We start from the raw sequence: 288,358 nt of genomic DNA on the forward strand, positions 1-288,358 counted from the left end.
AGCAATGCAGTGATTTGCCTTTGATGTAATGCCATTGTGTGAAAGAAAAGGCATCATTATGTCAGCGATTTATTGTGACAGGGAGTACATTAAAATGATTTTCACTTTTTTTTACTGAGGGAAGCAACGCACTGCAGAAATATGTGGGAGTGTAACTGTTTCAAAACAAACCACTTGATCATCAAACATAATGCGTGGCACGCACTCGCACGCGCACACACACACACATACACACACACACACTGAGAAAAAAAGGCCCAGGGCAAATAGTGCTCATGATGCAGTATTTTATTGCCTTACATGCCATGAATTCTCACACAGCCACAAACTCACACTGTTAGACCACAGAGCATTAATTCTGTGACAGCGTTGATTTTGGAAGTGTAAAACAGTATGATTTTTTCCTCTCCTCAAACCTTTAATGCAAACTACTGCAGCTCTACTTAAACAATAATCAATATATTTGTTCCTTTGTTTGATCTTTGCTCCTTGCAGGCAGCTTCGACAAAGAAAAGGCAGCGCGTCACTTGAGCAAACATTTGAGCAGTTTGATATCTTGTGGATGTTGACACATGTGTTGTGTGTTGTGTATCATGTCATTCTACAAACTAATCACCACCTTTCAGCTCCGCTTCTTCATTTGCAAGATTGCTGCATATTGATGAGCGCTATCTTTCCAAACACCCCGGAGAGATACTTAGGCCACACCTGGTTCTTGACGTGTCAAACAGGTTCATGTGTGGCATGATTTTCTTTAAAAATCTGCTGTGATGTTTGCAGCACATCACAGTCTGACATAGATGCACTCAAATGTACAAGTCAGCGTTTTTCAAGTCTTTCCTGTTGTAAACAATAAACCACATCAAGAAAATCAAGAAAAGTCTCTATTAAATCTATTAAAAGTCAATCAGGCTGGAGTTAGAAAGGCTGGAAACCAATGGATTAATCAATGGAGTTTGTGCCACAAAAACCTGATATCTGCTCTCTACTGAATATGGGACTTTAATGCATGAGTCCAGACCATCAACTGCTGAAGTTACAGTTGGCCTTATAGATGCTTTAGAGAGTAATAGAAGCTATTTCTAAATGTGCAGCCAGTAGGAGAGGATAATTGCAATGGTCTCCTCACTATTTACCAGATAAGACCATTAGATAGCTACAACTTATTCAGATGCTGCTGCTCAGGTTCTTACTAAAAATAAGAAAAGAGAGCATATTACTCCAGTTCTCAGGTCTTTGCTCTGGCTTCCAGTCAGATACAGAGTTCAATTAAAAGTTTTACATATTGTGTTTTCATCACTAAATGGACTGGGCCCTGAATATATTTCAGAAATGTTTGATGTATATGAGCCTGATATAGGTCTCTAAGATCTGCAGGAGCTGGTCAGTTTGTGGAGCCTGGAGTTAAAACTAAACAGCGTGAAGTGAGTTTCAGCAATTATGCTGCCCACTGCTGGAACCAGCTCCCACTGAAGATCAAATATGCCCGAACTGTAACTGGCTTTAATAATAAGCTTGAAAACTGATCTATTCTCTGCCACCTTCATTTAATCTTTCAACCTCGCACTTAATAAGATATTATCTATTTTACAATTTGTGTTTTATACTGTTTTTTATTATACTTTATTCTCTATTTTTAAGCTTCTTTTATTTCTCTTAAGCACATTGAATGACCTCTGTGTATGATAATGTGCCATACAAATAACCTGAAGACAAATTTTAAAAAGACTCACCAGTGAAAAAGAATATTATAGTAACAGCCTTAAATTTCATGGTTTACTCTGTATAGCCTAATATAATATATATATATATATAGTCATAACATTGTTTTGCATGTCTTCACTTCACTTGTCTCTAATATAAATGTACTCATTATGATTCATGAATTTCCTTGAGGTAATTTCATTAGCTAGGCTATATATTTATTTAGTTTAATTAAACCGCTTTCGTCTGTAGCAAATTCCTGAAAGTGAACATTATATCAGCTTTGATGAAATATATTCAGTTTGTCTTAGGGTATATTTTCAGAAAAGAAAAAAAAGTGGAACTTTTGAAGCCATGATAGTTTATTGCGACTCTGTGTTAAACTTAGTGCTGAATATCACTGTATGTCGGCAGCTGCTCACCTGTGGAGAAACAAACAAAAAACGGACAAACTGAAGAGGTGGGCCCCTCCTTGCTGTGTTTTTTTTTCTGGGCGGATCTTCGCTGCTCCTCTCCACTCCCCTGCTCAGAGTTCACTACTTCAGCAGCCACTATTTCTCCGGCTGTGCACGTGGAGAGAGTACTAAGCTGCAGTAGCACGCGCGCTCAGCTCGCGCTTTATGACTTAACTTTTCGTGCTGTTATGTCTCGAGCCCGATGCCATCAGCAGCGGCACGTTTCTGTCATTTCTCTGAGCCCATCGTGCGGAAGAAGAAACATTTTTGTTTAAGCCAAAAGACCTGCTGAGAATGAGTCCCGCATAACTTCGGGTATTGTTATCTACCCCCTCCTTCTCTCATTCTCCCCCTATCCCGCGCTCTCTCCAAGTTGAGTCATTGTACATAAGTATGGTAGATAAAGGCCCCTTGTTGACTTCTGCCATTATTTTTTACCTGTCCATTGGGGCAGCAATTTTTCAAGTCCTGGAGGAGCCCAATTGGAAGCTGGCTGCAAAGCAGTATAGTGCCAAGAAGGATAAAATACTTGAGGACCATCCCTGTCTGACGCAAGATGATTTGGACAGAATATTAGAGGTATGGACATGTTCTTAAATTTAACATTTTTCCTTTTTGAATTTCTGAAACAAGCTACTCTAAACCACGTTGAGTGCAGCAGGCATATTTGAGTCCACATGAAGATGATTTCAAAGTGAATCACCACCTCCGTGTTGAATACTGGCTGTAGCTTTCTCTAACTTGAAAGGGGTGACACATGAGGGCTTAATGAGCCTCAGCTGGTGTGTTAGCTTTCACCAAACACTAACAAAACTCCTGAGGAATGACAAGTTGTCAGTCCACGGTTCAGCCTTCTGGGTCAACACACCCACACTTAAGTCTTGGCTTACCAGCCTGAAGGCCTGAACTTTAATTTTCCATAAAGGCACCAAACTTCATGAATTGTCATTAAATTCGCTGACTTATCACAATTTTTTTGAGTGTCTATCACAGATATTATCGTTATTTTATCATTATCGCTGCATTGTATCCATAGTTAATGAGGATAATTATTTTATTACCCTGTGCATATATTTTTCTCCTGTAAACTGGGCAGGTTATCAGTCTGGGACAATGATAATGGTAATAGATGTGGAGGGCCAATCTATAAGCTCAGCTGAAGTACACAGTGTTCTATTGCCGGCTTCTTGCCAGAATTGCAGTTTTTTTAACCAGTAGTAAAGCTGGTGCCATTGACCCCTGTGCTTTACTGTGAGCACTGACTGAACACAGTAAGTCAACACTTGTGATTTCACAGGTGTTTGTCCACAAGTGTGGAGCCTTTATGACCTTGGATTTTTTTTTTTTTTTGTCTGAGTGTGACAAGAAGATGTGAGTATAGATCTAATGTGTAAGACTTCATTTGCAGTGGAAAATGCAACATACCAGTAAGGTAAATTTATGTAAAGACACGGATAGAAATATGATTTTCTGCTTGGTTAGTTGGTTGTTTTTTTGCACTTGCAAGTGTTACCAGAAACATGTCTCAACCTGTTTCCCTTTTTGGGCCCACATTAGTATTGGGGGAGATTTACTACTCCCCCCTTGTTCCCCCCCTTCTGCTTCCCTCTGCGTCTCCTTTCTGTGTTGGGAGGGCTGAAAGGGATATGCCCCTGAACCTCCCCCCACTCATGGCACCTCCTTAACAGCCAAAATCCCTGCAATGGCCAACTCTGCTTCAGGAATATTATGGTTGAGAGATTTTGGAACAACAGCTGAAAGACTTCAGATTTTTGCTTGAAACTTTAGAGGTCGCTGAACTGAAACTGAAAGACAACTTAATACCACATTTGGGATTTTAAGGCATGGTCGAAAATATAATATTAAATCATGTTTGACGTCTTAACCCTAACCCCAGTTACAGTTCATTTCTAGACACGCAGTCTACCAGTATCTTTCCTCTGTTGGTGTGTGCCAAGACACCTGCTGCAGCAGCTCTGGAGTCAGTAAATTAAACAGAGAAACGTGCAGTGTGTCACCTCAGCCTCATTTGTTTCAGAAGCCGAGATTCTATTAGGTTTCCATTGTGGAAACTATGCTCAGCTTGTTAACAATTAAAATATATTAGCAGGCTTAACGTGAGACGGCGACACTCCTGTAAAAGTTAGTCTCCTCTGTTTTTATTAACAAGGAGTTTACTATTAACTTTAGGTCTCTTGAAGTGGTCACAGTTTATAGATTGGATTTTATGGCCCATCAATGTTGGCTCTTGAGAAGCGGTAAAAGCGGTGATAAAAGCTTGCAGGGGAGGAGGGGAGGGTGGGTGTGTGTAGATTTGGGGGGGGCATCAGTTCTTGTTGAAACTGTGTTAGATGTGTTGACTCAGCTGGATGATCATTTTAGAGGCTGCAGTGTGTCTGTTATTCAGCCTATTCTCATTTATTTGAATGGGGTGGGCAAAATAATAGGAACACCTGTTGATATAACACAGTTTCTGTTCAACAGCACCACAACTGATCATAACTATGAGAGGATGTAGAGGATTTATTGCAGGATTGTTGGACACTATTAGTGTATAAGCAAAAGTAATTTAATACTAACATTGAAAGTGAGCAGTTTCCTTTATCAGTGTTATAATGTATTATAGAACCTTGAACTTTTACTGAAGGCATGAGTTGTACACACCTCACACTGTGAGTAGATATTCAGGTCAAATTCTCTAAAGAGAACACAACGGCCATGTGTCCTAGTTTTCTGCTGAAGGAGTAGCCCAGAATATTGGTGTAAAGGTTACGTGTAAAGAGTTGAACTGTAACCAGTGATGTATCCTTGGAGTTTCCTTAGTGCAGCTTTTCTTTGCACTTGTTGGCTTGTGGCTTTTCTGAGGAGGGTTATTTTGATTTTACTTGTGTGACTGCAAAAAAGTTTCTCCTGTTAGTCCCACTGGATATGACCTAAAGATCACGTTTGTGTGGTCAAATAAGACGTTTGCAAACATGTATCAACACCCTGCTGTCACATGCTTAAAGTGAAACAAGGCCTCTGGTTAGAATGAAAGCACAAATGAATGAAGCAGCACACTGTGTTTGGGGATAGCTAACTTTGTCATGTGCTTATATTTCTGTGTAGAGGCTTTTACTCTGACATAGCTGGGTCTGTCTTCCTCTTTCAGAAAGTGTTAAAAAAAAAACAATGAAATAATTGACGGTAGCAGTTGAATTTAATGTCATGAGTTTAGGTTTAGGCAATTACCTGGCAAGGCAGCAATGCCTTTATTACCTTGTGTGCCTAATGTGACTTTACTGCAGACCCTGATTGACTGTACAATGTTAGTACAGTTTTAGACTGTCAGCATCCCAATAGCAACCACTGTACACCGTTCAACAATCAATCAATGAACAACAATAATCCCAAAGAAGTTTTAAATTGGATTAAATGTTAATCGACTTGGCAAAGATATTTTAGAATTAATAAAAAATAAACATGGGTGATATTAATGAAGCAAGTTTCACAATTTCATGCAATATCATCAGCAAACATGAAAGCAGCACACAAATCAGTTAATGGTATAATATGCTCTGTTAACCAGATGTAAGATAACAATTCTTTTGCTGTCTAGGGACTTCACAGCTTGGCCCCTTATGTCTTTACCAAATTCCAGAAAAAGCTGCAGCTTTGGAATAAGTCACGCGAACAGTATCCCACACCTTTCCAGATTTTCCATCTCTTGCGAAGTTCCTTTCCCCCCACGCTCTGTGTTGGATTTTTGACTTGGTGCACAGAGTGAAATCTCAGCATTGTTTTCCAGGAGGCATTGTTTGCAAGTCATCCACCTCTGTATCAGAAATCAATACATAATGACATGGAAGAAAGAGCTTGAGTGACTTCATTGTTTGTGTGTCGGTCAATCCTGCCCACCAGCAGCTGTTGCTTGTATGCTGGAAGTGGAAAACTACCTAGGAGCTTGAGCGGTAAGCTGGATCGCCAGCTGTCCTGATAACAGTTGGAGTTTGTCATTGTGGTTTTTTACTCTTGTTCGGTTATCAGTGTGTGGCAGTGGCAAACTGCTAAGCCTGCAGTTTGACAATAGTTTCAGTTCCATAAAAGTAAAGGAATCCTTTACTTGACTGTGGCACAGACTCTGTTTTGGTCATGGGATTAGTTTCGGTTTGGCAGGTTTTTTTTTTTTTCTTGTTGTTGTTGTTGTTGTTGTTGTTTTCAGTATGAATGGAAGTCAATATAATGGATTTCATATCATGCCTTTTCACATCTTTGTGCAATCCTTTTTATTATAGATGTCTAGCTTAAAACTGTTCAGTTGATTTCTGTTTCAACAAAACCGTATCCCAGAATATGTATATTCAGTCAGTTAATTATTATTGTTGTAATTATCTGTTTCAGAAAATATTGCAAACATCCAATTGAAAAATTCCAAATGTCTTCAGAGGTCTTACAGAAATTCAACAGTTTTTGTTTCCATCTTGTTGTGTCTTGTTGTGTATCCTGACACAAAATGAGTCATATTTGAGGCTGCAGCTGTAAGACAATGCATGAAAGCATTGCAAAGCATAGCTAAAACACCTTCGCCTTAACCATTTGTGTGACATTTTCCCTAAAAGTCAGCAGGCCTTCTACAAAATTATTTCGTTATCAATTAATGTGCAGACTTTTGTTTTTTGATTAATGAATAATAGTGAAAAAAATGTCCATTGGAACTCCCAAACTCTTAAGTGACGTCTTCAGATGTAGAATATGAGTCAACCACAAATGGCTGCTGTTGTTTAGTACTAGTAAGAGGTTAACTTTTGTAAAAGCAAGGATATCTTGTTACCATTACTGTTCTACTACTTCAGTAATGAATGTCAGTATGAGGTTCATCATAAATAAAGCTCTTTTTTTCATGTCTGTGGTTTCATCTTATTTAGCACACTTTCAGATATTTTCCATCTTTGTTCCATTTGTCAGACACTGGTTACGCCACTTTGCACAATTCAGTTTTATAACTGAAAAATTTATTTACCACGACTGGTCTTTATTTTATGTTTTTCCTTTTTATTTATATTCTGTAACTAACTTGGACATTAACAGAAGAAAAACGCATCTGATGAAAATGGTTTATTTCCTAAGGTCATGTTAGTTTTTTCCAGTGCTAGTGGCTCTTCTTTAACACTTTACTTCATATAGCCTTTTTAATGAATTGTCAGCAGAAGTATGTCCGTGTTGGCAGCTGTGGTTTGACATCTAGTCGTCCAGAGGTCAGACTTGTGAAGAAGCCAGTGTAACAACTTCCTCCTAAGCTGCTTTGGGCTCACTGTGACACAAAAGTGTCTTATCCTGCTCCCCCAGTGTTTGTGCTTTTTGCCTTGTTCTCAGGATCATTTGTGCCCTGAGGCGACCATTAGTTGACCAGTCAGTGACCCTTTTATATTTAAAGACCTTGTGCATTGCCAAGCCTGTTAGGTCAGTTACTGCTTTGTGGCTGGTTAATACCTCTTCTTCCTGGTAGGTGAAAGTCAAGATAGTTCAACTGTAGCAACACTTTAAAGATTTGCATTAACCTTTATCGTCAGCCTTCGTTTTAAAGGTCATCTTCGTTTGTCTACCACTGACATACATTTGAGGGGATGGCGTTGGCTCCCATGATTTTAGCTTGCACTCTGCTCTTATTCCTGTGAATCAGCAGTTTGCATGTCTCAGACTTCAGCACTTTTTATCAGGCAGACAGACTGAACATGTGCAAATCACCCTCATTAGGCGGGGGTAAGGTGCAGAGCTGAACACACACACACACACACACACACACACACACACACACACATATATATACATACACATACACCGCAGACATGCCACACACATAACACTCACTTTTTCTGTTTCACACATAGCAAACAAACCTCAAACACCTTTCTAAATTGCGTGTGGGTGGGGGGTGCTGTCTATTAGAATTTTCAAATATGTGGTTTCATTTCATAAAAGTGGTGCAGCTGTGTTATCGTAAATGCCTTGACGCTTAACCACACCTAATCCTACAGGGCAAAAGAAAAAATGTACCATTTTGGTGGCTAGATGTAAGAGGTGAACACATGCTCTGTTCTTTAGAAGTGTCTCGCTTTTGATTTGATACAGTCTGCTGTGGTGCATCTCTGTGTTTCCACTATTTGTGCATCAAGGATTTTTATGCCAAAAAATACATTGCACAGTTTACTCGGCACAGATATGTATTTCCTATGTATACGAGATGTAGTGAACTCTACACAGTTGGAGGGTAAATGGAGGCTGTTTATATCTATGGGACTGCAGTGTTAATTGGCTCATCAGGTCAGCAAGTGATATGCAGCTGCTGCGTATCAAAGGTTCCTGTAATCAGTTTAAGCCAAACAAGATTTTATCCTGAGCATGGCCAATAACTAGTTTACCCCATGCATATAAATGTATGCAGTCGTTACAGATGCTGTGAGCCATCAGGAGGACTCACTCCAGTGAGGTTTTTCCTCTTTAATTTCTAGTCATAGATTGAACACAAACTCGGTGGTTACTGCTGTCATCCTAAAGCCCAACGGAAGAGCTGTGTTGTTTCAGCAGACAAAAGAACGGCCTCCACTTGTGCCGGTAATTACACTGCAGAGCTGTCACAGACCTGTTATTATTAAACAACGAAGCATCTTCTAGTACTTTAGGGCTTATGCGAATTTTGCCAACCCCTGCACATTTCCCCTCCTGCCAGCACATTTGGAGAAAGAAGAACTTTTGTGTGTGTGTGTGTGTGTGTGTGGGGGGGGGGGGGGCAGTGGGAATGCATTGTCCCGGCACACATGGCCGAGTGTTTGTGGATACCCAAGAGGGGCAGTTCAAGTTACTGTTGTGGCTGTTGGAGCACACATTTGGTTGGGAATGATTTTCTGTCTCCTTTTTGGATTTCAACACTAAAACCTCCTCACAAGAGTGAGCTGACGTATGTCATGCTAAAAGTAGTTAGACCTTTTTCTTTGTATTGTACATATTCAGTGCAACTGTGTATCTTGGAAAAAGAAAAACAAACATAAGAGAGCAGGCACTGAATAAGCACCTGGTGCGTTTTAATCCACATATCATGTGATTACGAAATGACTGTTTAGGGATGTAGCACTTGCCTTCCTGTTTCCTTACCAAAGTAAGCAGTGGTTGGAACTACTGAGCCCTCGGGTTAGAGGCGACTCTCCTGGGTGCCTGAGTGTCGTTTCAGCTCATCAGTACTACTCAAGATACCATCAACGTATCGCAGGAAGGATGTGGTGGAAGAAATGGAGCTTGCACACAACAAACTTCCTGTCTTCCTTTTAGCTTAGCCAGGCTGGACTCTTCTATAACAGCCAATTGATAAAAGTCAAAAGTTCTTTATTAATTCCTCTTTTAAATTGAATTCCCTCTTTGTCTCAGTTGCGGTCTTTTTATTTTTTGGTGGTTTCAGGTGGTGTCTGATGCTGCAGGCCAAGGGGTCACCATAACTGGCAGTAAGACCTTCAACAACTGGAACTGGCCAAATGCTGTTATCTTTGCAGCCACGGTTATCACTACTATCGGTAAGTGCTTTTGGAGTTCTGTTGGGAAAAGAAACTTTTTTTTTTCCACTTGTTTTTGTCAAACTTTTTTCCAAAATGTTCAAGGGAAAATGAGATTTAGTAATGCTGCTGTAGTCAGCAAAAACATGCTCTGGGCTGACACGCAGCCTTAACACTGTCTTACAGTGACAGTCGAATGTTTTGCTTTTTACTTTGTGTAAATCAAACGTACGGGACATTACAGATGATTTGGATTAAGAAAAATCCATATTACTGGCGTGGGTTTTTATGCATGAACGTGTTGTTTCATCTGCAACAAAATAACCTTAACCTTTTTTTTTTTTTTTTTTTTTAAAGGATATGGTAACATTGCCCCCAAAACGTCAGCAGGCCGTGTGTTTTGCATCTTCTATGGGCTGTTTGGTGTGCCGTTGTGTCTCACCTGGATCAGTGAGCTTGGAAAGTTCTTCGGTGGCAGAGCCAAGCACCTGGGCCAGTATCTAACCAAGAAAGGCTTTTCACTGGTAATCTGATATGGGCTTTTTTTTTTCATCCATTTTTGGCAAACATTCATTTTCATCTCTCTGTGGTAATGCAAATTCTTCACCTGAACTAAGTGTTCCTTTTTTCTCTTTTTTTCATTTCCAGAGAAAGGCTCAGTTCACCTGCACAGCTATTTTTCTCCTCTGGGGTGTGCTGATCCATTTAGTACTCCCACCTTTTGTGTTTATGTCCCAGGAGGGTTGGACATACATCGAAGGCTTGTACTTCTCATTTGTCACCTTAACCACAATTGGCTTTGGGGACTTGGTAGCAGGTGAGATGAGAATGGCAATTCTTGAATCATTGAAGCTGTACACAGATAACCATTCTTTTGATTGAGCAAATGAGATGATACCGTGCCCTTTCTTTGCCCTGCAGGTGTTGAACCAAACAAAGAATACCCGACTCTGTACCGTTACTTTGTGGAGGTGTGGATTTATCTGGGGTTGGCCTGGCTTTCTTTGTTCTTCAACTGGAAAGTGCGGATGGTGATAGAAGCTCACAAGGCCTTGAAGAAACGCCGCAAGCTGCGCAAGCTATCTCTGGATGAGCTCCGGCACTACAAAGAGTCTCACAAGGCTGCCCTCCGTCTGCCACCCACTCCCAATGATGTCAACATCTTCAGCTTCCTGTCCAAGAAGCAGGAAGGCTACAATGACTTGATAAAGCAGATTGGCACCAAAAAAGATGACAGGACCAGTGGAAGCGCTGGCGGCAACATCAATAAATCCAAAGACATTGGTCGTTCAAAGAGCTGCAATGATGCTCCCATGTTTAATACGCACACCATCCTCAGCCTGGACCGCTCGCCACGCCAGAAGAGACGCTACAGTTTCAGTGACCGCGTCACTGTTGCTTTTTCAAAGTCCAAGAACTACCTCCTGGGATCAGACAATGGTTTGCTGCTGACAGAAGATCACATAGAGGGCGACCTAAACCAGGACCAAATGTATGAGAACCAACTTGACAAGGACGTGGACCTCGAGAGCCGAGGAGTGGGAGACTGTGGACCAGGTGGTCGCAGGACATGGGACTCTAAAGAGTACCATCCCCTAACCTTCCAAAATGCAAACATTACTTTTATTGACGAGGAAAACTTTCTCAGCAACAACTTGGAGGAAGATGACGACGATGATGATGATGATGATGATTCTAAAGCAAAACTATCTATTACCACATGTGATGAAAACATTGAACCAAACTCCAAGGAGGAGCCGAGCTCTGAATCTGAAGGCTCCGTGTTCACGAGTGACGGTTCAGAGCACAGCCACTCGTATGAGAAACTGGTAGAGGAATATGCAAAGGAAGAAAACACAGAATCTTGAGATACTAGAGTCTGTAACTGTGTTAAGTCAATACATCTTCCTGGTCACCTGTTGTTGACTTGATTGGCATTGAAGTATATGTATTCTAATGTGAACTATTTGAAAGGATATCAGATGTCCCGCTGCACTTTCGGAGTCTGATAATGAGACTGCAAAGATCAAATGTAAAATCGGCGTCTTCTTGATAATACACATCATGTTGACTGATTTCAAAAGTTCTTGAACGCTGTCCAGAATCTTAATGACTTTGGACCACAGAGCATAACTTGTAACCCCATGAGTATCAAACATCTGCTCTACTTCTGTCTTTTACACGGTTTCAGAAACTATTGTATTGTCCAAACCAAGAACTATTTTCCATGGTTGCATGGAAATGTAATTGATTTTTCCCATAGTTTCTTCTATGCATATTCACCATATTGGTGTTTTAATAGTATTTATTAAAATGAAGGACGTAGTAGCTTTTTATTTAAAAAAACAAAAACTACATGGGTTTATATGTCTCTCATTGCACAATTCCACCAAATGAGGACAGATCAAAGTCCACTCCATTGCAGATTGTCTTTTTAAAACCTGAGCCAAACATTTGTCCTTGAAGAAAAATGTTGTTAAAGAAAGGGTTATGGGCCAATTCTAACTCTTTCTTTTTTTTTCTTTGATATTTCATTTCTTTGTTTTGTGAAGTTGTTGATAACTTGTGTCTGAGATTGCTGTTTATTATGACTGACAGAGTTGTGACTGCACAACAAGGTCATCAGTGATGCATAGGCAACATCTGAGTCCTGGAACCAACAGAGTGAACTTACAAAGGAAAATCATCATTTCTTTTTTTTTTTTTTTTTTTAGCAGAGAAACATTTATGACAAAATCTGAAAATCCAGCCAGAGACAGTTTAAACAGATTTTTTTTTTTTTGGCAGCTGTAAAAAGTCAGCCTTGCCAATGATCTTCCCACTGTGACACAGCAGACGCCTCTCAGAGTGCACTGAAACTGGTTTTGTCAACACATACTTTTGCAGTTGTGTTTTGCTGATGACAGCATGACAAATGTCAAATCTGTGGCTTCTGGGCCCTCTACCATGGCAGCGCATAATGGGACTGAAACCTTCACAGCAGCAATATTCTCACTCTGTGTTTCTTTAGCACCCTTTCATTTCATTGTATTTGCCATGTAAATGTTGGCTGAAGGCCCATCAGTAGCCACAAACACAGCTCTGCTCAGGACACGGCCTTGCTACTTGTGTTTGCCTACCCCTTGGTGGGGGGGCTCACGCTGGAATGAATGACTGAAGTGCCGCCTATGACAGGCAACCAAGGTTAATCTGTAACAGATCAATAATCTCTTGACGTGAGTTTTCGTCATGAGACAAAGTCAGCAGTATTGGTGCGCTCCATTATTGTACAGTATTTCCATTTCATTTCATGTGAATCCAACTGGACTCGAGGGACCAAAATATAATGTCCATTGTTTTGCAGTCTTTTGTAATAACCATTAGCTGTCCTGCTAACCCACTGCCTTTTGCACATGTTAACTTGCACACAAAAACTTTAACCAGTGTTACTTTGAATGGTAAAATGGCAGCGATGCAGAGTCACACAGGGATACCTTGTATTTCAAACCAGTCATTCATGCCAGATTCAGTTAAACTGAACAAAGTACTTGTAGTTTTTTGTGAATAAGTGGGCCTGACCATCCTAACTCTGCCTTACTGCTTGAATGCTGTTAAGTGAAACTGTCTTAAATCCACTGTAGTACAATGTGACATCTATTGAATGTACTTTTCAGTGACTCAAAAGGTGTACTCTTACACACTGGGTGTTTCCTCCTTTGTATTTCCCGACAGGGCCGTACTTTTGTGTATTCTGTTCCTCTTTCTCTCACTTTCCACTGGTTGTCCTGGACTGTCTCAGTGCAGCATTGTTATGCAGCCATGGTACTTGTCAGGACTGAATTTCAAGCATGTCTCTAGATAATTAACTAAAAACACGTTAGGCTGGTTTAACCCATTGTCCTTATTTTTTTTCTTTTTGTTGCTCCACTGTGTAAAAACTCCAGTATAGTTTTGTTGTGTTGTGCAGTTGTCTGTTTTTTTTTTATCATTAAATTATTCATGTTTGTATATAAATTCCAAACAAAACTGTATATTTCATGTAAAATAAACATTTATTAAAACCAGATTTTTTTTGTGATCATTTACTGGTACTCCATACTAGCAGTAATATCAGCTGGTCTGTCCACCACAATAATCCCGTTACAAACATCTCAAAAAATTCATTGATTCTCTGACATTTCCTCTAGCATCATCATGTCAGAAATTCAATTTGTCTAAATCTATTCCATGAACAAATGCTTGTGACATTACCATCAGCCATTTTCCAAGGTTTGTCTAAAAAAAAAAAACAAACCCTGAATTATCATGATCATGGTGAAGAATCAAACCAGCTAACATCTGCGTCTTAGCATTGTGTGTCATTGTCTGCATAGGGATGTTAGCATTTAGCTCAAAACACCAATGGGTCTGTGTCTGAGGTCTTCAATTAGGTTTTTCGAATGCTTTCATATGCGTTGTCCCACTGCGTCCCACAGCTGATGAAATTCTACAACAACGGCTACTGGATCATATTCTGTGGTAATTCCTTGCTTTCCTTTGTCAGATGCAGTTCTCCTATGTCCTATCATGTCCACAAAGTGAATGTTTCATAGGCTGAGATACCAGAATAACCATTTACCTGGGAAAAAAAAAGACAGTTCAGTCCTTTTAAAAAAAAAAAAAAAAAAAAAAAAAAAAAAGTGTTTTTTTTCCCAAATACTCTAATTAGATGAGTTTTTTTTTTTTTGTAAAATTTGGGTTTATTGTTTAGTATTAAATATGTATTCTTGGATGTTGTTGCACACTCAGTCAAGCTCTTCTGTACTGAATTAAACTTAATGAATAGAATAACATCTAAACTCTAAATTTAACTGAGATTGCAAGTGTACCATAATAAATACACCTGCTGTTTTCCTGTAGATAAACTGTAGTCCTCTTTCAATGTCAACAAGTTCATGTGTAAAATTTGCATGGTGTATTAACTTGTTATCACAGTGACACCTGGCATTGCTCATTATGCGCACACACTTCAAGGTCATGCCGTCAGGCGAGTGAACCACACTGCAAAAGGAGCAGAAAGCCGGCATGCAAGCAGAGCCATAATAACAACACTGAAGACTGAACCAGGAGAAGTGTCCTGTACATGCACAGGGTGAATTCCTGCACATTATCTGAGCTTGAAATTTCGCTCAGCAGTTTACGTAAGATTGTCAGTTGACTGGAGTGTGGGTGAATTTTAATAAGCATGGAGCCAATAGAGCCAGGCTGTTGACATTTCCTGATCTGCCAAAAAAGACATGAGATTAGCATGTGCACAACAGTCAGTTGTTGTTGGCACAGGCTGGAAATAAGCACCACAGCCTGGTTCAGCAGAAGCATTCCCTCCAGAGACCTGTGCATGTGAAGATTTAAAATGCGTTTGGGGGGAAAAGGGCAACACATTGATATCTTTATTACTTTCTGTAATACCTATATGGTGTTATTGCTTCTCAAGTCTGATGGCGTGTGATTCACAGTTTTTCTGTCACGGAGACATTTTACGTAGCGTTTCTACCATCTATGCTTCACTGGGATGGGTGGCATTATAGAACTTTGCCCTTATAAATGTTCAACGCTGACGTCTTAACTGATGATGGTTACTGAACCAAACCAAAGACAGGGCTCACTTCGAAAATCTGCTGAGCCTGGTGGAAACCACACTGTGTCCTGTTTCTGTGGGATTCCAGGCGCAACATAAATCCATCCTCTTTATGTCTCCAAGTTCCTCATTCTGAACTTTGAGAAGGTTTACTATTGACGCTGAAGCCACTGTTGTTTAATTCTATCGTTCTTGTGTGGATGTTATGAATCGAGGTGGGCTTCTTAACCCCTGAGCTACAGGGGCACCTCCCAAAATAAACATCCAAACTGGAAATTTCAGTTTAACTGTATCAGGATGGGACTTAAACTTTTATTGTCATGGTCAAAACAAAAGAAGAAAAATGAGAGATGTGAGAATCTTTGGCCATTAGACCCCATTGTGATGTCATCACATGTGAGAAGGGGGTGAGGCTGTGCAAAGTATAGGAAACCCCGGTGATTAGATCGGGGCAAATTCAAGTCCACACTTGAAGCTCCTGAAAACTTGATTTCACGTTTCTTAATAAAATTTGAAATCCACAACAACATAAAAAGCAGAAATCAAAGTTAAAGTTAAAAAAAGAAAAAAACATAGTGTTAAACAAAGTAAGTGTGGTTCGATCAGACTTCATTGACAAGAGACTACAGAAGCAAATTACCTACCAACTGTTATCAGCTCTGATTGGTCCTTGGGAACACATGACATCACCTTTTCCAAGAGAAGCCCGCCCTCTTCAAACCAGTGAGAAGGGCACAGACAAAAACACATAAGTCTTTCAGTTGAACCAATCATGACCACTTGAACTCTGGCAGATAATTTAGTGTTCATTTACAAGCCCATAACTCATAATAAGAATCTGATTGAGAAAATTGCTTTTCATGACCATTGAATTATGTCGACAGATTCCAAAAGCTGAGGACAGTCAAATATTCTGCTCCTTTTTGGACTGTTACTGTAGCTTTACTTACACAGCCAGTTTGATTTGAAACATATTATGACATTCCTTTGAAAGTTTTAATTAACCGTAAAATGTGTCTGAAATAACAGCTTCACTGAGAGCTGGTCAAAAAAATAAGAAATCAGAGTACAACTCAACTGCACTGTGAACTTTGAAGCGATCATAAAGTGGCATCTATGTAAGGAACAGTTTATATCCTGCTTGTCCTGTAAGTCTCATCATCAAAGACAAATTACTATATGAATGTCTCTTTTTATCATCAAAATAATTGCAATTTGAGAGACGCCTCAGGACAGTGAATTTGGCGTTTGGTCTTTGACTAGTCTCCCTCTGTGATGAGCATCAAAGGGATGATTCAGAGTGTTGTCTGGTGGTCAGCTCAAACAGGGAGCTACAGTATATATAATGTTACATGGTCCTGAATGCCCTCATACACATTTTGTGATAACTGTAGGTAAAAGAGGATCAGAGAGTCTCATGTGTTTAGTGGTGATGATTTTGTGTGGTCGGGTGATTTTAAGAGCAAGATTAGATGAGGATAGGGGATCAGGAGATGTTTGCCCTACTGAGATAACATGCCTCCTCTGAGTTTGTTGACATCTACGCTACTGATAAGATCCGGTAACTTGCACCAAAACTGCACTAAATGCTGGAAACTATAGAGCTGAATTTAATGGTTATGTCTTGTTGTGGACCCAGAAACTTGTTCTGCAGAGTTCAGAGAACAGATTTTATTTGTCATAAAAGAGTTAAGGCTGTTTGACCTTTGGAGCTGTTTTAAAGCTATTTATAAAGTTTATAGAAGTTCAAAAATGCACTTATGCAGGTTGCAAAAGATAAAAAATAAAGAGGAAACTAACTTCATGTTTATACATGTTCCTGCAAGCCTTTCACGTTCAAAGAATCACAACATGAATTCCAGGGAAGTTCTCTTCAGAACTTGATTCTATTTTATGGTATGCAACGATGAACAGCTTACCTGATGATTACCTAACCCCATTTATAGAGAATTTCATAATAGATTAACAATGTAAAAATGCAGTAGGTCAATGATTTCCACTACATCTAAAAGGCAGATTGGAAAATGAACCCTTGGTGTGATGAGCTGCTGAAATTTTTACACAGATATGTTGAATGACATAACACAACAAGCCATCATGGGCTTCCATCTTGCCTTTTGAAGTGAGAAAAGTCAAAAACATCTTTTCTGTCCATATGAAATATAATTTCTCACACTTGAGCATCTAATCTCCTCCTTCCTTCCTCTAATCCTTACATAAATTTAAGACAAGAATCTTAATATGTACTCCAGGTGACCTGCAGGGTTTTCAGTCTGCGTGGGCGTGTGTCTGAACACTTTTCATCTGGAGAGTCAGATTATGCAAGGAGTCCTGAAAGCAACCAGCCTACCTCTTTCACACTGCACTACTTCCTTCAAAGTTTGTGTTTCCCAGACGTAGAGTGTACTTGTGAAGAGATTACAGCAGGGCAGTGTTTGAGACTGGTTGGCAAATACACTTAAACTCAAAACAAAGAGCAACCGAATCACTTAAATATTGGTCTTCACTGTGCCTTACATGCCAATAAAAAATATTTTAAAGATCCCATCTAGTATAAAGGTAGATGGCTCAGAGCCTCCTCTCTTCTGATTGGCTCCCCGACCTGTTGTTACTTGAGCTCCAGAGTGAAGCCTGAGAGAGGAGACGTAAAACTACACTGAGATGGTTTTGGTTCTAAAAACCACAAATATATCTTCTCATGGATCAACACTTCAAATAAAACACAGGAAAAGTGTCAAATATGGAACCTTTAAAACTTCTCTTCTTGATGTAATTTATTGTAGTTCTACCACATGTATCCCAGTGGTATCATGTGGCACCACACATCACTGAATTGTTTTCTTGAATGGCTATCAAGATGAACATCTTTGTCCAAAAACCTGCAACACAAAACAATCCTCAAACTCCCCAAGGTCTTAAAACGGTGACTAACACTCGGTGTGTATGAATAAATCACTGCCATCTCCCTTTGTGTATCAACAACACTTCTATCCTGGGACAGAATGATGCCAGTTCACTTCCTTGTCAACAAAGGAAGAGGGGGAACCAGATGGAGAGTTGTTTCTGTGCCCTGTAGAACAGCCGACGCAACAACAGCTCAATAAGCAATGGCCCAGGATGGGGAAATGTGACTGAGACTGGCCCAAGGACCTCTCTGACACCCAATTGTTTCCTGAGTTTCTGTGTCCGGCCTTCCGGACCGGAAACTTTTGGGCACCCCCTAAAGGTGAATTTGTATTTGTGTGTCTATGTGTGCACGCACTGTACTGTAAGTCTCAGTGTGTGTGTGTGTGTTTTGGATGTGAGAGCGAGGTGGGATTGTTAGTGAAGACGCAGGAAGTACACTGGCAGAATGCCCATTGCTTTTTAAAGCGCATGTAGGAAGGGATGGGAACGAAAGACACTGAGCTCTGCTGAACAATGCTGCTAACAGCTGGTCAAGTTTGTTCACAGAGGAAAGAAAGTAGTAACCTTCAACTTTGACCTCACAAGACTCCACCCATATGATACTTTCTGTGGGGTCAAGAGAGTTGAGGAATCACTAAATACTTAGAAAGAGCTGTTGTTTTGGCCCTGGGAACATTCAGACTGAAGTTTCTATTTATTATTTGTTTAATGTAGCCAGTTATCCAGAGGGTAAGATCACATCATTTAAAGGAAAAAAACACCCTAAATACCTTCTGTTGGTAATATAGCTGTGGTTTTACTATATGATGGCATATGTTTTGTTTTTGATGTGGATAACTGACCAAACATGACAATACATTCAGATAGGTCCGACACTAACAATATCATTCATGCACCCATTTACTTGAATATGAAAGTGGTCCCAGGCCCTTTGGACCCCACAGAAGTATCATAGTATCAGTATCATAGATCAACGTTAATCCTTAGAAAACAGAAGGTGAAAATACAAAAAGAAGACTCAAAACACAACAAGAACCAAACTCCAGGGCAAATACCACAAACTAGTTTACAGTAAACTGTTGAACTTCCACGAAAGGAAGATATGTAGGGTCATTATGTAACCCTCTTTTAGTTTACATGTGTGAGAAGTGCTGGCATATGTAGTGTATTCGTGTAATGAGTACCTGAAATCAGCTGTTAAAAAATCCCAACCTACATCAACATACCCAACATGCCCAGTTGTCTTATAGCAATACATAAAGAAACAACAATCAGAATAGCTGTTTGAATGTAATTTGGAGTTTGACTTGTCATTACAGTTAAGCTGTTTGTGTGCCTCTCAAGAACTGCACAAACTTCAATGACCAAACATGCCATGATGTTCTGGTATGAGTACATTATACATGAACTGAAGGTGAGCAGTTTTGTAAAAATAAAACATATATGTTAGAGCTGGGAGGAATAATAGGCACAAGAGACAACAGTTCACCTGAAAAATGTTCCTCTACCCCCCTCTGGTGGAAAATCCCTCAAATACACTTTTGCAAATACCTCTTCTGGGGCCAAACGACAAGTCTGTATAAAGTATTAAATTGTATAATGTCATAGATCTCACCCGTAGTAATATGTCTGATTTTTTTTTTTACACCAAGATCCATACATTATTTAATGTCGAAAATCTCGTAATGATAATGAAAGTAATAAAACAAAATTCATGGATCTGGCCCTTTAAACGTATCAGGGCCAAAACTTAAAGCGATAAACAAACAAACAAACAAACAAACAAACAAACAAACTGGTGAAAACATAAACTCTTTGAAGAAGGGAATTTGGAGTTTTGGAATTTATATAATGATTACACGTCTACTATATTTTTCTGTATTATATATTATCGTGTCATAGAATTATAATTTGTAACACAGCATAGAGCGCAAACCTCTGCCTTGGTCAAACAATCATCTAATGTTATAGTACAGTAACATTACAAAAAAAAAGATCCCTCCACTGAGTTTAGTGCAAATTTGTTCAGGACTTTTTGTGTAATCCTGCTCACAAACAAACAAACAAACAATCAACCAGTGTACTTAGCGGATGTAACAAAGCATCTCACACTTTTATTTTGAAAATTTATAAGTCAGCTTTAACCCGGAAGCAGACAAGTGTTATTATGCTAACGATGTGTCATCAGCACATCAGATCCAGGGTGGGAACTGCAAATATTGGGAAAAATAAGAGTACCAGAGTTGTATAATTATTTCCGTAGAGGACCGTTTGAGACGAGTGAGTGATATTGTGTTTGTAAATAAGCTGTCACAAAGTTAACACGATAGCGGGACTTGCAAACAGACTCGCTACGCGGATCTTCCACAACTGCACCGTTAGCAAGCAGGCTAACTGGCTGATTCCCAGTACGCTCGGGTGCTGACGGGACGGGAGAGAGATGTCCTGCAGCTTATTGGAGTTTTGTCGGCTCCAAGAGCTCAGAACGGTCCGGGACTACTTGTTCCACAACCAGAAAACCGAGCCAGCGGAGGAGAAGGATCAAACAGGTACCAAGGCTTGATGAACAAAACAAATGCATATCAGAATCATGCTATAGCATACTGTATAACTTAACTAAAGTCACTGCACTTCAGTTAGCTACCTCTGGATCTACTTAAAAAAAGGCATTGATAACTTACTTAAGGACTATGACTTATATTACATTATACCAAGGGTGGCTAATGGTAGCAAGAATTGGAGGAGGGTGGGGGTTCGTCTTGTCGGGAACTAAGCTTAAATAACTAGTTACAGGTTATAGTAAATTAACCGTCCGCTGAATTAATAGCAATTATTTTTTCAGTGCGATACAAAGTAAATTCATGTATACCTAAAATGCATCTTATGATTATATAATATATGATATACAATATATAATGTAATATCGGTTTTTGGTGATGTAATAAAGGTAAATAATTTAATAGTAAGGGTTTGTAAAGTGGATGAAGGAGCTGCAGCAAGGCACAGAAAGGGTGAAGGGAATAATCTGCCTGCCCTTTATGCTATGAGTCATCCCACATGAGGCGCATGAACCAGTCACTCTCCTTAACACATTACTGCAGGATGCTCAACTGAGGAGAACAGACATGCACAGAAAGGACACTTGAACTTGAACACATCATTTAATACTGATGCCTGTAGATAAACAGAATGTGTCATCGCCTCAGTCTTTTAACACAGTGACATTGACCGAGGCATTGTGGTTAATGCGTTATAAATGTCCATGGCAACAGGATTTTGTCCTGGATTTTGCTACTTGTTCTGTCACTCAGTCTTCCACCCACTCTTGAATATTTTTAGGTTATCTCCCTGTAGCGCAACCTTCGTCAGTGTTTCCCTTCTAGTCCTATCTCATTTTGTTTTTATGGCTTGCATCTACAGTATCTGTTCAGGTAATATTTTTAGTAGCTGGTTTTAGCACTTCCATCTCCTCAACTGCTGTGACTTTAATTTCACTCTCCTCTGTAACAATTAAATCTGTAACTTTGGTCTCATCTTGGAATTTATTGTCTCTGAAGTCTACTGTAGTCTGACACTGTAGCCTCACCGAAGACTTAACCTAGGGTTTTCACAACGATTGACTTCATGCAGTGACGCAATCCCTAGGAAACCAAGACTCGAGCAAAGGGAGATGGACCACCACCAAGACCTCACCACTGCACAAGCACTGTCAGCATGACTTCACAAACTAAAACCAATTTTAATTGGACCTCCTGTTTGTTCACTTTGTTTTCAGCAGATAATCAGCTGTCTTGGGACACATCTGACTGGGAGTCAGCATGGGATAGTGGCGACAACAAAGAGGAGGAAGCCACTTCGGCCTCAACGGTCTGTGTTGTTTTTTTAAATTGACAAAAACAAAAACCACGATTTACTTTCTCCAATATTTCATACTTACCTGACATTTTGTAAAGGACTCATCACTAACATTTTCCCAGATTTAAAGCAAAGACTCTTTCCCACTGACCTAGCTCTTTGCTCCGCAGGTGGAGGAAGAGGCCGTGGGGCAGAGTGCACCCTGGCTGCAGGACTGTGTTGTGTCCCTGTCGCCCTGCTCTGATCTGCTAGTGGTGGCCCGTGAACACAAGGCAGTCTTTCTTTCAGGTCAGATACTCACACACACGCACACACAGTACACAGTGGTGTCAAATATTGCTGTTAATGCTTATTGATCTTTACAGCTAAATGGCGTACAGATGACAGTGGCAGAGAGGAGATGACTCTGGCTGTGTCTTGGACTGGAACCCTCAGTACTGAAGAAGGGTGAGAGAAAATCATGGGAAGAGAAAATAAAAAGAATCGTAGAGACAGGAATGAGGATGAAGTTTAGGATGAAAATGAAAACAAACAGTTGTTTGACAGTGGGGAAACAATGAAAGCATTCTTCACCGATATACAGAATTGAGCTAAGTCACGCACACATTACACCTTGCTTTGTTTGTGCTCTCTCCCTCCAGAGAGTGTGTAAGCAGCTCCGTCTGTATCCCCCTGGCAAGCCAAAAGAGGTAAGAAACGCTCGTGTGGGTGATGCATGAGATGTCTGTGGAAGTACTAAATGCTTGCATGTATATAAAACACGTGATTTTATTCATTTTAACAGTGTATGTATGTGTGTGTGCATTCCTAGGAGCTCCACAGGGCGGCCTGACTGGACCTGTGTAGTAGTGGGCTTCACCTCTGGATATGTCCGTTTCTACACAGAGGTACAGTCTATAGTCAAATCTTATCTCTCCGTCTTTGTACTTCACTGTTACTGTAGCCTGTGTAACGAGTGTTTTATTCAGATGGTCAGCAGTAAAAGGAAACAGGAAGCCATTCAGTACAGTCTTGAAATAGTAACTGAAAAAGTATCAAATGTTAATCCGATTGTGTCTCGTCAGAATGGGGTTCTGCTCCTGGCCCAGCTGCTACATGAGGACCCTGTATTGAGACTCAAGTGTCGCACATATGAGATTCCTCGTCATCCTGGAGTAACAGAGCAGGTGATGTACACACTGGACACTGTATGAGAAAATAGGCCGCCCACTGATCAACTGTGTGATTACAAATACATTTTTGGTACAATAAATCCTCTAAACCACAGAGAGGCTCTAACAATGCAGCAGCCTTCTTGGTGAACAGTTTCAGTCCAGTCCCAGGCAGTAACAGCAGTGTCTGTTGTCAAAGTGTTCCAAACTTTCAACTATAATTTGTGTTGTGTTGGCATCTAATGCATCAGGCAAGTTCAGTTAAACTTAAACGTTGCATTCTGTTTGCTCTCCTCTGTTGTTTTGCCTCTTTTTGTCACTTAAAAAATGCAGTGATGTAGCTTTGTGAGAGATGTCAGAATTAACCAAATTATGTGACAGCAAAAGTGTATTTCCCATAATGTCAAACTGACATTGATCTTTATCCTGCCACAGCATGAGGAGTTGAGCATCCTCTACCCTGCTGCTATGGTCACCATCGACGGCTTCAGCCTCTTTCAGTCTCTGCGTGCCTGTAGGAACCAGGTGGCACGAGGTGTGTGTGTGTGTGTGTGTGTGTGTGTGTGTGTGTGTGTGTGTGTGTGTGTATGTGTGCGTGTGTGTGCACCAGGGTGTATTCATGCTTGTGTGTGTTCATTATAGGATGAGAGTTACAGGGTTTTAGTTTTAAGTGTTACAGGATTGTTACAGTGTGTTAACAGAAACTTTCTTTTACTTGCTGACTGGGTGAATAGAGTTTGCCACAAGGCACTCAGGTACTGAGGAGACATGCACTTCCCCACACTGCACTACTACCATCACACACACAGGCACCTTATGCATATGTATATATGCAGCCTCTAGAGGGTTAGAAGCCGAGCTTCTACAGGGTTTCTTTGAGCCTCCAGTAGTAGTGGGTGTGGGTGTGTGTGAGCGCGCCTAACCTACCTGTGAAATGCTTTGTGGCTGAACATAGTCTTTACTACTGTTGAAGGACAGTGCTACAGTTTTAAATTGAGCTTAATGCAAGCCATGGCTACTAGATGAAAGGCAAATAATAGATAATGCAATCTCTTATTAGAAATTAAAAAATGCTCTATTTTATTGAAGTTGTTGCTTTTCATGTCATCAGCTGCTCTTTGCATCTCTGTTCAATCAGCCGCAGCAGCAGGTAGTGACGTGATCCAGCCTCCTCCCCTGGCCTATAAGAAGTGGGGTCTGCAGGACATGGACACCATTGTGGATCACAGTAGTGTGGGTAAGATGGATTGACTGGTGGTCATAGCCTATTCCCCTTTTGGTGTGGGACTCCATCACAGAGTTGCATTGATTTGAGGTGATTCTGAAATGGTATTACAGCGTTTTCCAATGCAGATATAACTTCCTGGAGACGCAGCAAACAAGATTTATTTTTATTCTTTTTGGATTATCATGAAGAAAAAGTAAAAATTCACTGTAGATTTGTCATATACTGTTAAGATTCTGTCACTTGAAATTTAAACTTGAAGGAATGATTGACTTTCACAGGAAAATATTGTATTGTTTTGTCAATAATATCATTTTCTATTAATCTCTGTTCAACTCACTCTGTCTGTCCACTCTTCCTCCTGTTAGGCGTCATGACGCTGTGTGTGTTTGACCAGATGAAGAACGCATCTATCCTGGGGGGGTTTAATGCTTCCGTAAAGGGCAGCCCCCCTGCCATGAGCCAGTATGTCACTGTGGGAGGAGGGCCTTACACAGGCTTTTACTATGCTGTAGAGGTGTGTGTGTGTGTGTGTGTGTCACACTGATGTTCACATTACATTACGTACGAGACTCTTAAGAGTGTGTGTGAAAGAATGAATTTGAGACGTTGAATAAACATGGCTGTTCCTCTGGTCTCTGTGTGTTTGCAGGGAAGCTCCCAGCCTCTTCTCTCTCATGTGGCTCTGGCTGTGGCTAGTAAACTCACCTCAGCCCTCTTCAGTGCTGCCAGGTATGTCTGAGTGTGTGTGCAGTTCCATGTGTGTATAAGCAAGCATAACACATTTCTAAGACATAGTCCCGAAGCCATTAAGACCAGTGATAGTCACAGCAACAAGGTTAAGTGAATGAGTAATCTCTGTAGCATATTGTTCCAAACACAAATAGGGTTGTCCAGTGTTTGTGTGTGCACTTCTTTCCTGTCAGGCACACACACACGCACACACACAATTGGGGGACTGAATGCTGCATTGTTCAGTCTTCTACTGTTGTAACAGCACAAAGCAGTCCAATCAATAATCTGTTTTATAGCCTGTACTCTTGTCGTTGCCAGCTTAATCCATACAGGGAGGTTGGATGCTTTCATTCTCCCTTTCGCCCTCTTTCTAGTTTATCCTTTCTCTCACCCACCACATTTATGACTTTTCATATATTCTAGCCTCCCTTAATCTTTTCTTTTTACTTGGACTCATCGTCTTATTTGTCTTCCTCTCAGTGGGTGGCTCGGGTGGAACAAGAACAAGAATGAAGAGGAGGCTGTTCAGAAACAGAAGCCTAAGGTGGAGCCTGCGACGCCCTTAGGAATCAGGTACCAGTCATGATATCTATCACACCGGCACTGTAAAGCTCGTCCTTGTCCTTTATCTTAAATCTGACCTCTCCCTTCCAGATTTGGTCTCCCAGACTCTCGTCGCCACGGAGAGTCCATCTGTCTGTCCCCCTGCAACACGCTGGCTGGGGTGACGGATGACTTTGGTCGAGTGACGTTGTTGGACCTGGCCAGGGGCATTGCCATCCGCATGTGGAAAGGTGAGGGGAGCGTACAGCAAGAAGAACAAAGACTAACAAATGAATAATGTAGGGGTTTTGTAAACTGCTTGAGCTGAGCTAAAAAGGTTGAGCTTTTACATCACTTTTATCTTCCCTTAGTCTTGACTCTAACTTTATTTGCTGACGGCACGAAACATTGAACCCACTTAGCATCTGTACCTTCTTGAAAAGGATGCCAAGCCATGCATTCAGATTAAACGTGTTTTTACTGTGTCTGTGTCATGTAAAGATAACTATTCATTAAATCAACTGCAGGTTACCGTGACGCTCAGCTGGGTTGGCTGCAGGTTCCAGAGGAGCGAGGTGATCGGGAGTTCTCCCCCTCTGCCTCCCTCCCCAGACGGCACGCTCTGTTCCTGGTCATCTACGCCCCCCGCAGGGGAATCCTGGAGGTGTGGGGGATGCAGCAGGGGCCTCGAGTTGGAGCTTTCACTGTGGGTAAACACTGCAGGTATGCACAAATGAAATCTTTTTCACCACAAACATATCATGTGTAAATATGATATAATCTACAATATAATGTGTATAATTTACTCTGTGTATGTGTGTGCATGCACCTGCAGGTTGCTGTATGCTGGCTACCGTCTGATGGGGGTGAACAGTGTGACTAGTCAGGGCTGGCAGCTCCACACCCAGCAGGTGTGTCTGCTGGATCCCATCACAGGAGCACTGAGGACGGTGAACATCCCCTTTCACCTGGCCCTCAGGTTGGTGCACAGACAGACTGTTCATTAACTATTTACGTCCTGGTTTGGTTTGCTTTTAAGGGAAGGAAATTTATGGCAAATGGACTGTTATTTACTTTCACAGAAAAGGTTTTCAACCACAGCTTAAAGAATCTTCATATTCTTAACATATTCTCCCCCAAGCACAAAATGTAGGCTGCAGGACTTTGTTCCCAGTCTACAAGTTGTTAAAGACATCTTTTTATCAAGGGATGCCAACAACCCATCCAAACCTCATCTTTCTGTGTCCCGTCCATTTCAGTGACAAGAAGAGCGAGCGAGCCAAAGATATGCACCTGTTAAAAAGACTGACTACCATACTAAAGAGCAGAGACTTGGAGCCTGGTAAGAGATACAAGATCTTACTGGAGATATAGAGGTTTACATTTTTCTTCTATGCGTTTACTCGCCTTTTTCTTTATAGATATTTTGGAGAGCGAAGCCAAAAGTGCGCTGCTGGACATTAAACACCCTGCCATTAAGAAGCAGGTATGACTGAAGATCAGTACAAAGGCCCCCGCACACTAATGCGCACAGTGTGTTCAGCGGTCAAAACTCTAACTGCAGTCTTTGCTTTTCCCTTCAGGCTCTGGAGTCTCTGCTGTCCAATAAGAACGCTCCTGTGTCTTGTCTGACTAACATCACATGCACCTTGTACGACGCTCTGAAGCAACAAGGTACGTACCAGTTCACCGGTGAGAGAAAACATTGTTGACATAATATTAAAACTGAACTGTCATGAACTGTTTGCCAAAGTATTTTCTCAGCTGCATGCCTGAAATGTTGAATTTAAAACATTCTGTAGTGTTTGCTTTAAGCTAGATGCCTGTGAAGATTCTCAGTCATCCAGGTCATGTTTATACAAGAGGAGGGTAACTGGTCTCAGTTGTAGTTGAAGTTTATTGAATGTAATATCTTTCACGATGCTTGTATTGTGTATGATGTTGTATTTAAACGAAATGGCAGACTCTGTGATCTTATCCCTATTTTATAAAGGGTAAAAAACATAAACTTAAGTGTACTAGTTTCGGTGTGGTTTAATGTAAGAGGTCAACAGGTGTGAATGAGCTTGATAAAACTATAAAAATATCACTACCTGTGCCTGTTCTTAAAAATAAACTTAAAGCAGCTGCTACTAAAATATATGTAGAACTTGTATATTACCCTGAAAGGCTGGGCTCTTCAGAACTGGTTACTCTACTCTGCTATTATTTTTTATTTACCATTTATTTCTGATTGTGTATCTTGCCTATTGGATTAATGTCTGGACTGATGGGATAGATGTTTTGGGACCATTTAGTTATTAGGTATTTTGTGGTTGTAATTGTATTTGTGCATGCTGTAACTGGGACCCTATTCACAAGCTTAGCTTATCATTTTCTGGATGCTTTGACTTGTATTTTATTCTGATTTGTGTGAATTAATTGAAGTGAATGAAATCTTTGACGAGAGGTACATCTTCAAGTATCTGCAAGCAAGTCCAGTTGCCCTCGATTCAACTCTTTTTGGATTGCTTTATACTAGATATATATATTTCAACAGGTTTTCTCTCTTTATTAATGGTGCTTTGTTTCTGCATCACAGACCCGGAGGAAGTGGATACAGCTTTACTGCAGCTGTGCTTTTCACAGCTCAAGCTGCTTCAGCTCTACACTGACATCCAGCAGCTGCACTCTGCTGCAGACGTAGAGGCCTCCTCTGAAAATGTGGGCACACACACACTTTGTTAATGGTTCTTACATAAACTGTTGTAATACAAGATAACGTAGGCTAACTGAAGGTTTTATTTTCACTTTAGGTCAGTGTTGTTATTGGTGTTCCTCCTAATTCTGAGCACATGTAGTTCTCCTCCAGTTTATATTTTCTCCCCTCCCAGCAGGATTCCCTGGAAGGCTTGAGGGATGAATTGTCCCGTGTCGGCCCCACCCTGCAACGCTACGCTCAGCTCACCTCGAGACCCAGTGTTTCTTTTGCCCAGGACTCACCTGACTCACCCCTGCCTGCCCAAGCCTTTCTCTCCCAGATGGAGTGCACCGAGGAAGGGGAACTGAAGGTGATCCGAGGGGCTGAAACTGAATGGAACCAGCTAGGTATGGCAACATTAGTGTGTACATTCAATGCCTATGCTTTTACCAAGTTCCCCTGAAAGATACACGCACCAAGCACTTTATTAGGAACATCTGTACACCTGCTAATTCATGCAATTACCCAGTCAGCCAATCAATCATGTGGCAGCAGCGCAGTTGATGAAATCATGAAGATACAGGTCAGGAGCTTCAGTTCATGTTCACATCAAACATCAGAATGAGGAAAAAATGTGATCTCTGGAATTTTGCCTGTGGCATGATTGTTGGTGTCAGACGGGTTGGATTGAGTATTTCTGAAACTGCTGATCTCCTGGGATTTTCACACACAACAGTCTGTAGAGCAGAGGTCACTAACAGGTGGACCGTGGTCAGACCCAGACGCTGTCCCATCTGGACCTGGATGTATAACCTGTAAATTATTGAGAGTTATTCAATTTTGACAGAGCGTTTCTGTTCTAATCGGCGCAGCTTTTTTTTTTTTTTAGCCTTAATGGCACTGGTCACATGATGCTACTCCGCCTATCACTGCGGGTGAGGTACGTACACAGGGGTGAGGCGATGGACACCGTCAGAGAAATTAGTGCAGAAATTGGGAGTGAAAGAAAGAGAAAAGGAGGTGTTAAAGCTGTTCACTTGTTATAAAAATAGCTGAGAAGATGTTAAATGGAGTTAACAAAAAAGAAGAAAAGGAAAAAGTCTAGCTACACCTTTTTAGGCCTATTTCATTTTTGTAATATTATGCTCATTTTCAAAAGTTCTGTTATGTATTTATTACAATCTTTATTTTCCTTGAAATGAGAAAAGAACCTCTAATGATTAGTAGAGAAGTTACTTATCATCACTTGGCGCTTATGTGTCTTTGCAGGGAACTTTCTGTTCTGGGGTTGTCTGTGTGGAAAAAGCCCAATCCATAAAGTGTGTGACACGCTACAGCAGGCTGGCATCAGTCCACAGCAGCTACTGGTAAGATGGAGCGAAAGCCTGATTGATGGGTTTAGAGGTAGAAAGTCCTGTAGTGTTGCTTTATGAAATAATCAGCCAAAACAAGAATTAGAATAATCGAAATCCTGATCCTGTCACTTAAAAGAAAAGACATAATTCATTTATAGTGGTAACCCATATAGTTTATTACCCTTGCTACAGAAATATACGACTATACGAATCCATCAATTCTCCCTCATCAATTCCAATGCCAACGAAATAAGAATCAAAGTAATTTTAAACCAATCAAATAAAGCTTATAGAAACTCATACTCACAACCTTTCAGTCAATTTTACGCAGTTAATAGATGAGTCCATTGAAGGATACTGCACGGACGTTTAAATGCAATAACCACATTTAAATTCAGAGCTCCGCTGCAAACACAGAAATGTCTCTTCAATAATTTCAGTTAGTGAGATTGTTGTGAGTTGTGTGTGTGAATGAGTGTGTGTTTTCTAAATTAATGGGTTTTTCTTGTTTTGTTTTCTTTCTCTGTTTCATCTTTACACTCCCTGTTTCTCTGTCAGTCTTTGCTGTTGAACGTGTGGTTGCAAAGGGAGAAGGAGGTGCTGCAGAAATCAGAGGAAATTGTTAGAAACCTACACACACTGCTCATCGCCCTCAGCAACATGAAAGGTAAGTGTTCTTCTTCTCTTTGATGGAGGACACATCAAGGCTTTGATTGGTTTTGGTTACAATCAATTGCAACCAATGAAAGTCAATAAAAAAAAAAAAAGGATGAGAAGAGAGGTACCACTTCTTTTTCTTCTCCTCAGGTGCAGTTGAGGAGTCATGGGACACCCAGTCCGTCTCCCCCTGGTGGCAGCAAGTTCGCTCCACATGTATCCAGTCCCACAACGCTGCCGCTGCTCTGCTGGCGGCCTTCGTCGCTCACCGTGCCGTGAAGGCTAGCATCACCAGCCAGGCTGACAGCAAGGTAGAGAGGTCTCATAAACACACATTCACGTACATGAGCGTTCTCGTCAGGCAAAAATATGTAAAACACCCCCCTTTTAAAATCATTCAGCACCACGACAACACGTGTTTCCTTCTACTAGGCTCAGCCATTAAAAGCCGCACTCACATCCTGGTCTGTTTTATGTGTTTCTGTGTGTGTGACAGTTGCAGTCAGAATGGGAGGCGGTGTCCCTGGAGCTGGAGCAGTGGGTGGTTTGTGTTCACCAGCTGGAGGATGTGCTGGTGCTGCAGACTCTGCTGTTGGTGCCTCCTCCTCAGGGGGCAGCAGGGGGTGCTGCGGCACAGTGCTCCATCAAGACGCTGTTGGAGGGAGGCACTGGTAAGCTGTGGACAAGAAGGTCCTCAGGAATATTTCTTGATGTCTTACTTTCTGGCCTGTCTGCGTCTTGGGCCCATTGACAAGGGGTGTTGGGGTACGACGCCCACCCATGGTGCATTCAATTCCCCCTACTCCTCCATTATGCACCGTATACACTACCCAAAATTAGTTTTCAAGTATAAGAAAAAAACTAGACTGAGAAACAATTTCTGTGTCCACTGTAACATTTGAAAAGCCATTAAGAGTAATGAGGAAAGTTAATGTGAATGATCCATGCGTGACAGACAATGAGACACCACTCAGCCGGGGCCGTGGGAAGTATGGCTGGTGAGGTTTCTGCAGCAATCTATCATTATTATTATTATTATTATTATTATTATAATTGTACTGTAGCATGACACCCCACTCCCCTGGTCTCTGTCGCTGACAACCGGCCTGTTCTCATTTATATTACCGCGAGCAGAGGAACTATTCCTGCTGGTTTCCTACAGTCTGTTCAGCTTCCTGTTGATCTGTTGCGGTAGAACACTTGGATCAGATGCAGACAGCGTCTCCAGCATTAACAAAATAAATCTCAAATCCAGCTTTGAACCCGTAGCAGCACTTCAAATGTGTGGCTTTGGCCTGAGTGACAGCTCTATGCCATCAATGAAGTTATCTTGATTTCTTCCTAACTAGGGTGTTTTTATTCAGTCATTGTTTTGCTCATGTAACAACATGATGCTGTCAAGATGTTATTTACTATTTTGGAAGGGCATTATGAAAGTTCTTTTTTTTTTTTTTTTTGTAACTAACTACAACTGTAATGCTGTGGTTTTACTGGCTAAATTCCAGATACACTGCATTCAGTGGTTTAGCAGGAAGACCACATACAAGAGGTGCAGTAGCCTCTCACAAAAAAATAAATAAATACATCAGTCAAAAAGAAAGGAGAGGGTGGCAGATGCCCTTCCAAGAAGTTTTCCCAAGCGACACTGCTGCTGCTTTTGTCTTATTTTTGTCTTTTATTTTCTGCTGGTTTCTTTCTAGATGAGCTCAATATTCTGGTTGTGGCTACATGAGACACATTCTCTTATATTTTTATTGTCTGTAAAGGTGGCATTGCTGACAGTGTCTCCAAGTGGGTGTTCAGGCACAACATGGCCCCTGAGCGACTGAAGGAAATCCTCCAAAAGAGAGAAGACAAAGATGCGGAGGACAAACTAGAGCAGAAGGCAGGAGAAGAAGGGACTGATGAGAAGGAGCAGAGCCGAGACGACACAGACACGACAGCAGGTCGGGACCAAAACACATCTGGCAGCTGGATGTCGACCTTTGACATTTAGATATTACACGACACATTGGCAGTCATGTAAAACAGCTTTAACCGTGCTCTAACTGTTAATCTTTTGAATAACCTTTTATAAATTCATACAGGCTTATTTGAGATCACATCTAACTCGAACACTGTGCACTGTTTCTCCAGAGCTGTTGGTGGCCGTGTGCCAGCGGTTCCCACACTCCCTCTCACCTGACCTGCTCTTTGCCCACTGCTGCTGGGAATATGTAGTGCAGTGGAACAAAGACCCAGAGGTGCACACACACACACACAAACATACAAATATTGTACTGTGTGTATATATATATATATATATATAATATATATATATATATATATATATCATGTGGATACATTAAATAGTTCAAAAGAAGTACAACAGCCATCCAATGTTTAAAAATCTATTTTATCTTACGGATTCTGGATCTTACGGAAACTGGCTTGTTTAAGCAAGTATGGATAATATTTTCATATTAAACAAGCCAGTTTCCCCAAAGGAGAAAGGCATGTTTTCATAAGTCCAATAAACAGGGATGACGACAAACCAGCCACCTTTGTTCTTAAATGTGGACTCACACCTGCTTCTCTTCCTAGGAGGGTCGATGCTTGTGCTGCGCTGTGGAACATTTGAGACAGGTCTCCAGTCCACATATCCAGCTAGGTTAGTGGCTTTTTTTTTTTTACATGTTTGCAAATGCTTTTTATTGAACAATATGATTAATATGCATCTTATATTATGTTTTTATCTACAATTGTGAAGGAATTAATGTGATGTTCTTCAGTTATGCTTAAACTAACAGCTCAAACTTGAAGTACTATGTAACCAGTAGTTATATCAATGCCCCCACTTTGTTAATAATAAAACTACTTAAAGTGATTGTTATTAGTTTGTCATTGGACGTTATTGAATCTTCCTCACAGGTATTTCTGCAATGATGTGGAGTACGTTCATTGTGAAACGGTTTTCAGCAGCAGCTTACCTCATGGAGAAGGTGAGTCATGCGGTATCCAGTTAATCTGTGCATCAGTGGGAAGATGCTGCTGAGTCTTTCAATGAGTCAGGAAATATATAAAATGTTTACACCTGTTTTTTCTAGGTGGGGAAAGCACCCAAGGATCGTTTATGTCGACGGGTAAGTCTGTGTTTCAGCACAGATTAAAATATATGATGCCAGTTTTGGTATTTGTTAGATTTGCTGATTCCTTGATTAGATGATTTCAGATCTGAAGTACTGCAGTAACTGTATAAAGCTCCATACCAGTGCATTAAGGGTGTGTGTGTATGTGTGTGTGTGTGTGTGTGTGTATGTGTGTGCAGGATGTCGGGATGGGAGACAAAGCTGTGACATGTTTCCTGGGCTGCTGTGTGCAGCTGCTGCAGATCCTCATGGAGGTGACTGGAGTATTGGTTAAGAATCAGTCCCCTTTGTCTTTTATAAATTACTATGTAAGTAAAAAGATTCCAGGAAAAAGCATGGAGAATGAGCAGTCCAGCACAAAGCATGATGGTCAGTGAAGCGTGGCCAACACAAATTTTTGAATAAGATTTGAGGCTTTTCATTGAGAATGCATTAGAGAGTGTGTCGGCTTTTTCAACATGCAATAAAAGGAGGTGAGATTTATTAATAATATACAAGTCAGGCTTTAAAGTGAAGATTATAGTTGACACATAAGATGTAATCATCATTAACATCTGTCATCAATGCAGTTTTTTTTTGTTTTACTACTTTGTACTTTACTAGTACTACTTTGTAGTACTACTGCTGCTACAACTATTGCTACTAATGTACTGCTACTAATTAATATCATATTTAACATCAGCATTTAATTTATTAGCTACCTAGCTTACTTGAAAATCCTCTCCAGACATGTTTTGAGAAATGATTGGTGTCAGAATAATATCATAATATCTGAGAATAACAAATATTGTTCATTTAAAAGATTTGACTGCTGGACACAAGATGTCTCCGGTTTACTGGAAAGTCCATCAGTGTGTGTGCATGTGTGTGACCTGGAGGTTTCAGGTTTCCACATCATTCATGAATATTTTGGCCTCTAAACTAGCTGTGATGTCACAAAATCATCTCATGTGTATGTGTTAAATTGAGATGTGAAGAGATGAATGTGAAAACAGTTTCTTACCGTCAGACTGCACATACATCATTGTGCTCAGTGAAGCTCAAGTAGTAACTAGAAAATTCCAGGGAAATTTTGAGTGCCACGGGGGCTACTGCCGGGATGAGTACATGATTTTTTTCCAGTGTTCAAAAGTCACCCTGATCATATTCTGGTTTTGAGAAATGTCTTGATATAAAAGACTCTGATATAAAACAATGTCACATCCCTCCATCATGTATTATGTGGGAAATATCTCATATCTGTCTTGTTTTTTTTAATAAAACAAGAGGCAACATGTCTTCAAACTGGCATTTAAAGGGTTAAAATCCTGAAAACTAATAATCATTTGGTAGGTTTAAGCAGAACTGAAGGGGTTTAAGAGATTTATGCAAAAAAAAAAAACACTTTCTTGCAGAAATCCATACCTTCAGCTGTAACACAGCCAAAATGATCAGCAAATCAAAAAAGAAAAGTAAAGAAAATGTCCAAAAAAGGACACCTGAGGTTAATAAATCCCATGACGTTTTTTGACATTTTTATGCCTTATTATACTATGACGTTTTTTGAAATTTTATGCCATACAATACTATGACGTTTTTGGACATTTTTATGCTCTACTATAATATGACTTTTTTGGCTTTTTTTTTGCCTTACCATACTGTGACGTTTTGTGCCTGACTATACTATGACGTTTTTTGACATTTTTATGCCTTATTATACTATGACGTTTTTTGACATTTTATGCCATACTATACTATGACGTTTTTTGCCATTTTTATGCTCTACTATAATATGACTTTTTTTGGCATTTTTATGCCTTACTATACTGTGACGTTTTGTGCCTGACTATACTATGACGTTTTTTGTCATTTTTATGCCTTATTATACTATGACATTTTTTGAAATTTCATGCCATACTATACTATGACATTTTTTGCCATTTTTATGCTCTACTATAATATGACTTTTTTTGGCATTTTTATACCTTACTATACTGTGACGTTTTGTGCCTGACTATACTATGACGTTTTTTGGCATTTTTATGCCTTAGTATACTATGACATTTTTTGAAATTTTATGCCATACTATACTATGACGTTTTTTGCCATTTTTAATGCTCTACTATAATATGACTTTTTTTGGCATTTTTATGCCTTACTATACTGTGGCGTTTTGTGCCTGACTATACTATGACGTTTTTTGTCATTTTTATGCCTTATTATACTATGACATTTTTTTAAATTTCATGCCATACTATACTATGACATTTTTTGCCATTTTTATGCTCTACTATAATATGACTTTTTTTGGCATTTTTATACCTTACTATACTGTGACGTTTTGTGCCTGACTATACTATGACGTTTTTTGCCATTTTTATGCTCTACTATAATATGACTTTTTTTTGGCATTTTTATGCCTTACTAAACTGTGACGTTTTGTGCCTGACTATACTATGACGTTTTTTGTCATTTTTATGCCTTAGTATACTATGACGTTTTTTGAAATTTCATGCCATACTATACTATGACGTTTTTTGGCATTTTTATGCCTCACTATACTGTGACGTTTTGTGCCTGACTATACTATGACGTTTTTTGGCATTTTTATGCCTTAGTATACTATGACATTTTTTGAAATTTTATGCCATACAATACTATGACGTTTTTTGCCATTTTTATGCTCTACTATAATATAACTTTTTTTTGGCATTTTTATGCCTTACTATACTGTGACGTTTTGTGCCTGACTATACTATGACGTTTTTTGTCATTTTTATGCCTTATTATACTATGACATTTTTTGAAATTTTATGCCATACTATACTATGACGTTTTTTGCCATTTTTAATGCTCTACTATAATATGACTTTTTTTGGCATTTTTATGCCTTACTATACTGTGACGTTTTGTGCCTGACTATACTATGACGTTTTTTGTCATTTTTATGCCTTATTATACTATGACATTTTTTTAAATTTCATGCCATACTATACTATGACATTTTTTGCCATTTTTATGCTCTACTATAATATGACTTTTTTTGGCATTTTTATACCTTACTATACTGTGACGTTTTGTGCCTGACTATACTATGACGTTTTTTGGCATTTTTATGCCTTATTATACTATGATTTTTTGAAATTTTATGCCATACTATACTATGACGTTTTTTGCCATTTTTATGCTCTACTATAATATGACTTTTTTTTGGCATTTTTATGCCTTACTAAACTGTGACGTTTTGTGCCTGACTATACTATGACGTTTTTTGTCATTTTTATGCCTTATTATACTATGACATTTTTTGAAATTTTATGCCATACTATACTATGACGTTTTTTGGCATTTTTATGCCTCACTATACTGTGACGTTTTGTGCCTGACTATACTATGACGTTTTTTGTCATTTTTATGCCTTATTATACTATGACGTTTTTTGAAATTTCATGCCATACTATACTATGACGTTTTTTGGCATTTTTATGCCTCACTATACTGTGACGTTTTGTGCCTGACTATACTATGACGTTTTTTGGCATTTTTATGCCTTAGTATACTATGACATTTTTTGAAATTTTATGCCATACAATACTATGACGTTTTTTGCCATTTTTATGCTCTACTATAATATAACTTTTTTTTGGCATTTTTATGCCTTACTATACTGTGATGTTTTGTGCCTGACTATACTATGACGTTTTTTGCCATTTTTATGCTCTACTATAATATGACTTTTTTTGGCATTTTTATGCCTTACTATACTGTGACGTTTTGTGCCTGACTATACTATGACGTTTTTTGTCATTTTTATGCCTTATTATACTATGACATTTTTTTAAATTTCATGCCATACTATACTATGACATTTTTTGCCATTTTTATGCCTTACTATACTGTGACGTTTTGTGCCTGACTATACTATGACGTTTTTTGGCATTTTTATGCCTTATTATACTATGATTTTTTGAAATTTTATGCCATACTATACTATGACGTTTTTTGCCATTTTTATGCTCTACTATAATATGACTTTTTTTTGGCATTTTTATGCCTTACTAAACTGTGACGTTTTGTGCCTGACTATACTATGACGTTTTTTGTCATTTTTATGCCTTAGTATACTATGACATTTTTTGAAATTTTATGCCATACTATACTATGACGTTTTTTGCCATTTTTATGCTCTACTATAATATGACTTTTTTGGGGGATTTTTATGCCTTATTATACCTTGACGTTTTGTGCCTGACTATACTATGACGTTTTTTGCCATTTTTATGCCTTATTATACTATGACTTTTTTTGCCATTTTTATGCCATACTATACTATGACGTTTTTTGACATTTTTATGCTCTACTATAATATGTATTATTTTGGCATTTTTATGCCTTACTATACTGTGACGTTTTGTGCCTTATTATACTATGACGTTTTTTGTAATTTTTATGCCTTATTATACTATGACATTTTTTGAAATTTTATGCCATACTATACTATGACGTTTTTTGCCATTTTTATGCTCTACTATAATATGACTTTTTTTGGCATTTTTATGCCTTACTATACTGTGACGTTTTGTGCCTGACTATACTATGACGTTTTTTGTCATTTTTATGCCTTATTATACTATGACATTTTTTGAAATTTTATGCCATACTATACTATGACTTTTTTTGGCATTTTTATGCCTTACTATACTGTGACGTTTTGTGCCTGACTATACTATGACGTTTTTTGCCATTTTTATGCTCTACTATAATATGACTTTTTTTGGCATTTTTATACCTTACTATACTCTGACGTTTTGTGCCTGACTATACTATGACGTTTTTTGTCATTTTTATGCCTTATTATACTATGATTTTTTGAAATTTTATGCCATACTATACTATGACGTTTTTTGCCATTTTTATGTTCTACTATAATATGACTTTTTTTGGCATTTTTATGCCTTACTAAACTGTGACGTTTTGTGCCTGACTATACTATGACGTTTTTTGCCATTTTTATGCCTTATTATACTATGACGCCCCGAGGCACTCCTCTCAGCTATTCTAGCTGTAGAGGAGTGCCTCGGAGCTGAGCACCCGTGGCACTAATAAGCATAACACACGTGTGACTGGAGGGGACTTTGAAATTTGTGCATGTGCTATTGACTGTGTGAACTACAAATTAAGCAGAGAGTTGATTACATTAATGAGCCACTGGTTGTTTATGAGTCCACGACCCTCTGTTCTCACCAGCTCTTCTGTTCTTTCTGACGCAGGCGGACTCAGCGGTGGAGGAGGTATCCGCTCCGGAGCTGTCTGTGGAGGAGGCGTGGTGCGGAGCGGAGGGCCCCGCCTCCATAGCTGAGCTGGCCCTGGAGCAGAGAGGCGTTCACTACCCCCTGGTCCAACACCACTGCCTATTTGCCTCTCTGCTACATGCTACCATGACCTTCAGTCTGAAGGTGAAACCACTCAGCCTGTACGACAGCAAGGTGAGGAAACAGCACAAGTGCACGCACGCACGCACATACACACACACTCACACTCACTCACTCACTCACTCTTGTTGTCTGTGAAGGTGCACCTGAGTCTGGGCTTGTTTTCTCACACAGACACAGGATCGATACTGATTGCTCCTTTAAAACACAAAATAATTAAGGCAGCCTTCACAAAAACATTATAGATTTTCTTTGTTCTTCTGTCTAAACATCTTGTCATGTGTCTACCTCTACTTTGAATCAATACTTAAATGAATACATCATCCATGATTCATGTGGAAATAAACTGTATTCCTGATTCAGATCTGAACCAATACACATTTGTTCCAGGGTAAGAATGCTTTCTTCAGAGATCTGACGACCATCCAGCTGATGCCCAGTGGAGACATGGACCCAGGCCTGGTGTCATTACGACAGGAGGTGAGAGGTCAAACTCAAACGCAAGGGATGAGAAGAAAATGATTCTCCATACCGCTGGTCTCATGTGTTTTTCTCATCCCCCGTCTCTGTCACAGTTCCTCCTGCGGGTGCTGACTGGCTGGGTGCAGGCTATAGATGATCCTTCCAGCTCCGCCTTTGGCAGCGGGTGCCCCCCTCTACCCTCAAGTGGCCCCAAGGCTGACTGGTGGCCCTCGCTGTGCCTGGAGCTGGGCTCCCTGCTGCAGGTCAACCCCGACATCCTGCGTCGGCACCTCATCTGTGAGCTCTACAACCAAGGCCTGGACCTCCGGGCAGAAGAGGTGAGGGGAAACGTGGTTTGTTCTGAAGCTAAAATTAGGATGATACTACTTATGTTCTAATGTATTAAATCCTACAGTGTTGTACTCTTGTGTTCTGACTCCACCGGTTTGGTGTTGCATCCTGTCCTTCAGGTGATGTTAGAAGTGGAAGATAAGGACGTGCTGGGCTCCCAGCTGTTGGTGCTGACCGGACAGAGGCTGAGCTACTCGCTGCTCCACAGCCAGAGCCAGACGCAGGCCGCTATGGAGCTGTTGGCCCGCCTGCCCCCCACCCTCTGCACATGGCTCAAAGCTATGGTGAGACACCCAGCACCGTACTGACCTCTGCCATCTAATACACTAAAGATATTTCAGTTGCAGATTCTCAGAGACAAATAAATGTATTTACATACCCAGCATTTTCCATTATTTCCAAACCTTGGCTCACAGTATTTACTGTGGTGCCCTGAACCACATATTTTCAAATTCATATTACTAACTCTATACATTCCTTTACATTTAAATTTTTTAAATAATAACCACACAGGAAGATGGTGGAGGTTAGAGTGTGAAAAAAAAAACTACCAAAACCCAAATTAATTTCAAATAGAGAAACCCTGAAACTCATTTTCATAAAATTAAATATTGATACCACTTGATTCCTAATGTTGTTTAATAATGTATGGAATATCATTACTATTTTGAGCTGCAGGACCCAAGTGAGCTGCGGTGCCCCCTGGTCCCCCTGCCCCAGACCAGCCGACTGGTCAGCCGTCTCATTGAAATCCTGCCAGAGAACCACGCACAGTACAGCCTGGCCCTGCACCTTCTGGAGGCTGTGGAGGCCCTCACCACTGAGGACTGACCCTGAGAGGGAAAACAGGATACCCCCCACCTCCACCACCACCATCCCCAACCCTCCTTGTACCACTTCAGAATGTGGATTGTGGTGAAGCCTGCTCATATGCAGCAAATGAGAGACTGTCAATGAAGAGAAAGATGACAAACGGCCTTCTCACCCTTTTCCCCTCATCGTGGAGGAGGTTTTGTGTTTGGTCATTCAGCTCATGATAATATGATAGAATCAACCTGGCAACTTACTTGTAGAAGGCAGTGACACACAGTGGGCATGTTAGGCCTTTCATTTTTTAATCCATAATTTTTGAGCATTTAACATAAATTTAATACTTGTGTTATTGAGAAGTATTGTTTAGAGTCTAACTATATGAGATGTTGTTAAGCAGTGGGGCATGTCTTTTCTTTGTCACTTTAAACTCATCTTCAGTCCGTTTGATTTTAAAATCAGATGTCAATGTGTGGGTGTCCCGTGTGCCATATCAGAGTTCTGTTTGATCTTTCTCCTTCTTTCTTCCCTCTCCCGGACAAGAGATGTATCATAAAGAAATATGGACCTTTATTTTTTATTTATATATGCAGACAGTACTGTACTAGCTGTGCCTGTACACCTCCTTTTCTGTAGTCCCACGTCCAGCTGCTCCCACTGGGCTGATCCAACACAGAATAAAGAGGTTTCTGAAAAGCTTAGATGTTTTCATTGTATTGACTTTCACTGAAAACAAGTTCCGGATAAAACTTAATTTATTTATAACTCAGATACATTTCTTATACACCGTCGATTGTATGGGAAAGTTTACAAGGAACAGGTTTTATCATACAAAGATAGGCGTTCACCAAAATTCCCCCTCCTCATCCTCTCTGGGCTATCAATCGTATACTGTTGTCACACAGTGACACTCTGTAATGAATTGCTTCTCTATACATTTACACATTGAAAAAAACAGCAAGTCCTTTGAACGGTGTCTCTTTTCAACTGGAAATCAGGTCAGTATTTTCAGTGACGTGTGATATTGACAGTAAACAGTCTTTCCCATGCTGCATCAGATCGCTTGGTGGTATGAGATCTAATGTATAACCAGCACATTCATGCCACAGCCAAGCAGCTGGGGCCAACTCGGACATTTTGGTTTTAAGAGCTCGCTGACAGGCAGCTCTAACAAACTCTGTGGGCGGATCAAAAGCTGTTACTGGGTCGTTCACTCCCAACGCCAACCCTGTGCTAAGCTGCAGTGTCTCTTCACTGGCATCATCAACAATGAGCAAAAATGTGACTGAGGCAGCAGCTGATTTTTGTGATGGTGACAGGGAGAGTGAAACCTGGCCTCTATTCAGCCTTCAAGGGCAACATAAAACACGTGCAGCGAATCGAAAGAGCCTTGGTGATAGCTGGTCGTCATGGTCAGAATGTCAGGCCCAGGTCATTGGGCCTGTGAGACCACGGTCTGGCAGCGCGGGCACAGGCAGTCTGCTGACTCAGCAGTGTAGCGCCGGCACCTTGGGCACCGGGCACCGGAAGCGGGCACCACCGCTATATCGTAGGCGCTGTCCTCACGGATGACACCACCTGATGAACAGATACACACAGACTGAGCATGTGCATCGCTCACTCATGTTTTCAAACTTTTCCTCCATTTCTGACATAATTATCATAGAAATCAAAGGAACTCTCCTGATATATATTAAAATGTGTAAACTATGATTCTGTTTATTTATTTATTAGTGCCACGGGTGCTCAGCTCCGAGGCACTCCTCTACAGCTAGAATAGCTGAGAGGCACAAAACGTCACAGTATAGTAAGGCATAAAATTTCAAAAAACGTCATAGTATAGTCAGGCACAAAACGTCACAGTATAGTAAGGCATAAAAATGGCAAAAAAAGTCATATTCTAGTAGAGCATAAAAATGGCAAAAAACGTCATAGTATAGTATGGCATAAAATTTCAAAAAACATCATAGTATAATAAGGCATAAAAATGCCAAAAAAAGTCATATTATAGTAGAGCATAAAAATGGCAAAAAAAGTCATAGTATAGTATGACATAAAATTTCAAAAAACGTCATAGTATGATACGGCATAAAAATGGCAAAAAACGTCATAGTATAGTATGGCACAAAACGTCATAGTATAGTATGGCATAAAAATGACAAAGAACGTCATATTCTAGTAGAGCATAAAAATGGCAAAAAACGTCATAGTATAGTATGGCATAAAAATGACAAAAAACGTCATAGTATAGTCAGGCACAAAACGTCACAGTATAGTAAGGCATAAAAATGCCAAAAAAAGTCATATTATAGTAGAGCATAAAAATGGCAAAAAACGTCATAGTATAGTATGGCATAAAATTGCAAAAAACGTCATAGTATAATAAGGCATAAAAATGCCAAAAAAACGTCATAGTATAGTCAGGCACATAACGTCACAGTATAGTAAGGCATAAAAATGCCAAAAAACGTCATAGTATGGCATAAAATTTCAAAAAACGTCATAGTATATTATGGCAAAAAACGTCATAGTATAATAAGGCATAAAAATGCCAAAAAACGTCATAGTATAGTCAGGCACAAAACGTCACAGTATAGTAAGGCATAAAAATGCCAAAAAACGTCATAGTATGGCATAAAATTTCAAAAAACGTCATAGTATAATAAGGCATAAAAATGCCAAAAAACGTCATAGTATAGTCAGGCACAAAACGTCACAGTATAGTAAGGCATAAAAATGGCAAAAAAAAGTCATATTATAGTAGAGCATAAAAATGGCAAAAAAAGTCATAGTATAGTATGGCATAAAATTTCAAAAAACATCATAGTATAATAAGGCATAAAAATGCCAAAAAACGTCATAGTATAGTCAGGCACAAAACGTATAAAAATGCCAAAAAAAGTCATATTATAGTAGAGCATAAAAATGCCAAAAAAACGTCATAGTATAGTCAGGCACAAAATCTCACAGTATAGTAAGGCATAAAAATGACAAAGAACGTCATATTCTAGTAGAGCATAAAAATGGCAAAAAACGTCATAGTATATAGTATGGCATAAAATTTCAAAAAACGTCATAGTATAATAAGGCATAAAAATGCCAAAAAAAGTCATAGTATAGTCAGGCACATAACGTCACAGTATAGTAAGGCATAAAAATGCCAAAAAACGTCATAGTATGGCATAAAATTTCAAAAAACGTCATAGTATAATAAGGCATAAAAATGCCAAAAAACGTCATATTATAGTAGAGCATAAAAATGGCAAAAAACGTAATAGTATTGTATGGCATAAAATGCCAAAAAACGTCATAGTATGGCATAAAAATGACAAAAAACGTCATAGTATAGTCAGGCACAAAACGTCACAGTATAGTAAGGCATAAAAATGCCAAAAAAAGTCATATTCTAGTAGAGCATAAAAATGGCAAAAAACGTCATAGTATAGTCAGGCACAAAACGTCACAGTATAGTAAGGCATAAAATTGCCAAAAAAAGTCATATTATAGTAGAGCATAAAAATGGCAAAAAACGTCATAGTATTGTATGGCATAAAATTTCAATAAAGGTCATAGTATAATAAGGCATAAAAATGGTAAAAAACGTCATAGTATTGTATGGCATAAAATTTCAATAAAGGTCATAGTATAATAAGGCATAAAAATGGTAAAAAACGTCATAGTATTGTATGGCATAAAATTTCAAAAAATGTCATAGTATACTAAGGCATAAAAATGACAAAAAAACGTCATAGTATAGTCAGGCACAAAACGTCACAGTATAGTAAGGCATAAAATTTCAAAAAAACATCATAGTATACTAAGGCATAAAAATCGCAAAAAACGTCATAGTATAGTCAGGCACAAAACGTCACAGTATAATAAGGCATAAAAATGCCAAAAAAAGTCATATTCTAGTAGAGCATAAAAATGGCAAAAAACGTCATAGTATAGTCAGGTACAAAACGTCACAGTATAATAAGGCATAAAAATGCCAAAAAAAGTCATATTATAGTAGAGCATAAAAATGGCGAAAAACGTCATAGTATAGTATGGCATAAAATTTCAAAAAACGTCATAGTATAATAAGGCATAAAAATGACAAAAAACGTCATAGTATGGCATAAAAATGACAAAAAACGTCATATTCTAGTAGAGCATAAAAATGGCAAAAAACGTCATAGTATAGTATGGCATAAAATTTCAAAAAACATCATAGTATAATAAGGCATAAAAATGCCAAAAAAAGTCATATTATAGTAGAGCATAAAAATGGCAAAAAACGTCATAGTATAATAAGGCATAAAAATGACAAAAAACGTGATAGTATAGTCAGGCACAAAACGTCACAGTATAGTAAGGCATAAAATTGCCAAAAAAATACATATTATAGTAGAGCATAAAAATGGCAAAAAACGTCATAGTATTGTATGGCATAAAATTTCAAAAAATGTCATAGTATACTAAGGCATAAAAATGACAAAAAAACGTCATAGTATAGTCAGGCACAAAACGTCACAGTATAGTAAGGCATAAAAATGCCAAAAAAATACATATTATAGTAGAGCATAAAAATGGCAAAAAACGTCATGGGATTTATTAACCTCAGGGGTCCCTCTGTCCTTTTTTGGACATTTTCTTTACTTTTCTTTTTTGATTTGCTGATCATTTTGGTTGTGTTACAGCTGAAGCTATGGATTTCTGCAAGAAAGTGTCTTTTTTTTTTAATATTTTTAAAATCTAATGTCAGTTACTGTTAAAGGTCTATTATACACTGATAACACATTTTGTACCCTCTGGGGTTCCTCGCGTCCAAAAAAGGACACACAAAGAAAATGCTTTTTTAGCATAAATCTCTTAAACCACTTCAGTTCTGCTCAAACCTACCAAATGATTATTAGTTTTCAGGATTTTAACCCTTTAAATGCCAGTTTGAAGACATGTTGCCTCTTGTTTTATTTAAAAAAAACAAGACAGAATATGAGATATTTCCCACATAATACATGATGGAGGGATGTGACATTGTTTTATATCAGAGTCTTTTGTATCAAGACATTTCTCAAAACCAGAATATGATCAGGGTGACTTTTGAACACTGGAAATAAATCATGTACTCATCCCGGCAGTAGCCCCCGTGGCACTCAAAATTTCCCTGGAATTTTCTAGTTAACTCTATTGTAGACTCAGCTCTTAAGTCCTAAGTCAGAATTCCAGTGATCTGATTGGTCAATAGTCTGACGGTTAGGTTCGGATCTAATTCTGCTCTGGGGTAGGTTAACCCTGCAGCACAGGTTACCATGGTGATCTACCATGGTTAAAAGTGAGCCACCTTCGTGATGGCAGAAAAAGTTAAGCCAAAACAAAACTGGACGACCCACTAATGATGCTTTGTGGTGCAGACCAACAGTACACCAGTAAACTAGCAGGCACAGTCCCAGACCACTGACACTTATCAGGTGAGAAAAGGTCTATAATGACATCACACAAACTCCACTATTTCCCTAATTCTGGCTCATTGATGTTACTGTCATTGTATTACTAGCTTGGTGCTTGTGTTCCTCACCCTCCAGGTTGATGAGGAAGGTGCCGTGGTTCAGCAGGGCGTCTGAGGGCAGGTCACGGGGCAGCGCACTGGTCAGGTTGACCCGCGCCGCCATCATCAGCTCAGCCAGCTGGGAGGAGGTGGAGGTAGGCTCCTCTTGGAGAGACTGCAAGTGAAGTCAGGAAGGAATTAGCTCAGATTTGTTGTATTGTCCATTCAAATGGATTTACGTAATAATAATAATAATATGTACAGTTAAGACTAGATAAGATAAGATTGCAGTGTCACAGCAGCAAAGTGGACAGTACAAAAGAAAAAGCAAAGCAAAATGAAAATATCAAATACAAAAAAATTTACAAAATATAAATAATATAGTATAGCAATATAGTGTGTACAAATATATTTTTAAATATGTTAAAATATATCAAAAATAGCAGCAGATGAAGAATATCACACAGTTGGTGTTTGTCAGGTTTTGGTGTGTGTGGTCTACTCAGTGCAGTATTTGTTATTCAGTCTGACAGCAGCAGGAAAGAAAGACCTGCGGTATCTCTCCATCACAGCCTGCAGGTGCAGCAGCAGTTATATGGTACATGTACCATAATATTACAGTACTCTGGAACTGATCATGTCTGATGTGTGGAAATCTATACTACCGCCATTTTTATTCTCAAAAGGATTTAAACAGCTGGAAATGCATAACTACACTCACATTTGGTAATTTGTTAAAGGGCATATTCCGCTGACCTGAGGTTTAGAGCAGTTTATAGAGATTGAACTTACCTCCATGAGTTCAAACAGCAGACCAGGTTCAACGGCGACAGTGAGGTCGTACTGAGCGGCATGTTTGCCTGGGATGGACGACAGGAAGGAGTCCCTAATGGCACATGCTCCCTCCACGGCCTCCTCCAGCCCTGGTTGTTTCCACACAGAGCTGCTTTTTATCCAGCCACTCTTGAACAATGTCTCCGCCTCTACACAAACACACAGTTTTTGTTAGAAAGCAAACGCAACCTATCTGCAGTCATACGTAGACCCAAGGAGTAACTGCAGAAGTCGCACAACTACAAAAGCGACAGGCACATACTGTCATGTCCTGGCGCATGTAGATAGACCTCCTCAGCTAGATGTGGCAGGATGGGAGCGATGGATCTGGTAACTCCATCCAGAACTTCCTCTAAAACAGTCTGGCATGATCTTCTGCCCAGTGAGTCCTCTGGGTCACAGTACAGCCTGATTTGAACATTTGTCCGAGGTTAAAAGGTCATTTAAACACAAGCGTGCCTCTGATGTTGCTGCGGCAAACGTTTACCTGTCTTTGATGATGCTGAAGTAAAAACTGGAGACGTCTCTGGCGATGAAGGCCTGGAGGACACGGATGACCCTGCCGGCATCAAACTCACTGTAGGCGTCTGTAACCTGCAAACACAGACACACACACACACACACAAACACACGCATACACACTAACTCTTCAGTCACCAGCTCAAACTGTCTGGACGCAGAATAAGAAGTCATCCCACCCCACAGTTACACACACCTTCATGCTGTATTCGCGGAGCAGGTGCAGCATGTACTGATCGATGTAGTGCATCTCTTTGGAGTCCACAGCCTGAGTGAGCGGGTCGAAGCCATGCAGGTTTCCCAGCAGGAACTTCAGAGTGTTCCTCAGCTGGGAGGGAAATCCAGAGGGAGAGAGAGGTCGTGAAGAAATGTGAAGAAAACTGTGAAAACGCAAAATTTTACTCCCTAGTGCCCCGTTACCTTGCCGATGCTGTCTCTGGCTGAGTTGAGTGCACTGGGTCCAATCTGGACCTCAGAGAAGATGTTTGATTCTGCCACCCACCAACGCAGCACATCTGCCCCGTAGGCTGGTAAACCATTGTCCTGAGAAAGACAGAAGACATGAGAAGAAAGAAGGATGGAGGGGCGGTGTAGGAGAGACAAAAGCTAAAGCTGCAAGATTCGGAAAAAGCTGCTTTTTTTTTTTTTTAATAATTGCCGAGACAAGGAATAAAACCAAAATTCCTTGAAACAATAAGAGACTTTCTCAAACACTCATTTCATTTCACCGCCTCTTCCATGATCTCACCTTCCCTCCATTAATGACTGTGTCTGGATCCACAACATTGCCCAGAGACTTGGACATCTTCTCTCCCTGCTCACTGATAGCAAAGCCATGGACCACCAGAGACCTACACACAGGATTTATAGTTCATTATTTCAATTATGACAAATACATTTAAAAAGTGGTTTAATTAGTATTTGTATGTATCGTTCGGTTATTGCCACATGCAACAGAATCACCAACTTTTGTGTGTGACTTTACTGTGTTGTTCTTGGCGATTAGGCAGAAGCATCTTCAGCTTTTTATCAAATAAACTTTAGTTAGATGAAGCTAAAATGTTGCTAAAACTATCTCAGTAAGTCTGAACTGATATACTTGTGGATAATAAGTGTGACTACATTACACCCTTTGTAGGCTTGTGATAGCAGTGTTTACCAGATGCTTTTCTCCTTCAAAAATCATTGATTTCATTCATGCGTTTCCACTAAATTGCAATCTTTTATGTGTTATAAATAAAGAATTATGTAATTTTCATAGAAAACAGACAACAAACATTTCTGAGCATTCAGAAATTATTCTGACCATTCACTATTTCACATTTTGTTATGTTGCCGCCTCATGCTAGAGACTGACTGGTTGGTCAGAGCTTCATCCGACATCGAGATAATGACCCAACACATTAGAGGAACAGAACCAGACGGAGGCTTCACATGATGAAGAGCAGCACACTCTCCAGACTTCGTTACAATCTGTAACTTTTCCACATTCAAATGTCTAAAAACAACTAGACCTGTTATATATTTTTGCGAATTTCAGATTTTTAAAGTGAAACTGCTTTATTAGTTTATCTTTTTTAAGCCTGTGGTCCATTTGTTATGGGGAGGAGGACACCTCTGTGGATGAATGCTGAATGAGTCCTACATTTAGATTCCATGATTCCTTTTTAAAATCTCCAGTGTTTATTTATTCTGTTCTTTAATTTCTGAAATAATGAGACGCTGAATCCTGTACATTCAAATAACAAAAGGAAAAATGGAGGTGTGCTTCAATCTTTGACCACTAGTCTGTATTGTCATGTTGGGGTCAATGTATTTGACACACACATTCAAAGCACATATACACAGTCATTTACAATCATCTGGTCGTCGTGCACACGGCAGCAAACGGATGGGTCACTCACTTGTAAGGTGCCTTGTTCCTCACAGCGACACTGGTGAGCAGCGACGACTGAAACCAGCCTCCAATCTGGTCCTTTCCCTCCACATAAGCATCCGCCCTGGAGTCTGACTCTGGAGGAGGGGTGGAGGGGTGGAGGGGTGGAGGGGTGGAGGGGTGGAGGGGGGAAGGTGGCAGAGACATGAGGGGCAACAAAAAAAAAAAAAAATCTATCAGTTCTACACTCACACCACAGGAAAAACTGGTGAAACAAAGGGTTAGCATTTGTGAGGAATGTCTAGAAAAGACAGGAGAGATGAGCCGATGTTAGTGCAGAAACTGAAATAATTTATCATGTGTGCAGTGAGCCCACTGAGAGGTGACTCAATCAACATGCCTTGTCTCAATGGCCAAAAACAGCCAACAGATGGTTATACATGTCGTACAGACAGCCGTCTAACAGACAGACGTTTCAGTCATAAACAGCTTTCAACCTCGTCCATCTCCAACCTGAATCTACTGACAGAGAAAACAAACAGCGGGGAGGAAGCACAGAGTTTAGGCCATCCCTGAGAAAAGAAACAAACTGCCAGTGTTCTCCCAAGAAAGATGCTGTGTCTAAGTCCTGCATGCATGAGGAGAGGGGAGGAAGAGGGTGGTTTGAGATTCATGCTGTATCGAGGAGGAGTTCTTTTTTAATCTACTTCTTCCACGTTTGGTTTTTCTTAAATACTCCTTAAAGAACATACAAATGCTTTTGGATTTCATTTTCTGAATTGGATCAGAATGCCTGGGAGAGGTGCGGTGTTGTTCAGTGGTGGAGTGAAGATGAGAGACGCTCATCTGGCATCTAAGTGACATCTTAGCCAACACTGTAAAACTTAATTAAAACATATCCAAGAGCATTTGAGAGCAAAAGCCGAGTGGGACACAACAGGAGTAAGAGTCTGAGAATCAAAGACAGAGAGGGTCAAAGGCTGCTGTGCAGGCCACACAGCAGGTGGATGGTCAAACAACCTGCGACCAGAGGTTTGCGGAGCGGAGCGGGGAGCCAGCTGAGACGTGACTCAGGCTCCTGAGAATCTCCCTCCATCTCCTCTGGAAGTGAAAACACAAGAAAACACAGACAATGCAAAACACGTCCGCTGTGGCAAGTTATTTAGTAACACATTCTGTCTCATGTCTTAAAACAGTAACAGCAACAATACGGCTCGAGGTTCCTGCAACATCCTGACTTGTTATGAGAAGACCGCTCTACTCGACAGCTATGCTAGCAGCTGTGTGAGGCTGTACTTGGGCACAGCTGTGCTTTGAGCTAAATGCTGTTAGCAGGTAAGCTGTTCACCTTGTCTGCCATCTTGGTGTCGCCTGTTAGCATTATTATTGGCTTACATCAATTAGCACAAAGTACAGAGGCTGGTTGCAGGATTTTTGTATTGGACAAATTAAAGGTAAAACAGTTAAGGGGGGTTCTGTAGTTTGCACTGTCGCCTCACAACAAGAAGTTTTCTAGGTTAAAGCCCCGGTTTGGCCGGAAACGCAGTGATTCTCTTTGGAAATGTTCCTACACTGTGTGTAGGATGTTATGATCTGCACAGCTGCAGCTAGACTTGGTTATTTGAATATCTCTGCAGGTATATCTGCCATAAGAATTCCAGTTGTACTGTGTGTGTCAAGGAGAAAACACGTAGCACTGTGACCTGCTGAGACTGCACTGCCCTCTAATCCGGGTCTGTGGTCAACAAGCCTCTGCTTTTGCTTACATTACACTTTGCAAAGCAACTTAACTGGTGCGGGTGACTATGAGGTAGCTCTAAGTAGCTTTCTCTACAATAAACTAATTAAGGCAGACTTGATTAAAGGCATTTTGAAAGCTGGTGGTGATTGAAGTGAGGCGGAGACTTAACGGCTGCTACTCTTAGCACATGAGTGTCAGTGGAGATATAAATACACAATCTGGGGCCAGTTTCACTAAGATATCTCAGACTGGTCTGTTGTGTTGGTCCAGTCCTCATTTTGCTCACAGATTAGTCTAATGCAAGTCAGACCGTTTCACAAAAATAAAGACCGACTCATTTTAAGCCAAAAAACACACACCCTACCCCCCAGGTTAACTCAGGCCTCAGACCAATGTCACCATGGTAACAATTAATGACACCTACACTGAGCAGTAGCACCCAAAAACAAAAAACAGGAAAACATGGCTCATAATTTGAGGTTTGCTACCATTGCTATGGAGAGAGAAATGATAAGGGAAATAGTTTTTAGACACTGCAGCCATTTCTTTTCAAATCGAAAAAATAATTTACCCAGCATTCAGTGTACCACAGTCTGGCTTAAGATAAGTCAAGAACTGAACTGCTTTGTGCAACGGATGAATTCAGACTGTGTCTGAAGTCTGACTGTTTGTTCGATCTGAGACGTTTGTGAAACTTGCCCCTGATATCAGAGGCGTCACTTTCTTTGCAGCTGTGGACAGTTTTCACATTTTCTTTACTGAGCAGGATCATTATCAATGAAAGGCGTGTAACTTGTATTAGAATTCACAATACATCACAGATGCTGATTCAGTTTCAGATCAGTTTGTACTTGGTCCGATCTGCATCACAGAACAGACTGAAGAAACCTGAGACGTACCTTCTAGTACAGCGGCCCATGATGCTCCGCTGTCAAACCAGATGTCCAGCACGTCCTCTCCACGGATGTAGTCAGTCACTGGACCTGCTTTACTCTGAAAGGAATACACAGGTGAACAGTAATTAATTCATCAGACCAGATGAGTTTTAATAACTGATTGCTTAAAGCTACATTCATTTATTTTTGGCCACTGGAGGCAGAATAATTAAAACAGATAAACGGCCCTGACAGTATAGCACATTCTCATACACAAAGGTTGTTCAATTCCATTAAAGTATAAAAAATACAAGTAAAAAGCATAAAAAGAAAAGAGTATATAAACACAAAGCATAAAATAGGTTATATCTAATTCAAGTGCAAGATGAACATTTCAGAGATAAACTGTATTTAGGGCCCGGGCCATTTAATGACTTGCAGGCAACAAGTAAAACTCTAAATTAAAATCTGACTGGAAGCCTGACATCCAGCCTGACTGGAAGAGTCATATTAACTCTTTTCTTCGTGTTAGTAAGAACCTGAGCAGCAGCATCTGAATAAGCTGTAGCTGCCTAATGGTCTTATATGGTGAACCAGTGAGGAGAATATTGCACTAGTCAACTCTGGAGGATATAAAAAGGCATGAACGAGTTTCTCCAAGTCTTGTTTAGACACAAAGTCTCTGACTCTATGTTTCCAAAATTCAAATTTTCTGTCAAAATACAAGATCGCCCTCCATGATTACACCCAGATTTTTAACATGGGTTGAAGTCTTTAGTGCTCTAGACTCCAGGTTGGCACTACGTTGAAACCTTCCTTCTTTGTTCCCAAATAGAAGTATCTCTGAAAAGCCTCTGAAATCACATCCATCTAATTAAAAAGGGATTACACCGCCCTTAGCCCTCATTTATATCATGGCCCAGTTTCATCGGATGTATCACTGACACATGTCCAAACCCTCACCTTGATCCTATCTCACCATCACATACAAACACTAACACACATATTCTCACCTTCTTGAGGACCTCTGGTGGCAGCAAGGTCTCAATGGGAAGCTCCCACCAACAGTCGCTGCCCTTTTCTTTGAAGAGTGTTGCTATGTGGGACACTGTGTGTCTGCAGAGGCCAGAGACAGGGAAGAATGTTTAGTGAGGAACAGATATTGTGTGTGTGTGTTTGTGTGTGTGTGTGAGATTTTGTTGTTGATGTGTAATATCTCTGATAAAGTGAGCGTGTGTGAAAATATGTGTAAAAGCCTGTTTGTCTGCATGTGTGTGTTGCGTGTCTTACTTGTTGACGAGGGCCTCTCCAGTCTCTTTGTGGTAGAAGACTGGGATCGGGACGCCCCAGCTTCGCTGTCTGGAGATGCACCAGTACGTCCGTCTGTCCAGCATGGCCAGCAGGCTGCCCTTCGCCGACTCTGGCAAAACACGCACCTTCTGCAGCACTTCCTGGAAAACCGCACGCACGCACACACACACAGGAAACAAACTGTAAATGTGAAGCAAGTACCTTCCTGGAAACATTCCCCTCTTGAAACAATTTACAAAGCATTGCTTTCAGTGCACCAGGAACAGCAAACAGGAACTCAATAAAAATGAGTCTGACGGTAACATGGCTGTCCAGCTCACCTTGGCTTTGTCTTTGAGTGATGCTGTGTTGATGAACCACTGCTTACTGGGCCTGATGATAACGGGCTGCTTTGTCCTCCAGTCATACGGGTAGCTGTGGACACACTTCTCCTCTTTCACCAGAGCGCCACACTCCTTCAGCATGCAGATCACTACCACAGGCAAACAGACAGAAAAACAGACGCAGATACAGACAATATTTAACTAGAATCACCTCCTCGTGGTCGTCTGCCTCCGTCACTCAGACTAGTTTCAGGTTACATCCCTGTTTATCCAGTCATAGAAAATATCAACCATTTGTGTGAAATTATGTGTGAAGTTTGGAGTAATGGCTAAGAAGTGTTTTCTGAGGTCACTGTGACCTTGACCTTTGACCACCAAAGTCTGAGTTGACGTGAACACTTGTGCAAAATTTGAAGGGATTCCCTTGAAGAGCTATAGAGATATCACGTTCACAAAGCCAAATCACGTTTTGTGAGGTCACCGTGACCTTTGACCTGCAAATCTAATCAGTTCGTCCTTAAGTGAACATTTGTGGCAAATTTGAAGATGTTCCGTCAAGGCGTTAATAAGATATCGTGACCACAAGAACGGGATGAACAGACGTATGGACGACCCCGAAAAACAATATGCCTCCGGCTCTGACTGTCGCCGGGGCGGAGGCAGAAAAAATACACTATAAGCCCTCACACATGAGCTACAGGAGAGCGTTATGACCTGTTCTCATACAGTCATGCTGCACCTTTGTCAGTGCCTTCTCTCATCACAGACAGATTGTGTAGATCTGGTCCAGCTGACTCGGTGAACTTGCCGTCCTCGTCCACTATACACTCCTGAGGCGGAAGCGAAACACACACACAGTTACAAAGAGTTGCAGGCACGTTTCACCAGGTTCATTCAGGATGTCAGCAACATAATGATACCAAAAATAATCATAACTAAAAACAGGTCCATATTACTGTTAGAGATTTGTATTCATTAACCTGAATTTATCACAATATCTGAACCTCATGTCATGTATCTTTTTAAATACATATATGGCTTGTAACATCATCTCTTATATAAAAAACTCTTAATAAAACAGAACATACCACAGACAGTTTATACTGAGAAGCCACACTGTAATCCTCCATGCCGTGAGCCGGCGCCGTGTGGACCAACCCTGTTCCTTTTGCCATAGTCACATGATTAGCCGGCAACAGCGGCACTTCCTTGTCAGGAATTGTGGGGTGTTTGCAGATCCCGCCCTCAAGCTGGGAGCCTTGGAGGAGAAAGACAGCGGACGTTTTGCATTGTTGTTTCTGTAACTGACAAGACAAGACCTCCAGGTTGCTGTGTGTCAGTGTGTGAATGAGTGTGTTACCTGTGAAGGTGCCCACACTCTCCAGCTCTGTGCCCAGCAGTGCTGCCAGGCTGGCTGTGCGCTCCATGGCCACCAGGAGCAACTGAGAGTTATCTGCCCTCTTCACAACCGAGTACCTGCATGGCACAAACAAAAACAGAGCGCCGATGTTCCACTGCAATTAAAGATTACGCTGTTATTTTATTTTTTAATTAGAAAACATCACTTCACTGTTTCTCAGCTCCCATTAATCCTCAAAACAAATTCACTGCAGCAACAACTAAAGGAGCAAGAGGCAACGTTGCAACGTCCTCTTTGGGACAGAACTAGAATCTGAAGTTTCCTCCACCAACCGGCCAAGCTGTAGGAAACATGCTCACAATGTCCCCTTCCCTTCCTGAGTCACAACATTGAATAATGACCAGAAATGCTTTTGCAGAACATTATGATGTCACAGTGAAGCTGACCTTCGACCATTTGGATATAAAAAGTCATCACTTCATTTTATCCTTATAGACATTTGAGTTAAATTGTGTCATAATAAGTGAATGAATTTGTGAGGTCACAGTGAGACAGAAGTGATGAAGTTCCCTCTGGGCGTTCCTGATATATTGTAATCACAAGAACGTGAGGTCACCGTGACCTTGACCTTTGACCACCAAAATATAATCAGTTCATCCTTGAGTCATAGTGAATGTTTGTACCAAATCTAAAAAAAATTGTGCCAAATATGAAGAGTTTGAAGTTCCTTCAAGGCGTTACTGAGATATCGCGTTCACGAGAATGGGACGTACGGATGTGTGGCTGTGCCCAAAACCCCCCAAAAATAATGCATCCGACTCTGGCTGTCGCTAGCGTGGCGGCATAAAAACAACCCAGGGTGGATGGGAAATATGGTTTGGGTTTCCGGAAAATGGCACATCAGCAAATGTAATGAAGCTGTTCAGATAACTGATTAACTGTTTAAATTTTTAAGGAAAATGCCCAAAAAAAAAACTTAGCTTCTCAAATGTGAATATTTGCTGGCTTACTTTGTCTTCTATCATAATAAATTGAAGATTAGTTTTAAAAAATTTTAACTTTTATGCCTTTATTGACAGTGCAGTAGAGAGAGACAGGAAATGGGGAGGCAGAGAGAGGGGGAATGACATGCAGTAAAGGGCCGTCCGATGCGGGACTCGAACCGGGGCCAACTGCAGCGAGGACCTTAGCCTCTGCACATGGGGCGGATGCTCATCCTAATGCTTTGTAATGTAAACAATTTCAGTTCCAGTGTAAGCTTTTGGTGGCGGGTACTCACTGGGCATTGGGCATGTAGCATATGGCCTGGTTTGCAGGAATGGTCCAAGGCTGGGTGGTCCACACCAACACAGAGACACTTTCCAGACCTGCTGAGGCACACGTGCACCCACACACAATCAAGAGCTTGGACAATGTGTCGAAAAGCTCTGAATTGAATGTGAGTGTGTTTGTTTTACCTTTCCCTGAAGCTATCTCCGCTGGCAGTGTGATCAGGGGAAAGGTGGCGTAAATGGCTCTGCTCACATGTTCAGGGTTGTACTCCAACTCTGCCTCTGCTAGGGCCGTTCTACAGACGCAGAGACAGGATCAAAGTTTACAAGAGGTTATTAAATGGTGATGGAGACTAGAAAAATTCAAATGTAACAAGCATATCAACTCAGTACTTTGATGAAGGAGACCAGAAGATCGGCTTGTAGTCCTGATAGATGAGTCCCTGCAGAAAAATACAGTAGAAAAAACTGTCAGTCTCAATTCCATTTCTTTGCTCACAGTTGTTTCCCTGTTGGTTTTATATTGTTACAACAACTGCTAATGTTACTAATTAGTGAACAGATACTAAGCATTTTAAATGTGTTTATGAATCATGGCAAAAAACACTGAGTGAATAGCACATGGTTGTTCACCTTGCTGTGCATTTCTTGGAAGACTTTCAGCTGAGCAGCCTCATAGGCGCCATCATAGGTGTAGTAGCACTGGTCCCAGTCAGCCATCACCCCCCAGCGCTGGAAAGCAGCCTTCTGACGAGCTATGGCCTTCTCTGCAAACTCCCGCGCTGGATGAGATAGAAAGAAAACATTAGAGCGGCTGCTAATCTGATAGTGCTCATGTTCAGGCAGTTATCTGTTCTTTCGAACCTTTCTGTCTGATCTGTAGCGGACTCAGGCCGCTGGTCCCCAGCTCTCCGAGAGCCTTCAGCTCGATGGGCAGGCCGTGGCAGTCCCAGCCTGGGATATAGTGGACCTGCCGCCCCCTCAGCATCTCAAAGCGGTTACGGATGTCCTTTAGGATCTGTGTAAAGAAAGATACAATTAACTTAATAACTACTTTGCAGTGTTTGAGCTGTCAGCGCTGCCAGAAAGCTTTTACTTTTAAACTACATCATGCTGCAGCTGTCAGCAGCAGTTAAATTACAATTGAATCATTATTATTTGCTATACCATAACAGTATGAAATTAACTTAAATATAAACAGAACATTGCAAATAAAACACCTTATTGAGCGCGTGTCCAACATGAGGGTCTCCATTTGCATATGGGGGTCCATCATGAAGGCAGAACTCCTTCTTGGCCTTCCTCTCTCTCTGCCAGGAGTACAAATCTGCAAATCCACACTCCTGCAACACACAGAGGAGGAGAGTTTTTATACTGTCAACATGACAAAAAACAAAACAAACAAAGCATCATAATGAAGGAGTTGTCTGTATCAGGTTAGGATTTGCGTTATGAAAATATAAGTGTGCACACACACAAACTAGAAGTGATACGTCAGAAAAGTGACAGACAGTATTTGTAGTCTGCATAATCCAGATTCATGTCTGTTGAGGAAATTTCTTGGAGATAGGATAAAGCAGAAGAGAGGAGAGCCATCCCCACTGTACCTTCTGTATCTCGAGTTCCCGGTCCAGCAGCTTCTGCCCGGTCAGTTTAATTGGGAACTTAGTCCGGGGAAGCAGCACTGTATCTCGGTACACTCCCTTAGCAGAACCCGTCTCTGCTGGCTGAGCGCTGCCTTCTCCTGAACTCACACCATGACAGCGGCTGGAGCTGAAGGGGAGAGCCTGGTGGAGGAGGCCGCCTCTCCGATGTGACCTCCGTCCCCATCTCGCTAGCGCGTGGCTCACTGCCGAAATGCGGCACAGCAGCATGGGGAGGTGAGGCAGCTCTGTGGCCAAACAACTGAGGAAAAAACACAAATAAACTGAAAGGTGTGCGGTTGTTTTTGTTGGAACACTATACAGATATCGTGCCGCTGTGTTCCGCCCTTCTTGGAGAGCTGTGTTTCTTCCGGAAGAAATTACAGAGCGGACAACTACGGAAAGGCGGCGGGGTCTTTAGTAATCGCGCTTTTAACTGTAATGTCGTGAAAGCGGTCACTGGAGGGCGCTGTTCATCCATCTTGAAGGGCACCAGTAATGAGCTTTTTTCTGCAGGCGTGTACACATTAACAGTGATATCAACAAGAATATTATTTTTATTGTATTTTTCCTCATAGATACGGACATCAAATATACGATTATACATTTCAATATAGTAATACTTCTTTATATGTACATATTATTTAAATATTTAAATAAATATTATATATTATATATAAATATTTTAATATTTAATAATTTTGTAAATATTATAGTGTTTTTTTTATGTTTCTTTTAGTTTTTTTGTTTTTTCTACTGTGGTGTCTTTTTATAAGCAACCCTGACCGAGCTAGTGCCAGAGCATAACACTAGCGCGTTAATGTACCACTAGACGCACAATGACTATTGCGGTGGACAGTTCAGTGCCCATTTTAATGATTAATGCAATTCCGAAATCAAAGACAAGGGGGGATAACTGGATTTTGTAAATTATAGTCGTTCTCATGCTCTAAACTTTCAATAAATACAGGTTTTTCCCAACAGCACCCGAATGTATCATGGTATTTTCCTGCAGCAGGTGGTATTGAGTGGCTGATGATGTCACCGGCGTATAAAGCGCAGCGCAGCTGCACCTCTCGTTTCATTCTCTTATTCTCTAACCTCAGGACCTGAGCGCAGCAGGGAGTGCAGCTCTTCTTCACACGCCACGCCAAGATGAATAAAATGTGTTTAACTTTCATTGGAGTTCTCCTGCTGACTCTCCATCTCTCATCACAGGTTAGTTTGAACTATTGGTTTGTGTTGAACTTGAAAAGGGAATAACTGTAATTTGTAGGAGTAAACCAGTTTTTGTGCCGAAAAGGGGACAAAATGTTCAAGTTTAGGGCAACGCAGGGATGTTTTTTTTTTTTTTTTTTTTTTCGCACAGCCTTCCTAACAAGTTCTAACGTGGTGGCCTTCACTTCCAATTAAATATCACTAGCTATAAACTAGTGGTGTTAAATGGTTTTTGTTTTAGGTTTTTTTTGTTTTTTGTTTTTTTGTTTTTTCTTAGGTATTTAGAAGAACACCTCGGCACATAGAGCCGAAAAAAACCACATTATAACATTGCAGTGTTATTTAACACAAGTTTTTAAAATCTTTTATTGGTAAAATTTCAAGAACTAAGATTCTGAACTTATCCCATAAAGTAACAAACTGAACTTAATCCTTATGGCACAAATCCTGTCGTATGAAACACGTATCACTTCTCTTAAACGGTTCACAAAGAGCTCCAACAACTTAGAGCCCGTTGGATGTCTTGGATTTAAAATGTATTTGACATAAAAGCTAAAACAAGTCCGTCTTGAGTCTCCTTAAGCATTTGTTTTCGTGTGGCTGTATTTAAAGATTGATGCGTTTTTAGGGTGAAATGAAGTAGTTTAACCTGCTGGTGAATGCGCCTCTGTGGCATCCTGTCTGCGCCCGTAGGAGCGCACAAGTTGCTTAGAGTTAAGTGCGTTTTCTGCAGTCCTGCCTGAACTTGTATAATGACCTGGAAACGATGTCATCTTTTTTTTATTACAGGTGGTCCGAACCCAGAGCAATAACGGGACCACGTCTATGCCCAATATCACCATGACGACCCCCAAGAGCACGACGGTAAAAGACAAAAACGGCTGCGAAAACATCGCCGGTCTCACGCTCCTGCTGCCGCTGGCGCTGACGGTCTCCGTCCTCCAAGGTTGGTCCCCGTAACCGGACTGATGGCTCTCCGGCACTGGACACCGCCATCAAGGCTGGACCTGGGGGGGTAGCGCGATGTTATTTGACGAGTACTTCCCCGTCTTAACCCCCTGTCAACATGTGGATTTCGAAGGTGGTTTTTTTTTTGTTTGTTTTTTTGTTTTTTTGTTTTTTTTTGCCCTTTTGGGTATCTGTTTTGAAAGGAGCGTTAGCGATGTCACAGCACCTGGCAGGCACCTTGGTGTCGCACCTAGACTTGTCCCAATGGCTTCTTGGGTTTAAGGGGTTCTTGAGACTGGGGGGAAAATTTACCTTTGTCCGGCAAGACTCTGGTCTATTGAAGCGCTCTACTGGTGGTGGTTTGGAGGCGGTAACTCATGTGCCCCTTTGTGGTTCTAAGAAATCATGTAATTTAAAAAAAGTCATTAGTAAACACATTTGGAAGATATTGTTTTACAAATACTGGAAATAAATGACTACTGTAAATGTTATGCTTTTTAGATCTCGAATTTTGTAAACTCAATAAAGCGCTAAATTGTAAGTGACATGATGGAACTTGTGACTAGTTTATTTGCAAATGTGGAACAAGAAGAAGGGGTTGTACTATTTTGTTTCTAAGGCAAAACTTGGGCTACATGTAAATTTCATGCCTACATTTAAAATTTCCAACTCGAATAATTAACAAGGCCTCCAACAACTTCAGTGTGTAGACTGACGGTGTATGAAATTGAGTGTCGGTGTGTAGAAATCCCCCTAGGCTTATCCAGATCCCTTTTTTTTTTTTTTTTTTTTTTTTTTTTTTTTTTTTTTTTTTTTTTTTTTTTTTTTAAATTTAAAAAAAAAAAAAGGCTCCTAATCTGAGTTGGTAAATGTGTCAATGCTGGCACGCTTGAGAAACCATACTGTGGTTGACTGGAAGCATCAGTATTTCTCAATCTAATGCAGCCTGTAGGAAATTAAGAAAGCAGTTTGGCTTGTTGCCAAGTTCATTTCCACTTTTGTAAATTGTGTTCCTTGTGGTGCAGTAAATGTTGAGTTGATGCACAATGGGCTTAATTGAGGTATTGGAGATTCATTTCAAATGTCTTCAGTATGGTGGTAAAAGGTCACTAACCATTCATCTGCTGTAGGGTCTCCATCAAAGGGCCCCTCTCTGTGAAAGACTGCTGGAATTCACCTGTAGCCCTTACAGCCACTCTTTATCTCTGTGGCAACCACATCCCACGCTGCTTGCATGACAAAGGCTGAATTGTTCTGCTCTAATCTGCTCCAAAGGTAAACTTGGATCAGGACCTTTTGCCTGTCCTGTCTGCCCCCCCATCAGGTACATCCAGCTTTCACTTCATAATTTTTTTTTTTTTTTTTTTTTTTTTTTTTTTTTGAAGATGTGGCTCTTTACTCAAGCTTAAAGCTAAGACCTTACAGAGCAAAGCCATGTTCCTGCACACAGGCATGAAAAGGTAATGCCACTGTGGTGTGGTCACATGATCAAGAGAGTTCACCTTTAGTTGACTGCCAGTGTGACCACTTAAAGCCACTGCTGCCCCCCCCCCCCCCCCCCCCCCCCCCCCCGCCACTTCACTCTTCTCCTCCTGTCCCACCAAAAACGTAAGGAGAAACCTGAGTTTGGGTTCAGGTGTTTGTTTGCTGGGGAGGGAGTAAATACGAGAGGGGGTCAGGGAGAGGTGAAGGACACTCCAGAGCTTTCATCACTGAGCAGTGCAGCCCCTTCACCTGCCCTCAGTCTCGCTCTTTTCCCAGCAGGATTCTGAAACTGAAACAATATGGTAGCAGTCTCTGTTAAGTGCTTCAGCATCATTCACTAAATGACCACACAGGTTTTCAACATTACTTTCAGAACCAGTTTTATCCTTTAACACTGATTCAACATAGTGTCACTGGAGTCTAAACCAACAGGCCAGGGTTTGATACTCATCAATGAACGAAAGATTAATCACCTGCAAGCATCAGCAGCTTGATGCTTGCATCGACATTGTAATTGTGAGCATGTTAGTATGACTACGTCAGCGCCCCACTCAAAGTTTGCTGTGTCTGAATACTGCCTCACAGAGCTGTTAGCACAGCTGTAAATGTCCTCAACTAAATTTACAATTATCTGCAGTTTTCATTTACTTTAATTTTCAAACTTTTAATTGTTAATGATCCTTTTTTCCTTACATGTATCTCTTACAGTTTGGTGGTGATGGACAGGTACCACCTGCTAGAGACAGAAACAGAGGGAGAGAGTAAAATAAAAGTGCACCAGCTTGAGCATCCACTACAATTCCTCAAAGTAACCTTCAATGCCATTTAGCTCTGAAAAGAAAGTGGCATGTTATTTGGAATTTCTGAATGACAAGCAACTGAGATAAACATGAACTAAACTGAGTGACCAAAACCTGACCTTTGAGGGTGGACACAACCCAGAGAGAGACTGTCAGACTGTCAGCTCTGTCAACAAGAGGAAGAAGAGAGAGGAACACTTCCCACTGCTCTTTCCAGCCTATATAAGGACATAAGAACCAATTTCCTTTAGCAAAATAAGTCATAAAAACCGAGAATGTGACATATATTGTCAGACATCTGAGACAAAGTACTCTGCTTACCTGGGGAAGCAGTATGTCACAGCCTGAGGGAAAACACCATTTGTTCTCATTTGTTTCTTTTACGTTCTGGTCAAACCATGGTGATACTAACCAAGCAAATTTTGTTAAATGCTGATTTATTGATTTAAAACAACTGATGCACTACAGATTCACACCTCCAACAACATGTGTGGGAAAGAGAAGTAGTAATGTTGTACAGTCATCCACTGAATGGTTGTGTGTGTTTGAGAGAGATGGAGAGATTGAGATCTAGTTTCAAAGCCTAATGTGAGCTTAATGGCTGCAATGAAAAGGGACAGGGAGCAACTCCCCTAGTTTTTTTTTTAAGCTGCATTTATCTCAACTGCAACTGCATGTAAAGGAGAAGCTCAATTTTACTTTGACTTTGAGGAACATATTGATGATCGCTTGCATTTCCCTGTGCTTCCCTGTCATTCAGGTAGAGGATGTAGAGACAGCACAACAGGAACAACATCATATTTTTAGACATTTCAAAACCTTGTGTGTAATTATGAATCCTGCTGTGCTGATATGAGACATCATGGCACGCATCATTGCTTCAGGGAAGTTCAGATATGCTCTATCACCACATCCTGTACAAATGCGGAACTTGAGATATAGTTCAAAGAGGATAAACATAATAAATTAGACTGCAGCAATAGCAAACTGAAGTGCTTTATGCTAATAAGACTTCTCTTTTGTTAAAGGTTTATAAAGTCTACAATAACTCAGTACAAGCATCCATCCATCCATCCATCACAAGACTAACACTGATCCTATGCGACCAAAAGAGTTCATGTTTGGAAGGTGCAGAAAGCTGCAGGAACCATCCTCTGTGTTTGGGAAGTCCCAACAAGGGGGTTGATTTATGGTGCTGTCAACCTATTCTCATACAGTATATTGAAATAGATAAATGTAGATATGAGATATACCTATATTTTCAGCTTGATAGACACTGGTTCTTTAGTTACACTTTTAAACTCTCTTTTCACACATGACTACAAGACATTAAATAATATGGTCAGTTGGCAGTTTTGGTGTTTCTATTATCTATTATTATATGTCTCATAGGGAGCAGGCCTGCTACCACGAGGACCAGAATTATGGAGACATGGCTTATGTGAGGAGTCTGTGTTTCACTGAGATTTCATTAGCACATCCTACTCTGTCAGCCTTGAGCAAGGGTGACATTTACGTAAAGAACACAGAGATCAGGATCAAATGAGAGGCTCTGGAAAGAGCTGGGCAGGTGGGAGGGATAGAGTGAGGATGAAAGAGGGCAGAAGGGGATACCACACAAATCCACATATCCGGAGGGGAGAATGTCAGAGGGAACAAGAGCCCCACATGGGCTCTCTGCACTCTAACATGTGTTTGTGTATATGAGATGTTGAAAACAACAAAAGGTAGCTCAATAGAAGTGACTGATCACTTATCACATTTCAGTGACCACACTGGTTTTCACATATTTCCTTTTCAAATACCCGTTACAGGCTGAATAGAAGCCATGTTGTAACAATCTTAAATGACGTTGACCAGTGCTACGACTTTCTCTGTCATGGAAGAGGAGCTTTAGCAAAATTCGAATTACACATTACTCAACCAGACAGTTTAGAATTTGATAAAAGCATTTCACTGTTTTGTGAGCCAGCTAGGTGATGAGCCTAGCTTAGCATAAAGCCTGGAAGCAGAGGGAAACAGCTAGCCTGGCTCTTTCTTAAAAGAAAAAATATGCACCATTAAAAATAAACATACTTAATAAACATTCAAGATATTTTAAATACAGCACAACCAGAGATAGATGCTTTTTGTTGTACTCAACCTGAGTCACCCCTCTTTAAACTGATACAGAACAGGTTTTATGCTAAAGGCAGGCATACAAATTAATTTGTTTTAAGATTTTTTTTCAGCCTAAGTCCTTCTTCTTCCAAGGTAAGGACAACAATTTATAAAAGATTTTAGAATTTTTATCTATTGGGAATAGGATGTAAAATTTATATGTGTTTAAAACTTTTTTTTTATGACAACAAGGTTTTTGGGACACAATTTTAGACAAAAATTTCAGCGCACACTATAAAGTAGCATTGTTGAATGTGAGCTGAGCTTACCTTCCATGCTTTACCAAACACACAAAAACAATGAAGTTGTTAGACTGATGTGAGGCAACATAATTATGTCAAAATCTTTCTGCAACACAGAAGTATGTTGCCATTGTCCTGGTGTTGTCTCAGGCAACCCGATATATTGAAATTTAACGCATTATGTGATGACAAGAAGTAAAAAGAGGAAGAACAGACCTGTCAACAGCAGGAAATCACATAATTGTGTTAATTAGTCAGTTATGCAGTGTTCAGTATGTAGCCTACAGCTTCAATATCAGTCATTCATTCATATAAAAGGATGGCATTTATAACATGCTAACTATTTTAAAGATCCACGCTTTTGCACAGACCCATTGATACATGAAAAAACAACAAAGAAACAAACAGCAAAGCATTCATGTAAACGTATCCTCTTGTGCTCTTCTTTTTGCAAACTCTACTGAGTTACAGTATCAGGATTAATCATGAACACTTGTGTATGTGAAACTGGAGTCAGCTGGGAGCAGGTTATTGTGGGCTCTGTAAGCACTCAGCGTAGCACCTTATTTTAGGCCAGATTCCAGAACTACAATTGGCTGACTGGATTGATTTCACTTGAATTGATTCCAACACTTTAATGTGGTGAGTCTTAGTATTTCAGGGAAAGTATCTGCTTGAGCCAAAATGCTTCTAAGAGTCTGTGTCATGTTTGGTCATGCAAAGTTGTTATTCATTTCAATTTCATGGAAATGGACCAACGTGTTTTTCTTCTCAGACACACACTTGCAGAAATATTTGTTTAGTGTTTTCATAACTTTCAAAATGTCTGCACAATTTGTCAACCTGTAGGGACTGGAGAGGGAAATTTGAGACAGGGTCTAGACTTGTGACATAGATAATGCCAAACGGTGTGTGTCGCATGTGAGATTAGCCGACCTCTTTACAACCATGTTCTGGAAATGTCAGGAAAAATCAAGTCAATCTGCCAGAAAGAGGACAAAAATTTTGTAATAAGAGGTACAATAATAATTTCTTGACAAGCATAGGAACTAAAGTATAAATCTATCTCAGCCATCAAAGATCCTGTTTAGACCTGCGGTGAAAATCTACTTGAAAAAGCCGCATCTGATATAAAACAAGCAAACTGTTATTTGTAAGTTTTGGTGGTTTTGGTTTCTTGCTGGGAGCAGGTGGTGGTGATTGTCACTTGACAAGAGGTTCAGCCATTGATGTCTTCACAATACAAGATAAAACATTGGAGGCTACAGTGAGTCGCTATCAGAAAGTGGTGGCTAGCAGGCATAACTGGTTAGCGTGCTAACTTCACTAGAAGAAAAGATGTGATAGAGATGTGAAAGAGTAGGAATAATGTTCATCATGCTAATTATCTCAGTGTGTTAACGTGCTAACATTTATTAATTATCACTTAACACGGAGCTGGTACAGCTGAAAAGTCGGAGGATCACCAAAGTCTCTAGGATTTATCTTCTGGGGATCACAAATGTACACAATATAATGGCAATCCATTTTAGTCTTGTAGGGATATTTCAGTCTAGTGGAACAACTGACCATCCAAAAGACCGACAATTATTCAATAACAATAGTTGCACCATCAGACAACAAATGCAGAAGCAACTGTTTAAATACCACATCCCTCCATGTAAAGTATGAAGCATGTTGTACAATAAAGAGGTTTTCACATGCTGCAATTCTTTTCAGTCCATCAAGGAAAGTCCAAGCTACTACAGCATGTGATCGATGGAGATAACCCCACTGATGAGATCCCCAAAAGGCATTTTATAAGTAAACAATGTCCATAATGGTTAAACCTTACGTCCATTGTCCATATGTGCCTGTAATTAGTGACTTTGTCAATAGGTGTGTCCTTGTGTCCACAGTTCTCTTCATACAGCTGAAGTCTGCTCCCTTTCCATCATTCTTGTGTCATTGCTGACCTCGCTAGAGTTGCCACAATCACTGATGGAGGGAAACCCAACCCTCTGCTCAATCCACTGAGCAACACTGAGCATCTTCCTGTCTTGCGCGGCACGGCCAACGAGCTGTAAGCCAATGGGAAGACCTCGTCTTGATAATGCGGTTGGTACTGAAACAGCAGGGAGACCTAAGGTAAACGAAAAAAACAAGAGTTGAAAAACAGTACATGTAAGGCAATGATTGGGATCCCATGGTTAGTCTGGAGAGTGATAATAGGCAGGAGAAAGTTTAACTGAATGTAAACACTCCCTTAAGTGTCTGAGGTCTACAACAAGTATGATGCAATGTGCCTTTGTTACAGGATGGAATGTAAGAGGAAGCGGTAACTACACTGATGTCATTTTAGGTGAAGGTTTTTCAGTTCCAGATGTGCATGGGTACATAGTGTGTGTATCCATGCATACAGAATATACAAATTCATGAATCCTCCTACACTTCCTTTACATGCATGAGTGATGCCACAAGTGTTTTATTTCCTCTGTACCTGCCATGTTGACGGGCTGGGTGAAGATGTCTTCCTGCGCACTGCGTGTTCGGTTGTCTTCCTGTTTGAAGTCAGAGTAACGGGCTGCATCAGTCAGAGTGGTGGGTGTTAGCAGCATGTCGACACCTGAGCTGAACACATGCTTGAAATCGTCCGCTATCAGCCGGCGGACTCTCTGGGCCTTAACAAAGTAGTGCTGGTAGTTCCTGGCAAAATGATGGTGATCATGTCAGTCAGTTAATCCTGGCTGTTTTGAAAATGTTACAGCTCCACCAGTTCATTTTATTCTCTCTTAAATTGAAAAAAGGACAAAAGTACTCATAACTGTAGAGACTGATGATAACAGAGACCTGAGAGCAGAGAAAAGGTCAAAGAGATAAAGTGACACCGTCAGCTATAGACTGGTTTGAACCCAGGGGAACTGAAATACAATGGTGTGAGAAGGTTCACTCTGTTGTCTTACTGTTTAAGCAGGAAGTAGTTCCCGGACAGAATCCTCCCTCTCACGACATCATTGAAGCCCTCATGTCGAGTTGAAGCGTACATGGCCTCTGTCGAGCTGTTCACCTCGCTACGGTGGCCTGACAGAAGAGGGACAGGAATCATTAATATCACCTTTATCACCGTCTTGTGACACGTTGGGAACACTTCTGATTGGGTATAATCTTATGCGTAATGTGGCGTCCACTGTAAAATGCTCCACACCACGAATGTAACATACTGTGGACTGGTTCGTACCGTATTCGAGGCCGTCAAAACGGGCCATGTTGGATGCAACTTCAGCGTGGCACAGGACGTGGTAGCACACAATGGAGTATTGTGTATGTGGGAGGGATACTTGCTTCACCCTCGCCCCCGCTCTGTCAAACATGTCAGCAACACGACTCCACTGAGCTAGAGTCTCCTCAGACAGCCCTGGGGCGTGGTACTCCTGGCATACATTAGAAGACAGGAAAGACAAGGAGATTTAGGAAATGTCTGTATTTGTGTTGATTTGGATCTTTCAAAGAAGTATGAATCATCTTTAAATATGTAACTCGTTGCAGTACGAGGAATTGGTCTCTGTGATATTGCTGCTAAGAAACACACATTTCAAGTACAGTACATGAAACCATCTTTCAGGGTTCAACACTGCAGGTGTTTCGCTCACATTTGTGCTTTTACATCAGATGTGTGCAAACTGTGAAATGTATTTAGAGGCGCATTTGTTAATAACGAGTGTTACAAAATTCTGCCCAGCATTTTTCAACAAAATGTTGACAACAACAATGACACAGTCAAAGTAGTCCCCTAGCCACCGCTTCTGTCTTAACAGGCTGAACAGACTAAGAACAACTACTTAATTAAAGAGGTGTTCATACCGTTCATAGTGTTTATACAGTTTAAAATATAAATAACTATATAATTATTAAATATAGACAGTTTGAAGTCAACACATACTTTTCAGTCATAATGAATATTGTTTAAGATAATAAGTTTTCCATAATTTAAGTCATTTTTTGTTTCTTATTTATGTGGTTGTGTATTTCTTCTGTCCACGTCTTTTACTTATCTCTGTAAGGATGAGGGTTGCAGTTCCCTCCTAAGTGTTTAATATATACATCTTTTTAATATCATATTTATACAACACTGTCAGCCGGCACCTACACTCAACATGCTCAGGGTCTTTGATTATTCCTGTTAATGTGTAAGGAAAACGACAAGAGATACTGACTTAACACAGAGCTAAACTCACCTTAGGGATACCTATGCAGATGTTCTTGACATCAAAGTCCTCAGGTAGCTCTGTCAGGGATGAAGGGGCAGGAATTGTTGTTGAGTCTCTAGTATCATGGCCTTGAAGGATACCTGTGTAACATTTCAACAAAATCCCAGGTAAGGTCCACTATTTGAGGCACGCCACACTGATTCATTCACAATGTCTCATATTCTTGACAACACATGGACAGATTTTCCTGTACATATGTATCTTTGAGGTCTAACAAACATTGACTGGATTTTCGTCCTCATGAAAGACATATTTTTGATGAATATACTTTTTATATTTTTATTTGTGCATTGATTACTTTCATTGCTTGCTTGCCTTTGTTGGTGCATAGCTATGTCTGTTGGTGTGTTACTGTTGTCAACTGTCGATGACTGGAATAGTGTGAAAGCAATGGCAGGATGTGAATTGTGCCACCCGTGTGCCTGTTGCAAACAAGATGACGACCGACTCGCAAAAACAAGGCATCACCACCAAAACTCCACAGTGTACCTTTACAGTTTTTCTCAACCGCTTTGATGCAATTCACACATCACAAACCTCACACTCACCACTCGTAATACAGTTTCTCAAACGGTTCTGTGTTTTCAATCAAATCACTTTAAACTTTCTTCATATATGTATTAAAGAGCGAGGCCAGTCACACACTGTCAGTGGTCTCAGAACAGGATTTGAAACAAAGACAAACACACGTTTTCAACCTTGTATCTTGTATCATTGATTTATACAGGTATATGCATATATACAAATATGGAAAGTGTTTCCAAACTGTTGACTGGTAGTTTATATAGAGATTGTGGTGTGGATTTACTGTACTAGAATTGGTGCTATGTTCTGTTCTTGATTGCATATTTTTCTATTTTTTATTTTTCTATTTTCTGATGCATAGTTCCATGTTTATCATTTAGCTTCCCTCAGCAATTATGTTGTGTGAATTTACAAATAAATCATTCACATTTCATTGTGTCTCAAAAATTATTTTACACTTCATTACATTTTTCTCTTTTTCTAAAGTCAGTTTTTTTTTAATCAAAAGATCTGATGTCTAAGTCTTCAAGCGCTGGTGAAAAGCATGTTTCGACAGCATGTTATGGTTGTTTCTGTGGCGTTTGCACGGGTGAGCTAGTGTTGAGAAATGCAGAACTGTTCTGAGAATTGCATCAAGAGAAAAAACGGCAATGTCAGTATTCATTGTGATTTTTGGGCATGCATACATGTAATAAACATGCAAAACATAGCAAAAAAGAGAAGTGGATTAGAAGCGACAAACGTCCCACTACAGATGGGAACCCATATACTGGTTGTCGGGTACAGAAATATGCCACCTACCTCTTTTTTTAATTAGTTCCTCCACAAATCCTGAAGAGCCAACAGTTCATTTCTGATCTATTTGACCCTCAACTATGAGTTGTAAAAAACTTTGCTGTAAATTTGTTTAAATTAATTTGGCCAGTGGATTGACAATAGTAATATGTATGATTCAATTTACAATTTTATCCCTTATTCTTTAGTTAACCAGGGGAGTCCTACTGATTTCAAAGACCTTTTTAGATAGAAAGAGCTGGAAATGTGGAATGACCGTACTCGTAAAGAGCAAGAAAAGGTTTTCGGAAGGACCAGATGATGTTCAACTATGAATATAGGACAGTGGGCTGCCCCGGGGCTCACATGGTAGCATACCATTAAGGTTTAGTTCTAACCACAGCTGCCTGGGTTTGGGTCTGGCCTGAGGCCCTTTGCTGCAAGTCATCCCCTCTCTCTCTCCCCAACTCTTCTCCTCTTTTCTTCTCTCACTGCAGCTATCATAATGAAGGCAAAAACTGCCCCAAAAAATAACTAGAGTGCCTACATCCATGCAGTGACAGGCCATCAAAGGTTTCCTACCTAAGACGACGGCTGCATCACTGACACTGCGGGTCATAATGCCGGGGACGTCCATGGAGTTGACCAGAGGGATGAGACCATGTCTGGACAGCAGACCGTAGGTCGGCTTCAGGGCCACGACACCACACAGTGCTCCTGGGTTACGAGTAGAACCACCCGTGTCTGAACCCAAAGCCCTGCAGAGTAATTACCATGACATTAAATTTTCATTTGTAAACACCATTTTGAATCGAATCTTTTCCTGAACCAGTGAATGTGATGTGTATGTGTTCCCTCACAGGTAGCTAGTGAGCGAGGCCACGGCTGCTGCACTTCCTCCTGAGCTTCCTCCAGTGACGACCCAGTCGGAGTCGGGCTCTGCCCCTGTCTGCTCTCTGTAGGGAGCGGCATAGCTCCAGGGGTTCCTTACTGGACCAAAAGCCCCATCAGTACTTCCTGAACTGTAAGACAAATAAATGAGTAAATGAGTAAATGAGACAATAGCAGAAACCTAAAACATGTACTCCGTGTCTCTTCCTGCAGGTGTACACAGCTGTAACAGCTTTATCAAGAAATTTAGAAAATATACGTTGATTTGTCACTAGCTGTTAGTAAAGTGGCCTTACCCCATGGCAAACTCATCCATGTTGGTCTTCCCCACCAGAACAGCGCCTTGGTCCATGAGTTTCTGCACTACTGTAGCATTGTATGGTGGAGTGTAGTCTGTAGCAGAAATAGTGGCAGGCTATCATTACTGGATTGACATAAACTGGAAAATATGAGTAACTTACTTAAGAGAAGACAAACCTCTGAGCATCCGGGAAGCACATGTGGTCCTGATATTCTCTGTGCAGAAGTTATCCTTGACTGCGAAGGGAATTCCATCCAGAGGACCTTTGGTGGCACCTGATGGAAGACAAGACCCTTATGACGCACTTATGACCTTACACAGAACAGATGCAAATAAACACTCACGTGTCCACACCTTGCAGCAGCCTGGTTTCTGACTCAAGAGCCTGCTTCAGTGCCGACTCCTCCGTCACAGTAATGTAAGCATTGAGATGTTGAGTGTTCTTGATACGGTTCAGACACCTCCTACAAAGCTCTGTTGGGGAGATTCTTCCCTCCCTGAGTGCCAAAGACACCTGAAGAGAAGGTTTAGTTCTTTTATGCAAAGGGGCTTTTTCAAAGCAGACATTTTTACTAATAGAAAAACAAAGTTTACCAATAACATTAACATTGACTCTATTGTACTCGGGTGTCCGAGCCAGCCATGGCAATGTGACAGTGAGCCAGAACCCTGAATCTGAGGCAGCTAAATGGAATTCAACCAACATTATTTTTATTATTTACACCAGTGCTTCTCCTACTGTAATATGTCAAAATGTCTTAGGTGAAAAATCCCTATTACAGTACTCAAGTGCTATTCTGAGTTACTTGTGCCTTACATGTGTATTTGCATTTTATTATATATTCATATTTTACTTTGTACGTCTACTCCACTACATTTCAATGACTTCATAGGTAAATATTTTAGAAACAAAAATAGAACAATATTTTGTTGGAGATCTAACTACCTGGCACCCTCCTACAGTAAAATGCACCTTACATGTTGTGACATCAGTGATATTCCAATACTGTATTACTATTGGACTATTAAAATTAAAATCTAGGTAAAGGACCACAATGTAAATTGTATCGTTTTGTTTCTGAAGAACAGACTTTTGTTTTTTACTACTAACATTTCATACACAACTTTATATATTATATATTATATATATTTTATCTAATGCCGATTAGGGAGCAAAAGTATTATATATTCTACAGATATTATCTAACCTGAGCCAATGTTTAGCTAAAAAGCAACACAAACAACAAAAGACAAACCAGCAGAACTATGGTCAGAGAACAAGTTAACACTCGCACTAACCTCCCTTATTGTCAGGCCGAGCATGTTCGATGTATTTCTGTGACAACCTTTCAAATTAACAGCAACCTTCGCACACTGTGCAGCAGCAGCAGCAAGCTGCCATGTTTGTTTCGAGAGACAGCGTCTAACAACGCTTTCTGTGATTGGACAGCCGTTGAGGAAACCGCGCTCTGATTGGTGGAGGCGCTGAGCGATGACTTAGACGCCGGTCGAGGAAGAGTCATGTCACGGAAGAGGACGTTGTTTTGAAATGATTATAGACTTATTTTGTAATTATTGTATGTGTGTATACGACTAGTCAGACATGTTTATTTAAGAAGACGAACTTTAAAGCGCGGTTCACTTTAATTTAGCCTACTAACCGTACGGTTTGAATTGTCCTGTTAAAATGCATTGCTAATTTACAGTCGCACACACTTATTTGTCAATTTCTGCACTTGTAAAAGTTTAAAGATGGCTTCTGTTAGCCATTTAGTGTACAGAAAGTGGTTGTTTCATCTTAGTAAATCGAGATCAGTTTCCAGGCATAGCAGCCAGTCAAGACTGTTCAGCACCTCAAGTAGATGCAGAACTATTATGCCAGCCTGGGTTATTGATAAATATGGAAGCAATGATGTTTTACGGTTCACTAAAAATGCCAGTTTCCCAGTCATCAACTACCCCAATGAGGTTATTGTTAAAGTGGTTGCAGCAGGACTGAACCCGCTTGATGTCAGCATGAGGGGTGAGTAACAAGCCTACAGTGTGTACATGTTTAAAGTGGCATCAGATTTGAACCTGCAGGCTGAGATTAAGAAAAGCATATTAGACCGTGATTGGCTTCCAAACTAGTTCTGATGTCATAATATCATATTGTATGACCACATGTCAAACTGAGATTTAAAAAATGACGATGAATATGTAAACAGCCTTCTGGTGTCAAACTCTCCACATGTATCACTCTGCACATTGAACAATTAACATGCAGTGTACCTGAAGCTTTTGGGGCCCTTGGCAGTCTCAGACCCCAGGTCAGTTACCCTACAAACTCTGTTTTGTTAAATTCATACAATGACCTCCAGGTATTTCTCTACTGATAAATTAAAAAAATATTTGGCAGAATAATTACTCATGAAAATAATCGTTCATTCATCATTACTTGCAGCCCTTTTATGGTCCCTTAGGTTGACTCCACATTTGTGGTACTGTTATTTGCTCTTATTGTAGATTTTAACACCACTGGTGACTGTATTCTCTAAAACCAGTGGGGAATTACTTGTTTCTTACTTGCCTGCTCTCTCACTATCAGGTGGCTATGGCGCAGCTACACTGTCTATGAAGAGAGACCCTCTGAATATCACACAGTCAGGCAGCGAGTTCCCTCTCATCCTGGGAAGGGACGTGTCTGGGGTCATCATGGAGTGTGGCCTGGATGTGAAGTACTTCAGTGAAAGGGATGAGGTAAATGAAGCTCCATTTTCATGGAAACTGCTTGTTTCTGCACAGTGCGTCATGTATGAATAAAGTATACATGACATGACATGACATGAGTCTTCTCCATGTCTCAGCCCAAAACAACCTTTTGGGAATAGGTAGAAACAACTTTAGCAGCAAGCCGAGTATTGCACTGGTGGCTGTTTGAAACAGTGTGTCAAACTTAAACAGGATTCAACTAATAACTATGAGAGACAGAATGAGGGAAGAAAGAAAAAAAAAATCCAGAAAAATCACATTGTCTGATTTTTAAAGAATTTATTTGCAAATTATGGTGGAAAATAAGTATTTGGTCAATAACAAAAGTTCATCTTCATTCTTTCCCCCCATTCTGTCTCTCATAGTTGAAGTGTACCTATGATGAAAATTACAGGCCTCTCATCTTTTTAAGTGGGAGAACTTGCACAATTGGTGGCTGACTAAATACTTTTTTGCCCCACTGTATGTGTTCTGGGACTGGGCTCAGTTTCAACCCTCATGTTGAGCTAACATTAGCTTGAATAAATTTAACCTCAGCATTGGGCAGTTGTTGACATGCTGTCAAACCTGCGTGGATTGGTGAATAATGTTGTCCATACAGGTTCACCTTGCAATCTGATTATGTAATTGGTTATTTCTTCACATTGTGTTGATAATCTTAGTTAATATTTGAATATTTACACATTGCACCTTTAAAAAAACAATTGTTTGATTAATTGAGAAAATATTTAATCAGTTAATTAACTATTAAACTAATTATTAGCTGCAGGCTTGAACCTATGTCCTTTCGTACTTTGAATGAGTTTCAGTTCACGTTGGCTTTTTCAGTTCATCCTCTTCAGTCACCTCATACTTCCTTTATGATAATTATATATTTTTTACCCTGTACAGACAACTTAGCTCTTTTTTTTCATTTAGTAAAATTATATAATATATATATATTATATATATAATCAAATATAATTTGAGTTTATAGCCTCGTGTTTAACACCTAGTTTCCACCTCACACATGATTTGGATTGTACAATAATGTTGTACAGTCTGTTTGTGTGAAGGTAAACTGAAGCTTTGAATAGGCCTGTTTCAGTACGTCATGTGGTCATATGCCTTTCCTCACCACACATTTGGTATAATGATGGAGTGACTCATGGTGTGATATTATTAGTGCTACTTCTGAGAATAGAATTGATGCATTACACACTAAATAACTGTGAACTAACTGTATAGAAATGTAGACAAACAGTTTATGTCTTTGGTTAATTAATTTTGTGCTGCTGTGTGTTTACCCCCAGGTTTGGGCAGCAATCCCACCATGGAAGCAGGGCAGCTTTGCTGAGTTTGTGGTGCTTAGTGCCAATGAGGTATTGCTCAGCTGATGGACTCATACATTGTTGCTTTGAGTTATTGTTAAGTGTTACAGCAGGTTTCAAATAAGCCTCATAGTTTTTTTCTGTCTATACAGAAGTGCATGATGATTTAATCAGCATCAGTTCTGTATTATCTTTTAGCTGTTTGTGGTTTGTTTCAGTGACGCACCCCATATGTGCTGCTTACTACTGGAGCATGGTGATGAAAAAAAACAACTTGCTCTAGTTTTACAAATTATTATTATAAATGTGTGTTGTGCTCAGGTATCCCATAAACCAAAGTCACTGAGCCACACAGAGGCAGCAGCCATCCCATATGTGGCAACCACTGCCTGGTCAGCATTGGTCAACACTGGCGGGCTCAGCAAGGACAACTGTGCCAAGAAGCGGTGAGGGAACGTGGACAAACACTGAAACACTGCTACACACACACTTTCTGCTTGTTATCAGCCCCCCCCCCCCAAAAAAAAAACAAAACAAAAAAGAAAAAGCTCCTTGTCTTTGATCTAGTCAATTATTCCACTCAGTGCTCTTTCTAAGCTTAGCCCCTGATGTGCTCTGGTTCTCTGGCAGCAGCTCAAACAGCTCCTGTAGACTGCAGTGAACTTGACATGCTAAAGCCTGGAGTGTATCTGACATGAATCCTAATGAGGGAGAATCTGTGCATCAGTAGTGTGGAACACATTGTTGACACATCCATTATACACGTCTGCTTTTATCTCTTCCCCATAGGATTTTAATCCTTGGAGGATCTGGGGGAGTGGGAACATTTGCTATACAGGTATGGATAAGAAGGTGCATAATGATGGCCAAGCGTCACATTGTATATATTATGTTATTATGTACCATGTTTTAAGTGCATCAGATGAAAAACAGTCTGCTCTGAATACTAAAATGAATTACATCACCCATGATTAGTGATAGCATTGTAAAAATAAGCAAGAACACTCATCATGAAATAAATTGTGGTGTTATAAGATGCACCTTTCTTGGTAACTTGAATACTGCTGCTCACATTACACGGATGTAATATTCAGCTGCCAAAAATATTGAATATTTGTTGTGTACTTACAACATAAATGACACAGATTACTATGAAATGTTGCCATTTTTGACACACTTTAGTCTGCATTAATAAGCTTATATTTGAGGATAGAGCTGTCTTTTGTGTACAGATGCTGAAGGCATGGGGAGCCCATGTGACTGTTACCTGCTCCCAGAATGCAGAGCAGTTTGTAAGAGCGCTGGGGACGGACCATGTAGTGGACTACACTGCTGGACCTGTTGAGGAGCCACTCAGTACGCTGGAGAAGTGAGAGAGAGAGAGAGAGAGAGAGAGAGAGAGAGAGAGACACACACACACACACACACACACACACACACACACACACACACACATAAAGTCATTTTTCATTCATGTTGATATTTAATTGGAGTTTTTGCATGTATGTATCAATAACTTGCCCAAGTTACCAAGGCAACCCAATCCATCTAGCTGTAGTTAGTGTGGGAAAAGTGAGCCCTTTAATTTTCAAATGAACTTAATCACATTCAGACTGAATCTCTTTCCATGTCTGTCATCTCTCCACACATCCTTATGTTTCCACACAAGGTCTCCCTCTCATTTACTTATTCTTTTATTCCCAATCACCACACACTCATGTGTCTTCGCTTGTGTCTGTTACCCCTTTCCGCCTCAAGATTTGACCTGATCCTGGATAATGTTGGGGGGGGGACGGAGCGCTGGGCACTGAATCTGCTTAAGCCTTGGAGCGGCGCCAAATATGTCACCCTGGTAACGCCTTTCCTCCAGAACACTGACAGGCTGGGTATTGCTGATGGTATGATGCAGACTGCTGCTACGGTCGCCACCAAGGCCCTCAAGGTAATCATGGGAAAACAACACAGATGCAGCTTGATCTTTTTTTACTGTACATATTTATTGTTGATCTAATCACACCTACGCTGTTTTGTGCCCTTCAACCTGAATTGATCCAAACACAACATTTTGATCATGATTACAAGTGCACATTCCTGCTGGATTACTTTGTGATGTGAACCCTGTATTTAGACTGTGTATCTACCGAATGCTGTGATGACAGATATAATGATTGCCACCATGATAACTTTCAAGACGTGTCCAAAATTATAACCGGTGGTTCACATGGTAGACCGGTATGGAACTACATCATTAATGATGTGGTCTTGGGCAGCTAAGTTGATGTGACTCAGACACAGCATTGCGCTCTCAGTGCACTCAATCTGGCTTCCTACCTGAAAATCGACTTTCTTATGAATAAGCAGCTGGAAAACAAAATGAATAAGCCAAATAACTCAGTCATGTGTAGCTTGTCACAAAGCCGAGTAATGTGGTCTGAATACCAGCTGACCTGCACTGTGATGAACTGTGAAAATCCCTGTCATTTCCTGTTCGATAAGGGTGGAAACTGCTCATCGCCAATACCACAAATGCAATATTATCTTTCCAGTTACCATGGCTACAGTGTTTGTAGTTTGAACAAGCTGCAGTGTTGAGTCTCAATCTCAAATGAAAATGAGATTAAGACATCTGTCCTGAACTATGCCTTCATTAACCAAGGTGCAGGTCAGGACAAGTAAGGACAGTATAAATATAACTCCTTTCATCACACACGCACACACACGCACACACACACACACTCACACACACACACACACACACACACTCGCACACACTCGCGGATCTCAGTCGGTGTAAGTGGCATCCTGTCAATGTGCCCACTATGGTGAACATCATGCAGAGCAAAGCTTGCATGCAGTGCATTTGTGGTGTGTGTGTGTGTGTCTGTGTGTGTCTGTGTCACAACTGTGTATTATCATTACGTCTTTCCACTCAACTCCTCACCACATAATCTATAGTACGAACTGACTCAAATGTATCATTGTGGTCTTCAGTGGTAAATATTTTTGCAATTGTACAAATAGATTCACCAAAAACTAACACCTCTGCTTCCTTCATGGTTTAATGATTGGTTGCACCTGAAGCTAAGTTCCTTTTTTTATTAAATTGAGGTAATTTAGGATTACAACTATAGGTACTGTAACTGTATGTACCCTGGAGTACTAAGCGAACACCAGTACCATGCAGTAGATTCAAGTAGTAAGGACATGCAAATGATTTCCATTGCATTTTCAAAATACCATGGAAACTGTGCCTTGACAGATTCTACCTGAAACAGAGAGTGTGGTTGAATTACTTCGGAAAACTTCAGAAAGTTCTTCCGGTGTGCTTTGCTCATAACATAATCTTTAGCCAGACCATATTCAGGCTCATATCAGGCAAAGCAGAATTCTCAACATCACACTATTTTGTTTAATTTCTTTTTGTTTGTTTTTTAGAGCCAAAATTAGTGTTTGTTTTTTTTTTTTAAAGCTGTTTAACCATTATTTTTATATTAGTGCATCAAATGTCTATCTGTAATGTGAAAAGTGTTACTAGTAGTGACAAATCCACAGAAAACTATCAGCTGACATCTTCCTTAGTTCTGTTGAGTGTTTTAGCATCTTTTAGCTCATTGTTTTGATTTTCTAGTCTGCAGTTACACAGCAGCCAGCTGTATTCAGCTAATAAGCTAAATAACTCATTGTACACTCCCTGCCCCACACCAAACAACTGACAAAGTTAGAGACTAGCTGGTGAACATAATATAACATCAAGAGTTGGTTGAGACCAAAAGAGATCTAAAAGGATAGAACGTGTTGGATATTGGAGTTACATTCATCAGAAAACACAACTTGCTAATGTTGCTCCGTGTCTGCTGGATGTGTAATTGCTTATTTACATGTTTGTCACAGCAATTTTATGTGATGATACAGTGGGGTACAAAAGTCTGAGACCACTTTCCCAATGCTAATTTATTAATTGTTTTACCAGCAAATATCTATGAAATTAATTACATTCTCATCAACCTCAGCTGCACATTGTATTTAGTGCTAATTAGCAAATGTTAGCATGCTGATAGCATGGCTTAAAAACATGCAAAACTAGGAATATGTGAACATGTTACATATACCTGCTTAACATGTTAATGTTACTATTGACATGGCAATATTTTAGCATTGTGATGTTAGCATTTAGCTCCCTAGCTTTTGGACAAATATATATGGACATCTATGTATGGCACAGATGAATAATTTATGTTTAAGTCATGGGGTTTGTTGACAGTAGTCACTATAGAACATCAGCAGCCTTATCTTTTACATTTGAAAGAGCTTCACTGACACATGTTAGAATAGATTCTTTCTGACTTCCTCACTGCTAACTTCCTTCATAGAGTTTAAGTAAAGCTGGACTTGAATTACTCATGAACTCGAAACATAAAAAAAAAACACAGAGGATTACAATGGTCCGGGACAGCCCCAGAGAAATTTCCCCTTTTCATTTGTTTTCTTCTTGCTTTAAATGTTGGATTAAAAAATAAACAATTTAATTAGCAATGCATGTGCAGTGTTATACACCTACACCAGGAACTCAGTTTCTTTACTTCTCTTCCAGTATATAAAGTAAGTTTCTGGTTTCCTTTCTATCTTATAACCCCTTTCCCCTCCTTCTTGCAAAGTGTAACCAGATAGGATAATGTGTCATGCAGTGTGAGGCCTTAGAAATGTTTGTTCTATCTCTATTTCTATACAAATTGAATGAACAGCCATGTGGCTCACATACCCTCTGCATAAATAATTTGAACTCCCTAAATAGGGGCTGATTTTTTTTTTTAATATGGTCACACCTTGCTCTTCAGACAATGTAATATAAGTGAGACTAGGAGAGGTGTGCTCTCACAGGGAGGATCTAATTCACAGCAGCATTGCCATTGCTACGTTTAGCACCCACACTGTCCAATCAGAGCTACAATCTGGACTGATTAATCAGACTGACGCAACAGAAGGGTTTTTTTTTTTTTTCCAGCTGCTTATGCATTGTTACAGTGTTGATGACTGGATTTTTCTGTCAGAGATGACAAGTTGTTGGTTGGAGATTCTCTAGTCTCAGCTGATATTGCTCCAAGTCACTGCAGTTAATAGAAAGACATAGAGCAGAATGATGACAGCTCTATGTAAAAAGAATGGCAGAGGCAGGTTTATAGACAGGAGGCAAAGACATACTGTACACCTCATTCTCACACCTCCTTGTTCACTCACGTATTGTGTACTTTGTTAGTAAAAGGAAAACTAGTGCGCCGACAGCTGGCTTAGTTATCACAGTGTCCTCATTTCTAAATTGGCCTGAAGGAAACATGTTAAGTAACTCCTTTATATTACAAATCTCGACACCTTAACACACACACACACACACACACACACACACACACACACACACACACACACACACACACACACACACACACACACACACACACACACACACACACACACACACACACACACAGGATCAAACATAACTTTCACTTTCATGGGAAAGTTGTCTCAGCCTTTTGGACTCCACTGTATAAGTTATAAGATAATACAACCCTGCCTAATGCTCATTGACAGGAAAAAAAAGTCAGATACAGTTTGCTGCCATTGACTTGCATGGTCTGAGAGGCCGATGAAGACACAGGAATTCTGGGTAGATATGTATGTACACCTATAACACTCATTTTATAAAAGTTTGATAACCTAAAATGCATAAAAGGAACAAATAATCATGGAGGATATTTTAATGATTTCCTTTAGAGCTATTTGGCTTTTAAAGTAACTGTAACTTTTGTAGCCTATGTAACTTTTGCTCAACAGTGGTTACTGTATCCAAAAGTGGCAAGTATTGAATAATGCTTAAAGGTAATGTGTAGTGCAAAAGTAACAGAGGTAGAGAAATAAAGAGCAAATTTGAAGCTCAGAGTGAGCTGCTCTGCCATCACAGTCTTGGCAGTTCCTGCCTCTGCCCATAACTCCCAGCTAAAAATGGTCAAAGAGGTGGAGCATGTGGAGCTGAGACTTTGGTGCATGCTGGTTTGACGCAAACATATGCTCACCCACCTGTCGCTCAAAGAGGCCACACCCTCAATTATACATAACTTTAAGCCTTAATAAAATGTAAACAGGTGAGTTATATAAACAGTTGTCATGAAGGAGGAAATAAGCTCTAGAGACCAAACCTGTTTTTGTACCAGGCTGTAAACATGTTTATTTCTGCTGTAAAGTTTGACATTTTAACATGGGAGTCTATGGGGATTGACTCACTGTTGGAGCCAGACTCTAGTGGTCAATTAGAGGAACTGTTGTTTTTGGCACGTCTGTGTTAGCTTCATTTTTCAGCCCCAGACGTTGCCCCTTCGGTAGAGAGCAGTCATAAAGTCAGCAGACTGATTCATTAATGTCAGGTACACAACAATATCTATGTGAAGTTTGCTATTAGCAAGCATAAGCTACTGGTCATACCAGACCAAATGAGGCTATTGAGTGGAGCAATGGTGCATTTTATTTCGTATGAATTCAACCTTTAAAATTTTTAAAGGAACAATATCACTTTTTGTCTTTTAAAAATTACACAAATGCCAAACTGGTGAACATTTACGAAGACAATAATTTTTAACCTGAGAATTCTGTCACACACTATAAAGTACAAAGGTAAAATAGTCTTTTATGACAGAAACTATCAACACTGTGATCATAAAGTCAGGTAGTCAGTAACTGCTGCGAACTAGTGAGCCCGAAAACATGTGGTGAGAAGAGGAAGTTTCTTATGAGTATATTTTAGATGTTCTGTGGTCGGCTCCACATGCCTGGTCGTATAGGTTTGTTACATTTTAAGCCACTTAGTCAGACCTTATTCTCACCCACTGTCAAATTAACATAATCAAAAATATTTCTGCTATGCACACAGTTAAAAATGTTGTAGTAATGCTGATCTTCATGCCTTTTCTCTTTTTACATTTTCTTGCAGCACCTTGCTAAAGGAGTTCACTACCGTTGGGGATTCTTTGCACCAAGTGGTCCTGCATTGGATGAAATTAGGGAAATGGTGGATGCAGGACAGGTACAGTACTAGAATTATTCTTTAACTGGCCAGTGACTGATGAATTAAATATAATTAAATAAAATATTGATTAAGAAATGCACAATGAAATGGGTCACAAAGGCAGTACGACCGTGGGCCACATGATTTATAAATCCATTTGACATTCAGCAAATTAAATATCGCTCTCTAGTTGGACTATTATGCACTTCAGCTGAGGTTACCCGCTATGCAGACAACACCCTCTTATTTATCTGCTCTCTCATTTGAGCATGCTCCCTCTTCGAGGTTTGAAGAAAACAACATAGAGCAGCATCTAGAAAAAGCTTGGTTTGAGGAAACTACATTTGAAATCAGATTCAGTCTGATGTGGATAACATGATGCAAAGTTGACATACAGTTCACATGCATTAGATTATTTTCATCATTAGAGGAAACTGCAAAAAATGGTGACTGCTTTCCTCTCTGATATTATAATTTATAAAACTTACGAAACAAGGCTTGTGTGACCGATGCTCAGCCTTCCTCTATCTCCTCTCCATCAGATCCGGGCCGTGGTGGAGGAAACTTTCAGCTTCTCCCAGGTTCCCCAGGCTTTGGAGAAGGTGGAGAAAGGTCACGCCCGAGGAAAGACTGTGGTCGAGATCAGCAAAGGGGGAGATGACTTATAGCATGGACTCTTGGATACTGTGCACAACTATGAAACAAATGAGATGAATGAAAATAATTTGAACTCATAGTTTATTGTATCTCTGGCTGGAAACATGGTACATAAACAAGGTTACTACAGTTACTGCTTCTCCCTTGTGTGGGTTTTGTAGCTTTACTCTGTGTTTGGCTGTCGATGATGTGTACACTCTCCAAGCACTTTATTAGGAACACCTGTACAGCTGCTCCTTAATGAAATTTGGAGATGTGCGGACCGGTGCATTTCAGAAGCTCACAGTCCGGCTTCTGAAATCATCAGCCAGGAGGACCCCTCTCTGGCAGGCCGGTCAATGTACATCGATATCCCGGGAGGATGAGGAAGTGTGCAAGCCGTTTGGCAATTTACTGCTGGTTTTTATTGTTAAGAGAATTAGAACTGGTCCAATACAGGACCCTATAACCGGCAAACGCAAAACGGCTGTAATGTAACAAAACAGAGCGTTTGTCTGTGTCGGTGAGCTGCACTCACTAAAAGAGCCCGATTCACCACGAACAGGTTCAGATTGTTACAGGTGTTTGGCAGCATTATGGACAGGCTTTCTATTTTTCTGTAAGGAGACGCAAATATACAAACTATACAGCTAGTACAGAGGTAGTTCTTAAGGTCAAGGGATGCTTTGTCATGAGTGTGTGTACTGTATGAGAGTGACCTTTGAACTCATTCTCCTCCATACTGTACGTGTGTACAGGTAGCATGTTGATGACCTCCAGTGAATATGGCTGCTGCCTCTGCTTGGTGACATAAGCCAGGAAGGTTACAGTTTGTCGTCCATAGTGTAAATTTAAATACAACTGTGAGTCATCTAAGTGAAATGACAAGGCCTGAACAAAATAACACCTTATGATATTATGCTTTCCAATACAAAAGCCTTGTTTTACATACAATCTTTGTGAAGGTTTCTGTGAGGATCATACTTGAAGGCTTGTGCCACAAGTAGCTCGCGATAGTGACGGTAAATCCATCCCAAACTATCTATACTATAGATTCACAGCAACGGGTATTTAAAACCTAAAGAAAAACTTGTTTTCTGAAAAAGAGGCTGCAAAGAAAAGTTTTTTTTTTATTTTCCTGTGCAACCTTTTCCTCTTTTACATTCACATATTTACAATTAACAGTGGGCAGCATCATTTTATTGCAGTTCTCCTTTGAAATCTAAAATCATATCTATACACATGATGCTTATGTACAACCTAGAGCAGTAAAAGTACAGTTTGTGTAGAAGTGTAAAAACCTATAAAGTCCTAAAAAGATATCAAAACTTTACAATAGATCATTTTTGATCTACAGTAATTACAAATAGAGCATCTACATACATCTCTGGAGTGTAGGCACATCAGACTCCATATTGCAGCCGTCAGTGTGAAGTGTACATTCGTGTTTGTCAACAGTAAGATCAAGATCAGGAAAAAAGTAAAGTACCATAAAGTAAACAGAAGTATGCAGCATTGAAACAGGGCTGATAAAGTCGAAACACAGAGAGGGCATGGAGTCTTTGGTGTAGTGTTTGAAATCAAGTGGCTAAAATTACCAACATTTTACATCACTCATTCATTCTGAGAAAGAGGAAACAATTTCATCAACTCCTAAATGAGTGCACGTATCTCAAAAGTTTGGTTAATAATTATAATATTGATCCAGTCACTGGTGAACCCTCTTTAACAAAAGTAAACGAGTCAGAATACTACAAACGAGTGCAGTGTTTGCAGAGCACATCTCTGTGCTGTGGGTTCCATGGTGCAGCTGCAACACAGGGCTCAGTGTCCTGGCAGAGCTGCACCACGGAGCTGTGAGAGCCCACGGTGGAGCTTCTCCTATCACAGGATCTCCAGGGTCCACCTTTGGTTCAGTTTCCTCTCATCAAATGTGTTGAGGATCACCTGGTTCTTGTCATATTGTTGACCACCTGGGAAACAGAGTAAAGCATACATGTTTTTTATATGATAAAACATGTTTAGACTTTTAACACTAATGGATAAAGGGATATTTCTTGTCCACATGTGAAACAGATGAGAACTGTAAATGTAGAAAAGTCACATAGAATCTGATATTTTTATAGATGCACTCCAATTAAAACAAAATGAATAATGAAATCCAAACTATAAACTCTTGTAGTTAAAGCAACACTTATTTTACAAAACAGACATTTGTGAGTGCACTTTGCAAACCACTGCAACTCCTAAACACACCAGGAGATGGAGCTGCTAGATTAGGACTCAATCTCATTTGCACACTTGAGCTGTACTGCACATGGTCATTTAATCCTTTTACATATACTCCATAAAAACTAACTCAGTAATGAGAGGTGGGTAAGTTAAGACAAAGCCTTCTGACCTTTGACCTCCAGGACCAGCTCAGGGTTGAGGTGGCAGCGCACCAGGCCGTCTGGGCTGATGCTCCACAGCTGGTTGTCCTTGCCCCGCTCTGGGGAAACGCAAAGTCGACAGCCCGCCATCAACATGCTGCCTGAGGTCTCCAAGCAACAGTCCTCCACCAGCTGGAGACAGGGAGGATGAAGTTAGACAGAAGAAGTACAGGTTCATTTTCCTTGCTGTTAAACCAGTTTAACCAATGATTCCATTGCAGCAAATTGGTTATCAATATAATCTGCAAAGAAAGAAACCCTCTGAAGTCATTCCTTCATTTTACCTACCACAATCCCCTTATTGTGTTACATCATTATAGACGATATTTGAAATCTCAGTCTGAATTGAAGTATACAGTAATAAATAGTGATACAGGATAAGTGCACATTTTTTATTTCAAGCAAATGCAGAATCAAAATTGCAATGTAAAGAAATATTTTTAGGAATGACATTAAAAGTGTTTGATGCTTGTCCCATTGTCTTAGATCCACCAACTCACAATGAAATCTGTTCAGCAGTTTTTCATCTATCCTGCTAAGAGACAACAAACTGGACTGAAAAGATTGCCTCTTTTAGCTTCGAGCTAACTGGTGAATTGAATGAAGTCTGTTGGGAATACATGTTATTTCCTGTTTTGCGCATTGTCTGACCATATCCTTAATTTCAGGTGCAGAGTTCATGTCAAAGAGTGAAGTATTTTCACCACAAATCACAGAAACTGTTCAGTGATTCTGTTTCCAAATGATTACACTGCACTTGTTGTGTTGTGTAATTCTTAGAGCTATAAAAAGACGGTCTTGTTCACTTCTGTGGTTTTAATGCAGGTTTAGATGCAGTTGTCTGCAGCCATGTGTTTGGTTAGTAGATGAGTGGGTAACCCTGACCAGTGCTTTAGCAGTTCTGTGTGGTGTTGACAGAGTCTAATACCTTGCAGGTGAGCTGTCCATCTCGATAGAGCCACACCTGCTCTACGCCTCCTGTCTCCTCCACGGCCTGAACCCTCATCAGCTTAATGTCGTCCAGAGTTCCTGTCAGGGACATCACACATCCCGTCTCCCTGTTCCTCAGACAGAAGTACATCTGTTTCTGTGGGAGGAGAACACGCAGAACAGTCAGGAATACATGTCAATGTGATTTCCAATTATATGTGTCACTTATTTTACTGACCATTTATTATTGTGACAGTGTTTCATTTGGTATTTTATTTATAATATATTCCTAAATTTTAAAATTAATTTCCATGTGAGAACAAAAAAACTAACAAACTAGAGACACTAACTTAAAGTATGAGACCTATCAGCCCTACAACACAGGGAGACACTGCAGAGAGTAGATACATTAGAGGACAATCATTTCAGACTGGCCCATCGTTTTCCTTCTCTACCTGCAGTAATGGGCGCAGGGATCCTACTTGCTTCCAGCTGCTTAATTTGCTCAAATCACCCACTTCACTCGGCCGAAGAAGCAGCTGTCGTCCGCGGTAGTTACTGCCTTCATACAACACCCACCTGCAGAGAAGACAGCCAGCCATGCATGTTAGTTCAGCCTTATCAATCTGAGTATAAACATGTTGGATAATGTAAAAAAAAAAAAAAAAAAAGAACAGCCTGTGTTTACATTCCAGGATGAGCTCTGTGATTTACAGCTGTTGTTTTAACACATTTTATTGACTTGGTGGCTTCTTCACATCTCTGACATGTTAGCTGCTCTTAATGAGAACACGTCCGGCTCTATAAACTAAACTAACACCATTTATGGGAATTTCATGAGTCCCTGTCAAAGCTTTTGCAGGAATATGAAAATAATTTGAATGCACAACACTTTGCATTTCCTCCACACCTCAGTGGCTAAGAGTTTGCTTAGGTGTTTAGGTAAAAACTCTGCAGGTTTTAACTTACATAACAAGTTTTACTAGATAAACTGAAGGTATACTCATATACAGCCAAAGAGTTCCATTTATAGCAAACAAACAATCAATATTTACATAACTATTAACACTCATAACTTCAGTTTTATTTTGTTATTTGTTATTTTATGACCTGTCAATAAAGTTGGGATTAATAACTGGTGTTCATTGTGTTTTGATTGATGGTGAGATGGCTTCTTATTTGTTATATTTTGATTAATTAATGTGCCTGTAAAGATACAAAAACAAATACTGTAACTTGAAATTTAATAACTGTGACGTACATTCCTCCCTCCACCACCAGGGAGCGTATGCGTGCGTCTAGGCCGGCCTGCAGCAGGTTCACAGTGCCGCTGGTCAACACCACCCTGCGACCACTGCAGCCAACCTTACTGAACAAGATGATGGATGGCAGAGAGAACTCCTGCAGAGCAACAACACAGAGTTCACGTCACTCACATTCTCATACAAGGGCACAAATATACCTTTTTAACATTCTTTTCCACGCACACACACACACACACACACACACAGTACTCACATGTCCATTGGGCTGTAGGGAGCGGATGGTAGAGTCTGAGGACAGGAAGCCCATGGCCAATGTGTTGGGGTACTCTCCCTCCTCCAGCACATACATGTTGTCTGTAAACCTGGCACCTTCATATGCCACCCAGCTGACACAAACACACACACACACACATTTTTTGTTGCCAATATTCTTCACTTATGCCAGTAACTGTATGTATATTTCATTTTTTTATATGACTTTTTGTAACACTATAACACTTCACATTTAACTTCATGGCATTTGTCGCTGTCAGGTAAAACTTTCATCCACTGTGGTTCTAAACAGACTCATTAGCACCAAGGTCTGTAGAATTTCCACATTTGTTTTAGCTTGTTGCCACATATATACAGTATTCATTTTGTTATTATAAAACAAAGTATTTACAGCCAACTATGACAAACATGGCTAATCGTTTCTACACAGGATGCCACTGACAGTTCCAGCTTGAGCTGTGCCTACCTGCCAGCCAGCACCTTGCAGGACCTGGGCATGAAGTCCTCCTCCAGAGCTGCTGCACTGTCCTCCAGAGCCACCAGCCTGCCCTGGAAGTCTGGCTCAGAGTACAGCTGCACCTGTAACACACACATCCAAAGAGCTTTAATGACACAGCCAACACAGATGGTTTCAGTGGTTTAATATGAAGCCTTGAATGGAGGGATGATACCTTGAATTTTGTAGATCCCATCAGCATGTCCTAGAGAACAGAGAGGAAGAACGCATTAGGAACATGAGCTATTGCTAACATCAAATACCCAGAATCCTGTTTTTAGCTTATCCTACAAATTAGTGGTGCAACTATTATTGACTAATCTGCTGATGATTTTCTGAATTAACTGATTAGTCTACAAAACATCAGAAAAAACGTAAAAAATACAAAAAAAAATGGCTAAAAGATGACTAATGGTTCAAAATGCAAGAAGAGCCAATTTACTATAGTATAAGACAAGGAAAAGCAGCAAATTCTAACATTTGAGAAACTGGAGCCATCAAAACTGACAAACCTACATGACTTACAAGGTTAACTGATTATGAAAATATCTGCTGCAGCTTTACCACACATCATTTCTTACATGGAAGACCGGCTGTATGGATGAGATCTTGAAGTTCTGGGCTCCCCAGTCCTCTGGACTCGCATACAGGCCTTTCTCCAGCACATAGATCTCTCCATTGAATCCAGGCTTTTCAAATCCCACCCACCTGCCGGAGACACAACAACCACATCGTCAGATGCAAAACACCACAGTGACAGAGTACTTCATCACAACTCATTTATTACAGACAAATACAAATAATACTATCACTTCATAATCACAGCCTTCCATAAAAGCAGGGCATAGTGATCTGATTAGTGATAAAAGTCCACGCCTCTAAGAGACTGTAAAAGGATTCAGCAGGCGAGACAGAGGTGAAGCATAAAGGTGTTAAATGTTAAACAAATTCACCAGCTGTTTTAGAGGTATTATGTAAGATTGTACGGTGGCCCTGAGAGCTCAAAGCACTGCAACTTAAGAAAACACATGCAAACAGACAAAACACAAACAAGTTTATCAATTTGAAAACACATGTGCTGCAAATACTAGCAGCGTATGTTTTGTCAAATTGATGAAGATGTTTTCTGAATTTGTTTGTGTTTGGTCTGTTTGCATGTGTTTTCTTAAGTTGCAGTACTTTGAGCTCTCAGAGCCACAGTACCATTGGCTTAAAAAAAGGGTTAGGGTTAGCCTAACCCAAACTGTTGTGAAACTTATGTTTTTAAACAATTAGCTACTGAACAGTTTGTTCTGAACTCGTCCTTCTCTTTGTTGAAACTTGTACAAGAAGATTGTAAAGTACATTTATCATTAACAGTAATAAGAAAGTTTTATTTTATTAGTATCATCAGCGTTAACTTTTGCCTCCAAGAGTTGGAAGCGCTTTTTCATTCTGTGTCAAACCAGACCCATTAATTACACAAAGGGATCAATCACACTATTCATAAACGTATCCTCTGGGGCTGTATGTGTGTGCATGTTTGTGTGCGCAGTGACTGAACACTTAGTCATGACTGTGATGTGAGAAGCACACACCCATCAATAAGGGCGTGAACAACACAGAGGCAAAAAGTTTCCCTCCTCCATTATGAATTTTAGCCTCTCAAGTTATCTTTTTTCTTCTTGTTCTTGTTGTTTTTTTCTTTGCAGAAACTGTTTGACTTACACTCCACCCATGACGTTGGCAGACTGGGTTTTGATGCCATGGCCGACGTCCTCCATGTTGAGGACGGGACCCAGCAAGTCCACGTTGAGCCCCAGCTCATTAAAGTTCCGCTCGCTGAACATTTTCACATGTGGAGACAGGAAATCCTTGGGAAGATAATAACACAATAAAAAATAATGAGAAGGAATTAGAGTCAGAAAAGCCGGTTGTCTTGTTTCAGGTGCCTCACTGTCCGGTCAAGTTCTGTTAGTACAAACAGAGGAAGGTTGGGAACCGTTTAAATGATCAGTGAAGTCTGAAAGATCCTGCAGGTGGATATTTCAGGCGATACTCACTGTGCACACAGGCCGCAGTGACTGGAGCCCGTCTTCAGACCCTCCCCAGTCACTGCAGTGAGGATACTCCCCCTCCTCCAGGATGTACTGCTGGCCCTCAAAGTCTGCCTCCAGATAGCCCACCCAGCTAAAACAAAGAGATATGGCTAAATATTAATTAACTATACAATAACCACCAGACAGGAAGAGCACACAGACAGGTGGATTTGATATTAACTCAGCCAGATACTCACAGGCCACCGAGTATCTTTACAGACCCCACTGTGGGCAGTGTCTTCTTCTTCTCCTCAGGTTTGTCCGTTTCTTCCTCTGTCTGTTCTTGCAGATCGTACACATCACCGTCCACCTCTATACACTCTCCAACAAAGTCGGGCTTCTCGAACACCAAGGCCTGGATGAGAGAAGGAGTTCAAGATGAGTCTCTGCTGCAGACAGAGGCCGCACGCATGTTTACATGAGTTTGTGCTTTTGGCCCATTCCTGTCCCAGGGCAGAATGTCACTCATTCCATAGATCACAGTGGAAAGTACAATATCTCTTAACATACGACTACATGAGGTACACAGGCTACACAATACAGACTGATCTGCCGGCGCACCAGAGGCACATCGTAAAGAAGTGATTGGATATGCTGTTATGTCCTTGAGACTTCTCTTTCAAATGTTTCTAGTAAATGTTTCCACTGCAGGAACTTTCCCTGGGAACCAAGAACCTTTTGACAAACTCAGGGACTTTGCGTGTGTTTCGACTGAGGGAGCTGTGGGCTGAGTTCCTGCAGGAGAGTTTGAGGTGTAAAAAAAAAGTGGCTGCTCTTGGTGTAGTACTTCACAATCGTTCAGGAACTATTGGGGAGGAGTTTGTAGTGTTTAACATGTCTGATTGGTCAAACACAGACACCGGAACAGAACGACGGGTGCTGGGCTAAAGCAGAAGATTTTTAGTCTCCTTGTCCACTTCTGCGTGTCTCCTGTATATTCATTCATTACATCTAGGGCTGCACAGTTGTTTTAGCAGATCTTTAATGCAATACAAACCTTGACTTCATGAGGATGCTCCACCCTTATTGCTCCCTGAAATGAAGAGACACATATATGTCAGAAAAAGGCATAATATATATAAAATGACAATATAGTACAAATACAGACATCATGTACAGTACCATTCGGAGGGGTCTGAGAGACCCAACGAAGGGCTCAGAGAAACCCCAGGTCTCTGGGCAGGGGTACTCGCCCACCTCCAGCACTCCCACAAAACCTCCAAAGCCTGGATCAGTGTACACCAGCCAGCTACAGATATACAGAGAGAGGGAGAGAAAAAGAGGAGAAGAGAGGAGAGGAAAAGAAAGGAAAGGAAAGGAAAGGAAAGGAAAGGAAAGCGGGAAGGGATTTGTAAAGTAAAATTAGTATCAATCAATCATTTGTGTATCATTAATTCACTTTGTTATAATTGTGTTTTCAGACGAAACTCTACCTCCACCTAAGAAAGTGAAAACATCATGCTAATGAAATCCAGATGTCTTGAAGCTTCTTTTCCCTGGCAACTGTAACCAGACCTATGTTCATCCTGATTGGTTATGTTAGTGACTGTCCAGCTGGTGGACAGTTCATGGCTTCTTTCCAATTGGTTGATATTAGATTGTTTTTGGGCCAATCATGACCTTCGGCTTTGTCTTAAAGAAAAAAATAAAATCCTTTGTGTGAGGAGATCTCCCCCTTGGATTAAAGGCTGTAAGGAACCTTGCTGCTTGTATTGTATACAATATATTTATAACGAACTTCAATGTATCAGTGTTTTGTGTGTTAACTTGACGTCAAGTGTTTCAACAGATCAACTTTCCATAACATTTTTTAATGCTATAAATTAACAAGAGTGTAATGACCATTTCTTGATTTTCTTCTTCCCAGTCTGTGTAAGAGACAAACCTGTCTTATCCTGTTACACGAGGGACACAAAGGGACTAAAAGCTCTCTCTGCACCATGAGCCAGTTGAGAAATGCTGAAAGTTTAAAAGCACTAACCATCAGTAATCAGCAGCAGTGAAAGCTATGACAACCACAAGCTCTAGCCTGCAGCTTGCATTCCTTCAGAGACAGAAAACAGATGCTGCGCACAGACTCTTTCCCGTGCAGTCATCAGTCTCTCTCTGTGACCTTTAAACCTACTAGTTAGCTGCAGGGTTGCCACCAGCTATGACATTTCTTTTTTATCCAAACTAAAATGCTCAGGGCAAAAGATTCAACATTAGATATAAAGTTTGGACACACTGTCCCATGGGAAAGTGTGGGAAAGTGTGTCCTGTATATTACCTGGGATGTTTCCATAATGCCACCTTCTCAGTTACATGCAGTACATTCCCTGTTACTTTAAATGAGTGACACAATAACAGCAGCTGGAGTAAGTACACAGCTGAACTTACACTCCAGAATGGACCTTAATGGAGCCAGTGGTCTGTGGGATCCCATAGGAGCCGATCTCCACAGTGTCTTCACAGTAAGATGCCACCCTGCCCAACCCATTGACCTCTGAAAATAGGTCGATCCGGGGTATGTTATAATCCTATACAAAACAAAAACAAAAACAAAATTGTGTGAGAATTTCAAGTTTTTAAGGATGGGCATTTGAGATTTTCAGTGTCCTTGCATAGCGATATACAAGCTATAGTCTTATTGATACTGCACTTTGAGTGATGTAAAAAAAAACTTGCCTTTTTTTATACTTAAAAAGAAGCCAAACTTTTCTAAATGTTAAATCTAAATATTAGATCACCTGCATAAAATATAATGCAAAACTGGCAAAAACGTTATTAAATTAGAAAGTGTCTTATAAAAGAAGAATTAAAGAAGAGCATGAATCTGAAGTATTTGTACTAGACACCCCATTCACTTTTTGGTTGGTTAGGAATTCCACATGGATCACATGACGTGATATACATTGCAGGACAAACAATAACAATAACAATAACAATACAGATGAAGTATAACAGACTGATAAATAAAGTTAAACTTACTCTAACTGCCAGTCGGAGAGAACCTATAACCATAGGTGCTGCTGGGACAGGCTGACCAGTCTGGTCTAGTGTTGTTGGAGCTCCCTCCTCTGCCCATATATTCACTATCTGCTCTGTAGGACCTTCCTCAAGGGCGATTATCCGCCCCTGGAATCCAGGCTTTTCATACAACAGCCAGCTAAGAGAAGATGAAGAGAGAAACTTTTCTCATTAGTTAAGGGATAGTTTAATAGCTACAGTACATCACTGCGGCAGATACATGCTGATGGGAGCAAAAAGAGAAAATGTTGACTGAATCGGAGAACGGCAGAAAGGATCATGGAGCTCTGAAACACTATAACCAGTCCAGGCAGAATAACAAGGTAAAGTACAAAGTTCAGTCTCATCACCTGATTGGTTCTTCAGATTATGATATTCATCAGTTAAACATACTGACTTTAAAAGAAGAACACTTGTGAAAAAGATATGTAATGAAAGCAGGATATTTTACAATTTAACAATAAACTATTGTCCAAAACAACATATATATATATTATATATTTAACTTGAATGTAAACAAAGGATCAAATATACATAAAATCCTGCCGATATAACTTGACTTGACCCGAGCATTTCCACTGCATTATTGCTTCTTAATATAAGTATTCACATCAGTACATATCGGAGAATATATGTGCCGATACCGATATATCTGTGATAGGCCAGTATCGGCCGATACTTACCACCCTCTGATGACTCTGACAGAGATGACGGGGGACAGCTTCATCGTGGTGGCGTCTTCCACATCAGAGTAGAACTCCAACGCTTCCCCTCCAAACTGAGCATGTTCATGTACGACGATCTGCATCAAGAAACAGAGATTTCATTGCAACAATGTGTCTTTCCATGTTAAATGTGTGTAAACAGCATTTAACCCTACCTTTCCAGGCCTTTTGTGGAACCCTCTCACTGCTGGTATCTGTGAGGAAATGTAACAATTATGAACTTCAGTGACCTTCAGTCAACTATTTCAACTGTTCATCCATTCATTTTAATCAATTTAATACCTCCTAGCAACTGCAGAAGTACCCTTTCAGTACAAATACACCTATTAAAGTACCACTGAGGTAAAATATACATTTTGACTGGAAGAAACCAAAACAATAGTTTTGCCCATGGCTCTTAAGGGAGAGAAAGAAATAAACACTTTCTAGCAGGTATTGTAGTGTACATTGTGTTCATCAAAACACAAACAGTTTTTGCATAGTTCAGTGCTCTATTTGCACATTGATGCAAATATGTTATCATGACGTGACAGTAGAGCTTCAGACAAGTTGATCCTGGCAAATATTTCCTGTGCAAAATTCCACTGAGGACATGTTCCTCTCTCGTGTCCTCACTTGCACATGATTCATCTCTTTTATGGGAGCAACATTGCAAAAAAAAGGAGCAGGATATAAAACTAGAGCACATACCACTGTGGAAATGAAGTAGGAACTACTGTTATTTCCCCATTATTTCTATAGAGCTCTTCATTTAAAATATTCAAAATCTTACCTTTGACTTGGTAGACTTAGTAGAAAGTCCATTTTGGGAATTCTGCTGGCTGGACTTGGTGGTTGGAGGCAGAGCAGCAGGGCCTTTCACATCCACATCTACTCCTGCTACTGAAGCTGGATCCATAACAGTCCTCCCCTCAGGATTCAGATTGGTTTTAGTTAGGTTTGTGGAACCCTGAGAGGCCTCAGAAACTCTTTTATCCTTCATGTATTTCTCTAAATGATCAGGCAGCTTTACCTCTGAGAATGTGGGAAGACTAGGAGGAGAGGAGGGGCTAAGTGCTGACTCACCAACTGTACCTCTACCACCACCCATGAGCGGGCCTTGATCTGTGCTCTTCACACCCTCCTTATCTGCTGTGGCGCCAGGCAGAGGTGAATCAACAACAGCCTTCTTTCCAACAGAGGGCAGGTCTTGTAGTTGCTTAGATGTCAATGAGCTATTAGAGGCAGAGGCAGTTTCCTCTTTGTTCTTCCTGGAGGAGCTCAGAAGGCTGGAGAGGATGGATATCCTTCCTAGTCTTGATGTCAACTTCCCAGGCTCCCCTCCGTTGCTTTGTCCCTCTGCTTCAGCTTTGGTCCCCCCTCCATCTTTTCCTTCCACCTCGTCAAGTGATTCCTTTTTGTCTTTAGACGTGGGCAGGGCATTGTCTTGGGCACGTTTTCCCAGCGTCCTTCCTTTCCTATTGGCTGCTTTTTGTTTTATCACCATAGCTGGTGAAGGATCCCTAAAACTTATGCCATTTTTCCTTAAGCCAAACTGGAATTCCTCAGGATTAAATGTCTTCTCAAAATGATCCTCCTTGATGGCCGGCATGGCAAAAGGTGGAGATGGGGACTTTTTACGAATGTGCCTCTTTGGAGGGAAGGAGAAAGGTATTCCACCCTCCTTAATACTCTTGATGAAATCCTCAAACTCATCAGGCTCCAGAGATTCATCCTCACTGGCTGATGCATTCAGTCTTTTTTTGTGCTCCTTCTTCAGTTTTTTATTATGTTCCACATCCAACCAGCTTGATGGAGATTCCTTCTTTAGCGGAAGACTTTGAGACGGACTGGATGGTTTCGCTGCATCAGGAAGAAACGAACTGCCGTTGAGCATTGGCTTTGTCGGTTTTTGTTGATCACTGAGGTTCAGGATGTTCTCCTCTCTTGAAGTCTGTACTCCCTGTTTCAAACCACTACCTGTTTTTGTCCTTTCTTGAATGTCTTCCTCATTGTTCTGAATGTCAGCACTAATGGGTATTTTATCTAAAATAACATTGGACTTGTCCATTTGTTCTCCACCAACCTTTTTACTAGATAAATCTTTTACAGAAACAGGGTCTGACTCTTGGTTGACACCTGTCTTTGATACGTTTATCTGCTGCTGCTCTGTTTTTGTTTCTTCATTTTGACCATGTCCACATTCTTTAACGAGGCTTTTCTGGTTCTGCATCTTATCACTCTTACTAACTACCTTTTCAGTTGCGGAAACACTTGATTCTTCATGTAATTTGGCATCTTTTGTTGCCTCCAGAGATCCTTTTGTTACAGTCATTGGTTTCTGTTGTTGGCTACCATTTGGAGCTTTGGAATCTGTGGACCGATCAGTGTCTGTCTCTGGTTTCTCCACATATTCGTCTCTGACAACTGAGGACTTCCCGTGTTTTTGGGTACCAACATTCACCAAACTCTTCATTGATGAATCCTTTGTTTCAGTCTTCTCTTTTGTTGCCTCAGCACTCTGAGTTTTGGTGATTTCAACTTTTAGATTTTCTGATGTCTTCTCTGTTCTTACTTTCTCTGGTTCCTGTTTCAGGTCAGTATTTGAACATTTAGAGTCTGTCAACTTGTTTTTCTCTTGTTTTGTAATGTCCTCATGTTGGTCTCCAACTATTTTGGTCTTCTGGACCTGTTGGTTGGTAACTTCATGTTTAGCATTCGCAGTTGGTGTCTTAGTCAAACTCTTTACTGATGAATCCTTGGTTTCAATCTTTTCTTTGCTATCTTTAGCACTGGTGTTTATGGAGGTACATTCTTGAGTTATATCTGTTTTCACATTTTGGTTCTCCCTTGTCTTCTCCAAAGCTTTTGCTCTTGCTGTTTCTGGTTTTATGTTAGATTTTGGATGTTTGGATTCTGTTGGTTTCTTTTTCTCTCCCTTTTCCCTGCTCTTAATTTGGTTTCTACCAATCACAGACTTCTGGTCTCTAACAACAGCCTCATTTCCAGTCTCTTTCACCGATGAATGCTTTATTTCAGTCTTGTCTTTGGTACCTTCAGTACTAGTTCTTACAGAGTTGAGTTCTCGAGTTTTGCCTGTTTCTTGGCTCTTCATTGTCTTCTCTTGAACTTTAGTTCTTACGCTCTCTGGTTCCTGATCCAACTTAGAGTTTGGATATTTGGATTCTGTCGATTTGTTTTTATCTAGTTTTGTTATGTCTTCAGTGTCTCCAACAATTATGGACCTCTGGTCTTGTTGGATGTTAACTTCACTGTCAGCACTCACAGCTGCAGTCTCATTCACCACAGACTTTACTGATGAAGCCTTTGTTTCAGTCTTTTCTTCAGTACTTTCACCACTCAGAGCTTCTTGAGTTCTATCCATTTCTGGTGTCTTCTTCTCTGGAACATTTTGTGCTTCAGGTTTCAGTTCTAGTTTAGCATTTGGACATTTGGGTTCCGCTGATTTATAAGCTTTTCCCTCTGTTTTTTTAATATCTTCAGTGAGTGCCTTCTTGTCCTCTTGGTTGGATTTAGCAGTCTCATTTAAAACCTCATTTGGTAAACTCTTCTCTTCTTTATTACCTACACCATCCCGCATTTTAGTGCTTCTGGCTTTTATATTTAGAGTTTGGCTTTCCTTTAAACCGTTAGCGTGTTTGTCCTCCTCATTTGTGTTGTCGTTCTTGACGTCGTCTCTGGTTGGAAGTCGTTTGGGCTCCTGTTCATTTTTCATTGTTGATGCCATTCTCTGCTGCTCCACTCGCTGTGTTTCTTTACAGCCACTCTGTGCATTTTCTTTCAAAAGGATCGCACATTCATGTTTTGTATCTTCCACACTGGCAGTAGTTTCAGGAAATACCCTTCTCTCTTGCTCTGCTTCTGTCCTCTTCTCTTCCAGGGTTTCTGTAACTACCGTCTGTGGTTCCTCCTCTGAGTCAGGCTGTAAACATTTCTCCTCTGATGATAGACCATATGGCTTTTCTGCTTTTGTAATGTCTTTCTCTGCTTCATCCACTGTGGTTGTGCCCTTGAGCTCCTCTATGCGACTGCTCTGTGAGTCAGTGCTTTCCACTGCTGCGTCATTCAGCTTTTCATTTGGTTTTGAGTCTTTCTCCTGTCTTTCAAATTCTCCGGCCAGTAAAAGAGGCTCTTTGTCCGGCTTATTTTCAACATTCTTGGGTAATTCACAAACAGTCACAGCCTCTGTTTGAATGTCCAAAGCCTCTGAGGGTTTTGTGCCAACCTCCTCTTTACTTTTCTCCTCCACCTCAACATTTTTCACTGAATCTTTGCCTGATGTGGAGGGCAATCTATCATTTTCAGGAATTATATTCGTGGTTTGATCCTTTAATAAGCCATTTTCCTTCTGCTGCTCTGTATTGGCCAGCTTTGCATCGACTGAAACACAGGAATTGGCTGAAAGTTCATCTTTTGGCTCAGCATCTTGGTCTTTTGATGCCAATTTAGCAGGAAGATTATTTGTGTTATCCTCTTCTTTTGCACTGACCTCAGTTGTTGCTTTAAGGGAAACATTATCAGGCATAACACCTTCCTCATCAGAGCGAGTCATTATGTCAGAGAGTATGCCATCACCCACAGCAGGTTTGGCTGACATATCAGTTACATCCTCATGAGCTGGTTTTGTGACCTGAGGCAACATTGCAGAGTTTGGCTCCTCCTCCTGGATTAAATCTGGTTTTATGTTACTTATTATCTGGGCTGTCTTCTGTTCCTGTGTGGTGTTGTCACTTTGCATGAGAGATACATTTTCAAGTAAAGACTCCATGTGTGCTTGCTGTTTAGCTTCTTGTTGTCTTCCCCGTCTATCTGTCTCAACATTATTTATATCAGTGACTGGGAAATGAGCTGGATTTGCTTTAGCAGCCCCACTGCTACACAATAACTTAGATACTGGTTCTGCTGCTGGTGTAACTTCCACCTGAGCATTTGCTGTGATAATCCCGTCATTGTTTTGTTTTGGCTGTATTTTTGAAATCTTTCCAGTTGTAGGACTGGTTATTCTCTCTAACTGATTTATTTCTTTTCCTTCCAGTTTGATTTCACTTGTACTTGACTGTTTGTCTGTGAGTTTAATGATATGTTCTTCCTCCTCCACTCGATTCACTACAACACTGTCAGCTGCTTTAACAGCTGTCTCTGTGTCAGCGCTCTGACTGGACTCCTGTGTAGATGTAGATGTGCTTGCAGAAGTCTCAGTTGAGGAATGTAGAGGTTTCCTGGTTTTGATTTTGTTGGAGCTTCTCTGACCCCGGGTAGGAAGCTTGCTCACAGACAGTGAGGGATCAGCTGACTCCTTTACCGGACTCTTTTGGTGTTGTTTGATGTTGTCACTCTGTTTGGAGAGCCTTGATGAGACGGTTTTCTCTTGCTTGATTGGAGGTGGAGAGACACATGATGTGGGAATGTCACTCTCTTCATGGCTTCTTTGAGAGAGGTGTTTGGATGGTCTTGTTGGCAGCATGCCTCCTGTTGGAAACACGTACACACACAGTTTTAATACAACAAAAAACTATCTAAAAAGGGCACTTAAAGGCCCCATATTTGACACTTTTCCTGTGTTTTATTTGAAGTGTTGATCCATCAGAAGATATATTTGTGGTTTTAAGAACCAAGAAACATATCAATGTAGTTTCACATCTCCTCTCTCAGGCTTCTCTCTGGAGCTAATCAGAAGAGAGGAGGCTCTGAACCTCTCTCTGGGTCCAGGTGGGCAGGGCTTGGGGTGCTGACTGTTTTCTTGTGACATCACAAAGTTACAGATGTCCTGACAGCTGGTTTTAAGGCTCAGTTTCTGAATACAGGCTGTGTGCATTTCTCTGTGGACTGAGCGCTTTGAAGGAACAGTTCAGCAATTTGGGAAATAAGTTAATTTGCTGCGCTGCCAAGACTGGAAAAAGACTGAAAAAATAGTGTGCCGGACTATCTTTTGGCTGGGTCAGTTTTTGTGTAGATAAAATAAACAAGATAAAACATGTTAATCAGTGAGCTTCAGCAGGGCTGGAAGGTGCATTCTGTTATATTTGGATTGAGCCAGGCTAGCTGTTTCCTTCTGTGCAAGTCAGTAAATAAGTGTATTTTCCAAAAAGTCAAACTATTCCTTTAAAACATTAACAATTTTAAACCTCACGTTGAAGTGTATCTGCAAAGTTGAACTTACATTCACCGTCAACAGAGGTGCCAAAAGGATTTAGTTATTATGACAATGTAAACACAACTGGAACCGAAAGATTTACTGCCAAGCAAACAACAAGTCGTGATCGTACTGTCTTACCTTTGCTGGGACTTTCAGAGCGCGGGGAAGCGATGTCACTAACAGGCCTCTCACCAGGAGGTACTTCTTGCTGGTCTGGACTCTTCTTGGGTCTGTCCGAGTCTGTCTGACCAGATGAAACTTTTTTAGAGCTGGTGCCAGCGGCTCTTGTGATATCATCATTCTTCTTTCTTGTTGGCGATGAAATGGGCAGCCGAGTCTTTGTTGCCAAGGAGGCGTTATTCTCCAGATGTTTCGGAGGCTGTTTTTTGACATCCAGGTCTTCCTTGTCAAGTGGGGGTCCTGCTTTAACACTGCTCTCCCTATAATCTTTCTCCATGCCATTTACCAGGTTTACAGAGCCGCTGTCTTCATCTGACTTTTCTCTAACAAGTTTTGTTCCTGTCCTGTAGGTGTTTTTTGTTGGAGACATGTCTCCTGTGACAGATTTCCCTCCTTTAGCTTCCTCAAAACTTGGTTTCCTGGCAGCTTTGGTTGCGGGGACCGGAGATTTCAAAGATTCTTTGGTTTTAGGTTGCTTTTGCAGTTTGGAAGTGGCTGCTGCGGCATCAGTCACTAATGTTTTATCTGGAGTCACCGGTGATTTCACATCAGCGTCTGACGATGACCTTTTAGGGATTTTAGACTTTGAACCTGTCGCACTTGAAGAACTGCTGCTGCTGTGGTCTTTTAATGTTGGTAACATAGAGGCTGTTTTCTCAGTGCTATCTTCCCTCTGTGGTGGAATATCACTGGAAGTTCCCTGTTTTGTGCCCTCTGCGGAGCCCTTCGCCTTTGTTGTGACATTCTTGGCCCTGCTTCCAGCTGCAGGGGACGGGGTCTTTGCTCCGCTTGCTGTGGTATGCCGACTCTCTGCTGCTGCTTTCAGCCCTCGTTTGGAGGGGATATCCTGGTTGGCCTCTGGGCTTCTTACCCCAGACCCCAACGCTCGTGACTTTGCTCTGTACATGTCTGAGGATGCACTGGTATCATCAAAGTCAGAGGCCTCAGAGTCTGTCTTTTCTTTCACTAGAAGTGCAGCAGTGTTTGTGTCACAGAGTGTAGTCTCATCTGTTGTGCATGGCTCAAGGTTGGCGCCCTTGAGTTCCGCATTGTTGTTGTTTTGGAGGTTTGGCAGTCTGTCAGGAGAGAGAGAGAGGGGAAACATTTTTAACCTTTAGAACCACAGTCTTCAAATAAGAAACAATCACTGTTGTAAAGTTACTAAATACATTTAATCAAGTTAATTTGAGGTACTTTTACTTTATTTGAGTATTTCCATATTATACTACTTCATATACTACCTCACATTTCAGACTGAAATATTGTACTTATAACTCTGCTACATTTATTTGATAGATATGTAGATACTAGTACCAGCTTTTAGTCAGTGGAATGAATTTTATTTTATTTTGAAAAATGTGATAGACCATACACTGTGTTCATTACAGGAGAAAAAAAACAATTACAGTTAACTCCTCCGCTGTCAGTCATGTTGGATCAGCTCAGTTTGAACCTGGCAGTGTCCTAACGATGGCTACATTAGATAAAGATCAACCAGAAGATTCAGCAGAGCACCATGGCCTTATCTTAAGTCCATGTTTGAAATTTTAGAAATAAAGAAAGATTCCTTTCATTATAAATGTTTGCTACAAAATTTTTCTATCCAGCTTGAGAAAGCGTTGAGGTTTGTAACGTTTGATTAATTCTATACAAACTTTTAAAGACAGCTTGTAGTAGCTGCAAGTTTTATGCTAAAAAAATTACTTTTGAATATTAGTTGTATTATTAGTATATTAGTATTTTTAAAAGCAAGTACTTCAGTACTCAAATAAAAAAACTTTCATTTGTATTGGAGTAATATTTGACCAGGAGGATCTATACTTTGACTTTTCTCAGCTCATTTTAAGATTTTACATATAAAACATGTGATCTGAATAATAAGTACATTTACTTTTAATACTTTCAAGTGTTGCTCATAATTACGTTTTTTTTTTTTCTTAAGTGCAGGTGAGGTATTTTAATTATAATGGAGTATGTTTAAGGTGTGGTTTTGCTACTTTGACTCGAGGAATAGTTCAAAGTTTTTTCTTGGGGGTGGGCTTATTTGCTTTCTGGCAGATGAGATGAGAAGATGAGAAGATTGATGCCACTCTCACCTCTGCACAGACAGAAGCAGGTTGTGTTAGTTTAGCATAAAGACTAGATACAGGGAGAACAGCTAACCTGCACAAAAACAGTTGATATTTCTGAAAATGTCCCAGTATATAGTTATATTGCTAAGTTTTTGGTGTCTTAAGAGAGAGACTGACTTTGCATCTATTTAAGAGTGAAGGGCAGAGGTGAAACTTCAGCTATGCTTGACATTCACCCTGCGGTAGTTCTGAAACCATAAATCTGTCCCAGCGTTCAGCTTTTTTCGGGGCATGACCATCTTTAGCCTGGAGTCACTCAAAAATGTACAGGGTGTTACCACGGTCACATCACTACTCATGTTTTATTCTTCTAAGAGCAGTAGGCTATCTGTACATATACACATACGTATGTATGCAAACAGAAGTGTGCAGGCAGTAGTCGCCAGTTGCCCGTCAAGTTCTGTAATGACTAACTTGTTCTGGTAGTGAATGTACACCATAGGTAAACACAGCAAAGGTGACCTTCATTTCAATTCACACTTGACAAAATGAAAAAGAAAATCCTCACTCACCATCACTTCATTTGTTCTTAAGCTGTAACAATTATTTTTAAAGACTTGTACGTGTAATCTACAGTGTTTTATAGCGGACGTCCGTGTTTCTGAATGATTAGATGGACTGTATATGAATATTTCAGAGCCTAAGTTCAGGTTTAGCTTGCATTGTTCTCCTCTGGTACAGTGGAGCATGGGAACTCAGAGCTCAGGTTGCATGTCAGCTTCGCTCCCTGTGGTTCCCCTGCGTTCTGTTTCTCCCAGGATCAAAAGAGCTATTAAACAATAACTGCAGCAAATTAAAACAGGCAGCTGTAAATAGACAGCTCAGCTCTCTTTAGCTCCCCTTGCTTTGTGTTTCTCCCTGGAACAAAGGGGCTGTTAAACAATAACCAGCAGAAAGTTAAAATAGACAGATACTCACAGTTTCACTTGTGTTGTGTCTGAAGTCTTTGAAGTTGAATCTGTGCTGTAGTCCTCTCCTGCCGCTTCGTTCTCATGCGAACCCGGCTCTGGGCTAACGCACCTCTTCTGGCCAGAAACCTTGTGCTTCGAGGGCAGATTCACAGTCTTGCGCGTCACACGAAGTTCTCTCGGTCTGCGTTTCTCCTGGAGGGAATTTTGCTTTGAGCCTGTGCCAGTGTCAGGCTCCTCTGGCTGCGGTGAGCTTGTTTGGAACTCCCCTGTAGTCAGTGCCAAGGAGAAGGCCGAATCTGGCGAGCTGCCACCGGGCGGCAAAGCTTCTGAGGGGGTAGAGGGGCCGTCTTCTGTGCCCTGAGCGACCGAGTCCTCCTCTGGAATTACAGTGACAGGTATGGCCAGCACGGGAGGCGAGTCTGCTCTGTAGCCCTCCTCCCTTTCTTTCGCTATATCCTTCTCTTTCTCCCCCTCCCCCTCCCCTTCCTCCTCCTCCTCCTCTCCCAGGTGTGTTTCCACCCAAATTGCTTTGTGGAGTCGGACAGGAGAATCACCTCTGGGTATTCCCTCAGTCTCAGGTGAAGGGCTCCTTGCCGTGGCTGTAGTATCCCAAGAGAATATCTGAGCCCTCCTCCTGGCCTCTGAGTTTTCCTTCTCTCTGTCTACAGCGCTTTCATCTTCCTCTTGAGTCGTGATGAGGTGTGAGGTGGATGACTGAGAGCCTAATCTTATTCCTGTTAGAGCAGTGCTGTGCCCCTTCTCTCCAACTCTCACACAGGTTTTCCTCGATGCTAAGCTTATAGAAGTTAAGTTAGGAGACTTTGGAGCCTCGGCTGTCTTGGAAAGGGGGATTTTGAATGTCGTCGGTGTGGTCGGGGTGAATGTGCTGTCCTCACTGGAACCCTCTGTGTCCTTCAGCATGCTTTCTTCTAAATGAACCTGCAGCCTCTTGCTTACTTCCTCCACCACTGACGCTGCAAAGCCTAATTCTGAGCTCGCGTCAGCACGTGGCCGAGAGGCAGCGGCAAGGCCGATACTGGTGGGAGTGGTGGGAGTCACATTCCCAGAATTCCCTTCACCGCTGGCGGTGCTGACCCTGCACACTATCACCTCCCTCACGCTGCTTCGGCCGCTGCTGTCGCTGTCTGCGAACGGGAGCTCGGTTTCATCTCTCCGTACAGAAACCACGCTTGAGGCGCTGAGACTGGACCTTTGGCTGAGGGTGTCATCACCCTCCGCTCCTGTCCTGGTCTCACCGTGATGTGACCCCATGAGATCACTGTCTTTTCGAGAGGGAGTAGGGGTCTTTAGCCCCTCCTCCTGTTGAGATATAGGTGAATGTGGGGACAAGGGGGACGTTGGGGACGTTGGGGAACTCGCGTCAGTGGAGGCATCTGAATGCTGCCGACTCCTGCTCTTCTTTCTCTTGGAGTTGAAGAAGTTGCTGAGGCGATCGAACATTCCCCTCTTCTCCTCCGGATTCTGAGAGAAGACAGGCAGAAAAAAAAGACAGAGAGGAACATAGTGAGGTGGGGAAACCAGCCAGCACAATTTTTGTCTCTGGCTTCGCTATAGAAGTAAAACAGAAAATGAAAACTAAAAAGTATGCTCTGCAGCAGACATGCAGCCAAAAGCTAAGCAAGAAAAATTTCCATTGCTGAACTCCAGTTAAAATATGGACTCCCACAATCACATTTTTAAGATATCTCCAGGCTAGAAGCAGTTTACACAACCTTGAATTTAGGGGCAAGTCAATAAATTACCTGCATCCATATATTCAATTGTAACAACTATGCATTAACTAATGCAATATCAATGTAAAAGCATATACAACACCATAGAACAGGGACATGATAAAGATCTACAAGGGAGGAGAAGTTTAGATGTCAATAAAAACGTACCTGAACTTATATCACAGATAGAAGTATGGTATATAGTTATAGATATATTTGTGGTTTTAAATACCAAAAACCATCTCAGTATAGTTTTCCATCTCCTTGGTTTCTCTCTGGAGCTCAAGTAACAACAGTTCAGTGAGCCAATAAGAAGAGAGGAGTCTCAGAGCCTCCTCTCTTCTGACTGTTTTCTGAGTGATCCGATAAAAATACAGCAGATTTAAGGTAAGCACTCAGAGAAATCAAATCCTGCAAGGTTAGATGGTGGGTCCAGGTGGGCGGGGCTTGGGGCGCGGCTGAGAGCAGTGACTGCTTTGCTGTGACATAGTTCAAGAAGTCCTGACGGCTGGTTTTAAGGATCAGTGTCTGAATACAGGCTGTGTGCATTTCTCTGTGGACTGAGGCTTTGATACTTTCACAGTATTAATATAGAACCTAGACCTGATCTATAATCACACAACACATGGACATCTACCTTTATACTAGATGGGACCTTGTGTGTGTGTGTGTGTGCGTGCGCGCATGTGTGTGTTGTGTTTTTATGTTACTGTTTTTTCAAGATGACAATAAAAACGTCAACAATATGTGTAAAAAAAAAAAAAAGAAAAAAGAAAAGAAAAAGACCATAAATGTATTTTCCTTGAGAGTCTTTTACTAAAAAGAGTCAGGTTAAATTCAGACAATCTGGTTCAAATACCAACACACTGTGGCTGCAGTGGCACAACTAATGACTAACTAGACAGATATAAAACTTCTTTGATGTTTAGCTCAAGGGTCACTTACCCTTTAACGCCAACAACTTTAAACAATAAAAAAAATGAAGTTGGTCAAGACAGGCTTGGGTCTGAAAGGACACTAATAACCAATGAGAGCTGCATTATTATATAATATAAAAGTAGATTACAGTGTGAGACGGCAGCAGCGACTTTAACGTACTTATACCGTACACTCTAGTCAAACATAAACCACATCATAGTGTGTCGATGAGACTTTTTAACAGGGTTGACATCACAGCCAGAAGACACCAAGGAAAAAACTTCCGTCTGCTGTCATAAAACACACCTTTCAAAAGGGCACATGTTAAGACAAGAAGCATGAATCACAGTGTAAAAGACAACAGTTACATACCATCTGGACTTCCTGGAGTCTAACCTGTTGAATTCCTTCGGAGTTCGGTGTCTAATTAATGCTTAGTTTGCAGAAATAGCAGATGAAAGTTAATATTATGTCTTTTTTCTTTTTGTCTGTCTTTTTTTTTTAAGACATGATCCTAAAACTAGATAGAGCTTGTAAAGCCAAACATAAAAGCCAGTCTCCTACTTAAGTGTTCGACATTAAATAAAATAAAATAGTCCTCTCGTATGAAAAACAGCGCTCACTGCAATCACTTGTGTGTTTCCACAGTTAAGTGTCTGACTGTCTCTGAACAAAGTGCCTGACTTGAGGGCACGGCCATTTACATCACAGCTACAGTGTGGAGAAAAAGAAATATTGTGAAAGACTGTTCACATGGCAAGCACGCAAAAGAAATTCACAATCCAGTCAAAGTAAAAGGGTGTGGACAGGCCTGCTGGAGACAACCCCACCCTTCCTCATTCTAAAGGTGGGCAATTCAATAGGACATCTGTTATCTGCTTTTATTTAAGAAGAATTCAACCTGTGTCAGTTAGGAGTGCTAATTCAAACCTTTTAGATAGTCTTTTAGATAGGAAGTATACAGTGATATCGGTCAAAGGTTCCACTACCCAGGGCTGTAACGGTAAGTAACAGTTCTGAGAGTATTTCCAGAGTACTTTCTGAACAGCAATTTTCTGTTATAAAAACCAGTCACCACACATCTGAAGGGGTGTCGAACTTTCACATACTTTCAGTGAGCAAACAGCAGGTAAAGAGAGCCTGTGGCCGGGTTTTCCAGTTCATGCCTACACAGAATGAAACCCAGACACACAACTGAATACTGAATCTGGTATTGCTTTTGTTTAAATAAGTAGTCAAAGCTGCGACACTGTACCTCCACGTTGTTTTGACTCATTCACAAATCCACTGTGTTGACGCAGAGAACATAAAAAAAAAGAAGAAGAAGCATAAATGAAGTATCCTGTGTCCAGTGTATGTGTAAGTCTATGTTACTTACTGCTGTAGTAGTAGTCTCCACTGAGCATTCACCTTGTGTTTACTCATAGGAATGACAAATGTCAGGTAGGAGGAGATATAGTACCATATCTGTGAGCATTTTGACCCACTTCCTTATCTGCCAGCCAAAGCTCTGCTTCATTCTCTGATGTCAGTAGCAGATAATGATAAAGGCAAACACAGGAACAATGATGTTGATCTTAATTACACTTAAATACTGCAGGGCACTGGATCTTTCAGCCTCTGTGCCAAAATGTAAACAAACTGAGTTTATGGTGTTTTTTTTGTTTTTTTTTTTTGCAGCTGTAAACTGAATACAATTAAAAATCTTTCTCATAGATAGATAAACATATTAAAATGACGTGCTTGAGTTCCTGAAAACTCTTAGTTTAAAAAACAGATGAGCAAACGCCGGTTGTGTCTTTTCAAACAAACTGACACAAATATCACAGAGAGCAGGTCTGACAGGTTTGAGTCTATGGAAAGTAGCCCAGGGACAATGGGATCCCATAGGATTACAGTATGTGCAGCTCATCTTAAAGGGGAAGCACACGTTTACGGCCCCTAAATGTCTTCTTTCAATCTCCTCAGGCAGTCACTGAGCAATTACCACTGTCCCCTGCAGGCAGAACTGAGACAATGGTGATGTCATGTAGTTGTTCAGCTGTTAGGAGAATAAACTGGAAAGAGAAGCATGAATATATCCTTTAATGGAACCATTATGATAAAGAAGCTGCATTAAATAGAAAGCGGAGAAGTCCAGACTAGCCGGAGAAAACTAATCACACAGTGAGCTGGATTTTTATCCACTGGTGAATGAAAGCACACAAAACCCACCCATCTACTGAATGCTGCCCCACTTTCTTTCACCTGTGACCTAATTACTCTTTTTGGACTGTGTTGCATCTGTTGAGTCATATCTGGTGTTTCCTATGAATGTGGATACAGCTCTTGTGATCTAGGTCAACAACAGTGGTGACTTTTTAGACTACATGTGTATATTTTTAACTATTATTAACTGTGTGGTCTGTTTTGTGTTATTTTTGCTATTGACTGTTTTAATTACATTCCACATGTAAAAGCCCAACTGGGGACAGGAGTTGAGAATTAGCAACAACTATATAACACATTAGTTTCATGCCCTTTTTGAAACTGTGTATCAAATAAACAAACACACAAACAAACAAACGAACAAACAGACTTTGCAAAGCAGGAACCGTTATTTTCCTACAAATATGGGAAATGCCAAGTGTGACATCTGGAAAGACTAACCGGAGGATAATACAGTGTTTTTAACTCTTGATAATCAAATTTTGAAAGTGCAAAGTGCTCATAATGCAGAAAAATGTGAATATTATTTCACTGGATTATTGTTGCTGATGAATGAATGTGTAAGTAGCATTTTTGCTGGTTTTTTTTAACTATTTAGTGCATCATATGTCTGGATGTTAAATCTTTCTCAGAGGTAACTAGTAACTGTAGCTGTTAAATAAATGCAGTGGAGTCAAAAAATATAATATTTGCCTCTGGAAAGTAGTGGAGTAGAAGTATAATGAAGCATAAATTGCAAATACTCAAATTAAGTAAAGTAAAAACATCAACACTGACAGAAAATGTGTGAGTAAAACCAACCTTGGAGGGTGAAATAGGGAATCTGGAGGGCGAAGCCGGGCTGATTGGCTGAGTCATGTCGAAGCTGATCATGGAGGTGGACTCAGAATCTGGGTCCCACTCCGATTCAGTCCGGAAACTGTACTCTGTGGAAACACTCATCTGGTCGTAGCTCCTGGTAGAGAGAGGCAGGAAACACAGAGAGAGGGGGGGAGGGAGGGAGAGGGGGGTAGAGGGAGGAGAGGGACAGAAAGGATGTTATGTCATTAGGCTTTTGTTTCACCTCTCACTGTATGATTCTCATGTTTTTACTATGTATTCATCAAAGATCTTGTCATTAAACCTTTAAATCTCTTTTGAATATGGAAAGACATTTCCAATTAGAAATTCAAGATAAAACAAACAAGGAAAATACAACCATTTTTCTTTCCTATACCCTTGAACACACCACTTTCAAGGCTTAGTTGCAACATAATTTTCCGTGTATTTTTAGGACAAAAGCTTACATAATGTTAGTTATGAGCAATAAACAAATAAAAACCTCGAACCCAGCCCTGAGTCAGCCTTTTAAAGGACGTCAGACACATCCAATTGTTCTTAGAAGCATTGACGTGTTTCACTCGGACTTCGCTTGGCGTTTGAAAAACAGACAATGTGACACTTGACAGACAACAGTCAAACCCCAGCAGCGAACAGTGCACACCGAGCAATTAGAGGCCCATTGAGGATTTTAGAGCACGTGTGAGGCATGAGGAGGTGCGTCTGCTCTGAGGAGGAGCAGTTGTGGGTTTTTTTTTAGTAAGTTGCCTTGAAGCATTTACAGACGACTCACACCCAGCCTGAAGGCAAACAGTCCTGTGAGCAGTGAGCAGTGCAGGACAATGACAGGATGACACACTGCATTCCACCTCATTTCAGCAACACCTTTGCTATATTTGCGATGCGAGCTAGTGTCTGTCATATGACGCAGTGTCAGGGGTTCGGCTGTTTTTAAAATAAGTGCACAAAGAGTGATGTCCAGATGTTATCATTTGCTTTTGCAGCAACATTGCATCCATGCTGCATTACGGGAGATGTAGTAGAAAAGAACTTCAACCTACTCCGGGAGATTGTCTGTAAAGACATAATTGTATTATGAAAGTATTTTACACCACTTCTCCATTTAGGCACCATGTCCTCAGCCATGACCACCACAGCCTGAGTCTGTGTATTACTGTGTTTCTCCACAAGGGGGCAGGGCAGGATTAGTTTTCCACTGAACTCTGGCAGCGAGTCGATTCAGTTACCCTCAGCTACTGTTTTGTGGCATTTGTTTTTGTAAAAATGTGAAAAGACTTTCAGTTAGTTGCTGAATGGTGGAGATGAACACACAACCTTTTTATAGCAGCTGCTTAGTGATACAGAATTTTATTTTTTTTGTGAGGACAAGTTAAATAATTCATGTACAGTAGTAGAGAGTGGACTAGATCCAAGAGTTATTCTCTGCTCTCAAACAGTGAGCTGACAGAGAACCGGAGCAGTAGAGGCAGAGAGCTCATCATATTCTACAGACATACCAAAACATGTTTGTATAAGACTTTTTTTTTTTTAAGACATTTTTTTCAATAGAATATAGGCGTTTCTCCAAATATGCAAAAAATCATGCAAAAATATAACAGATAAGTGAAAAAGAAAGAAAACAATAGTGGATAAATGAGTCCTCTCACAGATGTTAGACAGAGGTGCGTTTGAAGTGGTCTCCCTGGAGAGGAGGTGGCTTGGCAGAGGGGTTTGAGTTCCTGGGAGTAGTGGCTGTTTAGAGTGGGGTGTAGGGTGAGGCAGATTTTGACAACATCCCCCAGTGGAAGCGACCACCTGCGAGGCCAAGTCACCGCCACAGGACTGAAACCTGCATTCTGCACGGGGTGGATGGAGGGGGAGCGGGGCCAGCAAGGGGGAAGAAAATTGACATTTTCCCAAAATGTCTCTCAACACCCCCAAAGAAACAAGCATGAACTTGTGGAGCTTCAATCAAATGTGGCCATACGGGAATCAAAATTACATCAGAGTGCGATCGTGCTGACACATGTTGGTGGAGAGAGGCAGAGAGGCATTCGTTACTCTGGGTTATAAGTGGTGCATCAGGTATTGCAGTCCTGCTGTGGAGGCCCCCAACATGTGTGATTTATAGTACAGCGTGGGATTGTCATGGCACCAGCGTGATAGTAGATGGATGTGTCCTACAGCAATCAGGCTGTGTCGTGCATTCACTCAGTGGGTTTTGCCACTCCACAGATTTTTCTAATGTGATTGAAAAGATGGAGGGATACTGTGTGTTTCTTCAACTTACTTTATGTTGTCACTATTACTGAAACAAGTGGTCTCTCTTCTATGCATTTCTGAGGAGGTGCATGTTAGCGTCACCTAGGCAACAACCCCTTAACAAGTTTAATTCCAGCTTTAAAAAATGAAGCTAACTAAAAGAACCGTTTCTAATAATCATGAAGGATCTCGGTGTAATGTGAAGGATCAACCTGCCAATACTGTGTTTCACAATGGACTTGCTCATGATCTTGCAGCACTGACTTGTAAGCATTTCAACTTTAAAATAAGCAAGATATAAAATGAATACAAACCTGTCAAACAGTGAGACAGTTTCAGGGTGGAGCCGCTTTGCATGCAGTGAAAGGGGGAAAAGTGACCAACCCGTTCTGCAACCTTTGACCCCAAACAAAACCTGCAGGCTGTATTTCAAAAGACTTAGAATGCGTGTGAGCAAATATGGTTGAAGGCCAGGTGCTATCTTTGAAACAGAGAAAGCAAACTGTGAGAGGAAAATGAAACGTATGGACGACCCCCTGACCTTGTTAAAGAAAAGCTACAGAGTCAGTTGGAGGAAATCTGTCTCCCTCACACTCTGTCAGCACACAGGCACCGGCCAGCTCTGACTTGTCTGAACCTCCTCTTTGTTGCACACAGACAAAAGCTCCACTGTTGTTGTGAGCACAAAGTTTATGAGATTTTAAAGAGGAGTATTTGCTCTTATGTCTTTGATACACTATCACAACTAATTTCATTCCTCAAAGATTTCTGGTGACAGAGGCTTAGCTTCTGGAAAGGATGTAACACAGAGCACAATGAATAAGACAAAACAATGTACATTTAGGAAAGCTGACTGGGCTAATGTTCTTTAAGGAGCTGTTCCTAAGTTTTTGCTATTGCTACGTAGCCATCGTTAGCATTAACAGCTGTTTACCAGTCTTGTAAGAGCTTCGGCCATTGTTGTGTTTACAAGACAAGAGGTTATAGCAGGGCCACTCTTCAAGGCAGCCTGGATGCTACAGTGACTCGGTATCAGAAAGTGTTGAGATGGGTCAACTGGTTCAGGGCTAGCTGGTTAACATACTAACTTCAGTAGAACAAAAAAGAGACAACTCTTGGACAACTCTTAACTCTTGGTAATTGAATAAAGTTTGATGTTGAACTCTTAAGGTTTCTTCTAGACTTCTAAGTAAACAGCTAAATTCTAAGGTTGGCTATGTAGCAATAGCAACACTTACAAATAGCTCCTTCAAGTTCACTGTAGCTGGCCCTTTTCCAGTCCTTATAAAGACAGCTAGTAAACAAATCAAGTGTATGTGGTTATGAATTATGGAGTGTCAGTGCTGTAATGTTGCAAGTCTGCATTCTCAAAAGCAATGTCCTCTGTAATGTATTTACAGCTTCATGCTGCAAACCTGGAGTAACCTGGAGTACACTGTGTAAATGTACTTAATCATCCCCAATGCCGACTTCTGGACCCATATCTGCAGAAACATCTTCACTCTATCAACTAACCCATACAAGACAAGATCATTCACTACACAGAGGAGAGAATGTTGGGAATGGGTTTCACGGATTCAGACATTTGTCCACACTGCACACAAAATACCACAGACACCTAAATGCACACCAATCAAACAATTCTGGCGGGATATCACTGACACCCTCACTCTTATTTTTGGCTTCTACATCCCACCATCTCCTTCATTGTGCCTACTAGGAGACCTATCCAACATCAGTCTAAACAACACTATCCTCATGAACTAGAAATCAAGGAACACCATCTGGAAAAATCTACTATTTGATCACACATCAATGGAAAAATCTATCTGCCTCAATCAAGAACCGAACCACAGATTCTGACAATATCTGGAACCCTTTCATTAATATGTTAAATTCTTAATTTTATACCCATACCATTCACCTCTTTTTGCCTTTTTACCCACAGTAAATGTATAAACCCAAAGAAGAAGAAAAGAAGATAAGGATAAAAAGAGAACGAGACAAATGAGGGACATTGTTTTGTAACTTAGAGGTTGAAATCTTGAAATCTTGTAGATTTCCACAGATGCAAAGCATTAACTTACAGCATTGCGCACAATGGCCTAGCATAGCCAGACATATCAAAGGCTTTTATGGTTCATAAACTTAAATCATCTTATGGCACATATTGTCAAATCAACTCTAAGTGGAAATTACCTTTTTTCCACTAATCTGTTACAGCATTTATGATGTTGGAAGGTCTGCAGACTAACTGCCTCAACATGACATGAATTCAAATTACCATTTAAAAATGAAATATTTGATCTCCAATGAAGAACATTATATAAAAACCAATATATATATAAAAAAAGAAACTGTTCATATGGGCTGTTTTCTCTCTGTTTTTGTTGTCTTGAAGGCTGCTCTGAATATGGGAGGCCAGCAGAGATAAAATAACCTAGAGAACCAATTGTAAATAACAAGAGAGATAAACTCCCATTTTTCACTGGGCTTCAGTCTAGCATCATTCAGCCACAGAAACATGTTCCTTTACTCTGTCAAAACTCAAATCTATGTGGTACGTACACGATGTATGTAAATATCAACTATTAAATATGGGGACATTATACAGGTGTGTGCATGCACAAACATCCACCAAAGCTCCATGAACTTAATCCACTGTAAAGTCTCATGATTGTCATGAGATTAGCGCCACACTGACACAACACGTTAGTGCGAAGAAAAGGTTATCAACACAAACTCATCTTTCATTGCTCTGGAACAAACAGGCAAATAAAACAAACAGATTTCAGTTAGCTCAGCAAACCTGCAAACCTGTGTAGAGCGGCTGAACAAACTCAAAACAAGGGATGGAACGGTTACAACTCCTGACTCACCCTCTGTTGGGTATGTGAGGGGTATAATGAGTCACTGGAGGCTGTTGATGGAAGATATCGTGTTCTAATATGAGAATACTAAAATCCCAGACCCTGGATTTGAGTGTTGTACACAATAGGAACAGGCTCTACTGCAGAGTTGGCATGGCTGGACTGCTGCCTGATGTAAGTACGTGTTGCTGGGTCAAATGAAACTTGGAGCTGGCCACAGTACAGGCTCACACCCTACTAATTTTTCACTTCACAGTTTCATGTTCATAAAACACAGCAGATACATTTTCTGTGCAACAAATAATGTATTTTTACCAAACTAATACAAAAAGCTGAGGTGCTAATGACAAGATATTAATAGACTCTGAGCTGGCTTTGCACTGTGAATCTAAAACAGCCTTGTTTGTAAGAGCGACTTTGCATTTGGGAGTGTCTGAACCACTGCAGCAGGGCTCAGTGTTTGCCAGATGCAGGGTGGGTCTGTAACAACCAGTAGGCTGCAGCCTCTATGCTTCTGCTTGGACCAATAACCGGTATAGTGGCGTGCAAAGAAAATCAAGCCAGCATGTTTGTGAATACTTTGAAAAACTGAAGGGTGCTGCAGACATGATGCATCCTTTGAAAAACTAAAGCAAACATTGTACCCGCAATATAGAACAAACCGTGCACCAACTGCAGAAAGCAAAGTAATAAAGGAAGAGAGACATTTGTGATGTTACCACAAGTACAAGCAGATAACAGTGTTACAACAGCAGCTCATAATGTGGACATGCTGACTTTGGGAGGGGAGACAGAAACACTTATACTGTTTTTTGAGTGTTGTATTTCATACTCACTTTTGCTTATTCTTATTGGTGTGGAGGCCAATTTCTGCCATGAAAAGAAAAGTATACTTGTGATAAAAATGGAAAATCTAAATAATGAGATATTAACTAAAATTTCGTCTAAGTCCAAATTTTAGTAGTTACTATATCTGACTAGGTTTAAAGATAATAGCTTATAGTTTTGGACCTCTCATGTTTTTGATGTAAAAATAAAACTATTATCATTAATTAGCATTTCCCCTTGTTTCGTGCTGTTCTTTGTGTTGCTTGCTTGTGGATGGGGCCAAGCTCCTGATATATCAGCATACTTGATATACTATACTTTGTCTATGTATCATCTCTCCACATTGTCTAATTTTGTGATGCAATTTGTGTTGCATTTTGTATTTTTCTTATCTATACAATAAATAATTGAGCTAAAAAAAGTCTTTTTGAATAATTTCTTTCTTAACTAGCATTTCATCTTCCTGGGAGTAATGTGCTTGCTTATACATACACACACACACATATATATATATATATATATAAATATATGTATGTATGTATATATGGTACCATCACATTTTCAATAGGATTTGCAATGCAATAATGTGACATGTTGAGTTACGTACTACAGAGTGTAAGAAGATACCATCTCACAAATGAATAATAAATAAATAATTGCCTAATTTATTCTTGCCTTTGGCACCTTTTTCTGTTTCGTGCAAAAATAGTGGCAATAAAAGCAGAATTTTGAGGAAGAGAAGTTCAAAACACTACAAAGTAATGGTTCCCAAAGCTGTCTCCTGTGCTCAGTGTGTTGCAATAATGATGATTAACTCCAATTTTCCTCAAATTCCTTTAACAATGAGAACTTTCTTTACCAAGGAAAGAGCTTGAGCCAGCCCACACTGCTGCTTGCCTAATCCCGACTGAACTGAAACCACTCCTACAGTCCTGGAGGTGTGTTTCTGTCACAACTGCGCAGCTGCATGAATGTGTGCTCGTGGGTACAGTATGCCGTATATTAGTTTCTGTGAATAAATGCGTACAAATTCAATAGCATGTTTGTTTTTGAGGACCAAACAAAGGTCATATTTACTTAAGTTACTCCAGCCTCTTTGCGGCTCCCTCACCTTGGTTTTAATAGCTGCGTTTAAGGGCCTACTGACACACAATGAGGCAACAATGAGGTGTTTATGCTGGAGTTAACACCCAGTCAGGAGGGCTCTGACTGCCATTCAGTAAGAAGCACACCACCATCGCAAGCCAAAGAGTATAATACCACCTGCCAAGAGGAATGGACATCTGTGCAATAGACAAAAACATATATGCACATACTGTACTGTATACGTACACAGAGATAACATTATTCAGCTTCTGCAACTTTCCTTATACCTGCTATTATAGTGAAAGCTTCTCATTGATCTACTCCCCTCTACAGAATGACGGCAGACAACTATCGACGTGTGAAGGAACTGAATGACTCGCTCAGATGAATTAAACAAAACCAGAGGCCTGGAGCGCATAGGTGGTACTGTGAGTACACACAAATCAACGGCACCAGGTACACACACACACACACACACACACACACACACACACACACACACACACACACACACACACACACACACACACACACACACACACAGCGAGAGAGAGTGCCAACATTTAACTACTTTTAGGGAAACAAATGACGACTTCGTCCCTAATTACAAACATACATTTATTTCAGTCAGTCTAATCAAGGCATCTGTTTATCCTGATTTATACAGTAGCAGCAGAATCAGGCCCCAGACTCCTCCTACATTATGGCCATAAACAAATCAGGAAAAATAGCTCTGCCTTTTCCACACAGTAGCAACACATATTCAATGAACTTGTTAGAATCTGGCACAGCCTCAGCAGAAGATGTCTGCAGTTCTTGGAGATGTATTTCTGGTTGTACTAGTCACTTGTTGTAATAGCTGTTATATTAAATTGTATTTTACAATTCACGTATCATTATTTAAAGCTGGCTTCATCAGTGGAGCTATTTGAAATGAAGGCTGGTTTATCAAATGGCAGCATGCACACAATCGCATTTACATTTACACAAAACGCATAACGTCAGTGATTTAGGTTCAGGTAGGAAATCAGATTCAGCACTTGCATCTGCACCTCCAAGAATCGGGGTCCTTGGCGGACATAAACAATATTGTTCATGTTGCCATGGAGTTGCTTAGTTACTGTAGCTGTGGGCTCCAACTTGAGACCCAATTTTTTTTTAGCCTGCATGTATTTACATTTCAGCAAACTGGCACCATTGAAAATATGCTGAATTAGCTATCACCAGCTATTTCCTGTTTGTAATGTATCCAAGGATGCACAGACTATCACACTGAAGAGAACTTCTTAATATCATTTATGGATATTTATAGTGACATCTCTTAAGTACAGTTTTTTTGATAATTGGGTGCTAAGTGTTTTAAAGCACCTTCATTGCCCCAATGTGATAAACTGTGTAACAGCCACTGCTGCGGCTCCGACACTGACCATGTAGATAAGCAGCCAAACTACATTACATCGACATGCACCTGCCACTGCACGCCTCATGTCACCCCCTCTGTACGACACATTTCAACACAAATTCTTGAGCTGATTACATCACCACCTGTCAACACTCTTTGGTTTTTTGCTATTATCATTTTCATACTTGCAGCAGAGAAGTGTCAGGAAAAAGTCGGCTTTTACTACAGCTCTGTTTTATTGTAGTCTGAAACTGAAACAATGCAGACAGACGGCCTTATGTGGTTCAGTAATTAAACCTGCCACTATAGCCAGCCACAACAATTAGCTGGCAATGATAGAGACACGTCTCTTTAAACACTTTTAACTTACTGTATTTTGAAAACTGGTTTTCAATTTGCCCAGCCAATATTAATTAGGTCAAAACTAGCGCTGAACAATAAGAAATAAAAATCATATTGCCATTGTCTTGGCAGATATTGAGATTGCAATATGACAATTTCAGTTGGGATGGTTAAATTTTCATTTCATTTTGACTGAAAAAAATTTAAAAATGATGCTGGGGCTTGTGCCAAACAAACATTTTCCCTGACATCTGGAGAATATGATTTGTAGGCCAGGGCTTCTCTGTAGCACCACAATGCTTCATCTATGGTTTGTTCTGACACATTTTACCTTTATCGAAAAAGGTAAAACTACCATTTGTCCATATTGCAATCTCGATCAAATTTAGATTAATTGTGCAGCCCCCAGTCAAAACCTAGCATATGCCTGGACTGTTCATGGTCGATGTGCGATTGAGGATATAGATGTAAGAAACTACTTTCAATGGAAAATAGCTAAAGCCTGCAGGAAAGGTATCTAAACATAATACGTTAATAATCACATCAATGACATCGTTGTGTAATATTAGCATTCTGCCTAGTGTCAGCTGGTTTCAGCCCTTTACCTGCTTGCCTCTCTCCCACTCTCTGTGCTCACATATACAGTATTGTAATGCAGCTGAATTCACAATAAAGCTGCTCTCATTTACGTTTTTCTATTTCTGCTGCCAGACAATGGAACAAGTTTGAAACAGTGTAATACAAAAACACATATGTTAGGGGAAAGTTAAAGACAAAGACTGAGCTGTAATTTCAGCCACATTTACTTGTAAAATGATCACTCAGAGAGAAAGTTAGAAGTGACAGAATATCTTTCTTATTTTGTCTCTTGCACAGCGCACAGCCTCCGTCCGATGCTCTGCCACTCACTGAACAGAGCAGACGGGAGTGAGGTGTGCCTCTCACTCGCGTGTTACAGGAAACTCTTATCTATAGAAAGTAGCTACGGTTTGTCCAAAAAGGTGCTTTTTTTTTTTTTTAAAAAGGTTTGAAAATGCAAATGTAAATGCAAAAGTAAATGTAGCAACAAAAGCACAAAGTTTGCAACACTGCACGCTGTAAATGCTCCCTCCTCTAATACGAAATGTTTGTGCCAATTCATTTTGAAATATCTCCGACCAATGGTGTTACTTCACTCAGTCATTCAGTCAGTCAGCAACAGACATCCGCAGGTCCTCCTGTGACACTGCTGCCAAAAAGGTTTGTCTTGACTCACCAAGCTATAGAAATGGATCACTGATTTCCTACATTTTCTAAAATGACTTTACACCACAGACTATAACCAGAGGGAAAGGGCTGTAATTTGTAGTGCTGTATTCAGCTGTGGGTTTTACATGTACAGGCCAAGGGCAATTGCACTGGCAAAACTACAAGTAAGAGACCTTTAATTTCTTCCAGCTGAAAAGAAGTGCCCTACTAAAAATGTGTTTTGTGAATTAGTCTATTGAAGAGAAAATGGTATCACTGTGTCTTTGACAACGGATTCCTCCCTGTATGTTTTCTGAACTTTGGAGCATAACGGCTGCTGGAGAGAAGCATTTAGCCTCATCTTTGACTGTGTGGGACTGACACCAAAACTGCAGGAGTTTCAGACAGCTGATTTTAATTTATGTATAAAATTTAATTGCAATCTCCTATTGATGAGATATTTCACCCTGGACCAAAGTGGTTGACTGAACTAAGGCCAACTGAAGTTCGATCAGGTAGACTGTCTTCATTCCTGATTCATTCACAATCCTCTCTCGCACTCTCCCTCTCTCACCCCACTTCCTGTAATCAGCTGAATTCAGGTGTTTTTGGTAACCAATTGGTAACCAGGCCGAGCTCATCAGAGTTCACTCCACATCACATCAAGATCTCCAGCTTCTCCTCTTCCCATCACCATCACCAGTGTCTACGACCCGGGAGGGTTTCCTATACCTCACGCAGCCTCTGTGAGGTAATATGATGACATCACGTTGGGGTCTAATCAACAAAGACTCTCACATCTCTCACTTTTCCTCTCTTGTTTAGCACATGGCAATAAAGGTTTAGTCGTTGACTCAGAATGAAGTCTCTCCTGATTGAACTGATGTTGTTATCCCTAGAGACACGATGCTAGTGGCGCTAATAAAAAAATACTTTAGCTAAGGTACAAACCCTTCTTACACTGACTGGTGCTTAAAATTTATGTCTTTATGACATAACACATCTTCATAGATCTTTCAACTATAATCAAGTACAAGGAAGAAGACATATAAGGGCACAGCATCTTATTCAACAGAACCTGTAAGTCACAATGCTGGGTGGCAACAGGACAGGGAACATTTCTCAGGAACATTCAGTTTTTTGGTCCAGAACAAACGTTACAACCTCTACAAATCTGGCTTGTCAGTAAGTGGTTGTGCAAGTGTTTGTATGTCACAACACATCACACATGCAGATACATGGCATGGCGTGGAACAAATCATATGTATTGTTTCTGTAGAGAGAACAACTACTTCTCAACCTGCAAACCTGTTTCAAGCTTCACAGGGAAAAAAATCCCTCTCAACGGTTAAAACGTGCAAAACCAAATTTCACAGGCTGCTCCCTGGAGCGATATCCTTCACTTGTGAGTGAATTCTTTGTTATCTTTCCCAGCCCTCCCTCCAGGACTTCCCCTTTACCCCACCTTCATCTCTGTCTCCCAATCACTCTGCATTATCTGTTCGGGTCAGTCAGGACTCAACACAATAACAGTGCAATAGTCAATACTCAGATATGATTTCTCTTAACCGATGTAAACGTTCGTCACTCTGGATGGTTGAACATGTGAACAAATCCCCCAGGTTCAAAGTCATGTGTCCTTTTGCACAGACTATGAGGTAAGTCCTGTTTGAGGCCCCTGAAGGTTTGTCAGAGTTGCTCAGTTGCCAGAAACTTTTACAGCTATAAATCAATCAGCAGTAGAGCATTTCTTAATCATCTGATCTGCTGGAGAGTCGTGAAAATCAAAGGCTCTGCTGGCTCAGAGAGAGGCTCCTGGTAGAGAGAACAGAGAACAGGTAAAAGGATGAACTGGAGCTCAGCCAAAGGAAATGTAGATCTGTTGAGATGTAGAAGACAAGCAAATAACTAAATACGTTTTATCATGTCAGCAGGAGCGGAAGGAGTTTTAAAAACTGTTCTCAAGTTAAAGTACTGCTACTAAGAGAACTAAGAATTACAGTAAAATGACTTGTGTACGAATATAAAATAAATGTACTCAGCTAAAACTACAAAGTAAGCCAGTTAAAATGCAGGCTACTCTGTTTAAAAGTTACATTTTAAAAGGGGGGAAGCCGCGGGGTAAAAAACACGGTGATAACTATAACATATGATAAAACTATTCAATTAAAGAAGATCCTTAGGCTACCAGGCGTATATGTATTGGTAATTCATTGCATATATTTGCCATTCCTAGGTGAGAACCATAACAAAAGCATCGCAACCTCCACAGCAGCTGCAGCCAACAAACACAGACAAAATACCATGTTGCTAGGCAACACAGCAGTTGTTGATGCTGGTGATGTCCATCCAATCTGCAGCTTCTTCTCCGCTGCAGCTGCTGGTTTGACTCTTCATTTGCTGCGTTCTCACAGTTAATCATAACTTCAGCATGTGACTTTGGTTTTTACTCAGTAACGATTTCCACTTTTTATGTAGCAAAGCGAAATACTTCAGTTAAAAAAATACTTAAAATCCAGTGTGCGTCTATACTGGCTTTGACCACAAGACCAATGTGACGTCTTGTAATGCCCATAATGACTTTCAGCTTGTTTGAGCTACATGTGATTTATAGAGCTGTCAGTAGAAAATGCATTGTGGTTGTTCAGTGTAATCCAGTGTTATTCCTTATCAATCTAACATTTTTGTTGATATAAGACATAAATGCTAATACATTACAAGTGTCACGTGCTTTGCTTCCATGTTAGAGAACTTCCTGATTTCTGCACCAGGTTGCCAGGACATTTTAAAGTAACAGTTAAAGACCCCCTCTGATAAAAATCAAGTGTTTCACCTTGATAACATGTCCATACAAGACATATCATGAGCGAAATAATCACCCAACCCCATGACTGAGTATTTCCACCTTGAACTGGAGTGAACCAATGACAGTCTCATAAAAACAAATTCAGACAGCCAGGGTTTCATATGTCACAAACCTAAGGAACCAATCCTGTCAACTTGTGGGGATGGGGGGCGGGGCTAAATAAATCCAAAACCTTGTTAGTGCAGAGAGAGATCAGGATTAACACACTACTACACTAATACTGTATCAGCCAGTTACAAGCTAACTAACAACATAAACCAATAAAGGATGCTAACTACGCTAACCATTCTGATACCTCTGCTAGTCTCTGATTCTGGACTCAACAGCATTTCATCAGTATTGATAAAGACTGTTAAAATAATCTTTAAAATAATCTCTTCTTCAGTTAGTGCTGGTATCAGAAGTTAGTCTTGCATATGATTGCTGTACCGACACTTAGAAATAGTCTCAGCCATATTTCAAATCAAATCATTACTAAGTTAGTCAAATGAATGACTAAACTCTTCATACACATAAAACAAACACCTGACTGACTGATACTTTTCGGTTACAAACAGCTTGGAATCGTTAACTTGGAAAACAGGTTAAATGATAACAGGATATGATCATATCATCGTGTTGCACTACCACTGAAAATCTATTATTATTACCTGCACAAAGTGAGCACATGTAACAAGTGCTAAAACATAGTTTAACAGTAGAACAAGAAGACAAGAGTCAATTATCTACATCTTGTACAGTGCCATGAAAAAGTATCTGAAACCATTGGATGATCTGGTGTTCTGCATGAACTGCTCATGAAATGTGATCTGATCTATTTCTAAGTCACAGGTTTAACAAACACAATGTGCTGAAGCTGATAACACATTCAGAAATGTGCCTTCGAAAACATCTTAGGCGTGTACCCACATCTACTGTGGACTGATGAAGATTTAAACTCTATGAGATTACTCTGAAACCCGTTCCAGCTTTATGCAAATCAATAAATCCTCTGCAAGGCATGGCTCACACATCAGCAGACACCTCTTGTAAAGTAGCTCTAACCCACAGCTCTGATCTGATTGGACTCCAGTCTTGTTAGCTTAGCTTTTGTTAGCTTTTTGTCATAAGCAGAGGGGTTCAAGAGCAATGCAATGATTTTTGTTTTATTAGTTACAATAGATTGTGTTCGATCATAATTATAACTTAGATAAAGATCTGACCATATCTAATTAACAAATATATTCAAAAATGCAGATGAATCCAAAGGCTACACTTACCTTTTCTTGCCACTATACATGTCTCATTTCAAATACAGTATTCTATTACCTAAATGACATAAATATCATTGTTCTTATGAGAATGGCAACAATGCAGTGTCTCCTCCTGTCTCATCCATGTTTGCATATGAATGTGCAGGTGTAGACAGGTGTGTATATAGCACTGAGCTTCTCAGTCTATATTATGCACACAAACACTTTCACTTTCAAAGGCAGCTGGAACCTTCCAATCCGACGCCTGTCTGTCGCGACTCTGATGTTTGTAGATTCAGTCTCTCTGTGAATCTATTCAACAGCCCAGCAGTCTTTGTCAACTTACTCTTGAATGATAACTGTGATAAGAGGTTTTGATCTCGTGAATTTAAGCTCCATTAACATCACATCATCATTGTCACACAGCTGATAAGTAGCTGGCTCTTTGTGTTTCAAACTCACTGGGATAGTTGCATGTGAGATAAGTTAAGGCCAAGGGTGTGTGGTGCTAAAAAAAAATGGAGTTGGCAGTTTACTGTGAGTGTAGTGAGTGAATTGAGAAAATGATTCGACCATTTAATGAGGTCAGTATCAGCACCGATTCTGATCGAATCCTCAAACCATTTTTAAATAAGCTTTTATAACTGTTCAGCATTTTTCATAAAAATCTTTTTATATAGGTGAATTTCAAAATTTCGTACCTCAATATTTGTGCCAAATGTCTCTGTCGCAATATGATATATGATATGACTATGGGTTTTAAGTGTAGCAACAGTGAAAATTAAGCATAAAGCATTATCATATCAAATGGATGTAGAAATGCAGATGAATCACTGTCTTAGGCTGCACTAATCTTTTTCAGCACACATCTTCTCCACCGAGTTCCAATTCCCACTCCTTGCTCAAGGGCAGTGTCGGATAATGTTAGATTACTCTCTATGACTGCGGGATTCTTAATACTAATAACTTCAACATTGTTTTCCATTTTATGCAACAGTATGAATTTCGCATTCATACAACATAGCTTACTCAAGTAGACCATTATTCAGTTTTCTTCTTCTACTGTATCAACTGTCTGAACGCATTTGACTCATCCTGAATGTGTTGTGTTATTGTGTTAACAAATATAAGACAATGCAATAGAAGAAAATCATTACTAATCACAACAAATCATTTTTTTCCTGAAACTTAGATTTAAAAAATGAGGGTTTTCTTATATTTCAGCACCAGACAATCAAGACATCAAAACATTTTTCATCACTCATAACAACAGTAGAACAACTACAGTCTAACTACGGAATGTTGCATGATCGTTTGTTTGTAGCCCTAATGTCATTGGGTGTTTTCAGAGTTATTCAGCCTTAGAAGTGTTTCGTTAGTCCAGTTTAACCTGCCTTTTCTGGAGGCTGGTGCAACATGTTTTGCTGCTACAGAGGAAATAAATTCATGATGAATGAAAACAAGTTCACAGCGTCTCCTGACGTCTTTACAGAACAAACAAACCACAGAGATAATCTGTCAAGAATTACAGCTGTGACAGTCAGAAAAAGATTAACTGTCAGAGAGAAAATAATTATGAGAGATTAATGAGATAAAGAGGAATCAACTCGCTACAGTAACTCAGTCAGCTGACTAGTGGCCACAGGGAAGGGGAGCCGTCTACAGATGTCCAACCAAAGAAATATATCGGTAAACAGCCACTGAAATGCTGTTACATTATCAGATGACTGTGGCAGTATGAGAAAATTGCAGTTGAAATCCTTCCACTATAAGTCTTGTTTTGTATGGCGCACAGTGCAATCACTCACAAAAATGTGAAAGATTACCTCGGGACATAGCGCTCACTTCATCAGCATGAGCATACATGTATTCTGTTACTACCCAAACACTGCTCAGTATGCCGGCTGTACCTGTACATACAGGGCGACTGTGATGGGGGCATGAGGTGAGTGTGAGAAGTTTGATAGCATCCATCATTGCCTTTTGCCATATTAATATTCTGCATGTTTATATCTAGAAAAAGGATATGATAACAATATATCATTCAGCCCTGTGTAACATGTATGTTTTGAAGTGTTATATAAATGTCGGCTGACATATCCACATGGATGAAGGAACACCACCTTCTCTAAGACTGAACTCTTAGTCACCTCAGCCAATCAGTCTCTCCATCATGATATCAATATCAAAATCGCCTCTTCATCTCTCACCCCAACCAAGGTCTTGAGATGCCTGGGTGTCATATTTGATGACCAGCTCTTCTTCTCTGACCATGTTGCATCCATCTCCCTATCATGCCGCTTTGATCTATACAACATCAGTAGAATCAGGCTTTACCTGACTCAGTACGCCACCCAACTCATAGAACAGGCCATGGTTATCTTTCATCTTCACTACTGCAATGCTCTTCTGGTGAGCCTCCCTTCACACACACTGAGACCCTTACAGCTGGTCCACATTGTAGCGGTATGTCTGATCTTGGATCAGCTTAAAAGGGCACTTTGCGTCTTATTAACCTCCACTGGCTACCTATGGCTGCCTGAATCTAACTCAAGTCACTAATGCTGCCTTCAGAGTGACTTCTGGGTCTGCACCATCTACTTGAGCTCAAACAGGTTAATGCTCCTTGTCGGCCACTGCGTTCCTCCAAGAAATGTTATCTTGAAACTTCTCGGGTAGAAATAGAAGCGAAGTGAATTTTTTTTTCGGTGTCAACAGTGTCAAGATAGCTTATATCAGAGACCTAAACATGTCAGAGGGCACAATGATATTAACAGAAATGAATTAAGCTTGTTTAGAGAAAAAACACAAGACAATCTTCAGGTAACTTGAACCTCCTTACATAACTATTGTACCATATAACCCTGAGTCATAATCATAATGCATGTTTAATCAATTAATCACGGTTGATTTGAGGAATGAATGCCTGGTATGAGTGATTGCATTAAGGGTGCTTTACTTGTTAAGTCCTGCATTGCTATGGCACAACGAGTGGTGTCCACAAAAATGTTGACTTGTTCATTTTGGTTTTCAAACCTCCACACCCTCACCTTAGGGATTGTCTAGGAATCCACGGTCTCTATTGAAGCGTGTGACAGGCTTATCTAATCGGCTAAATTAGACTGTTTTGGATCAATGTACGAGCTATCACAACATAGAATCACTGTGGTTTCAGTGATATGGATACCTTTTTCTTTTATAGACCTTACACACCTTTTTTAATATTTCTGCAATCACATTCCAGAGAAAGGTTCAAGTGTGTATCCTCACATCTCTGCACTCAAACACAAACACTCGACCTTCTCCAATGCTTCAGTATTATCAGTAAGTTTGAGAAGGCTGCTATGGTCAGATTCCAACAAATCGCATGCCTGGAAATGGAAAAGAGCTGCGGCAGGATTCACCTTCGTCAGCTGACACTTCACCTCTGACAAGACAGAACAAACAGGCCTCAAACTAAAGTGATTGCATTCTCTTACAAAACAGTCTTTTCACTGATAAGCCAGATAGTGTCGCATCTGTTTCTGTATTAAAAGATATAGAATATAGGGCACATGACTGAATGCTCCATGTGCTTGAAGATTGCTCCGGAGAATACTGGACACACTGTTACGGGAAAGACACAGTGTTATCGAGTGAGTGCAGTTAAGCGAAGTGTGCCGCTGATTCAATTTTAAGGGAATCTTTGATTGGCAGGTACAACTGAGTGTATACTATATGCAGTTGAGTTTGTTACTGCGGCTGCGTTCACACCTGAACTTAGAGCTGTCCACTCATGATCGAATCACCTGAGACAGATGTTAATACCAGGTCTGAACAGGGCCAAATGAATGTAAACAACCACACTAATGTCTGCGAGATGCAAAGCTGCTCTCTTTCCACAAAGTTGTTTCGAACTACATTAGTTTTATTCTTGGCTGTTTCATGGGTTTTTTGATAAGGACAGTTATAATTTTGAATTGTGGTATTGATATGCATCATGCTATGATACAAATTCTAAAATGGCAAAATAATTTTTTAACTAATCAAGTAAATTAAATACCTGACAAATCAAAAAAATTTTACCACAAAAACAATGCAGAAATCCAGTATTACCATTCCTTCTCCTTCATTTGCAAAAGTGCCAACAATGGACTAATAAAATCAAAGTTACAGTATAAAAGGCAAAGCGTCTGCAGTATATACAGCATGGAAAAACTTATTGACAGCAAGCACAAATATCATCTCATTATACAATATATATATTTTTTATTTTTCATTTTTGTGGCTTTTTAAGGAACTATTGAACGTGACAGCTCCAAGTGTAATGAAATGTGCTGGTCTGCAGTTTGGTTTTGTTTGGGAAGCAAAGACTCATCACTGCAGGTTTGAAACAACTTCTGTGAACACAGATCATTATTCTGACGGACCAGCACAAAGCAACAATATTAAACCTGATCAAACTGAGTGAGAAAGAGACGTGGAAGAGACACAATCATATGACACTTTGCAGCCCATCATCTGCTCTGTTTTCCCCTCGCTAATAAACAAGTGACAGTGCCATTTATCTATGAGCGCTGTGTCATGTTTACTCAGATCCAGACCAGCTCAGACAAAATAGTGACTTGATGGAGCATCGTATAATTGGACTGAATCGGAAAATGTGTCGTACCTGCACGGCAGGTTTTTCGTTTGAGCGTTGCATGTTATGCAATGCCTTGCCAAGTCCTCATCACAACAACACAACTGAATCTGCCAGGGTAGGTTAGCCTGACAGCATGTCACAATAGCACCTGTGTCAGAGGCAATAGTTCTCAAGCCATCGTCACATTAGTCTGGACGGGGAACGACACTGATCTGAACACATATCTGAAGAAGAATAAAAAGAGAACTGGAAATATCTGGAATGAATAAAGCACGAGAAATGTCTCTGTTATTATCATGACCGCTTGAGGTTAACCAGTTTCTTTTTGAACCTTTAATTTATCCAGGGAAGAGTGACTCAGTGTGGGTATTTACTGCTTCACAGTCACACAGTTCCCATCAAGGAAATAAGCACAGCCTTGCACTGTTGGTCAAGATACTGCAGATAGGATGAGGGTCAAGTGCCTTGCTCAAGGGCACCTAAAAAGAATGTGGTTAGTCTGCATTTCACTTTCACTTTTCCCACAGCACAAAGGATCTATTATTATTATGATCTATTATTTGAAAAACTCAATATTTCACCACTGGACACAGGACAAACACAGATGTCCTGTGTGACCACAGTAAAGCTGCACCTGGTGTGTTCACCAATCCCAGCATTTTTCATACTTGATACCAAGCAGAGTGATACATGACTGAAGCCACAGCTCATCCTCTCAGTGTCACAGTGGTTAGATTTCAAAAAGAGCCTGGGAGGCGAACAGACACTGTTTCTCCCTCAGGTCTGTCACAGCTTGTGAAAAATGGTGCAGTGAGGGTCTAGGAAAGGTGGGGTCTATGACCTCTGAATGAGATTCTACTAGTTCCTCTGTCAGTTCATTTATATCATGTAGGAGAAATTAATATACAAACTATATTTACCGGTAACAACAGCTAAGGGTTCTTAAGATTAAATGGGGGGGGGATTGTGGTCTATTTGTTTGTTTATTTAAATTTATGGGAGTGATATAACAAAAATAATTAGTTACATGATCAGTTTAAACTTAAACTAAATATTTAACTTGAAACACAACCCATGGCTTCAAAGGTTGAAGAAAATGAAATGAAAGAAGTTGTTTTTGTCTTACACTTGACTGTTGAAGCTGTCGAGTTCATCAGTCTCAGGGAAAAACACCTCTCCTCCTTCTGCTTTGCGCTTGGATTTCTTTCGTTTCAGCTTGAACGGCAAAAACCGCCTTCCCTTCTTCTCTTTCGGGGAAATGGGTACAACATCGTCGGGCGATGTGGCGCTGTCTCCCGGGCTGAAGGGACCAGGGCTCGGCGGCAACGTCCCCGACTGGTCTCCATCTTTGAGGGACCCCGACCGGTTCAGCTCCTTGTTCTCCTTGTCAGGGGATTTAAACTTAAACAGTTTCTTGACCTTCAGCGTGCTGGACTTACTCATGGTGTTTGAAAACTTTTCGAGAGGAAACAGAAAACACCACCAGGAGAGGAGTCCTGCTTGTAGCTGCTGGGAAAACGATTGAGCCTGCAGAGCGGGTCGGCGCAGGGACTTGGGCTTGCCTGCACGTATCGCGCGCTCCAACAGGTGAGAAAGGTGCAGCTGCGTAAAGCTAAGCAGAGAAAATAACTGTACTTCCGATTCGAACCTTCAAAATTAAATCTACGAAACGTCACTACGTGTTTCATTTTTACAAAATTGCACCATTATAAACACACATCCATAAGTGACCACACAGCTAGGCAACCCACCTCCAATCATAATTTGGATTTTATTTAGTCAGTTCTTTGTTTTTTGTTATCTTTAAAAAAAAAAAAAAAAAAAGTATTTATTTATTTGTTTGATTATTTATTTATTGGACGAGTAGTGGTCCAAAGTTGTCATATTTAAATATATTGGGTCTAAAAAATACCAGCCTAAAATATACCTATCATGTGTAATGTGTAATATGGGGGCTGCAACTAATAACTAAAAAGTCATTATCATTTGTCATGTTTATGCTTTTTATTTATATTTTTAATAACTGAGTTGTTAAATGTGAAATGGTGTAAAAAGACCGTTACAATTATCCAATGTCTACGCTGTAATTTTCAAATTGTTTGTTTTATTTCCAAAAAGCAAAGACGCTCAGTTCACTCTCATATATGACAAAGCATCAAATGCTCATGTTTGAGAAGCTGGAACCAGAAAATGTTTTAACATTTTAACTTGAAAAATGACTGAAATCATTATTCAGTTTTTAAAACATTTGCTGATCAAGTTTCTGTCAATTGACTAATCAATTAATCAATTTATTCAGCTGTAGATAATGTCAGCCCCCCTCAGGCTGCTACAATACAAAAAGGTCATGGCCTCTCTGTCCTCAAAGGCAGCGATGGCCCTGTTAGCCATCATAATATTCCATTTTCAAGATGCAATCCAATTATTCAGTTAGAAGAATCCACCAAAGTTCATGACTCTTTTAACACATGACAACAACAATGCTATAATATGCAGTTAATCCTGTATTGGACTAAGAGGTGCTTCTTTTGATGCAATAGAGTCTGAGCATAATGAAGTTAAAGACATACAGGTCTCCACTGTCACTATTAGCGGTGATGGAAACAGGTTAACACTAACTTTAACAACAATGTAACCACAGTGCTTGAGCATGCTATGCTAAAAAGCTTTTATTTTGAAAGCAAACATTTTTCTTTTAGATTGTTAGCTCCAGAAGATGGTTGCTTCCTGAGATAAAAGCTCAGCTGAGATGGTTTTACTCTTTACTATATCCCTGCAAATGATGATTTGAAAATAACATATTAGACCTAACATTATGTCTATAAACCTGAACTTTTTCCAACATGTCTCATTCTGAAAATCCACAGGTGTCCACTGACATAACAGCTCTATCTGCTGGCCATGTCGGGGAAAAGCAATGACAGTCTGGAATATTGAATAGGTTACAGTGAAGATCATATTTACGTATTTTTCTGACTTCGGTGTCCTGACTTCTGATTTTCTGACTGACTTATTTTGTCAGTCAAACCACTTATAAACCTGTAAAGTGAATGTAAATGCAAAAAAGGCAAAACATAATTGACAAATAAGAAAGACGGATTGTAGAGGCAAATATAAAATGAAAGAGTTTTCTTTAAATAACAACATTTAACTAGAATCACCACCTGTGGTTGTCTTCCTCCGCCACTCAGACTAGTTTCAGGTTACATACCTGTTCATCCAGAGTCATAGAAAATATGAATCATTTGTGTGAAATTTATTTGTGCCAAATTTGAAGGGATTCCCATGGGGAGTTCTGGAGATATTGCATTCACAAAGCCAAAAATGATTTTTTGTGAGGTCACGGTGACCTTGACCTTTGAACTTTAGCCACCAAAGTCTAATCATTTCATCCTTGAGTGCAAGTGGACAGTTGTGCCAAATATGAAAAGGTTCCGTCAAGGTGTTACAAAGATATCCTGTCCAAAAGGAAGGGATGGACGGTCGGATAGACAACCTGAAAACACTGTGCCTCGGCGCTGGTGACAGCCAGACAAGCAAACAAAGAAGAGGAAAAAAAACGTAAGATTGCAATTAAAAACAAAACTGATTAGGATGAGGAAAACTAACACTGAGACAAAACAAGTGAGAATTGAGGGCATGAGAGAATAAAGCAGTTTCTGTGTGTGGGATGTTGAATAGAGGTGTTGAGATTGGGAACAACAAATCATACAGTTTCGCAGTAATTCAAAGAAAAAGAAAACACAAAATGGGGGTTCCTGCGAGCAGAGTTACACAAACTGTTATTTGTGAGTGGAACCATCAGATAAGAAAAATGTGAGCACAGAGGTGGCAGAAACAAATGAGATCAAAAGCAGGAAGCTCAGTGAAGCACTGTACTCACACAGAGGTGGTTTTGCTTTGTTCTTCTTTTGATATTTTTTGGAGCACACAGTTTTATTCAGTTAAAGCCCCTACACTTAACTCTATCTACACATGCAGCGGGGAGAGCGGTGAAACTCTGGTACCTGGGAGTAATATTACTTTCTTTTGACTCAGCAACATCAGCTTCAGAAAGTAAAGAAGTTCTTTGAGTGGAAGTCATCATTCTCTAAGGTATGTACTGTATGTTCTGAAAAACCAAACAAACAGACAAAAAAAACAAAAAACTGAATAAGCATGAAACTTTCCTGTCTGTGCTGGTTTTTCTCAGTTTGGTATTTGGTAGTAAGTATCTAAATGTGGTAATTAAATCATAATATTTCTTTGACATAGTGGATGTGATAAATTTTAAAGATTGAAATGTACTAATTAGTTTTGTAGTTTTAAAAATGACTGATCAGTTTTAAAGGTTTAAAAAAAAAAAAAAAAAAAAGAAGGTTTTACAGATGAAATGACATAGAACAGTTTTACAGAAACGCCACCTGTGTAAAATATGGAAACATTCTCTACAGAGCACAAGCTCTTGAATTGTGTTTCTACGGAAAAGTCTCGCCCCTTTCCTTTATTATTTTCCCAGACAGACTTAGCAAAGTATATTATGTGTATAACGTGACTATATTGATTTGTGGGAAGTGAAAATGTTGAAAGAAGAAATACCATCTGTTATCACTGTCCATCAGCTTTTGAAAGAAGTTTCTCACATGCTATTATTTGCTTGAATTAGATATCACGTGTTTATTACTGCGCTCTGAGTTTCGGTCAGTGTCATTTTTTTTAATGTAACAATTAAAACAGAAAAATCAAAAATGGACGCGGATGTCGTGATGTCACACAGAGAAACTCGTTTATTAATTTCTCATGTATTTTTTTATACTGTCAGTAAGTCTGAGTGTTTCATTACCTTGTTAAATGTCAGTGACCTCCTTGCAGCCCTGCAGACTCTCAGTGACGCATATCAGATCTTCCTTGATAAGATCTGATCAGCTCTTGAGATCATCACAGCTCAGAGTGCAGCCATCGAGACGTGTGATCACTTAATGACTAAATGGGGCTGAAATGGGGTCATTCACAACACAGGAACAGAGGAAGGGAGGAACTAGAACACTGGCTTTTATTCTGCAAACAGAACAAAAAAAAAAAAAACTAGTCCACGCAGGCTTTGCACTAAACTACCAAAATTATAAAATGTACCCAACGGGTTACTGTTTCATCAGAAAGGGGTTCGTAATGGTTAAGAAGCGAGGATCTGTTAAAGAATAAATACATGAATTATGAACCATTAACAAAGCCATTAGTTACAATTCATAAACCCTCTATCAGTTTATAAGTATTCAGATCTTTTACTTAATTGAAATACTACAGTCTAAACTTGCTTCATTACAGGTAAACGTCCTATTCAAAATGTAACTAAATATGTTTTCTACCTAGAATGACTGATTTTGAGTTGACCTAATTCTAGTTTATTTTAAATCAAATTTAACCATGGCACACTGAGACGACTTCCCTATTGAGAGCCAAACACACATTTCACCTGTGGCTTTTTCAGGTTCACTTCTGTTTTAGTCGCAGAGTCTCAGTGAAGTCATCTCACTGTGCCGCGGTTAAGTTTGATTTTCACTTTTTTTTATGGGTAAATATTATAATACATAAAAATAAATAATATTAATTTGTAAAATAAGTAAATGTAAATGTACTTTGTTTATACAGCCCTTTACAACAATCCTTTCGGCGTACCAAAGTGCTTTACAACAGGTAATAAATAAAGAGAAAAATAAGTGAAAACAATTTAAAAAAAAAAAAAGAAGTAGTGGCTATGGCAGTAAAATAATTTCCTCTGCGTTTATACCCATCTTTTCTTCTCCAGATTAAAAACATGGAGAACGTGACTTCAGGCTATGATTACATGTCAGATTACCAAGATGAAGGACTCTGCAATCTCGACCCCAACCCCACGGAGGTCGTCGTCCAGACTTACATTCACTCCATCATCTGTGCCTTCGGCCTGATTGGCAACGCTCTCGTAATCGTCACCTACATATTCTACAAGAGAACCAAGACGATGACGGACGTGTACCTCTTCAACATGGCTGTGGCAGACCTGATCTTTGTGGTGGCCTTGCCGTTCATCATATACAATGAGCAGCATAATTGGTTAATGGGTCCCGTGGCTTGCAAGATCCTGCGGTCAGCCTACAGTATCAACCTCTACAGTGGCATGCTCCTGCTGGCGTGCATTAGCTGTGATCGTTACATTGCTATAGTTCAGGCGAGAAGATCCTTCGGTGCTCGCTCGCGCGCTCTTATCTACAGCCGCCTCATCTGCTCCGCCGTTTGGGCGTTTGCAGTGGCTTTAACTCTGCCCACGCTCATCTACACTGAGCGCTTTGAAGAGCAGAGTCTGGGGGCTGACACCGTCACCATGATATGTCAGCTGTCTTTCAGCAGGAATGAAACGGCAAAGCTGATGAAGGTGCTGGTTCCCAGCCTTCAAATGGCCATTGGCTTTGTGCTGCCTCTGTCGGTGATGGTGTTCAGCTATTCCAGCATCATGTGCACCTTGCTGACAGCACAGAGCAGCCAGAGGCACAAGGCTGTGCGTGTGGTTTTGGCAGTTGTTGTAGTTTTCATCGTGTGCCACCTTCCCTACAACGTGACTCTGCTGATACACACCCTCTCGCTCTTTAAGGAGAGGATATGTGAGGCGGAGAAGATTAAACTCCAAGTTCTGGCCATTTCCAGGGGCGTAGCCTACCTCCACTGCTGTCTAAACCCCATCCTCTATGCCTTCATCGGGGTGAAGTTCAGGAGCCACTTCCAGCAAATAATGTTGGACTTATGGTGCTTTAGCAGAAAGTACATCTACTCTGCTCGCTCCTCACGTGGAACTTCAGATTTTTGCGTCTCAGGCGTGAAGCCTTCAGATGGCTCCAACAACATGTCATCATTCAGTGCATGATGCTGCAGCCTTTTAAAGGAGATAATTAGCGATGCTAATGCTTCAGGAGCTCCCATCTTCCCAAGCTGTTACTTTGCTGTAGCTGTATGTACTGTAAGCGGAGATAAAAACATCTGTACAAAATGTGCTTAGATAAAAGGAGATGTTTTGTATTTGAAATTTACTGCATCATGAGAAAACATTATTTCAATATACAGTACAATATTGTAGGACATAGGCAGAGATTAAACAGTCTGTCACTTTCTAGCTAAATGTAATTTGTTTGATGTAAAACATCAACACATATGATTAAAAGAAAAAAGAAGTATTGCACTTCAGTAAAACTGAGGTGGTGCCACAGAAGAACAAAAAAGGAAATATGGTCACACTCTCTCCTTCCTAAGTTGAAGCGTTGAATAATGAACAGAAGTGTTTTTGCAGAACATTATGATGTCACGGTGAAGTAGACCTTTGAACATTTGGATATAAAAGGTCATCACTTCATTTTATCATTATAGACATTTCAGGTAAATTTTTTCATAATTAGTCAAAAAATCAAAGCAACAGAGGCAAAGACATCCTGATTTTTAGTCTGTAGTCTGGATCAAAGTAAGAAAATGCTGGAGCCTACATTTCACATAATGCAACCAATAGCACCTTATTGTCAGAAATGCACTGTCTACCAAACACCCATGTCTTTCAAAAGCTTCCAGTTTGTAACACAGGCTTTCTATTAATAATTTGTTAACCGAGCCCAAAATGATTTCGATTTCGATATATTCAGATTAAAGTGACATTTATGTGTGCGGTCAGGAATTCCCCGTATAAATATGCAGAAAAACAAAACAATTACTTGAAAAGCTGCTCAGTTACTGTGACTGTAACTTGATCACATGCACCTGTACAGCAGGAAGTGCACAGGTGTAACTAATGACAATAACGATGGCTCCATTTTATTCAAGAGTCCCAGTAAAACATATCAGCGAGGCACAATACCACGGGTTCTGTAACTGAACCACCTGGTAAAGAGCCATTATTTATGTTACTGGTAACACCTGTGTTTTCATCCTATGACAAGTCCAAAGAGGGAAAAAACTAAATATAATGGAACTTAAATATCATCTTTAGATCATTAACCATGGAAAAAATGTAGTAGTGTATTATGACTCAAAATAACACCCACACATAAAAAACTCCCATCCTACTATCAGATAGCAATATTGTTTCTCTTCAGAAATTACAATCCTCCAAGTAATTTGAAGTCCTGTATTTTGTTTGTTTGTTTTAAATTCAGATAACATTTTTTCCTCCCTTTGCTGAGCAGGTTATAGATTCAAGCAAATCCCAATGTTAAGGTCCATGTGTCTGCTAATGACATTATTCTCTATGTAATTCAGAAATCAATGATTGATCTTTATATTATTGATCCAATTAGATCTATTCTTGAATTTTGAACAAGTTTCCTCACACAAATATCCAACCACATGTATTGATGATGCATTATCCTTAATCAAAGCTGGTTTTGTTGCTTTTATTTATATCTTTAACAATATAACCCGAGTGACTGATGTATGATTGTGACGCATTTGGTTATTTCTCTCTTATTCTCATGTTACCATGATGATAGCATCCTGTTTGCTTCTATTTTTATGTATATGATTTTGACTGAGTCTGCTTGTTTTTTTAGGTGCTGTATAAGAGGCTAAAGTCCTCACATTTTTGATCTTACTATACTGTCACTTTAATTTCTACAAATTATCTAGAACCATATATCTCATTGTGTTATGCTTTTATAAAGTTTTGTCATTTTGTATTTTATAAATCTAATTGTATTCTTTTACTGTATCCACTCAATAAACAGTGTGTCTGAATTTTATTTTCTTGAACCAAATTAATCAGCAAATTAATTGAGTCAGAAATTTTCTGGGAATCAGATGTTAGGAAAATTGAGTATGAAAAAGCAATAAAGAAAGCACTTAAACGTACAGTGCTGCTATAATCTCTCAATCATTACATAAATAATGATGTAAAATAGATTCTGTACCATTAAACAGTACATGAAACATTCACATTTAGCCAACATATGGTAAAGTAACTAAGATCTGATTACCTTTTTAGTCACTAAATAATTACTGTATATGTTACTAAATGTTAAGTCATTACTTTCTGTGCTCAAAATAACTGCGAACACAGAAAGGGGAAGTGTGGCAGCAATCTGCAGTTGTAGGCCGTGGCCCAATGTGTTCAGATGATAAGAGTCTTCCTAAGACAAAGACACAGATAAAATCAACAAATTTATGCGTGGTTTCTCTTGTGGTACATGGGGTTGAGAGAAAAGATACCAGCTAGGTAAATTCAATGTAAGAAAAATTTCAAATTTTAGAAAGGTAGTTGGTGTCTGGAAGGCCTGAAATGCAGGTTGAAATGAAGTGCTCACTGTTTAGCTTGATGATTGAGTTTTTAGCCCCACAGCAGATGTGGATGGTTTTGTGTTTGATGGTTGGTTCATCACTTTGGTCCAGACTAAAAACAAACTAACTTTGTTGATCCTGAATTTTCATTTGGTGCCAAAATCAGGTCATCATTTTAATTTTCCCCATTACGAAAGACTAATGCAAATGTAGAGGCATTCCTATCAACTTTGTGTGCTAATTAGCAGATGTTAGCATGCTAACATGCTAAACCCAAGATGCTGAAAACTGTGAATACTGTACCTGCTAAATATCAGCATGTTAACATTGTCATTGAGAACATGTTAGCATGTTGATGTTAACGTTCAGTCCAAAGCTTCACTGTCCCTAAACACAGCCCCACTTAGCTGCTAGCATGACCCCGGACTTCAGTTCCCAGATGACTGATCTGCTTTCATTTTCAGCACACATTAGCTGGGCCACAGTTGCTTTGTTGGATGATACTCTCCAGAGAGACGTTCTAACTAAGCGTGAAGTTTGTTAAACTTGATAATGGAAAGTCATTTTCACTTGAGATACAGTTAATTAAAATGTACTTCTTGGTAATCTGCAAACACCCCTAGTCCTCTCTTAGAAACACTGTTGAAAAATGCAAAGATGCCTGATACATACATGATCTGTCCTACAACATTTAAAGAATACTCACATAGAAAATAACAAATCAGCCTTAACATAAGTCTGTAAAGGTGTTCTTTGTGTGGCATAGTACAGATTTGAAACATTTCGAAACATGCTCCTGTACCCATAAACTGCTAGATTTGTTTTAAGGTCATTTCCTGTAGTGGGTTTATGTCATTTCTGACAAATGCCACCACAAGTCACCAGGGTCAACGTGTAGAAGCAGTAAGCAGGAGCAGCATCTTCTGAAGCACTGACTACTGACAGAAACAACAAGTACTCCAACCCGAACAACCACAGCCAAACAAGGTGACATCAACAATAGCATGAAACACCTGCACAAAAAAAGAGCCAGTTTTGTTGAAGCATAGCGATAGTCAATTCTGGAGAGTTATCTTCAACAATCAACTCACTTCTTCCTCGTTTCGGGTCAGGAAAGAGTAAAGACCACAAGCCAGCTTGTTGTGTCCTGTTGTGTTTTCCTTTCTGTGACAGCGTACAAATGTATTTCAAGACTACTTAATACGTACAAACCAAATTCACCTTCTTTATCTCACAAACCAGTGATTACTGTAATAATTGAATCAAGTTGGGGTCTTGTGCTGCAAGCTGCCAGCTGTCTGACACCTTGTGAAGTTTCTGTTTGAACATGTTTTTTTAATGATCCACCAAACTATTTAGCCTATACAGAAACATAGATGGAGGGCAATACAGCTGAATACAGCTGTTTTATGTGTTATCTCTTTAAATAAAACAGAGCACAGTGTTGTGAAACCAAGATACTGTTACACAATCCACACAAGTTTGCACAGCTATCCTTGTTAAGGCATTGCATTTACTTCCATTCATGATGAACAGCCTAACCCCACATTCTAGATGCATCATAATTTTGGTCTTGGTTAAAGTTCCTTGCACATGTCCTCAGAGTTTATTGCTGACTATAAAGTAGCACACATGAAAATCTCCATTGTGTTATCTTTGGCGACACCTATGGCCACACATGGATATTGCAGGTTTGTTTTTGAACTGGGTGATGGAACACATTTCACTAACTTTGTGTTAGTGACGTATGTCCCTTGTGATTTTGCAGGTGAGTCATAGCAGACCCCAAGTTCATGAAACTGTCAAATGCAAGGACTTATATATATATACTATATAATTTCATCACTGAGTCATAGGCTCAATCACTACTGTGTTAGCTCATTCAAAGATAGATAGTGACTTATTTAAATGAAGAGATTGCCACTTTAGGCCAGCTGCTCACACAAGGTAACTGTATGGAATTCCAGAACTGGCATTAAGCAATCATACAATCAAATGATATTTCACTTGATATATTTCAGACACATTCAAATGCCAGATGTGAACTGCAGTTAAACTCAGATGGATCCCGGCACTCTCTGGATACATCTGGACGCAAGATAGCAGGTCTGAACAGGGCCTCAGATAGAACTCTTTCCACTGTGTTTATCTTAACTACACACCTGTAAAGTTTCATGACTGTATCTTGCATGATTTGAAAACCGTCTCTGAATAGTTCCCACTACAGCTGTCTTCAGGACATTTAGTCATGACAACCCACTCACACACGGACACACATACACAGACACAAGTTGAACACCACAGCAGCCGTGAGATTGTGGATGGTAAATATACAAAGAGAATGTCATGCCAACACCTGCACTTCCTCATGGTGTTGTCATGAGCTCCTTTTTCAGGTCTGCTATTATAACTTTTCCCCACTAGGTGTCATCAGAGAGTTTACTCTCACTACCCACCACCTGACCTCTTTTATGAGCCATAACTTGCCTCTTCAGCTGTTCCTTATTTGCTCATTGGCAGGGATAATATAGACAAGCATAAGAAGTCAGAATCAACCAATATATGGTCTCTGTGTGCATGCGTGTCTCTCACAGAGCTGCATAACTCAGAAACACAGGTGTCTTAACATGGTGCAATTTTGCACAATACATCGATTAAAATGCCAGAATACATAGTGAAATACTGTAGGAACACAGGTGTAAGTAATAATATCAATGGTGGCTCTCTTCCATTTAGGTATCCAAGTAAATCATGCCAGTAGTAGGCCAGCATGCACAGTACCCTGGTACACATAAATTCAATGCAACGATGTCTAATATTGCAACTTAAAATTATGTTTCACAAGCAAAATGTTGCTATGAATGCTATAAGGGTCTATCAAAAAACAGGGCAACACACAAAAAATGATTTACTTGATTAGGCAAATGGTTTTTCCAGCAGGTTTAATTCTGCTGTTTATTACTTTAGATGGACTTCCTGTAGTTCCTGAGTTTCCACCTGACCCAGTCACCTGCTTACCCAGCTGCTCCTCATCAGCAATCAGTGACTACTGTGGACCAATTAAACAGCACCTACTCTGCCTGCTCTCTAAGTACTGGTGTGTGCTTCTTGGTAAACTCTCCTGTTGCCATGTACCTCAACTGTTACCATATACAAACACTGCAATAAAATTGCCAGTCACAGATAACATTTTGGACACTGTGGTCAGATTTACAAAGAATACTGAACATAGCACAAAAAAAAAGAAATGTAATAAAAACAAAAAAAACAAAAAACTAAATACACATACACTAAGCCTTGCCTTACATAGTGTATGCTGGTTCACTGGAATGTTTCACTTAATGGAACTATTGTTAACATCATTAATTACACCTATGTTTTCCCTTTCATGTCAACTTAAAATGGCATTAAAAGTTCTATAATAATCAGAGGCTCTAATAGTTGTGTAATAATATAAAAGGTGCCCTATGAGTTTTCCTGTGAACAAAACAAAAGTTATGTTTACATTCAGTGTTCTCCACCAAAACTCACTGTGTGCATCTTTGTGTTGAATTTTCTTCCTCATAAAACATTTGCAAAGCTGATTTTTTAAAAACGTTTTTCAAACCTGCATGGCTCTCATCTGTTTCCATGGAATAGCATGAAACCATTGTGAGGAATGTGTATTGTGTCACTTGCATGCTCGGGTGATTCCCGCACTTGCGAAATTACAGAAATTATATCTGAAGACAAACAGATGGGTTGTCTGATATATTTTCTGAACTCTATATTTTGAAAGGTGATTAAAGTGTCTGCTTTCGGGTCTGTTGTATAAATGCAATTTAAAGCTGCATCAATTTTTTTTTTTTTTTAGGGGGTTTTTTTGTCTGTTTTTGCATTTTGGCAGAACAAGGTGTCAACACAACTGACATGTTGTCATGGTGAACATTAGCATTCATTTGGAGTCATGTTTAAATCCACCTGACAACTTTAAGTCCAATATCCACTCTGTTTTTAGCTGTTTTTAGTCTCTACACATCCCTGAGAAAATATGTCAGTGTCTTTAGCTGCTAAATGCTCCACGTGTTTACCAGGTAGTTGCTAACTTTAGCTGGCTGCTGGTTGGTGCCGGGCAGGAAGTATACATTGGGTGTTAACAGCTTTTTAATTGAAGCTGCCTTCTGAGGTTGGAAACAATGTTGATAAGAGCAGTAAGATAGAACCAAACTACAAAGAAGCTATCGGTCGTAAAACCGAAAGCATTAGCTGAAACACAGCGAAATGTTGTGTAGAGCTGAGGACAGCTGCACAGTGAGGTGATAATTCTTGTGGCTTTGTCACTGCAAGCAACACCCTTCACATTACACTGATTTTATCCAGTGATAAAAAAATACTGAGCAATGCAGCTTTTAATTTCTCTATGATGAATGTACTAAAGTCAAAGAATTACAGCATGCCTGAAAAACATTTAGAAATTGGGACACTGTCAAAGGTTTGGGTGCACAAGGTGGCTTCGGTGGTAGTTGCGGAGAGACACGACAGCATTATACTGTACATTCATATTTATCACCCAGACACAAGCAGTTCTCTGCTGATTTGTCACCTCTGGTCAGGAATTATGGCATCAGGTGATGTATTGCTGTCCATTTATCTTCAGAGAAATGACAGCTTGTAAAAGCCCACTTTACTGTGATGATTTAGAGACCCTTTAGCCCCAGGCTCATTCCAGATAGCCCTCCTTTAGTTTCAAATGCTAAGGACATGCTATAACAAGGCAGCACTGGGTGCCATCTCTGGCGCCGCAGTGACCAAGAGGAGTTCTTCTTTGAGGATAAATGACTCAAAGTGGATCCTTGGCGCCGTTCATTAAGGTATTTTTTTTTAACCACCCTTAAGTATATTCATCTAAACATCTGGTACTTGATAATGAAGTCACTCCTTTGACTTCTACCACAATCAGCTTATGATTAATTATCCCATGAGTCATCACTGTTGAAAAGGTTTTATTATAGCCGGGGCCCCAAAACCACCAGAGGGCCTCCAAGAGCACTTGAAATGTTGTGTAATGTTTTTTTTTTTCTTTTTTGTTGTATATTGCGTCAGTGGTAATCATGCAAAAACACAATATTATGTTAACAGGCTGGTTAGCTAATACTACTGGTTTAATCCATTCCTGCTGCCTCTGCCAGAGCAACACAGCTATAATACTGCACACTGTAGACCACACACACCGAAACCTGACTAACTCACTATGTGCAATAACCAACACACACCATCTGTGCACGTTCCTTATCTGCTGCTATTTTTGATATATACACTCAACAAATATATAAACACAACACAACACAACACTTCACACAACACACACACACACGCACGCACAGAGTTTACTTCTCATGTTCACATATATGTTTAAATCTGTGTTAGTGAACGCTTCTTCTTGCCAAAATCATCCATCCACCTCACAGGTGTGGCATATCAAGATGCTGATTACACATTACTGATTATTGCACAGGTGCGTTTTGGGCTGGTCACAATAAAAGGCCAGAAATAATAAAAAAAAAAAAATCTCAGATCTTTCATTTCAAAACATGAAAAATTGGAGTAAAAACAACATCCATTATTTATCTTTTTACATTTTTAGTATTTGATATTGATATTTTCCTTTTTTGTACAGTTCACTTTGCTGCTGTAACACTGCAAACTTCCCCACTGTGGGACTAATAAAGGAATATTATCTGTCATCTTATATCAATAAAATGTTGTGTGGAAATGCTCAACTATTGACAATAGTAAATAGTATTGGTGGAGTAGAGGCAGTGGAAGAATTTCCTTCTACACACAGGTTTGTCTCAGCCCTGATTATAATAACATGGCGTATCATCTTGGTCACCTGGATGTTTGGTCATTTAGCTTGGGCAGGGATCACTGCTAAATGTGTTTTTTCATTTCTCTGTGTGCATTCAATTGTGTTCATAAATACAGTAGCTAGGTAGATGTTGGTGAACAATGGCATATGGTCCTTGCCCTGACTCCACACCCTCGTTCTGATGAAGAAAACCTCAGAAAAGAGTAGTTCAGTCTTTAACTTGGCCAAGTAGATACATGCTGATTTTAGGTAAGTGTGTCTGGAAATGCTACATTTATGCTGGACACATATTCAGATATGACAGGGATGAAGAAAGGTGAGTGTTAAGCTCACTCAACAACATTGTGCGAGTGAGTGCCTGAAGTTATCTCGGGGACTGTTGACGGGAAGGTCAGCGGGATGGGAACTACATCAGTGTAGTCTGAGGACTTCTGCTACACGGGACACTTAATAAACCACTTCACAGTTTAATTGGAAATGAGGTGAAAAGAACAACGACCCATAAAACCTGGAAAATGACGATAATTGGACATGTGCGTTGTCTTTTGCAGGCACAGTTAGACAGTTCATTCATCCATTTTGTCTGTTAGCACAGCGCGGCCCCTCCAAGCCTGAACATGTTAAGCCCAAATTGAAAACAAAGTGAGGTATAAAATGCTCTGTAAATTCTCTCATAGCGGTCATATTTTCCATGGTGTGACATTCAGGGATTAGGCTTCTGCTAACAGCCCTCATTTGTATTTCCACAACATCTTGACAGCAGGAGGTGACAGCAATATAAGACTTGTGCTTAAAAGAAGTTTAACATTGTTATACTTCTCTCTTATAGCTTGTGAGTGCTGCGTCGCTGTCGCAGCACTCACACCGGCACTGAGCTTGACCTGACTGTTGACTTGACAGCTGTAATGAAGTGTTAAGTGTTTTGTATTGTCACAGCAAAAAATGTGGAATTTGTGGAAAATGTGGAACTGAGCAGGTACGAGCTACAGGTGCTGATTAGATATGCAGCAATGTGCAAGAAAAGGCAGGGAAGTACAGGTGTAAATCATGGAATCATTTTGCTGATGCTGTTACATTCAATTCAGTACAAAACTAGTTCTCTAGCAGCTTTGCACATGAGGTTAATATCTATAACTATGCACGGCTAGCTTCTAGTTTGTAGACATGGATGTAATAAAACAAAAAAAGGATTTTAAAATACTGAATAAAAATTCATCTCTGGGGAAGAAATCTCTTCGGCATGTTTATTGGAGCTCAAGGATACACACATTGCATCGTGGTGTGTCAGCTAACACTGAATTTGAAGATAACTTTTACTCCGCATCTATAATTGTCATCTCAGCTTCACTGTCAAAACACAATACAAGCCCTTTTCTGTAGCTGTGATGACTCAGTTGTTAGCCATTTCGATAAAACAACCCTTTCATCTAGTTTGTGGCTTTGGAATTAAAGGGCTCTGGCTTTGTATCCACGTCGATGCTCTTCCCTTTGAGTGTTACTCTTTGGGTTAAATGTACTGAAAGATTGAAATTTCATTGCGAGTTTTTAATTGTTGGATTTACTTTACATCTAATTTATTTGCTCTATCCACAAAACTGGTTAAAGCATAGGGCCTGAGGAATGGTGAAGCGTGGTGGTGGCAGCATCATGGCGTGGGTTTTTTTTCTTCTTTCAGCTACAGAGACTGAGAAACTGGTCAGGGTTGAAGGGAAGCTGAATGGAACAAAGTTCAGATATACCCTTAATGAAAGCCTGAATGGGCCAGAGGGAGGACCTGGAAAAGGGAATCACAACAGGGAATTGTAACAGTAATCTCCTCCAACTTATCTATCATGGGAATGAATCTACTCATAACAGTGGTATAGAAGGAGTCTAGAGGGCCAACCTCCAATAAGAGGCTTTATGGGTGATCAAACCGTAACAACTTCCTGAAGACATTTGATTAATTAGAAACATGGGCAACGATGAAGTTCACACCAACGCAAGTCAAGGGTCCGGTTCAGACCAGGCATTAACATCCATCTCAGGTGATCAAGTGGAAAAGCTCTCAGTTCCGCCAGCTCCCAGGACGGAGGTGGACCGCATTTGGATGTGGTCTGGGCCACACTGGAGGGCGGCCTACTCAAATGAAGTCCTCTCCCAGTCTAATTAGTCCCACCACAGACTCATTATAAACCAAAAATATTTTACTGTTTCAAATGGCTAAAACCTTATTTCATTGGCTTAAAACATGTTTATCTGAATATATTGCAGGGAAGTGAGATCCAATCACAAGTGATCACTAGAGATGTATTCTGATGCAGAGAAGCAAGGTGGAACGTGACCAGTAAATTCTAGCTCCAGGTCCCGGCTTATCACGTTTGTTTGCCCCGCACGCTTGTGGCCTGACAGATGTGCATCACTCGATACTGGGAAACTTGAAATACTGGAAACATTTACATTCAGAGGTAGGGAGACCCAGCACTAGCTGACAACGCTGCTACGTCTCCACTACTGAAGGAGAAGATGGTGATGCATTTATTACACAGAAAAACTTCATCACGCAAGTGTTCAGTGGTTAAATACTGCACCGCTGGACTTGATTCTTTGTCAGTACGCCGACAGAATGTCCCGATGACAATGACCACTCCTCAGTGTACACAACCTGTACCGGGACGTTCTCGGGATATCTAGAACGGGGAAGTAAAATGGATATTGCCCTAATGTGGATCCACTGGTTTGGAGGCGGATCCAGCCCAGAGTCAGCTGCTTTCTGGTGTAAAACAGAAGCATACGGCAGTGCTGAAATATTTTATTTTGAATCTTGAATATCACAACAGAAAGGAGTTCCCCCTTTGTTCAGTGCCTGCTATCAATCCTATACCGTTGACAGTGTTTGGCTCATAGCTGGAGCGTTGGCTCATCCTTCCTCAGAGGTATGTCATATTATTGGAATTCCCCCTGATAAAAACCTCTGTGTATATGTTTTGATTTATCCCTGTAACCAAAGCATCCAAGTCTCTCTTGGTGGTTTTGGCCATTTAAAGCACATTTCTCACACCTCAATCTAAAATTTTCCCAACCTCTGAGAATAAAACACCAGCCAAGTTAATTTATCAAGTCCAGAATATCTATCATTTAGGAGGATAGAGAGGTTCTGTAGACAGATAGTTCTTTTTTGGCATCACAGTGGGTGTGAATGTGCTTGTGTGCATGTAGATCTACATTCCTCCACTGTTCCCCCCCCATCAGCTAGCCCATTTCAGGTCAAGAGAAGAGCTGATTAGGGGTCCTGGCAGTGAGGGGATTATCACGCTGGGTCAGACTGTACTCCGCTGGTGTCCGAAGAGGAATGCAGGCAAATCAACCAGCGAGCCTATCAGTCAGCCAGTCAGTCGGTCACGCACAGAGTCATCCAGTCAGTCATCTGCCAGTCCTCACATGAGATTAGCTTGGCTTCCTATCAACAATTACTTTGTAGGATCTGCATGTTTTTCTCAACTCACACAAACAGACACACAATCACTCATATTCAACATTATCGTCATCTGAGCTGGATGTCACTGAAGATAACTTAGCTTCCTCTCATCTTGTTGACCTGTTTTGTCTATATTTCAGTGACAGGATACATTCTGTTTTGGCAATTACAGCTAACAGACCCTGGAAAAGAGTTTGGTATTTTCATATGGGGGAAGAAAGTCCCCCTCAGGGGGGAGAGGGGTCAAATGTAGCACTCTATTTGGTGCTGAGTTACAGCCGTAAATCAAATTAGTGTAACTGAAACGTTGGGAGTTGGAGACAACAAAAGCTGAGAATGACATCAGGGAGTGAGGAACGCAACCGTGGAAGTCTAGCAAGTGCTGAACTACCAAAACCAGCAACGCCTTCACATGGACACATTCACTTACATAGTTAAATACACACTGTTAATGACTAAACCACATAAGCAGATGTACTGTAGATAAAGTAGTAGTTATAGTTTAGTTGTACAAGGTAACAATGAAATTAATGACAAGTTGCTCAGTCTAAAACCTTGTCCATAAGTGGTAGTAAATACCTCGCCCATGAGGCTGAGGTACAGTTACTACACCCACTGACCTAATTCCAATGTTCACCCCATCACTGAGCCCTCTGAAGCTGTATGAGCTAAATACCTGGATGCATAAGTTTTTGAAGGCTCAACATGTTTAAGGAAGAAGACAGCACTTTCTGAGCCAGTTAAGTTTCCTCTGTATTGTTTATTGGAAGTAGTTCATAGGACTTTAGTACATTTAGAGTATTTACTTATAAAATGGGAAGGTTGACTCTGGCAGCGTTTGGTTCTTTAAAATTACAGTAACTGGTTTTTGTCTTGTGGGCAGCACAAGCTGTAAACACAACACTGACATATCAAATTTTAAGGACTATTAACACACCCAACAGACACAGCGCCACATCGGTATTCGTTTGCAGTTTTGTTTCTGGCAAGCCGATGAATGTAAGTCCAGTATCCACTCGCTTTCAGCTCTGTATTGGTCTCCACCAACTCCTGAGGCTTGAATCAGCATGTGGACCACCGTGTAAGGAGATAAAGTTTAAAAGAAAAATTCAACAGTTTATAAATTCCAAAAAATATATTTTTAAAATAGGCAAAAAAAAAAAAATCAAAGACTTCCCTTTGTAGTGAGTCAAAGAAATTGGGAGAGGTGAGGTATTTGGACCTTTGAATGGCCCTGTTTTGATTCTGTTCTTATTGTTATGGTGGTATACATCTCTCTAGCAGCAAAAACTGAAATAGCCACAGACACAGGACCGCTCACAGAGTTCAGCACGCCTCATCCAATGCACAAGTAATGAGTTACAAGGAAGGTTAAAACTGCTATTGTCATAAAAATTTTGCATTTGCCATCAGGGCAAATTGGGCAGCTGGTCCTTACAGGGTTCTGATAAAATCTCCACACTAGACAGGTAAAGAGGGAATGTAAAAAGAAAATAGTCAAAAAACATCAGCAAGGCTGTCTGGACTAGTCTGAAGCTCAGTGTCTAGTATGACCAGAGACGGACCTCCCGAGGGGGCAGTTACTAGTTTTCTGCCAGGTTTGATGAGCACAACTTTTCCACTGAGCATGCAAACAATTCCTTGTCAGTGTCTCAAAGAAACTTGAACAATACATGTCATCACATTACTATAACCGTTGATCAAGTTTACCATCAATAAAGGCAACTTTGAACAGTTACGACAACTGACTGCGTTAGATATATAAAAGATACAAGATGTTTTTCATCATGTATCATGCTAATACCCAATAAAAGGCTGAAGACCAGCCATGTCACCTCATACAGTATTATTGAAGTCTGCAGGTCTACCCATTTCTGGATCCCATGCTCTTTGCTTATAGAATGAGAGTGCACTTCTCAAGTACATTTACTATCATGTATCCCCACCTCACATCCTTACATCAGACACATTTTAACTTTCACAAAGCTGTTAAAGTTAACTGAGCAACAAAAATATTTTTCATAAGAAACTTGAGCCAAACCTCATGTCATATGACCTATAAAAATGGCAAGCACTTTGATGGATGGCACATGGGGGACCTAGAAAGGTTAGTCAGTTTACATGACCAGGAACTCCAGCCTTATCAAAAATCAGCACGTTGAAGTCGTTTCCTTTTACAAATTAACTTCGGCAGGGCTTTAATAAGGTGCAGCTTTAAGTATAATACTCCTCACTTATGTCTCATAATGCATCACTATTAAAGATGAGTTAATTAATTTGTTAGCTACTAGGGGCAACACTACTACATTAGCATTAGCGAACAATTTTCTAACATCCAGCAGACGCACAGCAAACGAGTATTTACTTGTGGTCAGTTTTTCTGGCCATATGCTGAAAAAATAAGTGAAATATTTACTACTGTTTTAGCTTTTCACTTTTCACTATCGTCCTCACTCCTGAGAAAAATATGTAGCGTGCAGTCAATTTATCAGAAGTTACTCACTGAAAACAGTTTCCTTTTTCTGTTGGAAACATAACTGATGTGAGCAAAGTTTTCAAGAAAACCAAAACAATGAGCTAAAAGAGGTTTAAACACTTCCATAGAGCTGAGGGGAACTGCAGAGTTGGAATAATTATTTGTGGGTTTATCACTACGAGTGACCCCTTTCACATTACACCTAATCATATGATCCATTGTTAATATAAAAATATTAATTAGTGCAGCTTTAGCTTATCAACTTATTAACCCTGAGGTTGTGGGATAAATGAATAGCTATGTGATCTGTTTTGTCCATTCAGTACTTACAAAATATCTCAACAACTTGTGGCCAGATTGCAGTGTATCTCAGTATGGATATTCAGACAATGATTTTGAAGTTGAGGATACTTGTGTCACAAAAAATAACAACATTTCATTCCCATTGAATTTACTGAGTTCTGCTTGTGCCACAGCCAGGACAAACCTCACATTTAAGCTCCACTGCTGCTACACATCAAATAAATGACACAAAGTATAAAGAATCAAGTGTAATTGGAGGGTTTTAGGGCAGAAGGTGTTGTGTGCTGTACAGGTTGTCAAGCCCCTCGAGGCAAATTTGTGATTTGTGATATATTAACAAAATTTAACTTGACTTGACTTGACTTTAAGTACCACATTAATTGCGGAGTTAGTTTTCCAGGGGACGCCATCCTTTGCGATTCCAAGCAGGTCACCTTTCCAAGCCATTTTAATGTAACTGCCTGTGCAAACACCTGCACTGTAAACTCAGTGGGCTTGTGTGTCAGAGCCAAAAACACTAGCGGGAAGCCATCTCATGACATTTCCCACCCACTGGGGGTGACAAGCCATCACTGCAGTCCTTTGAGTCCCGGGATGCAAAACCTATTTTCCCTCAGCGGGACACCACTTCTCTCTCTTTCATCCGCCTCGCTCTGGAAATGAGAATGACGTTCCATTAGCGAGGGGAAAGAATTCCCCACCTTGGCGAGTGAGAGGTGCAATGCAGAGAGCCAACTGCCTAAATGAAATTCCAGTATGTGATGAGTGGGAAGTGAGAGGCTTGCTGAGTAGCTAGGCTTATGCAGCTGCAGGCTAGTGTCCTGTCCAAACCCCCCAAAAAAAGCCACAATCCTCTGCCTCTTTTCTGTAGACTGCTGTATGATTTGAAAAGATTCAGATCCATAACGATAGATGCTTTGGTCTCAGTTGAATAGCACATTTTGTGGGATTATACATGGCTTGCTGACTGGTAGTTGTGTGTCTCCTATTGTCTGCCTGAATCTAGCTCCAGACACCTACAGCACTTTCTCACTTACATAATCAGATTGTCCATCTTGCTCCAAAGTAAACAAAGGAGACTTCATTCAAACAACAGCCCGGACCTTTGGCTGCCAGTAAAGGAAAGGGAGACTCTGCAGCAGATATGGGAACAACCCAGAGGAAGTGTGTGTGTGTGTGTTTGTGTGTGTGTGTGTGTATTCATGTTTGATCTCCCAGGAATAGACCTATTACTCTGAGTAACGTAGGTCTCTTGTTGTCAGGGTGATAATGTCTTTTCCTGCCTGGCTTGAAGATGAAGGCTCTTTTATCTGTGCAGCCACTGGAAACCTCATTTCCTGGTCCAGTTTCGTTTCCAAAGCCTGAGTCCACTCACGGCCCTGGCTGCCAGCACTGACTCTACAGGGAGAAGTACAGAGCACCGAGGCTGTAACGTGGATGGAGAAAAGAAAGTAGGAAGATGTAGATGGAGATAGGCGGGAGCAGGGATAAACGGGGAAAACGTATGTCAAGTTCTGATCATTATTAATACACAAGTATTGATCTGACCAAGACGAATCCAGAGCAGAGATAATTTGCCACAAACCACACATCTGAACTCAGTGTGTGGGTTGTGGGTTTGTGTGCCAGACAGCACATGTGAATAACAGTCTGAGGCAGGCTCAGCATCACAGGGTTAATGTTCCCAGGCTTCTCCAATGGCTAATATTACTCACATTGCAAACATCACTCCCCAGACACTTAACAGCTGCTTTTTGTTTGTCTACATTTGCTTTAGAGGGAGTGTTGTCTCACAAGTCAAAACCTGGCAGAAAACCACACAAAGCAGAACAAGACTGATGCTGTCTCAAATCGGATACTTGTATCAGTACACTCACATGTAGCATACTGTGTACAGAGTATACACCAGCAGCGTGTGGGGACTTTTAGAGATAGGCAAGCAGAGCCGAGACCCCCCCCCCCCAAAAAAAAATCAGTGTGCGATTCAGCTTTTTACTACAAACATATGGACCAGACCAACTACATCTCTCTTAAATTCAGCGCCTGTCCTGTGTCACGATTTTGTGCCGCCTGTTTTCCTGTGCTGAAATTCTCTGCTGCATCTTCACCTTTCATCTTCCTGTCTGAAGAGGTTTTAGGATTATTCTTCTGAACTGACAGAAAAGATATCAAATGTGCGGTATGGAGGACAAATATCTAAAAATCACTTCTACCAAGAAATATCTACATTAACTGACAAACACACACTCCAGTGACAATGCAGAATCCTGTATTTTCCATTCTCAGTGTTGTAATCATACCTGGCTCATTGTGCGTACTGTAGTTGAAGCACAGGGGAGACACAAGGACTTCGGTCTTGAGGAGTTGTAGCTGTAGTAGCTGTAGTTGTAGTTGTAGCTGTAGTCGTAGCTGTAGTTGTAGTTGTAGTTGTAGTTGTAGCCGTAGTTGTAGCACAAAATAGCCTAAAGGTCACACACATCGCACTGTATGTTCACAGCTACACTGCTAACTAGCTTGCTAACTCTGCTCCCGCCTCATCACCGCTCTCTCTGAATCTCTCTCTCGCCTGGTACTTACACAACCCACGTACGTTAATCCTGAAAGGAGCTGCGCTACTTGTGTAACAATATTCTGTCTCAAATTTACTGCAGTTCTTGCACAGAGATGAGAAACTAGTGTAGATTGCTCCTTTACTTACTACTGCTTCCTATTTGCGTGCAGGTTTAGTTTCCACACATTCTGCGCATGCGTATAATGAGGGCAATATCATAACTGATCTCAGAACGGTAGAAGCTGAGTCAAGGACCGCTTGACAAGCTCACTTTGGCTATAACTTCTTACCTGCTTGTCACCCATCATTCCAGGATTATCCTCAATGCGCATGCGCAACCCCCCCCCCCCCCGCCCCTCCAAAAAAGGCTGCTGTCCTCTAGTAGTTCAGTGTGCTAGCATGCTAGCATTTGCTAAGTTTACCTAAAGTGCACTCCGCAGCTGTACAGCTGAGGTTGATGGGAATGTCACAAGTATTTAACCTGATGTTAAAGAGAAGGTTAAGGGATCTCCAAAGTTATCAGTATTGATTCTGAGGGGTGCATGAATGTTTATATCATATCCAATTGTTGGGACTGGGCTGGCGGGCTATTAGTGTCCACCCTACAGTTAGTAGCAAGTCAAATATGAGAACACACTTTAAACTCTTAAGGAAGTACAGAAACTACTAATCAAGTGCAAAGTACTAGATTACTTAAGACTTCACCAAGTGCCCATGTTATTGACCAGCACACTGAAGCAGAGACTGCTAACTTTAGAACAAGACTGCACTGATGTTAGATGAATGTGATCAGTGCAAAACATAGTTTGTCATGATTAGCAAAACCAAAATCCCCAAAAGTCTGAGCTTTGACAGTCCATTAATGAGCCGATGACAGGTCGCATCTTTGCGATTAATCTCATCTGCAGATCGGTGGTGAACCTCTGCCATGCACGGGAGCTGAAAAAGAACAGGCACCAACATGTATGGCTGTAATTCAAATGTGGCTTATTTATTTATTATTACTGTTGAGAGGCATACATTACAGTGCAAACCATTCTTTGGCAAACGTACAATACAATACAAATGTCATGACAGGTACTACTATATCCACATTGACCACTGGTTAAGGGACAGTGTAGGTAAAGCATGTTCAGTCTTGCAGAGCAGTGCATTCCATTGACATTTGGGAGTTTAAGGGGAAATGAAAAAGAGAGTGAACCATGATGAAAACAAAAATGAACTAATACAACAGATATATATGAATCAAGACTGGTAACAAAGAGAGCTCACAGTGCTTTGGCAGCCAAACCTTGGGCCGAAATGCATTTAGTCTGTTACTGAGACAGAAAGAGACTCACACACTCACTCATTCACAGAGTTTATGAAATTACACCAAAATACTAAATTCAGTAAAACATAAACACATCAGACAACATGATGTTACTGGTGTTGTTGGAGAAGCCACAGTCAGAATGCAACGAAGGAGAGAAAAATACACAACTGTAAACACACAGTTTGATGTACAAACCTGTCCAGTATATTCAAACATGCGATATGATACCAATTTACCAGTGCGACTGCCAGCCCCATAATCCATCTGGAATCCTGAATGGAACATTCCAGAGAGTATTATTTCTGTTTAGTGACAGATGCTTGCTCAGGACGTTACCACATAAAGAAAACAATGGAAAGGAACACTGCAGCTGCAGCCGCTTCGACACAATTAGGAGCAAAGCAAAACAGGAAAACAAAAAACGTGACATTTGTTACACTAAGTGAGCCAGTGCATGGGGTACAGTGAGCGGCGTTTGTCTATGTACAGTACTTGTGGAGGACCAGCTGACAGGAGTCAGTGGAATAAATCTGTCTCACAATAGCAACACGTTGAAGACTTGTTTTGATTGACACTGTATCCCAATCATCAGCACCCATCCCCCAACATCACCCTTGCTTCCCCTCTCATATGGCTTCCATTACAGTGGAATGAGGGTCAGAGGGCTAGAGAAAGCCTGCGCACCACATATGCTCTGCTGAATGACGTCACCCCCGCTCTCAAAATCTTCAACACGGCAAAGAAACATGAACAGGCCGAGCGTTCCCTAACCTACATCAATGCTGAAGATGATCCTCGCAGGTGGAAACGTCCCAAAAAACTCAACACACATGAGTAAAAGCTTAAAGAGAGAAAAGCGGACGCTCGACTAAAGGAATGCATGCAAGCGTGTCCTTGTGTAAACTGGGGCTAAGAGAGCAGGTCCACAAAGGCAGAAAAGAACAGTCAACAGTCATGGTAGCAGTCCTTCAATTGTCTGTAGTCTGTGGACTAAGGATGAATAAACATGAATAAAAAAAAAAAAAACAACTATGAGCAGGTCAGAGGGAGAATACTGCTGTGGTAGAGTTCGCAGTACCAAAGGCTAAATCCTGACCTCAATACGACATTCATACATAGTTTCATAGATAGAACATGTGCTATTTATGTAATATTAGAAGTTACTAAATCATTTTTCATACATTTGGCTTTAGAAGACTGAGCAAAAAAAAAAAAAAAAAAATACCGGGACAGTTCACAACATTACAGTGGTAAAAATGGAGATTCTCTCACTGCTTTCTGAAAGCAAAATGACACTTGGAAAGAAGCACAACAGTGCAAGAGCTGGATCGAGTGTCCTGCAATGGGGAGCGCCGTGCGGCTCCACCTCACTCAAGTTCAGGACAGGCCAGCAGAGACAATAAGTACGTTTACTAAAAAGTTGTCCAAGGATAGAGGAGCAGTAATCAGTAGACATTTCTTTTGCATTACAAACATTTTTGTAGGGCTTCACATTATCTTCATATGTAAGCATTTTTTTTTATACAAAAAAGGGACAGAAAAAAAAAATACATATTACATGATATAAAGCACCGTGGATTAAAATGAAGTAACTCTATTCATAAAGTCTTTTAGTTTGAATAAAACAATCCTCTCAATTGTGATTTATCATTAAAAGGCATATACTGAGTGTATATAGGTTGCTTTGTATACAAAAGACAATACTGAAGATTTGTATTTAGTGATTAAATCATTAATAAAAAAAAAAAGGGGGGAAAATAGCACCAGTTTTCGGCATCTCTAACCTGAGAAAATTCTGTGATACAACATAACGGCTGCCGCCTTTCAATCTACTTCCCTTTCCCGCTTGTCGACGGCAAACTGGCCCCTGCGTTTTGTCACCAAGTGTTAGTCGCAGGAGAGCAAACACAGTGGCTGTTTGTTACACTTCAGAGGCCTCAGTGGACTCCAAGCGAGGAGGAGAGATTTTGTCCGTCTTGTTTACAATCCACCCATTCATCCATGCATCCACCCATCGGTTCAGAAATAAATCCATTTAGTGATTGCTGGCTTGTTGCCAAAGGATTTCAAACTGAGCCTCAGGCTGCTGGTCCTGGAGGGGGCAAGAGGCCAAAAAGAACAAAAAAAAAAAACCCCAACCCCTCCACTGATCAAAGAAAAAGAATACAAAGTGAAACAAAACAAAAAACTGAGGCTATTGGGTCTATCGAGGCTATTGGTGGCTGCGGATTAGCACACCTTCAAGAGTCTCATCCTCTCTCTGGATGTCTGTGTGTGTGTGTGACTTTCAGACACTAGAATGTGTTTGTCAGGGGGGTCCTGAGGGTTAGTCGTGGTGGGTGTTCGCTTCTTGTCGCTTGTCAACATCTGGCTGTTCCAGGCACACCGGGCAGCAGGCGCCTTTTAACTTGACAGGCCGTTTGCACTTGGCCGGTGGACAAGACTCCACAAAGCAGGTCACCTGGGCATCCTGGGGAGAGGGAAAAAGGGGGGCGGGGGGGGGGCAAAGAAGGGGCAATAGGTCAGTTTCCTTATTAGATTAGATTAGATGAAATGTTCATGATCGCTGGAGGGAAACTGGCCAGCTGCAACCAAGACATCGAGACACAGCAAAGAAAAAAAAATGTATATAAAAAAAAAAAAGAATAGAGAAACTGGGAGATATTAGGTGCAGCACAGCCAAACATCACAACAGTATAACAGCCTATTTTCTATAATAACTTCACCGATAAAAAAGGTTTTAAAGAATGATTTCAGTGTGTGTGTTCTGAGTTCAGCAGTTACTTTGTTTGCACTGCCTCGTGCTTTTGTTGGGCACAGAACAGTAACTGAAACGTTTTGCTCACGACAAGCCTCTGTGAAGGTGATGGACGACAGGGCTGAGCAGAACAATGAAGGGCTTTGTTTCACAGCAACAACATGATGTGTTGAACCGAACTGTTCTTTCCCCAGACAGGCTTTCTCATTGTGCTTCCGCCTGCCAAATTTAATTATTACAAAAAAAAATCCTCCAATTACAGGGAGGCGCGGAAGGTGGAAGAAGATAGTTTTGGGGAAGCCAAAGGGGGGAGAGAGAGAGAGAGAGAGAGAGAGAGGGAAACACAAAAGAGGAACTGACAGGTGTGTTATCAGATGTGGTGAGCAAAATAAACTGTGTCACAGAGGGCTGAGGAGGATCGGAGGCAGCCAGGTTTGGCACGGGTGCTGCGATCACCTGTGCCAGCAGTTGGCATCGGAAAAGTGTCAGAGATAAAGAATGAAAGGCAGAAAAGTGGCCGGTGCACACAAACACACTGTGGGGAGACACCGGTGCCAGGAGGAGGGCACTGCCAAGAGGTGCTGGAAGAGGTGAAACAGTTGCGAGAGTGCCAGACAGAGAGAAAGTGGGGCATTTAAACTGGGCAGACTGCTCGCGCAGACATGGTGTCCTCAATGAGAAACACAGAGAGACTCAAACATGATCAGCTTTTCCGTGTGAAACATGAGAGGATTAAGTGTTTGTGCGGTGCGTAAACCATTCGCTCTGCGTATTGATTTATATGTTGAACATACTCTGCATTCACATATGGAGCAGGAGTCCTTTTTCCACCGCTCTCCATCTGTTCGCTCGCGTCCCTCGCTATCAGTGCAGTCAGTCTTCCTCAGACGGGCTTCAAGTCTTTTAATCTGAAAAGATACAAGGACACAGACGTTCGGTCAGAGGAGCGTTTGTTTCTGGGTACATCAAAACCTCCACATGTCTCTATCCGCTGCAACAATTATTTTGACACATGGACTACATATACATGAGATTGCCCATAATGTAACATATATGTGCAATATGAACTACCAAGGGATACTGTGATATGAATCCAACTGAATCCTAACCCAACACTCTCTCTCTCTTTACATTTTCAACCCTCTGAAAACACTGGACTTTTCTTACTTCAACCATCCAGCATCCAAAAGGCTGTGGCTGACCAGAGGACAGGGTCAGGATGCTGGGCCCCATCCTGAGGAATTAACTGTACCGCTGACATGTTAATGGAAAACAGTCTGTATGTATGGGGCTTTGACTGCGTCTGTGTTTTAGCCTACAGCACAGTTTCCCTTAAACAGACATAGCAGGCGTGCAGGCAGCATGTGCAAGCAGGGCGAGCAGGACGTGTTTAAACTCATGGGACTGTTTTAAATTTCCTGGGAGGGGGAGAGGGATGCTCAACTGTAAATGTCTCAGATTAGAGTTTTAGACGCTCATCTTCCTCCACATAAAGAACGTATTCTATTCACCCCTTTTCAGTAGTAAAAAGGTAAATTACCTCCTCTTTCTGCATAAGGATTACACCTCCCGTGACAACAACGTCTGCCTAAACCTTCTCAAATAAAGAAATGATCATAGCAATCTGATCAGATCTAATATCATACTCTTAATCACATGTCTCGTTTTCATGACACTGAACTCCATCTGCTCTCCTCTGGTCATTTGTCAGGTAGATACAGAGAGTGTGGCGGCAGCTGAATGTGTTGTAAAGTACAGTAGGATGCTTCAATTACCATCAGAGACTGTATCTCTGCATCCTGCCCCCTAATGCACAGATGCAAACAGAGATGAACCCCTACGTGTGTGTGTGTGTGTGTGTGTGTAGATACAGACACACACCTGCTTTCGTAAACTTGTAATCGTCTTCTGCATGTCAGAGACAAAGTCCTGGAAGTCGGTGACTGAGGGTTCAGTGCTTTTTTTGGAGGTCAGAGTAACATTTACTGGACTTTCTACCGTTTCCTCCACTGGGCTGCAAAGACAAATGTGCACGCATAGAATTAGGTGAGATTTCTAGAACTAGAGTCTTTGTAAGACATACAATACATATACATAAACATATACATATACACATACATATACAGTACATCACATAATAGGAGTCCTAAAGTCTTACTTGAAACATTCTGAACTTCAAACAGCTGAATTCCCACACAGAAATGTAACATATGACATATATCTCTCTATATCAAGAGCCATGTTGTTGATGAATCTATATTATTATCACAAACAGTATATACATCCTCTAGTTTTATGAAGATATAAGTTTGTAAAATATATGAAATACCCATAGTAAAATTTGTATTTTTACATAAATTAAAAAAGTACCTATTCATTTTCCTATAGTATAGCAAATTGTGGCCATATATGTTAACGATATATATTTAATTTATATATGCAAGTTTATTAAAACAACATACATTTCGGTTTTATATGTTTTTTGCTCACTAATTTCTTACTAATTTTTAACATGAATATCTTCTCATTTTGGGAGAGTGAGCTCAGACTCTTGGACCCTACTGTTTATGATATCAACATATATTGACAGGCTTTGGTATGGATGTATTTTTAAGTAACATATGTCTACAATATGACACTTGGAACATAAACCTACATATAGGTATGAGCTAGACTTATGTCAATATATGAAATTGTTTCAATTTCTAATGGGTTTAATATATAATTTCTACATATGTTTTTATTTTATATGTACATATATTACATTATATATGGGTTAAAGTCACACAGAGAACAGCTTTGGTCAATAGACTGTGTAGAATAAGCATTTCACTAACATCGCAGTCACATATCGACACCACAATGTCTTTCTCTAGGCCGTGTTACCTGTTCTCCTGGATGCTGTCGTCTGGTTTATTCTCTCTGTAGCTGTGCTCAGCTGATCTGCGTCCCCTGAAGTGGTATGACAGGGCGTTGAACTGACCCTTGGTTCTGCAGTCTGGTGGAACACAACACAATACACTGCAGTTCACTAACAGAGGAACAACCGATCGCAGAGGGTGACAGGAGAAGGAGCTGTTATTGATTTACCACATGGAGATTCAGAATCAAGTTATATTTTCTTCTTCAATATGATAAAACAACAACACTGAGGACATTCAGGAGCTAAAAGAACAAGACAAGGTGAAAACCTAGTATATGACTGGACTGGTTATGGTCAGTGTAATTGAGGACATTGCTGAAAACTGTTGTGGAACAGCTGTAAACAGCTGACTTCATCATGGCCTGTTTGCATTCTGCATAGTGTCAACTGGTTTCAGCTCTTAATGTGTTTGCTTCTCTCCTCCTCTCTGTGCTCACATATACAAGATTTTAATTCACAAAGCTGTTCTCATTTAGATGTTTTTCTGTTTCTGTTGTCATGGCAACGGAACAATTTGAAACTGAAATGCGGCCCATTGAGATGACATTTTAAGTTGCTGCTAAAATCTGGATTTTTATAACCACAACGTTTTCTGACAAAATCACCAAACACATCAGTTAAAGACAAAGACTGAGCTGTGATTCTGGCTATATTTACTGTAAAATGATCATCACAAAGTTAGAAGCGACAGAATATCTTTCTCTCACACAGCGCACAGCCTCCATCTGACTCTCTGCCACTCACTGAACACAGTAGACAGAGAGAAAGAGAGGGCGTTACTTACTAGTTACTCTCTTCTAAGTCGCAAAGGTTTGTCCAAAAATTCACTAGATTTGTCACTAGGGGCTTTTTTTGTCTGTAAATCTAAATCCTGCCAATTCATCTTGAAAGAGCAACGGCCAATGGAGAAACTGCAGCTTTGTCATGCAGCATTTGACTGACCAATGGAACTATGATCACTCAGTTCTACCAGTCAGTCAGTCAGTCAGTCAGTCAGTCAGTCAGTCAGTCATGGGCATTTGTGATTATAAGGCTGGCCCCACTGTTGCAGTCCGGCCAATAAAGGAAACGACCTGTGCAGGAAAATAAGTTCAATCTTCTGTTTTAATGTCACTGATGCACATGGGTATGTACACGAAACAGGAAAGCATGACTGCTGAAGCCCCTGTCTTTCTGCTTCAAAGTGCTGACCCAGGACTCTGAGGCTTACTGTATAACCGAGCCTCCCTCTCACGCTGCAATCACTGTACCCAGATCAAAGAGAATGAAAGACACACACAAACAGAGAAGCCTGCTCACGCCCCAGCACACATCTGGGGCACGCTGAGCATCAGCGAAGAGCATCGAGAGACAGCTGATAATAAACCCGAGGAAGGACGGATGAATGGATCAGGCCGCGCAGTCAGGAGGGCTGCGTCCTTATCTGCTCGGCCTCAGAGCACCTTTGATTTACCAGACAACAGTCTGTAAAAGACAAAGACTATCTAAAAACAATGAGACTTCCTATCTCACGCTGACAGATACGCATTAGCACACAGATGTACGCTCATACCCTGCTGTGCTGCAAACACACACACACACACACACACATACGGCAAGCTCTCAGCAGTGTCCTCTCTGTTAATTGAGCCAAACACAACTGTGAATCTGGCTGCAGCTTTACTGACAGACAGACGAAAACAACTACAGTAACTCCTCCACCCCCCCACCCCCCCCTCCTTCTTCTTTCTGGCAGGATATTCTCTGTTTATTAGCTTTGCTCTTCTCTTGTACATTTTGTCGAGGAAGGTCGAACGCCGGGCTCAGTCTTTGGGATGAAAGGAGAATAATTAAGAGGCACCATGTGTTGCTTATTAAAATGTTTTTTTTTTTTTTTTAAAAATCCCTTTACATTGTTTTCTACAATGATAATGAATTATCATTTTCCTCAAGCTTTTACATCAGGCAAGAGTTCATTTATCCCAAATGCAGCACTATATACATTATCCATTCACACATTATACACTGTGGCATTGTCCATTAGAAAACACGCACACAGTTGAATCAATATCTGAAATGAACTTGGTGTTACATTAACATGACACGTCAAGTGTTAACTGTGTGGAACTGTATTGAGTCCTGTCACGCTGGTGGCTGAAGCCCATTCATGTGATATCAAAGGTGCTTTTGGGTAGAATCTTGAACACACACACACACACACAACCATGTGACTTCTTACATGACTTCATTAGTGTTCAAATGTAAAAAGGCAAGGAGGCTGAGGCCGTATGTAAACGGACTACACTGTAACATTAAATACTCTGTAATATACATACTCTTTTGTTCGTTCATATTTTGTCTCAATCTTTGTGTTGATAAACCCTATTGTTTGTTTTTGCACCAATAAACCCCCCCACCCAAAAAAAACCCACTTAGCTGACTGTGAATTTTTCATTTGTCAGCGCTGATGTTTTTGATCTGAATCTTGTGCATTTAAGGCAAACCTGAAAAACAGGTAAACGTATATAACGCACACCATATACCTTCTGTTTATACAACCATTGTAAATACATTTTCATTTTATCGCTATTTATTCTATTGTTATTGTATTATTATTAATATTCTATTTGAAATGATTTTCCTACTTCTATTGGTATCTGTCTTGAATGTAAGCTGCTTGAACACTCTAATTTCCCTTTAGGATTAATGAAGTGTTATCTTATACAGCACACATAGCACTTCTCTACCATACACACACACTCACACACCACTCATACATTGGGGGCAGTTTTGGATTCAGTATCTTGCCCAAGGACACTTTGAAATGTGGACTGGAGCAGCTGGAAATTGAACCACCGACCTTCCGATTAGCAGGTGACCTGCTTTACCTGCCCCAAGGCTGTATGTGTGATAGTGGGCAGTAAATGGCCACGTTTTGTCACTTAAAATCCAAAGACAGTAGAGGAATGACTACATTTTCATACTTCCAAGCTCAGTGTGAAGATGCTCGGTGTTCAGTCACAGTCGCTGCGTGGCTCACAGGTCAAGAGGGTTCATCTAAAACCTGAGATTATCCCTTGTAATCTAAGACGCTTGCTCATTTCACGTCTGATCATATTTCTAAATAAATGCTACAAAGCAAACAATCACTCTAAACCCTCATGCTGGTTTACTATAACAGCGGGGGGTGCCTCTTCATTCACCTCCTTTTTTTGCTTTGTCAGCTGCACCCACGGGCGGAATGTTTAAACATCCCGGACCTAACTCCAAATACCATCTCTTACCCCTGCAATTAGCCGGAGCAGTCTGTGAAAAGCACAACGTTCGGCTCTATGACGAGAGTTCAGGAGGAGGAGGAGGGGGTGCTGATCCAGCAGAGCAGAAATGCCATCATGACATCTCATGGCATTTGACTTCAAACTTTATTTATTAAAATCAACCTCTGACAGACGCTGACGCTGTTTCTCTTTTTCATTATGAGGTGCTCCAGCTTGATAAAAACGTTTCTTCCTCCACTCGGCTGTTCTTTGTGGTTTGATACGGAGTCAAGCAGCGTTTACACTGAGTGAAATCCAGGAGTTAGGAGTGCTGTCAAGCAAATTGTGGTCAAAGAATAACCCTGTTCCTTTCAGAGAGGGGGCGGGGGTTCTAAATTGCAGCATATAACCAGTGATTATCGTGAAGCCGAGCTGCCTCGAGGGAGATTTTGTCGAAGGGAAACAAAAGGTGAGGATATTGTACGGCTTTAATTCTACAGAACAGCCCCAGATAGTGGAGCAGTGTGAGCTGGTGATGGAGACGTCTCCGCAACTTCCTGCGCTGTTAAACTAGGTGTTCTTTCAACATGGAAAAAAGACGCAGGCTTCAAAAACCAGCTGAGATGATGAAAGATGGAGCTGCGAGAGGTTATGGTGTTTTCAGAACACGTCACTAACACTGGATATGGAAACACAGCCTGCACATCTTTTTATAGCAGTTGTGACTGACATCTACGGCTAACTCGTGTAAACTGATACTAGCATGAACGTATTCTTTGAAAGGGAGGCTTATTGAAGCTTTTGTTGATACCAAGTTATAGTTAGTGGAGTTGTATTAGACTGCTTCATACTAAGAGCTCTTACTAATTATCCGATCTTATGTATGTGAATGGTTTTGAACAAACGGCACATTTTTAAATAAATGAAATGAGCAAGAAAACACTTTTTCGGTGTGAGTTATTGAGTGTGGACAGATGATATATAACACAACAGTGTCCAAACAGAAGACATCGGAATATTTTGCTTATCTGACTGTGAGGACCACAGAAAGCAAAAATAATGAAAGTAACCTGGTAACTAACGTCCTCTCACCTTCACAGCAGTCCTGCCACATGCGCAGGTCAATCTGAGGGATGTCGTCACAGCTGCCGTAGCCGTGGGGCAGCTCCGCCACCCTGAAGACGTCCTGCTGGATGCGTGTGATGTTGTCCCCGTTGTCGCACAGCACCCGGGTCAGAGAGGCCTGCTTCAGCTGGGTCAGCTGGGCGGGAGTGAACACACCTGGGTTTTCATACCAGAATCTGTACAAGAGAGGGGTGGGGGGGGGTGACTTATAGATTTCTTGTCACCTCTCACTTTGACACGATGAAGAAACAGTATTGTATGTCTTAAGTGTTACATGATTCCTTAAAGCGAGACTGTCAGAGGTTTAATACTATATACTATTGTTGCACTTACCGACGAGGATCAGCTGAATGTCTTAAGCTCAATTACAGAATTACCGCCTTGCAACTGTATCCCTCCACCAACCAGCCAAGTTACAGGAAACATGGTCACAATCTCTCCTTCCTCAGTTACAGCATTGAATTAAGTGTTTTTGCTGAACATTATGATGTCAAAGTGAAGTTGACCTTTGGGTATAAAATGTCATCACTTCATTTTATCCTTATAGACATTTGTGTTTAATTGTGTCATAAATAGTGAATGAATTTCTGAGTTATGGCCAAAAACATGTTTTGTTAGTTAACAGTGACCTTTGACCTTTGACCACCTAATTCTAATTCCCTCAAGTCTTTCCTGAGATATTGCGTTCACAAGAATGTGACGGACGGACAACCCAAAAACACAATGACTGCGGTCCTGGCTGGTGCTGACGCAGAGGCATAAAAATGTAATTCATAAACTTAAACGATCCTCTCGAAAAATATCGCTAAGAAGCTTGAATCATTATTATAAACTGGCTTCAGTTTTTATCACGATAAAATAGCCGACCAGCAAGTCCCCTTGAAAGTGACCGGCTGGGTGAACTGGAGACATTCCTTCATGTCATCAGGAAATGTGTTGTTGAGTGGTGAGATGAGATGATCTTACTGTACCTGTCACCGTCCCGCAGGCGTTTGAACTGAGTTACCAGCAGGCACATGAGGGTGGGCCCCAGTCTACTGCCAGGAACCAGGTCTTCAGCCATCAGGGCAGGGAACAGGTCAATGTTGAGCGGAGTGCCATACAGCCTGCCAACACACGACAAAGAGTCAGGGACCATAAATTGTGACGATAAGGTGCAGCTGAGAATCATTATGTAACACAAGCTTCCCTGAGGTAACTCAAGTGTTCATAGATATGACTTTAGCCCACAGTTAGCTGGTTCCATTAGTTGTATACTGGTCTCAAGCCACATTATGTAAGACTCTAAAAAATATGAATAATAATCTTGAGTCTACAATTACCTCTGTAGTTTCTCTCTGACACTCGGGTTCTTAATCTCATTCCTCAACTCGTCAAACGTCTGAGCTGAGGTCAGGTTACAGAAGGTCCTGTAATCATTGTACGGCGGTATCCCATGATCCCTTCCTCTCTGTATATTCATGGCAGCCAGGTCCAGAGCCACAGCGTGGGCCATCGAGAACAGCCTCTCCGTCAGCTCTGTGTTTAGCAGCTGTGTGGACACACGCATTTTACCGGCGACGCCAAAGAGCCCGCGAAGCAGGGGGTCGATGCCGCCCTCATTCACGATGCGGAACGGGGAGAAGAAGGCCCGGTGCAGCGAGATGTGTCCCTGGGGGATGGGCTGGAATTCCTCATCGAGCCTGTAGAGTATCGGGTTGATGAGGGTGTGACCGAAGCGGAAAGCAGCAGTGGCGAAAGCATTGAGGATGCCAGCGTTGATGTTAGGGTTATAACCGGCATACGACTCCATCATCTTCATGCCCGCCTCACCCAGGATCTAGGAGACGGGAAAAGGGATGTAATAGTCTTGTCGTTATCAACTTGAGCAACAATCACAGAAACAGAGATTAAAGAAAGACTGTTACCTTTGGCAGCCAGTGACTGTAGGTGATGTGCTGCATCTGGGCCCCCACTATCTTCCTAGCCTCGTGGTAGATGGTGTCCCCGTCCCAGTGGGGGTTCAGCCTCAGCAGCTCTGTGGCTATGCGGTTGTGTTCCCTGAACCAAACCGTGTGCATGGCGGTCAACCCGAGCTGCTCGTTGGCGCGGTGGTCTCCTGCTAAGAAACAGGGAATTGGACTCTCGTTCTCGTCCCTCATACACTCAGTTGGCGGTCCGGTGGCAAACGGCAGAAGAGGCTTCCCTGTTCTCTGTATGATGCCCTGCCGGAGCAGACCCCTTTGGCTCGCCAAGTCTCGGATTTCCTCCGATTCATGTCGCGAGCTGCCGTAGACGTTTGAAGCATCGATGTAAGACGTCAGCTGGTTGATTTGCTCTCTTGGATAAACGCTGTTCATGAGTAGAGACGTCATCCCGCTGCCGCACACAGGGCTGGATCGGACAAAGAACATGCAGCGGGCGCCACTTCGCAGCTGCCGTGGGTCGTTGGGGGGGAACTGGATCGGGAAGCACGGTGGGTCATTGGTGCAGACCTGAGTGCACAGCTGGCCGTCGGAGAACCGCGACTGGCTGAGTGCCGCCACCGTCGAGTCCAGGTCGTGGTCAAGGAACTGACCCCACTGCATCAGCATGTGAGTGTAGCGGTCGTCGGGGGTGATGGTCTCGGTTCCGATCATGGTGGTGGACACCAGCCTCGGCAGCGGCAGCCTGAATCCATTATGCAGCCGCTCAGTAGCGCCTCTCGGCAGGTTGAAGCCATTATCATAGACGGACTTCAGGAGTCGCTCAAAGGCGGTGAGCGAGGCGCCCCACATGGGGTGCTGCAGGTTGTTGCAGGTGCCGTCGTGGCTGCGGTACTTCTGGTGGAAGCAAATATCAGAGCAGTTGTTGAAGCGGCGGTGGGCCGTGCAGCCGGACAGGTTGGCGATCACATCCAGGAAGTGGGGGGACACCAGGTCATTGTAGCGAAACGCTGTGGAAAGGAAACATAAATTCAACATGTTAACATTAAGATAAATGTTCACAGGCAACAGATTTATGAAAATAATGAAAAAAATTAATATTTGATTACTAAAAAAACATATATATATATATATACATAGACATTTGTACATATTTGATCAAATATTTTTATAGCACTCAGACTGGAAAGAACCTCTCTGTTTCACTAACCTGCCCTGACTCGCTTTGATATGTGAAAGCACCAATATGTAGCCTCAGTGTGAGTGTGAGTGTGTGTGTGTGTGTGTGTGTGTGTGTGTGTGTGTGTATGTGTGATGTGTTAGCAATGTGGTGTTCTGGTTATGCATGTCTTAAGTGTTAAGTGTGTGCCCTCAACCTCATTGAGGTATAGGTGCGAGTTCCTCTCTAAAACTCCCCTCTCTCTAACTCTCTCTCTTTCTCTCTCTCTCTCTCTCACACACACACACACACACACACACACACACACACTTATTGGTGTGTCATGTGGCTTTGTATCTGTGTGTGTGTGTGGGTTCAGAGGAGAATGGGGAAACTGTGGCGTTGCCCTCCCAGATGAAGTAGAGCTACAATAAAAACAGCTCATTTGTTTCTGCTGACGGGCAGAAATCTCTCTGTTAACTTGGTTTGGGGCCAGTGCAACAATGAACATTTGGTTGTTGGCATAAGTAATGAAAACACTGTCTCTCTTTGTTCCTATTTCACAGAGCTCTTACCCCCCCCCCCCCCCCCAACACTGTTTTCTACCTTAGTCTTTCCCTCTTGACAACCTGCAGCTCTTCACTCCTATTTCACCTTTATGAATCGATTTTATATCTATAGGCTATATACATTTATAGATCTAGGAAAAACTTTCCAAAGCACCACATGAGACATCATGTATAATTACAGACTCTATACACAACTGTACACATTTGACCTTTTGAGCTGTTAAATCTAACCCTCCATTACAATGAGTGTTTTCATGCTTTTCTTCCTTGGACCACAGGGGTATTTTTCCATGCATATGTGAATGCAAACAAAGACAGATGCTTACGCGTATAAACATCCAAAATTAACCCGTGCTCTCCCGACCTCATGCATGCATAATTGAGGAAATGTGCACACCAAACACAGAACATCCTAGAATTTGTCCCCGTGCTGGACCGTGAATGTAGCTCAGTGTTGTGGGCTGTGACACAGGGCCTAATAAAACTGTTTATGGGCTCCTTGTCAACTGTTCTGTGATTACGTCCTCTACGCCTCGGGTCACGCTTAAGAGAAAATGGCATGCAGATGGAGGGCTCACACTCAGCCAAGTGTTGCTCACAATAACATGGTAATTCATAGAGTGGTTGAGAATTGAATTACTGGCTGCATGAGACTTCGCTTAGGAAACAGGAGGGGAGCCTCTTACCGAGTTCAGGGTGACACTCTATGATGTTATGTTTACTCTGCAAGAATTCTGTAATTTGTCAACACCAATAAATATGCACAGTATGTACATATGCATCTATATCTGAGAGTGTGGGTGTCCATTGATTTGTATGTTGTTTAGAGTAACCCAGAGACTTCACTGGATTACTTGTCTTGGTCATTGCCTGTGGCTTTCCAAGCCCACAGCTTCTTTAAATGTCACCTGATGAGAGCAGCACACATGTAAACACTGAACAGATGAAGAAAATCATCTGAGTAAAAGTCTGTATTCTGTAACCTTACCTTTCCATTCTCTTGACACCTGTGTTTATATAAAAGCTTATCTCAGGTTTTCTCTGACAAAGTACAAACACATGTGATTTTCATCTGTTTAGTCAATTTGATATTACAGCCCCATGGATTTTAATAATGGCTTAAAATACAGCCTCCTCCTATGTACTGATCACTTCATGCTTGTCTTGAACTGTGGGAATGATCATCGGGAGCAACTTGAGTCCACAGAAAAAAGCTGAAATCATGATGGTGTCATACTCTTCGAAATGTATGAACACCTACCAGTCATTTCCTCCGAGCATTAAGCTGTTCCAGCGGTTATTCCCCCATCCTTTGAATACGACATAATCGACAATGGTGTGCCAAAGGCCCCGCCCTGCAAAAACCAGTAAACCAGCGAGCAGACTCCCAGGGGCCCACTGAGGCCGTCCACGCCCTGACAGAGAGCAGCAGAACTTGGCTTTCTTCACCTACGGAGCCTTCAGAGCCTGTGACGACATGACTCTCCTCTCTTCTCCTCTTCTAGAGGTGATGCTTTATCAATATTACTATACAGTTAGTGATGAATTACAGGAAGCAGGTCAAACAACCTGTTCTTCAGTTTTCAAAGGTCAGAGCTCACAGCTTATTGTTTTAGGTCTCCCAATACTTGGATTGTGTAGAAAAATAGACTCGTTAGCATCACTCACGAAACGTAAATGTGTAAGAGATTTTAATTATCACGAGCGTTGCGCAATCTAAAGAAAACTCAAACTCGACTTAATATCTTAATAAATAGACTTCAAAGTCACAGCTTCCAGCCGTCAAGGTGTTAAACAATATTTCGGGTGAATTAAGCCACAATGATAGAACTGGATTTTCCTTTCAAGTGATTGATAATAATTAATGTTGACTCTTCACTTTACAACTTGTCACATTGGCAGTTCCAAATGGAAAAATGTCTCAGTTAGAGAGCGGGGCTTCAGAGTCATTTATGTAACGAAGAAAACACACCTCGATGTGCCATGATAGTCTGATGGTTAGAGGGCATACCATGTAACTGAAACCGACCTTTGTTGCATGTAATACCCCACTCTCTGTCCCGTGTTTCTCTACACCAGTGTTCACGTCAAGGACTAAACTGAAACAAATTAGACCACCGTTCCCCATTTGACAAGATATTGCCCCAGGGTCCCCCATCTGATAAGATTTTTGCTTTTAGATGTTTTATTACAGAAAGTGTTTAAACCCATGACTACAACAGTCATACACTCTGTCATTGTGTTACTTATGGATGGAATTACAGTGAAAATAAAATGATTCCCCTTTTTTCTGGGGACCCCCAGGAACCCCTTTAAGGACCCTTGGGGATCCTTGAGAACCACAGCTCTACATTAGCTCTCCACAGAGATCCCACTACACTGCTGTTAGGAGGACCCATCATTATGCCACCTTTGCTTGTTTACACTAAACTAAACTAAATTAAACTAAATTAAACTAAACTAGCGTAATGCCGCCCCCCGTGTGTACTTTCACATTGTTTGCTGGCGTTCTGGACAACAGCGCCGGCGTCTGTCCTGCAATGTCCAGCTCTCCCTTTTACACAGATGTCAGACTACCTCCGCTGCCGGCTTAAAGGCAGAACAACAATGCCCCCCCCCAATTCCTTGGTTGTACCTTAATATATGGCATAAAGGTGCAACATTCCTGCCTTGAACAGGCTGTGTAAAAGAGGCGACTGTCAGCTCTAGTATAAAGACAAAATGCTAAAATGAACCTTTACTGTTGTTTGTAGAGCTACAGTGTAACCTGGTTTAGGTTCTGCACAGTGAGAGATGTGATCTGGGATAAAGTCACGGTAAATGTACCACATCCTGGTTGGACGTCTTAAGAAGTAGCACAGTAGTTTATCAGCCTCACCGGTGCCGTTGGTGTCGACCATGAGCCCCTGGTTGACGTGGTTCTGGATGAGCAGAAGAGTTTGCTCGAAGATCTCCCCAGCTCGCGCCTGCTCCACCGTGTAGGGGTCCCGTGGATACCGGAAAAGAGCTAGCAACTCTCCTGGGGTACGAGGCTGACTGGAGGGATGAGGGATAGGGAGATGGGGTGTTAGGGAGGTGGGAGAGCAGGAAAGAGTGATGAAGGAGGAGGGACAACGAATACGATGTTATGTAAAGAAAAAGCAAAAAAAAAGAGTGAGAAATAGTAGAAAAATGTACGGGAGTAAAGAAAGGGTGAAAGAAAGACAAATAGAAAGAAAACAATTGCATGTTCAAACCACATTCTTCTGGATAGATTTTTTTTTCTGTTTTCCTTGAGGGCAGCAAAAGCAGGCAGAGCTTTCTCTGACACTTTCCAGAAAATGTCTTTGCTTCGGCTACAGCAGGTCAGAGAGTTCAAACAAGGAGAAGCCCAAAACATGCACAAACATCTTAATCATTTCACTCATGAGTTGGATCTCCTCCATCATAAGCCTACCGCTGAGTTTGTGCGCATGACTCTATGTTGTTCCTGCTTCCACTCCCTCCTGAAGACCACTGCACCGCTTTACTATCACCTCAAGTCATTTTTTAAAAATGTTTTCAACTCCGGCCTTTAAAGCTCAGCCAGAGTTTGACTTGAGGTTATGGCTTACCATTAAACCACATGCCAGATGCACAGGTGTTTGAAAACGAAAATCGTCTTATTTGGCAAGCACATTTAGATGATGTCATAATGCACATGAAAGTGAAGCTACTATGAAACACAAACACGTTATTTCACATCTTAATGTGTTAAAAAGAGAAAATGTGTTCAGTTGCAAAGCTTGTTAGTGGATTCCTGGTGCAGGAGCAATATACTGCATATGCAAATATTCTATAATAAACACGGAACATACATGTAGAAAAGGAAACATATAATGATATAAATATGTTATCATGTAATAAATAATAAAACTTTTCCTCCTACGGCCAACAACAGTAACGCTGGTGTGAAGCTGGGAGAACTGTTGCCAAGTCTTATCAAAGGTAAGTTTTGCTATTGATACATAGCTGAGCAGACGTTAACTCACCAGTCTTGCCAAGAGCTTCAGCCACTGTTGCGTTAACAAGACAAGAGGTTATAATACATCCCCTGAGCAGTGCTACTGCTACTACTTCAGGGCAGACTGGACGCTACAGCGACTCCGTATCGGAAAGTGATGAGGCGGTGAACAGAGCTGGGGGCTAGCTGGTTAGCGTGCTAACTTCAGTAGAAGAAAAGAAGTGATTGAAATAGAAGCAAAACGAGAAGGTTGCTTTGCTCTTGGTGAGTGAATGAAGGAAGTTTGATGCAGAACTCACAACGTTTCCTCTAGACTGGTAAGTAAACAGCTTTCAACGCTAATGTTGGCAAGAGCAAGGCTTACAAATAGCTCCTTTACTGGCAGTCACAGAATAAGAGGCAGACTGCTCCTCTGCACGTTACTCTGATCACAGAGCACATTGGCTGTGTTGCTGCTAAGTGTCACAGTTAGACCCTGAATGTTGTTTGTTGACAGAAGCAGCTGTCCATTATAGAAACAAAGTGCATCTGTGTTCCCCAGGTTTTAAATGATGAAAACTAAATGCAATTAAAGGAGCTATTTTGTTTTGCTATTGCTACAGAGCCAAGATTAGCATTAGCATGTCACTGTAGCGTCCAGTCTGCCCTGAAGAAGTAGCACTGCTCAGAGGATGTATCGTAACCACTTGTCTTGTACATTTAACTGTGGCTGAAGTTCTTGGCAAGAATGCTGAGGAAACAGTTGTTAATGTTAACATTAGCTAGGTAGCTATAGCAAAATGTACAAATAGCTCCTTTAAACAGAGATGGAAATCCCCTCATCTTCATTTAGGTTACCACTGTGTGTTTGTGTGTGTGTTTCTCTTCTTCACGTCTGTCTGTGTATATGGGTTTGTGAGTGAGTGAGTGAGTGAGTGTATGTATATGCATGCCAACAAAAACAACTGCTCAGCACATCGTTCAACAGGATGGAAACACTTATGAGTTATACTGAAACCACCTACATCTCTTTCAGTGACATAACTGCAATAGCACTGTTCTAATTGAAGCACTCTGATCCCTATGCACTGAAGCAGTGGGGTGCTGGCCAGGATCTCTGAAACTTGCAGCAAAATTAGCGCTCCTTTTGAATGGCCACACTCTTTGCCTGAAGGCTCTGACTCAAACATGCAAGTCATGCGCCAAGATGATGTGAGACAAGCTATTTGTGTTCTAACTTAGGCCCTGTGAGCGTTAGCTCTGCACTGAGTCACTGCAGGAGAAAATATTTCAATTAGTCTAAATGTAAAAGGAGTGATGACATAAGGCTGCTGCAGACTGTTGCGCTAATCTGCTTAGTTACAATCTATATCAAAGATGCGTTTAATTTTTAGACTTTCACATTTCTTAAGTGCAACATAGTACAAAAAAATATGACCAAAATGTGCTGTTGTATATGGAGCTGCGTTAAGTTTTAGACTTTGTGGCAATTAAATGGAGTACGGTTGTCCTGATCATCCTGATCCGAGTCATTTAGTCCCGAGTCCTGATCTGATACACGCAGTGTACACTTCAATATGTAAAAGTTATTAAAATCAATCCAATGTGTATGCTTGACAATTGAAAAGAACTGCAATGCATTAAGAAAAAAAATCCTGAATCCTTAATTCCTCAATGTTTTTTTTTTTTTTTTTTACAATTATTTTCAAATCATAAGTGGAGGCGATGCAGTGTGCAGTGAGGCTAAGCAATGACAGGGGGAAAACATCAGACCTCCAAATGTCTGTGGTAAAGTAATGTCTGTGGTGTGGAGAGGGGAAGGCGTACCGTGGCTCCAAAAGCTCCAAAAGACGGCAAAAACCTGTGGTCTCTACCACTGCAACGGGCTAGTCATCCAAAGCGATGAATTCAATTACCCACTCTAGGGGGGGTGAGGAAATTTCTCTCTCCTTTTAAAAGAATCCTCCAGTGTGTGTTGCCTCGGTGCGGCCTCTGCCTGAGTGAACTCACTGTATTCCATTTATTATTTTTTTTAGGTACTGTAGTATTGAACGCTCTGTTACTACCACCTCATGAAATGCTCGCATCGCAGCTATTACAAGTGACTGTTGGACTGCATTTGCTTTACAATTTAAAATACTTCCACACTGCTGACATTTTAGCCGCGTCTTGCCACAAATCGTGCTCTCCGTTTATGACACCTGCACGACAGCTGATAAACAAAGGATTGGGCTTAGGTTTGTGCTCAACAAAACCGATACCCATCAGTTAAAAAAAGGCCTTGATCGGCCCCCGATACCGATCTTTGAGATCAGATCGAGACATCCCTAAATGCAAGCCTGATCAATAACACAAAGTAATGGCTGTACATGACCGGTTCTCTATAGCAGACACTGCACAGGAAGAAAGTACACCCCTCTTTTTTTGGGCAAACTGTGTGCTGTGAAACGTTAGTATAATTGTTCACCACAATCTTAAATTGCAGTTTTATTGTAAGATTTATGTTTAACATTACACATGTCGGACGTAACATGATGCCTCCCTGCTAACATGTGATGAACAGCGTGGCTTTCTGGTTCCGTCACTGGAGGGACTTGAGGTGTGTGTGTGTGTGTGTGTTAGAGTTGAGGTTAGAATGATGTTAATGAGGGTTAGCGTTTGGGTCAGGCCTTTAGTTATGATGGTTGAGGTTGGGGTTAGGGGCTAGGGAATGCATTACATGTACAGTATGTCAATGTGTGTCCTCACAAAGACAGAAGTACAAACAAGTGTGTGTGTGTGTGTGTGTGTGTGTGTTGTTGTGTGAGTTTGTCATTATCTTACCCATCAAAGAGACGTCTCCTTGTGGACTCAATAGCACTGTCCACGTTACGGATGGCCTGCTCTATGGAGGTGCTCACAAAGGTGTCTCCCTCTCTGCTGACTGCAGGAACTGTGGTCAGACAGAGACAGACAGAGAGCCTGACCAGATTTGAACCGAGATACAAAACGTTTAACATGACTGAATCTGCCGTTTCATCGGCCATATGCAATAAGCGAAATAAAATAATAGTCATATGTGTGGATTATTCACTTCCTAAATTCAATCAAAATGCCCATTTAAATGTTACAAAAATATTTTTTATAAAGCATTTGTGCTATTGTGCAACTATATGCTGCACATACATGAGGTCAGCAATGCTCTAAAGACTGTAATAGTTAGTACATAGATCCTGGGTCAACTAATGCTCCTTATTTCCAGCTGCATATTGTAAGTGACTTCAGCTTCCCTCCTGGAGGTGGAATGAACACATTTCTGGCACACGCCTTTATCTTAGTGTGCCATTGAAAACAGAGAGATTGTGACGTGAGGACTAAGGGAGTCCAACAACAACTGAGCACGGTGATACAGTTTATGGTTCACCAGCAGAGTGCTGTGGTCTGACCTGAGAAATCTCAGCAGGAAACACCAACTCACACAGGGAGGAGCTGATAGGAATCTAATAGCATTGCAGCAGAGTGTGACTAAATTACTGACTGACTTGGACAACGAAGATCAGCAGTGGACTTTGATCTAATGTGACAGTGATATACACTGAACATACTAAATATTACATCTCTTTTCCTTCTGTAACTTTGTGATGTCACAACAAAGCAGTCACCGCTCTCAGCCATGCCCTCAAGCCTTGCAGGATTTGGTTTCTCTGAGTGTTGAACCTGAAATCTGCCGTATTGATTAGCTCACTGACCTGTTGTTACTAGAGCTCCAGCGAGAAGCCCGAGAGAGGTGATGCAGAACTACACTGAGATGGTTTTTGGTTCTTCAAACCACAAATATATCTTCTTATGAATCAACACTTCAAATAAAACACAGAAGTGTAAAATATGGAACCTTTAATCTATGAAATTATCAGAAAGTTTTTTTCGTTTTACAGCAGATGTACAAATGACAAAACATGGTAGATCACCAAAGACTTTATCACCATATTTGCTACAGCATTGATAAGCAACACGTTTAAACCTTTCTTGCTAATGTGGTGCACTAACTCGCCCCGCCTCTCAGCCAGAATGGCACAAAGTGTGAGGTTATGAGGTGCTGACATCTTACCTGTGACGGTGAGCACCATGCTAGCCACCTGGTAGCCGATGGGATTGCGAGCGACACACTCGTAGCGTCCAGCGTCAGCAGTGCCCACGTCCTTCACCTCCAGGTAACCCTCAGGGCTGATGTGAAACTTGCCACTTTCTGTCACCTGCACACCATCCTGGGAGGGAGACGGAAGGGGGAGAGACAAAAGGGAAAAGGTCATGACCCCGGAGAACTAGCATGTGAAGGTGGGGATCAAATTAGGTTTGATGAAGTTATATCAGACCAACCTGAATAAGCTTCAACATTTTAATCACTCAGTTACGTCATTATTTACTTTAAAAATGACAATTTGTGTAACCACACACATTTCCTGGCCCCAGTCCCTTTCGTCTTCACAGTTCTCTTTTCTAACCCCCTGACCTCTGCAGTGAAGAGGTGACGGGCACCTCACTCCACCTCACAACAGGAGCTCGAGCATCTAACCTTGTTCCAGGTGAGGACAGGCTGTGGCTGGCCCTGAGCACTGCAGGGAATCTGGACATCCTGGCCAGACTCAACCGTCAGGTCCCTTGGAGCATTTGTGAAAACAGGCGTTACTGAATGAGTTAAAACATACACACACACACGCGCATGTGTTAATGATTATGCACCAGTGTTCCAAGTAGTGTACATGTAAAATGAATTGTGCAATCAATCACAGCATACATGAAACTCTTGAGACTTATCTTAGCCTTTTTACTGTGCTGCACATACTCAAAAGTACAGACACACACTCCCAGTGTTTGTGTTACACTGTACTTGCTATTTTTCTTTCCTCGATTACAGTACTGCAAAACATCAAACAGCATGGAGGTCGAGGGAGATGAAAGCATGCTGTATTTTCAAAGGAAATAATGCCGTGCTTCATTTGGTAGAAAAACTCATTGTGGAGAAAAATTCCTGTCAATATTCATACAGTGATTTCCACTTTTTCCCTCAGTATGTTGTGTCCGTCATTTTCTGTTTTATTAACTTCTACTCACAGATGTTACAGTGAAAACAGCTGTTTTCCATTTGTTTACAGAGATTGAGTAGGTCAACCATCACTGACTGCACGCGCGCGCACGCACGCACGCACGCACGCACGCACGCACGCACGCGTACAGACGCTCGTGTGATTATTTAGTCCAAGAGTGTGTGTGATTACTACAACTGCAGCCATGCAGATGCACTTGTGTGTGCACGTGTGACTCCTAACACACAGGCATGCGTAAATGGTAAATGGACTGCGCTTTTCTAGTCTTAATCACCACTCAAAGCGCTTTACACTACTAGTCACATTCACCCATTCACATTCATACAGCGCTTGTTATATAGACAGCTATTACACACACACTCATACACTGATGGCACATCAATGGTGCACTGGTATATGAGTGGTACATTGGTATCTTGCCCAAGGACACTTGGACATGTGGACTGGAGGAGCCGGGAGTGGACGACCCGCTCTACCTCCTGATTATTTGCTTTGAGCTGCAGCCACAGCGTGTGTCAGTAGATCTGGGTGCTCATCCTGCAACTGTGACTCCTAACTCTCTTGTTGTTCTATCTGTTTGAGTTGTTTGTTTATTTCTATTTTTATTTAATTTTGTTTTTAAGTATGTATATATGTCTAATTTTCCATCGGGCTGTTACTATAACAATGATTAGGTGAGGCATGAAACGCTACCTTTGCTAAAAAGAAAGATGGAAAAGAAGCAATGATGAGTCGTGGTCTCCTTCAAAGAATAGCAGGATATGAAGTTAGAACTGACTGAACTTATGTGTGCAGAGGTCTGTGTGGATATATCACAGCCTGGTGTCGTTTTCAGGGGATTTAATGAAGGTAAACGCAGTGAAAGGCTGTGCGTAACATGACATTTGCAAATTTAATAGCACATCAGTCCTGCTGCCGTCACATTGGTGGTGCGCAGGTAGGAATTTTTTAATACCCACAACCCCCGACCTGAGGTGAGAGCCAGCGCGCCTCTGAGTTTCCGGCTTTCACATTAAGTGTTTAAATGAAGTAATCTGCTGGCGCAGCACGTCTGAAGCAAGTAGTTACTGTAGTTTGACATAATGTGGTTAAAACAGGAAAGTCAGTGAATCAGTCTGCATTGATCTACGAATGTATGTTGGTGAGTCTTACAGTATCTGCTGTCCACAGATGCAGCACCTAAAGAAAGCAGGACTCACCCGGGCTCATCATCGGCTCTTTTCCAACTTTCTTTTTAGCAAAAGTAGCGTGTCAAACATTACTGAACTATATGCCCATATACAAGTGAGATACATTAGAATTATTGCTGAAATAATGTAAAATAATGTACTGTCTGATATGTACTGTCTGATATGATCACCTAAAAAGTTTCATTCTTATAGTAACTACCTGATGGGATCATTGATACAAACATAGCTGTTTAAATAAAGCCACATAACAAAAACAGATAAATGAATCATACTGGGCTGTTAATGTGTCCACAGTTAGAAAGAGCTGGTTATCCTGGTTCTTCTTGGTTGGAAAAGTTTAGATAAAGCCTGACCATAAAGAGTTGCACATGTGCACAAGAGACGCACGTGTGTCTGCATAGCTGAGTTGTACTTATCACACACAGGCACACATACATACACACACATGGGACTTTAAGTAAATAGTCACACAAGCACATGTGTCTTGTCCTCCCACACACACACACACACACACACACACACACACACACACACACACACACACACACACGCACGCACGCACGCACAAACAGTGTCCCTGTGTTCCACCGTTTTGTCTAAGCTTCGTGATAGAACCACTCTGCAGCTGAGGTGTTTGGCGGGAGCGGGTGGATGTTTGCCCCCACACACACCATGTTCAAATTACTGCATGGTTCCCATGCAGCAGCCAGCAATGAGCCACCTGGCCATGGGAAAACCCCACGAGTTTGAGAACACAAAGTTGAGTGGGAGGCAGTTTCATAGTCGTCTGACACCAATTAACTGCCTTTAAATCAAAGCTGAACTTTGTAAAACACAGGGCTGACTGCAGTGTACAGTACACCAGCATCACAGCTGCACACAACTTGTTTCCAGAGGATTCAAGAATAAAACACAGTTACATCAAAATAGTAAATAACATTATAGTCATACTGAAATGTGGTGTCATGCTTAACATATACACAATAATGAAGACATCCTGTTCATCTCTGCTTTCACTTTCTTCAGTGCTCTGTCTATCACTGCGCACAGTGCTCTTAGCATATGGCAACCATCACACTCTGCCAGCACGGTTGTAGGCTTGAACAGGACTTTAACAGTGTGGGGCCATTATGCAACCTGTACTTTGAGCCATGTTAACAGCCATTACTACATGGAAAAACATGGTGTCATCTTGGAATTACAGACTGCCATGCTTTCCTGTGCTAAACCAAGCCTGTAATTTCAGCTACACACAAACAAACACACACACACACACACACACACACATGACACAACCATCTACACAAAAAACACAGTGTGACTTCTGTATGCCTTCTTCTGAACATGCAAACACATGCACACACCAAATTAATTACACAGTATAGTATAGTATATTTACAGTGCATACACACACATACAGATGCAGAACTTGCCCACACACACACACGCAAACGCACACGCACACACACACACACACACACACACACACACACACACACAGCTACATGTCTTTGAGTGTTTACATGCATTTTAACAGTAATAGCTGACTCGCATGTGTAAGCGACAAATTAGCTGTGAATGACGGGGACTGCACCACTCCCCTCCTCTTAACATTTTACCACCTAGCACACCCCCCCCCCCCCCCTCCTCCTCCTGCACAAACACACAGTGTTTGAAGAGGCAGACACTATAGCAGCCTGTGTATGGCGGCCAGGTTCCAGCAGTATGTTTAAGTTGCCTGTGTTATAGAACCTACATTTCCATGTTCACCATAGCAGCCTGGCTTCAGTCATCTTTTGTCAATGAATCTAATTTCTAATTAATCTAATGGCAGTTTACAATGAACAGCATCATCTACTCCCTCACCTCTCTGCTGGATGCTGAGCTGAACAGCCGTCTGCACAGTCCCCACAGGGCTGACGGCCTGGCACTCGTACTGGCCCTCGTCATGGGCTGCCACCCGAGTGATGCGGAGAGTACCAGAAGACAGGACCGCGTGACGGCGGTCCAGGGGTAACGGGCTGCCCCCCCTTGTCCAGGCGATCACTGGTTGTGGGTAACCGCTCGCCTCGCAAGGGAAGTCCACCGTGTGACCCTCCAGGACTGACTGGTCCTGCGGTGTGACTGTGAGCTGTGGGATCGCTGCAGGCAGAAGGGGGGGGGGGGGGGGGGGGGGGGGTTGTATAGAATCCATAACAAATTAAGTGGCAGGATGAATAAACATCAGCTTAACTGATAGCATGAGCAATATAAAAATCTTGTTTGTAAATATCAGCAAGAGACACACTAACAGATTCACACATCTTTGGTATTTGAGAGCTGACATCTGCAAGCTCTGGAACAAGGTATTTTAAGAGTTACAAGTAGGAAATCACATCAGTGTGGAGGGGTTCGGCTTCATGCGAGAGCTGTCCTTACGCTGAGGGGAGACGCTGCCACCTGATTCACATTCTTGTTGTTGTTGACTGAATTTACTTTGTATAACATGAGTTCCTGTGATGTCTGACGACAATAACGACCCAGATAGCAAAATAAATTCAGCCCATACTTGGGCCACGTGCTTGTTTTCTTATGGCCCAGCATATGCCTGAATCTGGCCCACATACAGCACAATTGTCAGATCCTACTTCCACATCTGGACCAATTGTGGTTTACACACAGAAAATCTTCCGGAGGATAACAGCTGATATCTCCTGAGATAGCAATAAACAATCACTACATTAACTAGTGTGAGTAGATATCGGTTGAAAAGCACTGTTATATTGATAAATAGCTAATTAATAGCTTCTTATTGAGGCCCATGCCAAAGTTTTAAACAAGCTGAAACTCTGGAAGGACAGTAAAAAGATGATAGTGTAGAAAACACAAGATGCAGGAAGCTTTTTACAAACAATATTTAAACCACAGTGAGAATGTTCAAATATTTACATGCTGAGAAAATCCCCCTAGAAGAGAGCATTATCTTTTAATAAATCCAATGGCAAAATGGATTCCAATTCCTACCTTGTACAATGATATAAGCTGTGGCATGTATGGTGTCAACGTTATTGGAGGCAAAACAGGTGTATTGTCCCCCATCGGCCTGGACCACGTTCTGGATAAACAGCCCTCCAGAGGGGGTGATGTTGATGCGAGCGTCGTTGGGCAGCGGGGTCCGGTCGCCCTTTGTCCAGGAGACCCGGGGCTGTGGCTGGCCTGTGGCACTGCACTCCAGGGTGACACTCTCTCCCACCAGTACCTCAGTGTTCTGGGGCTGGATCACGAAACTTGGCCGTGCTGGAGGAGCGGGGGGGTGGGGGGGTGAGAACGTGGGAATGGGGTTAGGTTAATTAGATGAGAGGTAATAACATTTTTCATTTGTCTGCTTTGAGAAATTTCATGGTATTAGGTAACCAGTGACGACCTGAATAAATGATGACAGAGAAAGCTTTTGAGAAACATTTGAAAGGTCTGTTCATGCACAATGATCATCAATAACGCCACTTTGTCTTTGACTGTAACTTCCTTCATGTGTAACAGAATGTGGTCGCATCCTGTCCATATTTGGCCAGTGGTTACAGTGGAGTCAGAGGAAATATGTACACAGCGAGGGGCCTGGCGTTTACAATCACACAGAAACAGGAAACGCACAACATCTGCTCTCAGAAACTGTTCCTTAACGAGGGGTTGTCACCGGGGTCATCCGTCACCCCAGCGATGACCCTTGGGTCATCTAGAGACGGCCCTGCTAATCTCCCACGGCGACAACTACTGGCACTATGACTGATTGATGTGTGAGTGTGTATATGTGTCAGGCAGAAGACAGAGAGACAGAGCAACAGAGACAGAGAGGACAGAATGTACTTGTGTGTGTCTGTGTGAGTGTGTGGAGGGAAACTTTGACATGAAAGCCGGCAGGCTTTGCTCACGGCTCAGTGGGACATCCCAGTTATTTGACCTGCTGAACTCTGCAGGTAACCTCAGTGCTACTCAGAGCACAGACTCCCTACATCATCTCATACTGATGGTAAACCATAGTGTCACCCCCAATGACACTATAGTTAAACTAGGATATCTCACTCACAAAACCTTAATCCAACTCCTCACGTCACTTCTTCTCCAATTCCAACGAATGTGGAAATACATCAAGTTAAAGACTACATTAATGTTCATTAATAACGTTTAATTTTTCCACTTCCTGCTAAACATGAACATTATCAGCAGGAGCCTGTCATAGCACACCTGGCTGAAGCTTTAACGATCCCATATAGTATAAAGTCAGATGTCCATGTGTTGTTTGATTATAAAGCAGGTCTAGGTTCTATATTTATACTGTGAAAGTATCAAAGCCTCAGTCTACAGAGAAAAGCACACAGCCTGTGTTCTGAAGTGTTTACCTGAAATCTGCTTTATTTTTATTTGGTCACTCAGAAAACAGTCAGCATATCAGGCTCAGAGCCTCCTCTCTTCTGATTGGCTCACTGACCTGTTGTTGCTAGAGTTCCAGAGAGAAGCCGGAGAGAGGAGATATAAAACTACACTGAGAAGGTTTTTGGTTCTTAAAACTACAAATATATCTTCTTATGGATCAACACTTCAAATAAAACACAGGAGAAGTGTAAAATATGGGACCTTTAATCTGTGATGTAGATTACATTCCTGGACATTGCTATGACTGAGACTACTACTCTTCAGTAATTAAGAGGTTGCCTGAGATGAGCAGAGGTTGAGGTTAAAAGCAGCCACTTACAGGGGGCTCCGAAATACCGCAGTGTGACCTGTGAAGTCTTGACCTCCCCAGCCACGTTTTTGGCCATGCACTGGTAGACTCCCTGGTCTGTCTCCCTGGTGTCCTGGATCATCAGCGTCCCGTCTTCCAGCAGGTTCAGACGACTGTCGTCACGCATGTTCAGAGCGTTGCTGCCAGGAGTAAACGGAGATACACACAACTGATTAAACATAAACCAATACATGTATACAATATATTCTCATACTGTGCTTTTCTAATTCCATATAATCATAATAACACTATCAGTGATGGCTGTGTAATTATTGGCTTTATCCCTACCTTTTTTTTTTTTTTTTTTTTTTAAATGGGAATGGCAATGGCACAACTCAGTGACTCAATTTATGGGGCCTGATCACATGCATTATATCAGCTTTAAACTGGAACTAGCTCAAAGCCTGTCATTGATGTCATATCCCTTATACCCATGTGTCAGTGTTGTGGTTGCCTGCCAAAAGCTCAAAATTGACTTTTTATCCAGTTTTAAGCCACATTTTTAAGATACAATTTTTACACCTTGGTGAGTTTCAGCTCTATATTTGAACCAGATGAAGGATTTTAGTCGTCGGACGTCTGGATCTGAAGTTATCAGAGAAACAAGCTGAGGAAAAGTTAGACAGCTCAGCTCCCAGCTGCTGGAGACGTCCTGTCCTGTGTCACTGAAGAGCGTCGCTGAATCTCTGGTTTTTAAAGTGAAACTACTCTATTCAGTGTTTCTACTGGTTTTAATCCCCTGGTGTGTTTGTTATGGAGAGGAGGAAACCTCTGTGGATAATTCGGCTGCTGGTAAAAACCTGCTGAACGTCTGTTTCATAAGTTATCAGAGAAACAATCAGAACAAAGGTTAGCATCAATCTCACCTCCAACTCTTCCCTGAGTCTCTGTCCTCCGTACAGCGTCGCTCAAACAATGACTATTAATGTGAAACAGCTTCCTTCAGTGTTTTTAACCGTTGTAATCACAGAGTCTGTTTGATTTGGAGAGGAGGACACCTCTGTGTAAAATTTGGCTTCCAGTAAAAACCTCCTGAACCACTGATACTGAAGGAATCCAAACCAGGTGAAGCTTACGGCAATGGTAGTGAAGACAACTCCCACGATCCCAGACTACTTCTTGACGTCATCCAAAGCCGTCATTTGTTATTGTTTTGATTGAGAGACCCCTAGCTGCAGAAGTTACATACTGGGCGTAACATTGGTGCATAACATGCAGTGTCTTACTTGTTCCTGAGCCAGATGATCTGTGGTTTGGGGTTGCCTTCGGCCCTGCAGGTGAAGTAGACAGTGTTCCCTGATGTAACGTCCACATCCTGGGGCTCTGAGGTGATCCTGGGTACCTCTGGAGGAGGAGGTCAGATTGGATGATAGGTGTAAATGCATATCCATTCATACGTATGTACCTGCATCAAGCTTCTAGTCCCACCTGCCACAATCTAGAAGCATTCTTTCATCAACATTTCTAACATAAAGAAGAATCCATGGGGATGGGGATAAATCTGTGTCCACCAGCATGTAAACCAAATCTCACCCCTTAACAAGCTGCAGAAATTCAGACTAAGAACACCAGCCCGTGTCTCCCCTTACCACCAAATTACTCCACATTAACACTGGGGCTGGGTGATTGCAGTGGCTTGGAAATCCTGTTTTGTGGTAACCCATCAAGGCCCGATGCGGATGCTCATCAGACACCACATGTGCAGGGAGGTGGCACTTCATCTCAAGGAGGGTGGCTGTTTTGACAGCTGCTCCACCCGCTGTGCATTGTTCCGCCCCGCTTACAGGGGGAGAGAATAAGGAAGGAGGGAGGTGGGCGTGGTGTCCACCATGTTTCTAAGCAGACATTCTTCCCCTGCCGCTGCCTCGCTATGCAGACACATGGAGTGGAGGGGGGGGGGGTTGCGTTGAGCAAGAATGGGCACGTTGGGGCCATCAAATTAGCTGCAGAGATTTAAATGCGGTTGAGTTACAGTCAGCTGCCAAATAGCCTGCCTGTCTGGCCTCAGACTGCAGCATTCAGTGAAAGCTGAATGAAACACAGAGTTAAGACGGTTGGATTTACTGTTATAGAAACCAACTGGACATGCACCAAGCAGACGCACACTGAAATGTGTGCACTTTCTTCTCTACTTGCAGTGTTGAAAGGTATCAAAGTATCAAGTATCAAATCAGTGCACTGAATATAAAACAATCAATGCACATAAAATGTTTGTAGTTGCCTTCTTCATACAATAGAAGCTGTGGTCAACTTAAACGAATGTTGGTCAGAGTGGATTTTAGCTGCGACTAGTTTTCATGGCAGAAGAAAAGTATCTGCTTCACTGAAACATCTCAAACCACTTCTACTGGCCACAGCTATTTTTCCTAAGACAACTAAATTATCCTTCAATCTCTTCACCACGCCATCCTCTTCTTCTTATAACTTAAATTTTCCAATTCTAAAATATGTAATGACATTAATTAATCATGATGTAAGAGCAAAGGTTACATCACATATTCATGTATCGCAGCCATCAGAAGAAAGTTTCAATACCAGTGGGCCCCTCCATGCCACTGTTCCACTCATGAATGCACACGCACACACGCACGCATGCACGCACGCACGCACGCACAAACACACATACGCAGCATCCTCATCTCATAGATGGACTGAGCAGCTGCTGGTGGTCTGATCCTAGAGAGACCGGAGGCCAAATTCAGGGGCTCCTGACTCATATTTTACCCAGACCAGAGACACAGCTGGTGATGTGTGAAGACTGAAACAGCTGGTGCCTGCAGACCTCAGACACAAAAGAAGGATACACCTGTGTGTGTGTGTGTGTGTGTGTGTGTGTGTGTGTGTGTGTATGTGTGTGTGTGTGTGTGTGTGTGTATACACGAAACAGGGCTGACTAAGCTTACCTGGTTTATAGACTGAGTTTTGCTTTAAGTTGGGAGAGTGTGCGTAAGAATAGGCACATGGAAAACACATGCATGATGCTATGCAGCCATGTGTGTATGGCTTCACGTGTGCTTGCCAGATATGTGGTTTTTTTTTCAATGTAAAACTCAATTAGGTTTCAATCGGGTGGTCCTCCCTGGTTGATGCTGTTAATGTTGCAACACATTCAAGTTCCACAGAGATAATCAGGCTAATTTCCACTACAGATGACAAAATAATGCAACAGCTGAAAACAATCAGGGGCCAGTTTCACAAAGACTGTGGCTCAGATAGAACCATCAGTGAGACTTCAGATAGACGTCTGAGTTCATCTGCTGCACAAAGCAGTTCAGTTCTTGACTATCTGAAGCTCGACTGTGGTACACTGAATTCTGGGTAAATTAAGACAGAAAATTTGAGAGAAAATTTAGAATTCAACAATTACAATAACATTTTACTTTGGAAAGTCAGTTTAGAGTGAACCAATAAAAAGAAACATCTGATTTGGAAAAAAATAACTTCTCATCGCTCTCTCCACAACAATGTTAGCAAACCACATATTATGAGCCATGTTTTCCTGTGTCTTGTTGTTGGAAGCTTCTGGTCAGCGCTGGTGTCATTGATTATTACCATGGTAACATTGGTCTTGGTTTGAGTTAGCCTGGGGGTAGGGTGTCTCATTTTTTTTTTTTATTAAAATGAGTCAGTCTTTATTTTTGTGAAACGGTCTGACTTGCATTAGACAAAACTATGAGCAACATGAGGACTGGACCAACACAACAGACCAGTCTGAGATATCTTAGTGAAACTGGCCCCTAGTCTTAAAATACATTTCACAGTATAAATTAAACTGGTCCATTTATGAAAACCCCTCCCCGCATTAATCTACATACATGACTGTGCCTGTTCTGCATGTGCCAACAAACATCCCATGATATCAGAAACATCGCACTCTTTTTTTTCTCCGTACCACAGTTGAGCTCCTCAGCCGTGAGCGTTGCCACCGATCTGCCCTGCAGGCGGCTGGGGTAGTCGCAGGTGGCGGCGGCCTGGGCATTACCCGACTCAGCGTACTGCTTCAGCAGGTCGGCCAGCCACAGCAGCTCACAGTCACAGTTTAATGCGTTGGAATCCAGTCGCCTGAACACAACATGTACAGACGCATATACACAGATCAATGAGACATGGCCACGTAGTCCATACATAAAGCATACAGTATGTGACATGTTACTGCAGGGTTGAGTGTGTGTGTGTGTGTGTGTGAGAGAGTGTGTGTGAGTGTGTGTGTAGCAGTGTTAGGCAAATCCTCTCTGGCAGTTTATGAGCTAAAATTGGTCTGGCACGGCCTGGCGCGGCCCAGCTCAGTCCAAACAGTGGGGCTCAGCAGGACCAGACTGGAAGACACTATCCTCCTGCCGTGGGAAACTATCTCTCGGCCTGGCCTCGTCTTCTGGTAACTGATCCAGCTTTCACTTCTACCACAATGTGTCCATTATCCATGACATGCCGTTCAGAAAATTGAACTGGCAATGATTTACACTGGTGAGGCTATCTTTCTGAAGCTCTCTTTGATAAACTGGTTTAGATGAAAGTGTGTTATGAACAGATGCAGCCTTTCAAGGCCTAATGGATCATTTATTTATTTACATATCCTCCAATAATCAGAGTGAAGTCAGTCTTAGTCTCTGCAGGTTTCTCTCTTTTTAAGCACACTGGCCTGGGATCTAACAAAAACCAAAAGCTCATGAATGACTGAGACAAGAGGGGAGAAAAACAATGGGAAGAAGCCAAACCACTGATTGTTCTTCACTATCTGTTGGCTGTAGGAAGGAGCTGTGTTAGATCTAAACAGCCTCAGAGACCTCAAATTCTCATATATGGGGGAAAATCAAGCATCTTTTGTGCATGACAGATAATAGAATTTTCTTTGCTTTTCCCCACCCTGCACAGTCCCTTCCAATCTCCACTGCAGCTGACTCAACAAGAGAGAACCATGGGAAGGACTGTGAGCCTGTGTTAGAAACCGTCTTCCAGCCAAAGAAGCGTGAGAACAGCGTAGTGTGGTTCCATGGCATTTAACCGACACACAAGCCCCCACTTGAGACAGAGTGTCATGGGGGGGTGGGTGGGGGGACTACAGAAATTGATGCAGGCATGCATTCTCACACAGCTGTTCCAGCGGTTGTTAGACAGCTTTTCCACTTACAATCGCTTCATGGCCTGAAGATGAGAGAAGGTTCCTGGGACGAGTTGGGTGATTCTGTTGTTGTGCAAAAACCTGAGGAAAAGAGAGAAAAACTCTAAGATGATTCATCAGTGCCCAAATCTATACGGCTAGCTACAACTATGCAGCAGGTCTGGAGTCTATAAATGGCGACTCTAACAAGAGAAATTTGTATAATTTGAATGAATAAATTGTTTTCAAAAATAACATTTTCAAAATTAATTTCCCAAAATAACAGTTGATATCTTATATGTACAAATATTGAGTGTGTTCCCTTTGTTAATATCATATTCCATTTTCCAAATTGGACAAGAAATATGATCATCTTCCCAGACATGCTATGGCAGCTCAACTTGATGACCCCTGAGACTTTTATTTCTTGGCTAAAAGCAAACATCAAAAATGTTCTTTTTTTTTTTTTTTATGTAACGCTCCACCCAAAACATTCCCCTGAATCTGTTCATTTTTAGATAACTATAAATCAAGATAATCTTTGATCCAGTTGCTGATCTTCTATCCCAACCTGTAGGAAGCTGATCTACAGATATGCTCTCTGGACACGTCGCCAGAGAAACTGCTTTGACCGTGACCATGGAGATATTCCCACAACAAGCCACTCAGTTGTGCACCTGGGAATTCCTTCACTCCCCGTTCCACCTTTTTCTTTTTTTTTTTTTTTTTTTTTGCAGGTGTCCCTCCACCTCCTCGGCCTCTCTAGAGACTGGGAAGTATGGATATACTGGGCAGCCACTCGCCCATAAACAGGGACAATGAAAGAGGAATTTAACAGGACCCTCTGACATCTGGTGGAGAGTTTTAGCAGCATCGACTACATCACATGTGCATGTTGACAGGAGGGTTCATATGCAGAGCTCTCGCAGGCAGTGTGAGGGACTACCAGCCTACATATGAAACATCATGGTAATCTGCGTGCAGGAGAACCACAGCTTTAAGTCATCTCACTAACATATGTGATGGATCGTTTATTGACAAAGGATAAAGACATGTTAACTGTGAAACATTATGGCCTCATGGAAACTATTTTATAGATCTGGTTTTATTATTGCAGTCATGGACAACAATAATAATGTCACTACTAAGTAAAATATGAAGTCCTCACATAAAGATAACCTTTTACAGATTTCACTGGAAAAACGTAGGAGTACTGGAGGTAAATTGCGACTTACCCTTTTTTGTCCTTTAATATTTATAATCTGCTTAGTCCAATCTGATCTTTATTTTTACCTAAATTCTGATGTGTTAAATATGGATCTGACACATTGAAATAACAGCTAAATTAAGCCCACCTTATTTTTCACAGGATACTTCATCAAAACAAATACTAGAGGCCCAACAGCAGTAAATAACACATGTTCTTTAGCGATGTTTTTGGCAATGATGTTAGAAAAGAAGAGACTGCCTTACATTTCTCAGTTCTAAATTATGAATGCAATGTCTCTTATTAAAGATGTCATAATAAACCTAGATTTGTTTTTCACCAACAGTCGCTTTTTAAGTTTGGACCAGTGGGGGACCACTATCTTTCCTTTAGCGGGGGCAGTGGCATCAATAAAATGCATTCATCACACAATATAAGTTTAGAACTGAAGTCAGTCATGACGACCTCAGAGATGTTAAGACCCTCAGAGAGTATCTGCTGCAGACTCAGGTCTTTTGGAGTGCGGGGGGGGGGGGGGGGGGGTGCGCATGGTGTGGTCTGCTGGGGCAGCAGCATCTCCACTGCTGACAGGAAAAGGCTCAACAGACTGATTAAGAGGGCCAGCTCTGTTCTGGGACGCCCCCTGGACTCAGTGGAGGTAGTGGGCGACAGGAGGATGAGGGCTAAGCTTTCATCCCTGCTGGACAACATCTCCCACCCCATGCAGGACACTTTGATAGCACTGAGCAGCTCCTTCAGTAACAGGCTGCTGCACCCACGGCGTGTGAAGGAGAGATACCGCAGGTCTTTCCTTCCTGCTGCTGTCAGACTTTACAACAAACACAGCTATCAGTGACCTCACACGCCAAAGACTGACAATCCACCATGTGCAATACAGGTCATCTGCTGCTACTTTTTGTATTTAATTGTACATGTTATATTCTAATTCATTTTATCATATTATATTATTTATTTCTAAGTATTTTGGTTCATGTCATTTGGCAATCTGTTTTTCTTTCTTTGTACTGTCCACTTTGCTGCTGTGATGCTGGAAATTTCCCCGCTGCGGGACTAATAAAGGAATACCTTATCTTATCTTATGATCAAGTCCTCCAGTGTGTGGCTCTGTCACATGCTGAGTCAGTCCATAGTTACCCAGAAAGCAACACAGTTCTTTGGTACTGCTGCCCTGGGGTTGTCAACGTGAATAAATCACCAACAGTCGAATTCAATGCAAACGACAGACAACAGTTCAGTTCAGTCTTCCGAAACGTTTAAATGCATTTAGGTGACCTGTAACTGTTTAAGTATGTAGCCTGACTGCAGAAATTCAATAATATGTCTGTTTTCACTCATTGAAATTACTAAACAAAAATAGCAACTCAATCGTTGAACCAGGTTTCACTAATAAACATCAGATCTAGATTGCGCTTGATTTAATCATTAATTAAACTGATTTACCTGCCATGGAGTTGACCTTTAACAGAAAATGAACTTACAGTCGTTCCAGCTTTGGTAGGTGGGTGAAAGATTCCGGTTCCAAAGACTCGATGTTGTTGAAATGCAGGTACCTGGAGAAGAACAAAGTGTAGAGAAAGCACAGTAAAACTGGATTAGGGCTCCCTGTCTGACTAAATATAATGTCACTGTCCTAGCTGGCCTTAAGAGGGGGGGTCAGTGAGACCACTGAAGTGTCACCTGTCCATCCCTGGCACTTCAGATTACTGAAATACAACATTCAGAAAAGCTGATATGAAGCTCTAGATGAATGCAAACAGAGGAGGAGGAGGAGTTTGCACATCAGGCATTCATCTTAGACAGATATAAGATATAAATCTACAGCTGAAGGCTTGGGTTGGAAATGACACTGCCCACAGGTGACAAGCAAGTACAACCATTATTTCATGGAGTGCAAACACAAAATCCCAAAAGCCTTTGAGCTGAGAAAACATAGATCAGACCATGTGATTACAAATTAAAAGGTTAAAGGGAAATGAAATCCAACTGATAGCTGTGTGGTAACTGTAAGGGTTCAGTTGGGTGTCTGCTTGTTTCGGCAGGGAAAGCTTAGCTGCAGCAGCAACACAGACAGACACAGACAGACTGAAGCAGCATAGATTGTAAAATAAAATGCAACATTCCTCCACACAAGAAAAACCATTCTAGTTTGATCTCTAAGTGTATCTCAACTGTGTTTTTACAAGCTGTGCTCAACGTCCAACATTATGTCTTTGGGTGTTGCCTTAAGTATGTGTTGAAGAGTGGCCAGAGGAGAAAAACACATAACAGTCCAGACAAGTGAAAGACAAAAAGGCTTAATGAAGCCAGCAGTAAACTCATTTTAGAGGCCACTTAATCCCTCCTCTAGGATGAATGAACATCCCACACCAGTTATTTCACTACACTGTCAGAACTGTGTGAGACCCAGTATCGCTGTTACAACCTAAGACTAGATTATTCCTATTTGTGCGTGATCCTCCTATGATCACTGACAAACCCACTGACCTGCTGATAAAAAAAAATAAAAAATCAACAGTTGCATGGTTGTGGGTTATATAGGTGTTTGGAGTTATTTATTCCTCCTAGAGAAGCCTGTGACTTCAGCCTTTGGCGTCTGTTGCCCAGGGTGTATGTTGAAGAAAATTAAAGTGTGTGCAATCTGACTCAAAACCTGTCACCCGCAGTTGAAACCCTTCATTATTGCAGCAAAATTCAAAACAGCTGCCAGGCATGGAGCCTGCTGTTGGAATAGCTTTTACTCCATGAATTAGCCATTTGTTCTCTGTTAATACGGTTAGAGTGAGGTATAAGTCACTGTCTCCTCCAACTGTGTTGCTGAGGAGAAGCTGCAGACCAGCCCTATTGGTTGTGATAATGACCTACTGGCTTATCCACATACTTGTGCATGATGATGACTATCCTGAAAATACAATCCGTACTTATAACATCATCAATAAGCAATGTGCTAATGTGTCAAACATGCTAGTGTATCAAGATACTCTGCTGTAAAAGCAGCATAAAACTAGAAGCTTCTGAGTGTCATGACTTACAGGAAGCGGTTGAATTTTTAATCACACACATAATACGCTGAAGTTTTCTCACAAATAAACACTGATTACAACAAACTGGAGCAGAGGAGCGGCTCCTGCAGTAACAGCTGAGATATGCGAGTCGTGCTCGGCTCTAAAGTGGAGGCTGCGACTCCAGCGCAACACTGGGCTAGCCGTCATGCTTTTGAAGCTTTGCATGGTCCGTTGTCCTGACCACAAGACATGCGACTCATGCAGAGGAGGATCAAAGGTGGTCAGCGCGACATACAAGTATGGATGCACACACGGCATGCATGGTGGCGGGAGAGAAGTGGACAGAGGGGCGCACATGGGGGGGTGGGGGTGGGGGTGTGGGGGGGTGGGGGTGGGGGTGTGTTGGTTCAGGAAGAGAGTGTCACTGTAGGGAAAACTAACTGAACAGCGATCATGATACCTGTGTAAGGCCTTCACAGTCAAGTATTCATAAAAGATGATGTCAACACATTTGTGACATCATAGCTCATCAATCACTAATAACCATGCAGACCTTACCAGGCTTCATGAGTGGGGGGGGTTTACAGACAGAGAGACAGTAGGTGGGAGGAGGAGGAGGAGCAGCAGGGCGAGCAGAGGGAAAAGGTGGACGAGGAAGTTGGTCACTTACAGTTGCTCAAGAGAGACAAGCCCCTTAAATGCTTGTCTGTCAATTGATTGGATTTCATTCTTGTACAAATAGCTGGAAGGAGAGATAATCGGTAACATTAGTAACACACACACACTCACACAGGATCATCTGAATACTGCCTGGTTATTATGAGAGAAGGAAGGGAGGATCTGATCAAATAACACTGACTGTTTAGCTGCCGTTTTCAAACGATATGATGCATGTTGTGCTGCTACTTGTGCAGTGTGTTTACTGTAGATAGAGACGAGTGGAGGAGGCTAACTCTCTACAAACTAGTGAGGATTTGGAACAGGTTTAGAGAGAATCAGTCACACTGCACAATTAAAACTTATTGCACTGAGCTCAATGTTGAGCCCTGGCCGTAACATTACAACTGTTATTGCCACATCTACAGTAAATGTTCACAGTGCGTTCTCGCTCCAGCTACAGATGTGCTTGACTAAATAGAAATTCGACATGGACTGTGGTCCCAAAAAAGACTCCTCTGTTTGACGGAGCACTTCACAGATCATTGTGTCATTGTAAAACTGCGCAAAACATCACACAGTAATAAAATCAACACACTTTCACACAGCTCGTTGAGACTTTTATCAGAAAAATATAATACTATAAAGCCCTCATAATGCAGTTAACGAGTCCTAGTATCAGATTATAAAGCTTTACATTATAAAAGAAAAGATTAGATACTTGCACACCTCAGGAAAAAGGAAGAAAATATAGTTGTTACCACGGTGTGCGTCAAATAAAAATGAGTCATTATCATTGGTCAAACAATAAATAATATAATATCATTATTATATATGTATGTATATAATATAAATTCCTTGTGAGTCAGATCTTTTCTCCACGTCTCCACTTTTCTCGGTGACCTCCACATTCAAACAGACTCATGTCCTATGCAGCCTGTATAGGATCAACGTGGTGTCTGAGCACACTGAAAGCGTGTCTTCCCTCCATCGTTCATGTTGAAGAAATGTGAAACCAGGCTTACAGCTGTCTGCCTTTTCATCTCCCACCATCACGATGAGGCATGATGGGAGATACAGATCTCTGCACGAGTGACAAAATGTATGGAAAAGTAAAACATCTCTTCGTCTCTGCATGCCATTCTATATGTTACAACCTATCTGTGTCAACGCTTTCAGGATTGTTACCATAGCAATACAAAAAATAAACAACTTCATCATATGTAATATGGTAAATGATAGAGACAAATTGAGCTAAGAGAGATATGCTGCTGCTTTAACACCCGAGGCCCTTCTACTGGAAAATGACTGATGACAAACCAAAACTGTTGTTATTATTACATTCCCATGCAGAGCAGTTCTGTAAAAAATAATGATGATGCTGAAAACTTGGATCATTTAGTATAATCTGTTTACTTTAGCAACACTGCAGTAACCAGTGTTATTACAATACCCCAAGACCTCCCCCACATGATCCTGATGACTTTGTGAATGAATGTGAAACACTGCTGACTGCAGCTCTCTGCCTCTGGTGTGGGCGTGTGTGTGTGTGTGTGTGTGTGTGTGCACAAGCTTAGCGTGTGAGGTTTTACATGGGAAACAGGATTTGGAAGTTGTGGGCTCAAATCTCAAGAGGCCTCACTTGACCACATATCCTTAGATAGTTGTATTACTCATCCAAGAGGAGACAGTGTGCACTTATAAACAGCCATGTTGAAAGCACACATCACAAAAATCACTCAGTTTGTGCAAAACTCGTTTTGTTTAGGTTTTGGTTTAAGACCCCAGAGGATTTTTTTTTCCTGACTTCCGTCGATCACTTAAATGATCTACATCAACACGCATTAAGGGAAACCTACATTAATATAATTTGATGCAAGTACAGACCCCAACAAAGAGTCTGTTCCTGTCATAAATACACTGACAGATATTTACAGATGGGTGTAATCCGACTGAATCATTGGAAAAGGAAAAAACAAACAGTGCAGGGTTCCCACAAAGAGGCATGCTGACCTCTGTTTGGATTGTTTATGGAGGTGGCCGTGGGACAGAGGGGCCGCTGCGTCGACAGCCGCCCGGCCGTTAGCTTGGGAGGAACATGAAAGAAGACAGGGGGTGGACTTTTTAACGGGGTCCGAGGGAAGTGAAGAGGTGAGGAGGGAGATACGATCTAGCCCGCAGCTATAGAGCACTGAATCAGCAGGGAGGGGAGAAGGGGGGAGGGGGCTGGGGTGGGCTGCACCTTACCTTAATCACAAAGGTTGGGGCAACGGTGCAGGCTTTAGATCATCTCTGCTTTAAAGCGAGAGGGGGTCTGTAATTATAGCTACTGAATAGCTGCGATTAATTACAACATAAAGAGGGGGAGGGGTTGTCCCTGGAATGTGGATGTTTGTGTTTGTTTTTCAGTAAGTTGACAACAGAAAGAGAGAAAACATCCCCCCTCTTCACCCTTTCCTTCCTCTCTCTTGTTGAGTGCTTTACAGTATATGATCTCGTATCAAGTGTGCAGCACTTATCCAGAATACAAGCTGGACAGTGATGTAACAGAGTGTCACACCACGTCAGACACACGGGCCGTTAGCAGTGATGCTGCTGATACGGTCTGTCTTCATCAGCCGCCAGACAGACCTATGCAGACCACTAGCTCTGCCCAATCAGGGACGACATCAAGCGTGATGTCATCTTTAGTCTCAAGATGTACAAAACATCCCATTAGATATCTTCAAGTTCTGTCCCAGTGTGAGAATATTGTACTTAGTGGAGCTGTCCTCTAAAAGCAGACGAGCAGATGGAGGAGCGACAGTACGGCACGCTGTAAACTTTACAAAGCTGGTCTTGTCTTAAAATGAAAACTGTGATGGAAGTAGAGACGGGTGATGGAAATGGAGGGCAGCGTGATGCTGGACAGCAGCTGGTCAGCTCTGATATGGTGTCCGGCTGACAGTGCTGTCAGCAGTCTGGCAGGAACTAATAATACTACTAGGAAATAATAACTGAGCTATGACCAAGACGTCAACTTTTATTTTTTTCTGACTGACTTGTGAATCTGTTTTCACATCCCAGATGATGAACACATATTAAAGGAGAGTCATGTATAAGAGTCTGCATTAGTTAGAAGTGCTGACTGTGAAAATCAGCCTTAGTAAGTAGGTCTTCTAACATCTAAGTGAGGAACTCAGACCATAACTAACTGTGAGCACAGACAGTGCTGTCACCACAACTGAGGCCGGTGGGATGGTAATGTAAGTGACTAACAAAGCGAAACCCTGAGGCTACACACACCTCAAACCCTCCTCTGTTCTCAGCTGTGCCTGCAGGTCAGGACTTCCAGACATGTAAGTGCAGAGGATCAGACAAAGGGGAGACTTCTCATTGATGCCGTTTCCGCAAACTGCGCTGATATATTTCCAGCAGCATCAGCTGTCCTCCACTTTCACAGTCTTATACACTCATGTTTTATTTTTGCAACAAAGTGTCTCGACGTGTTTCACCATGCTTCTTCTTTTTCTGCTGACTGATTAAACACTGGCCTTTTCCCTATTGAGACTCATAGAACAAAAATACATTATCTCAAGATCTAAAGAGAAAAAATATTGCCATGAGTCAACTCACAGATATTTGAGGTTTTCCAGGTCTTCAAATGCCCCCCTGGGGATCCTTCGTATATGATTGTTGTTGAGGAGGCTGTGGAGTAAAGAAAACAGGTGATTTTGCAGATACACGACAGTAACCAATATGACAGTTATACCCTTTTTCAATCATTGTTTGCGGGTATAAGTGGGTTTTTATTTAATGCAGGTAAATCCCTGCATTAAATAGAGAGTGGAGGAAGAGTGAGCTGCTAGCCACCGTGCAAACTGGTGAAACAGATCTGTCACGTCTCATTACCTGGTTGGAGCTCCTGTAAAAGTGTCGGAGCCTCTGTGTGAAGGCGCTTCAGTCTGCGAATGCGTATTTTTAAAAAAAAAATATTTCGGGGCTGCAGCTCACTCTGTGTAGCTGCGCTGTGTCTGGTGTAACAGCACCGTGCTGGGCAGGTGACAGGTGTGTCTACAGTGTCTGTGCTCTGAAAGACGTTACAGCAGGAAAAGGAATGAAAATGTGCGTGTTCACCCATGTGTTCCGATCGGAGCCGGAGCCGAGAAATACCCGTGTCTACTGCAGAGTCATGTGACCTGGGTGTGAATGCCAATTGAACCCTTTTCCGTTCCCGACAAAAGCCTGATGTTAGCGAATCTTCCCAGGTTTTTTGGCCGATGGAAAGGGGCGTAAGTCTGGTCTTGGCTAATTCTAAATGGCGTATGCTATGTCTATATCAAGACAAGTTGTAGTATAATGTAACTTGCAGTTGTTTGTATCGGTTGCCCTCTTTCCACTGTCTCAGCTTGTTCACACTATTTCGATTTGTTCTGCTGTATGAGATCAGGAGGGCGGCGATTGAAAATCTGCACTTGCATTTGTAATGGTTTGTAATCATTTCTTCTATTGTCTGTGTGGTAACATAACAAAAACAAGACATTATTGTAGGAACAAGCTTCTGATAGGAAATCTACAGAGGTTAACTTGAGAGAAGACAGAAGGCTCTCCCCTTCATCTAACATTACAGACATACTTCTGTCTGTTGAACAGTGATATTAGACAAAGACTGATAGACTTTAGGACTGTTCAGTCTGTGGAACTGCAGCCTGAAACCACGAAGAGCTGTTCAGGATATAAAGCCCTCAACAGTCCAAATGGCTGGCTGCCTGGCTGATAGGAAAAGCTGGGCTTTTCTCCCGCCTTAAAGGACTTCTCTTCACTTTGAAACTAAATCTAAGCCACCATGTCCGTACCCTGCACATACTCTCATGTTTATTAACTATCATGGATCTATAACTGAATTCACACATCAGCTTCACTTTCAGCGTTGTTGTAAGATGAGAAAGCATCTCAATAATGTTTGCAAGAATGTGAATAACGTGAGGTGTGTTTGATTCATTCTAGCAGCTCAGCTGAGCAGTCTAAACTGTGACCATCTCGAGATACTGATGCGGCCACATGAGCTGATGCCGCACGCATTCCTCCAACATTTCAAGACGGCTGCTAAACTAATGTACTGACCATTAAAAATACAATACTTGGAACATTTCTGCTTTATTAGCTTAGCAATGCACCATCTAGCAGGCTGGACATATGATAAATAGCCCTGTGGGTGGAAGTGGAAAAATAAATTCCTCACAGATTACGAGCTGACCTACATGTGTGAAACCACAGCAGAACAGTGCAAGAATTTGCCCGTGCGTGTGTGTGTGTGTGTGTGTGTGTGTGTGTGTGTGTGTGTGTGTGTGTGTGTAATGCAAACAGGACTTTGTGAGGAAGTGACAATCATTCTGCAGAGTGCTGTTTAAAGGAAATGGGCTTGATTAATTTTCAATAGGAGTCTTCTTGAGGCACTGAAATTTCTTACTAACAGGATGTGGATACTCTGCAACCACCTTTTACCCTAATGTTATGTAGGGAACAATCTCATACCAAAAACAAGGATATACCGTATGTCAACAGAAGTTCACAATTGTGCATGCAGAGCGGTGACGAAGACTTACAGTGTGTTGAGGTTCTTTAATCGTCTGAAGGAGCCCGGCTGTATATCCTTGATTTTGTTGAACCTCAGGTCTCTGCAGAGGAAAAGGAAATATGTTCATATTTAAGAAAGTATATCATTAAATAAACCACAGAGAAAAGCTGTGCATAGATTCAATAGTTACACTTGGAGGATTTCTTAAAGGTCCCATGTAGTATAAGGAGAGATTCCCATGTGTTGTTTGATTATAAAGCAGGTCTAGGTTCTATATTAATACTGTGAAAGTATCAAAGCCTCAGTCCACAGAGAAATGCACACAGCCTGTATTCAGAAACTGAGCCTTAAAACCAGCCATCAGGACTTCTGTAACTTTGTGACGTCACAACAAAGCAGTAACAGCTCTCAGACATGCCCCAAGCTCCGCCCAACATCCAACCTTGCAGAATTTGGTTTCCAGGTGTTTACCTTAAACCTGCTATATTTTTATTTGATCACTCAGAAAATAGTCAGCCAATATGAAGAGAGGCTCAGAGCCTCCTCTCTTCCGATTGGCTCACCGACCTGTTGTTACTAGAGCTCCAGAGAGAAGCCTGAGAGAGGAGATGGTTTTTGGTTAAAAAACAAATACATCTTCTAATGGATCAACAGTTCAAAATAAAACTCAAAAAGTGTAAGATATGGGACCTTTAATGTGTACAAAGCAGGATGCACACATCTGCATGAACTGAAGACCACAGCAAAGCCAACCCTGAAGGATAATTGGACACATTAGTCACCTCACAAGAATGTCTTTGTCAAGCTTTAATCATGAGAGCACATTTATATAACATTTGCCCCAAAGATAACAACCACAAGGCTAAGTTGCAGCTCTCAGCAGGTTGCAGTGTCTGTCTCCTGTGTAATGATAATAGGCTATAGGCTGACGTGACACTAATCACTCTTTGGTCTTACAACAAATGACTTGCCCTGAAAGTGACAAGCTAAAGACGCTAATGCTGCAATTAGCCGTGTGAAGGTAAAATCATTTCTTAACCCCAAGTGGCGTCACCAGCTGCGGTGTGTGATGTGAAATTTGAGCGTCTCATCTGAACAGTGATGTTATGTTTGTGGAACTTGGGCTCTAAGTCATCTGACCTTCAGCTAAACCATTTGATTAGTGTATTTTTGTAAGATAAGTTCAGCTAGTACTACACACCCTGTAGCAATTTATGGGTCTTTATTGGTGATTTGATCCACAACAACCATGGTAGACAGACAGGCTGCGCATTGAGACGACTGAGAGGAAGACCTCCGGCCAGACAGATGAAGAGAGCATTCGGATGGATCGCTGCACAGAGGTGAGGGAGAGCTGCATCAACGTTTCTCCTCTATAAAACCTCAACTCACCCAGCAACAGCTTGGACTGTCTACCAGCATTCTTGTTAGCCAATGACCTTACAAAGTAAATACTCTGGGACTGGGTCACACAGACTTAACATACTTCACTGATTATGCAAAACTGTAAAAACACCCGAGTGACGAGAATCTGGAGATTTTCTTTCAGTTTGGAGGAAAATAAAAGCCGCTTTAGTTTTTTTGCTCTTCTTATGTTAAGTAACGTCTGATTTCATTTAGATGCTGGATCTCTTAGCTTAGCAACCATCTTGTCTATTTCCCTTTATGCACATGAGGCAAAGAGCCATAAAGCTATACTTCCCTGAGTTTTTGCTTTCTTGTATTTCTGTGAAATACAAAAAAAAAAAGAAAATCAACTGATTTCATAGCCAGTGAAATGTTTATGGGTCATTCGCTCAGTAAAAGCCTTCACATATGGATCCAATCAGACTGAGTCCAGCTTTTTCATATGCTGACTTCCTTTTATATAGGCTGAGAGCTCGCGCAAGAATCCACTCAAAGAGCTTTTCTCTAACTGACGTGCTTTGTGAGCAACATCCTTCAGCTATGGTGATACTGTTGTTTCTGGCACCACCGTCAGTAAGTGAGGAACTTCATTGTGTTCTTAATGTCAAGGTAATGAGTGCAGGGGTAAGCACATCTTTATTTATGTAGCACTCTTCAAAACCAGAGCTTCACAAAAACATGTCATGACAAAGGTGTATGGGTAAATAACTTAATCAAAGATGTTACAGTTAACAAAATGAGAGGATGGGCACTGCTGATCATGATTTTAAATGAATGGCTAGCTTTGACTAAACCATGATACCTAAGAAATTAGAACATTTGAACAAGAGAACTTAACACCAACATGTTTGTTGTATTTGGAGCACTAAGAAAATGAGCTGTCTTCTAAATGGAGAGAGGGGTGAGGGTCTTCCATGGAAAGAACAAGGATCAGTGCTGGGTGAAGAGGTTGGAAAACATGTCTCTCCAGGCAGCGGGCCCATGGCGAAGAGTGCACTGCCCAGACATGCTGAAGCAGGGGCTGTCCTGCCTGCCTGCCTGCCTGCCTGCCTGCCTGCCTGCCTCCAGCTCTGAGGGATGAAGGCAAGTGGGAGGAGAAGGGGAGCAGGGCTACGTGCTGGTTGAGGCGGCACCCGTCTGAGGGGCACATTGCACATGAAATCAGTGGTTCTGATCTCTGCTGAGGGTCATGGTTGTTTCAGAAGAATTCATGGAAAAGCTTGAAGTGGCTCAAACAGGATCCTCTTCACCCCACATACTCAATAGGTCAACTCCAGATCTGCGTCAAAATACAATTTGTTTCAGACTTGAAGCTAAATTTCACTGCAGCCAGACAAGCTATTATTTCACCACGCACGCACGCACACGCACACACACACACACACACACATCTGTTAGCTGATAGCTACCCGAGATAAGCGCTTGATTTAAAAAAAGTGGAAAGGCACGTTCAACAACAATAAAGGTGAACTGTGTTAAACCGTGTGTAAGACGTAGAGTAGACTAAGAAAACCTTGTTTATTTTACCTGGGTAAAGAATGAAACCATTTTTGCTTTTTTACAATTTACAATTAAACGTCACTGTGACACCAAACAAAAGCTCAAAAGGTGACAAACACAAAACTTCACCGGCTGAAGTCGTCACATGAAGCTACCAGCAGAAATGAAAACCGTATCAGAATTTTCAACTACAAATACGGTGAAAAACCACAACCAACTCACTAACAAACACTCGGATAGTGTCTCTGCCTCGCCATCACATCCTGTGTGCCCAAATTCAGACTAAATGAAGGTGTCACCTCTCCCATGAATACAGAAATATGTTTCGTGTAAATGAGGGCATATGATGCATGAAGATTTTAGTGGGAATGGTCACTTTTGAATTCACTTTTCAATATCATTCGCCTCATACTGTATTGTCACACATAACATATACATTCAAACCCCCTTAATAGATATTACCATGACTACACACACTGTTGATTGCTGTGGGTGAATGTGAGTTTCTTAACTGAACCATAGCTATGTTGTTTTGCCTCTGTGTGTTTGTGTGTGTGTGTGCGTGCGTGTGTCTCACTTCCACGGCTGAGATGACTTTGTTTGTACAGAAGACTAAATAAGCGGAGTCAAGCAGAGTGCTGTCTGCTGCAGCAGGGTGTCGACTGGAGCTGATGACATCAGCACCAGTGTATCTCACAGGTTGCTCTCAGTCTTCACAGTGAGCCAGACTGAAAAGATGCTTTAGATCACAGACTGGCAGCACTGGCACTCTGACCTGACCTGTGTGTTTGCCTGAGTGATTGTTTTGTCTGCAGATCTGTTGATAAAAACTCTGACCCTGCCCATCCATCACAACCCGGAGACAGTGATTTGTCTCACACTAAATCGCACTTCATCCCCTGCTCAGAGCAATAAGGCTGACACTGATTCATAAGATCTACATATGAAAGCAAAAATCCACAATTGTTTCGCCGCAATTAAACAGGAAGTAATGACTACATTGTGTCAGAGGAGGCAGACGCTCTGTGAAGCTGCTTTGTGATGGTTTATTGTACAAGAAAAGAGCAGGGGACAAGAATGAGTCACTCCCCAAGGGGGAAAAATACAGGAAGAAACAAGAAGAAGGCATTTAGTAAACAAGACATTCTTCAGCGAACAGTCAATGTAGTTGTTACACAAAAATGAGCACAAATTACAGAACATTTTATGATATTTATTGCAGTACTTATTAAATGAGTCTGTTAACTCCTGTTAATGTGTTTTGATGGCACTTGGCCAGTGGGAGCTATAAAACAGTGAGGCTAACAGCCCTGCAGAGGGGCTGACACACTATTCTAGGTCCAAATAGAAAGCCTGAAAGTGAGCAGCCTCCCCGGCTCAGTAAAGAAGGAGCCATGGGAACTTCACAACAATAGCTCTAATACAGTGAGACTACAACAAAGGATCATTTGATTTCTTTTGGAAAACAGCGAAATTTGTCATTTGCCCACACGGGATGGTAGGCCCGTATCTGAACATGCTACGCTCATGAGAACTGTGTCAACAGACAGAGAGAAAATGTTTCTCTTCAGGTTTTTTGGCATAAACCTGGCTCCGGCCTTACAGGTCTCAGAAGATAATTAGGATGACCTATTTAGACCAGACAATGCTGACAATCTGCTGCAGTGTTTTGGGCACAGTGTGTCTGTGATGAAACCGCAGGTCCAGTGAGTGCACTGAGGTGATTTAGGGACGGAGTAACTCTGCCCGCACGCAGAGGAGTTATGCTGCGTTTCATTTACAGTACCTCGGACGGCGGATGCTGGAGCTGGGAATGACGTCACTCAACAGTTGGCCGTGTTCCAGTCGGAAGCTTGGTGTTGTTGTTGTTGTTATTATTAGCACAAACAGTTGATAACATGCATGTCATTGTATTTTACTAATACAAACAATGTAGCAACATGTCCACAGATATATACGTTGGAAAGTAAAGCCAATAACACAGACGAGCTACTGAACATTTACATTACTACAGCTTTCACTTCTGTTGCTAATTTGACTGCCAGTCAAAAAATAAATGAAAAAACGCAGGAAGAAATAACAATTCCCACACTAGTTGTCCTAACACTAGCCTTGCCAGTACTGTCAATTGATGACGTGTTGCTATGTTACAGTATCTACCGGAAATCAATTCTTCTACGCTGCTCTATAACGGCGGTTGCCAGTGGCTGCACAATGCAACTTCCTGTGTAAGCTACTGTTTTAGAGCGGCAAACATGAATTGATTTCTGGGAAAACTGCCGTTTGATCTGGGCGTGATCGGTCCATAGTCTTGGATACTCGCTGATACCATATTTTCTGCAGTGTTGGGGGCATTTCCAGAACAACTCTAGTTGGTGTGCAGAGCGATCTTGGACTTTGAGCTCAGGGGCCGTTCCAGTTGAAATTTCTGACCTGGGAAGTCGGAATTTCCGAGTTCAAATTGAATGCACCATTATAGTACTTATTGATCAGTGTGTTACTATAAACAGTTAAAATGCTAGCAACTCTAGTCAGGGGATTGACACATTTACTAAAATACAAACACTTATATTTTGCAGTCCTTATGTAATTTACATAATCAATACAGACTCTGAAGTGATCACATTAACATTAGGCAAACCATAGAGCAGCTGTAAGGCTTCACCTGCCAAAAGCATCCAGGGAGCTCTGTAATTCATGCCCCTAATTCAAAATTCAAACGTAGTTTTTGAACGTAGATTTCATGCCAAGCCTCAATCTGATGCCACTGCTAGATAACTTTTGCTATCATATCAATGAGTGTTAATTAAAGTAAACTGTCAGGTTCAAACAACCACGCCCCCCTTAGCCAGCAACCTCAGAGGATTGACACAGACCCAGTGAGAGCTCATACACAATGACACAACTACACGTCAATCACAGCAGTTGGGTTTAAGGGGCTGGATTGTTCTGCTCTAACATCCAGTCTCCATTATAGGAAATTATTCACTGGGTAAATGGTCCTTTATATGTCAACTGACTTCGATTACAAACCTTTGTTTGATTTTGCGCAACAGGATTTAATCAATTTACAATTTCAGAGTCAAAAAACTGCTGGTAATTCTAAATGAAAGCTGTTATTAGTCAGTGCTTTGTACAGATTTTAACAGGGTTTTGAGAAGACATAGGCCCTGAGCCGAATGAGCAGAAAAAAAGACTATGTTGAGGGTTCTCTACCGCTCTGCAGAGAACGGCTTTAATGATAAACAGCACGGAGGGGAAATTAAACCTTTTGCGTTACATTTGGGGTTCCCAGAAGCCACTGCAGGTTTAGAAACACTGAGAGAGGTTCCTCTCAATGGGCTGGAGATGCAAAAAACTTGATAGAGAAGAATCAGCTTGCTGCAGTCACTCAGACAGACAGGGACAGAGAGACAGTGACCTTCCTACAGACGTTTAGAGAGAGATAAGTGGCCAAAGGCTGTTACATTGTCAGAGATGATCACCTATCTTCCTTCCTTCCCTTTTCTCAGCAAACCAAATTTTCCCTGTAAACCCGCAGACCAGACGACCTAAGACACTAACACACTCAGCTTCATCATCGAAAACAGAAGATAGCGCCAATAAACGCGACCGATTTAATGTGCGCACAGTTTTGCGTTTCAGAGACAAAGACATTATTCTTTCATTTATTGTGCTGCATCTAGTGCTGGGTTGAAAAAATAAATAAATAAAAAATCTATGCTCCGATTCGAATCAATCTTCATTTTAATAATCAGATATCAATTCATAAAATCCAGAGATCAATCTTTTGATATTTGTCTAGTACAGTTTCCTGTAATGTGCGAAGCTGTAACGCCGTTAGTCTCGCGTGATCTGGTCCAATGAAGTCACCAGCAAGTGTAAAGTCAAATGTGTGGCTGCATTTCACATTTAAAAACTATCAAGACCGTGAAGAGCTGGACAAAAGCAAAGGTATATGCAAGATGTACAAGAAAAAGCCGCGTGTTCCTGCTCATACACACCGTAGCTGCTGCACCGGGGTACGTTAGCAACGCATATTACTTACCTACCTATTCTTTCTTTAGATGTGTGTCTAAACTGTTGGTCATGACAAATAGTAAGTGCATTATTCATATCTGCTTTGGGGTCCATTTGTTTTGTAAACACAGCATTAGCTCTCTGAGAATCTCATTCACATCCAAGCAAAATTGGTACTGTAACTGAAATATCTCTAAATGAACTGATATTCAATCAAATTGAATCAGGAAGTCAGTGGCAATACCCAGACCTGCATTCTTGTGTTGGCACAGTTTGCAGCTAGGCTGTGAGACTGTTGCTCTGATGTATACGCTGAGTTACCGCTCAGAAAAATAAGTGACATGCAAGCTGGAGTGCACTTGTTACATAATCACCGACACAGAATTACCAACAGAAAATTTCTGGCTCTGACACCGATGTGCTTATTTGCAACTGTGGCATTTCCCATTTGTTCAGTTCGAATGTTTCTGTGTATTCACAAGGCAAACAAAAATGGGAACAACAGCTGCAAGGAAAATTTCAGCAGAGGTGTCCGTAAATTCTTGTCTGAGCCAGGATGACGAGCGAAGCTGGCTGCTGCCCAGTTCAACCAGCATCTGAATGCCATGTGTGGACCTCTCCTCTCATTCTCTCCCTCCCTAGTCAGGGAAGTCATTTGGCTTTGTGACACATGCCCAAGCGGGCTTGCCAAGGACTCTCAGGCGTGCGTGAGTCATTCTTAGTTAAACAAGAACATGGCTGGCTCCTCGCTTGGTTGGAGGGAACCAGGATCTCCAAACATGGCTGCGATTGGTCCTCTGCAAAACACATCCAGTGTTAAAAAATGACAAGGATGTGCCGGTGGACAGCAAGAGCAGCGGCGAAATCTTACAGAGCCTGAAGGATCTGGAATACAGCTGAATACAGCTGAAGGTCATCACGAATGAGATGAGTCACTGCGAGAACAGAGAGCTGAGCGAAGAGAGCCTTAAGAGGTAGTGCACGTACAGAACTTAGGGAGCAATCAATGGAACGGTTGACCTTTGGGCTGGTGTGGCTCTTCAAGATGCACCATTAACTGTCTTGTAATAGTTCCTTAGCAACTGTCTCATCCTGGTTTGCTCAGAAACAACTTATCTTCAGCTGGACGCGTTGAGTAACTGGCTGCACACATTTATGGTGACAAAGAACTACAGAGACAATCAAGCACCAGTTATTGTCATAGTGGCCCCTTTTCATGACAGTTGACTGAGTTCATAATTTTGTCACTAACTTGCTCACTTGCACTTGGCCACATACTACACATTACACAACTGGTAGCAGTGCTCTCCACAGGACGTTATGTCATTGCAGAACAGTAACACTCACACTGTGTTTTTTAATTATCTCTGGCCACAGTTACAGCTCCGTATAGATACAACAATCAGTACTTTACTGGCTGCTGGTCATCTGTGTCATTTAGGTTATACCACAATGTGTAACACACCATTTTGATTTAAAATGCACTGAACTGCTGACAATAGTAGATTCCCCTTTCTTACTTTTTGGACTTAATTCCACAATTTGGGACATCAGGCGGGAGACAGCAAAGATGCTGAAAGCATCTCTGTTTCAAAGTTTTTCCTTCCCACTCTCACCAAGTGCTGCTCTGTGTGGGAACTGTTGGGTTTCTCTCTATAATATTGTAAAGTCTTGACCTAACCCTGTGAGTGCCTCATATAATATTATTTGGCACTATACAAATAATACTTTTCTTTAAGCTGACAGTTTGTATGACTTCAAAAGAATGAATTAGAATACATACACACACACACACACACACACACACACACACATATATATATATATATATATATATATATACAGTATATATAACACTTTTCTGTGCTATTTTACTAAAACACTGCACACAGTGTTTTATGGATGAACAATACAACGAATAAAATTCAGACAATAAAAGTGCGTTGGGACACAGAACAGAAAAAACAAATATTCTCTTTTTATGAGAATATGTCACAATACGGGCTTCATGTGTTTTTCGTGTTCATTTGTTGGAAGCTGCCCTGGCCCTCCACGAAGAACAGTATCCCAACAAACTGGCTGTACACACATTTCTTTGAAATGTAACTACAGTCTATTAACAATAGTGAAAACGAGGTCCAGGTTTGAAGCAAAATCAGCTTTTTTTTTTTTTTTTTATTCAAGATCAGGAACTGATTTAGAAGAAATGTGAAACAGTGTTACCCCCAGAATTCACCAGCTGTCCTGCACTGGATGGGTACAGGAAGGGGCCAGCAGAGTTCCTTTCAACAACTATCTTGGGCCCAATCTCCCTGTGCAAATGAGCAAAGCTTTGGGGATTTCTGGCTTTGCATTCCATAATGCTGCAGAGACTGAGTGCCTCACAAAGCCTGACTGCAGCAAATTCCACACAATGGAACTCCACTTTCTCTCCCTGACTCACTAACACTGTCACTCAGTCAGACCAAGCCACTGTTTTGGGGGGGGGGGGGGGGGGGGCGGTGAGGGGGTAAAAGGCATTAAGACATTTAGACAGAGAAAGAGTTGGCTAGCTGCTGACCACCAGACAGAGCTCAAAGGAGGCTAACACAGAAATGTGTCTCCATATAAATGCAAGTACACAATGCAGAACCAAGCTGTGTGGTGACACTGACCCCCACCGAAAGGATTCACCAGCCGTCTTGCACCCACAAACACCAATTCCACTCATGATCTGGACACTCATTCTCTTACATAAGACCTAACATGACAGCTATCCCAAAACTGAAAAACTACATCTTTCCAACTTCTGTTAAGTGTCTAAGAACCTCATTCATCACAGTGCAGCAGAAACACCAAGAAGAAGAGTCTGAATAACAGCAAACTCTGGAACTCAAGCACTATGCTTGAATCTCTGAGCTACAAAAGACAATAACAAGCCAGTTTGAGAACTAGAGCATTAACAGACTGACTGACGTGTTCCCAGCTCTGCAGACACATACATACACATATGTATATCATGGCTCAGGTGTTATAATGTTAAAACACTTGTATATAAATATCACATATCGCCACACTCAAAGCGCCATAAAAATATATATTTCAAAATCACAATAAGCAAATAGCCAAGATGTCCAAATATGGAGCACTGGGCTACTGAAAATCCTCCATTACACTGACAAGCTTTGATTCATACAAAGAAGTAATACTTGTCATGTTGAGTCTTTCTCTTGAGCTGCTAAGGTAATACCAGTAAAACAAACAGTTTATATTTGATGTTGGCAAAACAGCGCTGATGTAAAAGCAATCATTTCTCAAACTCCAGCAAATCCCCAAGAAGAGATGCAGCGGTGTCATTACAGAGAGGAAACGTAATTTACTGTCATGCCTCTAACAGAAAGTCCTCCGAGAAAACAGCTGAAAAACAAATGTAGGCCAGAAAGAGCAAAAAGAAAAAAGAAATCTGGGGAAAAAACGTCCATGTTTCTTGGTCCAAATGTCATGTAGAAAAGATCTTGGCACGAAGCCAATGTGCAGTAGTAGCTGTACGCCAAGACTTTTTATTCTCTTACTACAGTGGCCCAGAGGAAACAGAAAGAGATGTTTTGACTTTCAAGAAGTTAAAGACAATAATATTCACAGTTTGAAAAATACTCAAAAACAACTGTCAGTTTAGCACCTCAGTTATCTGGGCAGTGTTTTCTAACTAAAAAATATGCATATGAATGCATCTATACATTGATTTAATTTTTATTTGTACAAAAATATACAACTTGTGCCCTTAAAAATGCCCTTATTGCTAAATCCAACAGTCATAACAAAGATAAGCAACAACTCTCCACGTGCTGCTCTTCCCTTAGTGTTTCCCTAATGCTATTGTATTATGAATGGATCTTAGAAGAACGCACACAACTAAACTAAAGTTCCCATGTTTTACACTTTTCTTGTGCTTTATCTGAAGCGTTGATCCATAAGAAGATATATTTGTGGTTTTACGAACCAAAAACCATCTCAATGTAGTTTTACATTACCAACAGGTCGGCGAGCCAATCAGAAGACAGGAGGCTCTGAGCCTCTCTTGTGACTGCTTTGTTGTGACATCACAAAGTTACAGTAGTCCTGACGGCTGGTTTTAAGGCTCAGTCTCTGAATACAGGCTGTGTGCATTTCTCTGTGGACTGAGCACTTTGATACTTTCACAGTATAAATATAGAATCTAGACCTGCTTTATAATAAAAAAAAAGGCATGTACATCTATCTTTATATTATATGGGACCTTTGATGACTGAGTTGATAACAAAGGAAAATCCATTCCAACTATAGTACAGCTGTAAAAATATACCATAAAAGTATAATGTATTAAATGGATAAATAGGAGAATATCATCATTATTAACAAACACTTTTGTTTAACTATGTTTTGTCGCCCAGAATAACAGAAGTGGACAAATGCTTTACCTTTCCATCATGTTCTGCTACCTGCAAACTAAAGATGGTGGATCATCTCACACTCTTATGATATTATTGTTTTAAATTCCTATAACAGCCTGCTGCCAGGTGGAAGGAGGAATGCAGTTCCTAGACCTACACAGCGCATAGCTCCAGGTCAAGTGTCTATACAAAAAAAAAACAGTGTTACATAATCCTGCAAAGATCTAAAGAAAAGCTCAGACCCTAAAGTCACTAGTTACAAGATCACTTACAAACTAACCAATAATCAGAGAATTAAATCAGATGCTGAACACTGAACATTCCCCAAATATAACATCTCAGTTAAAATACATGTTTTCAACTCTTTCTCACACTTAGACATTTCCTTACAACATTCCCAAAGTAAGCTCCAGTTTTTCCAACTGCAGACAACCAGCGATGCTTGGAACATTTTATAGAGCAGGATGAGGGAAGGCCAGGTACGAAGTGTGTTCATGTCCCGACACGAGCAGCTGAGCGAAGGGGGAAAAAGCGACAAGTGGCTGAGACTTCAAAGCTCACCAGCATGAGTTTCTGGGAAACCACAGCATGTTCGCCTGCTCTGATCAGCCCTCTGATCACATTTAGACACATCCTACAGACAGCCTAAACAATCTCCTCATTGCTGTGGTGAAGGGTGGATTTTTTCTCTCCTTTGAGGGTATCTGGGCAGGGCTGCACCATGGGTTCCCTTCAAGGCTGTGGGCTGACCCCAGAGGACAAGGCTAATTCTGAGTATGCGGCTGTGGTACAGGCTGGGGGGGGGGGTCACTCCTTTGTCCCCTGCCTGCAGCCTGAATTAAGCTATTTATAGACCCATGCATTATGAACTGAAATGCACAACAAGATTGCAGTGGACAATTAAAGACAAAGGGGGGCACATATTTGGGAGATTGGACAGATCTTGACCTTTGTGTTCTCTGATTGTGGCTTTGAGAAACTGCAGCCAGCAACATGTTAAAGGAAACTGCTTGGTTTGTTGGGTGACTGGAGCAGAGTGCTCCTGACAACCAGGACACATTCACAAGTGCTTGTCAAGTAAGAAGCATTTCCTCCCTTTCATGTCAGAGGGAAAGTCATGGAGTCAACATGGAGTTTAACCTGTGCAACGAAAATTCCACCACGCAAAGTGATAGCAAGGAAGTAACTTAAGAAACTGCTCCACAATGTGGTGCAAAGATCCATAGTCCACAGTGAAAAGCAAGCCTATTGGTCATGCCAGACCCTGCACAAAGATTTTTCCTGGAGCTGAAGTGCACATTTCCTCAAAACATGATAAGGCACCTGGTGGAGTCTGAGGGAGGAGAGGCTGTGGTTTCAATAAAATCTGATTGGACTATGTCTTGCTTGAAGTGTGTTTGATTAGGCTAGATGTCATGCAGGCATGTCTGCGAGAGGGAGATGTTAACATTGCTGTGCAGGGAGCTCTGGTGAGGAGCCTAACCCTCCACATTGCTTGCGGCTGACTTCACCAGCTGTGTGACCCTAAAAACCCTTTTCATTAACCTCTGCAGCCAACAGCTGAACTCACTGGCAGGTGTCATAACTTTGTGAAAACTTACCGAGACGCTGTAATAACCTCTGAAGTAAAACAGGATCAATTATTTCCACAAGCCTCTGCATAAATTTCAAAGAAAAAAGTTCTATAAAGTTGGTTTTAACAGTTTAATTCATTAACACACATAATATCAACCATTTTCACTTCACCACACTCAGATGTGGTAAAAATAATAATAAAAAAAGAAAAGAAAAGGGCAGTCTCTCTACGTGCTTTAAGTATTCACTGCATTCCCGTCCACTGTGCCTTGGGGTCGGTTCCCGTTAAATTTGAAGGGAAAAGCTACTTACAGGATGGTAGTCTGAGGAGAAACTGCTGGTACGGTTTCCAGGTTTAGGTGCATACATCTCACGGTGGTTCGGAAACATAGACAGCGACTCGGACAGCAAAGTCCGAACTGTGGTCCGCTGGCGAGCGATAACAAAGCCACCGCGAGTAGACACGGAGAAAAGAGCTGGCCCGCTCGCAGCGCCATTGCTAGCAGTGAGCCGAGCAGAGCATAGACCGCCAGCTGCCCCTCTCACACACCAACAGCGAGCTAGCTCGACTGGGAGAGGCAGAGAGAGAGAGAGAGAGACACACACACACAGAGAGCGAGAGAGAGGGAGCGCGAGCGAGGGAGAGAGAGAGAGAGAGAGAGAGAGAGAGAAGTGGGCCAGTGTTACAGTCCTACACAAGGGAAGTCCAGCAGGAATGTGAGTGCAACTAACTTTTTCAGTATTGACCTTAACGTCGGCAGCTGAAACGTCACACTGTAACGTATTTGTCCTCAGGTAGAAGCCCACGATATTCGGTTTGAACCTTGAAGTAAGTTGAAATAGCATTTTTTTTCCATAGCGCCCCCCAAATCCCATATTTGGTATGTGCAATTTGTCGTAGTCATAAAATGTGTTACAGCTTTACTGTTATAACAAATTAGCGCTTGTTGAGGATCTAAAATGTCCTAGAGCACATTTTGAAATTAGAGTCAATATTTGTTTATCTATTTATTCATTTAGATTTAGGCCATGCACTCACTTGAGGAAAAAAAACTGAATTTCAGAAAAACAGCAGGATTTCTTATAAGAAAACATTTCTCAGAATTCTGAGATAATGATCTTGTTAAGAAAAACGAGAAAAGTTTTCTTAAACTTACAAAGTAAAAACAAAATTCCTTCTCTGTTTTTCTGAATTAACAACATTGAACGAGATTATCTGAATTCTAAGATAATGATCATTATAATTTGATAATCATTATTATCTCAGAATTCTGAGAAATTATCTCTTTAATTCAGAAATACAGAGCAGATTTTCTTTCTGTCAAGTGAATGCATTGCGTGATTTAGGGCATAAATCTTTAGCTACTCTTAAAACCATGCATACTGTATGTGGAAAATACAGATCCTTAGATAAAAGTAGCAAATAGGCTACCAAAGTGTTATAACCAAAACCAAAAATATTTCATCTGAAAGCAAAGTCATGCTTTCAGAATCATTCAGAAGTATCAAAAAGTAAAATACCTCAACTCTAACCTACTTAAATAGAACACTTCAGTCCCAAAAACAATCCCAGCAAACAGGGAACATTCTGTTCACGGAATATTAAGAAAACTCTGCAGAATTACTGTAGGGGAACATTTTCTATGGAGGTCCTACGAACTTTCCCATGGCCTTCAGGCAATGTTTGCAGAACATTCCTCAAACCAAAAATTGATTTCTGAGATAGATAGATAGATAGATAGCTAGATAGATAGATAGATAGATAGATAGATAGATAGATAGATAGATAGATAGATAGATAGATAGATAGATAGATAGATGGATAACAGATGTGATTCATGATGTGGTAAATAAATGTCAAGGTGAGAAGTCTATTCTGATACAAGAAAAAACTATTGTCAGAACTCCAACCAACTCCAAGGGCTCCAGCACTGAGCCAGACTCCCTGATGAGGGTTAGGTGACTGACACTGCTGCCACCAGGAGACTGCAGCAAAGAATATTACACTGGCCACAACATGCTGGTGAAAGATCTGCAAAATCTTGCGCTGCACACATGAAAAGACCTAAGCTAGAAGTGCAGTTTGCTCCATCCCTTCCTGCAGACAGCGTCTGTGTTGCATTTCCAGTCCAGTCTGCTGTTGAGGTGGAATCCAAGATATCTGTATCCCCTCACTGCCTCCACCTCCTCTACAAGAGTGGAAATGGTGTTTAAAATATCCATCAAAGTCATACCAGTGAGGCATACCTAAATGAAATACAGCCATTAATGATAATATTAATTTTGCCTGTACTTGTTCTGACATGTTGACACGCCTGCCTTGAAAAAAGACCTTTAGGGAGGGGGCCTTTAAATAGAAAAATATGTCAAAAATGAGCAAAGGAATGTAAAGAAAGCTCATATTCTTGGACGGCCCCTGGTGGCCCCTGGTGGCAGCCGCAGGGCCTTCCTATAATATGTTTTTCTTATGTCCCAAAAGCTCTTAATAGTGGTGATGTGTTCAGAAAAACAAATGCTCCAGCTAACATTAGCAACAAAAAAGGTTATGTTTTAGCACAGCATTTGCATTGTTACAGCCAGAAACTGTTCATTGTGTTAGAATTATGTTTGATAAATATTTGTTTGACTGAAAAATTTTAATTTACCTACTAGTGAACAGTGTAAAGCTAAACTAATCCATGAGTTCTGATGGGCTAATTAGCATTTGAGTAGGCGCAGGTTTGCTACCAATCAGAAATATTGGAAAGGATTGGAAACTACGTAAGCTTGTGTAAATTAGATATTCAACATTCAAGATATGGTATTGTGTTGTATTGCAGACTGGTATTTCCAATTGCTGCCACTCAGCAGCAGTTCACAATGCATACACACCTGAGCCTCCTGATTGGTCTATTATCTCAAACTGGAACTTCGCCTAATATTGTTCCTGATAGCTGTACTGTGTGAGTGAGAGGAGGATATGTCTGCCGTTGCTGTGTCAGTGCTAGCATTCCCGCAGCCCGCCATTGTTTGAGTATATTGTGGTTTTCCCAATAAACCAACATGTTCTGAGGACTGTGGTGTTTCATTCACAGAGAGCTGTAGTGAAAACTCCATCAATGGTGTGTTTCTCCTCATGTAGGCTATTACATCTCTTCATACGGTCCCCAGTATGTGTAGGTTATACTAACTCTACTGTGACTCCACTGTAGCCTCTTGGTTCAGGAAGCTCTCACTGACACCCCCTTCATGATCTGCATGACCTTTATTTCTTTCAAAGCAACTTGGGGTTTCCCACGTTCCCATTGGCTAGTCATTATCTTATTTAGTTTGGAGCTCCACCATCTGTGTCACTTCAATGTTCACTTCACATTTATTAAGTCAAATCTGAAGTCAGGCCTTCAAACACAGACACAAAAGGTCAAAGTCAAGGTGAAGGTTGCTTCTATTCCCAAAAGAAATAAATAACTACACTGTTCCCAAAAGCAAAACAAAACAAACTGAGGACAGTCGAAAATACAGGATGTGTAAAAAGAGGATATTTAAGGTCCCTGCTGCATATTATAGCATGTTAGTGCCATGGCTATGTTGATCCCAATGCCTCCTACACCAGCTACTGAGTTATGACTGACTTTCCTGTGCCACTGTCAAAACATTTCTTTCAAAAGTGTGTTCACGTGTCAGTAGTGGATGTGAAGCTGTGGTTGTTTGTCAGGGTCCAGGTGACCAGCACACAGCTGTGTTCACCTCAGCAAATTATATATATGAAAAGAGAACTGAAAACCCAAAGGACAAGGTCAATGAAAGATGACACCCACCTGCTGACATTTAGATATGGACCATATCCTGTGCAGTGTGCCTTGAGAGACAAATCTTTGCCAGGGATCATAGAGACACTGGCTACTCTGCAAACTTCAAACAAACAAAAAGAAAAGTGGAGCAATGTTAGTCCAGAAGCCCAAAGAAGATAAGGAACATGTACAAAATGTTCTGGACACCGGCAGGTAAAAAGGAACTCATATTATTGCACACTCTCCAGTGATCGGGATCTGTGTCTGTACTTCAGAGGACATGAAATCTTTGGTTGTTGCACTTGGGTCTCGGTATTTGACCGTGTCGTTTCTGAAAATCAGGGCTTTGATAATCATCCCTTTAGCCATTTAACGATGCTTAAAAAGTACAGCACCCCGAGGCATCCCGGCAGGAGAATAGTTAAGGTTCATACCACAAGCTCACAGTGTGCCCAGTTTGATTCCAGTTGGGGTTCTTTGTTGCATGTCCCTCCCCTTGTCCCCTGTCCTCCTTTACACCGTCCAGTGTCCAATAAAGGCAAAGAAAAATTGCCTGAAAAAATACATTACCCAGGGTCCTATAAGCTTTCAAACATAGGAAGTGATTAACAATGTCATTGCGACAATCACAGTCTGCAAATGTATTAAAACTCAAGAATTTACAATGTATTTACACATAAACTCAGACACTTAAGACCTCAAAGTTTGGTCCCTTTGTAATCCAAGTATGAGTATAATTTGAAACAACCTTGTTGCTGCTAGCATTAGGTTCTCAGTTTCTGTCATGTCATGCAGTGCAGAGGTATTCAGATAATTCTTGAGATGTCCCGTGAGCTAAAGCACATACCTCATAACTGCAACATGCATGGTTTGATTCCCTGCTGCAGACTTTTGCTGCATGTTGCACCCCTCTGTCTTTTCTCTCTACACTGTGATTGTCAAATAAAGGTAAAAAGCCTTTACTTAACTTGGCTTTATGAATACATCCCAGGGGTAAAGATAGCTCTGCAGTGTCATGAAAATCCCCAAACACCCTTAAAAATGAGAGTCACCTTTCTAACCATAAAGTCACCGTTTCATTCCACATCTCATGAGCTGAGCCAAAGACGGACTGTGCTGTTAAAGGAGCATTTCACAGATCTGAAGCTGAATGTACATTCAGTCAGGAAGACTTTATCTTTATGCTTCACTCATTCATTCAGTCCTCTCTCGCTCTCTCCCTCTCTCATCCCACTTCTTTTAATCAGCTGACTTCAGGTGTTTTCGTTAACCAATCAGATTTAGCTACAAACTCAACCGGCCAATCACCTTGTCTCTATCAGTTTTTAAAATCTGTTCCACACCAGGTCGACCTCATCAGAGTCCACTCCACATCACATCCAGATCTCCAGGATTCTCTTCATCCCACCATCACCACGTGCCTAGATGGGGGGGGGGGGGGGGGGGGGGTTGCTATACTTCACACAGCCTCACCCCTCATTCACATATGATGACGTCTTTCACTTCTCCTCTCTTGTTTTGCACGTTAATAAAAATGTACTTGTTGACTCAGAATGAAGTGTCTCCTGATTGAAATGGTCAGTTTAATAGTCAGTCACTTGAGTTTACTCAGTTTGTGTCTAAGATAATACACTTGAAATGCAGGATTCTGGGTAAACAGTGGGTCTTTCGTACATCCCCTAACTCTGAAAAAGTGATACCAAACTACTGCTTCAAGAGGAGTTATGCACTGGTATGAGAGAAAGAGAAACATTCACACAGAACGGGCCCTTATAGCCTTCTTTAATTGCTCCATTGTCAAGTGGATTATCTCGACAAATTGAAGCAGCTGCATCTGAATATTTATTAAAGAGCTGGTCACACTGAGGTATTTCAATAAGACGCCTACAATAAAATTAAAGTTTGCTTGCAGAAGCAAAAGGATCATTTGAGGATAGCTTGCAAATCAGTGGTTGTTTTTTTAACTCTATTTAATTTTGGAAAATGAACCTGCTTTTCATGGAGTCACTGTAATGAATAGTCTTTGACAGCTGCGCTGCATAAAGTGCACCTGTGGCGTAATAGTGGAGTGTGTTTCTCGGTGTTTGCTGACATCTGCTGGTGGAGAGAACCAACATGCAGTGAGCACACAAAATAAAGCATTTTACAGGCCTCTGGCAACACATTTTTTTTCTTTATTCAGAGTAAGATGTGTCAACATCCAGCATGACAAAAATTGTACAAAGTTCACAATTTATAAATTAAATATCACAGCAACTTGTGATCTCACACATTTATAGCAAAATTAAAATGTCAACAAATCCATGCTGTGTAGTACAAAAATAAATCAAACTTCAGTTCCACAGAGAGCACAATAGTTTATACAAAATCCTGTCTTTGTTAATGGTCACTGAAATCAATCTCAAAATGAATCGGCTCAAATAAAATAATAAACTCTGATGAATTCACAATAATTTATATGAAAAGTCAGCATTCTAAATACTTGACAACCTTTTTGTGTTCCCTATAGATAGTCACAGATAACTCTTTTCAGATTTGTTAATTATGTACCAACATCAGATGAGCAGCCAGTTTGTGCTTTAAAACCCCCTTTTCCATTTTTACTGATAATGAGAATTAATTCAAAAACTGGTACTAGCTATTACTCTACTGAAGCATTACTATATTGGCAAAAAGCTGCAGACACGATGCTGTGGAAAAAGGCGTATGCAGTCATGGATGATGGGTAGTAGAGTCCTGAAAGAGGACAGTAAAGTACAATAGATGAGATTTAATTAGGTGAACGACAAGCACCTTTTGCATTAGCTCTCAAAAAGGCAAATTCTGAACATGATCGCTAACAACTAGAACAACAGAATGGAGGGGTGCATACAGTCAGGCATACGGGCGTCACGCTGGATTGTATCACCCCTCGAAGGTCTCATTTCACCAGACCTTCGTTTTCCTCTGCTTTTTTTTAAAACCTTGAATTGATTGACTATTTAATCCTTTGTACAGTGATTAGATATAAAGTGCTGCTGGGGGATAACTTCATCTTCCTAAAACATAGCAAAAATGAAAGAACATTGTTAATGTTTTTACACTTGATAATAGCCTACAGTATAACTGCTATGGTTATAATCATCCTCTTCTCTGATTTCAAGTCCCTGTTCTTCCTCTCTCAGTGGTACGAAATCCACGCCTACAGTGGCTCCAAGCAGTTGGTTACTCCAATCGTGTGCCAAAGAGGTCACCTGGAAAATTGCACGCCGCCGTACGTAAGGATAATATCTTCAAGGACAAGTGCAAATAGTCTACTGGCACATAAGTGGGGACAGTGACCCTGTAAGTCCCGCTGTCATACTCTTATAAATACTCTTTACAAAACCCTCTGAAACCCTCCTTTTAGGTGTCCGGGTACTGCTTTTTAGTTCCTGTAAGAACATCAAAACATGGAAACGAAGGTGTCCCTGTGCAAAATCGTACAGAAAAAAAGTGGAACTCATATACTTTCCCCTTCTAAATCTCAATGTCCAGGTTCCCTCCTCTTTTTTAAAAACACTTTTGTATTAAAAGATTTGTATAAAAATCAATATTTTACATAGGCTATATTAAAAAGATTCATGTTACCCCGCTATGCTTATAAACAAGAAATTGCATATACCCAACCTTTTTTTTTCCTTTGCAGATTGCATCCTGTACCTACTATAAACAAATGATTTAATTATTATATTGCTGAGACATTTCTTGATCCTAGCAACACAGGTCTCGAGATTGAGCAGATTTGATACTAGAAAGGCTAGAATGTGGTCTAGGTCATTGTCTTTACACATCATTTTCTATTTGAGATTAGTTAAGGATGAGCATGTGAACATGCATGCACCGCACAGATGTGTTCCTCTAGGAATTAACTGGTTCTCCTAGATAATGGGATTTCCACCATCGGGTTTCCGTGTAATGATGTTTACAATATAACTGTTCATACATACATTCATACATACATCAGGTCAGTTTCCTCTCCGGATTCATTTAGCGCACCAATGAAAAATGCCCCCACCTACAGCTACGCATCTTTTTTTTCATCAAAACAAAACAAACTTTTCTCAAGCATCGTCAGAAAATAAAGCAATTCGCAAACCAGTTCTTGCTCTTGAACAATCTACACGCAAGAAGAAGAAGAAGAAGAAGTAGAATTAGAAGAAGAAGAAGAAGAAAAAGAAGAAGAGGAAGAAGAAGAAGAAGAAAAACATCTAAAATCATCAAGTCCAAAATCACCCAGTGAGGAGAAAAATAACTAGCTTCCTCCTTGCTCTTAGTTTTTTCATTTTTATTTCACTATCCAGTTTTTTCATCTAAAATGCTTTGTTGTCAAACAATAAAAGGAACTCACGTTCCGTTATCATTAGCTTACTGTTCAGAAATATACACTAAAAATGTGCATACATGAGCAGCTAGAAACATTACATGACACTATGTCAGCTCATATGAAAACGTACAAAATGTGAATGTCCTCAAAAACTATTTTGCAGTTTACTCTTTTATGTTCTTCCTCAAAGCAAGACCCAAAAAGAAAAGAAAGACAGAAAGAAATTATCTCGAGGTCTTTCTAAGCATTATACCTCTTTTTTTGAGAGAACAGAATTGAGAATATATAGCACTATATAAGTTACTGCACCGCACTGAGGAGATCAAACCGTTACTGCCTGTTTGTATGTGGATTTTATACACCACCCACACCTGCTGGGGGAACAAAAATCTCCCTGTACTGAATGGTTACACTTGGATCCCTTGAACAGCTTGCTTGATGTTTTCCAACAGGGCTTTGTTTTCTGGGCTCTGGTACTGGTCTTGATTTGTGTACATATCCGTTAGAGTGGTCACATAGGCATCAAAGTTCTGCTCGCTTATTGGCTCCTGCAGGAAACAACAGACACAACAACATGGAGGCTGTTAGAGGAGCACGGAGGTGAGGGAGGAGTTAAGATGCCCTGAAGTCCGCACATCACAAATCACGCTTCCGAGAAAGAAATATGTTCAAATAAATACCAATTAATGAATTCTTGATGACTACATTTTTCATTGAGTTGTGCGTGTCGACAAAACACGGGGAGAAATGACTGGCGGTTGAAAACGCTTCTTTGTTTACCACCTGCCGAGCTGCAGAATAATTCAGAGCTGCAAATAAACAAAACTACTTTCAGAGGAACAATTAGAAAAAAAATAAAATGAAAAACAGGAGCAACTGAAGACCTTATTGTGAACCTTAATTACTACTGAGTATTAGTATTTTTGTGGCACTTATTTACTTGAATCAAAACTGCTATGCAAGTGTGTAAGACATAAAATCCAGGCCATAGACTTTACATTAGGATCCTGCACATTTGTCTAAGCTCTCAGATATAAAACCTTGTTTGCAGTTCCAGGCGTCCTGTCAACAGTTTGGCAGAGGTCTCGTTTACAACCTCGGTCCTCAGGGAAAATGAGCCTGGGGGTTTTATTTGTTGCAGTACTGTGAGTGACCACTGGGACAACATTGGCAGTGAAGCTGAGTCCTGCCACCGTGTCCAGCTAGCTTAATACAACATCTGAACTTCTCTTAGCTAAATACAATTGTAAAATATTGTGAAACTGCTGGGGGGAGTGTGGCGAATCATAAACTGACAACTTTGGTCATATGTTCTGGTTCTGCCCATCACTACAGTTGTTTTGGAACAATGTACAGAGGCAACTCAATACTATCGTTGACCATGTTATTCGTTTGAATACAGCTTTAATGCAGTAGACAAAATACAAAATGAAAATGATAAATTATTTTTTTAGGATGCTGTGTATACTGAAACAGAAAAAAACATGTCCCCTGACAGACAAATGGAGACCATTCAACAAATATATCAGATGGAGCACTTTACTGATCAAATTTGGGGGAATCTGAAACTTGTATGTATGTGTGTGTGTGTGTGTGTGTGTATATATATATATATATATATATATATATACACACACATTGCTGATATGTTGCTGATTGAGGAAAGAGGGAAATATTGATATAAGAGAAACTTATGGATTTAAGGAATACAGCAGGCAGAATTTTAAATATGAAAAAGGATCAATTTTTTTCTTTTACTTATTTTATTTTATTTCAATTTCTATAAAATACTGTAATAATTCACTGTACAGCAAATATTGTCATTTTATCATTTATATATGTCGTAAAAATCCTGTCATCACATTTCTTTGCTTCCATAATAATAACATTTATAGAGGAGGTGTATGAACAAAGCAAAAATGTAAATAATATACATCACAGACTTACTTGCTGGTGCAACTGTAAGCAGCTGTTATTCCTTAGAGGAGGCTCTTTGTGTGCCAGTGGTTTCTATGGAAGGCAAGGGGGGACACATTTCTGTTAGCTGGCTTTGAGAAAAGAAGTTGTTATTGTCACATGTAAACACTAGGCGGCAGTATCTGACATGCAGCCAAATAAGACCTGGAAAAAAAACAGGAAAAGTAGAAGCTGGACAGAGACGAAGACACACGGGACATCAAGACAAACACAGAGCCATGAGTGGCCCACTGGTGTTGTGAGGAGGTATCACAAATTAAACTCATTTTACTCCAGTGTCCTGGAGGTTTGTTTTTTTTATTTTTATCTTAACTACTGAAATATAAAAAAGGATATAATTATCAAAAATGGCTTGCCACTTTAGGATGCTTAACTGAGGTTTAATTCATTCCTTTGTCAAGTGAATGGTAACTGATCCAATATGCAAGAGGATATAATGAAATAATGGCATTGTGAAGGATAATACAGGACAAAATAGTGTGTGATTACAATGAAACTCTTAGCAACTCGCTTTGTGTTATCTTCAAGAACAAAAAAAAAAAGAAAAAGATAGAATGATAGCAGATAGAACACAGTGTTTGAAGCACATGGATATTTTGTCAGTGACAATTCTACTAAAAATCAGGTTTTCATCCTTAAAAATGTCCACAGTCACTTTATAATAAAGCCCTTTAATAATCAGACTTTACATGAACAGTTGTATGTTGTGATCATTTCTCTTCTCGGAGTTGCTACCACTGTGAAAAGCTACATGCCCAGTCAAACCTCATTTCACAACTCCCCCTCACTGTTTTGGAAAGACAAGCAATGCTCCACATTTTTAGACTAAGCATGCACAATAGGCTGCGGGTTAAATACACAAATAAAATGAATAAGCTGCTATAACGCTACAGTTAGCAATATTCTGCAACTTGCCGGCTTGCCGTTCCTGGTGACCCTTACCATATGAGGGAGCTGGACATTAGCTAAACTGTTAATCAGTGACTGGCTGAGGTTGGCCAGCTCATGCAGGAGAGATTCATTTTGCTGTTCAATCACCTTGTTTTCCTCCTCTATGGACTTCAGGTTGGACTCCATTGTCGTGATCTGAGGAGAGGAACGGCGGACGACAGGATGTTACAGTAACAGCTTTGTAATCAAAGGCAGGTACACACCACTGCTGATTACACAGCTCCATTACTCCAGTCAAACTGTAGATACTACTGGTCAAATATGACTCCAATACAAGTGCAAGTTGTTCAGTCCAATTTATTCGCGAGTACTGAAGTACTTGATTTTAAAAGTAAAATTCAAAAGTAAGTTTTTTCATGTGAACACATTGTTGTATTGTTCCACAGTGTGTTTACAGAACCTAATGACTCACACTACTGAATACACTGACTTTGTAGAACCTGTAGAGTAAAAATCTTGTACAACATGTTACAAAGCCTATAAGCCATAAAAACAAGTGAATCAACAAAAATAAATTGCCATCTTCATATTTCTTTTTTTTTTGAAGCTTGGTCGTGGTAAACACACCAAACATTTAAAACCTTTCCTTATTTTCTAAATGTTTCACATAGACATAAACTTCAGATCAGACCATGGTCTCTGCTGGAGAATCTTCTGCCTCATCTTTATCTAATGCAGCATCGTCAGGACACTGACGGGTTCAAACATGACTGACAGCAGAGGAGTTGGCTGTGATTGTTTTTCTCCAGTGATGAACACAGTACATGGTCTATCACATTTTCAAAATAAAAGAAAATTCATTCCGCTGACTAGAAGCTGCTTCAAGTTCATAGAAATGTAGGCAAGTAAAAAGTCATAAGTTTCCAAAAATAATATTCAAGTTATGTACAGATACTCTAAAAATATACCTAAGTACAGTACTCAAGTAAAAGTACTACTACTGTCCACTCCTGCTGACTCAAGATAAACACGGGCCGATGGGTGCAGCAGACAGGAAGTGACTTACCTGTGTTCTGAGTTTGATCATGTCTGCTTCCACTTGCGAATTAGAATCACTTAAATCTTTGATTTCCTCATCCAGCTGTTTGATCTCCTCTTCGTGCTCCAGCCCTGCAGAGGAGGAGCAGCGTTAGCACCGACACATTACTGCAAAACCTCATAAATTACATTAACAGCCTTTATGCTTCAAGTGAAGTAATAAAAAAAATTAAAAAAAAAGACACAATATGACTGTGTAGCTAAGTCAGACTTCTGCTGGACACTTTTGTGTGACTGTCTTCACCTCTACAATAGAACAGGGTCATGTCACTTCAGCTGATTAAGACTCAACAGTCTCACAGACAAATTACATTATGATCTTGTCACACTCCTTTGTGAAGCGTTGGATTTCACTGCGGTCTGGGGTGAAGTGTTGGGAAAACAGAGGGAGGTAGCTCACATATCACATGACTGGTAACTGCCACGTAAGCCCAGCTCTCCTCTCATTATTTACTCTATTCTCCTGAATGGCTGTTTATTTCCAATGTAAACCTTTACTCCGACGCTGCTCGCCCCACACACACACACACACACACACACACACACACACACACACACACACACACACACACACACACACACACACACACACACACACACACACACACACACACACACACACACACACACACACACACACACACACGTTTATTATACGAAGTTGGAACTCTGCTCAGTTAATTATTCGAAACCCATGTTCCTGATTGGCTGTATTGTGTGGGTGCGTGGTAGTTGTAGTTACCATTACTGGCACGTTGCTGCTTTATTGTTAGCATTTCCACTCCGGAGAGCCTGGCTTTCCTCATGGCGGAGGTGGCACGCGGACAACCCGACAGACTGGAAGCACAAACAAAAAAGGAAGGACTGTTTCACTACATTCAACACACACGTTGAGTCAGTGTAGTTTATAGACTGTCAGGGAGGTTGAAAAGAAATATTCCATCAGTGTCTTAAAGGTGCTCCAGCAGTTTAGTACTGTACTTAAATGATGTTTGGAGACTCACAAAGAAAGACAAGAAAGAATGGTCAAAATCGGTCCTTAATGTGGATCAAACTCTAAAAACGCTTGATCCTACATTTCCCATAATGCATCTTTTTGTTTGACCTTCTTGGACTGGTCAAACCCCATGTCTTCACTGAAAAACTGATAGTTTGCTACACTAACTCTTCTAGATCTCAATATGACTTCCTGATTAAATTACGTACGAATAAATCAATAAATAAATAAAATAAAATAAACATGAATTAATTGAAAACTCTATTCATATGCACATATTCAGTTTCATTCAGTTCACTTCAAATGTTTAACTGCTGGACACAAGACAAGTCTTCTACTAAAAGTCCAGTGTAGGTGCACAGGTTTCAAGTTTCCATATCACCTGTTGAAGTTGCATATTGTTCTGATTGGTTTTCAAACTAGTTGTGATGTCTCAAAATCCTGCTTATAAGTGCACATCTTAAGAGTCATACCAGACGGACCAGTTCATAAAACTGTAAAATGCTTCTTGTATATAATTTCATCAGTGGGTCATCGGCTCAATCACTACTGTGTGATAGATAGTGATTTCACAGATCACTGTTTTGCATTTTCATATATATCATATATACGGTGTGTTGTTTGCTTTAACTGACAGAAAACTGTCAATTAAATCTGATCAGACCACGCCCACACACTTTTGATGGACCAGACTCTTCATAAATAAAACATAGCCTCAGGATGTTTCACTGCAAACTTTAAACTTTAAGGGGAGCACAGATAAACCTTTTTGAGTAGAAGGGGACTTAAAAGGTAAAATTCCATAAATGATTTAATACTGCAGCCATGTTCCCTTGACCCACCTCCGATGCGTCAGGAAGCTGCCGCTGACGTGACCCGAGCCGTCACAGCCCGGCGTGGGGCAGGACATGCCCTCCGTCTTGCCAGACTTCCATGTGAACTGAATGCCGTTTAGGTAGCCATCCTTTTGTCTCTTTGCTGCTATGGGGCACCCGGATGCGCTTCTGTGGGAGGCGTACTTCCCTGTCACGTGTCCCTGACCGTCACAACCTGGGACTGGACACCTGGTGGGTGGGCGGGGCAGAGAGAAACAACACTCTGATTCATTTTCAATGTTTATCTCGGATCTACGCATTTAACCACAACCTTCATTTACTTATGGATTCAAAATTAATACCGTCATCTTTTCATCACATTGCAGACATTATTTTCCTTCAAAGAGTGACCTGCCGAGTCTCAGCTGCCAGCTAGCTGCTATACACTACAGTCTCTTAGCCGCCTGAGCACAAAAACACCATACACTATAGTGATTTTTCTGTTTCCCTCTATCTCTTTTACTTTGATATAAACAAAGATATGATCATCTTATTTTAAAGCTGTCCCAGTGGCAGCCTTATCACACTTCTGGAATGCTGACAGTGCATCAACACCAGCACTAATCAGATGCAATGAGGCAGTAAATTATTCCAAATGTCACACCAGGCGAAATGGATTTCGGCTAAAGTTAGCATCAGTTGTGAAACTATATCAAATGGCTGGTTTTAGTTCTTCATGGCTTTTTGAGTACAGAAAAGATACAGGGGGTTTCGTGTACACTATTTAAGTATACGAGGGAAATATCTCAGTATATCTGAGATATTGCCCTCGTAAATACAGATCAGAAGTCAAAGGAATTTCCTGAACTAATCCATCCACACGGGCCCCTAATCTTAACCTAGAGCGATTACAGTAAATTACATTACATCAAACAACACAAACGCTCCGTCCTCGGTTTCTTTCTCTACAGTCTTAATGGATTATGACAATCTACATGATATTTTGTTTTGTGTGAACTCTCCCTGTGCCTCCGTATTTCCCGCATTCTGCCAAATTCCTAGTCATGTTCAAATTCCAAATATCACTGCCACAACAGTTTCACATCGGATGAATCATTACTTGTGAAATCGTGGTTGAATTTGTACATTTCGTGGAGCTGTGCTGCATTCCTGTGACAGTCTCAGTAGAACTCCAATAGCATGTGTGTCATTAGGAGGCCACTTGTTATTTTTCTGATACAGATAGTAAGACTGTGCCACTTTTATTTCAGTGTTTTAATACATGTTTGATTTGAATTCAGAGCTCCCTAAAATTAACACGACCTGAATTTGTGGTCTTACTCTACCACTGAAATAATATCACAATCTAATCCTCTCTGTCATCTGTCAGTTTTTAATATTCTAATCTAGGATCAGCTTCCTGCTTGTTTGACTATACAGTATCAATATCAGTATGATGGATGGTGTTGTGATTGGCAGCGTCACTACTATGGATCTGAGTAAACACTGAATTTTACACCAACGTGTGGTTTGAGCCTGTGACTCTAATTGTTTCCAGTCTTTATTAACAGTCAGTTAAAATTCAATACGACCATTTCCCTAAACTCTTGAGTAAAGTAATCTGTAGGAAAAAAACACGACCTCAGACTTATTGCAATCAGCTGTGCAGCCTGATCATTTTGAATATGACTGGACGGTGTTCATACTATAAGAACGCTGAGGGATCATTCACCACTGCCAAATAAAAACTGTTCCTGACCGCTGCCTTTAACAACCTCAATGTTTCTGATACTAACAAAATAAAACCTTAAAACTTAATTAATTCTTAATTTAAGCCACAGATGGAGCTGCTTCCTACTTTATCAAGATTGACATCTGGTAAACTGATGATTTGTGTTAATTCTTCTTCTCTCTCTTTGTCCATCACTTTTACTACTCAGGCTTCAGGGTAAATTAAATGTCAGCACTGGATTTATACTAATGAAAGCATGCCTGTAATATTGTACTCTCTGCACATCTGTGAATTATTTTGGCCGATGACTCATGATGGTGTAAGAAACACTGCTCTAGAAAGGTCTTTACACCCCCCACCCCGTGACAGCACCTTTTTCTTATCTTCTGAGGAGAACTTTGGAGTTCAAGCCATAAATGTTTCAGCTGCCTGAACCAGATATCTGCTCACAGCACCACATCGCTGACCTGGGTAGCTGAGATTGGGCAGAAAACAAATCCAGTGCTGTGCTGCTGAGGCTAACATCCACCAATCTGTACTGTAACAGTCCAGAGGAGCCCAACTGTGCAGAAAGAAATAATGTCCAGCAGGGAGAGCCTGGTGAGTGCAGTGTTGTGTTTCATGGCACAGCGGCAGTAGAACAGGTTTGGAACTATATGATTGGGCTGGGAGGGGAGGCTAAAGGGTTATTAAAGGTCCCATATAGTACAAAGGTAGATGTCCATGTGTTTTTTGATTATAAAGCAGGTTTAGGTTCTATATTAATACTGTGAAAGTATCAAAGCTTAAAGCTTAAAATAAGCCGTCAGGACTTCTGTAGCTTTGTGATGTCACAACAAAGCAGCCACGCCCCCAAGCTCTGCCCACCTGCACCCACCATCCAATCTTAAAGTAGTTGGTTCACCTGAAATCTAATATTTTTATTTGATCATTCGGAAAACAGTCAGCGACTGTTGTAACTCAGCGACCTTTTGTTACTGAAGAGGAGATGTAAAACTACATTGAGATGGTTTTTAGTTCTTAAAACCACAAATATGTCTTGTTATGGATATCAAAAATATGGGACCTTAAATATTTTCTTTGAACTTTTAATGTGCATTCTCTTGATTATTTCGATTCTCAATTCTTTTTATTAATTAGTGAATTTTCAGTATTTTACAGAGATATTTTCTTGTTAAAAGAGCATACTAACTGACAGGGACACGATCCGACTGAATGGGCAAAGTGTTGCTGCAGCACCAGAGAAATCAATGCAGCTGCAGGGCTGAGACCTGAGAAGCCCACTGTGGAATTTAGGTAAAGTCCAATCAATCTCTCTATGCCTCTATCTCTCCCTCTCTGTCTTCCCCTACCTGTGCGTCTGCAGGAGTTCACAAGAGACTGCAGAACCCCCCAGCCCCTCCCCTTCCACCCCTAAACTGCTACAAGCCTGCACTTCTGAAGTTTCCCCCTGCAACCTTTAAATTCTGGTTGAAACTTTACACTCGTAGCACATTTGTCTTGTCAGAGCTAATACTCTTTTTTTTTTTTTGCTTGCATCAGTGCATGTCAAAGAGCAATGTTCTGATTTTTAATCAGATCAATTTGTTCCCACTCGCACAGCTTCCTTGCATCATTCTAAAACAGGGATAAAACTTAAGTCATCTGTCATTTTTCATATGTCTCATGAGAACTGTGTGAAGAAAGCTGAGAACAGTGAGCGGAGTTGGTAACAGGACGAGGAGTTTCAGTATCAGGCTTTTTAAAGGGAAACAGAAGACTGATGATCAGTGTCTGTACTGTACCTGATAGGCTCCTGGTCCTCCTTGTTCTCTTTACTGTGGATGATCTTTATCCCACTTTTCCTGGCCCGCGGACACCCTGAGAGACTGCAGATAAATGACAGTGTTACAAAGTTGAAGCAGAAAGTACGTGTGTGTGTGTGTGTGTGTGTGTGTGTGTGTGTGTGTGTGTGTGTGAGAGAGAGAGAGAGAGAGGGAGAGAGACCCATATGCAAGTGTAATATATGTACATATACTGAATTTCCATGTATGAAATATATATACATATGTAAAAATGACATGAAACCTTTGGGAATTGGAATAATTTCACATACTGACATATATGTCTATCCTATACAACTATGTATGTTTAAATATATTTATATTCTTTCTAACATAAAGAATATTTATGTATGTTGTTTTAATAAACTTGCATATATACATTAAATAAATATTATTAACATATATGGGCTTGCAACATGTTATAGCATATAAAAATGAATCGTATAGATATTTTTAATATATGTACATATACACATGTTAGAAACCTTCATATATCCAGAGGATGTATATATCTAATAATACTATTGGTGACATATATGGCAACATCACGCTTGATATTACATCTGTATGGGGAGGGACAGAGGGAGGAGGGGGTATGCAGGGTTGGGGGGGGGGGGGGCAGAAGCAAGGTAACACAAGAACTTTAGAATGTACAGTATGTGAGATAGAAAACAGAGAGGGGGGAGGTATTGGTTCATGTGTGTATGCTGTAGAATGTGTGTGTGTGTGTGTGTGTGTGTGTGTGTGTGTACCTTCTGTGTGAGGCGTAGTTGCCAGTGATATGTCCCGAACCATCGCACCCTGGTGTCGGGCACCTGGGGCAGAAAACACAAAAAGGGCTCAGGGCCTACAGCAAAGGCGCAGTGCTGTAACTGTTTCCAATGAGCAGAACTGTTAAGATTCAATAAATCTATTACAGTAATGAAGCTATGTCTTTAGTAGAGCTGCAACAGGTGGCTCCAGGATTATCAAAAGTCTGTCTCTTCTTAGTTCCTACTGAAGATAGAATCTTTAAAACTCATGAAAATATAGTTTTAGTTCAAAAACAGGCTAAATTACAGTGGTTTCAGCATGAGTGCAATGCATGATGATACATATTGCTTGGTTAGTGACTGATTGGTTGTACATTACTTTTTTTGATGCATTATGGGATACTATGAGTCAACTATGGGTATAATAAGTCTCACTATACATTCAGACAGCAATACAAAATCAAAAACTCCCTATATAGTGCACTATATATCGGGAGTAGTGAGCAATTTCAGGCACAGCCAGTGTGTGTGTTTTCATAGCAACAAAGAAACATGTCACCCAGTGTGACACTGTGGCTCAATGACGTGTTTTTAATAGTTTTTAGGCAACAATGGAGCTCTATGGCACAGAGGGATAAGATATATCAGGCTTTGGATACACACACAATGCTTATTAGTAAGATCAATTAATTATTGGTTTTAGTCTTTTTAATGGGTTTTGTTGACAATAAGCAAATATAAAATATAATCAGTCTGTTTTTAATTGTTTTTCTAAATAGATCTTGAGTTCCATGAATCCACATATGAGCAGCCTACAGTTTCTATCCATACAGAGCTTTTCCTGACTTATATCAACTAACTCTGACAAGGTTGACCTCGCGCTAGGCAGAAATGAGCAAGACACACAGATCATACATATGAGTGAGTCATCTCACGTCTTACTTGAGCTCTTGTGCGTTGTTGGCCAGCATACTTCGAATGCTTTTATCAGCTAAAGGGCAACCTGAGAGGCTGAAAAATACACCAGTGCAACATTAGTTTCACCAGAGTGACAACACACCCCAACCACTGTAACACAAAGCAGTCTCTCAGCACCCGCACTCATATCTACACATACTGCACAAACACATGCGTACGTAAAACATCAATCAGAAAATGCAAAAAAAAAAAAAAAAGCCATGATGCAAGTGCAGGGAGCTGATTAAAAAACATTAACCCTCTGAGTATTTAAATTCTTATGTAACAAGCATGTCGTGCTCTGCGCTGTGTTCAGACAGGACTGAGTGGATAGAAAATGTGACTAGAGGAGCGTGTTCAGGGGGGAATCTCCTGCACACGCAGCCATGTCAGCCTCCACACTCAGTCCTTGCAGATTCATCTCACACTGTAACAGACAGCAATTCTGCTTAAGTCCTCTCGCTCTGAACAGTAAAATGCTTAGTCTGCATTGCACTATGAGAAGGGGCCTGGAGGACCGAATAACATCAGCTTAGAGAGCTTTACACACAACCCATTGAGGGGTAATTTCATCCCAGGGTTAAAAATGAGCATGTATCCAATCTTTAATTAATTTAGTCTTCTGTTTTTTGATAGCTTTGTTTCAGGATGTCAAGCTGCCAATAGTCAAAGGGCTAACGAATAAGAGAGATAGAGACATTCTGCCTACAGGTGTCTGACAGCATAGTCGAGGTAAGCTGAAAACAATAAAGAGAAATAGACTTAGAATCCACCAGGAGAAAAGGAAGTCACACCTTCGATGTGAGGCGAAATTGCTCGTCAAGTGACCACTTCCATCACACCCCGGTGTGGGACATCTGCCACCGGAAAAATAGACAGATTTATAAGCCCAAAGGGAAGGAAAGGAAAACGTGAAAATTAGAGAAAAAGGGGGGGTTGTCTCTGATTTTTTATTTTTTATTTTTTTGGTTTTCATTGTTTCCAGTTTAGCTTCACTGTCTGTGATTAATATCATGGTTCCTGAGATCAGCTACACTTGATACAGCACGATACTGACAACTAGTGTTGTGTCTGATAAAGATAAAGCATCAAAAGAAGGAAACTACAATAAAGGCATCAGTAGAAGCTACCAGATCTAAGATCAGTGTGGACAAATGGATAAAGCTGTTAAATTAAAAAAAGGAATATAAATAAATAAAAGAGTCATATAGCAAGCCACTGCCAGCAGCACAGGATGGGGGGAGGAGGAGAAAGAGAGGTGGTTGTCTGATGTTTTAACTGGTGCACAAAGAAGGATGAAAACAAAAAAAGAAAAATAAGATGGGGGGGGGGGGCCAGAGCATGAGTAGGGTCAGGTGGGATGTTGGGAAGAGTAGGAGGGCTCTTACGTTATCAGGTCCTTCTTACTCTCCTTGCACTGGATATACTTGGGCTTGGGGCTGGGCATGTTCACATCTGTGGTGTAGGAGCGGTCCTCCAGCAGGTCGTGGAACGGATCCAGGTCGTCCGGCTGAGGTAAGGGGGAGAAGAGAGGGAAGAGGGGACGAGGAAGTGAACGGGGAGGAGGAATACAAAGAGGGAAAGGGGGAGAGAGAGAGAGAGAGAGAGAGAGGAGAGAGAGAGAGAGAGAGAGAGAGATGTCACGCCATCATTATATATTTCTTAAGAAATCGTGCTTTCAACACTGTGGAAGTTGGAATGCATTTTATTATCTGCCACATGATGAAAACTCAGATTTCTAGAGTTTCTTTTTCCCTCACCCGCCTTAACTCTTTGTCTGTTTTCTCCAGACACACACACACACACGCGCACACACACACACACACACACTACATGCACACCTGTAAGTCCGTTGAGCCTTGTCAATTTGAATGCTAATGGTTGAGCCTGTGTGACTATTGAGCCTCACCTGTCAATCTCACAGAGGTAGAAAACAGAATCCCTGAGAGGAAATAATGACTCAGTGCCAAATGAAGAGTATGTGTGTGTGTGTGTGTGTGTGTGTGTGTGTGTGTGTGTGTGTGTGTGTGTGTGTGTTTGCGGGCTCACTCATGGGTATGTACATGTTCACACAGCATTCTTGTGTGTGTGTGAGAGAGTACAGAACATTCAGGGAGTCGGCTGGCTGTATTAGTGTAATGCACCGGTCGGTCACTAGATGGCACTGCGGTGCAGTGTCAGACCGCTGCCGCCTGTGTTGGTGTGGGGCTGTGCTTTGTCTGCAGTGAACACAGCCAGGGCACACTGGCTGTTGATGCAAATCCTCTTTCCTTTCTTCCATGCTTGCAGTGTATATACAGTAATGCCCATAAAGAGACAGGCCCAGATACAGCCCAAATTATCCAGCGCTCAAGCTGTCTCGGAGTGTGTGATGCTGGGTCAGCCAGTGAGCTCCTCCAATTAAAGGGAGCGTTAGCCTGAGAGGCAGGCGGGAAGGAGAACGACACATGCATACATACAGAGATGCAGAGCAAAAGTAGGCTAGAGATGAAACTCACAGATACACGCAGACACACTCCCAAAGAGACATGGGTACAGACATGCACATGCTCATATGAATATTCACATCTCTCACACATACACACGCGCACACACACACACACACACACACACACACACACACACACACACACACACACACACACACACACACACATACACATACACACACACAAACAGAGGCACATGTACTGTACATGCAAGCGCCTCCACACACTGACAGGCGCACCCAGCAGTGCTGCATTGATTTCCAGCAGTTCTTTGATGAGATGAGCCATTTCGATTCCCTCCCAAGGTGCTACTTTGCATAATTCATTTTGGAGAAGAGCGAAATGTAAAAACAGAAAGCCAGCATGCAGGGAGCATGATACAAACAGAGCAGATACCTCTGTGCATGGCAATGCTGACATCAATTAACATGCAGATTCATTAGGTTTCCCTCAAAAATCCCTAATATGACTTTCTAATGATTCCAAATATGTAACAGTGAGTCAGACAGGGAGGTAAGAAAACCTAGAAGAGAATCAGATGGCAAGGCAAATGTTTGACTTGGAGGCACCGTGTTGAATCAGTGGTTTGGAGGGAGATAATTTGGGCTGAGACACAGGGAACAGACAGAATAAACGGCGCATGCCAACTGCACGGCTTCAAAAGCCGCAAACTATCATACAGTTATCACCTATCAGTCATTTGTCTGTCTCTTCATCGCTTGAACGTATGATCAAAAATCAAATATTTGCATGAATAAAAATGATGACACAATGTGGAATTTATCCGGCCACAACCAGACATTAGCAGTCAGACGTATTAACAACACTGTCCTCGTTTATTTCCCCCTTTACCTCTTTCTCGTCCTCATCTATGTGTTTGATCTTGGTGTAGTCTACTGGCAGGTCCCAGCAGTCAGCGGCATCCCCCATGCCGTAGCAGCGGGAGCCCAGCAGGGCAGCTTGCCTCTGGGGGGACATGGGCTCTAGAGGGGTGAGCACAGAGTCCCCTCCTCCTCCTCCTCCACCACCACCACCTCCACCACCACCGCTGCACAGACGCTTGCTCATACTCAGGTCCAACGTACCGTTCTCATCAACATCTAGACCGGGACTCTGGAAGGTGCATGTAAGATATGGTGTTTGTGCGTGTGCATATGTGTGTGTGTGTGTGTGTGTGTGTGTGTGTGTGAGGAGTAAAAGGTTAGGTCAGTGTATGTGGAGGAGATGTGTGTGTGTGTGCATGCGTGTGTGTGTGTGCATGTTGAGTTTTCAGTCAGATGATTATGAGAGGAGGGTAAAATGATGCGCAGGACATGAGGAGGCAGGGATGGAGAGAAAGGGATAAAAGAGAGAGAGAGTTTCTGATTAAATAACAGGCAAACATATTCATATTCTGGGATCAGAGCTGGGCAAAACAGTGTGTGAATACACGATGAATACTAAAGACGGACATGAAAAGTGCTTGAACTTTTGAACTTGTCAGATGTCTGGAAAGATGGATGAAGAAACATTCGCAGTTCAAATATCTGAAACAATATTCCAATTTTATTTTTTGCCCAATTCTGTCCAGCACGAAACATGAGACACTTGCAGTGTACAGTAACAGCGTAGCGTGACACTCATAAGAGGGTCAAAAGAAGAAGAGGTCATCAGTGCTCCAGGACGAGCGCATCCCTCTGCGAATCCCTCCTTCCCTCTTTCTTTCTCTCTCTGTCTCTCTCTTTCCTTCCATCCCACTGTAGTCTGTAATATGCAGTCGGAGGGATGTGCGTGCGTGCGTGCGTATGTGTACGTGTGTGTGTGTGTGTGTGTGAGCCTAATGCGAGTGGACATCACAAGGGGGGCAGGGGCTGAGGGTGAGGGTGAGGGTGAGGGTGAGGGGTGGGGTTGAGAGCAGTGATGAGCAGCAGTGGCTGGAGCTCTGCTGCTGCGAACCCAAAACACAGAGGCCGAACTGTACTGTGCGCCAGAGCAAAGTGGGTCACATCCACTAAGACTGACTGCCCACTGAAAAGCATTGCCTTTATCTCCATGTGCATGTTTGCATCTATACATTTGCACATGCATTTCTTTTCTTTAATCTAGACTGTACGTATCAAAAGGGCCATTAACCCTCAGGGATTATGTTTTGGTTGGTATGTGCATTTGTTTATGCCCCCGCTCTCATTAATACCCCTCTCTCTTTTCTCATCTACACTCTCCTCCTCTTCCTCCTCCTCCTCCTCACTCCCTTTCATGAGTAGGGATGCCTGCTCTAATGCTTATTCTAGCCGACAGTGTCCCTGGGGGTGGATTCTCCTGGTGTCTGAAGCCAAAAACCTCTGTGACGCACGTTGACTCAAACGCACGGGGTGACAGAGGTGATAGGGCAACGAATGCTGCAAGAACCGAGGCTGAACCCAGGACTTCAAAATAGTAATAGAAATAAAAAATAGAAAGTAAAACATTATAACTGCTTGGTCATTAGTCCGTGGAGGAAAATAACTCACTGTAGAACTAAAAGTGCTACAAAAAAAACTTGGGAATCAAGCCAGACAGACAAACATGGAGATAATGGCCTGCTAAACACAATGCCTGTTCATTATAAGGGCTCAGGAAGCACAATGCAATCTGAGCTTTTACCTGTCTACAAATATCCACGATGTACGTGTATGCTTCTACACACAGAGAGACAGGGGTATCGTTTTTTGTACCCAAAAGTACATTTTTCAGAAAAATACCCTGTAAGGTGCTGAATTGCTCCTCAGGGTGATAACTGTGGACCTTTGTTTAATTTTAAAAGCTGACAGCAAAAGGTACATAATTGTAATTTTGACAAGATGGAGGTTCAGGCAGAGGATGCTGCAAATCAGTGATTGCAAAATCTTGATTTAGTGATTTTTTTCAGTGATTAGAGGACGGCTCCTTAGGTCTTACGCTTCAGCTTAATGTTGCAAAGCTGCTCTTTGTCATGTGCTGAAACAAATCAGTTCTATCAGAACAATACATTGAAGTGCAAAATGAAAATTGATTCATTTACATTTGAAATGTAGATTTTCTTTTTTTTTTTTTTTTTAAGGTGTAGACTAATTGTCTGTTTTTAAAAATGAATGTTGGTCAATAACTGTAAGTGATTTTGTCTCTGAATGTAGGAGGATGTTTTTGCCTCATAAAGGTGCAAAATGAGACGTCGCTCAAGGTGCCAGTCCTGGGACGCCTCGGTGGCTCACCTGGTAGAGCGCACGTCACATGGGTTTAGTCCTAACTGAGCCGGCCATGGGTTCGAGTCCGACCCGCAGCCATGTCATTCCCTCTCTCTCCCTGACCTTCCTGTCTCTCTCTCTCTCTCTCTCACTGCACCTATCAAAATAAAGGCAAAAATGCCAATAAAAACAAACTTTAATTTAATTTTTGTACCAGCATATAAAAGGTACATTTTTGTCAGAAGAAATGTTCTATTAGAGGTACAGGCAAGAAGGTACAAAAATGTACCAATGTTCAAAGGTACAGTGCTGTACGCTGCTAGGGTGCAAGCTGGAGCGACAAAGCCTTTGCACCTCCATTCCTGTACTTTCATTTCTTAGTGTGTATCACTCACTACTAAAACCCCACTACAAGTAGAAGAAGAAAAGGACTGTAAGAGCAATAGAAGCAGTCTGTGTTATGTAAAGGTCAAGTCGCCGAGGAGGCGATCCAATGGCGCGCACTGACTGTGCGTGTTGCCGTGACTCGTCTTGTCGCCGTGAATATGCTCAGCGGACTGCCCTCTCCTTGTCAGCCATTGTGTTGTATGTCACTGTCCAATTAACGCGACCCACCCCTTCATATCGAATTAACGAGAGATGATATGTGAAGGACGCGCCCCACCTCCTTCATCTGAGGCCACCCCTTCCTCGCTCTGACCCCGCAGTAACCCCTGACCTCTGTTGCCATGACGATGCTGGAAGTAAGAGGGCCAGAGCGTGAGAGGTCACTAGCTAATTCGCACCACATTACTTCTGCCCACCTACTCCAGGTCTTAAAATAAAAGCAGCATCATGCCCTGTCCTCCTCTCTGGCCTTTCCTGTGCTCATGTCTCACTCTTCCCTCTCTTGGCTCTCCCTCCTCCCTCCTCTTCATGTATTGTTGTTTCCCACTTCTCAAACATTCATGGATGCCTGTTTATATTTTCGAGTGCAGTTAGATAGTATGCTGACACCAGGATTATCTTAATTTGGCTAAATGTTGGGATGTCCTTGGAGTCATTCCCAGCTTTGCACAGGGGTGTGTCCCTTTGCAAAGCCCCTCTAAAGCTGAGGGTTTAAATCCTGTTGTTAGCCTACTGTCAAAATCATTTCTAAAAGTACAAATAATTTCCTAGTTTTAATACTATCCTTTAAATGTCATATCACGCTATAACTACTGGAAGAGGCATTTGAAATACATGGAAGCTTACTGCTGCTAACGTGACAAAAAAATCAGTTTATAATTATATATAATATATATAATATAATAATTTTTTTTTCTTGTTATAACAAGAAAGCAATTTATTCAGTTTTTACAAGAAACTTTTCTTTCACTTTAATGAAATATACTCCAGCTTTATATAGTTTATATAAAGTTTATATATAGCTTTGTATATATTAAGCAATGAGCTGGTACACTGCAGCTGTTAATTAGTAATATTACATCATTTTGTTAAAGGTCCCATATAGTCTAAAGGTAGATGTCCATGTGTTGTTTGATTATAAAGCAGGTCTAGGTTCTATATTAATACTGTGAAAGTATCAAAGCCTCAGTCCACAGAGAAATGCACACAGCCTGTATTCAGAAACTGAGCCTTAAATCCAGCTGTCAGGACTTTGTGATGTCACAAGGAAACAGTCAACACACTTAGATATGCCCCAAGCCCCGCCCACCTAGACCCAATGTCCAACCTTGCAGGATTTGGTTTCTCTGTTTTCCTGAAATCTTCTATATTTTTATTGGATCACTCAGAAAACAGTTGGCCAATCAGAAGAGAGGCTCAGAGCCTCCTCTCTTCTGATTGGCTCGCTGACCTGTTGTTACTACAGCTCCAGAGAGAAGCCAGAGAGAGGAGATGTAAAACTACATTGAGATGGTTTTTGGTTTTTAAAACTACAAATATATCTTCCTATGTATCAATACTTCAAATAAAACACAGGAGAAGAGGAAAATATGGGACCTTTAAATTTGTCATGTATCTGAGTTTTCCAGATGACGCAAGATAGAATTTACTAAAATCTGCCAGTAAAGCCCCAATACAAAAACAACTTGAGAAACATAAAAGCAAACATAATTGTGATTCATTAGCTATTTCAAATAAGTTTTAGGTCCCTGGATGTTGGGGTGGTACATGTACCTGCCTGGAAGGTAGAAACAGATGAAAGTATGCTACAGTATGCTATGCTTTGAATATAATTCTTTTAATGTTAAGTGTATTCATGATTAATTTATGTAAAAACACAGGCATAGTCCTTCAAATAATATGTTTCCCCAGCTTTGAGTGGAGCTCGAGTGGTTCCCAACCTGAGAGTCCGCACCCCTCTGAGAGGTAACAAGATAATTTCGAGGGGTCACAAGATAATTAGTGACAGGAGAGAAGAAAAATATTGTTCTGCTAATCAAATTTAGATTTTTTTCCTCTTATTGTTCCATATATTTGCTTATTTATTATAATAACACTGTGGTTGCACTGCTTCATGGCAGCGCTGCCACAGTAGGCTAATCTCACTGGTCAACACACTGTGCACTCAAAAACATAACTTATCGCTTGGTACAAAAAGGGATTCCCCTGAAACTGAATTTCTCTTTAACTGCTTTTCCAATTTCCATTATTCTAACTATCAAGCAGCATTTGACTTAAAGACATTAAATACATACAATTCACTTCAGTCCTTTAGTTGACCCAGCTACCAATAAATTCAATGACTAGACTGAGAGGCAGAGAAACAAGCAGAAAGTCAGACTGAGAAAAAACAAGGAGGTGAGAATAAATGTACGAATGTGTGTGTGTGTGAGTGTGTGTGTGTGAAGTTTCATTCAGACACAGAACAGAACAGTGTGCGCCACGAGGTGAGGTGTTGAGATGAAAGAAGAAGAAAAGAAACTTGATCTGAAAGTCTGATCTGAAATCTGAAGGCTCCTGTCTTCCCATCCTGCCCTGAGAGCATCCTGCCCGTCTGGCCCCGGAGAAGGACACACAAGAAAATGAGATAGGACCAGGGAAAGAGCTGGACCGCTTCAGGCATTTGTAGCCACCACCTTTTGTTTTGGAGTGTGTTGCTTTTGGCTTTTTTCCTTTCCACCTATTTCCCTACACTCTCCCTTCTTTTTCTATAACTCTTCTCTTCTCTTCTCTTCTCTTCTCTTCTTTCCTCTCCTCTCCTCTCCTCTCCTCTGGCGCTGTGACATTTAGAAACCTCTCACCAAAAAGGCTTTCTTTGCTCTCTTTCTTTATTTTCAATTCTATCACCTTGGCTCTCATTCTCTGGCAGTCTCCGCTGTCAACATTAGCATTAAGCCAGCATTAGCTCTCTGCTGTGCGCTCTCTTTCTGGCCCCCATTTTCCAGCTCAGCATCTGGGTGCAGATAATACAGGAACACCGTCACCTTATCGCCTCAGAAATGACACACTGGGCTCACGCCGTGTCAAACGGCGCTTCGTCCTGCTCCTATCTGATCCCCAGACAGAAAATAAAAAACTGCCCTGCTGAGCCCTGAGTGTAAGACACAGCCTTGGATCTTTAATGGAATGTGTGTGTGCGAGTGTGTGTGTGTGTGTCTGAAATCTCCCTATCTTTGTCAGTGTTCACTGCCAGCATCAGTATAATGAAGGAAGCACAGATATAATCTGTCGGCGTGTTTTTTTTTTGTAACTACAGCAGGAGGAAAAGTCTGCAGTGAATACTGAGCGTGAGGCAACTGAAACCAGATGATCTCATTTAACTGACAAAATACATCATCATACGTCATCACAGTCTGGCCTCCTACCTGCGAGCACAGGTCCTGGGGCTTCCCCGCCATGCCGTGGGGCATCTCCCTGCAGCGCGTGGACAGGTTGAGGATGGCCGTGGCCGCCATGTGGGCGGCCTCCATGTCGTGACTGTAGTCGAAGCTGCTCTTGCTGCAGGTGCTGCTGGCGCTGCTGCCCCCGCCCCCGCCGCCTCGTCCCGCGCCCCCTCCTCCACCTCCACAGCTCAGGCTGCTGCTGCTGCTGCTGGGAGCGTAGGTGCTGGTGGTGCTGCTGGCCGAGCTGGAGTTCTTGCAGTAACGTTTCGCTGTGGGACAAATCAAGGAATTTAAATGCACATGTAACATGATTTAGAACGTGGACGTAGCTAAAGGTGAGTAAATTCAGGTTAGGTAGGTTGACCCTCGTGTTTAAAGTTAGACCCTGCAATCCTGTCATAGACCGTACAGCTTTGACTAATGTATGAAGATTTTCCTTGCCAAACTTTTCTAGTTCTTAGATACTTAAAACAAACAAACAAAAGATTTATGTTCCATTAGATTTGGTATCTTAAAGGACCAAAAAATAATCTGCCACAAAATATTCTTGTGACCCTGTTATGTGTTAGAAAAAGTTTTATGCTCATTGAAATCTTCTGAAAATCTTGATTGTACACTTATTATCTTCAACATCAATTCTAAGCAACAAGTCCTCCAATCCATACGAGCACGTCGGCCGTTTGTTCCTACCCTCAAATACGACCCAGAGGAGCGTTTCCTAATATAGCACCACTACCGGCGGCATGCGTTACGGACCACGGTTGTCATGGTTACCATAATAAACACATCTGTACCAAGAACGGCGTACCAAACGTTGACGTGATTGCTATAGTAACAGCAATTGATTGGTTAGGTTTAGGAAAAGATCCTGATTTGGGTTAAGATAGCTACTTCCTATCCATCCACCACAACCTCCTCCTGACGCGGACTTTGTCTTTCTTTATTCTACGTCACCGCACTTTTCCCTTTGCTCCCGTCGTAATTACTACGACCACTAGATGTCGCCTAGCAACAAAACGTAACTATGGGTCGTAATAAGCTGCTGAACAAACGAGCCGTCTGCTCGTTTTTCTCAGGGAGGACAGTCTCATTGAAAGACTACATCCAACATGGGAGAAATGAAAAAACAGGAATGTCATAGTAGTGGTAATAAAATAGTACCGTCATATCCTTTCGGGGAGGTGTCCCGTTGCCCGTGAACTTTGGGTGCGATGGCCCGTTTCCCGTACACTTGGTGGCTGTTGCTGCCATCGAAGGCGCTGTAGTCGAAGCTGGTCTTGGAGTACTTCTCCAGCTCCTTGGCCAGGTTGGAGCGGGGCGTGCTGGTGGAAACATTGTTCTTGTAACCATACTGTGGATAGTCCAGTTGTTTGACAAAGCACATAGGCCTGGAAAATAAATGACGAGGGGGTGGAAGTTGGACCGAGGCACTCAACATTGCCCAGGGGAAAGAGAGGGAACTTGGAGGGGTTTGGATTAAAAAATAAAATGGGCAGATGCAAGGGAAGGGGGCAGACTGTTATGGTCAAACTCCAGGAGAGGAATATCAGGGGTGATGCTGGTGGATGGAGGGGTGACTTAAGGTGCAGGCGTCCCTTTTATACGGCTGTTTTTTCCTCTTTCTTTAAAAAAAAAAAACACATCCTCCTACTAGAGTTTTTCATGCATAGTCAATAAAAAACTGAAAAAATTGAATTTTCACATCTTTTATTACTTTTGCATTCTTTTGATATGCCTTTATCATTTGATATGTGTTTATAGGGTTGACGGGCCTTAATCTAAGACCTGGAGAAATGAGATGTAAGATCCTGATGCTGTGATGTTCGGTTAGATATAAATATAAAATTTACAATTACTTAAGACTTTTCATCATAACATTTCATAACTATCAAAGAAAGTCTCAGTCAAAAAGCTCTGGCTGTGATAAATGTGGCCAATTTTGTTGAAATCTAATAAAGCGATTTGCCTTCAATAGTGAGCGGTGAAATGAAGACGCAGTCTCTTCAAAGTATTCTCAGGGGACAGGAGAACATAAACATGAAACAAAAAGGGGAGACTTAAAATCTCAATAGCGTTACTGAACGCAGGAGGGAAAAAAAACAAAACGTTCCAACATGTCTGAACAGCAGCTGTTCTATGTGAAAAGTATTAAAGTGTAAAGTTATTATTTTTGAATCCACATTCATTTGCCCTTTAAGTGACCAATTTACCACCCATTTCTCATTTAAGGTATACCTGAATTCCATAACACATGATGCAGGTAATAGTGTAGAGTGAATACTACCTTAAGACTCGGTCAGAGGCCTGGTTGGACTTGGGGCCGTCACAGCTCTGGTGCTTCTCCTGGGCTTTGGCCAGCTTCTCGGCTGCGGCGATGGGACATCCTGACAGACTGAAATGAGAAAGCAACTCAAGTCGCACGGTGGACTTCACATCTTAGACACACAAACACACATATTACACTGAATGCACACGTCGTTTAGGCTTGTTGGAGTGCCAAGCCGAGAAACAGCTCGCGCACATCTGTCTGTCTGTCAGCCGATCGATCGCAGCGACTACAAGTCTGAAAATACCTGACTATAATTTAGTCTCTGCTTAAAATGCAAAAATCTTTTAATTTTTCATCACTTTTCGTACTTTAAATAACAACACAATTGGCAACAGCTTGCACGTTTCTGGTTGAGCAGCTTGAAATAATTCTCAGAATAGAGATTCCCATATGGACAAATGTGCATTTTTTGTGTGTATTCTGTAGCATCTTATTTCCTTCAAACACATGGTGACAAGACACACACACACACACACACACAAGCACACAGAGCACACACTCATATACACTTGGGATCTACACCTACAGTGTGTTCCAACAGAAGTCAGAGCTGTAAGACTTCCTCATGACAACTAACTGACCAAATGTGACAAAAGGTTCATGCTGTTATCCTTAACCCCTATTATTCTCCATCCAGTCTGTCAACTGCACTGTGTCGGGCCACGGTGGAAAAATTATCCATGACAACGGCCTGAAGCCAAGAGTACCTGTCATCAGACGTGCATGAATGTGTGCAGGGATTGAGGAGAGTGTGTACCGGGTCGGGGAGTGTGAGGGAGTGTGTGAGTATACGGATGTTCATATCAGCTCTTTCTAGTAAAAGTGAAAGTTTACTGTGCGTGTCCATGTGTGTGTCTATTTTGCGGCGCGGCCGTGTCACTGAGCACAGCATGGAGGCATCGTGTTCCTCCCAGGTCTGCACCTCTCCTGTCACCCTGGCTGAGTGGCAGATAGGTGCTAATGGCTGCTGCTCTGCCCGACTCCCTGAGCATCTGCTCTGGGGTGACACTCCTCTTTCACTGTCACCTCACCCCGTCTGACAGCACCGGCAAGAGCGCCCTGCTATTTCGGTCTCTCCCTCCAAACCTGCACCTGATAGATGCCATTTTTCACCATGAGCTGATAAATGATTTATGCTGTGGAAGGTGTGAATTGCTGCATTCTAATCAGCCTCAGTTTAAACTATGGGGTTGCTAAACAGACGAATCCTCCCTTCTTATAAGAAAGACTGCAAGCATCCACACACAAAATAATAATGTGCTGGAAAAACAAAAAAGAATATGTTTAACAATAATTAAACAAGTAGATGAGATGGAAACATCAAAATGAAACAAGAACAATACCTCAAAAAGAAATCAAAAAAATGAGCCAACTTCCATAGTAAAGAAAGGAGGGTGCAACATGGACAGTGCCAGCTTCATATAGGCAGGCTGTCACTTACCTTCTGTGGGAGTTTCTGTTGCTATTGACATGGCCGCGTCCCGTGCAGCCAGGCGTAGGACACTTAAGAACATTCTCATACATTGCCACAACTTCATTCAGACAGGAGATAGGAGTGAAAGACAGGGAAGGTTAGGAGCCCCCTTTACAATCAAGCATGAGCTCTATTAGTATGTGAGGAGCTTGGCATTATAAACATCATTAAGAAATGAGCCTGTGTGAACCCAAATGACCTCTTCTTCATTTTAATGAACACTAGTTTGAAAGGGCAGGCAAGGTTTCCCACCATATTGCTTCCACTTATCCGGCCCTTTCAAATTAGTATTCATGGAGTGGCGACAGTCATGAATAAAAAGATGTCATTTAAGTTTAACAGGACAAAGCCAGCAAGAGACAGAGATGGAGGGAAATTTTGGGCATGCAGAGAGCGGCGCAACCAACAGCTAGCAATCATGCAAAACACAAGCCTTGAAATCAATGGAAGAAGCAGACAGATGGAATACAGCTTCTTGATAGAGCGCGCTTTGTTATCGTCCGCACGTTGTTAGGGTAGTGAGTGCAGTCTTCAATACCATTTACCATTAAAACAGTCCATAACTGTCTCAGATCCCCTCGGCAACCCACCAATTAGATTAATGATCTATGGATGTCCGAGAGGAGCTGCTGGAGCGCTGCAGGCGGGGGCGCGGGGAAGGGTCGTCTCGACACCGGTGGAATGCCGGGCCAAACCCCACCGGCATCAGCTTCATCATTATCACCCCCTTAAACTTTAACCCCTCATCATCCTCCTTCCCTTACATACTAATTGGTATTCGGTGCAGGTAATTGGACAAAGCCTGCCACCTCAACATGCCACTAGCCAATACATTATGCATATCCCACTTCTGCCGTGGCCTCTGCATAGAGACGGACAGAATGGCAACAAATTAAAGCAGTGGGCCTGATTCAGAGGGCACCCATAGAACTACAGGGATTAACTATAGCGGAATAGTACAAGGAAGCAAGCGGGAGGAAATGTAGTTTGCCGCTCTAAAGACAACGCGAAGACACCGGGATTCAATATTTTTCATATTTTACAGAAAAAGAGCAACAATGAGCCAACAGGAATGGCAATTGATGAATTTAAGATACAATTTAATCATCATTTTTTTTTACATTTCCCAAGGAAGAGTCTGGCCACACTGTGTGATTTCCCAATTAAATGAAGCCATTAATAATACATTGTCCATTCAGGCCAGCAAATGTGTTAATAGGGGGAGAGAGACTCGCCTGTAGCTGAGTCTGCCCTGCAGGCAGTCCCATGTCTGACTTGTACTCATCTCTACCTTTAAAAGGGGCCATAAGAATGTTGACAGAAACATGGTGGGTGGGGGTGGGTGGGGTGGGGGCTGCTTCATAGCCGATAATGCAGAGACTTACTGATAACTCACGCTACCTAAAGCACGCCGCCTTCTTAACAACGCACAAACACGGAGAAGAGAAGTTTTTTTTTTGTGATCCAAAGCATCCTGTTCTGTGTTTGTGGTATCATTTCCCCCAAAAGTCAGCCCGATCAACACAAGTGAGGAACAGGAGGAGGAACACAGACATCATATTCCAAAAATCTCCAGTGACAATCAATTCAAGCCCTTTCCAAATTCCATCCTGAGGCTCTTGATCCCAGTCAAGGTCACCTGCTCTGAGCCATTTCACATTTGTGGGAGACAAGGACATCTCAGGTTAGGGGACTTTTGTGTGAGCGGCGCTCCACAGAACAGGAATCATCTGTGACACTGCTGGTCTTTACAAGCCGGGCTTTAATGGTAACTAATTTCTTTGCCATTATTAAAACCTCTTTTATTTTGATTGCAGTCTGGGTCATGGCAGATCATAACTTGATTTTCACGCTGCGGTTAATGATACGTGTAAAGGGGCTTTTATTGAGAAGTTTGCACAAGGTGAATGGGACTAAATAGCCAGGGTGAATTCTCAAAAGGGAAGACTCACTATTCAGCCAAGGCTAATGTTTATTGCCACTTCACTTGATCTGTGGCTTAGAGATATGATACTGCCTTTCTATTCAATATAACTTAATTGAGTGGGGAATACAAATAAATGAATGGGGGTTCATGGCATGGATGACTGAAGCAGACACAGTGTTATCAAGGTCTGTGAGCATTTTCAACTTTTGTGAAAAATGAAATGTTAGGACTCAATTACCATTAAAAAGCTACACGAATTAATGAAATGCAACAGCGTGACATTTAACCTCTTCTTATCAGTCATCCATGCACTGACCAGCCATGCTGTGAAGACGCATGCAACCCGTGTACAGTAACCCCCCCACCCCCGATCATACGCCCTCAATCACTGTCAGTCAATCTCGCAGAGGAGAAGGTCTCTTGCAGTCAAGTAAACCACCGCGTTGCCACTATTTGCACATCACTAAGGCCTCATTTCCCGCCTCATCACCACGGCACACTAGGCAGGCAATCAGCAAGCAAATCCACGGCCCCATGCAAAATGTCACAGGAGAAGCGCAGCTGCAACCCGTCTGACCCCTCACTGTACACCCCGCTGAAATATCAAACACGGTTCAACCACGACAGCAAGTACACAGGACGTGCCAGACACAGCAGTGGTCACGGGAAACATGCCGATCCCTGAACATCAAAGGACATCAAGGCCACAGGTTGGGTAAATAAAGTAAACCTATGTTTGGTTTGGCTGGTGTGTGTGACAGATATGCTTACTTTCTGGTGGCACCCGGTCTTTGTGCGGACAGCCGGAAAGGCTCCGGTGGTGCGGGTACAGGCCGGTCACATGACCCGTGCCATCACAGCCCGGTGTCGGACACCGGCTTTCCTTCTTGTCCGCACGTGAAGCGTCTGTGGACAGAGAGGCACATGGAGGTGATCACATGTTCCCCACTTTGCTTACTTTTCACTTATTGTATATTTTTTTGACCTTAACTAGCAGTAGTGGGTGATCTGCAGACTTTCTTTTCCCTGGGTTTCACAACTCAGGCTACAAACAGGCTACTGCCCAATCCTCTGACTGATGGAGGTTTTACCTGCAGCCTGAGAAGAAGACTGTGGACACCACTTAAAAAAATATAATGCTATGACATGATATAAGCATTTTAATGCAGGAAATAGAACAACCTCTGACTTCATGTCTGAAACCAAATCTACACTCTTGACTATTGTAATCAAACATATTTGAAATTTAAGTGGATTTCTTTTTTATTTATAGGCTATTATTTATTGCTATATTTAAAGACGTATTAATTGGCTTGTTGACAGATCTTTTGATCATGAAGTTTGTTTACTGCAATGAAACTGTGAACATCTGTGAAATATTTCTCCAGTGTTAGTGACCTTCAACAAAAAGAGTTTGATCTTCCAGTTTAGCTTGAATTAAGAATGTATCATTAAAGCCACTCCTGGCTCCACGTGACAGTTTGTTGACCTGAGTGAGACAATGAGGGTCCAAAATGCGCACGCACGCGCACGCACGCACACACACACACACACACACACACACACAGAGACACACAGACACAGACACACACACACACCGGATAAGATTGTCTTTCCCTTCCCAAAACCTGGTTCTCCTATTTCACCCAAACCCAGATCAGATATGGTTACCACCAAAAAGCCAGGATGCCACGGCGTGCCAACTGGCAATGTTTCTGCAAATGCAACCACCCACCTGTAAAACACGTTGACCCTCAAACAAGGTCAAAGATTCTTCTTACTGTGAACAATGGCTCTTGTAGGATGCAGTTTACACTACCATTTAAAGACAATGGGGAAAATTTACAATAGTAGCCTATAATATCTTTTCATAGCAGCGTTACAGAAGGTGAGATTATCAAGTTTGAGCCATGTGTGTGACTGAAACTTTTATCAGGAGCTAGTATTAGGGAGGCAGACTATTTTAAGCTTTAAAGGCAGGTGTAACTTGGTAGCTCCACCTAAGGCACCTACTGACAAACCAATATAAACCCAGAGGTTGCTGAGTAAGAGCATACAAGAGGAATAATCAAGTGAAGGCTAGAATTAAGAGGTTGCATGGAGCACACCTTCTCATACATTTACAAGCGAGTCACCAAACCAAATCCCATGTCTCATTAATCAGAAAAAAAATGCACCTCATTATCCTCTGAGGCTGTCATCTGTCTATGTCACGTTAGGGGCACATGAGTTTGGTACAATATTGCTACGTCATGTCTCTCTCTCTGTCTGCCACCGGTGCAATAAAAGCAGGGGACTTTCATGTTGATAAAGAACTTGGTCTGCATGTAAAACGTGGCTTCTTAATAATGGCTTCTTTTCGGGCACATTATTACACTGACTGTTAGTGTTTGAACAGTATGTTGGAAATAATTCTCCATTTCCACATGCACGGACGCACACGTACACATACACATACACATATGTGATGGCCGTGCGTCTGCCACGTTTTCCATTGCGGAGAGTGGAGGCAGCCGAGTGGAAGGCATATTAGAAAGCAGGGGATATTGATTGTGGCTGGGGATGGTCTGCGCTTTGCATAGCAAATGGCCCCCATTACCATACCATCTCTGGATAATTAATGTGCAGTCAGTGGGCCTGTCGTTCGTTATCGGTCATTCTGGTACTGTTCAATTTTCATCTCAGCCTCATGTTTCTCTTAGGGAGCTGCCCCCCCCCCCCCCCCCCCCCCCCCGCCCCCGCCCCCGAACCTCCCACCTCCCACCTCCCACCCCTACCCTTCTCCCTTGCCATGTTCTGTTTTATAAATCATACAGAAGAACCCTGGTCAACGAGTGTCTGCTCCTATCTTGCCCGGGGAAAGATGTTATCGTGATGCAACTGTCTCGCGTCCTCTCATTATTCCTACATTAGCCAGACACAGGGGCGATAGGAGGCTCTTGAAATTAACATTTGTGTGGCATTTAAGTTGCAATATATACCTGCTGTGAGTTGTGTGGCATTTTGCCGTAATATCACCCTGCTGTGAATTAGCATGCTCTTATTTGTTGCTCTCATCTGATATCTTCCTTATGGGAGGAAACCCTCACCTCAAGTCTGAACATTGTTGCAGTAAAGGATACGATGTGAGGCCTAATTACGAGTGAAACAAGGGAGCTGGCAATCAGACCTCTGCAAATGCCAATGCAATGTGTCTTCTCTGTAGGTATACAAGTACATCCAGTACACAGTCACCACCAATGGAATACTACAGTCTTTGTAATATATGTATATCTGTGTCGCTGTAGTATCAGTCAGCATCCATCTGAATGTTAGGTCATAAAAAAACATAAAAAGATTATTTGTTCCCTACAGAATGAATCCTTTCTAAAAGCAGACGGCCTCTGTTTTGTAGCTTCCTCTCCCAAGTGCTTGCTCAGGTTTAAAAATAGGCAGCTTTACCCCAAGCTGCATCGCAGGGATGAGATTTGCGGTCCTAACAGGCCGTGCAGATTGCCATTACTTATGCCTGACAAGCCTACCCTCTGATGTTTCCATGCTGGCCTATTTTAACAACATAAGCTGCTGCTGCTGCTCCCGCTGCTACCGAGATGCGAATTTCCAAATTGGCTGAAAAAGCTTGTCCTGGGGTTATAGTGAGGTTCCCAGAATGCATGTGGGCTGTCTAGTCTCCAGTGCAGGATAGATACAATACAGAGCCCAACAGTGGCAGACAAACATTTTACCTGAGCTTGTTAAATGAGGTAAACATGCCTACACTTGTGTAGATATGGTTTCCAAAGGAAGCTCATGTGCATCTGAGCGTGTCCCTGTTTGAAAGAACCACTCACCTTTATGGTAGAAAGGCTTCTTCATACCATCAGGAAGGCGGGCTTTACGCTCAACACCATAGCCGTGCCGCGGGCCGTGGTCTTCATGGCTATACCTCACCCCATCTCTCCTGGCAGCCTCGGCTGCCATTTTATCTCGCATCGCCTTGGCGCGTTCTGACTCTAGTGCAATGGCCTTCTCCAGGAGGGACAGGTTACCCTTTGTCATGTCAAACACTTCTTCAGATCGGTCTGATGTCACTGAGGCGGTGTCCTCGTCAAAGTCTCGGTGGTTGGTGTGATACCGGTCATCCTGCGCGCAACTGGAGAAAGCTTTGGAGCGCGGGCTCAGCTGCTCCTCCAGCTTCATGAGATTGTCCATGTCGGAATAGTTCCTATCAAGCGTCCGCCTGTCGTCTTGACTATGGTGGAAATCCCCATAGCCATGATGCTGGGGCTGTTGATTGGGATCTCCGCACGAGAAATGATTTTGCTGGGACGGTCCATTTCGGTCAGCGGACTTTGTTTCGCTTAGTTTCCGAGCCAGGTCGAAGCATTGGTTTCGTAGGCACTCCAGACTGCTTAAACACACTTCCTCGTCGCTGTTATCTATTTGTCCATTACTGGTGGTCTTAACTTGTCCATTACCACCATTGTGTGCATTTCCCCCACTGTGGGTACAGTCAGTCTCGTCCCCGTTCTCAGCCCTACCATCCTCAAACTCCTGTCCGTCTAAATTGTCGGACAGCACCGCACCGTGACCTTGTGCCAGCAGTTTAAGGGAGTCCACAGTCTCCCGAACCACGTCACTGTCAACGTCCAAACTGAGATCACCCCTCTGCGTTTCATCCCCTTCCCCCTCTTCTTCTTCCTCCTCTTCCTCCTCCTCTTCTTCCTCTTCCTCCTCCTCCTCCTCCTCTTCGTCCTCCTCCTCTTCCTCCTCCTCCTCCTCCTCCTCTTCCTCGTCTTCCTCCTCCTCTTCTTCCTCAGCGCTGTTGGAGGAGTTGCTGTTCATCTCAGATTCTGTCATGGCTCGGTTGGCGGCGTCTTCTGCGATCTTGCCCAGGTTTAGGAGGGACTTGGCCACAAGTTCGTCATAGTTTTCATACTCGTCATTGTTGTTGTTGTCCTTCTCGGTCGTCAGGCCAGATTTGGCATTGCTACCGCCACCTCCACCACCATCGCCCTCGCCCCCCTCGCCGTTGCTCATCTGATCGTCCTCTGTTGGACAGAAAGAACAAACGTCTTGTAATTTCATTTCCATCATTCTATTTTACTGGTAAATCAGATTTCTGGGCTTGGTCCATCTAAATTGGATAAGGAACTCTTTGCTTCCCCTAATAATTTACTTTGAGAGTCTTAACAGCAGCTCGTGTTCTGAATTGTGAATCACCACAGGAAGTTAAATATAGCGGTTTGGGAAAGTTCCAGAGAAACATGCTCTGGCAAATGAGAATCTGTGAAACCAGGGACTATATCTTTGGCGAGTATATTTTTTGTCCTAATTTCTTGGATGTCTTTAGAAAGATAGTCACAGGTCTTATGATTAAAAATATTACTAAAGATTTCTGTAAATAGTTGCAAATGAGGTAACATTTTATTCATTTTTTAGCCGTTTAAATCAAAACATTGTGAGAAAACCTTTGAATTGGAAAGAACATTTTTTTTTTTTTTTTTTTTTTTACAGGAGATTCAAAAATCTGCAAGATAATATGGTGTTCCATCTACAACAAGATGAACCCCAGTCGGCAGCAATTCATAGTTTGCTAGTAAAGTTCTTTTTTCATTCAATCATCAGTACCTTTTGAATTCCTTTCACTGCCTAATTGATTCTGACAGGCTGCAAAAGGTTACTGAACCTCTTCTGTCAGTAATTTCAAGCACTCACTCCTGGAGCACTTCCAATCTCTCCTTTCACATTTCCGCCCTGAGCCGCCAAGAGCACATTGCTCACATTGGCGTCACATTTGCCACTTACATTCCTGTGGAGAAAATGAACCCAGAGGCCCACACACGGTAAATCATAAATAAAGAGTTTCCCTTCTGGTGGGAACAAGCAAATCACGAGACAGTAAATAGTATTAATAGAACAAAAAAAAAACTTAAAAAAAGTGTGATTGTTTGTGATGAAATATTAATTTTCACCAGGTTGAAAGACTTCTCCGTAATCAAAATATACACAATGATTTGAACTTGAGTGTGTTCATCAGATCAAAGTTACAAATATGAAGCATATAGTGACAATGAAATATGCATAAAAACAAATCTGAATATCATCCAGTTATATACGTAGGCTACACAAACACTGACTTTCCTCACATACACACATCCTTACACACCACACACTCCAATCTAATGAGAGCAACATAATATTGGCGCTCGGGGGCTGAGGGCTTTAGAGCGGGAAGAGGGAACAGTCATGAATGACCAGGCACATATTTTGACAGTGGAAGGCTTCTTACTGCAACCTCCTGCACCAGGGGTTTAATTTTTGTTGGTATGAAACATGGCACAGGAAAGCAATTTGAAGAGCAATCAAGGTACATAAAAGGGATACGGAACCGAAACAGATTAAGGAGGGAACAGAGAGGCTGCCCTGCCCTGAATTGGCTTTGGATTATAGCTACAGAGATGTGCATGCCGCTGAGAAACACAGAGAAGCTTCACAACGTCACCTCTATTACATTTAGGAGATTGGAATCTGCCCAGGGACCATCCAGCACTGCTGTCTTGGGGCGAATGGAGAACATAGTAATGATGCATATGGAAAGAGCTTCCTGCCTTTTTTTTTTTTTTTTTTTTTGAAAAGGAATTAACTGCAGATTAAAATGTTGTTTCCTTCTATTCCATAAATATACATGCATCATAATGATCATACAGCTCAATGCAGAATTTATACTAACTACACACACTGCGCCGTGTGAATACCAATTATCAAAAATAGATGGTAATCAGCTCCCACCCATAGAAAGACAGGCTGTTGACAGGCTGCAGAGACGGTGGCAACAGTCCACCGTCACCGAGTTAAGGGTAAGGTCTCTTCTGTGGGCTCTAATGAACACCAGTCTGTAGAGATGTTTTCACATGTCTGCAAGAAAATAAGAGCATGGCTGCTGAGGTGCCACATCAACACTGGGTGGGTATAGAGCTACACTCCAAACAGGGTTAACACACTCCTCTCTCAGAGCTTCACTCTTAATTGGACTTGAAGGCACTGTCAGGTCCAATCGTGATGCAGGGGTGCAAAGCAGAATCTGCTGGAGAGAAACCTGCCAAATCTGGTGTTGGGCACGTCAGGGGGGTGGGGGGGTGGGGGGGACATATGGGGCAGGAGTTTCACAAAACTAGGTGGTATTTTTGTAACACGTTTCATGTCAACAGCTCTAATATTTATAAGATTAAAATATATCAAGGGACCAGCAACTTCCGACTTCTAATATCTTCTGATATCAAAAATGATTGGCTTGTTGGCAGCCTTTTTCCTGTGTCTTATGAGGAAGGTTAAAACTTTTCAGTGGGAAATAATTGCAAAGGGGAACCACGCTGATGTTAGTCATCAATTTAGATAAATTTTCCGTAATTAGAAAAAAGGCGTAAATATTTTTTTAAAAAGAGCTCTCTGAAAAAGAGAGAAATGAGCAAACAAGTAATTTGGTGCCAGAGCTCAGCTCCTCCAGCTTCTAGTGGCTTCAGACTTCAGCAGCAGCACAAGAGTCTGTCTTTCAAAATGAGTTGATACAGGAATAATCCACTGTATGGTTTCAGCCATGCTGGATTCAGATCTTTCCTCTCATTCTAATGCAAAACAGTCTGTGTTTGAACATCACGTCAAAATGCCCTAAACTACTTTATCTAATTCATAAAATATAGAAATAAAGGCTAAACCACAGGTATGCAAATGGAGCATGAAAAATAATGGTAATATTTTAAAATATATAGAGAATCTCTAAAGGAATAGTTCAACATTTATTCGCTTTATGGCGGAGAGTTGGATGTGAAGATGACATCACTCTCATGTCTGTATGAAGCTACAGCCAGCAGCCAGTTAGCCTACCTCAGCAGCTAGCCCGGCTCTGTCTGATGGTAACAGACCACGTCTACCAGCACCTCCACAGCTCGCTAATCAACATGAAATCTTGTTTGTAAAAAAAAAAAAAAAAATGAAGTGTAAAAACAACAATTTGCTGTTTTAGAGGAGGTTCTGGGCCCAAGTATTTCTTGGCTCAGCTGACAGTTGCCAAGCAACCAGTGGAGACTCCAGGATGTTACTGTTGCCCAGCCAAGAAATAGTCTGACACATGACCCCTCCCCGTAAAAATGGATGTGCCGCGTTAGATACTGGTAGGTGGACTTTGCTACGTTCCAACAGAGACAGGCTGGATGTTTCCCCTTTGTTAGCGGTGTTTGCGCTAAGCTAACTGGCTTCTTCATCCTCGGTATGATCTTCTCATTGCTCTGAAAGCGAATAAGCGGAGTTCCTAAAATGCTGAACTATTCCTTTGAAGGTTGTTTAAAACATTTGTCCATATTGTCTCATCCAGCGTGATGATGGGAACGTGTTCTCACCTTGCCCTTGACCCTGCTCTCCTTCCTCCTCCTCTCCCTCTTCATAGTCCACTTCCTCTACCGCTTCCTCCTCCTCCTCCTCCTCCTCCGCCTCGTCCACCCTCTCATCATCACCCTCCTCCTCCTCCTCCTGCTCCACCTCTACATCCTCTTCTTCGTCCTCGTCCTCCTCCTCCCCCTCTGCATCGCCTCTCTCCACCTCCCCATCTTCGTGCTCCATTTGCTCCATGTTGTAGTCCATGTAGCCTTCCACCTCCTCTTCCTCCTCCACTTCTCCCTCTTCCTCCTCCTCCTCCACGGCTCCTTCCTCCTCCTCTTCCTCCCGGTCGTCCATCTCTTCGGTCCCATCGGTCTCGTAGCACTCCTCCATCGTGGAGTTGTCCATGTCGTCTAGGTAGGTGCTCCTCTTGGGGGAGGTTTCCAGGGTTTGTCTGTCTAGACTCTTTCTCTTCTTGGCCAGAGGGCAGCCATACACACTGCAGAGGAGAGATAAGAGAACAACCATTAGCTGTTAGCCTCACCTAGCCATATATGCTAACACATATTTGCACCCAGGCCTCTGTAAAGTTCTGTGGTTTACAAACTACATTTGAAAGGAAGACAACAAGGAACAAGGGGCAACGGCTCCTGAATTCTTCTTCTGGGAAAAATATGAAACTTTGCTTAACCGACCTTAATTAGACATGTGCTCATTAACTATCGAGCAATTAACATAAAATGCTCAATTTCTTCTAGACAACAACTGCAAGGGGTAAAATCAGTATCTTTGAAGCAGAGGAATTACTTTGACATTCATTCATATTCAGGTAACCAGGTAACATGAATTTATTCTCTTCGCTGTGCGTTCTCTGCGAACGCTTCGCTCCAGACTGATACGCCCTCATTCTGACGTGAAACCAAGTGCAGCGAAAAAACAACAACAGCCAGTCTGGAGCTGTCTGCGAGGGAGAGAAGACAACCTGTAGCCTGATTAAAGCACCTCGGGTTTTAATGTATTCTCTGGCTCCCCTCGGCAGCAGGGGGACAGATCCTAATCTGATAATCTGATAATCTGTGTATTCGCTCAGGCTATTGATCACAGGGGCTTAATCCATTTCACTCATCAAACCTCTGAGAGCCTCCGAGCTGCTACCTGGGCCCCCCACCCCTCCTTGCAGTGGGAGTGTGTGACTTTAAAAACGTGTGCTGCTGTTTGTGCGTTTATGTGTATTGTGTGTGTGTGTGTGTGTGTGTGTGTGTTGTAGCCGTTCACACGTATGTGGCACGTTTGAACAAAGGCACCCACACAGTCGGACTCATGATGAGTTCTGCTGAGTGTTTTGGCCATCAAATAAACTCTCTGTCCAGGCTCCAGTGTAAGAGAGCTAAACACGCTTTGGGCATGTTCACTCAGCTGTGAAATATCCCTGGCTCCTATTTTTACAACCTCTGGACATTTCCCCAGCTCCACGCTACTTAGAGTAAGACCTGATGTGAATGAATGGCACAAGGCTGTGTGTGTGAGAGTAAGAAAATGGTTGTTGTTAGTCAATGTGTGCTGCTTTTGTGGTGGAGCGACTATGGAAAAGGCTTATCGCAGTGGTTAGGTGCTAATGGTCTGTTGCAGGATGGAGGACTGCAGTCTTAGAAACCCATTTCTGTTCCTTCTTTTTCTCTGTTTTTCATGTCAGTGTGTCCCACAGGCCAATATCCTATCTATCCTCCCCTCTCCCCTCTCTCTCGCTCTCTCCTCAGTCCTGCACGTCCATCAGTCAGTCAGGGTCCAGTCACCTGGCAGGCTCAATCTTGCCAAGCCCAAGGATTCCTTAATGGTCTGACCCCCTGCACCCCCTGCAACCAGGGGCCTCATTTCATTAATCTAAGCCCACATGGAAACTCATTCCCTGCCTGACAGCCAGACCTCTCCCCCAGGGCAGTGTGAGGGTCTGCGGGACAGTGGAAGGGGTTGGGGGGGGGAGTGGGGGTGTGCTGCGGCACTGTGATCAATAATGCTTGTGACCAAACATCTCAAAAGCACATTAAAATGCCACTCATCCTGGCCCCTCCGTTCCAGGGCCCTCTCCAAATAAATCAAGGGCCGGTCCCAGCAGGTTAGCAGCTGCCAATGCAGGCGGGCTGGCAGAAGAGGAGAGGATAGGTGAGTGGGAAGAAGGAGAGGGAGGGGCAGCAGGGATGGAAAGAGAGGGAGAGGGAAAAGTGGTGTGGGAAAAGGCAGAGAGACGCAGCCCCTCACCACTCTTCTCCTCTCTCCGTCTTCTCGTTCTGCCTCCCCCTCCTTTATTGTAACAAGAAAGCGGCCTTAAGGTAGTCTCTCGCTGTCGTGCGTTAAGCCGCCGCGTAGCTCACTGGCTGACAGGTATTAATGCGACTACACCTGAGTCGCTCTGAAAAATGGTTGTTGAGTTGCTGTAATTGCTCTGCAACATCAGCTAATAGATAACAAATAATAAATACTTGGCTGTGTATTTTTCCATTGTATGTTCAAAAGGAGTCAAGTGCACTTCATTATTTTGGGTCAGGACCGTACAAACAAAGAGGCCTATGATAGATAGAGGGCGAACATGCTTTAAAAAAAAAAAAAAAACTTGACTACGCTAAAAGTTCCACCTACAGTGCCGTAGAAATCTGTTTGAAAGCTCCTGCTCAGTTAAAGCGACCGCAGAGCTTCTCCTATGTAAATGACTTTTAATCACGCTGGTGTTAAGAGGCGTTGCATGCAGAATAACTTTGGTCTCAGGTGTCCTCCCGTCCCTGAGCTGTCAGGTTGTTGTGACACTGTGAGAGGTGTGTTTGCCCCGACGCTCCTATAAGCCCCATGATGACTAAGCCACAGGAAGCCTCCGCGGCTCCGCCATCCCACGTTCCCTAGCTCTGTCGCTGTGTGACCTTGGCTACAACATTCGTCATCACAGGCTCCGCATCCCACTCACTGCGCTTGGCAATTAAAATTCCGGAAATAATTAGGTGGCATTTAAAGCTAAAAAAAAAAAAAAAAAAAAAAAAAGAGAAAGAAATTCTGCAGGAATTGTGCAGGGAAAGGAAGGAGATGAGAAAAAATGCAGCTCCACTGTTAAGTTACTCTTTTGCTTCGTCCCCTGGCAGCATCACAAAATCCTTCAAGAGGAGTGCGCGGCATGAGAGGTAGCAATCAAAAAAGAAAAGAGCTTCAGATCACAAAAAGACTACTTCATATTTTATGGAGTGGGCATCCTCGGCATTATAAGATGGAACAAATTCTTTTACAGTGTGAACAAGTGGCCCTTTAATGCAGGAAGAAGAAAAAAAAAAAACCTTCTGGAAACGTTACAGAGAGGGCCCCATTTCTGGAGCATTAATGTGAGGCAGGAGAGTGGAGCGGCAGGAGAAGGAAAGCTCCCGTTTGGCTAATTTTGGGCGACAGTTGAGCGACTGCTGGAATGCGACAACGTTCCACGGTGCCTTTATTAGCAGTCATATTAGCGGCTGTTCGCAGCAGGGGCAAAAGCTTTAGCCAGTCATTAGCATCACACACTATTTGTCTCCCTGACACCAGGATGAGGCTGCTGTTGCCTTTTCCTCTGCCTCCTCTCTCGCTCGCTCTCTCTCTCTCGCTCTCTCGTCATCTCCTCCTGTCACCCAACATTCTCACCTCATATCTCTCCCTCTTTGTTCTCACCCATCATAACCTCACCTGCTCCTTTTCCTTTCCACTTTCTCCACCTCCTCCATATATATCATTGAGTATACATTACTTTTGTTCTTTTCTCACACCAATTTACTTCACTTTCAACCTCTTTTCGCATTTTCTCCTATCTCTCTCTCACACACACACACACACACACACACACACATGCATGAACACACACACACACACACACACACACACACACACACACACACACACACACACACACACACACACACACACACACACACACACACAACCTTAGCTCATTGTTGTCTCTCTTTCTCTCCCTGCAGAGCAGACTTGAGATGGAGGGAATGCACCACCTCTGGCTGTGCCCCCTATCCAGTAGGAGGATCTATAGACACGTGTGGCAGAGCCCCGTCTCCATGGTGATACCCTGCAGAAATCCATGAGGGATTCGCCATCCTCACAGTCAGACAGTGAGGAAAAATGAGAGAGATAGACAGACAGGGAGAGAAAATGAGAGGTGGGGAGGGAAAAATAGAGGCTATAGGAGTGAGACAGACGGGGGAGTGTATGCTTTTGTGCGTGTTTGCATATGTGTGTGTACAATATGTGCTCAGAAAATTGGGAAATATATGGTAGAGGACTTATAAAAGAAAAGGAGAAATGTATTGTGTGTGAATGTGTGTGCGCGCGTGTGCATGTATGTGTGTGTGCGTGTGTGTGTGTGAGAGCAGAGAGGATCATTTCAGAGCTGTCAGGCTTCTCCTGCTAGCAGGGGAGAACAAAAGACAGTGTCTTGGTGCAGGAGGCTCAGCGCATGGCAGACGCTGCAATTTGGGGCGTTTTCTGGCGGCTCAGGCTCCAGCTCGCATATCAGCTGCTATGGTTCATTCACACACACACACACACACATACACACACGCGCACACACTAACATACGCACACACACACACAACGGAGTGACTGTCAGTTTGTCCTAAAACTCATACAATATTACTTCATAGCTGCCGTGTTGAAATAATCCTCAGCGTTACTGAAACCCATGTGCAGAAATTACATGTCCACTTGGAATTTACGCTGAAGTCTTAACAATAAACGTGACATTTAAGTACAGTCTTTTCATGTTTGGTTACATGTTTGAACAAAGCACCACCATCCAGCTTCACACACAACCCCCCCCCCCCATTCCCTGACAATACAATGGTTGTATGTTGTAGACAGCGAGTGTAGCGGTGAAGTAGCTAAGAGGCATCTTAGCTCAGAACCCAACAAACATGCTGCTCAGTTCACTGGTTCAATAAGCCTGTTGTTGCCCATTTGTGGCCTTGAGCTGATAAATCCAGCCTCAACTTTAGTCAAATACTCTGCCCCTTGCATTGCATTGACTCTTGCTGTTAACTCTTGCCCTTGTTTTTCATCCATGCCACTGCCTGTGTCCTGATACCCTACTGTCAGTCTTTATCCCGAGCCCCAGCGAGAGCCTTGGGAGCTCCCGCATCCTCAAACGTGGCTGAGATACAGTACAGCTGCTGGCAACCACTCATACACACTGAGCAACATCGTCCGACATTTTATCCTCGCTCCCTGAGACTATCCAAGGTCTCAGCTGCCCCCGTTGAGCTCCTTTTGTCCGTATCTGCCACAACTACCACACCTCATGCTTGGGGGAAAACCACCTCCTCACAGATTGTTTATGTGCCTTCCTGTCCCCATCGTGGGGCTGGAGTGGGGACTGTGAGGAGGAGCTGAGAGGTAAGGGCCGCTCTGATAGACGGTTATTTTGTTCTCACTGCTGCACCAGACGAACCAAAACACTTCTGTGCATTCTGATACGAAAGATGGAGTAACTTTATTTTGAAATCAGGTGTAGAAACCATCTGAAACCACTACTCCATTGGACATTGGAGAGAAAGTTAATCAGCAACTAATTTAATAACCGATAATTTAATAACCGAAATATATATACATATATACATATATATACATATATACATACATATATATACATATATACATATGTATATGTATATATACATATACATATATATATAACAAAATCTATTGTGGTGTATTCTGACTCCATTTCTGCAAAGGTGGAAAAAAAGGCAAAAAAAGTGCCTTACGATAAGTGTGTATTATATAATTTTAACATACAAAATACTAATTCTTAAGCATTTGTGTCTCCAGACTCCTCACATTAAATCTAACATGGAGGTTGGGGGTTTTAAGATAGATCTGGCAGATTATTGATATGTGTATCATACAAGCTATTCTGCCTAATTTCCTAGTGGAGGTCCCGAGCAGGGGAGCTCATCGGACAGCACACTCTGGGGGTGTAATGCGGCTATCTGTCATCCTGCAGCTAAATTCACTCCTGGATTAGCCAGGTAAAGAGTCTCTCTACCAGCGTAATGACTTCAATCAATCACCCAGACTCAGAGAGACACACACACACACACACACACACACACACACACACACACACACAGAGGCCAGCTAGTTAGCTCCTAGCCCAGTGGCCATTTTGGAAAAGAGATTTCTTCCTCTAGCTTGTTTAAACAAGCCACAGTGGAGGCTGTCACAGTAGTTGTTTATTTGGATGAGCTGGTAGAAATGAACTGATGTGAATGAATTAGACTGACAGTGACTTTGCTTCTTACACCGATTGTTAGTGTATTAACTCACTATGATGCTGAAAATCACTTACATGGCTGGAATGTGGATCTAAACTATGGATGCAACGATTGATTATTGTCATTATTGACTATTTTACCAGTTATTTTTCTCAATTAATTGATTAACCATTTGTCATATAAAATGTGGAAAAAAAACGATGAAAAATGCCCATTACAATTTCATTCAATGTTCAATTTAAGACGCTTCAATTAACTTAAAGGTCTCTGAGGCTCTGAGCCTCTCTTCTGATTGGCCGACTGTTTTCTGAGTGATCCAATAAAAATTTAGTAGATTTCAGGTCAAAACCAAATCCTGCAAGGTTGGATGGTGGGTCCAGATGGGCGGGGCTTAGGGCATGGCTGAGAGTGGTGACTGCTTTGTTGTGACATCACAAAGTTACAGAAGTCCTGACAGCTGGTTTTAAGGCTCAGTTTCTGAATACAGGCTGTGTGCATTTCTCTGTGGACTGAGGCTTTGATACTTTCACAGTATTAATATAGAACCTAGACCTGCTTTAAAATCAAACAACACATGGACATCTACCTTTATACTATATGAGACATTTAATCGTTTTATTGATTTTTAAAATAGTAACTCCACTGATTTGTTTACAGGAAATAAGAGAAAAAGGTTGTATAGACACTTTTGTGTCTCCAGGGGGAGCTGTGTGCACCACAGTACCAACAAAACAATTCTGTAAAATAGTTGGTTATTGTAGGTTTCATAAAAACAGCTGGGTACGTAGTTTTCATAAAAACTAGAGCACCCAGCTGTTTTATAGAATTATTTTGCCTTTTCTGAACATAAATATATATATTCATGAGCCGTTTTTTGAAGATTTAAGTCTTGACTAAGAGCCACAGACCAAGAGGGAACATAAAGACACACTAACGCATGGTTGGTCGGTTGGTTTTGGACTTTTCATGAGATTTGTTGACAATAACAATAACCATACGCCTTATCCTTTACTGTGTTTCTGGCACAGAGAATAAAGTGCCTGCTTTCGGTGCGTTGCATTGTGATCCCCGCTCTGTGTCATGTTTACCAGACTCCATCTCCTCAGCGCAGGAGGAGGGCTTTTTGACACTGATGTAATTTAGTTGGCAGCTGCTCTGAGGGGAGGGCTGGCCGGAGGTGGTGGTGGTGGTGGTTGTGGTGGTGGTGGTGGGGGGGACGGGACGCTGGAGAGCTAGTGGGGGCTCAGGGGTTAGAGGTCAGGATGTGCCCGGCCTGGAGCTGCCCCTGAGCAGCTGCCCGCCCCTTCACCCACCCCTCACCCCTCCTCCTTCATGCCCACGTTCCCCTGGCACGCTCTGCACTCACTGCACATGATCTGTTATTCCCTTTGATGTCTTTCCTCAGGGAGGCAGTTATAAAAAATAAAAAAAAAGAAGAGGAAAAAAGAGGAGAATGAAAAAAAAAGCGTAAACACCACCTGTTTATCTGACACCGGGTAATGTCAGAGAGGTAGTTTTCAGGCTTGTCATAATATGCACAGGAGGTAAATAAGGGAGAAAAAATTACAAAGGGAAAAAATAAACATAGAGGAAGTCATGACAAAAGAAGTCACATGTACATGCCACTGTAAATTTGGTGGCCGTGGCTCTGAAGTGCTTTCAAGGTGTGTTTTAAGTTGCATTAGAGGTTAATGTGGGGACAGAATATGCAGCAGGAGAAAAGTACTATTAATCTATGTGCTAGAAAGAGACTGCGATGCAGGAGAGACAATGTCGTACTGTTATACTACACGTTTATTACACTTGTGATTGCGGTTGTAAAAGACAGGAACCGATCTCTGTCCGGCCTCATCACACTCCTGTAACGATAACAAATGTGTCAGAGCCAAACTGAAATGAACCTCAAGGCTCCCGTACGCAGTCTAAAGTGTATAAGCTAATGACAGAGCTGACAGATCCAACCAACTCTGTTCTTTTCACCCTCAGCCCACACTGCCTTTTTGGTGATATAAAGCTTTCCCATTAAATATGGAAATTTCCGTTTCGGTGACAGATACTTCACAGAGGGGGGCTGATGGCATAGACGGTGTTTTTTTGGAAGGGGAAGTGGCAGATTTTGATTAATGCGACCTTATCTGGTTCTGCACATGGAAGCAGAGGGGTTGCTGAGCTTGGCGGGGGTGGATGGCTGCTTGTTCTCTTCTTCTTTTTCCAGGCCTCTTTCTCTCTCTGTTTGAAATGGTTTCACTCACTCACTCACTCACTCGCTCACTCGCTCGCTCACTCACTCACTCACTCACTCACTCGCTCTGCGCTTCTGCTCCTGCCTTCTCTCCATTTTCACCCTTTTGTGGTTTGCGCACTCATCCTCTATCTCTGTTATAATATAAGCTATGCTTTAATGTCTTGTAGTCACACTGTTCTTTAACTTCGTACGGCCTTCTGATAATTCTGTCTGATTTCTTCCTTCACCCTCTGCCCCCTCTTCACCTCTTCAGGTCTCTTCATCTCTATATCCCTACTTCCTTTTCCTATTCCACTTACACATTTTCCTGTTTCTCTTAGAACTGCTCATCTGCCTGCTGCGTCCTATCTTCAATTTCCATATCCTTTACTTATATCCTCTCTCCTCTCCTCTCCTCTCCTCTCCTCTCCTCTCTGCCAGGCAGAGAGTGAGGTGCGGTGGTGCCGCTTCCCCCTGTCGCTCCATCACCACCTGGCCCAGTTCCAATGCTTTTAGTGAGAGCTATCTGTCAAGCTATGAATAATACAGGCCCAGGGCTGGCGTTAGCTTGCTAGCTAGCTATGTGGAATCCAAATGAGGTCTACAGCAGGAAGAGAGCACTTGACTTTTAGCTCGCTACCACACTCTCCCTACCAAGACAGGCAATTACTCAGCCCACAGCCCCAGCTGTAGTCGTGGCAATCATAAACGCAACCCCTCACATCCGTGTCTGCACACACACACACACTCTCACACAGGCAAACACATACACACACAGGCACTTGCACGTATGAACAAACAAGCACACTTCATCTCCTGAGCAAAATAACACCAAGATTGTCTATGCAGAGCAACAAAGTCTATACAACTTTCCTGCCATACACAACAGAAAATCCATAGTCCTCTCTTTTGTAGCAGTCAAAAGAACATTCATAAATCTTCCACAAAGTCTATAGTAATAAATGAAAAGCTCAGCATGTTGTTGACAGTGATTTCGTGGGGGATAATGATGAAATCAGGGCATTGATTTTAGGTGGAATACATAGACACAACACTGCTAAACAAGCAAAATTACAACAAAAGATATTTTTCATTGCAGAGGGAAAAAGTTGTTTTTTCTAAGGAAGAATTGATAAAATGTTTGAAAAATGTTTAAGACGTTAAAGGTCCCATATCGTAGAGAGTGAGATTCGTTTTTTGATGAGGGCTAGGTGCGCTATAAATACTGTGAAAGTATCGAAACGTTCAATCCTCACAGAAACCATGATGTCACATCCATACAGTCCCCACCCTACACCACGCCCCCAGCCCGGCTCATCTGGACCCACCGGCCAACCTTTTGTTTTTGTTGTTGTTTAAACTTTATTAACAACACAACACCAACCAATCATTCCATAGCTGAGTTAGCAAGCTAAAAGACAGACAACCATCGTACAGCCTTCCCAAGGATAGTAATAGATTACTTTTTTTTTCTGTATAACTGACACATTTTAGTCCAAATTCAACCGAATCGCCTCATTTCAGTGCCAACTGACCATCGCCATTTGCATTTACCGTTGAGTAAGCTACAATCCATTACCTGTGGTTGGCGCGGCCCAGTGTCACGCACAAAACAGTCAGCCAATCAGGAAGAGAGGCTCAGGGAGTTAGAGCTAGAGCTCCAGAGAGAAGCCTGAGAGAGGACATCTTAAAGTAATGGTTCGGGTTATTTGACGTGGGGTTGTGTGAGGTACTTATCTTTCGTCAGTCAGTGTATTACCTGCAGTAGATTTACTACAACCTTTGAACTACCGTATTCCTACGCACAAGCTCACCTACGCTTAGCTCTGCCTGACTCAAACAGCTGATCTGCGGAGTAATACCGTGTGCGCCGTGGGTTGCTTGTGCATAGTCATACAGTAGTTTAATGGTTGAGCAAAAATCAACATCAAATAATCCGAACTACCACTATATTGGGATGGATTTGGTCCTTAAAATCACAAATATATCTTCTTATGTAAACTCAAAACTTCAAATAAAAATCCAGAAAACTGTAAAATATAGGACCTTTAAACGCCATGTGGAAGCCAAGTATAATTCTGTTCGTCCATATTTAAGACGCCGCTGAACTACAAAGATCTATTAATCAACGGCGGAGTTACTTCATCATGTCTTATCTGATGATTAACAGGAGACACGTCGTCCACCTTTATCACACTTGTTCTACAGTTATGGCAGGAGGCTGAGAGGGCTATCACATGTATCAGGCGCATGACACATGTATGGTCGCGTAATTAGCTTTGCACCGAGGCATCCTTAGGTGACAGTGTTAACCCATCCATCATTGCTTCTAATCATTCGTTGGTGGAGTGTGGGATGTAATTACAGAGCGCTAGGCAACGACAGGCTTCACAGGTAAAAATAGTCATGCAGGATGAGAGATTTCTGCATGTGTTTGGCATGTGGCGTGCGTGCATAAAGTGTTTGCGCATGTGGGTGGGAGAAAGTGTGTGTGTGTGTGTGTGGCTGTGGGTGTTTGTGTGTATGCATGCCTGCGTGTATTGTGGTAATGAGATCTAGTTAGTGATGCTCCAGAGTGTCTTATTAACAAATAATAACAGCACTCCTTTGTTTTTTACCTCTCCTCCCATCTATTATTCACACCTCACAGATTTACTCATGATTCATTTATGGGAGCATCTTGTGCAACCTAGAAACTAAATGTCACCCAAAACATCACTGTCAGATGGTGTTGTGTGTATTAGTTTGTACATAGTGTTTCTATGTATAAACTCTATCTGTGCATGTGTGTCTGTGTATTTCATCACTCACTGGAGGTGAGTGTAGAGGTCTGTCCACTCTAAATTCTCCCTGCATTAAATAAATTGTATTTACAGAAACAATCCAACACTTCTGGAGCAAGAATGTAAAAACCTGCAAACTAGCTCCATCTGTATATGCACACACTACTGCGAATGATGGAGTGCTACTGAAATAGATGAGTCGGATATTGCTGGATCAGTAATGAGGGCTGTAGTGAGGCCATTCTGCCATTCAACCCCCCTGTTGTGAAATCAGCATGACGCCCTGTGTACTTTAGCTGGATTCTCTTTCCGCTGAAATTGCCAGGTTGGAGAGAGGCACTCAGCTGGGAATGCTGCTCTACATGTGAAGTAGGTTGTGTGTGTGTGAGGGCTTAGGATACGTGTGTGTGTGTGTGTGTATGTCTACATTTGTGTCAGCGCGCATTAAGTGAGCCTATGTAGGTGTGAATGTGTGTGTGAATGTGTGTGTGTGTGTGTGTGTGTGTGTGTGTTGCCCTTTGCCTCTCTCCCCCTTCTCTCTCCAGGTGAAGAGCCTGTTCTGAAGGCTCTGCTCCAGTCGAGGGCCCTTGAAGCCAGGCTGGCAGCACTTTGCCCAGACAGAGGTAAGCCTACAGTACACCATCGGTCTTAGCAGCAGACACTTAATGGACCATCAGACAGCAGCCACAAGTAGTTTGGCCCCAGCAGGCAGCAACGCCCTATACTGAAAAGAATATCCCTATCTCCATTAACAAGTCATTTACTATATTCTTCTATTCAATCTTGATATATTGTTTTTTTCTCTAAATAAGTCAGAAAGTGAGAAAAATATCTGTGAATGACATAATGTAAACTTAACTAAATAAAGTATTGGTTTTAGTGGAGCTTTAGTTTTCAATATTTACACATGTTCTATATAAATAAATAAACTAATAGCTCATAGGTGTGTTATAATAGTTTTTCGAACAATTGAGAAACATGGCGCAGAGGAATAAGATATAACACCAGGGTGTAGATACACACACAGCGCTTGTAAGTTGGACCAGTTGATTGTTGATTTTGGTGTTTACCCAAAAAAGAACCCAACCTAAAAGCTGCAGTTCCTCTAATGACCACTAGAGTCTGGCTCCAACAGTGAGTCAGTCTCCATAGACTTTACAGCAGAAATAAACATGTTTACAGCCTGGTCCAAAAAATGGTTTTAATCTCTATAGCTATTTGCCCATTATGGATTATCAGAAAGTCTGGCGGAGTCAGGCGCTGCCAAGACGACGATAAAGAGCAGCTCACTCTGAGCTTCAAAACTGCTCTTTGGAAACCTGTGGGTGACGTCACAGAGGCTACGTCCATTTTTATTTACAGATGGTCTTTCCCTTGCATTTGTTGCTTTGGCTACATAGCTAACATATGCGTTAACAGCTGTTTACTGACCAGTCTTTCTGAGAGCTTCTGCCATTGTTGCATTTACAATACAGGAGATTATAATCCGTCCTCTGAGCAGCGGTACTTCTTCAAGCCAGACTGAACACTACAGCGACTCGGTATCGGAAAGTGACAAGCAGTCCAACTGGGCCAGAGCTAACTTCATTAGAAGAGGGAAGTCGAAATGATAGAAATAGAAGTAAAACAGGAGTTAACATTTGATAATGAACTTGCAACATTTATTCTAGACTGGTGAGTAAACAGCTGTTAATGCTAACGTTAGCTATGTAACAATAGCAAAATTTACAAATAGCTCCTTTAAGACCAAATATGGATTGATAAGAAAACAGGTGTTTTATAGTGAGACCACAGTGGATGTTGTCCATCACTTACTTTTTTTGCTTTACAATGTGTACAAACCAATGATCTGTTACTCTCTTTGCCCACTTCCTGCTGTTGTTGAGCTCCTCCACCGTAGATACCCTGAGACTCATTGTGCCACTCTGCTGGTTGCTTGCTGCTCTCATATCAGTCTGAGTGCTTTGAGAGCATGACATAGAGAGAGTGGAGATGACTCTGTGTGTGTGTGTGTGTGTGTGTGTGTATGTGAGGGAGTAAATAGCATCCCAGCTGTAGAGATGGCATTTAAGTGTCTCTCCCTTTGCACTCCAATAGTACTGCAGACCCATTACCTCAGTGTGTGTGTGTTTGTGTGTCTTCCAGCATCTGTGCATGCATGTGCTTGTGTGTGCTACAAATGCATTTCCCAGCTATTCCTCCAATCATCTCCATGCTCCCACGCGACTCACCCTCTACCTTTCTGTTCTGATCCTTTTCTCATTCATCATGCCTCCCTTCCTCTCCTCTTGCCAGAGGTCTCTGCTAAGGTGTAATTTAGCTCCTGCTGTTCTCTAATTTCTGCCTTAGTCAGGAGGGGCGTGGCTGGCCCTCTGACACCATGGATACAATCTGTCAATCATTTCCCCCAGCCAGGAAATTGCGTTCAAAGTGAGAGTAATTATTAAGTCTGCCCTGTGTGGGTTGAATTGAACGCCCTTTCAGTTTGGCACAGAGAGAAATATGTATTCAGAGGCAAGGCCAAGTAGATTTGTGAAGCTTTTATTGTTGCTCAGAACAAGGTGAGGGCTCTCCTCATCTCACCTTTTGTCTTGTCTAATCTCTTGGCCTTCTTCTTTACTTCTTTTATCATTCCTCCGCCCTGTTTCTTATGCTTATATTTTTTCATGATTTTAAAAACACTCCTCTTCTATCCTGCTTTTCCATCATTATTACACCCTGCTCTACTCTGTTACACCACCTTCACCTGCCCTACCTCTGTTCTGTCCAATCTCACCCACAGGGAAGGACGGAAAAAGGTAAACCGTTCTCCAGATGGGGCGTATACAAAACAAGTGTTGGTGTTCTGTGTTGTCTCCTGCTGGAAAAATCACACTGTTTATCTCCAATTTATGTAAATGGCCGATGATAATAAACTGCGGCCCTCGTCTAGATTCATTCTATCCACCAGACATAATAGTAATCCAGAGAGCCACCCCTTGGTGTGCAGGCAGAGGCACGGTGACAAACAGAGGGGAGACAACAGTAGAGGTGAAAGCAAGAGAATGAAAGAAAGTCTACTTAACATAAACATGTGCAGTGAGGTAGCTGTTTGAATTCCTATTTGTTACCGTCCTTGAAAAGCTCAAAATCAAAAGTTGTGCACGGGAATGTTGTAACAGTTCCTCTGCCTTCACTCTCCTGGTTAAATTATTGAAACCTACTTCGGAAAACACTTGAGTCCCTGGTTACGTTTCTGTCCTACAGACAAATGTTGATTTATTTTCATGTTTCTCTTTCATTCCAGGATCCACTCCCCTCTGTTTGTCCGCACATTACTGAATGAACATCCGGATTCTGTGGACTTCCCATACAGACTCAAACCACAGAACAACCTCAATCAAAGACATCACTTCCCAAGATGCCTTGCACCAATTGCTTATAACTTCCCCTTGCCGTTTTCAATTAATGTCAGCCACCGTTGCTTGCTGTAAACCCTCAGTCAGTCACCTGCATCAACGCTGACTAATCTGCAATACGCTGCCAACCAAGCCTTGTTAGAGCATGACCATAGCCAACACATGACCGACCCATTAACCTTTGCTCATGAGCAGATAAGTCAGAATTAAAGAGATGTCCCTCTCCTTCAGCTGAGTGACTTAACTGTTGACCCTGCAACCTTTACGTATGGCAGTTATTGTAATCACGTTACGTTGACTGACATGGGAACAGTGTCCTGTGCGCTATACAGATTAAGTCTTTGACTATTAACTGTGCTGTGTTGAAGGTTGTGAAATAAGACTTTATCTATATATAGAGCAGTGGGGACAGGACGTAAAGACGCAAAGTTAACCAGTGCTCGACCGGTTAAAGCTACAAACAGACATCATTTAGAACGATAACAAAGTGGGCGCGATATCTTTCCTTAAATCTTGTACTTTACTGCCCACTTGCAGCCACAGGAGGCTTTTGTCTCTGGAGGCTAGGTTGACTATCAGCCGCTGTATCTATCATGTCTGTCATTTTGGTGGACGAGGCCGTGTCCCGTTGACAAAAGCTGGGGCAACAAACGGACCCGTGATTAAGTCTGGTAAAATACTAAATAAAGCAGTTTTACATTAAAAATCTGGGTTTGTCTGATACTGTTCCGGAGACACAGGACAGACGCAGCATGTGTGCTAAACGACTGACGTTTACATTAGAGCCGTGTTTAGTGTATAGTCCATTCCTCACCTTTGTGTTTTGTTATGTTTTTGGTTTTTGGAAAGGTAAGAAAAAATTGCTCTTACGACGCTCCGGTGGCGAACAAAGAAATCCACGGCTTGACAACAGGCATCTGTTGTTCTTAGTTACAGCTGCTCAGGCTGTGATTGGCCAGTATCTATTCTGGGGAGACATTTAGCAAACGGTCGGCTGTGCAACCAGATCATGTTATGGCTCTGGACTGTCCTATGAACGTAGGTATAAGTGACTTTAATCCATGACCGTAGACTTGTACAGTAGCTGTAGCTTACATTGCACACACATATGCAAACACACACCTTCTGTGAAACAACCCTAACCCCCAAGTGTGGATGTCTACAGAGTCTTATGGCATTTGCAGGGCCTCTGAGGGTATTCAAACATTCAAAGGCTGCGTGTGAAGCGAGAGAGGTGGAGGATATGGATGGTGTGCTGCCGTCTAAAGACGAGGGGGGAAAAAGGAAGAGGGGGGGATGCTAATTAACATATTAATGACCCCACCTTCCTACAGCTTCTGTCGGATAGTCCAAACACTTTGATAAGTATGCAAATGAGAGCTGCACCATCTGAAGAGGGAATTAGCTCTGCCAGAGACAGACGAGAGAGAAGGGAGGGGGAGAGAGAAAGAGGAAGGAAGGAAGGAAAGGAGGAAGGAAGGGAAAGGGTGTTTAGGAGAGAAAGGGGAACTGAAAAGTGGCAGGAAGGAGAGGAGAGGAGGAATATCAAGAGAGTGGAGGAAGGAAGGAAGGAAGAAAGGAGCAACCACAGAAGGAGTCTCAGGCGTGCTGATGAACCGATATCCTCATGTTTGTTTTAGTCGTCTTTAATTATCCGACGTGCACAGTGGGCAAATGTGTGGGTATGTGTGTAGTATTAGACAAAGAGACAGTGATGGAGAATGAAAGAAATTTCATTCTTGTGCTCTCCAGCTCTCAGATCAATATGCCAGTGCCTGTCAGCCCTGAAGTGATGTGCAGAATGGCTGCAGGGGCTCAGGCCAGTGGGCATACAGGCTGAGGTGGAGGAGTAACGACCCCGAGGAGACGAGGGCAAGTAATTATAACACAGACTGATCTCACTCCGTCTATCACTGAAGAGAATGGTGGGTAATAAGGACGAGGGAGAGCACCATAGGAAAGCAACTGTTCACATGAGGGTGAGACAAAGGGAATGCGAGAGGGAAGAAGAGAGGGATAGCGCGCGTGTGTGTGTGTGTGTGTGTGTGTGTGTGTGTGTGTGTGTGTTTGAGAGACACCCTGTGTGAACAGCCAGGCCAGGGATTCACCGACACGCTCATCACGTTCCACAATTATGTTGAATAATTAAAAGGTTTCATTAACTTGATCATTTCCTGTTCGGCCATGTTTCAGCTCTGACACCGGCAATTAAAGCCACGACTGCCCGCCTCCCTCATTCAGCCGGTCCGCGACAGAGGACAACCTTATGTCTTTTGTATGGAAGCAGAAATCTGACAGGGGAAAAATGAGGGGCTTTAGCAGTTATCCACCTTACTTAACTGTTCTCAACACTTCAGTGCTGAAGCACACCGGAACTGACAATAAAATCTATGTGCTCAAGGTGAAATCGTGCAAATCTGGATTTGGTTTCCTTGGAATTTTCTTCTTTTTTTTTTTTTTTTTTTTGATTAATGCAAATAAGGGAGTGAATAGTTTACCTCTGTGAGCCAGCCTTAGGCACTGAGACATGCACCTTGAAAATCTTTACATATTGATAGCTTTTACATGGCGTGTAATTTTCCCTACAATTTTTTTTTCTGATACATGCCGTTAAATGAACAAATACCTTGTTCTTGTAAGCCAGACATCCATCTCCTCACATAATTATAGATTCAATGTGGGTTTATGATGTGATACTGTAAGAACTGCACTTGCTCAACTACACAAACACTCAACAACATAAAAATATCTTCACAAATCTTGGCCTTTGTTTAAATCGGGGGAATTTTTCACTCTGCATTAACACCATAATTAGCAAAAGCCTGTGCTGTCCTAGTTATGTAAGACAGCTCTTTTTGTCTTTTGAAATTGGATTACCGCAGGATGAACCATTTATTTCAAGAAATGGGGGGGTGGGTGGGGTTGTTGGGGGCAATTTTTATCCCTGTGTCTCCACCATACAGTCTCTGGCACAAAGCTGTCCCACCCTATTGAGCTCATGTGCAGTACTTATACACCCCAATAAACATGATTAGCATTGCAGACTGTAAATATGCAAATGACAAAGGAGATGTGGAGAGGAATGTTTATTCTGTGAGCTGAAGGGACGCCTTTACCTTCCGTGTCTTTCATACTTGCTGCTGCTGCGGCTGCCTACATGGCGTACAGAGCTGCGTTCACGCCCGGACACATGAGAGCAGCCGCTCTCTCTCTCTAAACTGCTTCCTCCAACATGTCATCAAACCTGGACCCCGGCGTGAACGTCATTCTGTGTGTGGACTCCATGTCCTCGCTCTCCTTCACCGCGTGCCACCGCCTCACATGTAGACTTCAATTACAGCAGCCGTCCTGCAGGTCTATGATTACTATGACAGATTGTGAGAGTGAAACGCTGAAAACTGTCTGAGGCCAGGAGAGTGAGGGACCACACTGGATGTGATATTGTCGAGACCTCCAAATGATTTACATACCGCTTACGAAACTGACTTAAATATCGGTCAATATTCATTTCTTTTTACATAAACACAAACAATTCCCACTACTCTTATACTGAGCAGGACTTGTCAGTGGTCTCTAGTTGACAAACTGTACAAACAGTAACTCAAATTACTTATTCACCACTATATACGCCAAGTCCAAAATATTTCAGATAATATGATGATAGATATATGCCTTGTTGGATTACCTTGAAAGGTGCCTATGAATAAAATGTATTATTATTATTAAGAACATTTTATGTATTTTCATGTCTAAGAGACACATTTTCTTGCACTAATTGAACTCCAGTCAATATTGTTTCTTTATAAAAAATTGGAAAAAATTTGATGATGATTGTTTCTTCAAATTATTCAATTTTTTATTTTTTAAAATTCAAACATTCTTGGCAGGCGTAGGTTCTTTTTTCTATATTGTGGCAATCTCACCATAACCACATCAACACTATTGTGGTGGTGCATTTTTTGAGGCATTTGTATGTAAAAAACAAAATATGGATCATTAAGATTAACAAGTCAGGATCCAGCTAACTTGTGTTTGACAGACTCTGCCAACATTTTACCATAAGCCAGATTGTAACAGCTGAAAAATCCACATTAATGTCATTATTTCAACAATAAATCAAGTTTAATCAGTTATCATGTAGGAAGAATGGGGCCCATCACCAGTTTTACAACCACAATCACACACCTGTCTTTACCATGATCCACTCATAGTCACAGTCTGACTAAGTAAGTATTAAAAACACTGCATTTAGTTTGCATCCCCTCTCCTCCCCACTCAAGTCGCTCACTGTAATTTGCTCTCATTCACCTGACGCCATTCAAGTGTTTGTGTGGATGCATTTAAGAAGCGTATATACATATTAACACACACATGTATGCACAAACATGCACACGCGCATGGCAGCACCAGCCTATCTGACCCAGCCCAGGCGTGTTCGTCCTGAAGACTATCAGCTCTCTGGGGAAAGAGGCCATCGAGCAGTATTATCGACATTATAGACGCCTCGGCCTGGAGATAGGCTTCACATCGATCCCCTGATTAATTACTATCTGCAGGCAGCAGCAGACTGACGGAGAGAGAGAGAGAGGGAGGGAGAGAGAGGTGAGAATGATAGAACATGGGGAAAGGAGAGAATGAATGAAGGCGGGCGGGGGGTGGGGTTGAAGGATTGGGGAGAGGGAGGAGGGAGAGTACACCTTGTACTATCTATGAATATCAGCTAAAGGCTACGCAGTAATCTTCCAGGTGGAATATTATTTATTGATATATAGGTAGGCAGGAATCCTTATCGTAACTGCAACCACCTCCTAACACACAGCCAAGGACAAAATGAAATTCACACATTACTGGGGTAGAAACAACTCACAAAGACAAATAGAGGACACTGAATTTCCCACCCTTGAATTCCCAAACAGATTACACTCAACACTCTGCAAATAATGATGAAAATAATTATATAATAATAATAATAACAACAACAACAACATGTCGATTGTAGCTTCTGTGTGCATGGCTATTTTCTATGGAACTCTATGGATGAGTTAATGAACCCTAGTTAGATCCTTTGGGCTTCACTCCTCATCCTCCCAAGAGACAGTGTCACACCTTGTGTAACATTCGTCAATAACCATGACAACACAGGCGGAAGGTCTCCATTCAGACCAATGCTTAAGAGAAGCTGGCGGATAACTTGAGCTATTTTTGTTGACATTAGTACTATGTATCATTTCAGTCCTTACACAGTGTACGAAAGGCCGTCCCCTAAACACTGATGAGTCCAGTCATCAGCTGCGAAGCCCCTGAGTCCAACCTCATTTTGTCAGTCGAGTCACTGCACTCTTAAAACAGCAACACACCCGAGCAGAATATTGAACAACATCGCAGGCTATATTCTTTATAAACCAAAGCCTTGTCTCAAGATCATGTAGCGACAAAACAAATTGTAATGATAGAGAAGGGTAATGGAAATGGAGGGGAGAGTGATGCGGTGAAGCACGACTGCCTGGTTTCTCAGATGCTTCACAGAATCAGCTCCTGTGCTACATGTTAGTGAAGTTGGCCAAACTACTTTTGAAGCAGACGCCCCTCAGTGCGCTAGGAAATATAACGAAATCACGACCAGGACTTTATATTTCTTTGTGGAAATCTGATATTTTCCCACCACAGATGATGATCAAAGGACTGTAAAAATTGGGACTTGACGTGTAGGCTGGTTTCATGTGGGGCGGCTGCTGTCCAGGTGTGCTGTCCTGTGCTGTGCAGTCTGATCTGATTCAGGTAAAGCCACAGTGTGTAGCAGCATACTGTATGACCACTTGTATTTTTTCCACACAACTCTAAGATTGGAGTGAAGCAAAAAATCTTCCAGTATATTGTGTAAATACACCAACAGCTATCAAGTGTTTTCTCACTGACAACAATTAATTACAATGTCAGGAGAATCAGGTCTGTTGTTTGTCTGGAGCTGCTCTTTCACACATGTAGCACACAAGAAGACGTCAGTGTCAGATGCGTTCTCACCAAGCCGCAACGTCTTGGTCTGAAAAATGAAGCCAACAGGAAAGTGGCTGCAGTTCCTCTAACGACCACTAGAGTCCAACAGTGAGTCAGTCCCCATAGCAGCAGAAATAAACATGTTTACAGCCTGGTACAAAAACTGTTTTGGTCTCTAGAGCTAATTTCCTCCTTCATGACAACTGTTTCTATAACTCACCTGTTTACATTTTGTTACGACTTAAAGTTATGTAGACTTGAGGGTGTGGCCTCTTTGAGTGACAGGTGGGTGAGCGTATGTTTACCACAAACCGGCAAGCTCCACACACTTCCCCCCTCTACATCTACCCTAATTTTTGGATTAGCCGGGAGTTAGGGGCGGAGTCAGGAACTGCCAAGATGGCGACGGTGGAGCAGCTGACTCTGAGCTTCAAACCCGCTCTTCGGAATCCTGTGAGTGACCTCACAGAGGCAACGTCCATCTTTAGAGATGCAAAAACTACACTACAGAAATCGCAGAGTTTTGTTACGTCATAAACAACCATGTTTCTTTCTGTTCCACAAATTGATTGTGGCGTCGGCCGTCACCGACAGAAGTCCCTGAACGTTTTGTGTCGCTGCAGTTTGAAATTTTCGTCGCCATCTTTGCGTGAATTATGTTTCTACTTCACTTATGGATGTTCATGTTGTTCTGTTTTTGCGCCAGTTGCATAACAGAAACATCATCAACACACCAACCACTCAGTAACTGTAAATTCTCTGGATTTTGACCTGCTCTATTCACACATGGGCTCAATCAGACATCGCACGGACGTCTACCAGGGAACTGGCAGGGTAAAGTCAACTTCACGTTCGGTACAACTGATTCGGACGTTTGCGTTCTCACATCCTCCAGGTTACGTCTGGATAATTTCAGGGTGGCAGTGCATGTGTGAAAGCTACTATCCTTTAATATGCATTTTTAATTAACTTCAAGCTTTTCTCACACATTTGTGGTTTTACAAAAGACATCAGCTCTTAAAAATATACTGTGAAGAAACTTTTCTAGGGACAAAGAAAAGCTTCAAATTTGAAATAAAGTTGTGTTCTACCTTCCACCCACTCAACTCACCCAACAAGAACTTTAAAGCTGTGGGCGTAGACAGGGAGAAAGAGTTGTGCTGCATGGGTAATGAATTGATAATTGGCTCTCATGCTAAATATCATCAAGTACATGAGACAAAAACAGAATTATTTAGCTCGTCTAGTTGGAACATTAAAAGAGGAGAAAACCCTCTTATTTAATATTTCATATGGGGGAATTGTATTAACTAGATGGAAGAAAGAATTTGGTTCTTGTTGTTTCTGTTCTGTTGTTATCATCTTTCGTGACATTGAAGATGTCCAGAGAAAGAGAAAGGAGACAAAGTGAAAAATTCGCACTACGAGGGAGCGATGAAGAGAGAGAAATCGAAATAACCCAAGTATCACTTCATGGCAGAGGAAGAAGAAAAGCAAGAGGAAGAGACAGAGGAGGAACTGTCATCAAAGCACACAATAGTGAGTCGTTTTTTTAATGTGAAGGCAGCCGTCAAACAGCACAGGCGAGGCAGCAGCGTCTCTGGTTGGTAATAAGGTGACAGTTGATCCCGGCGCTGTTTGACTGTCTCTACCTCGGCACTAAGACAACAACAGGCCAATTTTAAGTGTAGGTATGTAACTCTCTGGTTATTTTATAGCTGTCTGTGCATTGGTGTTTGTGTTGCTTTTATGTGTGTGTGTGTGTGTGTGTGTGTGTGTGTGTGTTCGGTGCAGTGCAAGTTTTGAATCCCACTGACCTGAAAAGCTCTGTTAACGCTGGATCCACAGGCACTGAGAGAGAGAGAGAGAGAGAGAGAGAGAGAGAGAGGAGAGAGAGAGAGAGGGAGAGAGAGAGAGGATGATTATGAGATAGGAAAGACTTGAACATGTTAAATTCATGGGCTTTCTTTATAAGAAGCTGCTCTTAATGTATGTAGGTTTATCAGTAAATAAATGACTAGAGAAAAGCTTTCAGTAAAATGCAGAAATTTGCTTGTATTTGTGTGAAGAACTCAACCTAAAATTACTGCGTGTATTCATTTTAGAAAATATCTTGTCCTTTAAATAAATAGAAAATACATAATGGAATATATGTTTCTTTAAGAAGCCGATTTCTCTATAGTAAGTTGCCATTGTCTAAAATACTTCCAAATGTGAACAGCTTTTGGTGAACAAGTGTTACTCAGGTGTGTATATGTTTTTAGTGGATGTATTTGCATACGGGGGCTAAAGCATACAGTTTTTAATTTGTCAATTTATTTCCTATATGTGATCAAATGATTGAGGAAAAAGAAAGAAAGGAAAAATATGGTGTCTCATAAACAGGGCACTTTACTGTGCATTCAATACAATACGATGTACTGTGTTGATATTTTAGTATTAGTATTTTCAATTTAAAAAACACAAAAATAAATGGGTAAAATCCATTTGATGACTTTAAAGATAAAAAATTGAAATGAAAATTATGTAAAAAAAAATAAAAAATACATACATACATATATATACATATATATATATATATATATATATATATATTATGTCAACTGACTTCTATTTTTCAGTGTATTGTTCAGTTATAACTTTGTTATATGTTCTTATGCTGCTTTTCTGTTTTGGCTAAATTAAGGCAGTTTTCCATCCTGATGGTCAATAAAGTTTTATTCTATTCAAATATCTGTAGCCTATTGATGTGACATGTTGACAGGCTGGATAGTTCATATTGAAGACACTGGTAAAAATCTGACAAAGAATACACACAGGTGAAATACAAAGACAGAGGTTGTGTTTTGATCTTACAAATATTTCTGCTGCAAAATAAAACTCCGGGTTCAGTCTTCTAACTGGCATATGCTTGTAATTTTCAACATGATAACTGCCTGAAATTACTTACAACAAGCACCATATTTATTGCTAGCCATTTTATTTGAGGAGTGTATAGTGTACACTTCTGTGTCCGAGTGAACGAAGGAATGATTTAGGAAGCAGCCATAAATATGATTTCAGTGCCAATCCTCCATTCACACATCTGCTCAGTCGTTGGCCGACGAGCAGAGGACGCCTGTAACTCAATCAAACAGGAGGCCGTGTGGTCGCAGCCACTGTCGCTACACGGCTGACAAAGAGCTTGATCCACATGATGTAAGAGCGACGGTCAGCACCTTCTTCCTTGTTTGGTCAGAGATGTTAGAATCTTTCTAAAGTTAGAGGCGATGAAATATGTATCAGGAGAGTCCTCTGATGGGCACCTCTTTTCAGATGCATCAAACATGTGAGAGTGGGCAGGGCAGCTGGCTGAGTAACGGCTGGTTTTCAGTGTCTGTTGTAGTTTAATGGGACCACGTCGGATAGGGCTATTTACTGTAATATCCAAGGTTTTGTTAACATTTTTCTTGAAGGTCATACAAAAGAAAAAAAAAAAAAGAGTATCACTGGTTTGTCAGCTAAAACCGAGCTACCTCTTCTTTTTTTTTTTCTTTTTAAAGTTCTATACTCTGTTTTCAGTTTCCAATATACATCGTTTTGTTGGATTATATATCACTGTGGTAGATGTTTCATTCTGCATATTTTATATAGCGCCATTCAGACAATTCAAAGTGCTTTACAGTGGCATAGAAATGCATTAATAAAATTCTTCAAATGTGGACTTTGATTCTGTTTTGCAAGATGTAAAAGGAGAGAGAAAGAAAGAGAGAGAGAGAGAGAGAGAGAGAGAGAGGAGGAGAGAGAGCAGTGAGGAAAGGCAACTGGAGTGTAACAGTCTGGGATTTGTGCAGCAGCGTGTGTACAGTATATGTACGTTCTGGTGTCTGTGCGTGTGTGTTTGTGTTGGGAGAGTGAAGGTCACCCTGAATGGCATTGCACGCCTGTGTGCGTGTGTTTGTGTGTGTGTGTGTGTATCCATGCAGATACCTTTGGAGCGTGTTCGATGGCGCTTGTCATCTGCATCCACCTCCATCTACAGAGAAAGAAGAGGAGACGCAAACAAGCTGTTAAACATACAACACACAGCCTCACATGATTATCTTTAATTTGGATACATCTACTTTCAGCTGCACAGCACTTTTCTTTTTTTTCACCTCTTGTCAAACAACACTCAGACGTAAGGTTTCCTGCAGGCGACTGAGTGACTGACACAATCTGCATAAATCACTGAAGTCATTTAAAGAATAAGGAATGTTTAGATTCCTGTTATCTTAAATCGTCACTGAGCAAATGAGACCTGTAAAATCTCTTTGTCAATACATTTGTGCTGCTGAATTTATATGATTTACATTTATGCAAACTGGGATTCGGATCTCTTCAATCAAAAATCAATATTTAGACTATCATTCCATATGATTATCATGTCAGAAGTGTCATCAGAATTTCATGAAGTAACTCAAAAGCCAACACAAATTATGCAAAGACTCATATTTGGCCAAGACAGATTAACAGATGAACTGATTAATCAGTTTGCGAATTCAAGACGAGATCTCCTCTGTTCATTTCATTCTGAAAATGTTAATTTCATTCATCATAATGTTACTGTTTTCACATTTTGAAATGATGCAATAAAGGCTGAATATGCAAAAAAAACAAAACAAAAAAAAGGAAAGAAATTGCTATTATTTTGACAGATATTGCGAAAGTGATATGATCTGGGGATTTTTGCATTTGATTTCATTTCATCAAAAATGATGATGATGTGATTTTTGCTGGGGTCTCTACTAAACAAGCATTTTCCCTTACATCTGGATGAATTCATGTAGGCCAGGGGTGTCTCTGTAGTGCCACAATGCTTCATTTATGGTTTGTTTCACCTTTATCAAAAAATTGCAGCTCCTGCAATTTGGATATTGCACTTGATTATATTTCGATTAATTGTTGCAATACGTAATGTCTTAAGTATTCATTTATCAGTCTGTCCTTCCATCTGTCCAACCATTCAAGCGCTCATTCATCCATTTCATTTTACAGGTGTACCGAAGACATAACAACCTCCTTACATCAGCTGTATGGTTCCCATTTATCCTACATCCTCCTCAGTTTTCAAACCTTTCAAGCTCTTCACATGCCAGACGAAGCATTATCCCCTCCTTCTACGTCTCTTTCATGTATGTCAGACCCACATATCCTTCTAAATGTAGGTTTATCCCCCTTACCAACACATCATAAATTGTTGAGGAGCCCTGAACGCCTCAGGACGTCTGCCGTTATTTCCAGATGCCCCTAAATATTCGTAGCTGCTGGGGTTCGGACTGTGACAGGGGCCACAGCCCTGTTTGGATGTCTCTTTTTATTAAACATGATTTATTAACACCACACTTACTGTACTGTAGAGCCCCTCAGCCCTAATGGGGTGTTTCTTTATGAATGCCCATAAATGTTTCAACGGGAGAAAAATAACATGATGAAAGGCGAGGATACCTTATAAATCTTATTAAGGCAGCAGGGAGGGAATGACCTGGTGGATTTGGGGGAGGCTGAGGGGATTTTTGCACGGGAGAGAAAAATATCTACATATACAGTATATATACATACATGTATATACAATATATATATATATATATATATATTTTTTTTTTATTGAAGTTTAACTATGGTTTCCATGGCAATGGAAAATGCATCCTTCTTTGGGAAAAAAAGAAAGGGAAAGGAAAAATAACATAATTTCTTCTTCTTCTTCTTTTCCTCTTTCAGGTTCAGGTGCTCATGCAGATAGAGATTGTGTGTGTGTGTGTGTGTGTGTGTGTGTGTGTGTGTGTGTGTGTGTGTGTGTGATGTGAGCACAGTGGAGTTAGTCCCCTCTTGCTGAGTGTCTCTCATCGGACCCAACGTTGTTCTGTTTTATCAAAGCTTCTCTGAAACAACCTGCACTCGGAGCACGAGCGGCAGCTTCCCTTCAACATGTGTGATGCACTTCAGAGTAGAGTGGAAATAATGTTGCATGTGTAGATTTCCTCCCAGCACATCGACTCCTCGACGTCTAAACAATAAGGCACTGACTTACACAAGAGCTCACTTGTGTCACGCATTTAAAAACACGATTCAACTCAATTACAATAATTCAATTTCCAAATCAATTTTAAACTGAAACTTTATGATGTTTTTGTTAATCTCTTTTTATCTATTTTAGTTGCTACATTGTCACTGCTACCATTTTTGCACTGAAATACACCACGGGTGGTACTGGGATTCTTAAAGTTTGGCTTTGTGTAGGTGGTGCTCCTCCCTTTGTCTGTTTAGCCACAGAAGTTACTGTTCGTGTGAATGATTTGTAGATCAGGTCTCTGTAGCACCACAATGCTTATGGTGCTAACAATGCACAACAATGTTCTGACACATTTTACAGTTATCATAAATATTGCAGCTCCTGCAATTTTTTTGCAGCTCCTGTGATTTGGATGTTGCACTTCATGGTCATATTGCAATTTTGATTAAATCTCGATTAATTGTGCAGTTAATTGCAATTGTGTATTCATTTAATAATGCTGCTAATAATTACATTAAATTAGATACATGAAAAGAATCTGTTTGAAGAACTTTCTTTAACGTTCGAGAATGAATTGGATGAAATACTGAAAACATGAGTAAAGCCAAACCTGCAGAACCTTGTTAAAAGAGAAATATCCACTGTGGACTGAAATATGAGATGGACTTGTTTAAATGCATGTTCAGTTGTGCACACACACACACACACACACACACACACACACACACACACACACACACACACACACACACACACACACACACACACACTCTAACAGTGCCTATCTGAAGCTGTCAGACTCTCTCTGAGGGCCGCGGTTTTAAGCCAGGCCTGCATCAGCACTGAACACAGTGTCAACAACAAGCGAATCCAGCAGCAGAATAAAATAACAGCAACAATAACGGCAGCGGCAGCAGCAGCAGCAGCAGCAGTGTAAGTCTTGTCGCCTCCGCTTCCTTCCCTTAAGGCTCCTCATGAGAGTTGGACCCAGGAAGCATGCACGCCTCTGCAGCTCGCCATATGTTGGAGAGCCCTTCATATTCTGTCTAGCTCTTTTTCCCTCTCAGCACCCCATGGGAAAATGTCACGGCTGTAATGAAGGTTAGCCTGCTTATTGAGGATTAGGAGGAGGCCCACTCCTTCTCTGTCTGTGTCTCAATTAGACCCTGGATCAATGGCATTATGGGCCCTGATGAATAACCACAGAGTCACGTTCATCCTGGCTCCAAAAGTTTAGGTTGGCTAAATAAACACATATAATGATGTAGGCTTCTGAGGACAATCTGCATATTTATTACTACACAACAAGAATTCAAATTACTGATTGTCTTATTAAATCTATGGTGTTACTGTCCATTTATTTCTACTTTAAGTAGACAGTATGTACCAGCAGTTATTATAAAATGTAAAATAATAATAATAATAATAATTCTGGGCAATATCTCCATTCACTGACACCACATGGGCTGATAATTATGTAATGAAATTACATTTATACAATTTTCAAGCATCACATTCAAAAATATGAAGCAATATTTCATTGATTGAAAAACTTAAAAACAAACTTAAAGCTCCATTTTTTCCTCTTCTTTACATCAAGAAGAGAAGTTTTAAAGGTTCCATATTTGACACGTCTCCTGTGTTTTATTTGAAGTGTTGATCCATAAGAAGATATATTTATGGTGTTAAGAGCGAAAAACCATCTCAGTGTAGTTGTACATCTCCTCTGTCAGGCTTCTCTCTGGAGCTCTAGTAACAACAGGTCGGTGAGCCAATCAGAACACAGGAGGCTCAGAGCATTTCTTCTGATTCAATGTTTTCTGAGTGATTAAATAAAAATATACACATGGACATCTACCTTTAAACTATATGGGACCTTTAATGTTGGGAATATTCAAGCAACGTGGAGGGACTAACGAGTGTTGGTGTAATCCACCATTTCAGTCACACATGGTTGGAGTTCAGTTTGTATATTCAAAAGCAAGTAAAAACCTGTAGGTAATTTGGTTTAAAAAAAATCCTATTGTACCTCATGTTCCTATTTACTATTCTTTGCCTCTATGTGTGTATGACAGAAGTTGTTTCCATGTTTTGTAGTTTGCATCCATGAATTTTAATCCATGTAGCATATTATGCAGCATATATTGTGTAAGGATTTTATTCACTTTCACAATGCAGGAAAAGGCCTGAGATGAAATGGCTGCGTGAAGTGTGGGCTGCATCCCATTTCAAATGCACACACCATCTAAGCCTATAAACACAAGTGTTTAATTCAGCACAAAGCTAAAGTCTCCTCTCCTTTGAAAATATATGCGTATTGTGAATGGAATGTGAAATGCAGCTAACTACTTGGGGAAAAAAAGCAGCTGTCCAAATGCCAACTGTGTTTGTGTTGGTATCGATTGTGCGTCAATACAGAAATCATATGTAAATTCTCTTCTTTGGAAATTAAAGTGTCGGCGCCTGTTGTTATTAGTGTGTCTTCATCAGTATATAGGACACAGACACAGACAAATTGAAGAGGGTTGTTGCTGTTTGATATGGAAGAATCAGGATATTACTGAACGAAACATGCAGCGATTATTGTAATATGCATCGAGACATAAAACACGCATTTTGTGTGTGTGTTTATCATTTTGGTGGTGGTGAAGAGGGGGTGGGGTGGGGTGGGGGGGGGGTACTCAGACATCTGCCACAACAATTCACATCGTTATCAGTTTCCCTTTGTTTTCACCTTGAAGTTTTGGGAGAATGCGTTTCAGGCATATGGCGCCCAACCCCACCCTCCACCCTCCACCACACATACGCACACACATATAGACTCACACTCTCACATTGGTATTCTGCACAGTGAAGCAATAGGGAGCCAAAAAAAAAAAAAAAATGCACTGGCATTATCATATTTCACTGCAAATATGTATTTATGCCATGCATCATCTAGTGACAGTAAACATGTGTGCCAAAACGAAGCTAAGTGCATCTGAATTAGTGTGAAGGGCTGTAGAGATAGCATCTGAGTGGGCGCTGAGAGAGAGGGAGAGAGCGAGAGGGACACTCAGAGTGAGAAGGAGAGCGAGGGTGATGGGAGACTAAAATCTGGGGAGCGATTCCTAACTAGTGTGGCAAAAGCCTTTGGTGGGTGACGGAAGCTGTACAGGGCTCTAAAATGGTTAGAGCGAGAGAAGCTGTGATCTGAATACAATATGACAATTTATCAGCTGGTCCACAGCTGACACAGTGCTGTTACAGTATTTATACATTAAATGATACAGCCTGTGTGGGTCTGAGGTTGGATGCTTGTTTTAATTCTATTCGGTTTTATTGCCTTGTATTTAAAATATTTCATCTTTGAAAACTGCATTCATTATGTGGGGAGTAGAATAAATTCAGTTCATTTCTTCGTTTGTACTGGTTCATGTTGGAACATTTTAGAAGTGAAATCGTCTGTAAAAAGGCTCATAGAAAATTATGATTATATCTAAAGCATTAAAATATATAATTTTATCCAACATGCAGGAAACTTTTCATCTGGGTTTACACAAATAATTGATAACTAAATTTTCCCTTCTGACAAAAGTAGATCTGCTGTATGTTTGACATTTAACCAACAGAAGGGGTTAACCGTTGAGGATGTGAAGCTGGTTCTCTCCTGTCAATCAACTACACACTGTGAAGCGTAAGTGTAAAAGAGTACCATTGATAATCTATTCCTTGATGCCTCTGTTGATTGGTCTATTCATTGTTCCATTTCTCCAGGTCTATATAGTAAATCATTACCCTAAACTGTATATATAGATGGACGTAGCCTCCGTGACGTCACCCATAGGTGCGGTGTTGAAGCCCAGAGTGAACTGCTCCGCTGTCGCCATCTTGGCAGCAGGAACGCTAAACACATAGCTGCTGATACCGCACACCCACTACACTCAAGAGTTTGAAATGCTTATATTTGGCCATCGATTCAACATGTACATAACATACACAAGAAGTCTTTTATTCCCTATGCCATTCAGGCATTGAACACAAAGAAATCTTGTTATTTTATGAGCTTGCCTCTCTGGTATTTGTTTATTTAACCTGCAGCGACCTGTTCATTTGCACTATTGTATGTTGAACGTGTTATATGTTTTTAATGGCGTCTTTTGTTATGTGGATTGTATGTATTTTTTTTGTACATTCTTTGGGGGAGGCCGAGGACAAATTTCCACTGAGGTGGACAATAAAGTCAAACAATCAATAAAAATTCACCCCCCAACACAGTTGTCATTAAGGAGCAAATTAGCTATAGAGATCAAAACCGTTTTTGTACCAGACTGTAAACATGTTTATTTCTGCTGTAAAGTTGGACATTTTAACATGGGAGTCTATGGGGATTGACTCACTGTTGGAGTCAGACTCTAGTGGTCATTAGAGGAACTGTATCCTTTGGTTCTTCAGTGTTGGCTTTACGTTTCAGTTCTAGAGGTTGCCGCTTGATCATAACTGACTGCCGCTGTACTACTGTGGCACTGCTTTTTTTCTAATGCAGTGTATTTGGTTTTGAGTGCAGTATGATTCTGTTGTACTCTGTACCATGTTTCTGTTTATTAAACATTATGAAAAAAAGTGCCAATAGAAAATAGTACAATTCAGATTTATCACGCAATTCTGCATCAGAACCAGCAGCCATGATTAACCTGAGAATAAGTGGGTCAGGTGTGAGGACGGGATGTTCCAGACTCTACCTGAAATGGTTTGGGGTTGAGACAGCTCTTTGGTCCAGACCTCTGCTTCCACTGGGACCTAATGACGTTCAGCTGGAGAGGAACGGCTCACCACGTCTCCTCCAAACTCATTTTCTGCAAAGAGGGGAGAAGAAGACGGAGAGCACATATCATTAAAATCATTTCCAGAACAATCACATTCACACACAGCCATGACAGGATTTGAAATTTACTCCTCTCCTTTGACTCCCAGGCTCATGAATAATCATATAACATCAGCTATGCGGCACGCGCCACAGTGAACGTTGATTTCCGCCATAACAACGGCCGCTTGTTGTGTGTGATAGGCTTGGCAACATGGGGTAATTAGCTAGATCTATCATCTTCTGCAGGAAGTGGGGACAAATATAGCTAATGATCCGTGCCTGCCTTCATGATTTCTCTCCTCAGCTCTCCATCCTTCGCTGAGTTAGAGGAGGAGAGGAGAGGAGAGGAGAGGGGAGGCAAGACGGAGGAAGATGGGAGAAGAGTGAGTGAGGGGGTTGATGTCCCACTCTGTCAAAAAAAAAAAAGAGGTGAAATAACCTGAGACACAGAAAGAGTGTGAGTGAAAGCGTGCATCCAAACACTGCCTGCATACTCTCCCTGTCTTTGTTTCTCTCCATCCGCTGCTGCTAATTGAGAGAATGTATGGGAGAGAACAGATGAGGTGCTGATGGTGTATAGGGACCATCACAAAGAATGAAGGCCCCCATAGGGAGCCCACCAGATGGCCCATAACACACACACACACACACACACACACACACACACACACACACACACACACAATCTCAAAGCAGCTTAAATCAAAATAATAGCTGGTTCCTCAGGACAAACACAACCATAGGCATACAGCGAGTGTTCAGAGTGTGTGTTGTGTGTTATGTAAAAGGAGCGGTGGTGGTTATGTGCATAAGCGGACTTTACTTTGAACCAGCAGGGGGTCTTTTTTCTACCCTTCATCACACACATACCTCGGCTTTCCACTTTTTTTCTTTGGTCCACTTCCTTTGTAGTGCGAATAATAAGCGCGGGCAAGTTGGAAACAGTGTGAGTGAGTTGTAAGGGGATCGCACAAACAACTTTGAAAAGGGGCTATTAACGTGAAACCCTAATGTGAAACAATGGGCCACTCAAAATATATTTTCATTTTACAACCATGGTCCTGCCGTCTTTTGTGTTTTTTGAAAAGCAGCGTCAAAGGTTGGTTTGTATTTGATTACAGCCGCCGAAGCGTCCCGAAGGTGTTTTCATTCAGAAAAAAATGGCGGTGAAGTCAAAGTGAATTTGGGCGCAGGGAGCTGGGTTATTGTGTATATAAAAATGTATATCCCTTCAGTGTATTTGACAAAATCAAATGTAGATTTCCTGCGTTACCTCTGGCTAATTTGCTGTATAATTCCACCTGCTAAAACACGAGCAACCCCAAACACACACACACACACACACACAGTAATCCCTGCCCCCTTGGTCATTATAATCAGAGTGTAAGTGATGGGTCTGTCCTCTTATGAAGGTCTTCATGTGGAGGTTGATGACAAATCACAGCTCTCTGACTCTTCATCAGGACACAACCCACATTCCCCTGGTGAATGTGAATGTGTGTGTGTGTGTGTGTGTGTGTGTGTGTGTGTGTGTGTGTGTGTGTGTGTATCAAAAAAAGGGAGAGGGGAAAATGACAAATGGAAAGGGTCTAACTGGACAACACAAAGTAGCAGAAGAAGATACAATACAACAATAGTGCTGCAGGGCTAGTCTGTTTCAGCACCAAGGACAGTGACACACAGAGCAAGCACACACAATCTCAAGTCTCACACACACAGACATTTATGGACACATGTGCAAAAGCTCTTTCTCATTCTTCCCCTTCGTTATGAGGGAAGAATATATGACCAAGGACTGGTACACTCCTTCTCAACCCCCGAATTCTACAAGTGTGTGTGTGTGTATGTGTGTGCGTGTGTGTCTGTGGTTGTGAGATTTTCTCTATTCCTTGGAGAAAAATGAGGGATCCATGCCTGCCCTTTACTGGGCTCCTATATCTATCAAAGCCAGGGTGCATACTGCAAATAGCCCGGGAAGACTGACTGCTCTGGCACACCTCCCCCTACACAAACACACAGAGACACACACAAACACACACAAATGTAATGAAAACCCTATTGTATGGTTACACACATGGCAGTATGGAAAGGGGGGGCTGTGATGTCTGCTGTGACATTTTCTATGACACATACTGTACATGACAGGCATTTTAGACGCACCCACACACACACACACACACACACACACACACACACACACACACACACACACAAAATAATACCCATCATATACAGAAACACACATATGGCACATGAGGACAAGGGGGCACACACAAATAAATACATATCACAAGAGAGACACATGCTTTATTCATGTGATGTGTATGCGCGCACACACACATACACACACACACACACACACACACACACACAGCAATCTCCTTCTCCCAGGCTCTGCGAGTGACTGGGGCTGCCTGACCTACATTCGAGCAGATATGTATACAGGCAGAGAGGAGATGAAATCTCTCTCTATTGCTCTCCCTCTCTCTGTTCCATATCCTGTGTTCTTTTCAGTGCCTGTTCATTGCCTCCTTGGCGCGCACACACACACACACACACACACACACACACACACACACACACACCAACAACAGTGGAGGTGAAGAAGCAGCTATGATTTCTTGCCCTCATCCTGCAGATGAAACTGGCATGGTCAGAGAACAGCTACATGTGTTTGATGGATTTCGATGGTCAGCTGTGTGTTCTGTCTTTCCCGTGTTGCATACAGAAGATGCCTCAACCTGCCCCCCTTTCTCTTTATGTACGTAGATAAAATATTTAGAGCCCCCACAAGTCAAGAGCAGGTCCAAACGCCACCTTCTCGGGGAAACGAAGGGTGACGGGCGAAAGAGGAGTGACAGTGTGCGAGTTAACTTTCAGTGGAGATGGTCTGTAGCTGTGTCCCAATTCAGGGGCCGCACCCCTCAGAGGCTGAATTTGAAGACCAACTGCGTCACAGCAGCGTGACTAGACTGTCCCATTTCAAAGTTGCGGCTGAGAAATGTGTCCTTCTTTTCCCAACCTATCCCAAGATTCATTGCGCCGAAGGATTACACTTTTAAATGTAAGTATTGGGTTTCAGCTCAGTTCAAGAGCTAACGGCGCAACTGTTAAAACCACGGGCCTGTTTTTGTGAAAAAAAAGTTACAATGTGTCGAGGTTGCTAGGCGACAGGAGCCGGGCTTTCAGATGCATCGGTAAGAGGGGCACAGCTGCGGACGCGAAGCGAAAATCCTCCATAGACCAGACCGTCTCGTTTCGGTTCAGCCTTAGTGGTGTACGACGGCTACGAGGGGCCACACCTTCGTATCCCCGCGTCCCCTGAAGGAATGCGGCCCCTGAACTGGGACGCAGCTCATGTGTTAGCAGGTCTGATTAGCTGGAGAGCAGGAGATGGGACTGGGCTGGTAATAAAACCAGCTGGACCTTTACTCGTTTCTCCTCCCACTGCTCTGTGGAAATCAGTTCCACTGGACTGGACTGCAAACACAGACTAAAGCCAACAGGCAACAGCAAACATATCATTTCTAACTTAAAGGGACCAATCTGACCCAAAGCCTAATATAGTGGGGGTGCTCTTT

General features: G+C 41.5%; 9 protein-coding genes across 21 annotated transcripts in view; 4 read left to right on the forward strand and 5 right to left on the reverse strand.

Moving 5' to 3' along the window:
* Nucleotides 1-2,192: 2,192 nt before the first annotated feature.
* Nucleotides 2,193-13,724, forward strand: kcnk5a (potassium channel, subfamily K, member 5a). Its single transcript, XM_056394362.1, has 5 exons — nt 2,193-2,738; nt 9,589-9,700; nt 10,037-10,203; nt 10,328-10,496; nt 10,601-13,724. The coding sequence occupies exons 1-5, from the start codon at nt 2,553-2,555 to the stop codon at nt 11,545-11,547; spliced, it is 1,581 nt and encodes a 526-aa protein (XP_056250337.1). The 5' UTR covers nt 2,193-2,552; the 3' UTR covers nt 11,548-13,724.
* Nucleotides 13,725-20,349: 6,625 nt separating this feature from the next.
* Nucleotides 20,350-41,246, forward strand: rab3gap2 (RAB3 GTPase activating protein subunit 2 (non-catalytic)). The gene is made up of 35 exons (XM_056392934.1): nt 20,350-20,731; nt 21,961-22,049; nt 22,208-22,325; nt 22,403-22,484; nt 22,679-22,726; nt 22,849-22,924; nt 23,102-23,203; nt 23,624-23,723; nt 24,327-24,425; nt 24,782-24,930; nt 25,066-25,145; nt 25,629-25,721; nt 25,803-25,942; nt 26,219-26,414; nt 26,527-26,670; nt 26,951-27,033; nt 27,113-27,177; nt 27,275-27,365; nt 28,273-28,394; nt 28,568-28,778; nt 29,641-29,738; nt 30,285-30,393; nt 30,534-30,694; nt 30,880-31,054; nt 32,150-32,329; nt 32,520-32,626; nt 32,967-33,033; nt 33,294-33,364; nt 33,470-33,505; nt 33,691-33,765; nt 38,761-38,976; nt 39,313-39,402; nt 39,498-39,722; nt 39,855-40,019; nt 40,414-41,246. Exons 1-35 carry the CDS (start codon nt 20,623-20,625, stop codon nt 40,564-40,566), a joined length of 4,125 nt encoding a protein of 1,374 aa, XP_056248909.1. The 5' UTR covers nt 20,350-20,622; the 3' UTR covers nt 40,567-41,246.
* Nucleotides 41,247-41,282: 36 nt separating this feature from the next.
* iars2 (isoleucyl-tRNA synthetase 2, mitochondrial) lies at nt 41,283-58,223 on the reverse strand. Of its 2 annotated transcripts, XM_056392932.1 has the most exons (24): nt 57,793-58,223; nt 57,406-57,528; nt 57,050-57,203; nt 56,819-56,967; nt 56,579-56,628; nt 56,372-56,481; nt 56,194-56,281; nt 54,915-55,030; nt 54,643-54,812; nt 54,294-54,384; nt 53,552-53,703; nt 53,211-53,371; nt 52,934-53,036; nt 51,945-52,038; nt 50,325-50,405; nt 49,333-49,441; nt 48,177-48,279; nt 47,849-47,971; nt 47,625-47,756; nt 47,397-47,503; nt 47,172-47,317; nt 46,868-47,058; nt 46,106-46,250; nt 41,283-42,123 (listed from the first exon to the last, which is right to left on the reverse strand). In XM_056392932.1, exons 1-24 carry the CDS (start codon nt 58,057-58,059, stop codon nt 41,978-41,980), a joined length of 3,111 nt encoding a protein of 1,036 aa, XP_056248907.1. In that variant the 5' UTR covers nt 58,060-58,223; the 3' UTR covers nt 41,283-41,977. The 2 variants fall into 2 exon arrangements, with proteins under 2 accessions (XP_056248907.1, XP_056248908.1); XM_056392933.1 differs by lacking the exon at nt 50,325-50,405 and having other exon boundaries at nt 56,194-56,284.
* Nucleotides 58,224-65,088: 6,865 nt separating this feature from the next.
* qrsl1 (glutaminyl-tRNA amidotransferase subunit QRSL1) lies at nt 65,089-72,835 on the reverse strand. The gene is made up of 11 exons (XM_056394265.1): nt 72,719-72,835; nt 71,774-71,933; nt 71,596-71,694; nt 71,415-71,511; nt 71,088-71,249; nt 70,810-70,985; nt 68,896-69,008; nt 67,899-68,091; nt 67,624-67,741; nt 67,161-67,366; nt 65,089-66,803 (listed from the first exon to the last, which is right to left on the reverse strand). The coding sequence occupies exons 1-11, from the start codon at nt 72,740-72,742 to the stop codon at nt 66,586-66,588; spliced, it is 1,566 nt and encodes a 521-aa protein (XP_056250240.1). The 5' UTR covers nt 72,743-72,835; the 3' UTR covers nt 65,089-66,585.
* A 76-nt stretch (nt 72,836-72,911) lies between these two features.
* Nucleotides 72,912-83,324, forward strand: rtn4ip1 (reticulon 4 interacting protein 1). Its single transcript, XM_056392945.1, has 9 exons — nt 72,912-73,442; nt 74,007-74,158; nt 75,463-75,531; nt 75,802-75,926; nt 76,270-76,318; nt 76,713-76,849; nt 77,239-77,422; nt 82,460-82,552; nt 83,077-83,324. The coding sequence occupies exons 1-9, from the start codon at nt 73,172-73,174 to the stop codon at nt 83,200-83,202; spliced, it is 1,206 nt and encodes a 401-aa protein (XP_056248920.1). The 5' UTR covers nt 72,912-73,171; the 3' UTR covers nt 83,203-83,324.
* Nucleotides 83,325-84,287: 963 nt separating this feature from the next.
* crybg1a (crystallin beta-gamma domain containing 1a) lies at nt 84,288-129,597 on the reverse strand. The gene is made up of 24 exons (XM_056393906.1): nt 129,281-129,597; nt 109,398-109,551; nt 104,332-105,219; nt 103,745-104,214; nt 100,653-101,770; nt 95,151-99,847; nt 94,534-94,572; nt 94,337-94,455; nt 93,615-93,792; nt 93,024-93,163; nt 91,767-91,893; nt 91,642-91,677; nt 90,842-90,999; nt 90,609-90,735; nt 90,274-90,419; nt 89,148-89,274; nt 88,742-88,771; nt 88,537-88,649; nt 88,051-88,183; nt 87,794-87,933; nt 86,988-87,111; nt 86,531-86,689; nt 85,572-85,734; nt 84,288-85,143 (listed from the first exon to the last, which is right to left on the reverse strand). Exons 1-24 carry the CDS (start codon nt 129,595-129,597, stop codon nt 85,055-85,057), a joined length of 9,792 nt encoding a protein of 3,263 aa, XP_056249881.1. The 3' UTR covers nt 84,288-85,054.
* Nucleotides 129,598-131,779: 2,182 nt separating this feature from the next.
* ccr6b (chemokine (C-C motif) receptor 6b) lies at nt 131,780-136,880 on the forward strand. Its single transcript, XM_056392784.1, has 2 exons — nt 131,780-132,249; nt 133,940-136,880. The coding sequence occupies exon 2, from the start codon at nt 133,949-133,951 to the stop codon at nt 135,029-135,031; it is 1,083 nt and encodes a 360-aa protein (XP_056248759.1). The 5' UTR covers nt 131,780-132,249; nt 133,940-133,948; the 3' UTR covers nt 135,032-136,880.
* Nucleotides 136,881-153,026: 16,146 nt separating this feature from the next.
* On the reverse strand, nt 153,027-211,089 carry LOC130180045 (peroxidasin). 2 transcript variants are annotated; one of them, XM_056393336.1, is made up of 23 exons: nt 210,805-211,089; nt 197,610-197,681; nt 195,640-195,711; nt 192,038-192,109; nt 189,844-189,915; nt 187,168-187,239; nt 185,932-186,101; nt 183,266-183,383; nt 182,010-182,179; nt 180,284-180,556; nt 179,147-179,422; nt 175,559-175,671; nt 175,094-175,250; nt 173,830-173,938; nt 169,924-170,081; nt 165,321-166,327; nt 164,736-165,232; nt 164,385-164,519; nt 163,381-163,589; nt 159,016-159,127; nt 158,011-158,143; nt 156,924-157,037; nt 153,027-155,841 (listed from the first exon to the last, which is right to left on the reverse strand). In XM_056393336.1, exons 1-23 carry the CDS (start codon nt 210,987-210,989, stop codon nt 155,698-155,700), a joined length of 4,440 nt encoding a protein of 1,479 aa, XP_056249311.1. In that variant the 5' UTR covers nt 210,990-211,089; the 3' UTR covers nt 153,027-155,697. The 2 variants fall into 2 exon arrangements, with proteins under 2 accessions (XP_056249311.1, XP_056249312.1); XM_056393337.1 differs by lacking the exon at nt 192,038-192,109.
* A 5,325-nt stretch (nt 211,090-216,414) lies between these two features.
* The window catches only part of myt1lb (myelin transcription factor 1-like, b), a 106,898-nt gene continuing 34,954 nt past the window's right edge, over nt 216,415-288,358 (reverse strand). For 4 of the 11 annotated variants that reach the window (XM_056393540.1, XM_056393539.1, XM_056393538.1 and 1 more), the window contains 22 exons: nt 284,653-284,766; nt 277,870-277,915; nt 275,718-275,751; nt 253,235-253,710; nt 248,690-249,889; nt 245,631-245,765; nt 242,900-242,990; nt 241,414-241,521; nt 240,291-240,517; nt 239,112-239,398; nt 232,991-233,251; nt 231,038-231,159; nt 230,444-230,506; nt 229,635-229,703; nt 228,693-228,755; nt 227,902-227,985; nt 224,413-224,634; nt 223,316-223,410; nt 222,542-222,645; nt 221,527-221,670; nt 220,555-220,617; nt 216,415-219,155 (listed from right to left, as the gene is read on the reverse strand). In XM_056393540.1, the coding sequence (XP_056249515.1) occupies nt 219,015-219,155; nt 220,555-220,617; nt 221,527-221,670; nt 222,542-222,645; nt 223,316-223,410; nt 224,413-224,634; nt 227,902-227,985; nt 228,693-228,755; nt 229,635-229,703; nt 230,444-230,506; nt 231,038-231,159; nt 232,991-233,251; nt 239,112-239,398; nt 240,291-240,517; nt 241,414-241,521; nt 242,900-242,990; nt 245,631-245,765; nt 248,690-249,889; nt 253,235-253,710; nt 275,718-275,751; nt 277,870-277,915 (4,035 nt within the window). In that variant the 5' untranslated portion in view covers nt 284,653-284,766 and the 3' untranslated portion in view covers nt 216,415-219,014. Of the gene's footprint in view, nt 219,156-220,554; nt 220,618-221,526; nt 221,671-222,541; nt 222,646-223,315; nt 223,411-224,412; nt 224,635-227,901; nt 227,986-228,692; nt 228,756-229,634; nt 229,704-230,443; nt 230,507-231,037; nt 231,160-232,990; nt 233,252-239,111; nt 239,399-240,290; nt 240,518-241,413; nt 241,522-242,899; nt 242,991-245,630; nt 245,766-248,689; nt 249,890-253,234; nt 253,711-257,158; nt 257,299-275,717; nt 275,752-277,869; nt 277,916-284,652; nt 284,767-288,358 lie in introns of all 11 variants that reach the window. The other 7 variants (XM_056393546.1, XM_056393542.1, XM_056393543.1 and 4 more) reach the window with 7 other exon arrangements.

Source organism: Seriola aureovittata, chromosome 13, assembly GCF_021018895.1.
Source record: "Seriola aureovittata isolate HTS-2021-v1 ecotype China chromosome 13, ASM2101889v1, whole genome shotgun sequence".
Classification (NCBI taxonomy): domain Eukaryota; kingdom Metazoa; phylum Chordata; class Actinopteri; order Carangiformes; family Carangidae; genus Seriola; species Seriola aureovittata.

What these genes read in the sequence shown, in the direction of transcription:
- kcnk5a (XM_056394362.1), top strand. Translation starts at nt 2,553, where the DNA reads ATGGTAGATAAAGGCCCCTTGTTGACTTCTGCCATTATTTTTTACCTG. An exon ending in CACGGTTATCACTACTATCG is followed by an intron (nt 9,701 to 10,036) that starts GTAAGTGCTTTT and finishes TTTTTTTTAAAG; the next exon opens with GATATGGTAACATTGCCCCC. An exon ending in CTTTGGGGACTTGGTAGCAG is followed by an intron (nt 10,497 to 10,600) that starts GTGAGATGAGAA and finishes TTTGCCCTGCAG; the next exon opens with GTGTTGAACCAAACAAAGAA.
- rab3gap2 (XM_056392934.1), top strand. Translation starts at nt 20,623, where the DNA reads ATGTCCTGCAGCTTATTGGAGTTTTGTCGGCTCCAAGAGCTCAGAACG. An exon ending in TGCCATCCGCATGTGGAAAG is followed by an intron (nt 25,943 to 26,218) that starts GTGAGGGGAGCG and finishes AATCAACTGCAG; the next exon opens with GTTACCGTGACGCTCAGCTG. An exon ending in CCCTTTCACCTGGCCCTCAG is followed by an intron (nt 26,671 to 26,950) that starts GTTGGTGCACAG and finishes CGTCCATTTCAG; the next exon opens with TGACAAGAAGAGCGAGCGAG.
- iars2 (XM_056392932.1), bottom strand. Translation starts at nt 58,059, where the DNA reads ATGCTGCTGTGCCGCATTTCGGCAGTGAGCCACGCGCTAGCGAGATGG. An exon ending in GCTACAGATCAGACAGAAAG is followed by an intron (nt 56,968 to 57,049) that starts GTTCGAAAGAAC and finishes TATCTCATCCAG; the next exon opens with CGCGGGAGTTTGCAGAGAAG. An exon ending in TGCTACATGCCCAATGCCCA is followed by an intron (nt 55,031 to 56,193) that starts GTGAGTACCCGC and finishes TGTGCCATGCAG; the next exon opens with GTACTCGGTTGTGAAGAGGG.
- qrsl1 (XM_056394265.1), bottom strand. Translation starts at nt 72,742, where the DNA reads ATGCTCGGCCTGACAATAAGGGAG. An exon ending in TCGGCCTGACAATAAGGGAG is followed by an intron (nt 71,934 to 72,718) that starts GTTAGTGCGAGT and finishes CCTTCTCTTCAG; the next exon opens with GTGTCTTTGGCACTCAGGGA. An exon ending in TCTGCATAGGTATCCCTAAG is followed by an intron (nt 68,092 to 68,895) that starts GTGAGTTTAGCT and finishes AATGTATGCCAG; the next exon opens with GAGTACCACGCCCCAGGGCT.
- rtn4ip1 (XM_056392945.1), top strand. Translation starts at nt 73,172, where the DNA reads ATGGCTTCTGTTAGCCATTTAGTGTACAGAAAGTGGTTGTTTCATCTT. An exon ending in TGGTGCTTAGTGCCAATGAG is followed by an intron (nt 75,532 to 75,801) that starts GTATTGCTCAGC and finishes TGTTGTGCTCAG; the next exon opens with GTATCCCATAAACCAAAGTC. An exon ending in CCACTCAGTACGCTGGAGAA is followed by an intron (nt 76,850 to 77,238) that starts GTGAGAGAGAGA and finishes TTCCGCCTCAAG; the next exon opens with ATTTGACCTGATCCTGGATA.
- crybg1a (XM_056393906.1), bottom strand. Translation starts at nt 129,597, where the DNA reads ATGAGTAAGTCCAGCACGCTGAAGGTCAAGAAACTGTTTAAGTTTAAA. An exon ending in CTCTGAAAGTCCCAGCAAAG is followed by an intron (nt 99,848 to 100,652) that starts GTAAGACAGTAC and finishes TGTTTCCAACAG; the next exon opens with GAGGCATGCTGCCAACAAGA. An exon ending in AGCATCCTCATGAAGTCAAG is followed by an intron (nt 91,000 to 91,641) that starts GTTTGTATTGCA and finishes TCTCTCATCCAG; the next exon opens with GCCTTGGTGTTCGAGAAGCC.
- ccr6b (XM_056392784.1), top strand. Translation starts at nt 133,949, where the DNA reads ATGGAGAACGTGACTTCAGGCTATGATTACATGTCAGATTACCAAGAT.
- LOC130180045 (XM_056393336.1), bottom strand. Translation starts at nt 210,989, where the DNA reads ATGGCGCTGCGAGCGGGCCAGCTCTTTTCTCCGTGTCTACTCGCGGTG. An exon ending in TTAAAGAACCTCAACACACT is followed by an intron (nt 195,712 to 197,609) that starts GTAAGTCTTCGT and finishes TTTACTCCACAG; the next exon opens with CCTCCTCAACAACAATCATA. An exon ending in GTCAGAGAGAAACTACAGAG is followed by an intron (nt 164,520 to 164,735) that starts GTAATTGTAGAC and finishes GTGTGTTGGCAG; the next exon opens with GCTGTATGGCACTCCGCTCA.